Genomic DNA, 284721 nt, shown 5'->3' with positions numbered 1-284721 from the left:
TAAACATAATTACATTCATAGTCATTTTGCGCAATTTCATAGTAATTCCATTAAATTCTCACTTTCCTTTTATGTATTTTAGGAAGTTATGGCTAGGCAGCAGCTATCAGTGGAGGAGCGAAGGAGAAGAAACAGGGAATACCAGAAAAAGCAAAGAGAGAAAATATATAGTGAGCCAGAGTTAAAGGAGGAATGCCTGAGATAGGAAAAGCAAAGATGGAAGACGAGAGTAGAGGATGGGAAGCTAAAAACTATCAGTGATTTGAGGTGTAAGAGAAAGGCGTGGAAATGTAGACAGCAAGAGTCGAGAGCATAAGAGAAAGGACGCCCAGAAACTCCCCCAGATAGTCCATTGGATCAGACTATATAGGAGCCAGCTCGCAGTAGGCAGTTTATAGCAGGGGAAAGGGAAAGAAAGAAAACAAGAGCAAAATACTCGAGAGAGATGAAAGCTTTGAAAAATAAACTTCAAGAGATAATAAAAGATAGGAACAAACGTCACCAAGAATCACCAAGAAAAAAAACAGAGCAGATGCTACAGGGAAGCAAACTAAAAAACCCCTCCATCTTCCACAACTCTCATTCAAGAATTTAATCAAAACAAAAATAATTGACAGTCGCCCTGCAAATCTGCGCAAAAATCAAAGAACTTGACTCTGTCAGGCACGATTCTAAAGAAATATCGCCTAATACACCAGACAGTGTTGCCAATTTAGCAACTTTTTCGCTAAATTTAGCAACGTTTTGGCCATCCCTAGCGACTAAAAATCTTATTTAGCGACTAGCGACAAATTTGGCGACTTCTCGCAACTTTGGCAACCTCCATTCTCGTTGTTGAGCAACAGCAAAAATCACCTTTCACGGATTTGTGAATGACGTCACATCTACTTTTTCTAGTGCTCTAGCGTTGCCCACATTTATAAAAGTAATGACTGACCTATGTAGAATCAGCCACTGTAATTATACGGACGTAGATGTTCTGCAGATCTAACGGATACTACGCAGCTTGGCCAACGTCATTGGAGGGCAGGCAGACACAAAACCTACTCTATGCCTATCGCCATGCGTGGCTTAACATACTTTTTTTCATATGCAAATGATTACGTGGTGACGTCATACATATGCAGATTATAGCGACTTTTAGAGGAGGCCTTAGCTACTTTCCATAGAAAATAGTTGGCAACACTGCAGACAAAGCAGTTCGGGCTGACATACAACACACTGTGAAAGAGAAGGACTACTGACAACACACTGCGAAAGAGAAGGACTACTGACATAAAACCCACTTACATTCAAACAATATCCCAGATGGTTCAGGATTTCTACCATAATGCTACATGAATGACGAGTGACAACAGGACAAATTGTTATTTGTTGTACCAAATAGTTAAATAAAGTTGTTAAGCAAGGAAGCATTGACTTGAGTGGTGAAAAGTTTGGAATTCTTTGTTGTAATTAGGCCACTGCCACCACTGTCAGATCTGTGTCACCACCGTCAGGTCTCAGTCACCACCGTCAGATGGAACTTTCTTTGTTTTAAATTAATATGCTTACAATCTGTTCCTCCAATGCAGTTGATTTATTAAAGTAATTGTCTCTTTAAAATTAAAAATGTGGTTTTATATGTCCAAAATTGTTATTTTGAATGTTTAATGATAAAAGTTGCATGATGTAAGAGTTTTTAAGGAGTACATGTGAAATAGTATAAAAAATGAACAAAAGTGAATATTCAACATTTTACAGCATATATGTAATACATTACATATATGTAATGTAATATATGTGTACCTATGGTGTAGACACAATGATTTAAAAGCTCGAAATCTATATAAGACTAAATAAATAGGAATTATTCGCTTTTTATTGTGTCTGACTGTGTTGACAAAAACTAAGTAATGACAGGAAAAACACATAAATTATGAAAAAATGACAAAATCAGGAGGTTGCACCGAAACATTGCTTGATTGCTGAGACCTTGTTCTATAAACGTGTAAGTTTAGATTTCTTAACATTTAAAATTTTTATTTTCAAAATTAAAACCTGTTTTATCCACATTCTCAAGAATCAGTGATCAGTCATGAGAAGTGTTATAAAGTGCAATTCCCCTTTAATAGTAATAGGTTGCTGCATATGTACTAATCAACACCAGGAGTGATACCATGCTGAAGTCCACAAATGGGTGTGGACAAGTGAGAAATTGGAGATCCACTGACAGAAAAAAGATCTAATTTGGAACTTCTGGGTGGCTCATGACAGTGAATAATGGGGATCATGGGCTGTAGCATTGCCCTGGGAGCAGACCTTGGATAAATATATTTTAAAATATCCTTTGCACAATAAATAGCTATTATTTTATTAGTTAATAGTAGAGCCCGACCGATGCCAGATTTTTGGGTCCGATGCCGATCCCGATTTTGGAGAGTCCTAGCCCACCGATTACCGATGTTTTGACCGATATTTTGTCAAAAAGTGCAACATTTTCAAATCAATTTGAAAAACTTATATTTTATCAAAGTTTCTATATTTGAGAACATTTAACTTATAAGCAAACAAATAAATAAAAATAAACACACAAAGAACTTTTTGATAGATAAAAAATGTAAAAGATGATATTCAATTAAATATATATATTAACACCATCTTCAAGTGGTGTGAATTCAAAATAACTCCACACGTTGCTTTTACTCCTTTCTGTTCCAGCCATCTATAAAAAATTAATTAAAAAAAATCAGTTTTCCAGTTTCAAACATGTATTTTTATGAATATTATTATTATTGTTGTTGTTATTATTAATTTGTTATTATTATTTCTTAGTATCTATTCTCTGTAAATGAATGATATTTTCGTATTTTATTCCTACTACATGATCTCAAAGAGTAAGACTTTATCTAGCAAGCTTCCCTGTCCATAAGAATTCGGTGGTGAAAAAAACTACAATGCGCTCTGACGGGTGACTAGATGACACACACTCACTTGCAATAACGCATTAGCTGTTGACATAGCCTCATTATTTCTTATTATTTATTCTCAGTAAGTTAAATTAATTATAAATTATATTTTCTTATTTTATTCCTACTACATGATCTCAAAGAGTAAGACTTTATCTAGCGGAGCTAATGAGTGAATCAAGCGTAACGTTAGATGAAACTAAATTGACTGGATGAAATACGTAACGTGAGGCTTGTCCATAAGAATTTGGTGGTGAAAAAAACTACAATGCGCTTTTGTGCAGGTTACCCGCGCTAAGTGTTGGTTGATTCACTTCTCCAACAGCAATCCTTCTCTCATGTTATCACGACAAACCTAGATAACATGGCTTAAAATGATCCACGTTAGAAGTGTTTTATCAGTGTTTTTACTGTCTGGTTAGCTTGCTACGATGACGCGTGACTAGATGACACTCTCGCTTGCAATAACCCGTTGGCTATTGACACAGCATCATATAGTAGCTAATATCATTATCTCAGATTAAAAAAAACAAATGCGTTTTGATGACTTTCTGAAATGAGTAGCACCATTCATCAAACATGCAGGAACTCACAGAATTCCCATCTCTACAGAAGAAAGATTGGCGTTGACTCTCCGTACATTAGCATGTGAATTCAGCCCTCTGAACTCTCAACTGTGACGTAACAACTATGTGATATTTGGACCAATAGCTGACAGGGGGAGGTCGGAGAACAAGAGAATTCAGCCCTCTGAACTCTCAACCGTGACGTAACAACTATGTGATATTTGGACCAATAGCTGACAGGGGGAGGTCGGAGAACAAGAAAGAACTTTTCGAGAAGTTCTCCCTGGAGGCCATCGCACACTGCACCGTACGAACACACAACACCACGTCTTTTTGTTCATCAGTTGTTCTGATTGCTTCGTTTTGCTCAAAAAGTTCTACTTCGTACGAAGTATACTGCCTACTTAGAAGGTACCTGGTTTTCAGGTCTGAGAACATTCACTAGCTGAATGACTGAGGTGTGTTTTGGGTTTCTGTTAAGGACTTTTTGTCTGCCATTTTCCTGTGGAGTGTTGTTATTGTCCAATCATCCTTTCATTTGGTTTTGTTTATGTATACACAGAGTATGTGTGTCTATATATATAACCAAAAGTATCTGGACAACCCTTGGTCTAGGGCTGTTTTTCATTATTTGGGCTGGGCCCCTTAGTTCCAGTGAAGACAAGTATTAATGCTACAGCTGACATTCTAGACGATTCTGTGCTTGCCCAACAGTTTGGGGAAGGCCCTTGCCTGTTTCAGCATGACAGTGCCCCATTGGGCATGCAGTGAGGTCCATATAGAAATGGTTTTGTCAAGATCAATGTGGAAGAACTTGACTGGCCTGCCCAGGGCCCTGACCTCAACTCCATGCAACACTTTTTGGATCAATTGGAAAGCCAACTGCAAGCCATGTCTAATCAGTGCCTGCCCTCACTAATGCTCTTCTCGCTAATGGTGTAGCATTCACTCATTAGCCAGTTTTCAACTGGTTCAGTAAGGACCACCATTCTCACCTCTTCCCCTTTAAGAAAGAAACTCCCTGACATCAGCACACAGGAAGAGGAGTTACTTAGGACACCCTCTGGACAGAAACGCTTTCCCCTCCAAAGATGGGAAGGGAACCAGCCCCCTACTTAAGAGATAGAGACTACCTTGTGTGATGGCAGAGCTGACCAACTGCTCTCGTTGTTAGATTGTCTTTGTATTCACATTGAACCAATGAGAACTGATAATAATACAGGCAAATGACTGCTTACTCTGTTGCATATCTCTTTCTGTCTGGTAGGGGATAATGTAGACACCCCCTTAGCACTTCCTGCAGTCCTAGCTTCGGTACTAAAAATTATGTTGTTTTTAATATAGTGGAATTCAGCCAGGAAGTTGCATAAGAGCTTGCTGGCAATCTGAGCAGAGAAGAGAAAGGCTGCGGGAGTATGCACACAGAGACACCAGTACAGATTGGGATCCTGTCCAAATGAACACTTTTTAAAATACAGAGTGAAGTTTTGACAGAGCAAGAGAAAGTGGAGAGAAGAACTAACCAAGTAATTCTAATTAAAAAAAGAACACAACCATTCTGAATAATATTTTCTCTCTTGTTTCTTTTCAGTTTCATCTAGAACAGCAATGGAACCAAATCTGACATACAGCCAGGCTACTGAAAAAGCAAAAAATTCACTCACACGCTTTCCTTTGAAGAATGTGAGAGGAGTCCCGCTGAGGGAGCCCATCGCCCAAAACTTTGAGTCTGTTTGGGCTTTCTGCCCTGACCCTACTGACATCCTCATTGCTACTTATCCAAAAGCAGGTGAGCAACACGATGAGTGCATTGGTGAGCAAAATGAGGGAAAGGTGTGGAACTGTTTCTGACTATTAACACTTTAAATAATTGACTTTAGATTGGAGCAGTAATAATGTGCAGTAATTAATTGTATAGTCTACTATAGAACATTTCTAGAAAACATTCTTATTGTCATTTTCTTCTTATTGACATCAATATCAAAAATTGTGTTTTAGTTCAGTTAAAAACATTAAGGGGCAGTGGCTATGTACCTAGTATAAGTTGTACATTATTATTTAATGCAAGACTTTCCACAATATCCCAGATGCAGAACAGGGATTAAGACCAAGCTTCCGTATTGCTCCCAATTACTGTGTGCTCACCACCTTATTGGTCAGCTTGTTGATTGCCACTGCGGTGGCTTTAAATGCCACTTATGGAATACTAATCCTAAATTGTGCATTACAATGCCTAACACTGCTACTGACCAGGTTATATGTGAGACAAAGCAATGCTCAAAGGAGGAAAGAAATTAAATTCACAACTTTGTACACGTGTTTTACCATGCATCTATGCCAAACCTATGTCTTCCAGAAGCATTCACACTAAAATGTGTTTTGTTTAATTTGGGGGAAAAAAATTGTAGGCTATGACATTTGTCTATGTCTCCAAAATTGTTTTACTAGGTTTTTTTAAAGTTATTAAGAAAACACTATTAAGACAAAATAGTCTATTTTGTTTCATGTTTCGCGGGGGCACTTGCAGTACCACTCAATAGCACATGATAATATTGGGGGGACGATCTGATGTTTTCTCAAAGTTGTAGTGAGGGGGGAGGGTCCGTGTCCCACATCCCCCCAGGATCAACGCCCATGCATGTTTGGATAAATTGAATGCTTCTGCGTCCAATGTACCAGGTGGATGCTGGTGCACTCAGTTGCTCAGACTTTCTGTTTGACATTCCACCCATGCTTACTTTCCCTCTTATCCATGTGCTGGGAAAAAAAATCGTTTTTGAGGGTCACTAAATCACTAATTGTATGATTAGTCAGTTTACTGTGTTCATCCACTGTCTATGGGGACCCCACAAGGATATCAACTGCAAACCACCTTTAAATCCTTGAGGGTCATATGTTTCAGATTGTCCTACCTATGATTCTCAACAACATCCTGATTTTGCATAGGGTTCAAGACAAGTAGTAAGAAAGATGTATGAAAATGAAGGCTTATTAATAACACACTGATAGCTATAATTAAGAGCCAGTTGACCACAAAGTAATTGGGCCTATTCCATAAGCACTCTAGCATTCTTTTTTTTTTTGCCATTTTCTCCCCAATTTAGTCATTATACCAATTCCCCATGTGTATCACAGTCCTGGGCGATGCGCTATCCTCTGTCGGTCTGGGGAGGGTGTAGACTACCACATGCCAGCCTCCTATACATGTCGAGTCACCAGCCGCTCCTTTTCACCTGACGGCGAGGAGTTCCACTGGGAGAGGGTAACGCGTGCGGAGGTTCACGCTATCTTCCCTAGATCCCCTGCTGAACAGGCACCCTGACCAACCAGTAGAAGTCGCTGATGCAAAGCTCAGGACTCATACTGTTTCTGACCATTAACACTTTAAATAACTGACTTTATATAGCCTCCGATACTCACTGGATTCCCACCCTCGGACACTGCCAATTGTGTTCGTAGGAACATCTGACCGAGCCAGAAGTACCGCTGCTGGGGATTGAACCCATGGTCTCTCCGGTGGTAGGCGAGTGCTTATACCTCTACACTACCCAGACGGCCTGCGATCTAGCATTCTGATGTAAATATAGAAGCAATAATGTGTAGGCTTTGTTGTAACTCTTGCATTCTCTGATATTTCCATAATTAAAATAACATAAAATGAGGTTTTCCAATGCTCTGCTGTCACTATGATGTGAAATTTAAATGATAGTGGCAGAGCACTCGCCCAGTGAGGGGTGAAACATAAATGTTTTTCGGAACTAGCTCAAGGTTCTCTGCGAATCAACTGAAAGCAATTGGGATGGCAAGCATGCCATCCCGCCAAGTTACGCCTTGGCGGGGGCATGCCCCATACCTATACAGCACTGAGAGTTTGGCACTTTTCAGGGTTCCCCACAGAAATAACCACAACAGCCACAGACACTCAGCCCTTAAAAACATTAAATTCTGTACATTCTCACCCCATTTCAACAGACAGAATTAATAAACAACTTCACATGTCCACACAATAAAGCCCCAAACTAAGGGGATTTTGCGTTTTCTCCTCCACCTCCTCCTCATTCTTCTTATTTTTCCTGCAGCCTATCCCACTAACAACATGTCTCCCCATTGGACATTTTACCGACACCAGCCAAATCTTCACCTACACGACCCAATCAAAAACTTGCATACACACGCAAAATACCCATACCTTTTTACTCTGGAACATTTCCAGTTTAAACAGCTAGTCTGCCTGTGGCCTAGTGGGCAAGGTTACAGTCTTGGGAACACAGGGTCTTATGTTCAAGCCCAGCTAGGAACATGTTTCTTTAACCTGCTTTTACCCTCACTAATAATTGTCTACTACTTCTCAATTATTGCTTTTGCACCATATCTACCCACCGTTCACCGAATGTATACACTGCATTATGACGTACCGTCTGCACGTTCAGTTATTAACCGGCTATAATATTGAAAAACCATATGGATTGAACGGGAGCTCTTCTGTGCTTACTGGCCTGTGTTCTTCTTTAAAACCACGGACAGGTTTGCTAATGATTTTTCACGCATTGCATAGCTATGTCATGGTGCTGCACTAACAAAGTCACAGACTGGGAAACCAGGATTGAATCCCGCCTCGCCCTCAGGCAGATAATTTCTTCTTTTACACTAACGTTTTCTTACGCTTATATTTGCTTTACCAAAACTCACTCACGGCCACCCATATGCATTTCATGACGGTAAATGTATTCCTTTTATTAAACAGTTACACCAGTTCACCACTGTGCCATTTTTACTAACTATATTTCTTCACTCGGCTACCGTACAAAACCTTCTTATCGGCAAACGACACGTTTCTACATTCATGTTACCTCGCCCTGTTCTCTAATAATAATAATAGATTTATTTTATATAGCGCTTTTCATGAACTCAAAGACGCTTTTCAATAGGTGGTACATACATACATACATATATACATACATAGAAACATACAATTCAGAAGAAGAAAAAAATCTATCTATCTAGCCACATACAAACAATGACTACGTATGTACGATCTGCAACTCACCATGAAAACATTACATTTCAAATCACGACTCACTCATAATTATAACTACTAGTACTGAACATGAGAAAAAGCACATCAGTGCAATAGATTTCACACGTTACTTAACCCTCCACTTAAACGATTACTGAGTGACCAAGTGACTTGAAAGAATTGAGGAAATATTGGATAGCATTGCTTTGGAATACATCTTATTTAATTTCGGTGAGGCAAGATAGCCTATGTTGTTTGTAGTACCGTAACTTGGTGTCATTTTGATATCAATACTTAACGGCAGGCGTGGATTTTGGCAGTCTGAAGGAATGAATTATAGACGGTGTATGCCTTGTATGTGTGAGTAACTTGGCATTTCTGTACGTTGAAAACGTGTTTTTATGAGATCCAGTTGTACACTGCAATGAATTTTCCATAAACTTGTGTTGCAGCTAAATCCCTGTTAGTATGGTACTTTGGAAGACTGTCTTTTAAACATTTGCATTCTAAAAAACAAAGATACACCACAACCCACCCTAATGTCTTCAGAATGCACAATCTATTAATACAATTTAATTATCTTAATTTCTGTTCATAGCAAATGAGCGAACAAATGGCTTTTTAGTTTAAAATCAGAGTTTGTATGAGATTGCTGTCCAAACTCAAAATGGCTGGATTTGTTTCAAGAGCCCGCTCAGCAGCTGGCATTTTTTTTAAACCGTAACTTTAATTCCTAAATGCAGTTGAAATAAGATCTGTTAATTTCTTGTTCAAGTTGGATGAACTGCACTGCCATGTAACTAATGCATTTCAGTTAAGATGCAGCATGGCAGTGATATTATCATTCCTAAAAATATATTTTGTTGGATTGTTTCACTGTGCTGTGCTGTCATGCAGCTAATGCATTTGAGTTAAGATGCAGCATGGCAGTGATATTATCATTCCTAAAAATATATAATATTTTAAAATATATATATATAATAAAAAAAAATATTTTGTTGGATTGTTTCACTGTACTGTGCTGTAACCGACTGTTAAGTGGTTATGAAAATGAACATGGCTTTGTTCATGGATTGTGTTCATTAAACATGCCTGGAATTTGTTAATAGCCTAGATTCCCTTTACACAAATTTGCTCGTTCCCTTAATTTGAAGGCACTTAAGTGCTTCATATGATTTATCACTTGCATGAATTTAATCATCCAGAGTGAATCATCCTTAAAAGAAGGTTGCTGCTATGTGACTATTTTATACTTGTCCTGCATGGTCATTTTGAACTTTACAATGTAGCTAAATGAGTGATCTATGAAAGCTACACTGACCTGGTAATTTTCAATTATGTGGTTTATAGGTCGTTAAAAATGATTTGTTCTTTTCTGTCATTCTGTCCAATTCTATTTCATGTAGGAACTACCTGGACTCAGGAGATAGTAGACCTGTTACTTCACAATGGAGATACAGAGGCATGCAAGAGAGGGCCCATAAATATGAGAAGCCCATTCCTTGAGATATTTTCCCACCCTCCCATCCCTTCTGGTACTTATCTCTTTGTTATACTGTGCGTGCGTGCGTGCATGTGTGTTTGTGTGTGTGTGTGTGTGTGTGCGTGCATGTGTGTTTGTGTGTATAATACAGCCTGCAGTTATACTGTGTTACCATCCTACAGAATCCTGCAACATTTTGTTACACAGTGGGGTGGTCACTGCATCACATGCGAATGTAAAAAAATAACCTGGCTTACAACCTTTTGAATCCCTGAGCTCAACTAAAAGAAAGACTCACAAAATAAGAACATAAACAACAACCAAGATACCACTATCAAACAGTCTAAAAGGTCCAAGCGACAGAGAGCAGGGACAGAGTCCCCCTGCCTTTAAGCCGGGCTGACACTGTAAATGATTCTACTGTTCTGCCAGGTAATAGACACACCTGAGGTGTTGAAATTACAGCACCTGAAACACTGGAGCAGTCTCTGTGCTCCTCTTCCCTCATGATGCCACATTGTCAAAATCCTTCTCTTCAATCTGCCCTCTCTGTCAGGCCTAGATCTCCTTTGCAAAATGAGTCCACCAAGGTTAATCAAGACACACCTGCCAATCCAGCTTGTACCTGAGGGATTCTGGGAAAATAAATGCAAGGTAAGGTAAAGACTGCCTTTACGCATTATGAGGACAGAATAAGTGTACTGTCTTGTGTATGTAATAGTAACTTTAATTGATTTTGCCTGCCCCTGCCCCTCACTCTCACAACTATATTGCCCAGGTGATCTACACGGCCCGCAATGCCAAGGACAACTTGGTAAGCTACTACCACTTTGACAGAATGAGTAAGACCCAGCCTGACCCAGGATCCCTCGATGAATACATCCCCAAGTTCATGAAGGGAGATGGTAAGTGAAATTTTATCTTCCCTTCTTTTTCTGAATGCAGCTGCCAGAACTGGATGATGCTGTTAAGAGTCACAATGAGGTTGATGGGACTGACAAAGCAGAAAGATATCTGTGATGACTTGTAAAATGATGCCAGGTAAATGCAGGTGCCTGGTAAGTAGCTACAGGGTGCTAATCTAGTAGTATGAAGCAAACAGGGTTTTTACGTTATAGCATCATAAATGGTATCACCAGTCTCATTAATTAGAGGAATGGTATTTCATAGATAACTTGCTTGTGGCCCCAATCTATTTACCTTAACATTTTGCAGTCAGCCATTTTGCCAATGCATATTGTATGCAGTTGATATTGTAAAACTATGAAAGCTTTCAAACTTCCTTAAACGCCTGACCGTCCTCCTACTGAAAGACCCTTAAGTGCAGTTGCAATGAATGAGTAGCAGTTACCACAGGTTATCCGGTAAAAACTTGATGCTTGAAAATAATCAACAATAAGTATTTATTGATGTTCACACATTTCCATACCATGCTTTCCACTGTATTGAAGTCCAACCATTGACACTTGTTTGTGTTTGCATGTGTGTGTGGTGGACACTATAATACAGAGAGAAAAAAATAGAAGTAGCATTAATAACTGTGTATGAATTTTAATACCATGATACCAGTACATAAATAAGAAATATAATTATTAATGTAATTATAACAACACTACATTATCAGCAATAGATTTCTACAACCTCAATGAAAAATGTATAATTAAACTATTATCCAATATGTTAAAATTAACTCACTGCAAATATAGTAGCATCAAATGATAGTAACATTAAGAATTTACAAGACACAGTTACCAGCACATTCAAAACCTGACAAAGATAGGAAAATACGTGGCAGGAACACTGGTGCAGAGAGCATTATTCAGCATTTAGCCTGCGTAACCCTAAATTTGTCATTCATGACATAAAATTTTCAAAAAAACAATTTCAGGTTGCTAGTTTGTTCATTTAGGTCCATTATCAAGATGGAATTTCCTGTCATCTGCTCCTTATGCACTAGGCCTACTTGGCAATTGAAAAAATGTAATAACATAGAATGGAGGATCAGAACCAAGCCCTTACAATACCTTGTAAAGGCACCACCCTCCTATGTCCAGTGCAGTAAACTGGCCAATTAACAGTCACTTTCCAAAAAACAAGCAGTGCAGTTATGAAGAAAATACAGCTCTGTCTCTATTAAGTGACAGAGCTGTATTACCATTCAACACATTAAAGGTAATACAGTTTTGTTTAAGAAACAATAAACGAAACTGTCCAGACCCACGTCACACCTGTACAAAGTGTCATCAGTAAAACTTGGCTAACTATATAGCTAGCTAGCTATGGCATGTCCTCACCTCTGTAACGTTATTTGTTGTCCACCGTGTGACAATACATCTGTATCGGTGGTACGCGCTAAGTAGGTTAAGTAAAGTAGGCGAAACGCCCTGACATTCAAAGTGATGATTTTGGGAGATGCATCTGCGCATGCGTCCTACTAAACGAAGCACCACCTGCACGTCCCTCCAAATGTCCCTCTCAGGTTGTCCGTGAGTGAGTGAGTGAGTGACCACAGTTTGCCATGCATAGCCGACGGCGGCAGGTCCTGCGCGCCGTGGGAAAAATGAACAGCTGCCACTCAAGACACCTTCAACTGACACTGTATCTCTAGTACAGAAACACTTTTTATTTGCTCTCTTCTTCCCATTCACAGTGGGATGGGGCTCCTGGTATGACCATGTCAAGGGTTATTGGGAAAACAGAGAGAAAAGGAATATACTCTATTTATTTTATGAAGATATGAAAGAGGTGAGTTTGTCTTGCAGCCACTCCCCATATGTACCCACCAGGAATTAGTGGTTTCAATCCTGTTGTCTGCATCCCCATATCATTCTACCATTCCTCCAGAATCCTCAGCGGGAAGTGGAACGCATCAAGCAGTACCTGGATCTGTCGGTCACTGATGATGTAATAGCGCGCATTGTGGAGCACACGTCTTTCAAGGTCATGAAGGACAACCCCATGACCAACTATACCTTTATCCCCACGTCTATCCTTGACCATTCCATCTCTCCTTTCATGAGAAAAGGTTTGTCTCTTTTTATAATGGTTGACATTTATCAGCTTCTATTTTCAATTATATTATGAGGGGTTTGGCTCCTCAGATTCAAATATAGAAGTTATAAAACTTTTGACTCTTAAGCAGTACACATATGCAATTTTTCCGCATTGCATGACCATGTCTGGATGCATCGGGTGAAATATTAACTATGAGATTAAATCAAGGTGAATTCAGTCCTCTGTAATTCGGGTGGTTTAGGAGCTTTAGGTAATGAGAGGTGATTGCACTCGATAAGAATAAAGGGATGGATCAGAGGTTGGATGCTATGGTTAGTGTTCAGAGTACTATATAAACAAATGTGCTTGTGTGCTAGGATAACCGCATCTCTCTCTTGCAGGGGAGGTTGGTGACTGGGTCAATCATTTCTCTGCCTCTCATTTGAAGATTTTTGATGAAGATTATGAGCGACAAATGAAAATGGCAAACATTCCCTTTAGGACAAACTTGTGAAGAAAGTGCTGAAGTAACCTTTACGATGCAGGACATTCTAGGCACTTTAGCTCATGCAAAAGTATTAACAATGAGGATGAGCAACAGCCAAATTAACCAATGGAAGTGAGGGGAATTTTGTGTGTGCACTACACTATTTGAAAGTTATAATGTTTAATGTTTAAAGTATTGTATTTGATAACAGTATCTGTGATTTAAGTACAAGCAATCTGTTAAATATAATATGTTGATCATAATCATCATAAGATTAGTATTTCCAGGTTATTCAAGAACTACTCTTATGATTTCAAAGTGCTTCATCACAGCCACTTCCAATGTGTAATACCTATCTGGATGAAGCTCAGCAGCCATTTCATACTTGCATGGTGACTACAAATCAGCTGAATTAGAAAGGCAAGGAACCTATCCAAGTACTGCAATAATCCAGTTCAGCCGATGTGACAATGACAGTTAATGGGTGGAATTTTTACTGGCTTGAAGAAAATTTGTGGTAAGATTTTGAGCTGACTGATGCACACAAGTGATCATTGAATGATTAGTTAAATATGGTTTCTATTTCTTACTTTATTTTTCCATTTAAAATGTCCATTTCAGGTATTCCATTTTCCATTTTAGTCTTCGATTTCAGTTTCCATTTTCAAATGGCCAATTAAAGTTTTTTGACATTTCAAGATCAATTTTTTATATTTTCATTTTAACTTTAACATTTGATTGCATTATGGTCATTCCTAGTAGCCTATTAAATAAAAAATAATAAAAAACTTTCTCTGGCTCAAATTTGTACAAGACATCCAGAGGCAAACTGCACTTCCTTGATTTCAAAACAGCGTTTTACAAGCCCATGGAGACAATGCATAATGTGCCACACAATGGCCATGCCATTGGGGGATCTGTTGTTCTTCATGATAAGCAATCGGTGGATTTACAAGATTGTGAAAATGCCTAAAAGTTGTGTGGTGGGTTGTACAAATAACAAGAACCCAGAACCCAGATCTGAAGATTTATGTGCTCTTGTGCAAAAAGAATTAGGCAATGAGGCCTTGGCATAGATTCTCTGGACAAGTCTCTGGAACTCTACTTGAGGGATGGAACACCATTCTTACAAAAGATATTCCCTCATGCGGTGTTTTGATGATAGTGGTGGAGAGCGCTGTCTAACACATTGGTCCTAAGATGTTCAATTGGGTTGTGATCTGGTGACTGCGAAGGCCATAGCATATGATTCACATTATTTTGATACTCATCAAACCATTCAGTGACTCCTCGTGCCCTCTGGATGGGGGCATTGTCATCCTGGAAGAGACCACTCCCATCAGGAAAAAAATGTCTCACTTACTACCTTGTACTTACTAACTTCCAATTCCTTTTACATTAAATGTTTTAAAATTGTAATGTCTAATTTATCACACTTTTGATATTTGTTTTGCTGTTTAATGTCCCTAATTCGACACCATTGTAAATGAGGATTATTCCTCAATGGGTTCTCGAGATGAAATAAAGGTTGATTAATTGATTGATTGATTAACTGATGTGCCGACTCCACATTTTAACTCATTGAGACTGTTAGGGCAAGCATTGATATCAAGAACTACAATATTAGTTAGATCATCATTTCCGCCGTTCATGTGAGGGTATGTACATATCAAAAGTAACATTTTTACAAGAAAGAAATGACTTCATATGAAGAGTCTCAAAATCATGATGTCGCTTAACAAGTTACTGTCTCTTTAAAACTTTCTATTACTGTATGATGTCCTATGATGCTATGTGACAAGGGAAGATCAAGATGGAAACAAGTTAGTCTGTTCTGTGACAAAGATAATTATATTGCTGATGCCCCTGCATGTCACAGTTTTGCCAATGGCTGTGTTCCAAACTGTAGGCCTATACTTGTGTTCTATTTTCTTGCCTCCAGATACACTTACAAGACTACATGTATAGAGTGTAAGAACACTTAAAATCTGTTCAGTTTGAAATTACCTCTAACCTTAGCAAGAAACGCATCAACACTACAAAAATACGAAAATAAAATACACTTAGACTTGTACACAAAATCCTGCCTTCTATTGTCAATTTTCTTGGCTAAGTTAAAAATTTGTATTCACCCTTAAATACAGAGAGAAAATACAATGGCTACTTGGAAAGGAAAGCATGAAAAAATTGTTTGAAAGCTGCAGAACTGTGTAAGAACTATAAAGGAAAAGTGGTTACCTGGTTCTTACACAGTTCATTGTTCAAAGCACACTTTGTTTTTTCTGTACTCCCAAGAACAAAAAAGGAGCCTCCGGTGAGGTGAAATCTTGCATTCTTGCCTTGTTGCATTTTTGACTTTGGAAGGCACTCGTTCTCCACACTTTTGGCTTTCCATCGTTTTGGTAAAGGCTTATTTTTGTCTCATCTGTCCACAAAACTTTGTTCCATAGCATTTTTCCTCTCACAAATTTCAGAATGACTGAGAAACTAAATTTCCCAAAAGTCTGTGTAATGCCGGTTGACACTGGTGACCTTTATTGGTTCACTTTGGACTGGGACAATTCAAATTAACCATCCTGTTGTGACAAAAGTAGTGTAGTATTTAAACCCAAAATTATTTACCTTGAAAGCATAAATACTCAGACGGATCAACAGAAAATCACCCTTGCACGCGGAAAGTTTACGGTTACGTGGCTAGCTTGCTAATAAAGTAGCCTGTTAGCTACTTAACTGGCGCCAATAGTGGTGAGTTTCTGGCTGTAGCTAATGCTGCAATGTTAACAGTAAACGGTGTCAGTTGTCATTCAAATCACTGGATCTTGCCTTAGATTCATCAAGCTCATGAATCCTAACGTTATAGCTAGCTAGTTAAGGTTAGCTAATGTTAAACCGACGGGGTTGAGCTAAAAACACAATTGTATGACTCCGTTTTATGTTATTTACACACATCATATTAACTAATAGGCCATTTTTTATGCTGAGCAGCATAAGGTGATAGTGATAGATGGTCAGAGCATGAAAGTAAGACAAAGTCTGTAATGTTATGGAAAATCTATGTTATGAAGTTCAATCCTGTCATATCCCCAGCTTCACTTTAATATTTACAATTTCAGGGAAAGACAACTCTTCTCCTCCACCCTCATTTCAAACATCTGCAGGACTTCAAATGTCAGGCCAGTGCCTGACCTTAGATTAACAAATAACACCTATTTGTTATGAGTGCTGTATGTTCAGTCGTTTCCAACATTCCTTCCCCCGGATGAATCTCTCTCCCTTACAGGGGTGTTGGAGTACCTCACCACAGAAATCTGCACATCCCGGCAGAAACGGTTCAGTCTGGTGACCTTTGTGGACACACCTGGCCTGGTAGATGGGTACACGAAGTATCCATTTGATGTGGATCAGGCTATTCTGTGGCTGGGTTTGTAAACTCTAAAGCACCGTCATTAACCCTAGAACCGCTAGGATTCGTTGTTGTGGCAAACACGCCTGCCACAGGCCACCAAAGTGGCTTTCCTAGGGGCCCTCCAGCACAGAGACACAGGGCGAAGATGTTCAAATAGTCCACATTTATTCACGAGGGTTTGGCAACTACTTCTCAATTATCGCTTTTGCACCATATCTACCCGTCGTTGACCAAACGTATACACTGCATTATGGCGTACCATCTGCACATTCAGTTATTAACCTACAATATTGCAAAGCCATATGGATTCAACGGGAGCTCTTCTGTGCTTACTGGCCTGTGTTCTTCCTTAAAACCACAGACAGGTTTGCTAATGATTTTTCACGCATTGCATAGCTATGTCATGGTGCTGCACTAACAAAGTCACAGACTGGTAAACCTCCGGTTGAAGAATTGAATCCCGCCTCGCCCTCAACCAGATCACTAACGTTTTCTTACGCTTATATTTTCTTTACCAAAACTCACTCACGGCCACCCATATACATTTCATGACGGCAAATGTATTCCTTTTATTAAAACGTTACACCAGTTCACCACTGTGCCATTTCTACTAACTATATTTCTTCACTTGTCTACCGTACAAAACCTTCTTAACCGCAAACGCCACGTTTCTACATTCATGTTACCTCGCCCTGTTCTCTATCTAGCCACATACAAACAATGACTACGTATGTACGTTCTGCAACTCCCCATTAAAACATTACATTTAAAATCATGACTCACTCATAATTATAACTACTAGTACTGAACATGAGAAAAGCACATCAGTGCAATAGATTTCACACGTTACTTAACCCTCCACTTTACTGACTACTGCTTTATACAGACTGTTATATATACCGTTCCATAAGGAAACTAAGCTCGCTCATGGTCACTTCATTTACTTCGCACTATAGTCTGTGAGCATGTCAACCTTCACCTACATGCCCATTCTGCTAAAAACATATAGTTTCAACTACGCAATTTCTCCTAATTTCTCTCACACTGTTGTTATTTTCTCATATGCAAAGCCTGCTGGGACATATGCGTCTGCTCCTATTCTCCACTATCAAGTTTTCCGGTTCTAGCTTAGCAAAACAGCGAAGAGGATTCCTACCTGCAGATAAGCCTATCAAAATGCCTAATAAACCTTACAAACACTAAAAGTGCATCTCCACGAAATAACAGACAATGGAGCAGGACAGAAGGGTACACAAGTTGCGACCTAGGGAGCTCTAATTCTACGGGCTTGCTGATTCATTTGTTAATCAAGGCTCGTTGGATGGCCTTCAAATCCGTGAGTACATACACTGGCCATATTCTCACAGGGTCACTTTGCATTTTTACATTACAATACATTATAGGCATTTAGCAGACGCTCTTATCCAGAGGGACGTACAACAAGTGCATAGGTTTCATGATGTAGAGGCGCAAAAGAAACACTAGAGTGAAGTAAGGATCGTAGTGCCAGAAGTGACCACATCGATCAGGACTCCAACCCTGTAGAGTAAGCTTGTTCAGCAAGCAAGAATCCTACCAAGTACAAACTAGCACTGGAATCACACCTAATCATACAAAAACAATCCTGCCAGATACACTAACATAATCAAATTATCCTAGCTAGGTACAGTGAGCTGAACTATAGGCTAGGGAGGGGTGGGGAGAGGTGCAGCCTGAAGAGATGAGTCTTCAGTCTGCGTTTGAAAGTGGTGAGATTCTCTGCTGTTCTGACCATCACGGGGAGGTCATTCCACCAGCGGGGGGCTAGGACAGACAGCAGATGGGAGCGGGAAGTGCAGACGCGAAGAGGGGGAGGTGCCAAGCGTCCAGAGGTGGCAGAACGGAGAGGTCTGGCTGGTGTGTAGGGTCTGATGATCCTCTGCATTTCTCACTCTCATAATAAAACGCTTTTCAAAAAGAAATTATATCTCATGAAAAACACGTTTTCAACGTACAAAAAAGCCAAGTTACTCACACATACAGGACATACACCGTCTATAACTCATTCATTCAGACTGCCAAAATCCAGGCCTGCCATTAAAAGTATTGATATCAAAATGACGCCAAGTTACGGTACTACAAACAATATAGGCTATCTTGCCTCACCAAAATTAAATAAGATGTATTCCAAAGCAATGCTACCCAATATTTCCTCAATTCTTTCAAGTCACTTGTGTTTTGTAATCTTACCATTTTTCGATGTCATGCAAACGTTGTGTCAGATCAAAGTGTCAAGTATTTCGAATTGGAACACATTGAAATTCATGTAGAAAACTGCTGGTGAGTAACTACAGGAAGCATATTTCTCCAGAAAACATATGTTTATACTTGCTTCTGAACTGAATTTGAGTACATGTACAAGTGATTGTATATTTTCTACGTACAATAAATACTGCATGTAAAATACATATTGTACATACATACATAGAGAACTTCTTTATCCCCATGGGGACATTTCCCTTGCAGCATGTTACATTCACATTTACGAACAGACATTTATACCAAGAAACATACAATCATTCACAAAACAGAAAGGCTGGGCAGCGAAATACAGACATAGCAATACAAATTGGACATATAGACGCCTATTCAATCAATCTTGACTGTGAGAAAGCCATCCACACATACAGCCCTCTCCAAAAGTATTGGAACAGCAAGGCCAATTCTTTTGTTTTTTCAATACACTGAATACATTTGGGGTTGAGATAAAAAGATGAACATGAGACAAGAGTTCAGAATGTCATCTTTTATTTCCTGGTATTTACACCTAGATGTGTTAAACTACTTAGAGCATAGCACCTTTGGTATCAGACCACCCAATTTTTAGGTGAGCAAAAGTATTGGAACAGAGAGTATTTAAGTAAATGAAAGCAAATAACACTTAATATTTGGTAGCATATCTCTTGCTTGCAATAACTGCATTAAGCCTGCGACCCATTGACATCACCAAACTGTTGCATTCTTCTTTTGTGATGCTTTTCCAGGCTTTTACTGCAGCCTCTTTCAGTTGTTGTTTGTTTCAGGGGGTTTTCCCTTCAATCTCCTCTTCAGGAGGTGAAATGCATGCTCAATTGGGTTATGGTCTGGTGATTGACTTGGCCAGTCTAAAACCTTCCACTTTTTCTCTCTAATGAAATCCTTTGTTGTGTTGGCAGTGTGTTTTGGGTCATTGTCTTGCTGCATGATGAAGTTCCTCCTAATTAGTTTGGACGCATTTCTCCGTAAGTTAGCAGACAGAATGTTTTTGTAGACTTCTGAATTCATCCTGCTGCTACCGTCATGAGTTACATCATCAATAAATATTAGTGAGCCCACTCCAGAAGCAGCCATGCAAGCCCAAGCCATGACACTTCCTCCACCGTGCTTCACAGATGAGCATATATGTTTTGGATCATGAGCAGATCCCTTCTTTCCACACTTTGGTAGCGGTTAATCTTGGTCTCATCAGTCCATAAAACTTTGTTCCAGGACTTTTGTGGCTCATCTCTGTACTTCTTTGCAAATTGTAATATCGTCTTCCGATTCTTACTACTGTCATCAACTGCTGTTGTTTTCCTTGGTCGACCTGTTCGATATCTGTTGCTCAGTACGCCAGCGGTTTCTTTCTTTTTCAGGACATTCCAGGTTGTCGTACAAGCTATCCCCAATGCTTGTGCAATGGCTCAGATTGATTTCCCCTCTTTTCTAAGCTTGCTGTTCTCCCAAAGACAGCTCTCTGGTCTTCATGTTAGTTTATCTTTTATAACACAAATGTAGTTTCACAGGAAAAACCCAAGGCTAAAACCAAGAGTAGACATTCAGAACTATTTATTGTTTAACCAATCAATCTAACAGGACACATCTGGGCAACAAAAAACACCTGTCCAGTCACATGTTCCAATACTTTTGCTCACCTAAAAAGTGGGTTGTCTGAAACAAAAGGTGATATGTTCCAAGCTGTTTAACAAATCTAGATTAAAATACCAGGAAATAAAAGCTGAAATTCAGATCTGTCATCTCATGTACATCTTTTGACCTCAAACTCAATTGTCTTCAGTGTATAGCAAAAACAAAGGAATTGACCTTGCTGTTCCAATACTTTTGGAGGGGACTGTATGCTTGGCCTGTCCATGTACTGCATGCTTATATGCACAGGGCCAAGGGACTTGAAAGAATTGAGGAAATATTGGGTAGCATTGCTTTGGAATACATCTTATTTCATTTCGGTGAGGCAAGATAGGCTATATTGTTTGTAGTACCGTAACTTGGCGTCATTTTGATATCAATACTTTTAATGGCAGGCCTGGATTTTGGCAGTCTGAATGAACGTGTTATAGACGGTGTATGTCTTGTATGTGTGAGTAACTTGGCATTTTTGTACGTTGAAAACGTGTTTTTTATGAGATATATACCACGGTTTGCCATGAGCTATTGCTTAAATATATAGGCTACACAGTGCTTCATAGCCTGTGTAACCTAGCCTGCTTCCTACCCTGTGTAACCCTTGCTGCCGGTCCAGATTTCCCATAGGTGTGGTGCCAGTAACACAGACATCAATGCAATTGAGTTACTGGAATTTACCTTATCGATAACAAGCTACACTGAGAGTGAATGTGCCAAGTTTATGCCTACCTTGCGCAAGTGCTGTACATATGCCCATAGTTAAGTATGTATTGTACATTGTATGAGTATGTAACACAAACCGCGCAAAAATAAATGCTTATGGTTATACGCCGGAAATAAATGCTTTCTATAGTGGGTAAATTTTACCCGCTGGCGCTTTTAGGTATAAATGCCTCAAACTTTTTTCTCTTTTTATCTATAACTTTCTTACATAAGGAGATACTTAATAACTCAATTTTAGAAAAAGTCAAGGACTGGGAGACATGAGTTTTTTTTTACTGAAACAGAGTTACGTACACTTGAAAAACAGAAACGGGTAAATTTTACCCCGTGGCGGTTCTAGTGTTAACTGTAGAACTTGTTTACTCTCACTGCATCAGGCTCCCACTATCCCTTGCAGCCATATTTTGCTCTCTGGACATTGAAAACAGATTCAAAAGCAGGATGTGCAATGCCATATTATGTTAACATAAACATTTATCTATATAAAGACTTCATATCCCTCTCACTTCAACTCTAATTTTTACATAGTCAGTTGGGTTCCTGTACTTTAAGTGGTTGATTTTGGATCTCCCTTCCTATCTGTATTCAGGCAGCGTATGTGACCTGATTTTGGTGTTATTCGACCCAATGGGCCAGGCACTGTGTAAGCGCACGATGAACCTTGTGGAGAAATTGAACAAAAGCCAAGGTGAAAAGCTGCGATTCTACATGAGCAAGGCAGACGAGGCTGGGAGTGACAGACAGGTAATCTAGGGGAGTATTATTTACAGAAGGGACAAATTGAGCAATGTCAACAGTATTGTGCAAGACTTGGAGATACACACAGTTTTGTGTTTGTTAATTGAATTCCATTTTGCTGATTAGAAAGTTTTGATGCAGATAGTTCAGGAGCTGTGCAAGAGACCAGGCCTCAACAAGTGTGGTTTTGACATGCCCACTATTTATATACCCAACCCAAACAAGGTAGGAGAATGATTCTGCTAAGAACCATGACATGCATATCCAGTACAAACACACTAAAAATATCTGTCATTGCATAAACCAGGGACAAAAAACATGCCACGTTTAAATGTTTTAATGTAGTGTAGTCTTTGGCCACCAGAGTTGGTTCTGATTCAGTGTTATACCAGATGAACCACACTGTTGCAAACTACTGCCATGTTTTTAAAAAAACTCAAATATTATGAATACATAATTGTTTTAGGGACATGGGAGATTATATTTCCCTTGGCTTATTGTTGAAGAATAATTCAGTTCTACGCGGAGAGTTCAGTCAAGGTTGAGAAGCTTTTATACATGATATCATGGAGAGAAGAATAGCATCATTAATCCTCTGAACAAATGCAGTTTGCAGTGATTTGACATTTTCTTCTTCGTCATGTAGTGATACACAGTTTCACCCACTCTCAGAGTGCAGCTGATAAAAGTAGCATAGCAAGACATAGCTGCTAAGAACTGTTGTTTAAGAAATTCAGTTACATTTGTTAGTTCTCCCAGAACATTTTTGCAGTAACAGGACTGTCCACCTGATACATGCTATTTTAGAAAAGGAAAATGTTTTTTCCCTCAACACTTATAGTTAAATGTCACCCTCCTTGCCTGTGTCTAAAGAGTGTATTGCATCAAGATATGGTACATAATCAGGATTAAGAATAAATTGATTTTAACCATGAAGGTTTTCCATAAGGATGTTGACCTGGTACACATATCGACATTAAATCACTATGCTTTATTTGTGAATGTGTCATGAGTGTAAGATTATTCCCATATATAACTTTTTTCTTAAAGATTTCTGTTCATTTTCCTACGTACCACATTCATATTTGGGAGAAAATTGTACTCAATTTTTGTTCTTTGCATTCTGTATTTGTAACAATAATTGAACTCTTTTTTTATTTGTCTTCCTTTTAGATTTTTATTTCATTCATATCCTTACATACAATCAGATAAAAGTGTTAACCCCCAAACCTGGCAGCCATTTTGGAACATCTTTAGTCAGACAGATTCTGTTGCATTCATTTTAATACACAAAGACTACCTGAAGGAAGTATGAGGAAAATTGGAAACATTAGCCTGTAAAAATCCTGTTTGAATTTTGATGGAGTTATACAAACGCACTTTGTACAGCAAGTTTCCACCTGGTGCATGAAGACAAAAATAATGTACATTGAATTTCTAATTATTATTATTTTCTTGCTAGCTTCTAGCTTTGTCACATTCGTGCAGCATAGCCCAGGTAGACATTTACGGAATGTACTCGACTGACAAGCCGTCAAACACGTTTGACAGATGGAATATTTGCCGGTTAGGGTTAGCTAGCTAGTCAAATGGCTTGGTAGCCGAAGTTGCGAACTGTTTTAGCATAGGCTACTGGACTACCACATATAGCAAATAAGCGTTAGCTGATTACGCTTTCTGCCAACTAATTATTTGGTTAAGTGGGCTAAAGGAAATAGTAAAAATAACTCAGCTACCGCAAAACTTCAGAGTAGGATTATTTTATGGTCGTCTAGTGCAGCTGTAAATAGCACACGCTATAATGAAACCACTACAAAATGGGATGCCTGCATTTTCTGACTTCGCACAGGTGGATCGTGGTCGGAGCCGCAATGTCAAGGCCAAGAGACGCCACCGCCCACCCCAGTGACCACAGATTGTAGCCCCTACTGTAGCTCAGTCCTCCGCAGTAATCCGGAAGTGACGCAAGCTGTACCTCATTGGTCCAGAACAAATATTGGCACTGCGCCCAAATGACGCAATAAATCATGAAATCGACCCATGGACAGTCATAAGACGAATAAAATACACCTATTATGACTATTTGTTCTTGTGAGAAAAAAATATTGACTTTGTATTTTGATCGCATTTGTACCGTAGACTTACATGGAAACCGGATATGAAAACACCTATACTGAAGCCATCCGTAGTGGCGCTAGTGAGCAACCAGGAACTACAACACCAGGAAATGAGCTTCAAAAACCAAGTCTGGTTTTGGCCGCTTGGCTTTTCCGCACCGGACTGTCAATCACATTGTAAAAATCACAAGACCGCTTAACTCTATGGTTTTGGCTCCAAATCGAGAACATGGCCGCGCCCGCCATTGAGCTTCAAAACGTGTTTTAGAGACCCACGGCGAGTCAATGGGTGACGTCACAGTAGCTTTGTCCCAGAGACTGTAAAAAATAAACACTGTCAGCAGTGATTAACAAATCTACCAAGTATTTTAATAACTGATCTGCAGGCGTGTAAATATGACAACGCACTTTGTACAGCAAGTTTTCCACCTGGTGCATGAAGACAAAAATAATGTAGCCTACGTTGAATTTCTAATTATTATTAGGCTACCATTTTTTTCTTGTAAATCATCAAAACCAATGGAGAAAAGCCAATATACGCAAGGCCCCCAGAACCGATTCTGAGAACCACTGTCTTAAATGCCTAGCTTGTCGGTCTCTTAAATGCCAAAAACGTGTTCCTTTCTAAATGCCAAGATGGTTAATTTTGTTAAATTCTGTGTGTGAGATTTCATCGTGCGTTGTATATTCAGCAAATGAACCTTGAGACTCTTAATTTGCTTCGTGAAACTGAAAAAGTGTTCATCCCAAAATCGGGATTATAGTAGCTTTGTCACATGCGTGAAGCATGGCCCAGGTAGACATTTACGGAATGTACACGACTGACAAGCCGCCAAACACGTCTGACAGATTGAATGTTTGCCGGTTAAGGTTAGCTAGCTAGTCAAATGGCTTGGTAGGCGAAGTTGCGAACTGTTTTAGCATAGGCTACTACTGGACTACCAAATATAGCAAGCTGATTACGCTTTCTGCCAACTAATTATTTGGTTAAGTAGGCTAAAGGAAATAGTAAAAATGAATCGGCTACCGAAAAACCTAAGAGGAGGATTATTTTATGGTCGTCTAGTGCAGCTGTAAACAGCACACGCCATAATTAAATCACTACGAATTGGGATGCCTGCATTTTCTGACTTCGCACCGGTGGACCGTGGTCGGAGCCGCAATGTCAAGGCCAAGAGGCGCCACCTCACACCGCAGTGATCGTAGACTGTAGCCCTTTACTGTAGCTTAGTCTTCTGCAGTAATCAGGAAGTGACGTAAACTGTACCTCATTGGTCCACAGGAAATATTATAACAGTGCCCAAATGACACAATAAATCATGAAATCGACCCATGGACAGTCATAAGACGAATAAAATACACATACTGTAACTATTTGTTCTCATAAGAAAAAATGACTGACTTTGTATTTTGACCACATTTGTACCGTAGACTTACATGGAAGCCGGATATGAAAACACCCATACTGGAGGCAACCGTAGTGGCGCTAGTGAGCAACTAGGAACAACAAGACCAGGAAATGAGCTTCAAAAACGAAGTCTGGTTTTGGCCGCTTGCTCCACATCTGCTAAATGCAACAAGGTCAAACAAGCTCCTGTAAGTTTGCTATTTTTTCAATAATTTTTATATATTTATTGATGTTGCTACTGTCACAACCATGACGTGTCAACACTGTCTCTTTTGTATAGAAATAATTATTTTAAATTATGACATAAATTTATGCATTTTAAGTAGAGGCCAGAGGCACCACCACCGTCAGACATTAACACCGTCAGGTTTTCTGTCTGACGGTGGTGACACAGTTTGACGGTGTTGACAAAAACAAACAAACCATCCTCAATAGAGCTTGTAAGTGTAAACGTCACCAAGCCACTCCCCTCGTTTTCCCGCAAATTTGTCAATGGGAAAATGAATGGGGCAATTTTCAATAAGCGATATTTTTAGTTACAAGTCGGGAACCAGTTAGCTATTGGTATGCGATACTCATGACATATATGACTCATGAAATATAATATCAGCAGCACGATTGACCCATGAGAAGTACAAGGTACAACATTGTGTACGTTTAGTACGCTTAGGAACTACACATACCGGTACTGTGCTCACGACGCACGCTTACATCGTCACGGCTCAGCTGGAACACGCTTGCGCCCTTCTATTTCTAGTGTCACTTCGATATCGTATTTCAATTTAAAATTACTGGAAATAACAGATTTGTTACTATTAAGTTACATTGTTTATTTCACATCATAATTGTACGGTCGTGATGACAACATGATTTCCTTTCAGGGATCTATAAAGTACAACCATAGACCGTATAAAAGAGTACAATTTAACCTAACTAACTTAAGACGTAATTTCAAATGGAATATAACGTCATATATATTTTTATCACAACACAATAACAATATAGCTAGCCAGCATGGTTTTCGATAAATTACCGACAATATATTTACTACTTACTATGTTGTAATAAAACTATTTATTAGAAATCGTCTATCTCATGCCTACTGCACCCGTGTTGTCTAAAGCCGCGTTTCCACCAAAATTACCCGGAACTTTCAGTCCCAGGAACTACTTTACCAGGAACTAAAGTCGCGTTTCCACCGCAGGAACTATACCTCGGAACTAGGAACCTTTTGAGGAACTCAGTGCGTTTCCACCGCAGGAACTAGGGTCTAAATTTAGTTCCGGGGGCTTTGTTTTACCCCCCAAAAGGTTCCTGCTCGGGGGGTAGTACTTTCCGAAAGTACAGGAACCTTTTGGGTGGAGCTTGCAGCGCTGAACATTTCTGATTGGTCGAGTACTCGCAGCATTTTTTTGTGTCTATTGTCAGGCGCCATGTTTGAAAATATGCAGGCGCAAACCAATTTATTTTCATAATAACTTCAAATCAAACTTGAGCCGCGTTTCCACCGCAGGAACTATACCCCGGAACTAGGAACCTTTTGAGGAACTCAGTGCGTTTCCACCGCAGGAACTAGGGTCTAAATTTAGTTCTGGGGGCTTTGTTTTACCCCCCAAAACGTTCCTGCTCGGGGGGTAGTACTTTCCGAAAGTACAGGAACCTTTTGGGTGGAGCTTGCAGCGCTGAACATTTCTGATTGGTCGAGTACTCGTAGCGTTTGTGTTGTATTTATTTTCCGCCATTACCCGCCATGTTTGAAAATATGCAGCGCAAACCAATTTATTTTCATAATAACTTCAAATCAAACTTGTATGTTATGCGGCGCAGTAGCCTACTTTTGGTTATAACCTGTCAACGTCTTGGAATTATAACGTGTGCTCTTCTGTTCTTTTCTTGCTTTAGTATTCGTTTTATAAAATGCTAAGCATTCGTGCTGGGACAGCATATTACGTAGGCTATCAAAACATTCAAACGTATTAATTCGGTTGCTGAATATTTTCTTCCGGATTTTCTTTGTTAGCCCGTTGTAATTGACTCAAAACGTTTGATACAGTTATGTGAGGTATGCGGTAGTTCTGCACGATTAACATTGGTGATACAGTACAAACAAACTGGAAATCACCTTCCGCACTTTTTATCCGGGTAAAATAACAGGTTAATTCTAGTAATCTTCCCTTTAGCTTTTTCAGACTGCCGTAATTTTACTCAATTTTACTGCCATTTTTCAATTCCACGAAAAGACCAGGAAGACTATGGACTCATTTATGGTGCGTGGTTCGCATCTGGAGGGCACACGTCGCTGCTCGGCTAGCAGTAACTTCGAAGGAAAGCAAACGGTGGCTGTACCACTACTAATTTACATTTTCACGCAAGTCCGAGTTTTCGTTCTATTCTTGTCATTTTGCGATTAGCCTATATGGAATTGACGACGAGAAAGTAATAAAACAGCTAATTGTTTACAACGTGTGCATGTTTTCTGCTGTTAATGAATGTGTTTGAGAGGATATATGAAAATCAATAAATACAAAAGTAACCATATATAGTCATTGTTGGTAACCCGTTGTATATAAGTGGAATAAACCCCATCCGGGCTGTCCCGGTTATTAGAAAATAATGTAGGCTACTTCGGTGGTAGTATGGGGTTACAGAAGAACTCATATGACAGATGGACCGACGACAACGTCAGTGGGCTAATTTACCTAATCTTCGCGGTACTTTAGACCCCGGTGGAAACGCAGACAACCATTGGCTGAAGGAACCTTTTAGTTCCTGGTAAAGTAGTTCCTGGGACTGAAAGTTCCGGGTAATTTCGGTGGAAACGCGGCTTTGTATGTTATGCGGCGCAGTAGCCTACTTTTGGTTATAGCCTGCCAACGTCTTGGAATTATAACGTGTGCTCTTCTGTTCTTTTCTTGCTTTAGTATTCATTTTATAAAATGCTAAGCATTCGTGCTGGGATAGCATATTACGTACCAAAACATTCAAACGGATTAATTCGGTTGCTGAATATTTTCTTCCGGATTTTCTTTGTTAGCCCGTTGTAATTGACTCAAAACGTTTGATACAGTTATGTGAGGTATGCGGTGGTTCTGCGTAATTTACATTGGTGATACAGTAAAAGCAAACTGGAAATCACCTTCCGCACTTTTTGTCAGGGTAAAATAACAGGTTAATTCTAGTAATCATACCTTTAGCTTTTTCAGACTGCGGTAATTTTACTCTGCCATTCTTCAATTCCACAAAAAGACCAGGAAGACTATGGACTAATTTATGGTGCATGGTTCGCATCTGGAGGGCACACTTCGCTGCTCGGCTAGCAGTAACTTCGAAGGAAAACAAACGGTGGCTGTAACACTACTAATTAAAATTTTCACGCAAGTCCGAGTTTTCGTTCTATTCTTGTCATTTTGCGATTAGCCTATATAGAATTGACGATGAGAATCGAGAAGTAATCAAACAGCAAATTGTTTACAACGTGTGCATGTTTTCTGCTGTTGTTGCCAGTTATATTAGAAATGTGAATGCATTCTGTCGCTTCGGATGTCAAGACATGAAAGCGAATGTTCGCATAAAAACATAATGAATGTGTTTGAGAGGATATATAAAACAGTTACAATCTGACTATTGGTCTGTTATATCCTATTTGTTGCATAATGGTCCAAGTTCAACTACCAACGACAGTTTTGCTTGACAACGGTAAAATATGCCCAAACGGCTGCAGAAGAATATTTCAATTCCAGGTGATTAAATCGATAAAAATCAATAAATACAAAAGTAACCATATACAGTCAATGTTGGTAGCCCGTGGTATATAAGTGGAATAAACCCCTCCGGACTGTCCCGGTTATTAGAAAATAATGTAGGCTACTTCGGTGGTAGTATGGGGCTACAGAAGAAATCATACGACAGATGGACCGACGATAACGTCGCTTTTTCATACGTCATTGGGCTAATTTGCCTAATCTTCGCGGGACTTTAGACCGCAGTGGAAACGCAGACAACCATGGGCTGAAGGCACATTTTAGTTCCTGGTAAAGTAGTTCCTGTACTTTTTGTGGAAACGCGGCTTAAATCTATCTTATAGCTCTGACAAGCTCTTGATACAAGGAATAACAGTTTGCAAGAGCTAAAAAGTAGTTTTAGTTGTACTTTAAAACCATAAATGGTTTGTTAAGCAAAATAGGCCTGTATTTTGAGTTATGGTGGGGTGAGAACAATTAAAAGAGCACATTGTCCATCTAGACGTTCTATCTTCAAGAATAGAGGACTATATAACCAAGATTGATACTCAAGAAAAGTTACATATTGCACTTTAAAAGGGACACTTCTGCTAAGTTAACTCAATTACCATGACAAAATAGTACTTAGTTAGAATGTTTTATCTTTTTATTTAACAATATAATTTGAGCTGGGTCCACATTCAAAGCCCTCTCTCTCTGTCTTTCTCACACTCAATGACAGAGTTTACATGCATTGTCCATGCAAAAAAAAAAAAGGAAAAAGTGAGAAAAATGGCTTTAAAGATTCTTTTCTGTTACATTCTAATTCTACTGAGAAGCATGATACAAAGAATTTCCTAACTAACTTAGATGCTTGATTAATGTATTTTTTATTAGCTAGTTTTATCTGTATTCATTTCTGGACACAGCCAGTGCTTCAGATGGGCAGGAGCTGTCGGGACTTGTATATGAGTACCGACTCTTCTTTTGATTACTAACATTAATTTATTTTAAACAGTATGTATGAGGAGTAGGTACCGGCACTTATTTTGGTCCAATTAAAACACTGATTAACACTATGGTATTTTTGTAATATTTGAAGCGTCGCTACCTACCTTTTCCTTGTCTTTCGGTGAAAAAGAAAAAAAAGTGACGCTTTGACAGACCGTGCGACATTCGCGGCATAGGCTCTTTTTGAAAATAAATATGTGGACTCGACGGTATGGATTTGAAAGCGCATTTAGGCAGAAATATTTAGAAAGTTTAACATTTTAAATTTATGAATTTAATATATAGACTATATACAGTATATATATATTTTTCATTTACATTTTTTTATTATGGTGTGGCGGCAAGGATTTTGCCGTGGCGCCACGCCACGGCAAAACCTTACCAGCGGAAACGTTGATGTAGACACTCCCTTAGCACTTCCTGCAGTTCTAGGTTCGGTACTAAAGATAATGTTGTTTTTAATATAGAGGAATTCAGACAGGAAGTTGCATAAGAGCTTGCTGGCAATCTGAGCAGAGAAGAGAAAGGCTGCGGGAGTATGCACACAGAGACACCAGTACAGATTGGGATTCTGTCCAAATGAATACTTTTTAAAATACAGACAGAGCAAGAAAAAGTGGAGAGAAGAACTAACCAAGTAATTATAATTAAGAAGAGAACACAACCATTCTGAAGAATATTTTCTCTCTTGTTTCTTTTCAGTTTCATCTAGAACAGCAATGGAACCAAATCTGACATACAGCCAGGCTATTGAAAAAGCAAAGAATTCACTCACACGCTTTCCTTTGAAGAATGTGAGAGGAGTCCCGCTGATGGAGCCCATCGCCAAAAACTTTGAGTCTATTTGGGCTTTCTGCCCTGACCCTACTGACATCCTCATTTCTACTTATCCAAAAGCAGGTGAGCAACACGATGAGTGCATTGGTGAGCAAAATGAGGGAAGGGTGTGGAACTGTTTCTGACTATTAACACTTTAAATAACTGACTTTAGATTGGAGCAGTAATAATGTGCAGTAATTAATGTATAGTCTACTATAGAACATTTGTAGGAAACATTCTTATTGTCATTTTCTTCTTCTTGACATCAATATCAAAAATTGTTTTTTAGTTCAGTTAAAAACATTAAGGGGCAGTGGCTATGTACCTAGTATAAGTTGTACATTATTATTTAATGCGAGACTTTCCACAATATCCCAGATGCAGAACAGGGATTAAGACCAAGCTTCCGTATTGCTCCCAATTACTGTGTGCTCACCACCTTGTTGGTCAGCTTGTTGACTGCAACTGCGGTGGCTTTAAATGCCAATTGTGCATTACAATGCCTAACACTGCTGCTGACCAGGTTATATGTGAGACAAAGCAATGTTCAAAGGAGGAAAGAAATGAAATTCACAACTTTGTACTTTACACATGTTTTACCAAGCATCTATGCCAAACCTATGTCTTCCAGAAGCATTCACACTAAAATGTATTTTGTTTAATTTGGGAGAAAAAAATTGTAGGCTATGACATTTGTCTATGTCTCCAAAATTGTTTTACTAGGTTTTTTTTAATTAAGTTATTTAGAAAATACTATTATTTGCTGCTTGAGTGAAAATAGTCTATTTTGCTTCATGTTTCGCAGGGGCACTTGCAGTACCACTCAATAGCACATGATAACCTCTACACTACCCAGACGGCCCGCGATCTAGCATTCTGATGTAAATATAGAAGCAATAATGTGTAAGCACAAAATTTATGTTTAAGTCAGGCAACATTTTGGAAATAAGACCAGGTCATGTTACCTTGCTGACAGTTATGCAATTTATATATACGTATGAGCATATTTCATAGTTTTAAAGTTGTTTTAAAGACATTGTATGGTTTACATAGGCTTTGTTGTAACTCTTGCATTCTCTGATATTTCCATAATTAAAATAACATAAAATGAGGTTTTCCAATGCTCTGCTGTCACTATGATGTGAAATTTAAATGATCATGGCAGAGCACTCGCCCAGTGAGGGGTGAAACATAAATGTTTTTCGGGACTAGCTGGAGGTTCTCTGCGAATCAACTGAAAGTAATCCAGTTGTACACTGCAATGAATTTTCCATAAACTTGTGTTGCAGCTAAATCCCTGTTAGTATGGTACTTTGGAAGACTGTCTTTTAAAAAATTGCATTCTAAAAAACAAAGATACACCACAACCCACCCTAATGTCTTCAGAATGCACGTTATCTATTAATACCATTTAATTGTCTTAATTTCTATTCATAGCAAATGAGCGAACAAATGGCTTTTTAGTTTAAAATCAGAGTAACTTTTGTGTGAGATTTCTGTCCAAACTCAAAATGGCTGGATTTGTTTCAAAAGCCCGCTCAGCAGCTGGCATTTTTTAAAAACCGTAACATTAATTCCTAAATGCAGTTGAAATAAGATCTGTTAATTTCTTGTTTAAGTTGGATGAACTGCACTGCCATGTAACCAATGCATTTAAGTTAAGATGCAGCATGGCAGTGATATTATCATTCCTAAAAATAAATTTTGTTGGATTGTTTCACTGTACTGTGCTGTAACCGACTGTTAAGTGGTTATGAAAATGAACATGGCTTTGTTCATGGATTATGTTGATTAAACATGCCTGGAATTGGTTAATAGCCTAGATTCTCTTTACACAAATTTGCTCGTTCCCTTCATTTGAAGGCACTTAAGTGCTTCATATGATATATTATTTGCATGAATTTAATCATCCAGAGTGAATCATCCTTAAAAGAGGGTTGCTGCTATGTGACTATTTTATACTTGTCCTGCATGGTTATTTTGAACTTTACAATGTAGCTAAATGAGTGATCTATGAAAGCTACACTGACCTGGTAATTTTCAATTATGTGGTTTATAGGTTGTTAAAAATGATTTGTTCTTTTCTGTCATTCTGTCCAATTCTATTTAATGTAGGAACTACCTGGACTCAGGAGATAGTAGACCTGTTACTTCACAATGGAGATACAGAGGCATGCAAGAGAGGGCCCATAGTTATGAGGAGCCCATTCCTTGAGATATTCTCCCCCCCTCCCATCCCTTCTGGTACTTAACTCTTTGTTATACTGTGCGTGTGTGCGTGCGTGCGTGCATGTGTGTTTGTGTGTGTGTGTGTGCGTGTGTGTGTGTGCGTGCATGTGTGTTTGTGTGTATAATACAGCCTGCAGTTATACTGTGTTACCATCCTACAGAATCCTGCAACATTTTGTTACACAGTGGGGTGGTCACTGCATCATATACAAATGTAAAAAATAACCTGGCTTACAACCTTTTGAATCCCTGAGTGAGAAAGACTCACAAAATAAGAACATAAACAACAACCAAGATGCCACTATCAAACAGTCTAAAAGGTCCAAGCGACAGAGAGCAGGGACAGAGTCCCCCTGCCTTTAAGCCGGGCTGACACTGTAAATGATTCTACTGTTCTGCCAGGTAATAGACACACCTGAGGTGTTGAAATTACAGCACCTGAAATACTGGAGCTGTCTCTGTGCTCCTCTTCCCTCATGATGCCACACTGTCAAAATCATTCCCTTCAATCTGCCCTCTCTGTCAGGCCTAGATCTCCTTTGCAAAATGAGTCCACCAAGGTTAATCAAGACACACCTGCCAATCCAGCTTGTACCTGAGGGATTCTGGGAAAATAAATGCAAGGTAACGTAAAGACTGCCTTTACGCATTATGAGGGCAGAATAAGTGTACTGTCTTGTGTATGTAATAGTAACTTTAATTGACTTTGCCTGCCCCTGCCCCTCACTCCCACATCTACATTGCCCAGGTTATCTATGTGGCCCGCAATGCCAAGGACAACTTGGTAAGCTACTACCACTTTGACAGAATGAATAAGACCCAGCCTGAACCAGGATCCCTCGATGAATACATCTACAAGTTCATGAAGGGAGATGGTAAGTGAAATTTTATCTTCCCTTCTTTTTCTGAATGCAGCTGCCAGAACTGGATGATGCTGTTAAGAGTCACAATGAGGTTGATGGGACTGACAAAGCAGAAAGATATCTGTGATGACTTGTAAAATGATGCCAGGTAGATGCAGGTGCCTGGTAAGTAGCTACAGGATGCTAATGTAGTAGTATGAAGCAAACAGGGTTTTTACGTTATAGCATCATAAATAACCTTCACCAATCTCATTAGTTAGAGGAATCGTATGTCATAGATAACTTGCTTGTGGCCCCAATCTATGTACCTTAACATTTTGCAGTCAGCCATTTTGCCAATACATATTGTATGCAGTTGATATTGTAAAACTATGAAAGATTTTAAACTTCCTTAAACTGACCGTCCTCCTACTGAAAGACCCTTAAGTGCAGTTGCAATGAATGAGTAGCAGTCACCACAGGTTATCCAGTAAAAACTTGATGCTTAAAAATGTTCAACAATAAGTATTTATTGATGTCCACACATATCCATACCACGCTGTCCACTCCATTGAAGTCCAACCATTGACACTTGTTTGTGTTTACATGTGTGTGTGGTGGTCACTATAATATGTAGAGAAAAAAATAGAAGCAGCATTAATAATGGCAACTGTGTGTGAATATAAGTACCACGATAGTACATAAATAAGAAATCTAATTATTAATATAATTATAATAACACTACATTATCAGCAATAGATTTCTACAACCTCAATGAAAAATGTATAATTGAACTATTATCCATTATGTTAAGATTAACTCACTGCAAATATAGCAGCATCAAACGATAGTAACATCAAGAAATTACAAGACACAGTTACCAGCACATTCAAAATCTGATGAAGTTAGGAAAATACGTGGCAGGAACACTGGTGCAGAGAGCATGATTCAGCATTTAGTCTACGTAATCCTAGATTTGTCTTTCATGACATAACAATTTTCAAAAAAACAATTTCAGTTTACTAGTTTGTTCATTTAGGTCCATTATCAAGATGGAATTTCCTGTCATCTGCTCCTTATGCACTAGGCCTACTTGGCAATTGAAAAAATGGAAAAACATAGAACGAAGGATCAGAACCAAGCCTTTACAATACCTTGTTAAGGCACCACCCTCCTATGTCAAGTGCAGTAAACTGGCCAATTAACAGTCACTTTCCAAAAACCAAGCAGTGCAGTCATAAAGAAAATACAGCTCTTGCCTCTATTGAGTGACAGAGCTGTATTACCATTCAACACATTAAAGGTAATACAGTTCTGTTTAAGAAACAATAACAAAACAGTCCAGACCCACGTCACACCTGTAAGTGTCATCAGTAAAACTTGGCTAACTATATAGCTAGCTAGCTATGGCATGTCCTCACCTCTGTAACGTTATTTGTTGTCCTCCATGTGACAATACATTACATCTGTATCGGTGGTACGTGCTAAGTAGGTTAAGTAAAGTAGGCAAAACGCTAACGATAGGGTTAGCTAAAGTAACGTTAGACGATAAAGCTGTGCTTAAAAATGTTGTGCCGTTTGAAGTGGTGATTTTGGGAGATGCACCTGCGCATGCGTCCTTCTAAACGAAGCACCACCTGTGTATGCGTCCCACCAAACGTCCCTCTCAGGTCGTCCGTGAGTGAGTGAGTGAGTGAGTGACCACAATTTGCCATGCATTGCCCACAGCGGCAGTTCCTGCGCGCCGTGGGAAAAATGAACAGCTGCCACTCAAGACACCTTCAACTGACATTGAATCTCTAGTACAGAAACATTTTTTAATTGCTCTCTTCTTCCCATTCACAGTAGGCTGGGGCTCCTGGTATGACCATGTCAAGGGTTATTGGGAAAACAGAGAGAAAAGGAATATACTCTATTTGTTTTATGAAGATATGAAAGAGGTGAGTTTGTATTGCAGCCACTCCCCATATGTACCCACCAGGAATTAGTGGTTTCAATCCTGTTGTCTGCATCCCCATATAATTCTACCATTCCTCCAGAATCCTCAGCGGGCAGTGGAACGCATCAAGCAGTACCTGGATCTGTCGGTCACTGATGATGTAATAGCGCGCATTGTGGAGCACACATCTTTTAAGGTCATGAAGGACAACCCCATGACCAACTATACCTTTATACCCAAGTCTATCCTTGACCATTCCATCTCTCCTTTCATGAGAAAAGGTTTGTCTCTTTTTATAATGGTTGACATTTATCAGCTTCTATTTTCAATTATATTATGAGGGGTTTGGCTCCTCAGATTCAAATATAGAAGTTATAAAACTTTTGACTCTTAAGCAGTACACATGCAAATTTTTCCCATTGCATGACCATGTCTGGATGCATCGGGTGAAATATTAACTATGAGATTAAATCAAGGTGAATTCAGTCCTCTGTAATTCGGGTGTTTTAGGAGCTTTAGGTAATGAGAGGTGATTGCACTCGATGAGGATAAAGGGATGGATCAGAGGTTGGATGCTATGGTTAGTGTTCAGAGTACTATATAAACAAATGTGCTTGTGTGCTAGGATAACCGCATCTCTCTCTTGCAGGGGAGGTTGGTGACTGGGTCAATCATTTCTCTGCCTCTCATTTGAAGATTTTTGATGAAGATTATGAGCGACAAATGAAAATGGCAAACATTCCCTTTAGGACAAACTTGTGAAGAAAGTGCTGCAGTAGCCTTTACGATGCAGGACATTCTAGGCACTTTAGCTCATGCAAAAGTATTAACAATGAGGATGAGCAACAGCCAAATTAACTGATGGAAGTGAGGGGAATTTTGTGTGTGCACTACATTATTTGAAAGTTACTTTACAATGTTTAATGTTTTAAGTATTGTATTTGATAACAGTATCTGTGATTTAAGCACAAGCAATCTATTAAATATAATATATTGATTATAATCATCACAGGACTAGTATTTCCAGGTTATTCAAGATCTGCCTTCAAGATGTTTATTTTTCATGAGAACTACTCTTAGGATTTCAAAGTGCTTCATCACAGCCACTTCCATTGTGTAATACCCATCCGGATGAAGCTCAGCAGCCATTTCATACTTGCAAGGTGACTACAAATCAGCTGAATTAGAAAGGCAAGGAACCTATCCAAGTACTGCAATAATCCAGTTCAGCCGATGTGACAATGACAGTTAATGGGTGGAATTTTTACTGGCTCAAAGAAAATTTGTGCTAAGACTGGAGCTGCCTGATGCACACAAGTGATCATTGAATGATTAGTTAATTATGGTTTCTATTTCTTACTTTATTTTTCCATTTAAAATGTCCATTTCAGCTATTCCATTTTAGCCTTCGATTTCAGTTTCCATTGGCCAATTAAAGTTTTTTTGACATTTCAATATCATTTTTTTATATTTTCATTTCAACTTTAACATTTGATTGCATTATGGTCATTCCTAGTAGCCTATTAAATAAAAAATAATTAAAAATTTTCTCTGGCTCCAATTTGTACAAGACATCGAGAGGCAAACTGCACTTCCCTGATTTCAAAACAGCTTTTTACAGGCCCATAGAGACAGTGCATAATGTGCCACACAATGGCCATGCCCACAATGGGGGATCTGTTGTTCTTCATGATAAGCAGTCGGTCGATTTACAAGATTGTGAATGCCTAAAAGTTGTGTGGTGGATTGTACAAATAACAAGAACCCAGAACCCAGATCTGAAGATTTATGTGCTCCTGTGCAAAAAAAATTAGGTAATGAGGCCTTGGCATAGATTCTACAAGTCTCTGGAACTCTACTGGAGAGATGGAACACCATTGTTGAGATATTCCCTCACATCATCAAAACACCCTCACGTGGTGTTTTGATGATAGTGGTGGTGAGCACTAACACATTGGTCCTAAGATGTTCAATTGGGTTGTGACCTGGTGATGGCGAAGACCATAGCATATGATTCACATCATTTTCATACTCATCAAACCATTCAGTGACTCCTCGTGCCCTCTGGATGGGGGCATTGTCATCCTGGAAGAGACCACTCCCATCAGGAAAAAAATGTCTCACTTACTACCTTGTACTTACTAACTTCCAATTCCTTTTACATTAAATGTTTTAAAATTGTAAAGTCTAATTTATCACACTTGTTTTGCTGTTTAATGTCCCTAACTTGACACCATTGTAAATGAGGATTATTCCTCAATGGGTTCTCGAGATGAAACAAAGGTTGATTGATTGATTGATTAATCGATATGCCGACTCCACATTTTAACTCATTGAGACTGTGTTAGGGCAAGCATTGATATCAAGAACTACAATTTTAGTTAGATTATCATTCCTGCCATATATGTGAGGGTATGTAAATATCAAAAGCAACATTTTTACAAGCAAGAAATGACTTCATATGAAGAGTCTCAAAATCATGATACAGCTTAACAATAATTACATAATTTAGCAGATAATTGCAAGCTCTGCATGAAACTGAAAAGTTTGATTAAAATTAAATTCTATTTATTTTAGGTTTTTGGCTTTTTTTACCCTAAGGTGAAAAGGGTATCCTGATTTCTGTCAAGCTGATATCATAGGGGAAGACAACAAAAAACAAATTCTCCAAATATACCAAAAACACAAATCTTAGATAAAACCTCATATGAAATGCTATTCAAAAATTAATGTCTTCTGTGAATGCACATTGCACGCAAAACCAAGTTGCTCAACAAAAATGTCTCATTACTGCTATAGAATTTACTGTCTCTTTAAAACTTTCTATTACTGTATGATGTCCTATGATGCTATGTGACAAGGGAAGATCAAGATGGAAATAGGTTAGTCTGCTCTGTGACAAAGAAAATTATATTGCTGATGCCCCTGCATGTCACAGTTTTGCCAATGGCTGTGTTCCAAACTGTAGGCCTATACTTGTGTTCTGTTTTCTTGCCTCCAGATATACTTACAAGACTACATGTATAGAGTGTAAGAACACTTAAAATCCATTCAGTTTGAAATTAGCTCTAACCTTAGCAAGAAACACATCAACACTACAAAAATACGAAAATAAAATACACTTAGACTTGTACACAAAATCCTGCCTTCTACTGTCAATTTTCTTGGCTAAGTTAAACATTTGTATTCACCCTTAAATACAGAGGAGAAAACACAATGGCTACTCGGAAAGGAAAGCATGGAAAAGTGTTTTGACGCTGCAGAACTGTATAAGAACTATAAAGGAAAAGTGGTTGCCTGGATCTTACACAGTTCATCGTTCAAAGCACACTGTTTTTTTTTTTTGTACTCCCAAGAACAAAAAAGGAACCTCCGGTGAAGTGAAATCTCGCATTCTTGCCTTGTTGCATGTTTGATTTTGGAAGGCACTCGTTCTCCACACTTTTGGCTTTCCATTGCTTTGATAAAGACTTATTTTTGTTTCACCTGTCCACAAAACTTTGTTCCAGAACTCCTTTGGCTTATTTCTAGTTTTTATTTTATTTATTTTTTTGTAACTTCGAATCTGGCCTTTTGATTCCCACTGCTGAGTGTAGACCATCTGACTCTGGTGATATCACAGGCTCGAGAGACACAAGTGGAGCAGGCACCATAGACCTAATGTCTGTAGATTTCTTTCTGAGAATAGAGCATATTGTATGTTTCACTTTATGTAGCTTTAGCAACTGGCAGTTATGGTATGATCTGTCATAGTCTACAGCATGCAATGTGCTCTGTCTAGCCTAACGATGGGCAATCTGGCTCCTTTCTGGGAGTTGGATCATTTGGCTCAGCTGACCTAAGGAAAACATTTGAGGGGTTTTATGCAACACACTTACAAGATCCCCTTAGGTAAGGGGAAATAATCCCTTAAGTAAAAACTTTAGGTGAAAAACTTAAGGTGTTTAATGCAACCGGCCACAGATATTTTGGCTCTCAAACAGCTCTTTGTTTAGCACTTCTGTTAGTAGCTATGCACACCACAATGGGGGAGCAAAACCTGAGTGGTCTTCAGTTTATTGATGACCGAGTCACACCTAGTCAGGAAGCTGGAATTTGAGGATAGCCTATTATGACCACTTTCGTTTGGTGAAAGTGCCTGAACCACAAGCATAGAAATCTGGGTGGCATGATTATATTGAGAAATAGCATCTTTGGAAAGAAATTACTATATGTTATCACTGCATTTAAGATCAAACCTACCATGCATCAAAAAAAAAAATTTTAAACTCGATAATAACCTGCTCAATCTGTTCTCAATGCCATCATAGCCCATAGCGTTTTTACGCTTACAAATTTCTGAATGACTGAGAAACTACATTTCCCAAAAGTCTCTGTAATGCCGGTTGACACTGGTGACGTTTATTGGTTCACTTTGGACCGGGGAAATTCAAATTAACCATTCTCTTGTGACAAAAGTAGTGTAGTATTTAAACCCAAAATTATTTACTTTGAAAGCATAAATACTCAGACGAATCAACAGAAAATCACTCTTGCGGACGGAAAGTGGATTAACGGTTACGTGGCTAGCTTGCTAATAAAGTAGCCTGCTAGCTACTTAACTGGTTGCCAGCCCACAATATGTCTGGGAGATATAAGCGCCGAAGCCTCGCAAATGCTGCCTCAATGTCGGGAAGTGTGTCCTGCGATGAGCGTATCTTGCGAGACTGCCACCAAATATACAATGACGCCGATAGTGGTGAGTTTCTGGCTGTAGCTAACGCTGCAATGTTAACAGTAAACTTTGACGTCAGTTGTCATTCAAATCACTGGATCTTGCTTTAAATTCATCAAGCTCATGAATCCTAACGTTATAGCTAGCTAGTTAATATTAGCTAATGTTAAAACTCGACGACGGGGTTGAGCTACAAACTTAAAACAATTGTATGACTTCGTTTTATGTTATTTACACACATCATATTAAATAGTAGGCCATTTTTTATGCTGAGTAGTATAAAGTGATAGATAACCTTTTCTTATCAAACGCGTTCGTTCTGTCACTGGCATTCTATTTTGATAACTTGTATCCGTAGCATTACGTATGATGTTTGAAAGAATGACAGCCTTAATATTAGAGTCGCTATACAAAATGTCTTTGTCTCAGGCTTGATCAGCATAGCCCAGTCTGTGGGACTGACTCTTCTACCGCCAAGGAAAAAAATCACCGTCATGCTTATGGGGAATCACTCTGCTGGCAAGAGCTCCTTTATTAATTGGTATTGGCTGAACGTTCGCATCAGTAGTTGGCTATGCACATATCAAACATAGAATCTTCACATACTCTTAGTCCACATTTATGAAGTGTAAGATCAAACTTTTCACACATGTAAATTCCAAAAAATCCTGTGTATAGTTTTGAATACATGCCTATGCTGTGAAGTTTTGTAAGATTTAGTATGTTGCTCTATGCTCAATGTGAAAATATTTAGGAGTGTAGTATTTCTCTGTCAGGTATGTAGATGAGCACATTCAGCGCACAGGAGTGGCCATTGAGACGCAAGGCTTCAGTTTTGTCACCAGTGGACGAAAGAGAGAATCTCTCACGGTGAAAAGAACAACTGTACTATGCTTAGGGTTCTCAGTGTATTTTTCAAATTGGTCAGAGCATGAAAGTAAGACAGTCTGTAATGTTATGGAAAATCTGTGTTATGAAGTTCAATCCTGTCATATCCCCAACTTCACTTTAATATTTACAATTTCAGGGAAAGGCAACGCTTCTCCTCCACCCTCATTTCAAACATCTGCAGGACTTCAAAGGTCAGGCCAGTGTGATTAGATTAACCTTTTTCTACTTATAACACCTATTTGTATGAGTGCTGTATGTCCAGTTGTTTCTGAAATTCCTTCCCCCTGGATGAATCTCTGTCCCTTACAGGGGTGTTGGAGTACCTCACCACAGAAATCTGCACATCCCAGCAGAAACGTTTCAGTCTGGTGACCTTTGTGGACACACCTGGCCTTGTAGATGGGTACATGAAGTATCCATTTGATGTGGATCAGGCTATTCTGTGGCTGGGTTTGTAAACTCTAAAAAGCACTGTCATTAACTGTAGAACTTGTTTACCCTCACTGCGTCAGGCTCCCACTATCCCTTGCAGCCATCTTTTGCTCTCTGGACATTGAAAACAGATTCAAAAGCAGGATGTGCAATGCCATATTATGTTAAGATAAACATCTATCTATATAAAGACTTCATATCCCTCTCGCTTCAACTATCTTTTATATAATCAGTTGGGTTCCTGTATTTTAGGTGGTTGATGTTGGGTCTCCCTTCCTATCTGTATTCAGGCAGCGTATGTGACCTGATTTTGGTGTTATTCGACCCAATGGGCCAGGCACTGTGTAAACGCACGGTGAACCTTGTGGAGAAATTGAACGAAAGCCATGGTGAAAAGCTGCGATTCTACATGAGCAAGGCAGACGAGGCTGGGAGTGACTCAGACAGACAGGTAATCTAGGGGAGTATTATTTACAGAAGGGACAAACTGAGCAATGTCAACAGTATTGTGCAAGACTTGGAGAAACACCAATCTGACATCACTAAAGCACTTTTTGTCATATATTTATTGGGCGGCTCCAATCACTCTGAACTGGCAGCATTTTTGACACCCACTAATACAATTTAATGATAGTTCATAAATGAAATTATTTTTGAAAAGATGTATTTTGTTACCAAGGAATCCTATGGGGCCAGTTATTAATATGTTAATACCCACAGTTTTGTTTGTTAACTGAATTGCATTTTGCTGTTTAGAAAGTTTTGATGCAGATAGTTCAGGAGCTGTGCAAGAGACCCGGCCTCAACAAGTGTGGTTTTGACATGCCCACTATTTACATACCCAACCCAAACAAGGTAGGAGAATGATTCTGCCAAGACATCATCACAACCATGTATACCCTGGAAATGGACCAGGATGTTCCTCTGAATCCCTTCATTTTTAATATACATATCACTTACCTGTCTGTAAAGACTAAAACTGAAGCTAGAGCTTGAGATACCAAAATCAATGATCAATCATCATCCAAAATGACCGCCTTGTACTTTTCACTTGGTGATACATCTTCAACAGATGAAACAGCCTGTGGGCATATTTTCTCAGCCTCTGTCTTTCATCATTTTATGGAAATATGTACCCAGCTAATTTGTGGAAATTACTCCATAATAAAGATTATGATGATGATGAAGCCTATATTGTTTTAATTATGTCAACTTGAATGTAGTGTAGTCTTTTCCATAAGGATGTGGACCTGGTACACATATTGACGTTAAATCACTATGCTTTATTTGTGAATGTGTCATGAGTGTAAGATTATTCCCATATATGACTTTTTATTCTTAAAGATTTTTGTTAATTTTCCTACGTACCGCATTCATATTTGGGACAAAATTATACTCAATTTTTGTTCTTTGCATTCTGTATAGTAACAATAAATGAACTCTTTTTTATTTTTCTTCTTTTTAGATTTTTATTTCATTCATACAGTAAAAGTGTTAACCCCCAAACCTGGCAGCCATTTTGGAACATCTTTAGTCAGACAGATTCTGTTGTATTCAGTTTAATACACAAATACACTACCTGAAGGAAGTATGAGGAAAATTGGAAACATTAGCCTGTAAAAATCCTGTTTGAATTTTGATGGAGGAGACCCTTATGTTAAACTGTTAATCTTAACAAGTTCTTGCATTGAATTGGATCATTTCCTAGATTAGATTTCCTTACTTGAATAAGTTCATAGCTACTATGCCAGATAGGAAATAGCCATTTATTTTCTCCTCTGGAATCCCTGTTTCTTCTGTCCTGCCTCAGCCATGCCGTTCTGTGAATCAGATTGAGGAGGTGTGCAAAACCATAGAGAAGACCATTAACCAGACCGTACAGATCACCCTTAACTCACTGGAAAAGGACTGTGAAGTCATTGCTCAGGCCATTACTGACAAACTCAGCACTGACAGGTACTTAATTCCTAGGACTGATATACTTATATATATTAATAGTAATAGCTTGCTGAGTATGTACTAATCAACACCAGAAGTGATACCATGCTGAAGTCCACAAGTGGATGACAAGTGAGAAATTGGAGATCCGCTGACAGAAAAAGATCTAATTTGGAAATTCTGGGTGGCTCTCATGACAGTGAATGATGGGGATCATGGGCTGTAGCATTGCCCTGGGTGCAGACCTTGGATAAATATAGTTTTAAATATCCTTTGCAAAAGAAGTAGCGATTATATAATAGTGTACATTATATATTATATATTTAATAGTTAATAGTGTGTGTGCGTGCAAGTGCTGTCCACCAGGGGGCGTTGCTGGCCCTACACACAGGTATGACAGCAGCTGTAACTCATTATAATCATTGCAGTTGCTGCCCATTACCTAATCATTGGGCCTTACAAAAGGTGCTGGTTTTCAGGTCTGAGAGCATTGACTAGCTGAAAGACTGAGGTGTGTTTTGGCTTTTGGGTTTCTGTTGAGGACTTTTTGCCTGCTGTTTTCCTGTGTAGTGTTTTCTTGCCCACTTTCAAATTTTTTGGTGTCTTTTTGTTATTGTCCAACCATCCTTTCCTTTTGGTTTTGTTTATGTATTGTAGGATATGTAGTATTGAGATTTTGGCCTTAGAGAGGGAAACAGTGAATAAGAATGTGGCCTAGCCTCCCCATCACAAGCAAATGTGACTGAGGCAATTTTAAATTCCACTGATACCCTAATCTAGGCTGACAATCTATGGGTCTCCTCAGTAGAGACAAACCAGATGACACAGGACACCATATCGGGAGTTGGAGACCCTGCGTGCCTAACATTTCCCATTACCTTTAGTTTGAATGCAATCTTTAGGTAGGCCAGTCCTTGCCATAAATTAGTCTGACCCCCCCTTCCCTTCTCTCCTAAACCTTAACCTGGCATCACCCAATCAGGGCAAACATCCTCAAGCCATGCTGGGTAAGGTATTTAAGATTGCCACAGGAAAAAGTGTTGTGTTGTGTTTTATTTTGGTGGTGGTTCCTTGGTTGTGTGCTTTTAGCTGGTTTCCTTATAGCGCTTATACTGGAAGTGGGTGATACTTTGGCAAAGTCTGGCCGATCCGTTTCTCTCGCTCTATTTTCTGATATTTCTAGATTAGTTGTTTAAGATTTTGCTGTATGTCTTCTGTTGTGTAATTTAGAAGTAGTGTGCCTGCATTCAATAAAGAATGTATGTTCATTAATATGATTGACTGCTTCTTATTGAATTCAATTATTTAATCTGAAAACCTGATATGCAGCTTGTTTTTACTTGTTGATTGATTCCGCCAGTTTTCTGTAGACTGACCTATCAAAGAATTCAGCGATTTAATTGATAATTCTAACTTTAAACATAATTATTAAATTAAATCTAATAAAATGTATTTTACATGTAGGTTAAGTGAGGGGTTCTAGCATGCAATATCACTTGGTTCAGTATTCAGAGTGCTGAACATTTTAACAAGGACATTGACTGTTGGAACTGTTGGATTCAGAAAATTAACAATTTTAATTAATCCTTACTTGTCTGACAGTATACACAGAGTATGTGTGTCTATATATATAACCAAAAGTATCTGGACAACCCTTGGTCTAGGGCTGTTTTTCATTGTTTGGATCAATTGGAAAGCCAACTGCAAGCCACATCTAATCAGTGCCTGACCTCACTAATGCTCTTCTTTCTAAATGGACGCAAATCCCTGCAGTAATGCTCCAACATCTAGTATAAAGCCTTCCCAGAAATGTGGAGGTTGTTACAGCATCAAAGGTTGGACCAAATCCATATTAATGGCCACAATTTTGGATGAGATGTTGGTCAGGTGTCCTAAAACTTTTGGCCATGTGGTTTATGTTTGTGTGTGTGTGTGTGTGTGTGTGTGTGTGTGTGTGTGTATTGATATAAAATGATTGATTGTTCAATACATGTTCCAAGGGTTTCAATAACGGGACACCTTGGCCTTTTAACAGTTCTAAAATCAATCTGATACAAAATCTAACATTCTAAAGCAGGTAAACGGTAGCATTCTTTTGATTTTGAATTAACATTACATTAGTTTACATTACTTGCTAAAAATAGCTGATTGCTCGCTAAAAATGATTGATTCATCAAAAAATCATACAACCTTTTTGGCAAATTGGTCCTTTGCCAAAAAAGGTTGCATAATGGAGATCCTCTCAGTGATGGAGATTTCCCCCCCTTTTTTGGCACCCCCATTTTTGGTTCAAATTTGATGACAGTCCCACCAAAACAGCTTTCTAGGTTTGCAAAAAGGACACTTGGTAACCAAAAATATACAACAAAAATATATTGTATACTATATGCTTGTTAAAGAAGTATGCTTAAAAGTATCTTGCTTTCTCACTGCCTTTTAATTTTGTTCAGTGACAAATAAAAAAGGAACAAATATATAACTAATTGTATCTGCAAGAAAGTTGAGTGACCTACCTGGAAGCACAATAAATTAGATTGTTGCAGCTTCAGCTGCAGTGTTATTTAGACTGTCTTCTGTGTAGTACCGACGCATGGCTTCCCCTTTCCCTTTTCTTTTGCAGGCACCGCGATGCAGATAACTTGCAGTCCCATTGCATAGGCTGCATGCTTTGTCTGCTGGTCTTCTGTCTGCTTTTCTTACTGTTGGCAGTCCTGCTGTTGGGCAGTCTGTCTAACCCAGTCCTTCAGATGATACTGGGGGAGGAGTGCATGGAGGCATTAACACCCTATTTGGTAAGTCAACATGGGACATTGCATTACTTATAATTATCTCTCCTTTGAATGTCAATGCAGTGTGTGTATTGATGGTTCTGTGCAGTCTAGTGTGCATCTGTGGTGTTCTCTGCCTTTTCATAGTGAGTTGTTACTATACCAGACTTTTACCTGCTTATAACAACACAATTATCACAAATCTTACTAAAATTGAAAATAATTCAACCAAAAAGTTTTAGTCATTTAAATTAAAAACCTGACCTCAGTAACAAACAATAAATGAAATATCACATGTGGTCCCGATTTCCTCTTTAATTATGATGTCACATTACTGCTTTCGCTAATACTAAGCGATCTAAATGTATGGTTGCTATGTTAGATGTTTATGGCCTGTGAGTTTTAACATAATATTTATATCATACAAAAACAGACATTTTTTTGTCCAAATGAAGTTTTTAAGATTAATCATAATATTTATATTTACTTGCATAAATAACATTTTCAGTGCCCCATCTAAAGTTCACAAATTATATGTGAATGGCTGTATATTTTTGTACCTGTTTATGCATTTCTATTTATACTAACTATGGATGCAAATTTCATGCAATTCTTTTAACAATGGAGAAACGTTTTTCTAATCTAAAATCGAATCACCAGTGTTAGGTTTTTTATTGAAATGGTGTATTGAAATTTAACTGTTCAAATCAATAAAATTAATCAATCAACATAATACTAACTAATACTAGCTAGTTAGCTAATGATAATGCTAGAATACACAGTGGTCCTCCAAGACCAAGGTTAAAAACCACTGGCTTAAATGAATCGCTATGCATTCCACCTTATGCATACGCAGTACCTAAATTTGCTCTTACTGTTATTTTTGAAGAATTGAGTTGAAAAATATCAGACATTTCAAATATTCACTTCATACTGATTGGCAGCCCACCAAAAAGTGGATTGGTTCTAGCACTAGTGATTGGTTAAAATGTAAATGTAATGTTAATTGTATCCTACATATGGTCTTGAAATGATTGATACCAAGTATTCCCATATTGGGTAGTATAAGAACTGTGTAACTTTTTGGATGAAATGCTAATTCAAAACATAAACTACATAAAATAGGTTTAATATCGTAGTTTATTTCTTGGTTCTTTTTGTGTAACTGTTTAAAAATGCTGATTATGTTTTTAGGACTGAACAGTGTACCAGCCACAAAAGTGTAAGGCCCTCTACCCTGCTGTAACACTGTGGTGCTGCAGTACCATAGTTAACTATAATGCCATAGCTAATAATTAGGTCTTACATGCAAGGGTTACATTGTCCAAAATTATGAGATTATATGCAGTATAGCATTTTGGGATCTTGGTCCACCACAGATGTTGTACAGCCCTAGTGCATGTTGGTATTGGGAAGGTGTGTGTATCTCACATTTTCTGTGTGTTCTGTGTGTGCTGCTTTACATAATGATCAATACACCATCAATGCATAATTCACCATCAGTAGATAATGACCTCTCATATTTTCATCTTTTAGGTTCGTGTAATGAAAGAATTAGACTCTGTGCCTATTCAGGATCAGCTATATTGCTGTGGAGGACTTTTTATGGTCTCTGTCACTCTCCTTCTCCTAGCATATTTGGCCTTCCGGTAAGAAATTTTGTTTAATTTTTTGTTGTTATTGTGTCACAATCTAAGTTGGGCTGCTACTAACAATTTTTTAAACATTTTTTAATTGATTATTTTATTGGTCGTTGGCTAATCTAAACAATATTTCAGCAATAAATGAAATTGGGTATTTTAAAGTTTACTTGTTCTTTTTTTTCCCCTGAAGAGGTTAGGGAGACACAAGTTCGTAATATAGCTGCAAGCAGCGATGTGGGGGGGCCAAGCACCAAGGGTGAACTGCAGAGCATTGAGTGCAGTTTGTATCTTTCTGAAATGTCTGCAAAAATAAACACGGTTTATGCAACAAGTTGCAAGTTTTGCAACTGCACAGTTGCCCCTGTGTCACAGGTGTATACTCGGGGTGCACTGCATGCTGCAATGGGAGAGGAAGACATGCAGGGAATGCAAGGACTAGTTGAGGTCTGATTGTTAAAATGTAAATTTTTAGAAGCAGTTCCAGTTCTGCAGTTCAGGTATTGCTACTGCAGCACATTACAGTAACATAGATTTTGTGTTTGATAAGCCATGGCACAGGGCTTAGGGCTCTGAAACACAGGACTAAGTCATGGCCCATGTCGAATCTGCGCCCATGCCAACTGAGGCAAGATGGTAAAACATTCAGCATTGCCTAGAGATGGAGGGAGGGGTTTAATCAGCAGGAAACCCCAGTAAATCATTATGTATTCATAATCTTAAAGGAGTACCATGGTGATTTTCACACTTTCTCGGTTTTATGTGCTATTTGCACAAGAGGCATTGAAGAAACACAATGAGCAAAGTATTAAATATGTCCGTTCTGTATTTTTGGAGAAATATGCGTTTTAAATTCATCGTCCTATTTTCAACCGGTTGAGAAAGTTGTCATTTTGCTACGTCACGAATACAGTAACCACTCCCATTTCCACGCCCCGTAAAGAAATCTGACAGGACACACCGTCCTGCTGTTCAGACAATGCAAATATTTGACTAACGTTAGGTTCACTTAAATTAGAGTGCCTTTAGATTATTTCTGGTTATATTCATTTAGCTAGCTAGCTAACGTTAGCTAGCTAGGAGGTTTGCTTTCATAAGGCAATGTTATCGATAACGTAAGCTTGCTAGTTTGCTTTTATGAGGACGTTATAGTTGTGCTTTTATCTTAACTTAATTGGATATAAGTCAACGTCCTTACCTTAGATATCTATCGATACTTGATATACTACTAAGCTAGCTAGCTTGTGAAAATTCAGTCTCCCAAAGAGAGGGCGTATCATAGGGGTAGCTATGGTAACGGGGCATGGTCTGTCAATCATAGCTAACTGACAGTTCTCATTACCACGCCCAGACGGTTCGGGTGAATTTTTATAGTGGGAAATTTAGGCTTAGAAAAATATGTTTTAAAGTACATTGAAATGACTGAAGAATAAAAAAATTATGCACATTTGTTTTGTTGTTGCCTGAAGACAACTGGGAAGTGTCACGTTCAACCACCATGGTACTCCTTTAATGTAATCATAAGTCTGAGTCTGTGTGAAAATATTGAAGCATATGGTTTATCAGCCTGTGCTTGTACCGTCTGTTTAACAGCCATTTATTTTATTGTGTTCTTCCAAGCACCCATCCCACCATGTCTGGCTGGCAGAAAAGACAGTTGAAAGATAAACTGGAATACATTGGGAAAGTGATGAAGAAAACGAAGGTAGTGAACAGTTCCTGCTGTTTGTCAATGTGTATAGTATTGGGATGGCAGGTATGACACGTTACGCCTTGGTGGAGTAACATGCTTCATACCTATACAGCACTGAGAGTTTGGCTCTTTTCAGGGTTTCCTACAAAAATAACCACAATGACCATGGAAAGAACACAGGGCCAAGTTACTTTAAATAATTTGGGAAACATTGGGTAGCATTGCTGTGGAATACAGCTTGTTTAGTTTGTGTGAGCTAAGATAGCCAATATTGTTTCTTGTAACGTGGCCTCATTTTGATATCTGTATTTTTAACAGCAGATTTAGCAAGTTTCTGTGTATAAGTCGTAACAGGTCAGTAACTATGCCTCTGCATTCGTGTCCTTCTGTAGAAGAAGCTTTATGAAGACTACCTCCACCAGAGTGTTGGGGAATATGATATGGCCTGAAGGAAAAGCAAGAAATGAGATGATGGCTGATTGTAAAAAAAGAGAAAAAATGTAATGCACTTGCATTCCAGTACTTTAGGATACTAGTTACAGTTTATTCAAAGCTATTGTATTTTGACTAGGCAAACACTCCTGAATGCCTTACGCTCAATCTTATGTATCTAGTGGCAGGAAAACAGAGAGGGAGAAGCTTCGTTTGTGTCTGTTTACTCTCTTTTGATGCAGTGCATTAACACACAAAAAGACCAGTACTGTAAACGTATAACACTAAGGCACTTGTAAAGCTGTAGATTTTGTTGTGATTGTTTCTTTATTTAAAAAAAATTTAACTGAATTGCTTCTGCCTCCACCTTCCTTATTTAACATGGTGCAGTTTAAACACTGACTGTTAACCATTTCTAAATTATAGTATACTGTTCTCTGATGAGTGCAATGTTGCTCAAAGAAATTCAATCCTGCTTTGTGTACTGCTTTCAACTGTAATGCTATTGATTCTTCTAATTTTTAAAAATGGCGCCATTAAATGCACACGTTAAGTAGACTGAAGTGTAGTGTTATAATATGTAAAGAATATTATCAGTTTGATCATATGCTTTTTGCACCAGCTGGGAGTATGCTGCATCTCCAAAACATATCCCATTCAAAATGTATCATCTCTATATATACTACACATTTTAATTATGTACATGCATTCATTATACACACATACTGTATAGTTTTATTGGAAGTTAAATGACAAGAAGTGAGATCAAATATATCAGTATGTATGCACACATGCGTTTCTAGTTTACAGAGATGTTGAGATTGTCTTACAATTTACAATTTTGTATTTAGCAGATGCTCTTCCATGTACATACCATTAGTAAACATTAATGTTGCCCTGAAAGGAGTAGAACCCCGCATGGCATCCTGCTACTGCAGCCCATACGCTTCAAGGTTTGACAGGTTGTGTGTTCAGAGATGCCCTTCTGTACACCACCGTTGTAAACAGCTGTTATTTGAGCATGTTTGGCCTTTCTGTTGGCTTGAACAAGTCTGCCCATTCTCCTCAGACCTCACTCATTAACAAGGTGTTTTTTTGCCACTCTGTTGCTTTTTGTTAATCGCCCTCTGTAAACTATAGAGACTGTAGTGTGAAATCCTAGGAGGGCAGCTGTTTCTGAGATGCAGAAACCACCACATCTGACACCAACAATCATACCAGTCAGTCACTTAGATCACACATCTTGCCCATTCTAAATGTTTGGTTGAACAAAAAACGAAACCTCTTCACCATAGCTGCATGCTTTATATATTGAGATGCAGCCTCCTCATTCGATGTGTGAAGGCGCAGGCGTTAGTGAGCAGGTGTACCTTATAAAGTGGCTGTGAGTGTATATCACTTAATATTTATCATCTTTTAAAATGATAATTATGCAATTGTTTGTCTCATTTTTAGAGTTCTTTTAATGTTAAACGTTAAAGTTAAAATGATAATTAACACTCTTTGAGATGTCCTTCCCCTTCCATTTTCTGTCCATTTTTGTATTCAGTACTTTTGTAAGTAGATTTGTATTTGATTTCTGTTGCAATGCCTCAGTACCCAGTTAAAATATGCTGCCGAATGCTGTAGAAGAAATGGTGTGAGCTCAGAATAACATCACATTGTATTTCAGAATACAGTATTATCACTGGAACAACCAGCTGTACTACAGTGTGTCTTGTGACTCCTGAAAATATTATGGCATGTTACAGCATGTACAGTAATGCAAAAATATTGTAAATTGTGGCACAAATTAACAAGTTGCACACAAACGTCTTTAATCTTTTTATTGGCACAAACTGGCCTCCAGCTACACATTTAGTTCACAAAAGGATTTTCAAGCAGATAACAGTCAAAGCTGTCATATAAATATCAGCATTCAAATAACAATTTCGTTGAACCTGATTAATTGAACTCAATTGGAAAGAAAACCAGCATGTACAGTGTCTCCCCAGGAACATGATTGGGATACACTGAGCACAGGTTAGCCTTTAGGTGTTGAATGCTGTCATGGTAGTGAACTGTCCTATAGGGGATGAAGCAGGTTTGATGCTGGCATCCCAATGAGCAAGTATTTTGGTTTGTGAGCAATTTCAAGACAGGAAGACACATGAAGAGAGACAGGAATACTATAGCAGAGGATGGACATTTTAAGGCTGAAATAAATACATTAAAGAGAGAAAAAGCAGAGAACCAACAGTTCTGCACAGAACAAGATGTACACAAAAAATAAAACAAATGGGCAACAAAAAGACAGTGACAGACAGAATTTGACAAAAAAAATAGTTGAGAAAAGTTTAACAAAAACACAAATTCTCTTTAAATCGCCTTTATTTTTAAGAATAAAATTGACATTGTATCATATTTGTTATTACCTATATATTAACTTTCTCATTTCATATACAGTTTTTTTTTATGGGTTTTTTTTTTTTTTTTTGGTTTTGTGCTTTTTTCTTGATTTTTGTTTTTAATTCCCTCTCTTCCAGTGACTAGCTGGGCTTTTTGCTCTTTGGAGCAGCTCCTATCCTCATTTCGTCTTCCTCTTCTTCCTCCTCTCAATTCCGCTTCTTTGTCGCTAGGATTTTCATGGGCGTACTAGAAAGAGAGGAGACAAGACTAAGACTTAGGACCTGTTTACTACTGTTTGGGATGCTTGTAGTTAAAGTTCTATTTGTAGTTAGGGCCCAGAGAAAATCTTGGGTTGTTATCTTGCATGTATTTCAGTCCTCCACCACCAAGAAGTCAACAGAGCCCCTATTTCAAGCCACACATTTTAAAAAATAATCAATTTTCAGCAATCACCTTAATCATTCAAATACCACATATCCTGATGTGTGAGAAACATACACATTCTACTGAAATTTATGTTGATTTCACATTGTAGTGAGGTTAACGGCTGAAATTCAGGTTGATAGTCCGGATGGTTACATGCTCTAGATTAACTCTGGCCCTAGCTACAGTTAACACCACAACTATAAACTACAACCATATGTCCTGAAAGTAGATTACCATCATGGTTCAATCATATTTCACATGCTATGGTTACAAATATTATTATTGTTAATTATTTTTAAATTATTACATTATTTCTATTACTGTTCATATACTGTATATCAGAGTCCAAGACAAACCAGTAAACTTGAAATATCTCTTTACCCACATCCCCAATCTGCTTCCAACACTATCGCGTGCATTCAACATTTGTTCTTACCTTTTACAAATCAAAGCATTTTAAAAAAACATAAAAACAATCACAACACGGTAAATGTGCATAGAACTGAACTAAAATGATAATGGAATGCAGGGATATGCATGCATTAAACATGGTATTATGCAGAATTAATTCACAAATCATGAAGAATATGATATTGCAACTTTAAGTGGAAGCTGCAAGCAGGACAGCACTCTTGTTGAAACCATTATTTTATCACTGCTGTTATTGCATTATCAAAAAGCAGTGGAGTAAAACATCTGTATGTTATTGTAATCAACCAATTTGTTAGTTATTTACGAAAGAGATAGTGGAGTAATATTATTTTCAGGGATGATGGATGGTCTACTGTAGCTCTGAATTCATGTCAGATGGCTCTCATTGGGCTGACAGTCGCAAGGGTTTATTAGAGAATATTCAGGTTGAAAAAAACAGGAGCTTGGAAATGGGTCGATGTCAGCTACCAAGGAACACATCTAAGATGCGTGTGGTTCCAGTGTCACGCCTTGACAGAGAGGACCGCTCAAGATGATGATGTTAACTGTGTGCAGGTGAGTGAAATTTAGTGTGTGGATAAGTGCACTCTGTTTTAGAGTGAAATCACACTAGAGTTATTGCTCTATGCAATGTTTTTAAGTGTTTGGCGGTGCTCTTGTACCTTCCAGGTAGTTGCGGGCAACAAACTTCAGAACCTCATCAATCAGGATGACTGGGATGGATAGTTTCAACACAACCAACCACTGTTCGACATTCAAGTGAGTCAGCTTGAAGACCATCTGTTGAGAAAATTACAAGAAGAAAAATTAGCACCAGCACTAAAAGACAGTCAATACAAACTATAAATTGCGACAAAATGCAAAGCAACATGTGAAACTTGAACATGTATTAGGCATTTATGACTACTCACAGATTTATTGAACTGCATGAAGTAATACATTCTGATGAAAAGCCATCATGACTCAAAATATGTGTTTGTCTTCATCTGTCTTATTCAGTCTGCTTCTCTAATCAGCACTTGTCTGATATCTTATGTATGTTCTTTGATGAAATGAATGAAAACCTCCTGAGGTTGTATCACATACACTGATAGCATAGCAAATGCTGTATTTTTTTTGTATGTAACAGTATACATTGCTTCAGGGAGTGCTAGTTAGACTACATAAATGTGAGAATGGGAAAAATAGACCTGGGAATGGTTATGGAGGGAGTAAAGGATAGGGAAATAGGACTTAAAAGATGTGGGGAGGGAAAGAGCAGATTAGACAGGTGATGTGGGTGCAGTGTGAACTCACGGGCAGGGGGTCGACGTAGATGATCATGAAGTGGAGGGACATGGAGAGGGTCATGGCTGCTACCAGCCATCCGTTGCTCCAGGGAGGCATACGAACCAGAGACTGGTTCTCAGACAAGCTGACAGAAAAAGGCCAGCGAGAGGGGGAGTTAACATCCACAATGGATGCACTGCAGTGTTAAGACTGTGCAGAGGTAGGGCGGGAGGCAGAGACCCAGCCATGCAGTATGAAGGGAAATGGATAGAGCATTTCTCTGTTCAAAGCATGTATAGGGACATTGAGTGTTGACTAATGCATAAAAAGGGACTGGTCAAAAACTGCAGTCTGACCTGTTGAGGGCGTTGCACATCTCAATGGTGACCAGCACAGACAGGGCCATGGTCATTGGTGGAGCTGCCTCAAAAACCTCACATTCGACGCCAGTGAAGTCTTCATTTTCATCATGGCACTGCATAAAATGAGACTGGGGAGAAACAGAGGTTGTCCTCTCAGCAATCAAACCGCAGAGAGGTTTTCATTGCAATTTTTCATTGATTCATTGCACCACTAAACTACACATACACAGTGAGCACCGTCATTTTTTGGACAAAGCCATATTTTTCTTGATTTGGCTCCATAATTTTAGATTTTTAAGCAAACAATTAATTTGCGGTTAATGTGCAGATTTGCAAGTTGTTATTGAAGGGTTTTTAATACATTTTGGTTTTCGGTGTAATGGCTGGAGTTTGAGACTGCAATAGAGTCTAATGTTAGTGTACAGTAGCTCAGTGTTACAACGTTATTACACATTGAATGATTTTCAAGTTTATCTATATGACGGGAAAGCGTAGTTTATGTTGTTTTCTTTCATTTTGGTAGTGTAGACACTGGTAGTGTAAGGTTACTGCTCCAACTGGCTCTAACATAGCTAGTGGTGAGGAATGTACTTGTCTGCTGAACAGATCACAATAATTTAATTGAGTTTATTACAATGTAATGGTTATAATTGAGTTAAAAACTAAACAAATATTAGGAAGACAATACATTTCGATCACTTCTGGGGAATTTAACCACTATTTGAAAACATAAACTTCCATTGTATTCCACCAGCGTCAGGAACATATCACTTCTGTTGGACTACATTTAACACAGTGCAAAGCTGGTTTGTTCCTTGGCTTGATGGGTAAAAGTGGTACGGAGGACTCACCAGCTGGTGGTATGTCACACCAGGACCTTCATCATCATACATGAACCAATAGGCTGCAGCACCAACAGTAGCAGCACCCACATAGCCTGAGGAAGGTAGAGGGAGAAGTGACTATCAGTGTTTAGCACTCCTTAAGGTAATAAGCACTCATTCAGGTTTTTTTCAGTTCTGAAGGAAATATATACTCCATTATAGTCTCCATTTGATACATCACATTAGTCCTATAGTAAAAATACCAAAATTTAATAAGCCATACTACAGCATTTTGTGCAAGAAAAGAGCTATGCATTGCCACCTAAAAGGAAAAGTTTAAGGTGGGCTACACCTGGAGCTCAGCTCACATTTGTGATGTAAAAGTAGATTAAAAAAACCTGCTTCTACTTAAGCAGCACCCCATCTCCGCCCCTCTTTTTGATTGTTGTGTGAATATTATGCGTACAAACCAGGGGACCTGGGATTGACATTATCCCTGAAGCTCGCAAACTCCAGTCTTCTGTTCCAAATTAAATATTCATCTTGTATCTGTGTTTATAAACTAAATATGGCATCCAGTGGCGGGAGGAGAATAAATGGCTGGCTTTAGTGATGGGGGCACTTGTAGGCATGAGGCAAACCTCTTTTAGCGAGGTTTTTATAGTCAGGACTATATTCCAGTTTGGCAAGGATCATTTAAATACACACAAAGGCTGTCTGCTATATTCATTTCACAAGTCTGATGTGTATGTGGCTAGCCTATGTATTATTTCTGAATGCTGCTGTAGGTTACCTAGCTAGCTAGCTGACTAACTAGTGGAGTGATTTCCACTTTGAAAATCAGATTTAACATGTATGTTATATATTTAGACTATATATATTGAGATTTGTCAATTAAATCTAAAAAAACACTAATGCATTTATTTAGTATGCCTGTTAAAACTAAGAAAATGATTAATGAAATGCAATATTTAGGCTAAGTCTGAGAAAAAATGAACACAAAACGAATGTAATGTGTGTTACTTGACATTTGGCACCAAATACTAAGACATTTAAAACAAGCTCTCTGGATTAGACTGGTCATCTATAAAATATCATGCCACTTATGCTAGTAGGGTCTACCTAAAAAGAATGTCCATATAAAATGCTTAGTACCCTTAAAAGAGATACAGTTCACATGAACCATATTGTAATTGTTCATTATAATCTGGTCGCTCCATTCAAAAACCATTGGTCTCTTAACATGTGTCTCGAAAAACACAATGTTAAATAACTTAACATCATAAACTAACTAAAGTGACAAATCGCCAAGCTGGAAAATCTGTGCTGAAGTCTAACAGGGTGACACATCCATACCTCCAATGGCCATGTATCTGAAGAAGAGCCAGCCAGAGATGAGGGGCTCCTTGGGGGAGCGGGGAGCCTTGCCCATGATGTCAAGGTCAGGGGGGTTGAAACCCAGGGCAGTGGCAGGCAGACCATCTGTGACCAAGTTCACCCACAGCAGCTGCACAGGGATCAGGGCCTCAGGCAGACCCAGGGCAGCGGTCAGGAAGATACTGATAGAAAGGCCAGGGGAATGTCGTTAACGCATTGGACAGATTGATAATACTCTGTTGTACATTCACACATGAACAGGCACTGTAGCGACTGAAAAGCGGCACTAACCATACAACCTCTCCAACATTGGAGGAGATGAGGTAGCGGATGAACTGCTTCATGTTGTTGTAGATGGCTCTGCCCTCCTCTACAGCAGCCACAATGGAAGAAAAGTTGTCATCAGCCAGGACCATCTCAGAGGCAGACTTGGCAACGGCAGTGCCAGAGCCCATAGCAATGCCAATCTCGGCTTTCTTCAGGGCAGGGGCATCATTCACACCATCACCAGTCTGTATGAAGAGATAAAGAGATAAATGAATGGGAGGCACATTAGGAAGGAAAATTAAAGAATGAAATGGTGGAGCCACAGTAGCCCATATTGACTGGATGGTATGGGGCAACATGTAAGAGTGGTGACAAAATATAGCACGATCATCATAATCCATATACATAGCATCTTTGCACAGAATGGTTTTAGGTTTCCCACAGATCTAAAAATGACGGAGGCACAGTGCATTGGGCTGCAGGAGCCTAGAGAGATGTTGTCTGTTTGGGTGTGTAAATAGCTGATATGGCCCTATGACCTCACCATAGCAGTGATCTCATCAAAGCTCTGCAGGTACTCCACGATCTTGCTCTTGTGGGAGGGTTCCACACGAGCGAAGCAAGAAGCATTGCGCACAGCATCTCTCTGCTCATAGGAAGGCAGGTCATCAAATTCACGGCCGGTGTAGGCACGTCCCGTCACGTCCTCGTCCTCTCCGAAGATGCCGATGCGGCGGCAGATGGCCACGGCAGTGCCCTTGTTATCACCTGAAAGGGGGAGAGGGCCTTCAGAGAGAGGGAGACAAAGAGAGCGGACCGCATATAAAGGAGGACTAACGGAGCACACTGACCGGTGATCATGATGACACGGATGCCTGCATCCCTGCAGAGCTGGATGGAGCCAGTGACCTCCTTACGAGGGGGATCCAGCATACCCACACAACCAACAAAGGTCAGGTCAACCTGCAGAGAGACAGCACAGGACACACACATCAGTGGGGCATCACTACAGTCAGATCCTGACTGCAAATGATCTGTGCAAGAAAAATGTACCAAAGGGGATAAAAGAATCTAGTATAACCTCCCTTGCCCTCTATGCTTTTCGCTATTATTGAATGATTGATATAAAACACACTGTTTCCAAAACCATGAATTTTGTTGTATGCACTGCATTTCTATCCCTCCAATCTCTCTGTTAATTCTTCGTGCTCTCTCCCACTTTTCCTTACCTCATAGTTGGCAAACTTAGTAGAATCTTCCAGGTTCATTTCCTCAACCTTTGGAGGGGTGTCACGGGTGGCCAGTGCCAAGCAACGAAGAGTGTCTCTGCCAGTACCCCATTCCTTGATGACAGCCATGATCTTATCCTTGACGATGCTAGTCAGTGGCACACGGGTGGTGCCAACACGAACATAGGCACACCTGTCAATCACACCCTCAGGGGCACCCTGTTGAGATAATGGCAGGAGGTTAGGGATTGACCACAGTGCTGCCAGTTTTACTATAAAACTGTCTATGTGCTTTGGATGATCATTTTCATGGATGCCGTTTTCAATTAAACATTGACAGTTTAATGTATTTCCCCACAATCTGCATTTTTGAAATATTTTATGGATTTAAAATAATATGCACAAGATCATATGGAATCGTCTGCTTTGTTTTTCAAAATTCTAGAATTTTGTCAACGCTGTACAAACATTGGATATATTGAGGCAGGGTATATCAGCAGCAGTAAAATTACAAAATAACAGAAAATCATGGCAAATGTGGCATTCACACTTAATTTTTCCAATTACTTAAATGACCCCTTAATTAGCATTATTAGAAACATAATTGCACACATATATAAATGATGATAAACCCACTGTCTGGTACATATAAGATGCCAATATACCGACCAAGACAGATATGCAGACAGACAAACAAGCGAGAAGACATAAAAGACAGAGTCAGAAATGCAAGTACTCACCTTGACAAACATCTTAGCGCCCACTGCTGCACGGGATTTTGCGGGGGTGCAGTAGACAGACATAGACTTCCTGTCACGAGAGAACTCTAGAGTGAACTCCTTCTTCATCAGCTGCTTGATTACCTGTGAGAGGGCAAGTGAAATTGTGGTTCAACATACACACAGGTATACAGGCAATACGTACGGTGTGACTTGACCACATAAATGTAATATTTTAATGTAATACAATGTAGTGAAAATTTCAGGGGCGCAGTGTTGTAGGGATACTTACAGTGCAGCAAGCATTGGCCCTCTCCACCTTGGACAGGGATTTCACCTCGGTGTTGAACACATTCATCTTCTCCACCAGGCAGCACAGGGCAGTCTCTGTAGCTTCACCAACCTTCTCATAGATGCCCTTCGACTGAGGAGGAGAGGGACCCGAAAAGTGAGACAGTCACCAGGGGAAGTGGGACAAAAAATAGAGAAACATTCAAAAGTTGTAGAGAGAAGAAGAGAATAAGAGATGCAACGATTGAAGAGAATGACAAGAGAGCAGTAGAGGGAGTATACATGGGTAGTGTGCATGGAGAACCGGGAGCTGAACTTACTTCGTTGTAGTCCAGAGAAGAGTCGTTACACAGAGCACAGATGGTCGACAGCTCAACCAGACCATCATACTGACCACATTTCAGATGAGCACCATCTTTGGTCCTAAAAGAGAAAGAGAGAGGAGAGAGAGAGAGGTTAATCACACTATTCCTGCTCACATCAATAGTCATGGAAAACTGGAACATTGTCCTGATTCTTGATTTCCGATGTACCTTTATGCATTAATCGTTTACCTTACAACAAGAGCTTTGTTTTTCAGTCAGTTACCATTTTCACTCAAAACTGCCTGTATTAAAATGAATTGTAGTGGTGTAAATGTAGTAGGTATGTGAATGCATGTAAGGCTTTAACAACTGAGAAGCAAGGTGGTTATAAAAGATTTTACCACCCGAGGGAAGCAGGTTGTAATCTTGAATCAGGCATGAGCGCACTGACATGGCTGCTGTAATATACTAGAAGCTTTAATCATCTACATTACAGACTACAATTTCAAACAGTTTTCTGAACAAGATATCTGTAATGTAAATAAATAAAAACCTATAAGCTTGCAAGTTATGTAATACTAGCAATATTGCATGACATAAACTGACATGGAACTATGCAGTCACATACTTTTCAGCCCTACAGCTTGGAAACACTCCATTCCAGAGTTGAAACCACATAATTCAAATGTGTGTGAGAGTGATCTGTCCCTTGATCTGAAATGAATAGGCCTGCTTGCTACTGTATGTCAGTCAGAAACACACATTAGCAGATATGTACAGAGGCAACCTTTCAATAATGGGCAATGTATAAACGAATAGTTCTATTTACTATTCGGTTTATAGTATTCATTTACTCAACTACACTTCATGTTTACTCTGCCAAATTAACCATTTTTGAAATCACATATCTTCACAAGACTGTCAATGTGTAGTAGTCTCAGTAAATCCTGTCCTTTATTTTAAAACTACCTGGGGACTATTTATACAGCTGCCATGTGGCAGCGAGTGCCTTTTGCTACTGCAGATGGCGATGCTGATTGTTGGCCCATTGCAGATGGGGTGGAGAGGTGCAATGAATGAGTGATGATAAGCATGCACCATGCAGACTGAACTCACACTTCTCCCTCTGGGGTGTACTTGGAGCCAGAGATGTTGAACTCATCCAGGGCGACGTGATCGCCCTCCACTTTCTCAATGACAAACATCTGGAGACGTATAAATTGGTTCAAGCTGATTACCCTCCCACACACAACCAGTGGACACCCATCTGATACAGCAGTGGAAAATAAGCCAGTCTATAGAACAGTTCGGTTAAGACCAAAGAATTTCTATCAACACAGAGGAGCATATCCCTTTCCCACCTTAGTCACACACATCTGGTTGGTGGTGAGGGTGCCTGTCTTGTCTGAGCAGATGACTGAAGTGCAGCCAAGGGTTTCCACAGAGGGCAGACTTCTGACAATGGCGTTCTTTTTGGCCATACGGCGGGTGCCAAGGGCCAGACAAGTGGTGATGACAGCAGGCAGACCTGTGTGACAAGGCAGACAGAGGGGGTCACACGAGCATTGCCCTGAGAGAGACCTGCACGTGTAGCATGAAGCCTTGCTGCTTGTAGACCTGTCACTTCCCCGTGACGAATGAAATGAGCATGGCAGCTGCATTCAGGAACTCTCGACACCTCGGTAGGTGTTTGAAGCCCGCGCCCCCCTCCCCCTGGCAGAGAAGAAGTGCAGCTCAGATCAGAGGCGTACCCTCGGGGATAGCAGCCACGGCCAGGGCCACAGCGATCTTGAAGTAGTACACAGCTCCACGGATCCAGGAGCCTCCATGGACGGGGTCGTTGAAGTGGCCGATGTTGATCATCCACACGGCCACGCAGATGAGGGAGATGACCTTGGACAGCTGCTCGCCAAACTCGTCCAGCTTCTGCTGCAGTGGCGTCTTCTCCTGCTCTGTGGCGGCCATCTGGTCACGAATTTTACCAATCTCAGTTGCGACACCAGTGGCTACGGCTACACCAATGGCCTTGCCTGCAGCGATATTGGTACCCTGATAGGGAGCAGAAAGGAGACAGAGAAAGAGGGTTATTACAATTCATACACACACTGCAGGGCCAAAGCAACTTCCCACTGATACTGCGAACACAAGAACATTACAGCCAAGCAATGGCCAGTGAAAAACAAAAGAGTGTAGTATATTTAAAAAGGGCGGAGGAGCAATGAAGGGGGACACTTACAGAGAAAAGCATGTTCTTCTTGTCCTGGTTGACAGCTCTGGGGTCGGGGACAGCTTCAGTGTGCTTGATCACACTCACGGACTCGCCTGAGAGTGACATAGACAGAGTGGGTAATCGTACTACAAACACGGGGTGAAAACTAAAAGGAAGACAATTTCCTATTTAAACTCTGAGACTCACCAGTAAGGATGGACTGGTCAACACGCAGAGTTGTGGAACGGATAGCCGTGATCCTGATGTCAGCAGGGACCTTGTCACCAACTAAGAGGAAAAATTCATAAGCTGTTAGTATTGACTATACCTCAAACAGGAATTAAACAGGAATTACATTGCACAAATCCAGTCACAACAAGGAAGGGAACCTAAACTGGTTCACTCAGAATTATTTGTTGCCTTTAGTAGATTTTCAGTTAAGGTTGCAGACACCATGTTCCTATGAAACTAGAGTTGTGCAGCACTCTTTTTGACTTTGATTGATACTGTGTATGTCATTATAATTAATCTCATGCATTGTATGTTACTCCGGATAACATCAATCAGCAAAACTAATACTAATAAGAATACAACTACCGCTGTTATTTCTCCTTCTAACATCCCTAACCCTAACCCTAACCCTAACTACTACTACTACTACTACTATAATAATAGTAATAAAAATAATAGTGTTAAATTCATGTCTATGTTTGAGTAAGTGGGGGTTAGTAGTGTATTTATAATTTCTCCCCTGCAGTAAATTAACACTGATATTAAGTTGAGAGAGGCTGAGCTGACACAGTATCCAGTGATGGACTGGAGAGGGAGGGAGACGGGAGTAAATTAATGGATATGGAGAGCAACAGGTGCATACTGATATATGAACGTGAGGGACAGGTGATGGGGTGTATTTATACCCACGCTTTCATTTTCCCTCTCTCAGCATGTTTTCTTCACCATCTCAATGTGCCACTCTAACGTCCTTCCTTCCCCACCTCCGTTGCCTTAGGGTGGATGAAACACCTCCCTGACTCACTCTTTTGATCTCTGTCAAGGACAGTGCCTCTTTACCCACCCCATTTATAATTTTCATACGAACATGGCCCTGACAGCCCTTTTTCTCTTAGTCACCCTTATCCATAACCCTTGCTTCTCACTTGTACTACATGGTTGTACTGTAAACAATCAACAAACAAGATGTGCTTCCTGTGTAAGACCATCTATAAGTCAATCAGCTTTCACACAAATTTTGGGCTTGACTTTATATATGTATAGCAAAAAGCAGCAATAGTTTTTTTTCTTTAGTTGACAGACATTTCTCTAAGGTTGGTTAAGATGATTTGTCGAGAAAAAAAATGAACAGAGATATGAATGGAAAGGAGGGACAGTGATGAGAACAAAAGTCTCACCAGAGACTTCCACAATATCTCCGGGAACGATTTCTCTGGCCTTGATCCTCTGGACGCTCTTCCTGTCGGAACGGTATACCTTGCCCATCTCAGGCTCGTACTCCTTCAGAGCCTCAATGGCGCTCTCTGCATTGCGTTCCTGCAGAATCAGCATATGCACAACTTAAACTGCTGTTCTTCATAATTACTTCTGTCCACCACCTTGCCTATGCATCCATATGTTTAAATTCACAATGACTTTACTGTCATTTTGTAATGGATACCTGATGTAATATGAGCATGTTCCATGCTTACACTTTGCCCCAGTATAGTATAGATGTGCGTGTACTCAAGGTAACATGATCATTTGACTGAGTGTTTTACTATACATTCTCCATGGTCCCTATTTGCCAAGCCACCACCCCCATGTGTAATGATCATCCTATTTTTCCTTTCTGTCATTCCCTCATCTTTCCCTCTGCAGCCTCCATTCCGGGTTTTACTTTTGTGATTGGATGTTTCATATTGAGGGCTGCTCCACCCACCTGCCAGACTCCCACCACGGCATTGGCGATAAGGATAAGGAGGATAACGAAGGGTTCTACAAAGGCAGTGACTGTCTCCTCGCCTTCCTCAAACCAGGCCAGTACCTGAGAGACAAATATGGAGGGAAGCACTTCAGCAAAGTATACACACAATGAATTTACAGGTTCTGACAGCACAAAGTGTATTGTTTAATATAGTGCAATATTCACAATTTATTAGCCAAACCGAGACCAATTTGCATTTTTACATTTCAGGAAACTTGGTTTTGTTCAAATCATTTTATACAATAAAGCCAATATGAATCTGCCTCTGAAAACATAAAAAATCATCAATGAATATAACAAGTTTGATGCCTGGTGATATGACTTTAAGAGGGATATTCTCACAACGGTAATCCTTTGCTAATTTTAAGCCTTGCATACCAATATTTTATGACTTTATATTACACAATAGTATTGCTTAATATTAACCCTATCTGCCATTAGCTCATAGACTCCTCCCCCACCGTCTGTCACCCTCTCCACTTCTCCTGCTGGCAGTCCCCCGTTTCTTCCATCCTGACCTTTCCCGAAGGATACAGTTTCTCTTCCCAGCTTGAGACTTTCTTAAAATAAACCTTTCCCCCTCTTGCTCTGTCTCTGTACCTCTCCTCAATCCACTCCTTCTAAGGCCATAATGACAGCTGTCTTGGCACAGAAAGGAGGGGATAGGAATTAATACCCCACATCCAACCCCCTAGTTCTCTTCCCCAAACAGATTTCAAGATGGGTAGAGATAAAAAGGAAAGAGTGTGAAGACATACCATGACAAGGCCCAACAAAATGCTGACAATCAAAACTGAATTAATGACCAGATGCTTTTTTAAAAAAAAGGGTATTTGTGTAATAGAACAGAGGAAGCGAAACATATGGACTGATATGGACAGAGCGTATACTCAAAACTAGGAAGAAAGCTTAATGATTACTCATACAGTAGCTAACAACAAAAACTAACGCCCTCAAAAAGGGAGCATGCATCTGGCATGTCCCATGGATGAGGTGTCCTCTGAACACTATGCTCAGTAGGAGATGTTCTTATTTCCTGTTTCATATCTCCTGGATGTGGCCACGTCGCCAGCTTTCTGTCAAGCAACCATGGACCAGGCCAGTCATTTACATCCAAAGCATTAAACCTGTGCCCAGGGCTTATGTTCCTCCAACACGATATCTCTGCTGAGTGTCTTGGGCCTTCACTGTGAAAGCCATCAAAACACTTCTGCCTTAGTCATTAGTGTCAGCTTCATACTTCTACAGGTAAAGCTCAGAGTGGGACAGAAATATAGGGCTGAGAGGCGCAGCCATGTAGGTTAGCTGCAAAGATACTCAAAGGCAACCAGAACTCAAGATGGAAGCTCAGTGGATGGGGTCTCTCTTTCTTATTTATGCATGGTTAATGCAGTAGCATTTTATAGCCTGATGCTGCATTCTGCAATATCAATCAAAAATCAGTGCTGAGTAAGAAATCCCTTTATTAGTAAAAATGATCGAATGTCCTCAAAGCCACAGCAGCTTGAAGTTCAAGGACATTTCTCAAGGATGCTCCAGTTATTATGCAAATAAGCAAAGCTTTACTTTTACATTCTAATATAAAACCTCTTGTACAAATCAGACCTAGCCAAAATGGAGTCTTCTTACTCAAACCATGTCTGGCTTGAAGTCTTTTGATTCACTTAGAATCAATGTTTCTCAATTAACATACGAGTGTTGGCGCATCCAAGGCCAAATTCTGCAATTATGCAGGACGTAGCTTAACTGAATGGGGTCTTAACAGTCTTAGGCTGCCTTTCATTTTAACAAACTCCTGAGTTATAATGCAGCATTTTAAGGCATGAAGTAAAAAAAACACACCTTTAAAGCACTGTTCCAAATATTACTCAGTGAGGTGCTTTCATTTGCACATATTTGTGGCAGCATCAGATGTATTCTTTGGCTTGTAGAATATCCCTTTTTTTTCGCAAAGACCTCAAAAATGCTCATTTTCCTTAAAGCAGTGGTGGAATCACAGTTGCCTTGATTAGGCAGGGACACTAGGAGGTGATTTACAATGTAGTAAATCACCACTTGTGGTAAGGCTATGTCTGCAAATAATGTTTTAATTGTAATATACATTTGAGTACTAGGCTGGAGGCTTTGCAACTCACAGAACTTTCCTTAAGCTAGTTTTTGTTAATCACAAAAATTATTGTGGATTTTTATCAAAACAATTGACAAAGACTTCTGTCTCCAAGGGCAGCTGCCTACCTGAGCAAGAAGGCAATAAGCAGCTGTTTTTGAAAAAGCCGCAATTAAACTTTTGGATGGCACATGGAGTGTGTTACATCATCAACACAAGTGAGAACAACAACAGACATAATAATCACAATAATGACACAAATAATCAGAGCAACACTTGAGTTTACTCACAAAGGAGATGCAGGCAGCCAGCAACAGAATTCTGACCAACAGATCTTCAAACTGTTCAATAACCAACTCCCAGATGGACTTTCCTGAGAGCAAGCATGAGAGAAACAAAGGCATGAGTGGGTTTTTACAATGGTAAATATGACAATGTATGTATGACAATACACTGACTACCAGCTAGATAGTCACATGGATGCTGAAACAAGAAGACAGAATGCTTACCCTCCTCAGCGGGGAGCTCTTTTATTATGATGCAAGAGAGAGGGAGAAAAAGATAACAAACAATTAGCACAATTTAATTTTTATATTTATACAATATCTTTCCATTGTTAGCTTCACAATGTATTGATTTAAACAGATGATAGAGTAGTGCGTCTTTTATAATTTCCTTCTTCTGGAATGTAACTACATTTCTGTTTGAGCAGTAAAGTGCAAAGTGGCATTAAATACTTTATATTAGTATGTCTCAGTATTTTTATCTTATACATGTGATTTCAGTCTGTTTTCAGTTTAACAGACACAAACAATACAGTGTACACATGCAAACACATAGACTGTACAGAAACAGTTGCCTGTTTGTTATTATGAATATCATGACCATTATTATAATCTTTATAACTGACTGACACGCAAACACAGATAGATTTTATCAGCCCTGGACATATTTGTATGCTTCATACTTTTTCACAATACTAGTATTCCTTCTCACTTTCTGCAATTTGCAGAATATCAATACTTCAGTTCCATTCTATGCCTCTTCTTTCTGACTAAACTGTGTCTGTCCATTATTTTTCACTGTCATGATGTCCTTGTGTCATTTACTTTCAATTTTGACAATTATTTCATTTTTAATTAATGCAGCAGAACATTAAATCATCATGAAAAATAAAGCAATACCACAAACCTTAGTATACTAGCAAAACCATGGCAACTTGCATCCCAGAAAGCCAACACATTATCATTAGCAGAAGATACATTCATCATCAAAAATATTCCTTCACTCAGTTAAACAAAGGCTGTGTACCCCTTATTGACCATGCAGCTAACTTTATATTAATGTGCATCCACTGCTCTTTCCTGTCCTCATTCCTTTGCTTCTTTAGGCATCCTTTAGGCCTTCTCTTCATTTTAAAATTTTTCTCCCTCTTTTATTCTTCCATTTCTACTTTGCCCACATTCGCCACCATGACATTCTCCCTAACTTAACAGCACTCTCCCTTTCTCCACCCCCCCCCCCCCACACACACACACACACCCACATTTCTCCAAGTGATACCATCTCCAATTGCCTCTTCAGAAATCCAATCATGAAAAGACCTCCCAACATTCTATGATCAAATCTCCTCTCGCGTCTCGCTTTCAGGTTCTCTCTTCCCTGTCACATCAGCACTCTTACCCTCTACCACCACACGTCAGCCCATTACCTCAGAGCCATTCAGTTCCATTTATCTACACCACATTTTCCATCTAACCGCACCTAAGAGTTTTATATCCTCTTTCCCCCTCCTTTGCTCCATTCTCCGTTGTGCTCACCATTGTAGCCAAACTTGGCGAGGTTCTTCTTGAACTGGTCAGGAGTGAGGCCAGTAGTTTCATTCACTCCAAAGTAGGCCAGACATTCTTCTGGAACCTTTATGTGTGCGTTCTCCATCCTTTCGTTTTAAAGGGGAGGACCTTCAAGAAAAAGAAAGGTTTATATACTTCTGTCCGTGCTTAGTTTTGTTGTTTTCAGCGTTTAGTTACCAAACTTCTGCCCACCACCCTTTTAAAGTGTGGGACTGGGACAAAAAAGGCCCCCTCTTTCTTTTTCTCTCTCCCCTCTCACCGGTGTCTCTCCTCCTCCTAACAGGAGCGCTGGACTGACAGAAAGTGCGAACTGACACTTATTTTGTGTGGGTTTTATACAGCCAAAAGATATCCCATTGGTAGAGACACACCCTGGCCACCCTCCCCATTGGCCAGGCAAGTTAGATATGGACCCTGTGGGTGGAGCCAGGATAGATAAATGGGGAGGTGGGTTGCAGGAATTGGGCAACAACTGTAGAGGGGGTTGCATCAAAATGAAAATGAGGTCTGTTTTTGGAACATGCATGGTCAGGAGAATGGGGTAGAAGGGGGAGAGGGGGGAGATGGAATGAGAGATGTGGAGGCATTGAGTGATGGCTCAAGTGTTTCTCTGAGGAAGAAGGGAGCAAAGAAACAGAGGAAGATTATGGCAGAAGAGGGTTAATACGACACATCTTGAATGCCACTAGTCGTTATAACAATAATTCCTGAGGGAGTATGCGCGCACTGGACCTTATAGACTAGGGATACTCAAATCTGGCCCTCAAGGCCAATAGCACTGCTGGCTTTCTTTTATATCTGATAACTAATTGATCAATTAATGCCACTGATTGGCCAAATACTTAATTCACCTGATGTTTCGAGTTTCAATCAGTCCTGATTAGAGGGGAAGAATGAAAATCAGCAGTACCATTGGCCTTGAGGGTCAGCTTTGAATAACCCTGCAATAGACCATAAACTCAGTACAGAGGACAGATTGCACTGAAACTGGATGACAGTGGGTTAATACAATAGCTACTGTACATACTCACTGTAAAGATACTACAGTAAATTCAGTGACACTGAAAGAAATTGCAAATGAATTGCTGCTGTACACATACAGTGATTGACTGCATATTACCATGCATTCACAGTATATAAAGAAACAAAGAGAGAGAGATAACATGCTTAATTGACTTTACACTACTCTGAAAGAGCACTTTAAAAGATGGGTATAACGGCATGAGGGAATGATGGGTGGGGAAGGGAAGTGAGCACATTATTCCTTCACTCAGCAGAAGAGCTGAAGAAAGAAGCAATCCAATGTTGTTTCTTACTTACTAGAGGGGAAGGGATGTGAAGGAGATGTGGAGCAGCTTGGAGATGGTACAATGACACACAATAAGCCTACATAGTTCAGCACCATCACTATCGCTGACACAATGAACAGGGTTCATTGGGAAAATAATTCACTGATAGGACAGCTAAAAAAGAGGGTGAGAATGAATACGTCATTTCCCCCCAGTTATTATTTCAGTGCGTAAAACATGCGTTTGAGGAGACTGAGCAAGAGAGAGTAAGTGAAGGGAGCAAGTGAAGGAGAGAGGAGATTGGCATGTGTAGAGAGATCACTTAAGCCCTCTCTTGGAACTCTGAGTAAAACTTGAGACATGACTGAACAGCAGAGAAGTGCTGAGGCACAATAAGAGAGGGAGGGCTTGTCCAACAAATTGCAGTACACTCTGTTCCTTTGAAATTGGGAGTTTTTGAAGATATGGCTGCCTGCTTTAACAACCTTAATCATTTCATTTCTTTATTTTGGCCGCATTATATGAAGCACTTCCAGCACTGTGCATGTGCAGTGTGTGTGTTTATGCGTATTTGTGTGCATGTGTGTGCGCACGTGGTGGCTGGTGTGCAGGAAACAGAGGAGACCTTCGTTTTTAAAATGATTTTTACTCTCAACCCATTTTTGTTTACTTTCCTTGATTATGAATGAAAATTCATTTTCTCAATAATCAAAACCAATATTTGTCATTATTTCCAATTTTATTTTGTGATAACATCCCTGTTTGTTACATCACAGACTTGTACAGCATTTTCTTATTACTACATTATTATTATTTGATTATTTAAACTGTTGAATAATTGTACAATTTGCTGACCTTTGTTACACATTGCATTCAATGTTGGTGTGACGTTCAATTAATGAAGGGTTTATAGTTAATGAAGGGTTTTTCTGTGTTAAAAGTTTATTCTTTGTAATTATTTAATTATTTTTACTCAATTGAATACCTTCTTAAAATGTAAATTTTTTAACAGGTGTGTAAAGAACATTACAGAGTGTGACACCATTAAGAGAAATATTTGGGATTACTTCCCAATGAATTGTTCAAATAAGTGCCAAAATGAATGGAAACAGGTAGAGAACAATGGTGAGTTTAAAAATAAGATTTTTGACACCTCGATTTCAAGATCACAAGCCACTAATGGTGTGTGTGCATATGCATGTGTGTGTGCCTGTGAGTACACACATCTGCTTGCATAGATGTTGCATTTATGTACATATGCATGTGTAAGAGAGTATGTCTGCATGTCTGAAAGCACATTTATGTGTTCTTGCGTGTGTGCCTGCATGCAACTGTGTGTGTACAGTATGTGTGCATGTATTAGTGCGTGTGAGTGCCACACCCATGCATGTGCACGCACTAGCACATGTGATATGGTAATAGCAGTTGCAGCAGTACCGGCAGTAACACTGTTGTAGCTTACATGTATATTTATAAGTGGAATCAAGTTTGAAAAATGAAACTGGATCATGTTTGGAATGTAATTGGACATTTGAATCGTTTGGACCTCGCTGTGGTAATTCATAGCGAAGAACTAAAACCTGATGGCCTGACTGATATTCCTGATGTGCCAAAGCCAGGCAGCGTGTGTCAGGTTTCCGCAGGGCCAGCTCAGGGCAGCTCTTCAGTTCTGTAGGTGTGAGCTAGCCCACTAAGTCCAGCCTATCTCTTTGAACGCTCCAGCACTCCAAACCACTGAATAAAAGAGAAAAACAGAGGCTGCTATCAGGAGCACATTGTAGGCACAATATTCTTAGCACTATTCATGTAAGTAATCAGCTCCATACTACTAGGAGAATAATTCTTAAGTTTGCCAAACAGATGATAATATTTAATAAGATCACCATGTGGCAATTTTTCACTGAATGATTATGTGAGTCAAATAAGAAATGCAGAACAAAAGAGAAATGAAAGATACAAAAGTCAAAATGACTGTCCTGCGGTCTGAGTCTGATACTAACTACAAGGGGATGTCCTGGTTACAGCAATTAGAATGTGAGAACAACAAAACAGAAGAGTAAAATACAACTAACCAGCAGTGCTTGTAATGTCCACAGCAATCATTAAAATAACATTGGTGGCTAACAAACTAACAAAAGCTATGGTCCTGCCCAAACTCCCATACTAACTGTCAGCAAATAATGTTTGCAGGCAAATCTAACCTCCCTTTGATTTATTGGTTGTTTTAAGAAGAAATGAAAACAGGCACCTCTGACCTCAGGGAGCATACATCCCTGACATGAATGCCTGTTGAGTGATCAGTGGCCAACAGGTGTCACAGACCCGTTCTCGTGTCCATTGACGGGACTCCCCACAGTGGGTTGGGTGTGTTCTTTTCCAGCCGCTTTGTGACTTTAGACTGGTTCACAGCTTACATCCGCTTAAATGTTGTCCAGTGCCAGGCTGTGTGCATGGAGCGGCAGTGTTTTGCTGACTTGACACACTAACCCTGTATTTGTTTTGGTAGTACTGTACTATGCGTACATCTGGTATGAGTACTGTACCAGGTGACAAACATTCCAGTCCAGGGTTCTGTTGTCCAGCAGCTGCTGCCTGTCCCACAGAAGGGAAACAGGTTTGCAAAGACAGTGACAGATCATTGTAGACTAGGCCCTTAGCATCTGTTCAATTGCTTCTTAGCCAGCCTTTACACAACTCCCTTTATTTTTTATGTTATAAAAAACATTTAGAACTCTGCTCCAAAAGTCAGAGTTCATCAAGGGTAGTTAAGCATGTATTTAACAGGGTTTTTGACCTATTGTGCCGTATCTGAACAGAGCTGCAGGTATTTACACCCATTTCGGGTGATCTGTGTAAGAATTACAGCCCTTTTTATAAATAGTCCCCTCATTTTAGAGGAGAAAATGTAATGGGAAGGTTAGCTGCTCAGCTGTTTCTTGGCTAGCTATGTACCTTTGCATCATTAGTTTACGTACAAGAAAGCAGACTGAAAGGTTGAGTTGATTGAGTTGAATTTATTCTTGGTGTGGAATTTGCATTTGGAGTCTGTAGCTGTCATCTTGCAACAAGAGAGCCAAATAATGCAGCTGAAAAATCAGAGACATAGCCAAAACATTGGGTGTGTCAAAATCAACTGTATGATACATTGTTAGAAGGCAAGAATGCACTGGTGAGCTCAGTAATAGCAAATTACCTGATATATCACAGAAGACTGCTGTAGTGGACGACAAAAGAATACTTTAAATTGTGAGAAAAAACCCATTTTCAACCATCAAACAGATCAGGAATATTCATCAGGATGTAGGCATAGATGTGTCAAAGACAACACCAACAGAAACTCAGGGGGTTTACTGCAATACGCAAACCACTCGTAAGCTTCAAGAACAGAAGGGCAAGGTTAGAGTTTGCTAAAAAGTACATTAAAAACTGTGGAGTTCTGTAACAAAGTTTAATGGACCTGTATCAAAGTGATGGAAAGAGGAACATGTGGAGAAAGAAAGGAACTGCTCATGATCCAAAGCACCCCCTTCCTCATCTGTGAAACATGGTGGAGGTAGTGTTATGGCTTGGGCATATATGGCTGCCACTGGAGCTGGCTCACTTGTCTTCATTGATCATGTGACTGCTGACAGCAGCAGCATGATGAATTCTGAAGTGTGGAAACATCCGCTCAGATCCAACCAAATGCCTCAAAACTCATTGGGCCTCATTCATGAAACATGTGTATGATCACATTTGATCGTAAACTGTGTTACAGAACGTTTCCAAAAACATTCCGGCGTTCATCTTTTTTTTCTTATACATATTCGTTCATGGCTGTTTCTTTATGCAAATCACATGAACAGGATTGCACATAAAATTTACAAACACCCAGCATTCATCATCTCAAACACCTGTTATATGCACATAAACAAAGGCTTGCACATGTGTCATGAATCTCATATTGCTTTTTCATAGGAACAAAACAAAAGTAAGAATAATTTAAGAAAAGTTTTGTAAATGAGGCCCATTGAATGGCCCTTCACCTTGCGGCAGGACAATGACCCCGATCATACTGTTTCTATACCAAGGAGTTTTTAACGGCCAAAAGTGAAATGTTCTTGACTGGCTGAGTCAATCACCCATCCACTTGCTGAAGACAAATATGAAGGCAAAATGTCCCAGAAACAAACAGGAACTGAAGATGGCTGCAGTACGGGCCTCACAGAGCATCACCATTCTACAGGAGGTAGGCGTGGAAGTGTCAGTGACTACTGTAGAAGACTTCACAGATAGAACAGAGGCTGTACTGCAAGATGCAGACCACTAGATGCTAAGAAGTATCAAGTTACAGTTTGCTCAGAGACCCTACAGAATTCTGATAAATGCAACAAAGGAGTTTTTCAAAGCTAAAAATGGTAAAATCCTTGACTGGCTTAGTCATTCACTGATCTGAATCTAATTGAATATGCGATTCACATGCTGAAGAGAAAACCTAAGGGAACTACCCCGCAAAACATGCAGAACTTGAAGATGGCTGCAGTACAGGCCTGGCAGAGCATCACCAGAGAAGATACTCATCACCTGGTGATGGCAGCCATCGCATGCAAAGCTATGCAACAAAGTACTAAACATGACCACTTTCATTTACATAATATTCATATGTGCCAAACATGCCCTGAAATGGAAGGCTGTGTATAAAAAGTGCTGTAATTTCTACATGGTGAATCCAAAGTGTGTAAAAATACCGTACAGTTATACATACAGTTAAATACAAAAAAGTATTGTGACAGTGACTTCTGGATATACAGTACTGTGCAAAAGTCTTAGGCACCCTAGATTTTTAAATATAATATATAGTATATATTTGGTCTGAGATGTTTATTTTTTGTTTTCTGCATTAGTGTGTCAGTAGAAAAGAGCAAATTTGAGATTTCCAAACATGAATTTTCCAAAAAATGAAATTTTACAGATACATTTTTGTATTTTGTTAAATAAAGTAATATTTTAAGTAATAGACTACTTTTCAGATAAAAAGGGTCTCTGGGATTACCTGGAGAGCCAGAAGCAAGCAAAACAGCCAAAATCTGCAGAAGAACTGTGGCAAGTTCTCCAAAATGCTTGGAACAACCTACCAGCCGATTTTCTTATAAAACTGTAGGGCAGTGTACCTAAGAGAATTGATGTAGTTTTAAAGGCAAAGGGTGGTCACACCAAACATTGATTTTATTTAGTTTTTAACTATTTACAGCTCTTTATATTATTTTTGATATTTATAACCTTTCATTTCATTATTTTTGAAAGCATCTTAACTGTACAGCATTTTTTTACAGGTGCCTAAGACTTTTGCACAGTATTGTGTATATATATATATATATATATATATATACTGCATATATACATATATACACACACACACACACTGGGCAAAATTATATGGACACCAAAACCACACACCCATATGTGCTTGTTGATCATCTCATTCCAAAACCATGGTCATTAATATGTAGTTGGTCTCCTCTTTACCGCTATAACAGCCTCTACTCCTCTTCCACGATATTCTGGAATATGGCTGCAAGGATTCGCTTCCATTCAGCCACAAGAGCATTAGTACGGTTGGGCACTGATGTTGGGCGATAGGGTCTGGCTCGCAGTCGGCATTCCAATTCATCCCAAAGGTGTTGGAATGGGTTGAGGTCCGGGCTCAGTGCAGTCCAGTCAAGTTCTTCCACATCATTCTAGACAACACCTTTTCTATATAGACTTTGCTGTGCTCAAGGGCATTGTTATGCTGAAACAGGAAACGGCCTTTCCCAAACTGTTGGGAAAGCATCAAGAAAAAAAAAAGATAATCTAGAATGTGAATGAATGCTGTAGCATTAAGATTTGCCTTCACTGGAACTAAGGGGCCTAGCCTACACCATAAAAAACAACCCCAGACAAAGGGATGTCCAGATACTTTTGGTCATGTAGTGTATATCTATTTTCTTCTTTTCTCTATATCCATCTCATGTTCTCTTTCATTTATTTTTCCTTTCCTTCACATTATCACAGTTTTGTGTCAAGCTACCCGGCTGCCTTGTATGTTTCTTGTTCTCTCCTTGCCCTCTCTGTCTCTCTTGGCCTGTACACTGTAACGTCAGTATCTCCTCCTTCTCTCTTAATCTCAGCTGCTGTTGCATATGCTGACCTCTGACCTTTCAGGGTGAGGTAGGGTAAGTCCGTCAGTGTCTCCCTCAGGGCAGCTCACTGACATTTAACTCAATATCCCAGTGGGATAGAGTTTCTCCCTCTCTCTCCCTCTGACCCTCTCTTGGCGCAGTGTTAATATACTGTGCTGTGCAGACTGCTGATATTCTGCCTCTGAGTCTGCAGTAACCCCCCTCCCAGCCCAGTGGTGCTGTTACTGCAGCACGTCATGCAGCTGGGTATTGCCTAAGCACTGTGTTAACCCTCTCTGTCCCTCCCAACGCTTATCTTTTGCCTGTTTTTGGTCCTCTGGTTCTACTTACTAACACTCAACACCCCCAGCCTTGCTGATTGCACACTACAGGCTGAGAGCTATTCTCATTGATTATCACTCTAACACTGACACAGCAACCCCAGCCACTGCAGGCATGGCTGGGCTTGGTTGGGGAGGGGGTGTTGGGGGGTGCTACTATATTGGGGTGAGGTGTCATTTACAACCTTGGTGCACCATGCCTGACTTTACTGCAATGGGCCATGGTGAAACTAATTTGAACACTGCAAGCTGCAGGTGTTAGCTTGAGTGTACCCCTGTGGTGTGGACTCACTCCATAATCTGTATTACACTGGAGGACATCGCATGGCACAGGGCGTTCTTTAAAATACTGTAGACTGGATATAAGCGTATTATTGCAGTATGCAGTTGTATTCTTATATAATTGTTATAAACTGATCAGTGGAGTAAATCTGGTGACTGAGGTCTGCTACACATGTGTCCTTACCTGAACAATGATTAAAGAGGGAATGCTGGAAATCTGTTGCTCAAGTTCTGATACGGAAAGAGATACAGGCTTTTTAATCTTTTGCGGTCCATAGCGAATTTCTGTCTAGTTGAGGCCCATCATTTATCCAATATACTAATACTATTTATTCATAACTAACATCAAAATACAGAGGCAACAAGGACATTTATCTTCAGTTTGTCAATTTTGCATTATTATTTCATTTTTCAAGGAGTGCAGACAGTCTGCCATCCTTATATATTCTTCACTATTATTTGCACAGAATAAAAGCAGAGAGGGCTTCAAACAGATGTGGTCATTGTACATAAAGTGCCATGATGGGGAATCAAACCTTATGGATGGTGCCACATGGTCTCCCTTCTGTTATCATTTTTAATAATTAGGGACACCAGTTTATCTAGAGCAGCTCCCTCACCCATAATTCTGTCATCCCTCAGCTAGACTGTTAGAGCCTCCTTGTCAGTCAATGATCATAATGTCGGCCCCCAGTAATCTACAGAAATTGTCACTTATTAAGCAGATGATGACAGCAATATTCCAATGCTGTGACATGCTGCTTTCAGTGCATACAGCCGCAGTTATATCCCCATTGGCCATTAGCATTTTTTTCTAGGTAATGGGAAGTAGACAGAAAAGTGCAAATATAATACCTCTACAAAAGACAAATGGAGTTGTATTGTTGAAATCAACCTCAAATTTCAATAGGCATTGTTTAGCGCTTTCTGTGACTGAGCTGTGATCTACAGCGCCAAGGTACACACTGTGGGCAAGAATAACTTTTAAATGGGATGTCATTGATTTTCCTTGCAGAACAAATAAAATATGCAAAACATAACTGTCAGCCCCACCATTTCTTACATGTGTATATAAAAAAGCACAAAATTTAGGATTATCAACTTTTTCAAGTGGAAAGTTTGCCCTGAAAATTACACTAATTTCAGATGGTAGCTGTCCATTAGTTAATTCTGTTTTTTTCACTGGCCAATATTGTCTGGAAACAGATAAGTGATAAGTTACCCAGTCGATCCAACTGTAGTCCAGAACTGCCAGCTGGCATAGAATAGGGTATATTAGCCACATTCAGCTCCCAAAGCATAGCAATCTACTGGACAACCGACGGGGACCATCAGGTTACCAACATACACAATATGACCATTGTGGAATTTTTACTATTAACTACTTTTTAACTAGTCTACTGTAGCTACAGTATATGACCAAAAGTATCTGGGCACCCCTTGGTTTGGGGCTGTTTTTCATGGTTTTGGGCTAGTTCCAGGGAAGGCAAGTCATAATGCTACTGCATACAATCACATTCTAGACGATTCTGTGCTTCCCCTGTTTCAACATGACAATGCCCCCAGGCACACAGCAAGCTCCATATAGAAATGGTTTTTTCAAGAATGATGTGGAAGAGCTTGACTGGCCTGTACAGAGCCCTGACCTCAACCACATCCAACACCTTTGGGATCAATTGGAAAGCCAACTGTGAGCCAGGCCTAATCACCCAATCTGTGCCCAACCGCACACATGCTCTTCTGACTGAATGGAAGCAAATCCCTGCAGCAATGTTCCAACATCAGGTATAAAGCCTTCCCAGAAGAGTAGAGGTTCTTCCAGCTGCAAAAGGTTGACCAATTTATATTAATGCTCATAATTTTGGATGAGATATGGGATGTCAGGTGTCCACATACTTTTGGCCATGTAGTGTATATAACTGAGCAAGAGCAAAAGGGACTGTTACAACTGTCACAGTTTTGCACTCATATATATCGAGAGGCTAACCTTTGACCTAGCTCTGTAGCCCCTGTGTTTACACAGTCGGGTGGGGAAACAGGAGATTGGCTTTGGGCTTCAGCCATCCATTCACTGTACTTTACTGTACAGAGTGTGGTGTGCCCTTACGTCGGCTTTACATTTTGTCATAGCCTGCACATGCTGTAGGCATGTGTTGTTCACACCATTCTTTCTTCCCTCCAAATCTATCACTACTCATCCCCTTCTCTGTCTTTTTATCACTCTGGTATGTTGGTGAGTTGCAGTGTAGTTAGCAAGAATTTGCGAAGTGTCGTGGAGAGACATTCAATATTCCTGTTCGGACTTCATTAATAAATATTAGGGTGTTCATAAAGTGAGGTCCACTCAAATCCATATATTGACTTACTTGCAGATGTTCATTCCAGGTAATCCGTAACACGACTTTCTTCATGCCGTGTAAAGCTTCTGTCATTTAAATAAAATCTCAACTTTCTGTAAACGGTCTGCAAAATAACCAAGAAATATTGAATATCTGAAATATTAGGAAACTTGTAGGATACATTTTGTGAACAAAGGGAGGCTCAAAATATTGAATGAAATATTGAATTGCAGTTAAAGCTTCATAGTGATGTGACATTCTTCATCATACTGTACTATCTTGACTCCCTCAATCAGAATGAAAGCATTGAACTTTAATAATCTTTAAGTGCCACTGTTTTTCAACTGAACTGCAGTGAACAAAACTAGTGTCTGCTAAGTGAGTGTGTAATTTATTGACATGCTTGCCATGGTTAATGTTGTGAAATTGTGTCATATGAAGTATATGCATGTTTGACTGACAACATTGCATGAGCCTGTTAAAAAAATGAATGAAAGAATGGACACTTTCAACACAATTCTTCTTTTAATGGATGCCAATGAACAACCAGAATTAATATTTTTAAACATGTTCAATAATTATTCATCCTCACAGTAATTTGATCTTTTAGTTCAATATACAGGACAAAAATATTCAAAAATGAAGAATGTAATTTTTATTGGATGATTAGACGGACACATCAACCTCTGGGATTCATTTAGTGCTTTAGTGTTCAATCTGAAGTGCCCTCGAACATTAACTAAATCAACTCTTTTGGAAATGTATGAAAAAGCATAAATCACCCCCAGCCCACCCCCCCCCCCCCCCCCCCCCCCCCCCGACCCCACCCCCCCCAAAAAAAACTCCTTGGCATCTGGCCTGAAGAACAGCATGTACATCTCCAAACCTAAGGGAGACACAGAAGTACTCATGACACAGACTTGGGCTCTGGGGCAGCAGGCAGGAGGGAGAGAACTTGATCACTGAGGCTGGGACAGAGAATGACACCGGAGGAGATCTGAGCCCCTGTGACCACATGCCTGGGCCTGAAAGAAAGAGGCATCGGGAGAGCCCATTCTGTCCTGATTGTACACCATGCAGCTGACCTTCGAAATGCTTGCCTTGGCATGCATCGGTGGAATACTTATAATGTGTAACTATAGTGATAAAATTGTTTCTGGATCATGCCAATAAAGCATGGGATGAACTGAATAGGAGCAAGATTCCTGGATGATTAGGCAGATATGGAGAGTGCATACCAAACACCAGTGTGAAGCAGGACAGGCTCCATTTTACAAACACATGGGCAGGTTGCATTTTGAAGACAGGCAAATGTTTCAAGATATAAAGAAATCCCATCCCTGGATTTATGAGTATATGTGACCCTCTTTTTCCATCTTTCTCACTTTGGGGCGACATAGCTCAGGAGGTAAGACCGATTGTCTGGCAGTCGGAGGGTTGCCGGTTCAAACCCCACCCTGGGCGTGTCGAAGTGTCCTTGAGCAAGACACCTAACCCCTAACTGCTCTGGCGAATGAGAGGCATCAATTGTAAAGCGCTTTGGATAAAAGCGCTATATAAATGCAGTCCATTTACTTTCTTAGGTATATGGAATTATGGGAAAACCATGGACAAAGTGGTTTAGAGGATGAGTGCTCATGGAAGACAGATGAATGAAGAGAGCTATAGAGAGTGTGTCACCAAGAAGGGGAGATGGAAACTATGTTAAATATAGAGTAAGGAGAGAGATGGGAAGATGGAAAGGGGGGGAGGGAGACAGCATGGGACCAATCGGTCCAAAAAGGAGTGCTGCTTAAAGCCTACTTAAAACAGCTAAAAGGTCCATTCCAATGAGGCAAGCATGGTCTGTGAATACCACTAGGGATGCATATGCATTCTGGCATTACTTAGTTTGAATCAATTGTATATATTTATCAGCCAAGGTTTGTGCCTGAGGGTATGTGCTGGGCAAGAGTAACACAGGTGTTATCCAGGAGTGGTGCTGAGCTCTTGGTATTGTAGCAAATCCACATGACTAAATCAGCACTGTCCCTAAATCCCAAATCTGATAGGGTGAAGAGAGGAATGCACATACTCATATACATGCAGTTTAACTCTATTACATTACTCTATTATTAAGTACAGATAAGAAAAAGATAACAAAGTTTAACAATTGCTATTGGAATGTGACGTAGTGTCAGAGTAGATTACTGTGCACTTTGGACTATATTATAAAGACTATAAATCACTACAGTATCCTTTTACATGTCTGTTACTGGCAAATGCAACTTGAGAAGTAAATCTAGGCATTATGTTACCTAACTGCTTTACTACTCATATATATTTAGCATTGATTTGGACATAAACCTGTTTGCAGCAATCAATTTTATGCAATTAAAGGTTGCCCATTCAGACCAAGACAATGGTAAGACAACAGTAAGAGACAAAGAGGTGGAGAGATTTACTTGACAGCACTGGAAGTATTCACCTGCACATGTAACCATAGCATAAAGACGGAACAGGGTCAACCTTTTACAGACCTTTCACTTAATTTAAATTATTTTTATAAACTATTTAACATTTAACATTAATTTACATGTTCTATTACTATGTGGCATTGCCTACATTATCTGCATTATCACATTCAACAGTGGCACAAAACAGGAATTCTCAACACCAGACTCTTTTTCCAAATTTAAAGTCTCTCTTTTTGTACGCATTACTTTCCTCTCCTCTTCTGCAACCCTTTTTATTTATTTATTAATTAATTCATTCATTCATTTATTTATTCATTTAAACAGTTAATTATTTTATTAATTAATTCATTCATTTATTTATTCATTTAAACAGTTAATTATTTTTCTGCTCTTCCTTTCATCAGCTCTGAGGAATATGTGCCACAGTATAGTACAGCACTGATTCCCGGAACAGGTAAGAGGGGGATCAGAAAACTAATTATCTCTATGCAGATGTTTATGAAAGCAGCGACTTTTCTGATACCAGTTGACAACGCTTTCTATTAATAGCGGGGCTGTCCTTGGGTATTTTGTAAAAGGAGACATGGGCAGATGAGTGAACGGCAGAGAGAAAGCAGGGGGAAAGGATATCCCAGAGATGATAAGGATAAAAGCACATTACTTGGTTCTGTTACCCCCCCCCCCAGTCCTTGCCCGTCTCTCCTACAACCCCTCTCTCGCTGGTTATTTTTATCCTGGGCTTGATGTCACAGCAGCTGACCCCACAAACTGGACAGCCCCAGACCTTACAAGGCCCAGACAGATGACCGTTGCCAAGTGACCACCTGTGTTTTTAACCATACTACGAAGGGCCTTCCTTTACAACACTCACTGCCTTTGTCATCATTCTTACCACTGTTGTATTAACAATGGCAGCTGGTTAAACCATGTTTGAAAATTGTAAATGTGGTCAAATGCCATATAGTCTTACATTCTTTCTTAAATTATAACATTTTATATTTATATTATATTAAATATACCGAGACCCATTCATAATACGTTTAAAATGGGATTCATACTACACAACGCTGTGATCAGGTAATTTAAAATGTACATCCACCATTCACCATAGTACATCTTACAACAACCAATGATGGTTACTGTATAACAGATCTCGAGCCACAATAAAATATGAAGCACTAAACACAAGGTGAGGAAACCTGTAATGTACTGCAACATTGAAACAATGAACAGGGAACAGAGGAAATAAGCCATGGAGAGCCATAGTATGGGTGGAAGAGGGACACAAGGAGAGAGAAGGTCAGAAGCCTGAGTAACAGCTGCATGAGAGAGAGGGAACGAGACAGAGAGAGGGGGGGTTATGAAAGGCTAGAAAAACAGATGCAGAGTGGGAGAAGGAAGTAGGGAAACTATTAGAAAAGAGGTAACTAGAATGTTAAAGTAATGCTGAAAGTCATATGGTTGCACTAACACACTTGAACGACTCCATGCATTGCTGTCCAATACATAATATTGTAGTAGCCACAAAAATAACTGTAAAAGACTGTTAAGAAGATAAAGATAAAAATACATGGGCAGCTGCATTTTCATTCTATTTTTCAAATTAGTCAGTTGCAATGCTGGGTCTCTTAATATAAAGAACATCTATATTTCATAATCCATTTTTCCTTACTATGTAATTTTTTTTTTTTATGAGAGATTGTAGTTCCAATAAGCTGAACAGAGTTTTTTGTCTTTTTATTTGTTTTAGCTTGAATAATTATTTGATAACAATTTACATGAATTCTATCTACGTAAAGAATCCATGAATGGTTTAGAATATGTTTTCCATAATATGTGTTCAATATCATGTCCTAATGCTATTCTTCAATTTATTATTATTTTTTTTTTTTGTAACAATAATTACAGCTCTTTGTAGTCTTCCACAGAATGACTAAAGAGAGAAATAGAAACAGAAGGGAGAAATATCTTGGTGTACATGAGAAAGACAGCCATGGCTATAAAGTGGGTTGAGACTTACTGAGTTGTAGGGAGACGGGTAACTAACTAATCTAACTAATAACGTCAATTATGTGTCTAGTAAACAAATATGTTGTTCGTGTTGAATACACAACAAAGGGTCATTTCATTTTTGTCCATCGTCGGACATTCAACAAATTATATAATTTCTTGTAAATAATGTGCTTTAGTATTAGGAAAAATATTTTATAGCAAATACTGTTAAAAAGAGTACTATGACCCCCCCCCCCCCCCCCCCCCCCCCCCCCCCAGTCACACAGCGAGAGGTCTGGTTAACCAGTTGCCGGAATTCCATTCATTCTCTATGAAGCTGAGCAACGGCCAGCGACCTGAGTAACTGGGCAACTGAGCAACAAAAGTTGCCTGAAAAATGCTGCCCGCGGATTATCTTTTAGCTGGCTTCGCCTGTCCAGTCACCTTTCCACTGAACTGAGTAAGAACTAGAAGGGAATCTGCCTTGTCAAAATGGCGCTTTTCCCATGGCCCATAGTTCTTTCTATGATTGGCCAATGTAGCATGTCAAGTGAATGTGGTCAGCTTGTTTCTTTTGCACAGTGTAATGGCTTCCAATGTAATTTGTAGCTAGCGACAGCTGCTAATTAATAATAAATTAGCTAGCGCAGTTAACTAAATAAAGAGAAATCAGTGGAAATGTCCATGATGAAAAAGAAGCCTATTCTGCAGCCTCAGAATGTCACAGCTTGGCTATACTGACAGAATAAACTATCATCTTGTAGTTTATTGCAGGCGGTATTGATATCCAAGGTTAGCCCAGATGTGAAATCAGTAACCAACCTTAAATGCCATTTTGACTGACATGCACATTCTGCTGGTAGCCTAACCCAGACATTGCAATATTTCTCAGTTGAAATGAACTAAACTTATTTGAAATTAACTAACTTATTTCACAAGGGAAACTTGGTTAAATTGCTATAAGGCTGATTTTAACAGCACAAACCCATTTAGATCATGACAGAAACACAGGCGTCAGATAGCCTGTAGCTGCAGGTAGATGCATCCTGATGAGTAAACCGTCGTTTTCAGCCAAAATGCCATCACGATGCCAAAGAAATGAGCCGCGGGTATGTTAAAATAACTAAACAGCCATTTACTTAACTAGCTAAGTTACTTAGTTAACATTTGGATATGGTCAAAATGTATTCCACATGGTAAACTTGGTTTTGCTTATGTAAATGGACATAAGGCTGATTTTACCGTCGCACACCCGTTTCAATCACGGCAGAGAGACAGGCGACAGATAGCTAGCCAATGACTGCCAGATCCGTCCTGGTGCCGCTGGCTATCTGTGTCAATATACAATCTGACGACAAACATTTGTTTCCAGTGCAGTCTTTATTCCGAAATGCCATCACAATACAGGAGAAATTAGCTGGGAGTAGCAAGTTACTAAAATAATTGTTTAGTTAAACAGCTATTTAGCTTGTAAGTTGGCAGTGCTGTGTGAACAAAAGCGTAACTGATTTACTAGCAAACAAAACTTACTTTAGGATAGGCTACTCCCAAAATTAAATTCTCTAGCTATATCGATAGAATACATTTCGTTGCCATATGCTATAGTCTAACAACACTTAACTTGATATATGAACCCATAATATTATGTACAAGATAACAGAATTTCCTTTATAACCATTAGCTAACATTATATAGCTATAGAGCTAGTTAGACTAGGCTATTTGCAAACTACTGTGTAGCCAACATATTGTAGATGCTGTTCCCCCTTTGAGTAAATACTCAGTTCAAAGCATTTGAACCTTTTATTATTAAACACCAAGGCAGCAGTTGCTAGCTAGGTAAGCTAGCGAAATTCATAAATGTTAGCTAACAAGTAGTTAGTGAGCTGGTATTTAGCTGTACAGTTCTGTAAATCAGGCCTGTGAAGAAAATTAAGCCACTGTGCAGATAGGCCCCGTCACGTGATGAAGCTGTGAAGCTACTACGGTTGTCTCAAAACTCTGTTACAAATCTCTCTGGTTTTGTTCTTAACCAATCAGAAATCAACACAATCGGAGTTGTGATATTTAGTAATATTTTTTTTTCTATTCTATTCAGCCTAAAAATTTGCTTAGAAAATTTTTTGATCCAGGAAAAATGTTAAATGTTATTGCCTGCTTCTATTGATTACCACACTGTGAGCATTTGGCACATAATTCTCGCTGGAGCGAGTTAGATGAATTTCAACAACACGCATAGGAAGTACATGGCAGACTCATCAATAATTCTATTTCCAGGCCGTGGCAGCCATCTTGCAGTGGTGACACATGCAGATAGAACTGAATGGAACCACGTGACCATGTTTCCCTTCTAGTTCTTATACAGTTCATTGCACTGTTCTTATAGAGTTCATTGTCCACAGATAATCAGAGTTTCGGGCTACCTATTTCTCCAACCGATATGAAACCATTTTGTGAATAATAGTTCTGACTGGCTTCTCTCATTGCAATAGAGGAGGCGCTAAAAATATTAAAAGGATAGGCAGCAGACTAGAATGCAAATATGTGGCTTGTTCTACCAAAATCAGTCACATTGACACCCTAACACATTGACACATTTCATTTTATATCCCACTAGGGAGCTGGCTAGCTAGATGATGCTAGCTGATGAGAGAGATGTGTAGATTAGAGATCGCTTGCTTGCTGGCTAGTGTGAGAGATAGCAAGCTAAGGAGATAGCAGTAATAAATAGTTATTATCAGTGTCATGACATAACTAGAAACTAAATGATAGGCAAATATATGTCTTTGACACACTATGTGATGCCATTATTCCTCTTCAAAAATGTGTAGCTATTAGTTGTGTGCAGTTTGTGAATGATTTGGTAAAAACTGAACAACTTTTTTATGCAATGTTGCAGGAAATTATATTGTAAAACTAAAAGTAAACCCATTAGCCCCTGACTGCATAAACTTGTGTTTTATGAGTGAATTAATCGGCATTACCCTAGGCTACTGAACAAAATGAATGATAATCACGTCTCTTTCAGTGCTTGTAATGAGGTACATTACCTAGATGTGTTTACTATCAGAATAATGCATTGCAATGGTTTAGCACTCATGTGCCAAGTTAATCTATCACATCAAAGAATGGCTATCTCCACTCCACTGAATGAACAAGACATGTCCTAATGAATCTTTCACGGACAATAAAGCTGGCTCTGAATGAGAATCACAACATTTTTGTGTCTTTGTTCACCGGTAGTAGGTTCCTATGTGCTCCGGGGAAGTAGGGATTACTGAATCAAGTGAAAGAATCGAAAGATTGAACTTCCCAGCTACACTCTTGGCCCTCCCTTAGCCTAGTACGCTTGAGCGATCCATCAACCGAATTGCTCGCTGTGGGAAAGTGGGGTAAAGGTATACCACAGAGGTGTCTTGTTCAATTCAGGTAAATAAATTTATTTTCTCAAATGGGAAATTTGCTTTGCATGCTGGCTAAAAAATAGAGAATGCTTAAAACAACATCCATTTCCATGTATTCACACACACATAAAAATCAAGTACTCATTGACTGTCATACACAGTGATAAATAGAGACATCCATTAGTTGTGTAGTCAATCATTATAATTATATATACATACAGGTCATCATCATGGTAAAAATAAATAGGGGCAACGGTAAGTTACATCAACAACTGAGCAGATTAATGGTTAAAGTAGAGATGAAGGAGAACTTCATTCACTGACATGTAGGTTTTGGTAACTTGAACCAACACCCTGTTGGAAGAAGTTCAGATTTAGTGTACAAGGGTGTGTTGTGACAATCAAGGATTGCGTTTTATGTTATCTTTTATGTCTCTTTTACAAGGGGGACCTGCAATACTTATGAGTTTTCACTGTCAAACAGACATTAAAAGCGCAGTTTTTTCATAGAAAATATATTCTGTGCATTATTTTTTAATACAAAATCTGCATTTTCCACAAGGGTTAATTGCTGTTCATTGTGATAGTTAATGAGTCATGAAATTAAATCATGTACCTTTCCCCTATCTTCACATTCAGGGTGGCAGTGTAGTTTAATGGTTAGGGAACTGGGCTTGTAGCCCAGAGATTGGGTGTTCTGTTCCTAGCTGGAGCACTAGTGTGTAATCCTTGGACAGGGTACTTAACCTGAATTGCTTCAATAAAACAATTTAGCTGTATAAGGATTGTAAGTAAACTCTGCGCGACAGCATCAGCTAGAATGTATTGTAAGTATATAGGTCCTACTTCCAAACATTTCGAAAACATACCATGTTACTCATAAAAGCATGACTGACAAGAGATGTCAAGATCCTCTACCTTCATTAATTTGATTAAACATCAGTAATTTGTTACAGCTTAACCAAAATCATACAGTACTGTGGCTCAGTAAGCAGCTTTAACCACATACTCATGCTAAATTGTCACATGAGAGTATGAAGAGATACAGCCCAGACAGAATTCACCATCCTGCTGCAGCCAGTATAGCTATGAACCTAAAAAATAGACTGCACATTATAATAAACTCTTTGTTTAGAAATGTATACCTTTCAATAAGTAAAAACGTAATTTAGAATGTTTCTTTTAATGTATGAAGTTTGAAAGGTAGTTTTATCAGTACCACTGGAAATGAGTCACCTTTGTTATTTTGTAAGGTCTCATACCCTGGGGCAAATATAAGAGATTATATTGTAGATATATAGTCTCAGGCCATATTTCGTGCATGCAGTAAAATATTATTCCAAGCTGTAATATCAATATCCAATAACCAAAAAGTTCCTCCCAAGTCATATGATTCCAGATGTTATTGCTTGTGGGCTGATCACCCTAACCAAGTTGTTTATTTACTACTCAAAATCATGTAAGTGGTCTGTGCAGATAACTGACACATCACCAGAGCCCAAAAGGTGCCTGGGAGACACCAGTGGAAGAGCAGGAACAGCACAGATAAATGGGTGTTCACAAATCTGGTCACAGGGAGAAGGTTCCCTCTAGGGGACATGACCCACTTTGTTTTTATTAAGCTACTGCTTAGGGAGTTAAAGCATCAGAGTGTATGTGGCTGCCACATTGCCAAGTTGGACGTATATCCCAGCAGAGTTTGGTCATGTGATTTACCATGACAGGTCTGATGCAGAAGTGATTCACCTGAAATTTTAAAGACTGGAGTCCCGAATAGCACCTGCATTTCTGGGGTGTTTTTAAATCTGACTACATCCTGGAAAGTTCTGTATAAATAAAAATGTATTGTAATGATACATTTGCATGTATGTACACAATATATGATTTGTTTCTTCCCTTTTTGGATGGTTAGATAAATAATAAGTATTACAGTATGCAAAAAGTGAAAATTATAAATGGGCCTTCTGTAAATTCTTTATGATATTGCACTGTATTCCTGAGACTAACGCTGATATTCTTCACTTTAGTAAGTATCTCTGGATATCAGTGTCAGCTAAGTGATTCTACTTTTATGTAAAATAAAAACCTAGGCAATTAGCTATTGTGCCATATTATTTAATTGTAAAAATAATAATAATTCACCTACTGTGGACAGTGAATTCTGAAGTCTAAAATTACACACCTCCATATCAATAGGAAGGATTGCCAGAAAAATGGCTTTAAGAGCACTCAACAGATCTAAGCACCTAGAGTTAGTTAAATGGTATTGGCACATGAATTGGAAGTGGATGCTTTGGTTAGATGAGGCACAAATTTCGTTTTTTGGTCACGCACACCAGTGGAGGGTTTGTCATTGAAGGAAGGATGTGTATGCAGAAAAAACACCTACTGTAAAATAAGGTGCTTTATCTTTGATCCCGTGGAGCTGTTCTTCTTTTGTTGGTCCTTGTTAAAGTCAATGGTAATATAAAACCTTTGGACAAAAATCTGGTTGCCTCTGCCAGGAGGTAGAATTTTTCGAAAGATCTGCAAGACAATAGCCCTAAGCAGGCATTAAAATCAGCAAAGAAAATATAATTGATCACAATCAACATTTTGCGATGGCCATTTCAATCTTCATACTTTAACCATACCGAAAACCTGTAGTTTCAATAGAAGAGAGAAGTGCCAATTTTTGGAAATGAATTCTAAAAAATGTGTAATTTTGGTTGATCCCATTTAAAGTAATAATCTCGAAGATTTTCATTAAAACAAATGTCTGTTAAATCACTATGTATCGCCGAATTAGGTAACACAATGGTGATTGAGCCTATTATTATATTAATTTATATTATTATTATTATTATTATTATTATTAAAATGTATGATTAAAGAACTGGGTGTCTGTGGCGACATTCCCGGGAAAAAATCAGCGGCGCATAGTTAGTGATGCGTTTGCCATCACCCATCAGTGGTTGGTCCGCCTGAGAGGGTAGGCGGAACTAACGCAACAGCCTCGCTCTTCAACTCACTTGTGTGTGAGCGGCGTACTGTTTTTTCCGGTGTCTGCATGCGTTACAATAACAGAGAAAGGGGGGATGGGGGAGTTATGGAACCCTAAAAGGTTTTTGTGTAACATGAGAGATCATATTATTTGTTGATGTTGATTTCGTATTACATTTAATGGCAATGTAACTTTACTAAATTACATAGCTATTTGCACAGCTAACGCTAGCTACCGGACCATGTCAAGAAAGACAACATTAGTTTACGTTGCGCACAGTATCCATCTCTCATATCAGGTAACGTTGCGTTAGCTAGCTAGCTAATGTAATCAACACAATCTAATGTCAGCTAACAATTAGAAAAAACGCTAGCTAACGCTACCGACCGGTACCGACCTCGCAAACCGTCCCTCGAATGCAATGCTACCTTGTTGCTACGTTGCAATGTAGCTAACTAAAGGCCAGTTCAGATCAATAATTCGCAACGAGACTGGATGCAATTTGCAAAATTCCAAGACGTCTGTTAACGTTCTAAAACTGCACTTGGCGATTTGACAAGGTCGGTCTTTTAAAACCTCAGGGCAGGCAACGGCTCTGCTACTAGCCAGTTCACAGGGCTGCAATTTTCTCTGCAACATTTTAAAACCGCTTCGCCTCGTTGCGAATCATTGATCTGAACTGGCATTAACGTTACCGTTATTTACATTGCCATTGAGTTCATCAATATATTATAATGATCGGAATAAAGCCGGGGTATGTGGAGCAGAGTCAGGTCTGATTTCTGAAGACGTCACGCAGGAGAAAACTAAATAAAAGAATAGGGCAGTATGGATTAGCATTGTTATTATTTTATTATGCTTCCTCATATGTTCCTTCAGCCTTGATGCCCTTTTTGATGAAATCTCCTTTGTTTTTGTTTTATTCTTCTTGTTCTGATTGCTAATTTAACACCCGGCTCAGCTTTATTCTCGAACAGTTTAGCTAGCAAAACCAGAAACACCAGGGGTAACATTTTGCAAAGCAGTTGTTTCAAAAATACCACACAACGATCATTCACGAAAAAGACTGCTTATTGTGCACGAGATACATAATTGCACGAGCCACAGCGAATCCTTCTCTGCAGTGTAAAGATGTTCATACCGGGCAAAAGGTGGATAAAGAACGTTTGCAGAAATTGATCATCACTAATTCTACCCCACGTTTGCTACAGCATTTTAACCCGGCTCGGAAGTGTAAAGACATCTTAAGTTAGCCTAATGTTAGACAACGAATGAGTATGTACATAACGTTACTTTTTTAACAACCGTTTTTAATTCAGTAAATAGTAAGTGTTATAGTTGGCGTGCCAACTGACTGACGTCACACAGGCGACACTGGTTGGATCCGGTTGGATCTATGGGAAGTGAGGTCCAAAAACACACCTGCAATTACCGCTTCTCGCCATTGGTACCGCCAAAGAGAACGAAACGGAAATCTTTGAGATTGTAACTTTGATATTTTATGATGTAAAATATATTTCACGTTATAAAATTACAGTGTAGTTCAGTAATGGGGTCATTTTATTTTATGCAGTCTTAGTTGTTCATTTTTATCAAGCATGGCAATAATTGTGGAGATGACTGCACATCTCAACAACTTGCAGTTAGCAAAAACATGAAGCCTCAACAGTGTTCCAAGAGCGAAGGGTTCTGGTATCATTTTACTACAGAGCTGAAGTGTCTTCTACCAGCACGGAGAAGGGCACTATGGGAAGACATTGTAAATAAAGCTGATTCTCTGAGGAAAAGACATTGCTCTGCTGGAGAAACAGGCTCAAGAGGCTTGAGTGCGGGGCTGGTGGAAGGTGTGGTGGGTGGAATTGATACCCTGGAGGACAGCTTTGCAGGTATGTCTGTCTCGGCTGTGTGCATAGGCCCCTGCTACTATTTTAAAGGGCTAAGGACTGAAAGTATGTTTTTGGTGGCAACATTTATTCATTTTACTTTCTAGATGACTGCTCACCAGGATCCCTATCACCGCTAAACCCCTTGCTGAAATGGATAATGCCTTAATTAAGTACAGAGAGAACTGGTGAGACTTGGTTCCACAGGGAACTGTACAGTACAGCATGGTGCAACAAAGGACATTATTGCACAATTAAGGAGTTTCGCCACAACATTCACTCCTAGTGAGACGGGTCCCGATTTACTACAATAAATATGCTGGAGATCAGCTGTGTAGATCTTCTGTAATGTAGGGCCAGAAGGACCCGTCTTTAAAAGCCTCTAAAAGCATCGACTTGCCACTGCTTTTTGCTTTATAACCTTTCGAAGGGCATGGCACTCTCTTCTGGTGTCATCAATCTCTTCAGGCTTTGGCAACTATCAGTCAATATATGGAGGGTTATGAGAAACATACTTACGTCTGGTCAAAAGCACAGTATATTTTCTTGATTTGGCTCTGTACTTCACAGTTTTTGATTTGTAATCAATTCACATGCAGTGCATATTCACATGTATAAGTAAAATAAAAGCCTGTTATGTAGTTACGGGAAGTGCATCTTTAATAAAAGACCCATTATACCTTATACACATAGGAGAAGAACTAGTTCTTCATTAAATTCTTTTTGAAATTCAAACAGGGAGACTTACCAGATGGTAATGCTTTAATTGTAGCTTTAAGCTCATCTTTGGTCAAAGCAGAATCTAGATATCCCTGTTGTCCATCAGTAAGCGATGTAAGTTCAGCTGTACTTGTGATTTATTCCTCATCTGCATACACCTCTGCAAAATACATATTTAAGTTTAAGTTTATTTGACATGGACATCATAATTACATTGGACAAACCAGATGCATTGCTTAAGTGTTTTAGCATACATGCTAATTCTCAACACTTGTCCACAGGAGGCTTTATAGAAAAAGAAAAAAAAACTTAGTCATAGTCATTTTTAAATTCTCTATTTATATGAGTTGATTCACAAGTTAAATCACCTGCATTATTTTGAACTGCTGAGGTAAAACTTGATGCCTCTTTGCTTTATAAGGTTAGCTTCTTCGATGTGATTCTGTTGTGTTCTAAAGGGTAAAAATTGTAATTTTTGACGTTGACTTATATCCAATTATAATTTTTGCTATCTAGCTAGCCAAGTTAAGATAAAAGCACAACTATAACGTCCTCATAAAAGCAAACTACCTAGCTAGCTAACTTTAGCTAGCTAGCTAGCTAAATGAATATAACCAGAAATAATCAAATAGTCCTTAAAAGGCACTCTAATTTAAGTGAACCTAATGTTAGTCAAATATTTGCATTGTCTTGCCCGTAAGCCAGCGGCGCAAACTATGGGTCTCGAGTTATCCATGGGTTTACGGGGCGTGGAAAGGGGAGTGGTTACTGTGTTCGTGACGCATCAAGTTGACAACTTTCTCAACCGGTTGAAAATAGGACGATAAATTTAAAACGCATATTTCTCCAAAAATACAGAACGGACATATTTAATACTTCACTCATTGTGTTTCTTCAATGCCTTTTGTGCAAATAGCACATAAAACCGAGAAAGTGTGAAAATCAGCATGGTACTCCTTTAATATATTATACAAGTCATGCTTCAGCTGAATCGAGACTCATTTTTGACAAAAATGGAAATGCCTGCCTTTTGCCTTTGCACAGCGGCATATACCACTTTCCACGACACAAAAACGGAGTTCAGTCAGATTCTAGCTTTTATTTATGAGGAAATCATCCCATAATTTGAATTTACATCAGCCATTATATTTGTGAACGTTCAACACAAAAGGACTGCTTCGTCTTATTAATCTGTTCTGATCAAAGCGTTTTTAAATGTACTATTTTCAATATACCTATACCAAAGCAAGGAAGGTGAAGTCTAAAGTTTGAGATTTTGAAGTATTCTGTGCACTTTGGACCCAGTCTGTCTTTGTTTTTTTCACTGAACACAAATATTGTTTACCTGTGCCCAATGTGCCCCTTTAACCTGATAAAAAAAGCTTAGTATTTGTATTGTTATTGTTGCTGTAATTTTCTTAAATTTTAGTCAAATATATTCTGTACAATAACTGGGTGTCAAATAAGTTTTTCCTAGGTTGGCGTGCCCTTTTCTTTGAGTACCTGCCTATTAAAAGGTCTCCGAGAACCCTTTGTCATCATGCATTTTCTAAAGACTGCAGGTCAAACCTTGCTTTTGGGAGCTTCTCCATTCACCTGTAACCTTGATGTGAAGGCAAATGAACTCTAGGTTGATAACCTCTTCTCCCATACAGTTGTAGATTGGGTTCTCTGCTTTCCAGTTTTGCTTTGCTGTTTTACGGTTACTAGCTGTAGGTCTGTGCAAGTAGGCAAGCAGGGTGGATTTTCTGTTAAACATTTAATGAAAAATAAATATAACTGACCTGGAAGGCAGTGCTTTGGCTCAACAAGCCACCCAACATGTTCAAGTTTATCATCACCAGCTTAAAGAGCAAGCCTCTCTTCTACAGGCATTGAGTCTTCTATGCAGAAGACGACGGTTAACATTACAGGCCTTAATGCTCAATTCTGATTTTTTGCTCAGTTTTGATCCAATCTTTTTGCTTTGACTGCTCACATTCACGGTTGTAAATGACCGATATCTGAACACATGTCTGCCCTGAAAGAACCCATGAGCACATTAACAAAAAAAAACAAAAACATTTGTGAGGCAGTCCATCGTGGAAATAAACGAAATAGTGGTGCAAGCATTAATCTTTGGCCATGTCCAAAGCCGCTTACTACTGGCCTACTATAGAGTACACAAGTTGCCTACAAATTGTATACAACTTGTATTCCTATTAGTATGCTAGTAAGCTGTTTTGGACGTGGCCGATGATTATTTTCTGTGGAGGTCGGAAGACACTTCATCAGCTGTTGAGGAAGAGGGCGAGAAGGCAGAGGAAGGCCAAAGGAGTGATTACGATAGTGACCTGTACAATGAAGTGTGATGTTCAAAAAACCACATGAATTCCGATCTGACAGTTCTCACAGTGGTTGCATGGCTGCAGATTGGATTTGTACCCGATCTAGGACCACATATGGAAGTGACCAAAATCGGATATGAAAATATCGAGTTTTTGTGTTCATACAGTTCAGAAAAAATTCTGACCGGTCACACGTAGACAAATAAATCACATTAGGGCCACTTTAGCCTGTAATCTAAATGCAGTTTAAAACTAGAAATGCACTCAAATTTTATTTTAGCTTTATGCACTAATCCCCTGTGCATTGGGCTTCATTGTAGAGCAGGCACTGTGTTGACCACGGATACCAGACTATCAAATCATCTGCATTCACAATTATGTTTGCAAACCTATGCGCTCCAACAGCATCTAAAGAAATCATGAGCCATGCCACAACATTGTTAGTAATCAAGATGGGGTAATTATGCGGTTTAGAATGTAACAAATTTGAATTAGTGTTGACAGTTACAAGATATTTCTGGTATTGACATTACAGGGAAAGGGTGCATGGTGGGAAAGGTTAAACCCCCCACTCACAAGTCCTAGTTACTCTGCAGACTTGGTAGCAACTTTGTCACAATAATAAATTAGATTTTGCTACATTAAGTGGACTTATTTTTTTTCTGCAAATTGGCAGGCTCTCTGATGACCTGTACAAAATCACTTGAAATGGACGAATTGCTTAAAATGCTGGAAATGGAATTAGAATGGCATCTATTACATTATTCTTTTCTATTGTGCAACCTGACTTGTGCCCACCGATTTTAAGACAAATAATCACAAATTGTAGACATTTAAGTGTCTTTAAGACTAATTCCATCACTTTCAGAGGGAATAAAGGACAAAAAAAGACATGAAAGCAAACATAGAAAGAAGTCATTTTTATTTTCTTCCTGGTAACAGAAAAGATCTGCGATTGCTTGGAAAGCAGAACATTTTTAAAAATCATTAGAATGTACTTACTGTTGATTTTTTTAAAAATAATTTTTGAATTGATTATTCTACCCAGCAACAGTGCATGGTGGAAATTTTTGAAGACCCCACCCCCTTAAACTCACATTTTCAATTACCCCTTTTCTCCCAGTCCAGTAAAAAAAGATGCTTAAGTCTAATAAAAGTACTAAGTCCATCAAAATGCTAATTGAAACACAAGCCATCATGTAATCTCATTGGATCTTTACATTTGGTTCAGTAATCCAGCAAGAATGAGACACCAAGAGAGGAAAATTTCAGAAGTATACCTGTGAAATAAGATCAGCTAAATAAGATCCCAAAACCTTACGTATTCATAAAACTGCCAAAAGGGTCCCTTAAACCTTTAATTTATAAGACTGGCTTCTAAAATGTACTTGCTTTAAAAACACATTGATTGTCCATGTACAGTACAGCATAACAGTACTATAAAGCACAATAATTTAAAGCCTTCATTTTTCAGAAATCCAGAAAGGGAGGAATTAATGAAAAGGTCCAAACCCCCCCCCCCCCCTCTGATACTATAATGTAGCACCATTGTCTCACGACAACTTGAGCCAGTTTTCCTCAATACATGTCCATGGATAAGTTGTCAAAGACAATTATAATTATGTATGATTACATTATACATAATATATAATTCCCATCTGGGGCTACAAGAGAAATGGTAGCTTCCACTGCATCCAATATGACAGGCTTCAGATCATACGGACTTAATGCTGTCATAGAAGGGGCCCTTGAAAGCATTAAAGCACCACTATATAAAATCCATGTTCTGAATTCACAAGTATGAAGGGTATTTACTCTTGTTTGACTGAAATAGCACAAGTACTTAACAATGGTCCTCATGTTTGCAATTAAGCAGCTGGTAGCATATATTAGACTGGCATGTCACACATAAGCAGTTGTCTCCTGGCACCCTGAGAGATAATGACGTAAAACTCAGGAAATGACAGTCTGGATCAGTGACCATATTATTACGGATCACCAGGGGGAGCCACAAACCCCATTTCAATGATCCAGGAACTGGACACCAGGCCGACATACTCAATATAGAAGCCAATGAACCCGACCTCAAAACTGCACGCATGAATCTACTACTAAACAATTCCATCAGCTGCCTAAAAAGTTTGCTTTTTTTAGCATTCATGCCCCACTCATAAAGGTAACTAATGCTCATGATGCCTGGTCAGGAGGCAAGGAGAATCCATTTCACACGCAAAACAAAGGACTAGATGTCAAACATACCAGTTAAAGGTATGCCTGCCAGCAACCTACTAACAGTTTTATTTGGTGAAAGTCTGAAAGCACAGACAAGGGTGAGAAGGGGTGAAACAAGCAGCCAAAAGGTAACCGCTAAAACAACGGGCTTCGGGGACCAATCAATCAGTGGCCGGATGTCATGGATGTACAAACTTAGTGGAAGCTTTTGAGACAAATTCAGAGGCAGAGATTGAAATGAACGTTGACAGAAACGGAAAACAAAGGTGAAGGAACAAATGAAACGGAGGGAGAGAAAGACAAAAATAAGTTGTGATAAGCTGGTGACAAATGACAGACAGATGCCTGGATTCAATCAATGTTTGTCCTTAATTTTAACAATCAAATAAATGCAAGCACGATTTTAACAGCATATACAGTGATCAATAAAATTGCTTGAAAATTTTGTTTGCATTAAAAAAGGGAAACTTGCACATCTCTAAATTAAGAACAAATATTGATTGTATCCAGACCACAGAAAAAAACTGACCCAGAGAAAAATGGAACAGGAAGTCAACTTTTCCTACTCCTGAAGCCATAATCAGGCCCAAAACTGTCCAATAATCACATGTGTATTTGAATATTTTAAATAAAAGCACAGGAGCAAGACCTGGAACAAAAGCAGAAAGATACAGTATTGTATGTGTTACGGGAAAAATAAACACTAAGCAAGTTAATTTTAATAAATCTTACTCTTTATTGATTTATTTTACTTCTAAAGATTAAAAACATAAAATACCTCAAATAAATCAGACAATTATTTACCACCAAACCTAAACTCGGTTTGTATTTCAATCTCTGACTCTTTGTATGAATTCTATGCACATCTCTGTGCGTCAAACAACCAGTTCAGTACGTCGTCAACTCTTTCAGCAGTTTGTACCAACCCAACCGTTTGGCAATAAAATAGAACAAATGTGTCGGTGTGTGGCTTTTTCCAAACTGTTTGACCCCCTACTCACGCTCTCCTAGCAGATGTTCCAAAGACGCAGACTTCAAATGAACAGTTCAGGATTTTCTATAAACAATAAAAAACCTGCTCCTTCCTGCCCATTCCCTGTCCGTTTAGATTTGCTCAGTACAGTATTCGTCTGCTCAGCACCCACCCTGAAATTGGCGAGAAACCGTGCTACCTCCCCCTTGGAGACTGGGGAGAAGAGATGAGTGAAGGGGGGAAAAGAATGGTACAAACATTTCTCTCTCAGACACTCTTGAACTGTTATACAGTGTAGAGCATCTAGAATTTCTAATGGAAAAAAAGAAGACTAAACCCTGGGCACTGTTTTGATTTGATACTATTAGGAGATAAGAGGAGAGAGGAGGGGGGGAGGTAGAAAATAAAAAAGAAGGTGTGCAGCAGGTGTTATTTCTTTGCTTTTCCACCCTTGGCAGAATTTCGAGGAGGAGTGACTGGACGTCCGGATCCCATGCCCCCTCCTCCCCCATAGGAGTATAGCTTCTTGTCAGCAGGCTTGAGAATCTGTTTGAAAGAGACCATTACAAAGCATTTTTACAGCAAACAAGCCAGCAAATGATGCCATTACCATCTTAGAAACCAAACATCAACTAAACAAGAGCATATGTAGAAACACAAACTGAATTGTTCACCCTTGGAAAATTATTTTGTTGTTTAACCAAATAAAGGATAAAAATGCAAACCAGAACTAAAAATTACAATTTAAAAAAAAAAAAAACCAGTAACACCATGTCTAGCCTCGCGAGCCAGTCTTTTTTCACTTCGTTCAACAGATCCTGGCCGATGCCTTGACGTTCTAGGCATAACCAATCAGAGGGGCGGCGCTCCAAATGTGGTGATGATTTTGGCCCATAGACAGTATGTTTTGGCCAGGCGTGGTCTGAAACGTTCGATAGCTTTGTCGGTTTTGCTGGTGTGTTTCAGTCAGGACTTAGATTGCAGCACACATGGAACAGAGGAAGTGTCGGGGGGGTGGGGGGTGGGGGGGAGAACCGGCACACTGAGACAGACAGTTCGATTAACCAATAGGGAAGCCGCCGCTGGGAGCCAGAGGCTCCTCCCTTTTGCCCCAGAAAGTATGTGCGTTCGTCCAGCCTACACCATGTCTTTAAGAATGCATGTGATGCCCAGAACAAATGTATGTAAAGCAGCAACATGTGCATTACTCAAAATGGGATTTTATGTCTTTACAGAACATCTTACCCAGAAAGAAAGAAAATAAGACTTCATAAGAAAATATGGAAACCAATTAAATGCAAACCATGTAAGGCTGAGCTAGAATTTTCAGACAGCACTTAAGCTATGCTTTCTCACATTAAAAAAATAACCCCACAGGAAACAAGTGAGGGATCCAACATGCTCTCAAATTCATATCACAGTAGCTGATGAAGGTACCTAGCTAAGGAAATGCATTTTCAACAGGTCTGGAAATGCAACACTACAAAATTAAGGAATAAAACTATAATTATTTTACAATGTTTTATAGGACATAGTAAAGCTAGCAGCCCATGAGTTCATATTAGGGTGGACCATTTGTCAGCTGTGACACATCATTACATCATTCAAAATGGCATTCTTTTACTTTGAGCGTGAACCAAATGTAATGATGAAATCAATTTTAATGGAACACCAATTAGCTTCAAAACGGTAAGCCAAAACGAGCCAAAAGCAGCCCCCAGTTGGCATACACACCGGCACTCACCTGGAAGGAGCACATGAGGGTCTCGTCTACACTCATCATGGCGCCAGCATTGTCAAACTCGCCGCAGTAGTTAGGGGCTGAAAACAGGGTTACCAGCTGTCTCTTAGCGAAGAACTCATACCCGTCTTCTACCACCTGGGGGACACAGGGGTGGTTCATGTAATTCTGACACAGATTTCTTGGGATCTAGAGCAAATATCAACTCTAATACACAGGAGCTACGTGCTAAGGTAGATTATAAAATGTTGTATTTAACCAAGACAGCCAAGGTTACTGTGGAAAAAATACCACAGAATCTGTGTTTAAGGACGCCAGAAAACTGGAAATTTCATCTACCCTTGTCCACTCCAAAAGCCCCAGTAGTCTCTAACCTGATGTGCTCTGCAAATGAGGTCCATGTCGTGTTTGTGCAAGAATTTGGCCACCACGTCAGCTCCGAAGGTGAAGGAGACGCCGCGGTCATTCTCGCCCCAGCCCAGCACGTCTTTGTCTGGGTCGGCCCAGAGCAGGTCACACAGCAGGCCCTGGTCCGGCACGTCCGTGGGTCGCATCACCCTGCGGACCTGCTCCATGGACTGCAGGTCTGGGGAGAGGCCTGTGGAAAACACAGTGTGCGTGCTCGTTAACTTCTTACACACACACAAACAAAATAAAAACGGCATTTTTTGGTTCATATACTATGTTCTGGATAAAGTACAATACAGAAAATGTTGTCTGTCAAGTATATTAAATACATTATGCTGGACTGAATACAACTTCAAATTTACAGAATTCCATTAACTGTATCTTGAATTATGTGAGACAAAATTCTACTGCCTAGGTCTCCATAACGCTTCCTGTAATGCCCCATTTGCACGATAGGGCATTACAGGTCTTAATCCCGTGCGAATCTGCCATGTCCGTAATTTGTAAAGTAAAAATTCCACCGCAAATTACCTACCATATTTCGCCAAACACAGAGGTCATGTGATAATATTAGTCCCGTGCGAATCGGCATCTCGGTGATTTGGGGTCGTATTTTACTGTTACGCAGAGCAAAGCCTTGACATTTTCAATCATATCCGGGGGGATAATGTCAGTAAATTCATAGACATATATACATAGACGCCGCATTGGCCTCTGGATCGTACGTCAACGTCGCCGCCATATTGGACCAGGCAAGACTGGCCTGAAAACAAATAGCCTACAAGTAAACAGGGGAGCTGCGGTTTTTCTGGATAAAAAGCACTGTAACATTTACATTTCTCAACCGATTTCAATGAGTCGTTTTTATATTCAAGGGTTTATGATCTACAAAAAAAAAATGTTTTATCTCCAGTACTTATCGATAGTTAGGCTATAATCGCTGCTAGACATTCAAGAAAGGAGTGTGTATCAACGTCAGGTTTACATGAACTGAATTACTTACGTGGTGGAAAATAATTAATTGTCATAAGGAATTGCCAGAGTTAATTTTAATTTTAACCTGGCAAGCTGGCTAGAAAGTAATAAATGCATTGCTAGCTAACTTGAGTAGGATTGTAAGCATCAAATAACCTTGATTGTAAGGCTAGCTTTGCTTGTTACCTACCTACACACTCCTCTCGAGCGTCTAGCAGCGATTATAGCCTATCTATCGAGATTCTAAGTAACTGGAGATAAAACTTTTTTTGTACTCCACGTAGATCATAAACGCTTGAATATAAAAACGACTCATTGAAATCGGTTGAGAAATGTAAACGTTACAGTGCTTTTTATCCAGAAAAACGGCACCTCCCCCGTTTACTTCTATTTGTTTTCAGGCCAGTCTTGCCTGGTCCAATATGACGGCGACGTATCGCAGCAACGGGCCGAAGCAGTCAATGCGGCGTCTATGAGTAAATTCGAGTAAAATACAGACTTCGCTTATCCCACGAATGTGCTGCAAGAAACACAGACGTGGGGGGGTAATTTCAAAATCACACGAGGTCCCCAGGTAATACTAGTCCCGTGCGAATAGGGTTTAAGTCTTAAATTTGACTTAGACACAATTTTTTGTTGCACTGGTATGATGGAGTGCAGCTACCAAAGACCTCCACTTAAGTGCCAGAGGAAAGAGAGCCCAAACTTATTTGTTCTTCATTTGCCTGCTGCTGCCTATTGCTAAAAAGTGTAGATGTACCCAGTTTCAGCTCATTTGTGTATGAATGCATCAAGTCAAACTGTCAAAACACACAAATTGGATATTGTGAACCTATGAAAATGAGTGCAGACAACAGATCAATTCTTCAGTGATTGGGGGAAAAAACTGACTGAATGCAAAAAGACAGATAAAACATACCTCCATGGCAACAGAAGATTTTCTCATCGACAATAGCAGCCACTGGCAAGCAGTTAAAACAGTCTGTGAAGGTCTTCCACAGCTTGATGTTATACCGCCTCTTACCTACAGGCATCAACACAGAGCGGGGGTTTACACAAAGAAACTTTGTCGTCTGTAAAAAATACTCAGAAAAAGTGGATATATTCGGCAATATGGATGAATACAAATGTATGCCCACCGAAGGTAAAGAGTACACAGTATGTCTAGAGAGCACGTTGTATAATACCATGACTCATTCAACGCAGTGCATGCAACACCACCCCACATCCTCTTCACTTACACTCGTCGTAGAAGCCGTAGATGCGGTTGATGGAGGCACACTCGTGGTTGCCCCTGAGGAGGAAGAAGTTCTCTGGGTACTTGACTTTGTAAGCCAGCAGAAGGCATATGGTCTCCAGGGACTGCTTGCCTCTGTCCACGTAGTCCCCGAGGAACAGATAGTTGCTCTCGGGAGGGAAGCCGCCATACTCAAAGAGCCGTAAGAGGTCGTAGTACTGACCATGGACGTCACCTGCGATGGAATCGCAATAGCATTTACACTATGAGTACATGCTGATATTGACACATGCAGCCTAATAACCCAGCTGGCTATGGTTTTATAATAAAACTACCCCATGGACAGTGACCTGCAACCCAATCAATTGGACTTACCGCAGATCTTGAGAGGGGCCTCAAGCTCTAGCAGGATTGGCTGGCTGAGGAATATCTCCCGCGATTTCAAGCAAAGGCCACGGATCTCATTCTCTGCCAGCTGCACGTTCTTGCCTGGCCGGGAACCTTTCACTGGACAGGGATGTATAAAATATTAGTGGGGGGGGGGGGGGTCCAGAAGGTCCTACATACTGTTGTTACGATCTGATGATGTATACAACCAAAGTTAGCTATGCACTTTCTAATACAAATTCACATTTTTAACCTTATGATTAATAGTGGTAATGACACTTTCATAAGAATGAAAAAATTCTTCAAATTTTTTGTAAGATTGTTAAAGTTAATGTGTAGTAGATGCGTGCTAATGTACTAGATACTGTAGCAACTGAAAGATATTTTAGCTTAATTAAACAGCACAATTGTTTTCAGTTGAGCTTAATATAATGGGAGTGTTTTCTCTAGAACCAAATTAGCACATTAGCATGAATACATAAGGATGAGGTAACAGTGTGCAGTCAGTACACTGGAGTAATGAAACCGGGGGTTTGCAATAATATGTAAAGACTAAATTAAAAAGTTATTTTAAACAGTAATAGTAATTTGTAACATTATGAATGTCTTGGCTGTATTATTTTAAAATCAATTTAATGCTAGCTTGGTGAATAAAAATATCAGTTTCTTTCAAAAACATAAAAACTTCAGTTATTCCAAACTTTTGAACAAAAGTGTATACAGCAGTACTTTCTCACAGACAGAACAATACTAGGTAGGACCCTGTGACTTGTCTCAAAGTACTAGTCACACATAATGAAACGGATACAACCCCTTGAAACATCAAGGAGTCCAACACTTGGTGCAAGACTATCATTACATTACATTACAGGCATTTAGCAGACGCTCTTATCTAGAGCGACTTACATAGCATTTTACATTGTATCCATTTATACAGCTGGATATATACTGAAGCAATTTCGGTTAAGTACCTTGCTCAAGGGTACAACGGCAGTGTCCTACCCGGGAATCGAACCTGCGACCTTTCGGTTACAAGCCCAGTTCCTTACCCACTGTGCTACACTTCGTCCTATCGACACCCAGACAGAGCACTTTAACTGTACCACTGGCCTTTGTCTAACATTTCCGCTGGTAAGGTTTTGCTGTGGTGTGGCGCACGCGAAGGTCTCACTGTCTGTCGAAGCGTCACTTTTTGTTCTTCAGCGACCGAAAACAACGAAAAAGTAGGTAGCGACACTTCAAATATTACAAAAATACCATAGTGTTAACCAGTGTTTGAACTGGACCAAAATAAGTGCCGGTACCTACTCCTCAAAATACATACTGTTTAAAATAAATTAATGTTGGTAATCAAAAGAAGAGTTGGTACTCATATACAAGTCCTGACAGCTCCTGCCCATCTCAAGCACTGGCGTTAACTATCATTCGGTGATGACAACTGGCGGACCCTAACTCCGTTCGGGCAAGTGGAATGCCTCATGCAGTTGTCTGATCGGACAAGTAAAAAAATAAATGTGATAAATATGTAACGTTATCTGAAAATAAACAGTGTTTGTTTGAGCCGAAGTGGAGCCTGTTCCAGTTGAGCTACGTACGTGCCTACCCTTTTTTAAATCTAGTGCTGCTGTTATAATGGTACAATACATCTGATTAAAATGGTGACCTGGAGAAACCCGTCGGATGTCGCGGCCGCAAATTGTTGGCAAATCGCCAAAACAGCACAAATTAAATTGCCCTTTTTTAGGGCATTTTAAATGTTTGAGTGATCCAACTACTTCCATTTCCATACTACAACATGGTGATTTTTTTCCATAAAAACGAAAGGGAAAGTGTTTATTTTTAAGGTTTTGTGAATGTAGTGAGCTAGCAAAACTGAGAGTTAGGCTACAGTTGCTACAGCTGACAAAGAAGGCTGCATTCTAATGACGATTATGATTATAACAACAGGAGCAGTCTCACAAGCTGCTGCAGTGTCCAGAAATGAATGCAGATAACACTAGCTAATAAAAAAATACATTAATCAAGCATCTAAGTCAGTTAGGAAATTTTTGTATCATGCTTCTCAGTAGAATTAGAATGTAACAGAACAGAATCTTTAAAGCCATTTTTCTCACTTTTTACTTTTTGTTTTTTGCATGGACAAAGCATGTAAACTCAGACAGAGACAGAGAGAGAGGGCTTTGAATGTGGACCCACCTCAAATTATATTGTTAAATAAAAAGATATTACATTCTATTATACATATTATACATTCTAACTAAGTACTATTTTGTCATGGTAATTAAGTTAATTTAGCAGAAGAATGTAAAGTGCAATATGTAACTTTTCTTGAGTATCAATTTTGGTTATATAGTCCTCTATTCTTGAAGATAGGACAATGTGCTCTTTTAATTGTTCTCACCCCACCATAACTCAAAATACAGGCCTATTTTGCTTCAATATTTACAAACAATACAAGGGTTAACAAACCTTTTATGGTTTTAAAGTACATCTAAAACTACGTTTTTAGGTCTTGCAAACTGCTATTCCTTGTACCAAGAGCTCATCAGAGCTAAAAGATAGATTTAGATATTTTAAAAAAAAACCTTTAAGAAGTCTCAAGAGGTCATGTTTTCAGAGTCTTAAACTTTCGCCTTTGCTACACCCCCCCCCCTCCTTCGGACACCCACCACCACACCAAGAGATCAATTCCACAGGAAACACTGCTTTGTCCCAAAGTAAAAGTGGTTCAAATAGGCTGATTAGGTGGACTTAACTCTAGACAGGACTTATGCTAAAGTTAGCCAGGGAACAAATAAGCTCCATTGAGCTTAAAGGGATAGAAGATAGATAGATAGAAGGCTTTAGGCTCCACCACAGGGGAAGTTGTGGTAAAGAAAGCATCTAAAGCAGTAGGCAATTCGTGCAGAAATGTGCTCATGTGCCTTCAATTAAGCATAGCATACATGACGAACAGAATACAAAATCTGAATATATCTTAAAACATAAAAAACACACGGCTGACATCCCAGTCACAATTCTGGAAAAGCCCTAAATACAGTAAGTGTGTTCACTGGACAACATAAGCAGAGATGCTAAAATACATTAGCCCTAAGCTTCAAGGTACTACTGCAGCCAGTGTTTTACTGAAAATTTGACCCAAATAACAACCACAGAATTCTGTGTGAGCAGTAACCTGGGGAAGGGATTTTGCAGTATTGCATGTATCATTTCCAGTATTATGTCAAAATACTGCTCTTCCTCACCAGTCTTGAGTAAAAATCAGACTAGCTTCTTCAATGTGGTGAGGAGGTAAAAATGGCAGCATAAACTCAATTTACAATGAAACAAGCAAGGTAAATATTGGTAACAAAAAAGAAACAATTTTATACAAGGAAGAAGAGTGAGACAGGTATGAGACTTCAGTCCATCATTGTTCAATATTTACCAAATATTCATGAATTGCCAACAGTGTTGGAACAATCTGCAACCCCTGTTCTCACTTTATTCAATAATGAAGTTAAGTTTCAACTCTATACTGATTACTTGGTTCTTTGGCCTCCCACAGGAACAGGAGAAAGCTGAGCTTGACATTTTAATGGCAGTACTGTCAAAGAGGGGAACTGGAAGTCAGTCTAGACAATACTGCTATTCCAGAAAAGGGAAACAGGTACCATATCAGCTTAGGTGACTGTTAGAACACTGTGCACGATGCACGAAAGCTCTGACGAGTAAACCAGTGCAGCAAGGACCTTCAGCCTGGCAATAAATACACTGAAGAAAAAAGCTAGCTAGCTGTTACCAAAAAATCTTTTCACAGAAAAATGTGAGTAGATTTGGAAAACGACCATGAATTTTGCTAAAAACAAATATAATAGATGTGTCAAGCTCAAGTCCTGGAGGGCTCCAATGTTTGATAGCTTTTGGTAAATGGTAAATGGTAAATGGACTGCATTTATATAGCGCTTTTATCCAAAGCGCTTTACAATTGATGCCTCTCATTCGCCAGAGCAGTTAGAGGTTAGGGGTTAGGTGTCTTGCTCAAGGACACTTCGACATGCCCAGGGCGGGGTTTGAACCGGCAACCCTCCGACTACCAGACAATCGGTCTTACCTCCTGAGCTATATCGCCCCTATATCGCTTTTGTTGGAAACAAAGTGTTTGGACTCTTTGGCCAATCAGTGACTTAAATGAATCATCCAAGTGAAACTCGTAAAAAAAACCAGCAGATACTGGAAGATTGGAGTCTTGACACCCTTGGTGCTAACTATGGCAAAACCTTATTCTCTAGACTCATGGACTCAAAAGCACATTCACATCAAGTCCATGTGGACTTAGGCCTGTCCCACTGTCAAAACAGCATTTTTGCAAGTGCTTGTGCATGGACTTTTTTGCGGCCTCCATCTGCCCTCTTGGTACCTCCACATCACTGCAAAATTAGACTGAGGGAATTACCTAGAATACAGTTCAGCACGTGGATGACTCGCCTCTTCCTCTCATCATTCAAATTTGAGCAAGGTTGCGTTTCCATCTCTCAGCAACGTATCATGTGTTGGGTGATGTCAGAAGTCTTGTCCCATTTCACCCTTTATAAGGACTCACCGTTCTCCGGTAATACAACATCAAAGTTCGAGAGTCCAAAGGACTCTGTTTACGACTGGGCTTATAACTACTATGATATTTAATATTATATGATGAAAGCTAAGTATGAGGACCCTTCTAAGTCATTCCACAGGAAGCAGACCAGGCCTTCAGGCCTGTTCCTCAGAATCCCTTTATTTTTAATATACATATTCCTTGCCTATCTGTAAAGACTAAAACTGAAGCTAGAACTCCAGATACAAAATAGTTATTCAGAAATAAATTATCATTAAAAATAGCTGCCTATTATGGAGGCAACATTTTCAGATGTCTCCATGATCCCCATAATGCTCCTGTCCTTTATTAATCAGTCCTTGATGACTAAGAGATAATTACAGTTATAAAATAAGACTACTTTGGCTGAACAGGCTTACCTGATTTTGACAATGAGGGATCTCTACAGGAGTGTGGTAATAGATGTTTTGGGGTGCTCCTGTGTCAAATCTGCGCCTTGTTGGATTAGGACACGTTGGTCTTGTGTGAAATTATGATTTTTCCCCCACAATTGCTATTTAATTTAAAAAATGTATTATTATCATAAGAAAATTGGCCACAACGCAAAACAGGACGTGAAAGTAGGCATGATGGCAAAAACCACAGACAAGATAAATGTTGAAAATAACCCAAATTTTAAGGAAAACAAAGCATAGCCTTTTGTGGCTGGAAAATAGGCTGTCAAAAAGGCCTATTACAGTAACATCTAGCCTACATCTACAGTAACATCTGCCATAACATTTGACATAAGCTGACATCATCTGTTATGCCATCTTGCGACAGCTATTATGTCATGTTTATGACCGTGTTACTACTGAGTTCATGTATAAAGTGTTACTCCAACTTTTTCAATAAAGCTAGGAAAAATAGTCTTTCAATGTGTCATGGTAATATAATTCCATCAAGCATTTCACCACCATCGTAGATTACCAGGCAAAGACGGCAATGACCTATGGAATGCAGTGGTAAAATTTCTCAACTGAAATTTGAGAATATCCACTCCATCTTGCAAGATCGACATCGACACCCAACACCCCACACACACAGCTACACACGCGCTAATTTAATAAAGCGACTGATGTAAGACGTACGTTATCTAGCCAAACGCAATATTGTGGAACGTTTTTAGAGCAAGGGCCTCGACGCTAATGCGAAATACATGAGCAAGGCGTTATTCGGTGGGTAACGTAACACAAGCAGCCTTTTTTACTCAACGAGTTGCCATAAAACGATTGCTAGCTTGCTAGCAAGGACCTCTTCATCCCCATACTCCCTGAGATGAGCTAGCTAGCGATATCTATATGATACCTAAACCAACAAGTCCCAAGTAATTCATTTCCGTCCCTTTGCCGGCCAGCACCATCAGTAAAGCTACCTTTAGTTCGGCTAACAGGAAGCGTCAAGAACTCAATGTCATTGTCAGCGTGTCCGACCACAGACGTTAACCTGAATCGCGGACAATACTTGGCGCTAGCTCCCTACGGAGTGCTACGTAGGTTATGTGTTGCAGGGCTCCGTTAAGAGTTTAATTGTTTCTTCTGCTTGCGATGAAGGGGACAAGTTAGCTAGCTAGGTATCCAAGTATAACTAGTTTTTCAAAGTTTAAATCACATTAGCGCTATTATCCCTTGTTTCTAACAGCCAGTTAACCAACTTTCTGCATGACCATCGTGTATTCAAGATGACCAACATTAGCTTTTAATTTCTCCTGCAAGTTAGCTAGCTAACAGTCGCTTGTGAAGCCAACTGGTGCCGTAAAACATAAGCTGCTAGCAGCGATTCCTTGCTAGCTAAACAGTATAACAATTCTAAACACTGGTCTGTAGTTAGAATTACTATCATTTAGCTAGCTAGGTAGGTAATGGCTAACTGCTAGTGTGAGGGTTCCGACCATAGACCGTATAAAAGCTTCCGACCCATTCTCTTACCTTCAAGCAGTCGCTGTATTATGGAGTCAATGTTCAATTTGTCTGGCTCCGCCATTTTAGCTAATGCACACCTATGCAGTTAGCTATTTGTGCTGTTTTTTTTTTTACAGTACTGCGCTCGGTAGCTAGCGCTAACCAACTAGTATTGGCTGGTTAGTCTGCCAAACGTCAGCTAGCTGCTCCTTTGTGGTTGAGAAAACACGACCCCCACAGAAAACGTAGCTAGCTAGAGTTAGCTACTGTAGCTTGTGGCATGCTAGGAATCTGCCGTAGCTAATGCTATAGACTAATGAGCTAACCAGCTTGCTTCCTAAAACAAGCGAATCCAGAATTAAAGGGAATGAGTTCACGCGTGGTACTGAATTTCAATGATTCGCCCAACAATTTCTTAAATTACACGAAATTCTTTCGTCCACAAAACTAAGGGCGAACGAAGAGTATAACAGTGTTCCTTGCTCTTTCTCACAACTGATTGGGCTCCTGCTTGCGTTTGAACGCACATTTCGGATTCTCATTGGATAACTTCTCTGTCTGTCTTAAATTAATATTCCCGCCTCCGATTGCAATGATGACATCGACGGAGTCCGAAAAGTAAACGCGATAATACCCCTTTTCGGTGAATTGAAATATCTAAATCAAAGACACAAACAAGAAGAGATAATTGTACCTGCAATAATAATAATAATAATAATAATAATAATAGTCGTCGTTGCTCTTGGTTATTAATGTTTTCATTTTGTTTATTTTTTATTGTATTATTACGTACATGGAAGAGTGTTATTCCAGAAAGAATACATGCTTGTTGTTACATCTTTTAAATCATTTTTACTCTGCAAAGAATGACCATGTCTAATTATGACGCAGTTTTGGTTTAATAAGGACGCAGAGCAAAGTTTACCTTCGGAAGTAGATTGCAATAGCCTTTTAGCACCATTAGGGGTAGCACCGATATCTTCGGAATAACATGTATTGGAAATTCAAATAAAAATCATGAGCCTATCATTATTAAGAAGCTGAGTGACCAATAAAATATAATTATTTTTAAAAAAACTGAATAACAACTTGCTTTCGTATTCCTTATGTTTATTGTTCAATGAAATATCTATGTGGGGGAAATTGTGCTTGTTGGGGGTGTACAACACAAACACCTATTAGGCTAATGTAAATTCGAAAATCTAACTGAAAATCTAGGTGCATAATAATTGGAAAGACATACAATTATTAAACCACCTAAATTCCAATCTAATGTTGGCTTTTACTGTGCTGCTTTATTCGTTTACAGTTAAATGTGTTGTTTCAGGTGGAAAATTTCAAATAACTAAGACCCCCATATTTGAGATCATACCATGATGGAATTTTATAGCCTACTGGGCCTTATTTTATCAACAAACAAAAAAAATGCATTATTACAGAAATTAAGTTTAAATTCTTGTCCCACCAAGTCGAGCAGTTTTATTGGCTGCTTTAACAGTTGTGTAATTAATGTTAAGTGTAGTCATGTAGTTGTTGTCATAGTGATATTTTTCCAAATCGAAAAAAGCTTAAATGATCCAAACACCTTTCTCTGGAATTAATGAAGGCACTTTTTGTACAAACTAACATATAAATCTAAAATACTTCCCTTATGAATAATTTGTTCACTAAATTGCAACCCCTGGCAGAAAGGGTGACCTTTATGCCTCAGACTTTAAGCGTACAGGCAGAACCGAGTTGTGTTGCAGTTAATAATGGAGATTATATCATATTTATTACTTGAATGTGTGTGGTGGAAAAATGTACTTTGTATGTAATGAAGCAGTGTACTCAATGGCCACCAGGTAGTGGGTGTATGTAGGTGTGTAATGCACACTATTATTAGCTCTGTTTCTAATGGTGTGGGGTTGGGGTTTCCTAAAAGAATGGGACTGAAGGAACATTCTCAAGACAGGGGCCATTTTGTAGCAAATGCCAATGTTTATGGACAACATTTTGTTATTTGGCCAGCTAGGGAGTTGTATTCTGTTGAGAAAATTATTTGTGAAGTGGGCATAGTTTCATATTTAGCTTTCTCCATTAGAAGGTCTGCTTCATTTGCATGACTGACGTGCTCATACGTCTTGTCAAGGCCAAATTCTGAGATGGCACTGCAATTCAAACCTGGCCAACAGTGTGTTTCTACTGAGCTCTTTACAGAATATGGAGGTTCAAGTGTGCCCCCCTCACCCATAAACAGTGATTGACCTATGTTCAGAGGTTAATAAAAAAATGTGTGGGCTCATTCAGTAAAATTGTGTGGTAGCTCACTCAGTTCACAGCTCACCCAGCTTGCAGCACAGGAGTGAGCACTACGGCATCCGGCCTGTGCCAGTGCCAACTGTGGCCAGCAGCTCTGCAGAAGCGGCGTACAATTAGCTTTACGTCATCCAAGGGATATATCGGAGGGTTTCAGTTGCCGGAGATAGCAGTGTTCATTGCTCGAGTGACCCCTCTCGGCCATCCTTGCGCCTATAGCTTGCTCTCTTTGCACACATATGATTGAGTCTCCTCCTCTGTTTGTGCACGGCTAGTGGCTGCAGTGTGAAAAGAAGCAGCGGGATGGCACTGTGTGTTTTGAAGGAGGACCACAAGTTGTCTTCACTTTCCCAAGTCGGCAGCGGGAGGTGTAAATGAGCACACTTATACATAATTAATCACAAATTTGACATTCCAAATTCCGGTGGGATTGGAGATGCCAAACTTTATTTAAAAAAAGGAGTTAAATGTCAATTTACGGAGTCAACATATTGCATAAATCTAACCAGTTCTGCTACAGAGATCCCTCAGACCAGAAAGTGGGAAATATACATTATCCAAAATAAATGATCAAAAATGATTTTAAAAAATCACTGGTATACCTTGGCTACAGACCCAAAACGTCCAAGGTTTCTAGGATCCACCATGAGCGCTGTACAAATGGCCACCCATCAAGCTGATAACTGTTAGTTCAGATGTGACCTCATTAGGCCTTAACACTTTTCTGGAAAACCTACTGGATGAAAATTATTGGTGTAGTTGATGCATACCATGTAATTTCACTACCTTATTGATATTAGACACTTTTCTTGTCTTTTTATGTTTGCTTGTGTGCATTGTCTGTCTCATAGTTCCTTTTGTTTTGCTCCTATTTTATCAAGAAAGCCCTTTCAGCATCATGTAAGAAAAGTCTGTTATTATATTATAGCATTTTCAGTACATCCCTGTTCGTATCTATATTTGCAGTGCTAGGTGTGGTTCATTTAAGATTAGCACATTTCTGATGGGTATGAATCATGTGATTATGCATCAGAAGCTTTGGGGTACCCAAAGCTGTAATATTATCCCTTTGGCTCAAGTGAATCCGGCATATATCAGTTTGCTTTGAGTGAGACTTAGTGTTAATGCCGAATCGTCTTTCAGCAGGGACAGACAAGGATTAGGCTCAAAATACATTTCAATAAGCACACTCAGGGATGTGTTCAGATAAGTCCAAAACTTAAAATAATAGGACAGTCCCAAGAACATGACCAATATAACATGTACAAGTGACAAGTTTTGATAAGGCTTATTTGATAATGTTTATATGTTGTAGTATATGCTCCATGCATGGATTAAACACATAATTTGGTTTTCAAGGATTTTGGATGTTTGAGTCAATTTTGAGAATGTTGTATCCCAGTCTGGGTCACTCCCATAAAATGCCAACACTTTCTCTGCTACAATGAGACCAAGAACAGGGCTTTATTGGACATTTAAGTCTATAAGGTTTAACCTAGTAAGTCTATAGTGAATTGGATTTTTGTCAGCATTGATGAAGGCCTTTTGACTGAAACATTTGCAGCCAAAAGTTTTATATATGCATCTTGCCCTTGGGAATTTTTATTTTGCACTATATGCTTGAATAAAATTATTTACTTTTTAACTTATCTTTTTAAACCTTTTTCCTGATTTTCAGTGTGATGCGAATTTCCTATTTGAAGTTGTGATAATTCTCTAGTGCATGTCAAGGGAATGTAGCATCCTGGTCCACCCAAGGTTGTACAATAAATTGTAATGCTGAATCTATTACATATCTAGTACATTTTAATTGTGTTACTTTCTCCGAGTATAGTTTGGTTCACACAGCTTTGGGAATACTACAATAATTGGTGAATGGCCCACAGCCAAGGTGACCATTTTCTGGATACTCAAGTTTAAAAAGTCAAGCTGAACTTGAAAAACTAATTTGACAATAATATTTTAATCTGACAGCACACACAAAAAATGTCTATCTAACATAAGGAATAAGGAATACTAGCTCCTCCTTTCTTATTTATTCCCTATGTGATGTTTTTATGTGTCCTTTTTCTCTGACTTGCATCTGCATGCACATGTTTGCACATTTATATATTTTCTGAACTCTGCTCTTTCTTACTGTCTTTCATCCCCCAGCCCTTGTATCAAGCCTGTACAAGTCAAGGAATGATGTGTTTTTTCTCCCCCCCTTTCTCTCTCTCCCTCTCTCTCCCCCCCCCCCCCCCCTGTAATGTATTTGTTTACAATAAAACCATTTGTATAAAATCTCAGTGTTGTTTACCAATCCCTGCTGTATGTTCCTCTTAATTTCTCAAAAATGTGTGGCTTTCTTGCACTACCAACTCACCCCACCCCCACCCCCCAGGGTGACAAAAGTTAAACCTCTTTAAATCTTTCAATTTATGCTATGCAATTAGTTTAAACTGAAGCAGGCAAATTTTATTTTTTCATGTAGTGAATGCTGTTCTGTTCTTCTGTCATATACCAGGCTTTAGTGAATGCATGTCATTTTTTCTCATTTTTTGCAATATATTTTATAGGTAATTATCCGTGCCGAAGAAGAAAGTATTCCCGCAGTGGTTAACTAAGTCTGGAATCTCACACAGAAACTGGTGCCATGTGATGATTGGTTGGACAGGCACAATAGACAAGTCCAGTCTGGTCCATACGATAACATTTTCTCCTGCTCACCTTCCTTCTCCGTGCCCCACCCTGTACCTCACATTCCACCAACACCCCCCCCCCCCCACCACCACCCCCAACGCACACACAGACTGTAGTCACACACAACAGAGAGTGGCAACAGTCACAAACATATCCCTAAAGGACCATCAAAGTGCGAAAGAACAAGAAAATAAACTAACCTCTTCACAGAAGCCTTTACCTTAGCATCCAGGAGACAATTCTGAAGGTATTTAATTATTTATTTGTCCATCACTATTTCTACTTCTCAACTACCAATTCATTCTTTTTAAACTTTTCAGGTATTTCATCTTTGTTGTGTAATTTTACATGTAGTATATTCTTACTGGCATGTATAATGAAGGTCCCAGAGGTGAGTATACTGAAGAGATGAAATATCTAGTGAAATGCTCTGTTAAATGTGATGGGCTGTATTAATGTATGGTGCACAAGCTTCAACAAGTTTCAACTTTCTACATTTACTCAGTGAATTCTCTTTAATTCACCTGGAATTCTCATGTGGTATTTGAAAGTATAACAATGTTTAGCTTGAACATTCTTATAACATAATGCACTGAAAAAAACAAAAATAAGTAATTCTTAAGTATTTTACTTTTATATTTAGAATTTAATTAATATAATCGTTTTGTTATATAAGGCAAAAACGAACAGGTGAGACAGTTTGACTGATTTCAAGATTTGCCAACAAGGTGCGACAATTTCACTTGACACACAAAAAGTTACTTAAAACAAGCGGATATTTTCTACTTGAGAGAAGAAAAAAAAAAATTGAAATCTCATTACATTTGTTAACACACTTTTTCTGCAGTGTACTATATTACTGACTGGCCATGCTACAATTTCTACCGCTTTTTTGAAAAATTGAAAACGAAAACCATTTTGATTTTCATATCTAAATTAAACAATAAACAAGCTTAGAGTTCTGACCACCAGTGCTGAAAATATTGAGTGGCCCAAAAATGTTGCCTTGGTCAGAGTAATTTACAGATTACTTTCTAAACCTCACCCTTGATTTGGGCTGATTTTACCACATTGTACTCATGGAAAGAACAGGGCAATACTGTTGTTAATGTTTATTCTGAAAGCTGCCATTTGAAACCGAATAAATATGACTTTTTGCATTCATTTATTTACCAATGTATCTGATCTCAAAGCAAACTACAACGACGGGAAATGTGTTATCTGCTGAAATCTGGGACCCATTTTGGTGAAGCTTGGTAGCCATTTTATTGGAACACATATCAATTCATCAGTTCAGCTGAAGAAATGGGACTGAAAAGCAAAATAATGTATTTAGCATGGACGTGGTCATTGATTAGTGCATGAGATTTTACATAAGAATAAGAAGTAGAAATAGAATAATGAAATGAGTTCACTAATATAAATTCCTTTTAATAAAATGTGTTGAGATGCTGCACCAGGCTGTTTGTGTGGGGAGATAGGAGAGGCACGTCAGGACTTGCTTGTGACTTGGGGCAATACTTTTTTCAGGGACATTTTAAATGCAGCTGTGAGCTACAGAATTGTACTGACGTATAAGTTTTCAGTTCACAAACGCAGCCTTACACATAACGTTCACTCTCACACGCAGTTGCAAAACCTCTAGATTTCGCCCTCTTAAATTTGCTTTGTATCTTAGAAATCTGCATTTGCCTTTTTTTAGAATCCATCCTTTGTTTGAGCACTGCCCCTGTGTGTCTGTATCATTGTAAAAATATTAACTGCCTTTCTCAATCACAGTGCCAATGTGAATGTATATATAGTTACAGACACAAGTCTAGTCACCATTATCCCGCTCAGTCTCAAAATGTATTGTTAATAGCTAAATATAGCTAAATGAAAAAAAATCACATTAGGAAATATATAATGAGAACTCATATTTTTATTTCTTTGCTTAAACATGACAACATGAAGTTTTATGCTTGTAAATTCACTGTGCTAGACTCCCATCTCTCTCAGTGTATATGTAAATGTATTGTGTTTTCCAGATACAGGACTGACCTCCATTCCTCCATTCCTCTCTTTCAGAATGGGATCTGCAGGGGTACACATTGTATGCGTTGCCCTTGGTGTGATGGGACTGGTTGCTGCCATAGTGTGCTGTGCTGTTCCAAAGTGGAAAGTGTCATCATTCACGGGACAAAACATTGTCACTGCCCAGGTACTGTGCTGATCTGCCCTGAGAGAATGAACACAAGTCCATTAGGAATGATAAACAAAGACAATCTATTAGCAGTTCCAAGTATGAAATGGGCCAATGGGATCAGCTCTACATGTCATTGGCCAGGTATATCAACAAGGATCATTACATACTTTATGCGTAAAAATACCCTCTGTCCTCAAGTCCATACTACAGCAATGTGCTTTTATCATACAGTAAAATACAATAACTGAACTCTTAACAGAATCTCAGGGATTCCTGTACAACTTTTTATCCTCGGTGGTGCACTGGGACTGAGAGTATTTCATAATAAATCATTAAAACTTATTTAAGGTCCAAGATTAAATTCAACATCTGGTTGTTAAAAACTACATTGCACCTAAGCTTATAGTTCACCTACGAACAGATGTAGAATCAACGTTTTGCTCAACCAGCACTTTAGTAGCATGTGTGTTCCCAATTCCTGGCTAGCTAACTTGTGATCACAGATATGTGTACAGTTTGTCTTTTATAGATGAAGCATCCTCCTCCCAGTTCCCTGGTCAGCACTTACCACCACTATTAGCAATTTTCCCGTGGGAAACCCTGCAACTGATAATACTACTGTTAGTACTACTGCTACAAATAATAATAAAAAACCTCATTACTGTGGTGTCAATGGAGATTTTCTCCTCATCCCTACATTAGCATTACTTCTACATTTCAAAGCATCTTAAATAACTTTCCTCCATTGACTGTGTTTCATTTCTCATTAAAAAGTTTTTTGGCAGCCAGTGCAAAATGTAATATGATGTTTGATGACTCCACTCTGCAGTCAAACCATGACGGGCTGTGGATGGCATGTGTGGTCCAGAGCACAGGCCAGCAGCAGTGCAAGAAATACGAGTCCCTCCTCGAGCTGGCGCCCGACCTCCAGGCGGCACGCGCCATGACCATCATCAGCTGCTTCCTCTGCTCCGTCTCCATCCTCATCCTCTTTGCTGGCTCCGACTTCACCACCTGCGTGGAGAATGAGGATGCCAAGCCCAAGATCACCCTGGTGGCAGGCATCGGGATGATACTGGCCGGCCTTCTGCTCATCATTCCTGTCAGCTGGGCCGCCCACAACGTCATCCGCAACTTCTACGCCATAGGAACCGTCCAGAAGCAGGAGCTGGGTGCCTGCATCTTTGTGGGCTGGGCCGGGGGTGTGCTGATGCTGCTGGGGGGCGGGCTTCTCTGTTGTTTCAGTCGGGTTCAGTCCGGCAGCTCAGGGGGTACCGCAAAGTACTACAGCAACAGTGCCTCAGCTCCCAATTCCAACTATGTTTAGAGGGGCCTGAAGAGAGGGGAGGGGGAATGTAGGAAAGGGGGGATGTAGCAGTTAAATCAAATGGAGATAGAGGGAAAACAAGGTGTATTTGTGAATAGGGGAGGTAGACAAGTGATGGGGGGGGGGGGGGGGGTTGAAACAATGTGGTTGAAGGATATGGAGCTAGATCATGGCCAACAGTTTTGTAAATTCAAAACAAAGAAATGTGAAAGTGGAAATCAATACATTTTTGAGCATTACGTTCAAATTCTACTTTTTCAATTTCAAGGTGTGTTTCAGTTTAAAATGTTTCCATTTCAGTTACGTCTCTGTTTCAGATTTACAAACCTTCTGACCCTGATCTATATCCATAGATCCATAGTTTGCGGAATATTCTCATCATAAAGTTTCATCACTAACAATCTAACTAGAATGTTCTCCAATATTCTTTAAATGCTTGTGTTCGCTGTGATGGGATATGAATGGAAAAGAAAACAATTCACTAGATTATATAGCAGATGAACATTCGTTTGTAAGTAATAATCATTAGCTAAAACAAAAATGATGTAAAATTCTTGTTATTTTTCATTTCTTGGTATGGGGGATATTGTTATTTTAGCATGAGAGTTTTAGTAGATGTGCTAAGCTAGCAATTCATCACAGACATATACACTTATAAATGATGGAAATACTGTATAATCAGTAAATCAATCAATCAATCAATCAATCAAACTTTATTCAGATAGCACATTTCAAACAATCAAATGCAACACAAAGTGCTTCCCATAACAAAACAGTATTCTAAAATGCATTATCTGCAAATGTACGGCATTATAAATTAATTCGGAAATACATTTATAAATTAGTGGAATGCACCAAAGTAATTGAAATTAAATGCATTTTTAAATATTTTGCTTTTCCAAATACAGTATTTAACTGAACGCTGGTGTGAACACACGGATCTTGTGCAAGAATCAAATGACGTTTTATCAAATCAAGTTTTATCAAATGATGGGATTTCTTCACTGCATGTCAAAATCTTTAGCAAGCACAGCTATTTAACCAGCAGCTAAGCAGCTATGATAAGAGTCAACATTAGCCAAAAATATAATTAAAATGTTAATTAAATCAGTTGGGCCGCTGTTGCTTGACATTGCATAATGTCCTTGACAAACGTATCATATACCACTATCTAATCCTCACAGCGGTATATGATGTGATGTGATGACATCTACAAAATTAAAGGTAACAACAGCAGTGTGTATAGGTGAGGCCTTTGCACATCTGATATATACTTTGTGCTTGGTGTGTAAAGGTGGTCATGCAGTGAAATAAAAAAATAAACCCAGACACTGCACTACCTTGCAAAAAGGGTCATTTTTATTAGACATGGCTAAGTAGTCTAGTCTATGTATAATAAATGTAATATGTCACACAAGATAAAGCAGTGTGTGAGTTTTGCTTAATTAGCATAATAAATGCAGAGTGAATAAAAACATGAATCATCTAAAATGCAAAGTACCATTTTGTCTCCTTTTGGTCAACAAGCAATGATGCTTATTGAGTGTGTTAAATATTCAGCTGCTTATTTCAGGTATGAGACTGTATTTCTGATGCATGAAAACATTAATCCCTGGGTAGTGGATGCAAATTTCAATGTGCTTCTTTTTTAAATTGATGTCATTAAAGTGGTAAGTAAAATTAAGTAAATTATTATTAAATAAATTATACATTTACATTATATATGTAATGTATTATAGTGGAGCATGTACAACATAAACGTTTTATTTTTTAGTTTGCATCCAGTAGACTATGGATAAAATAATGTATATATATGATGGTTACTTTTTCAATGATGGCTTTATGTCACTTGTTTCTTTATTCGAGATGACAGAAAATTTACAATAAGGTCTATAAGAAAAGCATTACAAGGTATTTGTCATTGTATTTCTGTCTTGTTCTACTGTCCTCCTGTAGATTAGACACTGATTTTATTCATATATTTGTACTGATTGTGTTATGCAATAAAATAATCATTCTCCCAAAAGGTGGTGTGTTCCTTTGTGTATGTAAATGTATATGAGCATGCCTCTTTATTGCATGTGTGTATTTGTATGGTGTGTATGTGTTTAATGCTATCACACCATGGTGTGTGATCTGACATGTCTAGTCATCAAGACCAAACACTATCAGTGTTGAATCACAAACTCACTTTTGATCAAAAAAACACAAACACCATAGATGTTTGAAATGCGCATTTTATTCGATCATTTCATAAACCAAGAAACACATATTGAAAATTTAATGATTTAATTTCACAGGATGCTTTTTATAACCCCTCAATTCAAGCTCTCAGAATATTTTTTCCATATAAAAATATTATTGGAAGTTTTCTTCCAAAATAGGGCAAAAGCAGTCCTTCCTTACCTGTTTCTTAATTGCAACAAATGTTCATTTACACATCATTCCCTGCCCTTCTCACTCACTCTCTGCTCACAAGCCCCTCTTCGCTGCCCCCCTCCCATTCCATTCATTATTCATCAGTTTTTTGCCTCCAGTGATTCCACTCTTTTAGTCAACTGTTCCACTGCAACCTTTAGCTTCCTCAACTCCTGCTGCAGAGAATTCACTCCCTAAAGACAGAGAGAGAGAGAGAGAGAGAGATGAGTAAAATAGTAGCACAGGTGCCAGCCTGAGAGTAAAGTTTCAAATTTATATAAAATTCGCAACAACCAGTTAACTAAAAAGCTAAGCCCCATTGTTTTTGTAGATAGTTGGCGAGGGCTGAAAAATTGGCACTACAAATATTAACTTTTGGGGTCATTGCAATATTGCAGTGCCCATGGGTCACCAGAAATTAAACCAATTTCTTGTGGGTCTCCTCATTTTTTGGAAAATAAAAAAAGTATATTGGTTTTTCTGCATCCTGAGAAGGTTCAATTCTTAGTCATTTCCAATTTAGCTTGCTCGCAAAAAAGATCATCATTTACATATTAGATATCGGTATATCGACATATCACCAGTCTTAGAGATTTAGTGACATACATTGTACACACTGAAAACCTGCCATTTAGCCAAGGCGGAAAGAAAGCCAATCTCGGCACATATTGTTTTGTTTTTTTGTCAAGAATCATTTAAAAATATTTCTGGGCCATTTGTGAATGTACAAGGTTACAGTTCTCAATTACCATAGTAATTAGGAGTTCCACTGAAGTTAATCCAATAAATGCTTTTTTATGCTTAATAGTTTACAAGGTATAAATAGTATAGCTTATCAAAGTACAGGCCATTCAATAGCAGTTGGGAAGATAAAGCTAGTAAAATTTGGTATGCCAAGCTTTAAAACCGTAGGAGTAACCAATGTGAAATAATTATGATGAGAGAAAGCTAAATAATTAGATTCGGACAGAAAAACCAGAAGCCCATTGAAATAGCCTACACTGATTTATAGTTGCAATTGTCAAGATGCAATGAGCAAAAGTGGGTTGAGCAAATCAAAAGCAATAGACAGCATAAGGGTGAAACAGATATACGTGCTTTATAAAAGTATTCATATACTGACTTGCAGTAGTACTATCAGTAGCACTATCAGTACTACTGTATATTCAGTAGTACTATCCAAACAAAATAAATGACTAATGATTTAGCCTGTTAGGTTTTAAACAGCTTTCAAATTTATTTGGAATGGTCAGCAACTTTTTTTTCAAAAAGTTGCTGTCTAGTCAGTGCACTCCAATACTAAATATCTTTTGTGACCACATTCCCAACCATTCGGTCTTTAAAGCAATATCATGAAAAAAGGAGAAACGTTCACTCACCGTGCTGTCACCTTGTCGATGCACCAAGGCAGCAGTGGTGGTACTCATCACGCTCTTGTGAACTTTGAACTCTTTTGTTTTGGTTGCCACAAATCCATCTTTCAGAGAGATTAGAATTGGCTTGCCTTCTTTACCTGAAAACCAATCAGAGGCCTCCACTGAAGGCTCTGGACCTATTGTGTCAGGATACAGATCCTCTTGAAAGAGATCAGACTGAGGAATATATAAAGAAAAATAAATCAGGTTATTTTGTCTTTATTGAGGCATTGCTAGTGAGCAATGAGAGGGTATAATCTCAGTTTATTAGAACCGTCCTATCCCTGGGTGAGGCTAGAGCCAATTGTGATTTTCCCTGTGGGGCTGTCAGCCAATATCAAAAGCAGACTGTGCGGCCCACCCATGCATTGGATCACTGCCTTAACAGGATGAGCCACACAGCAGCAAATTTTATCTGCGTACATAACTTTACTGACCGCAATGAGGACATATAGACTGTACTCTGTACAAGACAGACTACAAATACAAGTACAATATTTATAGTGTTTTGGTATATTCATATTCCATTTGATAGCGCTAATATTGGGTTTGCCTTTACCTTGCGGGGAACAGTCATTACAATGGGCTCACACTTCCTCTCGTGAAGCTTGTAGAACCTGAAAGGACACGTGACTATTGTTAGACAGATCATTCCTCACGCGCACTCACAAACAGCAGCACGGTGCAGTACTGCTCACTGAGTGAAAGAAAAAGAGGCATCAGGAGTCACCATCATGTTATATACCTGGCAATTTCACACTTGTTGACCTCCAGGCCCCTCTTGGGCATGTAGCCCATGCCCTTCTGGCTCTCTTTGCTGCTGTACATGGAGAGGTAGTGAACATAGGGCGCCTCATCGGTCACCTCAAAATACCGGATACTGCTGTCACCCTGGGACAAAGGAGACGAGGTTCATACACTTCTGTTACAACAGTTCAGGCCCTCTCCATACTTTTTTTGTGTATGTCATATTATACATTGTATCAAATGTAATTTTAAACATTTATTAAGATTATAACATATGTATGATTTCCTATTTACTGATTACAGCACTCTTGATCAGTTACAAACAAATTATCTATATTCATATTTTATTTGATGAATACCCTAATCAAGGGTGTGTATTTGAGGACATACCATAATTGTAGTCCAGCAAGAGCAAATAACCAAGCACAGTACAACAAATTGCATAATTCAACAACTGCATCAGAATACCTAATGGAAAATCAACTCAGAACACTTTTAAATGCAAATCATTAAGTGCAGAACGTCCAAAGAGATACACGTACCGTACATACAATCTAAAACAATTACTGTAACAACACAAATAATCCAATGTAAAGTAAATAGGACATACACTGAGATATTTCAAAAATGGAATCTATCTGTAAAAACATATATACACTAAGGCCCTACCTTGCCACAGAGGTACACAATGCTTGTGTCAGGGTCAAAGAAGGGTAAGATCACTCCACTGCTTGTGTCCAATTCCTGCAGGGTCAGGGGCTCACCAAAGTTCTTCTGTAAAATGCATATTTTTTCACTTAAACTACTGACATGATGCAACAATTATCATGTGCACTTGTGGTTATACGTGCTGTGTGTCTCAGTAATCTCTCATATAGTATATGGCACATGTAATGTTTTCATAGAGAAGGCACAACACTGTATAACGTCCTCATTAGGAAGGCACATGTAATGTTAATACCACTATTTGCGTCGATACCACAATTTAAAATAAAATAAAATATTTGAATGTACACTCACTAGAGAAACTCTGCCGCCAAACAGTCCTTGCTCTCTCATGCATTTTTTTACATCCATTTATACAGAGCTTTTACATTTTTTACATCCATTTATACAGAGCTTTTACATTTTTTACATCCATTTATACAGAGCTTTTACATTTTTTACATCTGTTTATACAGCTGGGTAAATACTGAAGCGATTCAGTTTAAGTACCTTGCTCAAGGGCACAACACCATCGTCCTAGCTGGGAACTGAACCTAGGTATACAAACCCAGTTCATTCACCATCATACAACACTGCTGCCACTATGTCATGTAGGATACAGCATGACACAAAGAATGCACTGACTTCCTGAGGGCTATATTTTAATGTACCACTGAACAGGCCAAAACATCTGAAATACATTTTTAACGTTCCGAAGGCACGCTCAATCGTTGACCTAGCCCTGTCAAACGCACAAATAAAAGAAGCTGTCAGTGTGTTCTGGCTCAATGTATGGAGTAAGCAGCCATGATTCTAGTGGATAGCCAACAAGCAATGTAAATGCGCTGACTATAAATGCACTCCCTGCAGCCCCGCCTCACATGGCATCCCATAATATACTCCATTTGACTGCAGTGACAGTTAGAAATGAACATAACAAGAACCAGTGAACCTACACACATTTAACAAATGCTTATTTTGCACTATTTTACAAGAATAGATCAGATCTCCCATGTTCCTGGAGTCTCACATTAAAGTAGCTTCCATTGATTAACTCCATACTGCAGCTGCAACTGCAGTGCCTGAATAACTAATAACAGAACACAGCTTGCAGATGAAATAGTCAAATAGAAAGAAACAAAACGCGACCACATTATTGATCACCAGACTTGCATAGCGCCCAATGTTTCTATGGACACAGCTTCTATTGTGATGCCAAACCCATTCCAGGGAGCAAAAGCTGGAATTTAGATGTCTAGAGGGATGGAAATCTAGGTTTAGAGACATAAGGTTTTGACATAAATTAAATAGGTTAACCCCAATATTGCTCAGGTTTTACCCGGATGTAGCCTGGCTACATCGTAGCTGGCTAGAAAACCTTCACTTTTCAACCAAAAGTTTAAGCCTGAATGCCTAGATTGCATTTCACTGACTTTTCACCACAAAAATGTTCACTGTAATATTAATGCAAACGGGTTCACAGCAGACCACGAAACTACCAAACCTGCCGCAAGTGACAAATATTCTGTTTACGGGACACAAAGCTAGCTATTCCATCTGCGCTTACATTGTCTTGCAAAAAAGGACCCATGTTTTTGTGGAAGGTGCTGAATCGACTCACCGGGTCCCAAAGTGCCACCTGCCTCTCACTCATACGGCTGAAGCCTGTGGTCAAGATCTTTCCATCAGAAACAAACACTGCCCGGACTGGTCGAGAGCCTTCATGGGGCTTTTCCTTCTCCTGCAAGAGAAAGAGAAAAAAGACCGAGAGAGTGAGAGAGAGCAAGAGATGTCTGTCATTGGGGATTTGCTGGGCGGTTAATCCTCTTCTACAGCATGGATGGGCCCCTCAGCCTGATATGAAATCCAGTCCATGCTAGTGCTGACTGTGGCTGGCACAGGTGGCTCTAGCGTGGCCCAGTGATTGGGAGAGTTTCAGTCAGCTAGTACTACATGACATCATCTCATCATGTACCTGCAACCCCCACTGTTCAGTCAGGCACCCACAAGTTCCTGTTGAGCGGCACATGAAGTGTCTTTCTCTGACTCATGTCTCTGCAAGCCCAACTTGTGAACTGCACTGATAAGAATCAGCAGCTGACATCATGTGCTTTTGAGGAAAGCACATGCTTTTCTTTACTCTTCAAAATCACTAGCCAAGGACGTAATGACTGTTACAGTGTGAGTATGGTCGTGCATTGGGGAAAAGGGGGGAGAAGCATAAACTTCTTCATTGATGGACAGTGTACTGTGTAGAATTCTGAGGACGTAGGCACTGACAGCAATGACAGTGCCCTTGCGAGGGTCCAAGACGCGGAGCATCTTGTCTTTGCAGGAGGTGAGAATCTGGGAGCCATCCTGGTTCCAGCAGGCACTGTAGATGAGGTCGGAGTGTAGGGACTCAATCCGCACCACTGCTTCCCCACATTCCACATTCCACAGGATCACCACATTGTCACAGGCTGAAGGGAGAGAAAGGAGCGGCAGAAAACATACAGGGGAGAGGACAAACCAAAATAAGAGTGACACAGCAAAGGTGAGAGGAGCTGTATTGCTAGAGTATCTCTGCAGTAGTGAAGTACTGACATGTTTATCAATAAGCGTATTAATATTAACAGCAGTACATTATAATAGTAGCAGTACTGCAGTAGTGACACAGCTCAGCTATATGAATGTGGTAGCATTGGCAGTATAAGAGTACCAGTGTAGTCTAGTAGTATTAATAGAGATAATGTAGCAACTTCACTAGTGTTCTTGGAGCCTTGCAATCAGCAGCAGATTATGGGCAGTGGGTCTGTAGTCATATAGCAATAGTAGTATTAGCTACAGTAGTGCACCTGCACTCAGGAGCACATTATGGGCTGTGGGGTGCCAGCTGATGATGCCAACTCTTTTGGAATGTCCCTCTAGCATGACCACTGGCTCGGTCAGGGGTTTTATTAGGCCTCCATCCGGAATTTCCCAAATCTAAAGAAAAGGCAGCGACAGACAGTGATGAGACACTGACGGACAGTACACTACTGATGGAGAGATATACGCTACATATTCACACAAAGCACAGCGACTGCATGCAGCAGCCCAGTGGGCTTTCCTGCCAGTATGTTCAATATATCGACATTCTAGGTAGACCACATGTGACCAGTTCATCAGCACAGTGGGCCATCCATTCAGTACATTCAGTACATCAATACTGTGGGCTATCATCTTAGTATATTCAGTTTATTAGTACCATGGACTATCTACTTAGTATATTCAGTTCATTAATACTGTGGACTACCCCCTAGATACATTCAGAACATCAGTACTGTGGGCTATCCACTTAGTACATTTAGTAAGTCAATACATTGAAATGTCCACTTAGCATATCATAACTGTCCCTTGCACAGTGCTCCAAAACCTTGCACAAGTCACACACATAAGTAACCATCCTACCAGCCCAACCTCCATTCAGTGACTCTCACCATAACACTGCAGTCCTCTGAACCACTGGCGATGATGTTGTCATTGTGGGGACACCACTCAATATCCAGCACCGGGCCAGTGTGTCCACAGACAGTGGGGTAGGACATGTCGATACGCCCCGTCTGAGGGAGAGAGGGGTAAAATTATAAGGACAAGACAAACACACAATCACTGATTACTGGACACTACACTCAAGAATTCCTCAGAATTTATACAAGTAATACAGATTTCACACTATACGGATTTAACATTAAGCAAGAGAGAGTGTGTGGGAAACTTGTACAGTCCGCAAGATACAGCCTGTAGAGGTTGTTCTTCAGGCTGCAACAGAAGATCCTCAAAGACTCATCCTTTCTGACTGCAGTAGGAGGTGTACTGACCACTTATAAGACGAGAGCGGAAAAAGATAACATACACTATTTCAAGACACATTTTGTTTTCACGTGGGAATTGTAGTTCACGTTTCAAAAAGTCAGTGACATGTGAAAATGTGAAGATGCAAATGGCTGAATGTGACCTATTTTCTTTTCACATGTGAAAAAAGGCTAATTTCACATGATTTTTTGTAAGGGATATCTAGCAGCTGAAAGGTCCAGTAGGATTAGAACAAAACAGAGAGAAGATGTTCAAGCTGACTGAAGCTTGACACTGACATAAAATGAAGAAATTCACCAGTACTTACACATTAGCTGACTAGACACAGTATAAACCTAATTGTAAAGACCCTACATGAAAAGAGAAAAACAAAACTGAGTAGGCCTACAGTGTAAATGAGTGAGTAAATTTCGCAGTAAGAAAAAAAGATAGAGAATGAGTGTGAGAGAAAGAATAGATGAGAAAGGCAAGGGAGGACAAGAGGCCCCATCAGCTGATGCCAATTTAATAATTACGCCTCTAAATTTTCGCTAACTTTGTTACAGCCTTTATGAAACTGAGCTCACATTGCCTGCAGATGCTACTTTGTGGCTCTTACCCAGTCCACATTCCATCCAAACCATGTAAATAACAACCTTACATCCCATTCAACAGTACAGTGATTAACACTCAGAAAGAGCTGACTGATTTTCTTGTTTTCTTCCCCTTGCAGTTTAAGCATGTGACTTCCATAAGGAGCTCTACTGACAGATATAGTCTAATTGGGAGCTATTCTATCTTTGTGCATTTTGTCTGTTTCCCTTTTATTTCCAGCAGTATCTGAATATTTTACTAACTTGCACTCGCAGTTCAGCGGTGGGTCTATTTCCATTTCAAAAGTGAGGATTTTATTGGAAAAGCAACATCATATAAGCACAAAGACCAACATGAAATAGGACTCTACAGCAAATAAATCAGCCAGTGAACAAAACACTTGCATTCAAAACATTATATGAAATTCACTCATAAGAGGTATTCATTGGTTAAAATAATTCCAGTTCACAAACCCCTCATTCATCCAAGCTAGTCAGCCCAGAAGATATCCCAGGTCAGTGCAGATTATCTACAGGCATGGAATTCCTATTTCCATTTCTTCGCCAAGAGGCAGCAATGGACTAGAGGACCTACTATTGTTTGTGTTTGATTATTCAGAGTATACCTTGCCACAGCATCAACTAAAATCCTTCCCTCCATAGTAAACACCACTTCACACAATGGCCAATTGTGTATCACCCTGAGGCTGGTCAGGCCACATTTGGCACCGCCAGGGTCAGGATTCAGTTCCGGATTCAGTGCACTGCACAGAGAATCAGTTCTTAGATGGGTACGCCACCTGAGAGCCCCAAGGCACAGGATGTAATACTGATGTTCCTCTAACTCAATGGGACAGTGCGTTGTGAAAACTAGCTATTTGTGTTGCTTCACATCACTATACATAACACCCACTGCCCGATCCGGATGGAGCGCCAATGTGACTTTTTGAAAGCTTGCTTTGCATATTTAACTCGTCAAATGGCCATTCATGCAGTGTATACAAAAAAGTAATATTCAGATTTGATTACAATCTGTGCATGTGCAAATGCATTCACAGCTAGAATCATCACCAGAGGAAATGCATTTATGCACTGATCGCCCATTGCATAGCTTCTGTATATACTGTGAAAATGGATATAGCAGAAACTGTAGTACAACAGAAATCTCTCTAGATTTCTCTCTTTATCTGAGATGCACACCAGTTTCTCTCTCAGTCTGGCTACTCTCCCCACTTCCTGCATCAAAAAAGGGTGACAGTATCGCTCTCCTTATATGGTCAAAAAAACAACATGGAAAATAAGAGTGACAGGCAAAATAAGAAACTCAGACCCACACTTCCTGATTTAGAAAAAATGTTTGTTCTTACATTCTCAAACATTCAAATGTCATGTGCAACCAAGAGGGTTGAATTAACATTACATGCTAATACATTCAGACTAAAATGGTTAATAATGATCTAGCAGATCATGGCCAAACTAAGATGATCAAAGTTACAAATTTAATAAGAGGATTTTGGATTTTGTTGAATTTTATCTTAATTTTGTATCCTTATATTAGAATTAGCACTATTAAATTGTACCATTATCTAGTTTAACTTGAGTTGGGTGTGTAACTAAACTTCATCATGTCAAGTGCATGAACCTGAGGAAAGAGCAGTCCATATGACACAATTGTTCTCCTCTGATGTCCTCAGCTGCAGGCCAGTAACTATAAGCCACACAATACTACAGCAGAATTCCACTGATAGGAGAGGATTACTGCATCACTCACTGAGAACAGCTGGTAGCCCGCGGTCACCTGGTACGTTTGGGCACACTGTGTGGTCTCTCAGTCATAGAGTCTAAAGCAATTATAGGGCCCTGCATAAGATTACTGTATGAGCCACTCAAGAGCCACATGGTGCCTGTTTTCAACAATCAAAAAGATTAGCCCATGCAGCAGTGGACAGTTAGAAATAACATTGCTTTTTTCTGACCACACCAGCACTCTGTTGCATGTTTTGCAAGTTGCCTTGTGGTACAGGAAAGTTACTAAAGCGTAACTGAAATTTTGACGAGTGGAAAAACAGAACTGAAAAGAACACTTCAGTGCTTCAGAGTCTTAGACATAGAAACTGTATCAACATTCTCTTCAGACAGCAAAGGATAGTTCTGACCTTGCAAGAAAGGCATCAACCAACCCTACTGCTAAAAACATAAAACATCTTGTATTTGCCTATTTTTGTGCTGCTCATCATATTTGGCAGATCCTGAGATATTACATTAATTATTCACACTGCTGTCACCTTTCTGCAGGGGACCCTGCATTGATGCTATATCTGAGTCAAATACAAATTACTTGATGTTCTGTGGTAAAGCATCTCACTCAAGATCAAAACGTTCAGGGAAAACACCAACCATTAGGTTTGGTGTTTTCACACCACTCTATGCTGCATACAGTTTGCCTTCACATACATTAAAAATACAGTGTTAATCCTCATGAAAAATCAACACTTTGTTCACACAAACAGAATGACATCATTTCTGTCATTATCATCTTTAACCCTTCTCATAATTTAATCTACAAACACACTCCATCTGTTAATATTTTTTATAATTAATATATACAGTAGATTTTTTTTTGCACCATCCTGGCATGCACATTATATCAGCATTATGTTTTATTTGAAAATTTTAAATATTTTTGCCATAATTTAACTGCTCATTTGTACTGTAATTTATCTTGAACCCACCTTGTTCAAAGGGAGGACCATGAAAGCACCTCCACCACTGGCATCCACGATCATGGCCACAAACTTGGGGTTGACAGAGCAGAAGTTACTGTCCCAGGTCATCTGAGAGATCCTGATGTCATCGTAGCACTGGTCAGCTTTTACAGCTTGGCCAAAGACATGACGGAACTTACTGGCCCTGACAACCTGCCTGGCCATTGTGACCTGCAAGCATAGGAAAAGGATGCAGGAGAGAAAGGACCAATTTACTACATACAGAAACAAATTAAAGTGGCACAATGAACACACAACAGTGCTAATACATAAAGAGATGATACTTCCTTCCACTTGCTGCTCTTCATAGAACACAAACATGTCTAACAGTATTCCACTGCTTCCAAATGAATATCAGCATATATTTTATGTACTGCTATTCTGTATTTCACAATTTTAGTTCCATTTGAACAGGAAATAATTAATCTAAGCTGTAGAGTATTAAGGCAGTAAATATAGCTGGTAATGACCTATATTTATTCTTATCGACTAACTGATACCTGTCATTCAACCCTTAATTTGGCAAAGGAACATGACAGAAGTGGTGGTCAGTATTGCAAAACAGAGAAAGCTCCTACATCAACAGATTGTGTTCTGATACAATATTAATACACAGACAGCAAGTGACAAAATGATGGCACTGTTTAAGACAACATCCTGCCCTCATGTGGAGACAGAGACAGAATTTTTAGATGTTATAGTACAAAAGCTACAATATGAAAGAATGAAAAAATTGTATCGAAATATAATATGGTCAAAAAGGTTATAAATAGTTATAATAAAAAAAGCATTTAATTCAGAGACAATTGTAGCTTCTGTCCAGAAAGGTTCTCTGCAAAAATGCATGCACACGCACACTAGGAAAGAGGAAGGAAAAGACAAAGCTGAGCAACAGAAAAAAGAAATAATGGGATATATTCCAAACCCACTTCCCCTCATATTGTGCATTTTCTCAAACCTTCAACATTAGCACTCACACATACAAAAATATGCATACACATGTACACAAACACACCTGCACACACATGCTCATACACCCATCTCACACACACAATAATGAAACCTGTCCACATTTAACATATGTGACCACTATTTAATCAATCCCATAATTAAGCCCTGGTATTCATGTTTGCAGTGTCTGTTGAAAAAGAGAAGTAGATTGGGTGCGAGAGAGGACGCTACTAAATCCAAACTTAAAAGATTACTATGACAACAAACAAGATTAACTGGTTTGTTGTTATAACAGTATGTCCATCAATTACTACTTTTCTATCTAGATGTTCAATGTCATCATTTATTTCTACTGTAATCTTCTTCTGTAATCCAGAAAAGTGTGAGGGTGTGTGTGTAAGAGAGAGAGAGAGAGAGAGAGAGAGAATCTGTATTCAAAGAGTTGTGAAACCACTCAAAATTATCACTCCTACCCCTTTTTGATTAGACTTATATGGGATATAGGTGATATCAATTACCCCACAAATTTACTTGCTTATAAAATAGATGCCCAATGGTTTTAATAATACTGTAATAGCCAAATTAATATATTACTGCCATGTCAGTGGAAGATTTTGTCTTACACAAACACATCTCAGATTTTAGATAAGTCTGAACCAAATCTGAAACATGTACACTTTTACATCCAGTTCTTGGAAAATAGTAAAATAGGCTTTTCAAAAATGTCAAAAAATGTAAAATAGTCAATATGATAAACAGTGCATACATTGGATTCTGCATGACTCAATGAATGTGCCAAAAAGATTGTTTCTAGGCCGGTTTCTGAGATGCAGGCCCAAACGTAAAACACTTTGTTATAATGCCAATATGTGGTCAATGTGGACAGGTGTTGGTGATTGAGTGCCCCCGGGCCTTATGGTAAGCATGTATACCAAGTTTGTTGGCAAAAGGGGTGCAGATATCTCCACTCTTCCTTTATGGTGCCTTCGCTGCCAATTTGTCAGTACATGGCAGCCATATTGTTCGACTGAGCAACTATCTTTTTACAACTCTTAAAGACAAAGGTCCAAAGAAATAGCACCCAAAATTGCAGCTAGATTGGGTGATTGCTCTTGGAGGAGATGAGTTTTTGACAAATATGTACTTTTGTTGCAGAGTAACTGAAACATAAAAAACATTTCTGATATAGTGGTAAAATTTCATACAACTTGGTGTGTGCTTCTTGAAAATAAGTAATACATAAGAAAGCAAAAGTTGTTTGAAATCAGTAGCCGACATTCAAAGTACCAGGGGAATGTCCAATGGAAACAGACACTGAATTCAGCAGCACACCAGTGCCAGGGTATTTCAAAAATCGTTGTGTTTTATTGCTACACTGCGATCATAAATTCGCCGCTCCCTTGCCCTGGCATTCGGTTAAAAAAAATTTTTTTTGCATTCCCACGACTGAGTTCTGACTAAAGGATGGGCCAATGGGATGAGCACAAAATGTGCGCCCAGTGTTCATGGGAGTTGTAGCATCGTGTAGTGTCAACGCGAATAGAGTTAATTATTCCAGATGCCTTTTGAAAAAGAGAGACGGAGACACCACACTGCACCACTGCCGAATGGCGGGTGTTAATGTCAAGCCCTGCCCATAGCCATGAACATCACGTCCAGTTCATAGAGCAAGGAAAGGCTAGGTCAGAAAGTTATGACAAGTCAAACTAGGCATGACGACAAGATATGGTAGGCTACACTTACAGCATTAAGATAACGATAAGTACAATATAAGTTCTGGATGAAGATACAAGTGCAATATGAAAAGTTATAGAGAATAACGATACAACTGAGATGAGAGGGATCCTAGATTGGACCCTGTTGAGTAGTGATTGGATTAATTCAGGTACACTCTGCGTGTGCAAGAGATGCGTCAGCCAACGGCGAAAAATGGGCAGCGACCGAGTGGTTCGTCGAGGATTTCAAATGTTTTCAAATAGGCTAACATTTATAATGGGCACCGGTGATTAAACGTTCATTAATTCCATAGCGATAAGCCTAATAGTCAAAAACGACATTATTAGGCCCTATATCAGGCATGGAAATTCCAACTTGTCACAGAAATATGTAGCCTGCAGTAAAATGTGCAGTGTTAATTCAACTCTTAACAGATACCATTTGGTCACACATTCCATGTGGCCATTTTACTGTGTAGTCTTGTGCATTTTGAATATATTGTAAATGTAAACAGTCTTCCAATTAATTGTGCATTAACTGCAAGACTTGGCACAATTTTCCGCTACACGGAATTAAACCAGTTACTTGTGACTAATAAACAGCATATTTGTAAACAACTGCTTTATAGTTTGTTTAAATTGACATCTGAGTGTATTAATTCAGCGAACAATATTTACTGAAATTGATGAGGAACATGAATTAATACCTAAATTACCGATAGAGACAACAATTAGCAAATGCTGCGCTCGTCTATATTCATTTAAATAAAGTTTAAAGTTTAAAACTTGTATGTATGATATTTAGAGTGGATAGGCTGTGATAAGGCATTTCACAGTGTCAGGGTAATTTTGAAAAGTGATAAAATGATCCACTACCTGCTAATCGGGTGAACTTCTCCGGATTTAGGTCGACAGAGAACTGTTGAAGACTTCGTCAACGGAGAACGAACCGTTTGAACGCTCCAGAGGAGACTTTACAAGTGATGGAGGAAGTAGAGAAGGGGTGGGAGGTGCCGTTTGTTTTCTGAGATTAAATTACTGAGTTCAGGCACATTTGGAAAAAGAATGATTTTATAACGTATGATTAATATGCAACAATGGAATTATTTAGTCACATCTTAGTCATTCTTGTTAAAGAATATAGAACCAAGCAAAGTAAATAAATGCCAAATAACACAGAAAAACACCAGAATACAGTGAGACGTACTGTTTTTGCAGTGTGAATTAATTGCTGTGCTGTGCAGGCTGAAGTCACAAGTTTTGCAAACGTAGTAAGTAAAGAAATAACATATTTGCTGAAACAAATTTGAAATGGTTTTATTTATTATAATCGAATACATCTCATTTTAACAGTTACAACTGGTTTATTAATTACTGTATTATCTTTTTGGTTATTTATTTATTTTTTATTTTTTATTTTTTAATAATCACACGCACAAGGTGGCGCTGTAGCATATTGAAGTAAACGGAAATGACACAATCTGAAAAGTCTCTACCTCAAGTTCCCCGGTATGTATGGAGCGGAATGACGTGGACTATGGGCGACGGCGACTGCGACTGTGGAGTGATTCATTCCCCAATGAAAGTATGGTTTATTTTAATCGAAGTGAAACAGAAATAAGTGCAGTTTATAAATTAATTAAATAACGCAATTGAAACAAGAAAAGGAAAAAAAACACGCCATTGTAATAACAAGGCTATTTCAACATGAAGTTACTTCATAAAGATATCGAGAAAGATTATGCTGGGTAAGTGGTCGAAACCAAAGGACTAGCCTATTTATCGATAGCTATACGAGTAGCATAAATAACGTTATCGATAGCTTCCTCTAAATTAACGTTAACTGGTGGTGCCGCGCTGACCACAAATAACTATCCGCTGATAGCTTATTAAATGGTAATACAGCAAAGTAACGACAGATAATGTAAATATGCGTACGTGTTGATGTTTAATTGAAAAACGAAGGCTAGTAGCTTGGCAATGAACATTTTGACAGCTTGATATTTGGCTACCGTAGATCCATGGGCAACCATTTAGTTCACGTTAAACGTTTATTGGCCATTTATAGTAGTTGGAATTATTTGCCACGAACTGGATAAAAATAAAATAAAACACAGTATGCATTCATTAGAAGAAGACGAATATGAATACATTAACTAATAAAAAAAAGTATATTACAACGCAGTCGGCGTATCGTTGAGGGAAACTAAGTTTTTTGGCTACGCTATTAGGATAAATCAGCCTTATTTTGCTATATGAAGAGGAAGTTGAAAGTTGTGACGCTGGGGCATTAGCGAAGGCATTTGGAAACATTGAAAATTGATTTGAATTTTTTAATTCCAAAGCAACGATTGATGTATGTCTTTGACAACTTACAAAATTATTGTAATCATATTTTTGATGGCGGCCAAACCATACAGATGTGTATTCCTTTTTTAAAGATTTTGGAAGAAAATCGTCTACAGAAGTAGCAATAGCTTTAGTCCAGTGAACAGAGGTGGAAAATCCAGGTTCAGAAAGTAAAAGTGTTCCCCAATATTTTGTTACAAAAACCTGGATTTGGTCTTTCGCTCAATTCTTCAGCCAGTAGGTAGAACTAATTTGTGAAATCAGAGTTCATAGGTGGAAAAAACACATGGCAGGACTTTTACTTTCTGTCGAATGAATTTTCCCCCTATGCTAATGAGTATCTCAAGGTATCTCAGGACTATCACATTTTGTGGAACTGTAATGTATCTTGTGATGTCTGCATTGTATTTGCCAGTTTTTTTTGTTCAGTTTCAATGGACCCCTGGCTAACCAGTCAGCTCGTTTAGTGTGTCCTGTAATGCTTCTCTCTTAGTCAAGTGACCCTAATGCCGGAGGAGGCCGAGGACATGTGGCACACCTACAACCTCCTGCAGGTGGGAGACAGCCTGAGAGCCTCCACCATAAGGTGAGACTTGCCTTGTTTACCTGTGATACCTGTGTATGTCTGGCAGTTAACATATTGAGTGTACTCTTTTCATTGACATTTCTTTAGTTAGTGCTGTTGATTTATCTCTGTTTCTTTCTGTCTCTCGCTCTTGCCCTGTCTCTCTCTCATTAGCCATTGCTTGTTCTTTTAGTGTGGGGACAGGTCAGTAATTTTGTTGCTTATTTCAGGAAGGTACAGACAGAGTCATCCACAGGCAGTGTTGGCAGCTCCAGGGTTCGCACTACATTGACAGTGTCTGTGGAAGCCATTGACTTTGACTCTCAAGCCTGCCAATTGAGGGTGAAGGGAACCAACATCGAGGAGAACCAGTATGTTAAGGTCAGAATGGGATTGTGTGTGTCCATCCATATACACAGTATCTCAGTTGTAAAAATGGTTACTACATAGTAACCAGAATTTTGTACAGTTTAGATGCTTGATGTGGTGTAGCACACACCACAATGAAGACAATCCTGTGACGTGTTTTCAGATGGGAAATATGACAATATGTTAAGAAGACTTTAACATTTTAGTATTTTAACAAAAACTATCATACTTAAGCAAATGAAGAGAGCTCATACTTGCAACGATGTACTTGCTCAAATGTAGTATCTTTCTTCTAAGCAACAATCTATAAGACATTCTAACACTGCCTTACATGTTAAACTTGTTGCACCATAGGCTTGCCACACAACTGTCTGGCCTACATAAGGCTCCTGTGCTCAACTGAAGAAGGCATACACCTTTGACTGTACATAACACACAAAACAAACAGTGTGGCTAGCTGACGAATCTTCATATTTAGTGCTTTTTTCTGGCTTCACATGTGAAGAAAAGGTCTCACTGTTGCCATATTTTCCTTTTTCCACAGATGGGTGCCTATCACACCATTGAGCTGGAGCTCAACCGGAAATTCACACTTGCCAAGAAAATCTGGGACAGCGTTGTGCTGGACAGGATAGGTAGTTATCTGTCTGTCTGTTTTTGTGTACTGCGTTAGCCTTTGTGTCAAGTGTTTATGCTATGGTCAGATTTGACATTTATTGCTTGGGCATTCTTCTTGACTCTGGCTTTCCAGAGGGAGTGATGTGGGTGCAGTATGTATCATCGGTAAATCAAATTTTATTTATATGAACCATTTTACAAAGGCTATAAAAGGGCAGTGCTGCTGCAAGATGGGTACTTTACAGGTAGTAGATCAGAACTTCTGGCATTCAGTTGTGAAGTAGCTCTGAAGATTAAGACCACTCTCTGTGTATGTGTCCTTCCCTCAGAGCAGGCTTGTGATCCGGCTCAGAAGGCGGACGTGGCAGCTGTGGTGATGCAGGAGGGCCTAGCCAATGTGGTCCTGGTCACCCCTGCCATGACTTTGCTTAGGGCTAAGGTTGAGGTGACCATTCCCCGCAAGAGGAGGGGAAGCTGCACTCAACATGACAAGGTGATTGCAATACCTGATGAGCCATTAGGGTTACGATAGACAAAGCGAAAGGCTGGAATATTTTTCATTAACATATAATACAAAGACGTTAGGAACAGGAGAAATGGATGAGATTTTGGGACTTTGATTCTGTTATTTAAATCATTGTCAGTGTTCTTTTGTAAATTTATGGGGTTTTTTTTTCAGGCTTTAGAGAGGTTCTATGAGGCAGTGATGCAGGCAATTCTCAGACATATCAACTTTGATGGTAAGGAAGACTTACCAACTCTTTACTTTTTCGTGTTCTGTTCCTCTTTTCTGATCTTCCTTTTGTGTGGTTTATGTGGGCTTTAGCTGACGAAAGCAAAGGCATTCTTGGACTTCAGGGTTCAGCTGCTGAGGTGGGAAGCTAGGATGCTAGCGCTAGGAAAAGGGGGCAGTGGGCAGTTGAGAGTTTAAAAGTCACTAGTGAACTAGTGATTTCTTGGACAGAATGTTCCTTTTGTACTTCAGTCATGTGACCATAGAGTTCTCACAGGCAGTTTGTCCTTGCAGTAGTTCTTTTCAGCCATCACCAGCTGATAATGATGACAGAACGAGAAGCCTGGTTAGGATGGTGGGCCCATTTATTAGTGCTTTTCTGCAGGGCCTGGTGATGTCTACTGTAATCATTGATAAGCTGTTGTTTTTTTTTTCTTTTTCCAAATCTCAGTTGTGAAATGTATTCTGGTGGCAAGTCCAGGTTTTGTGAAGGACCAGTTTATCAGTTACTTGTTCCGGGAAGCAGTGCGGCAGGACTCCAAGGTCCTGCTGGAGAACAGGCCCAAGTTCATGCTGGTGCACTCCTCCTCAGGACACAAGTATTCTCTGAAAGGTAAACATGGAAAACAGAAGAGTTTGACGAACAAATGTGCATAATTATATATATGGATATAGGAATGTATGGATATTGAAGAAGAGTAATGTTAACTGACCTCATATGTGTGCCCTCAGAAATTTTGTCTGACCCAGCTGTCACGAGCAGACTGTCCGATACCAAGGTAAGAGTTTGTCTGAGTTTTTGCTACCTTTATTGTGTCTCTTGCTTTCTTACTGTCTTCCTGCAGTGTTACTAAACAATATGGGACAAAGAACTTTGTAGGATATCAAGGGGTCCAAAATCCTATCCTCAACCTCTCTGAAAATGATTAAAATGATTGAAAAAATTAAAATTTGTCCATTTATAAAGCATTTAAATTTGGTAATTTTTCACCAGAGCTCCATTAGAAATGTTAGAATAGGAACAAATGACATAACATAAAAGCATTAAAACACACTTTATTACATTGTGGCTCATAGAAACTTCATATTTGGCATAGTTGTTGTGTATCATGTCCTTGCAACTGAGGGCTTGCGCAAAGGGGTGTAACATTGGCACTCCGAGGAAGGTTGGTTGGCCAGTCAGCATTGAGGACAGGGATTCATTTCATTTTCTGGGTTAAATCTTTGTTTTATAGGCAGCAGGAGAGGTCAAAGCTCTGGAGGATTTCTACAAGATGCTACAACATGAGCCGGACAGAGCTTTTTATGGGTAAGACAGACATGCAGGTTAAATAAAATGCACATTTTGGTAAATGACATCAGTGAGACTATTAATTCCTGTACTTTTTAAACCATTAATGAAATTTTGTGTATTTTACTGCAGACTGGCACATGTGGAGAAGGCTAATGAGGCGATGGCAGTTGACGTCTTATTGATTAGTGATGAGCTTTTCAGGTGAGTACGCTCCTTTGTCCTGGTGTGCAGGTGTGGAAATGTTAAGTTGTTGAGAATGTGCTGCAGCTATTTTATCTTTCTCAGGCACCAGGAAGTAGCAACTCGAAGTCGTTACGTACGGCTGGTTGACAGCGTGAGAGACAATGGGGGGACCGTCAGGTAAATAAAGATTTAGAGGACTAAAGGAGGACTTGGAGCAATGCTTTAAAAAAAACCTAATCATGATCACCGCATGATTAGTGATTATGGTTGCACTCACAGCCCGTTTCTTTTCTTTTTCTTTTCAGAATATTTTCAAGCCTTCATGTATCTGGAGAACGTAAGTTTTCTGTACATAATATTGTGGAGTGCAACAATAACCATACGAGCTCAAATTCAAAATACTGTTTAATTGGCATGACAAAGCCAGAGCATAGAAAGCACATAATACAGAACAATTAAATGTTTGTATACATGAGAATCTATACGTATACACACACCCTGTAAAACCTCAGAGATACGATTGCTTTGGGAAAGGTTATTTGGAGTTTTTAAATGTTTGTAACTTGTATCATTCATTCATAAATGTATACATTGGCTTTCTAAATGTTTTGTCCCCTTTTCAGTGGCCAGACAATCTTTGTCCTAATATAGTAACTTCTGTTTTTTCTCCTTTCTAATTTTGTCTTCTTTATCTGTTGTGCCAAGACGTGCCCCTTTGTCTAATTGTATTTATTTATTTATTTAGAAAGTTCTCTGAGGTTTTCCTTTAAATGTATGTATTGCCAGCCTCTTGCTGCACTGAGTGAGTATGTGTATGTATAATGTCTCTCTCTCTTTCTGTTTCTGTCTGTCAGAGCTGAACCAGCTCAGTGGACTGGCAGCCATTCTTCGCTTCCCCATCCCTGACCTTTCTGAGCCCGAGGAGGACAGCAGCTCCGATGAGGAATAATTGGATCATACACATATCAGACTTATCTGCAGTCCTCACAGAGGACCATAACACACAGGCAGAAAGACGTGTTACTCACTCACCTCATGCTTAAAGGAAGGTACATACTGGTAACAGATAAAGGCGCTGACTGATGATGTATTTGGGAAGATAGCGTATACAAGCCTCACACTAAGATGGATGCAGAATTTGGCAGGGGTGGCATCAGGGCCGTAGCTCACAGCGTGTAGTGTTGGAGTAGGGGGCATGTGAACTGGGTTAGCTGAAGAAGTCCCACTGCACAGCTGGTTTACTTCACTGCTCCTGTGCACCAGTTATTAAAACGGAGTGCCCTCAGTGACTGTTAGTGAGCACAGTGGTTGCGGGGATTTGCTGCACCTCGTCAAAGTCAACACGAATCGATCTGCTTTGCAGTTATGGCTGGCTGGCTTCTGCTTCTTAGTGCCAAGTTTATACCAAACATGCACAAATAATTCATAATGGTTTAATAAGGATAAACGTTGACAAATGAGATATTTAATGAAAATAAATATATTATTATTGCATATCTGCATCTGTAAATCTTTATTTGTCGTTGACGTACCAATTAATCTTTCTGAACCGGCTAATGAACATTACTTTTTGCAGACTGTAAACAGTATAAGGCAGTGCACGCACTCCGCTAAAAACAACAGATCATGTACATTCCTACACAGCTTACAAGCCAGCACACTGCAGCTGTCATGTTTTACAAAATTTGCATTTGTTAGTGTTTATGTCATTAAATCATCAACCGAGCATTCCCCAAAAATATAACCAAATGTTTACCTCAAAATTAGTCAAAAAATTTTTTTTTGCCTACTCAGGTAAATGATGTCATCCCTAGCCTAAACATGGAGGAAAGTAAGAGCTAGTTGAGTCATGTCCAAATAACATGCTTAGTTTCATAGTGGAGAGAAAAAATTGAGGACAAATTTTAATGTTTTTCATTTGCTAATACAATGCAGGGGGCTGTATGTAGGCTGTATATAGGGAAGTGCACTGTCAAGATTTTGTTAATTATGCAAATACAAGATTAAGTATCATGCATTGTACTGGGTGTTAGTGTAAAAACTATACATACACATATACATAATTTCCCCAAAATATTAAAAGACTAACAAAATACCTTGTATAACCTATTATGTTCAAAGATTTAATTGTTAAAATCTGGCAGGCAACCAAAAGTTTAAAGTTAAGTCATGATTTGTAATTAGGGGCCAAGCACCAAAGCTGTGCAGGCCCCTGTTGTAATTGTTTGAATTTTTCACTATTATAGTTTCTGTCATGGGAGTTTATGGCGACCCATTGAACCGCTTGGTGGATTTTTGTGGAATTTGCCACATTGATGAAGGATAGGCCAAGGTATCCAGACACCAAGTTTAGATCCAGCCGAGTTAAATGCACTCACCCATTTCAATTTCCGCCATATTGGAGTTTCTGGTATTTTGAATTGTTTGAAAAACATACTTTTGTTAACTAGTCATAAGCTATTTGACCGATCACCACCAAATTTGGCATGCATCATCTTGAAAGTACTGTGACCAAAAGTTATTAAAAAGATATTTGCTAGGTCAAACAATATGGCTGCTGTAAACAAACAAATTTGAAGGCAAAGGTACCATACAGGAAGTGAGCCATATCGCTGCAACACTTTGTTGTATTAAATTTGTACTGATTGAGTGCTAGTCTGCACCATACAAAAATATCAAGAAGCCAAACTAGAGAATTTTATCCAGTACTATGGTGATTTATTTAGAGTGTTCCTGTTACTTTCATAACCACGCTTTTTTAATCTAAAGCATTTACAATGTGGAGAAAGTGCTTAGCTCCTTTTGATGGATATAGTTGAAATAAACATTTAAACAACATCAAGTTGTTTTTAAAAAGGATTGATTAAACAATGTAATGCCTATTGGTGGAAACTTCCTTTGATTTGGTGCCTTTTCAAGTTCTCCCCTGCCACCTAGTGGTGTAGGATGAACTTCTCAGCTAGATTGTGAACTATTTCTTATCACTATAGGTTGTGAACTATGCACCTAAAATGCCATCACTGTACATATCTTCCGATGTTGTCATTTGCCAAGTGTTTCAGACTGAAAATGCAAGTGTCTGTGTACTGGCCTTCATACTGGATGCTGAATATGAGTTTTCCTTTGGCAAACGTATATAGTCCAATGTGAAAATATTCTACATTTAGTATCATTAAAAAGAAACATATTACAATAGTTTATTTAAAATGTAATTGAATAAGTAATTTTAAGAAAAACTAGCACCTTTACTTACACAGTCCCTGACCTTGACCAAATACTTTTATGTTCTAGTACTAGACAAAATATTACATTTACATAATTTAAAATATATGAAAATATATTAATCTATAGAGTAATTATACTGTTGGAAGAATTTGAATCCCAAGTGGAACACTTCCATTATATGCCTTCACTAGATTCTTATTCTGAATGGCTTCAGGTCACACGTTAACTAAAATACGTAATGTAGTACAATGAAATCTAGTTTTTTCTGGCCAATTCAACTTCACACAAAAGACTCACTCCAACTGTAATCAGTAAAATATATTATATGCATAATCCACATAACTCATTTACATGTAAATGAAAGCATAATTAAAGAATACAATTCAGAATACTAAAGCTGTTGTCATTGTAATTATATAAATTAATACTTGCCAAAAGACCGGCACCTGTGTAATATGTACTCACCGGTCACTTTATTAGGTACACCTTGCTAGTACCGGATTGGACCCCCTTTTGCCTTCAGAACTGCTTTAAGGTTCAACGTGTTGTGTGTTCAGAGATGCTTCTGCATACCTTGGTTGTAACAAGTGGTTATTTGAGTTACTGTTGCCTTTCTATCAGCTCGAACCAGTCTGGCCATTCTCCTCTGGCCTCTGCCATCAACAAGGCATTTTCGCCCAGAGAACTGCCGCTCACTGGATATTTTCTCTTTTTCGGACCATTCTCTGTAAACCCTAGAGATGGTTGTGCGTGAAAATCCCAGTAGATCAGCAGTTTCTGAAATACTCAAACCAGCCCTTCTGACACCAACAACTATGCCACGTTCAAAGTCACTTAAATCACCTTTCCTCCCCATTCTGATGCTTGGTTTGAACTTCAGCAGATCGTCTTGACCATGTCTACATGCCTAAATGCATTGAGTTGCTGCCACGTGATTGGCTGATTAGATATTTGCGTTAACGAGCAGTTGAGCAGGTGTACCTAATAAAGTGGCCGGTGAATGTAGATGCAGAATATAAAGATTCAGCCCCTGCCCATTTGTATGACTGTAAAGTGCATGTATATAGATATGTATGAGTGTGTGTGAGTGTACATATGAAAGTGCTTATGTTATGATGTTATGACCTGAGATTCAGTAATAGCTGTGCACATAAACCACTTCATCTCCTAGTCTTTGCATCTCTTTCTCTATGAGTCTCTCATCCAAATATTCTCAATTTCATGGATTCCATTGTGTCCCAATCCACTTCCTAACCTCTAAATGCACTTATTTCTCAAGGTGTCACTCTGGAAGACATTGGTAGTTGTTGAGCCACAGTAGGTCTTCCACCATGCCCCAATGTAGGAACACAATGGAGACCACCACCAGCACGTGCATTATCTGGTGGCTGTTGCACCAGTAGTCAAAGATCCCCGGGCGGAAGCGCTCGGGGATGCGGCTAATGTTGATGACTCCGCCCAGCATGGCCAGGAAGTCCATGGTGAGGAAGTGGCGCAGCGACGCAGGGCTGCCCGTGCCCACGCCACTCCAGCGCAGCATGAAGAGGAGGAAGCGGAAGAGCGCCTGCCAGGCGAAGGACTGCAGGCGGCGCACGTTGCTCCGGGCGGTAACCGCACAGTAGACCCCGTAGGTGGAGAGCAAGATGTAGGCCAGAAGAGCTGTGTTGCGGATGGAGGGGTAACATAGAAGTGTGATGTATACGATGGGCAGCGCTCCTGTGTGCAGAGAAAGAGTAAGTTATGTGCTGCTCAGGAAAATTCTGGTTTTCTTTTCACAAAGAAAAAGAATATGAGGTATCATAAAAAGAAGAGGGGAAATCATTACACTATGTTTTTCACACTGGACTACACTCTAATCTTTGACAAAGCAAAAAGGTAGCATTTTACACAACAACTGGACACTACAGTTGGTTAAAACGAAGCTGAGGTGAGTCTTACACAGGCTATCTAATTGATTGACAGAAGGGAATAATGACTCAGAGGGGCAGAGTTTATACAGGGTCACAACCCTTGATATGAAGAATTAGTGAAGTCAGGAAACTCAGATCCTCCTGGTCTCCATTTGCGAATCACGCACAAAGCCTTTATTTTAGTCACACAAAGAGTGTGATTAGTGACATCAGTGACATAAGTGCATGGCAACACAATAAAACATTCTCTCAAGTGTCTCTTAAGAATTTTCCTAAAAAATGCGAAATTGCAGAATATAACTGCTGTCGGTTTGAAAATGAATAAGTAATATTATTTTCCAAAAATATTACTCATGCAGAACATCCGAACTTTCTCACATGACTGTGTTCAACAAATCACTTGCTTCACAAAAAATGTACAGAAGCACACTTGCCAAATGTGGACCCATCAGTGGAACCACCCTTTAATGCTGTTCTTTAGCTACCATGCCCTCCCCAACCCTCTTCCTACCCAAGGTGTTGACCATGCAGACGCCAAGCATATCGAGGGACAGCAGAGTACGGTAGACTGGTGCCCCACCCTCGTGGTTCATGAAGAGGTGATACAGCACAGAGCCAACCTCGGGGGACAGGCAGGCGAGGAAGTGGACCACACCCAGCCATGTGACATTGATCTGAGACCAGGGGATACTCAGGGGGAGCAGCACCAGGAAACCGAGCAGGGGAATTCCTGAGGAAGACGGGAGAAAAATATGCTGCTAACTCACAGAAACACTCACATTACAAAGACAACCGCTGACAATTTTTAAAAAGCGCGAATCCGCAATAGCTGCGACCGCACACGCGCATGCATCCATGTGTGCATGCATCCACGCACACACCCTCACACAAACACGTGACCTCTTCTTTGGCTCATGAGCAACCTTCCCACAAAATCTTGTGCACATTGCCATGCCCCCTCATGGTCAATCGCTCTACCTTCGGTCATGACCAACGTCCATACCACATTTCAGCCTCCTGGAGGGAAAACTGTGGCCGCTACGGGGTTGGACACTTTTGTGGACCGACCGACAGGCAGAGCTATAGAGCTGCGGTTCCAGCTAATTATTGCAAATATTAATTCTTAAAATCAGATATCATTTAACATTATAATTAGGACTAAGAAGAGTAAAATCAAAGGACAAAGGATCTGCATGACTGCCTTTGGTTATTCAAGGCCAGTACAGAAATATTAACACACTGACAAACAGTATCATAATCTGAAGCATTAAATCAAACATAAGTGTTAGTGTGGAGTAGGGAGAGTCAGTAACAGTGTGCAGGCAATATTTTACACCAGACAATGACGCAATGTTTACCTTGCTGCACATTTCAAATGGTGGCAAACCTTGTAAAAGGACAATATTATGACAGAATTCTCTAAATATTTACTGATCTTGAATGAAAATGTATGCAAGTCCAATAGTTCTCAGCATAATTATATAGAAAGTGGTGACCTACTGTATAAGCATGATGATTGAGGACTCGGTTTACACTGCAAAGTTCCGTCTAAACTGAGGTTTCACTGACCTAGATTACAGTAATCCCAGCAGTGTAATGCCATTTCTACAGATTACTCCCGTGCTTAATGTGAATGTTACAGTGACACTTGCTACAAATAGTCAATCTGGTAGAATCACATTGTGATAGTTGTCTCCTTTGAGGAGGAAATAATTAACACATTAATAACAGGACAGCATAAATCAGACAAGTTTGAACTAACCTATACATTTACTCAGTAAATTTTCATATCTATATCAGCAGTAGATATCAGCAAGAATTACGACATCATAATATTATTATAGAAACCCTGGAAAGAGCTGTTCACAGCATGTCCCATTAATTGTTTCAGAAAAAAATGTGATATGTCATAATATGGGATATATACACACCAAGACTGTTCACTCCATCAGACTTGCATGTTCTGATAACTGTGGATATGGATATCACAGAGAGTGAGCTGCTGACACTACGAGCATCAATTTAGAAAATGCATAGTTTTATATTCAGACTAGAACAGTTTTCATGACATCATATTTTACTTCATATTTTAAAGCTCTTGTGGAACAGATGAATGAAAAGAAATGTCTGCTTCGTTTGGATGTGATTGATAAAAATGTTTTATGAGTGTTTAGTCCAAAAGCATAGTAATCACGATTTTTTAATAAATGGGTGTGTTTATCAGTGCACCATAATTCATTGGTTGTCACTGAAGTCTACAATGACAACAAGATTCATGACATTACATTGATTATACAGACACTCTTATCCAGAATAAATTATGTATGATAACATAGTGCAGCCATGTAATCAGTTATTAAAGTATGAAATTACAGAAAATCCAGGTCTATCTGAATATATAATGATGCATTTCCTCAATTTAAATTAATGGAATGGGCAGCTCTGATCACTCTGTATGATACCCATGATGCAACTTTCAAGGGTCTGCTCTGCTGGAGGGAACTCTGTTATTCTAATATGTAGTGGCCAAAACAGTGAAAACACCTATATGAAGTCACTTTATAGGGTGTTGGGCCAGCAAGTGTTGCCAGAACTAGTGTTGCTGGTATCTGCCATAACATACTATCTACCAGCATCTGGAATTCTGCAGGAGGGATGTGGCACCATTTTTCTACAAGAAGAATAATGCACTCATGTCTTGATGGAGATGGAAAATGCTTATCAGATTAATGCTAAATTGGGTTCAGATCTGGTGACTGAGAAGGTCTGCCATGGGGATACCATCATTGTTATGCTCAGGGAACCAATGGGTGACCACATGCTCTGTAGATAGGGGGATTTTCATCATAGTCATGGGTTAAAAACAGAAATGAAGGGGTCACTAGTGTGTGTGGTTGGGGGGGGGGGGGGGGTTTGGCTTCTGAAACCCCACAACTCCTGCACTGCAACTGGCTGCTGCAGGAAGGCGATGGAGTGCAATTTTGTGCTGTCTGGCTCAAGTGAACATGAAACTGTAGAAGAATTATTAACAAAACATCACTCGTCATGCAACTGCTTTTAAAGCAATGAAAGTAAAATCATGGACAAGTTTAGAAATGTTCAACTAACAAAATATTCAGCCAGTAGACTGGTGTTGTTTCCTGAACAAACTATATATTTATTCCAACAAAGCTACAGTAACATTAATCAGACTACAGGATCCTGCGTTTTCTGATATTTGTAAGTTATGTACTATTTTCAACACACAGACCAAGCCTACACAATATATGGCCTACCAGATGTATAACGATAAAAAAGTGAGATGGGAAGTTTGGAAAATCAATATAGGGCTACATATAAATTTCTAGCTATGAATGCTTAAGCTTTTTAGCCTGTTAAAATACCCTTATATTTGGTCTTAGCAATCTACCTACATATTATTTATTTTGGCTTACCATGCGTGTAAATATTCCCCAACTCGTTGTGCAGGTAGAATAAGCTTTTGATACAATCCTGAACTGATGATACCGGTCGGTAGCCAGTCAGAACATATTTGTTGAACTGTAGATGCGGAGGTGAATTTGCCCAATCCAAAAGCCTTGGGCCGTTTAGAAATGTCATTTTGGTTCCAGCAAGCAGAAAAACTTCCAAATAAAACCTGAATAAATTAGTAATGTGGTCTACGCCTATTTTTTAAGTTTATCAGTTGAAGCTATCGCATTTAAAAGAGACCTATACTACACTGATATACAGATAGTAGGCTGCCAGTTGAGGATTCCATGTTCTGTAAAATTGCCAAAAGAAAAATCAGCTGTTCCTGCGCATAGACCTCTTCAGAGGGTTTCACCCTGCTGGATACAAAAACCTGTTGCGCTGTCAGCAGCATTCTTATGCCGTGCCCATACGCCAGCGAAGACAGGTTAAATATTCTTAGCCGGTTAAGTAGCTTGCTGTCTCTATAGCGAACCATAGGCTCTCCCGAAGTACTAATAGGTATAGCAGGCAGTTCAGCAAGGTGATTTTTTAATGTTCAAATCATAGTGTTCACTTTTGCCCATCAATAACATTTGCTCATAAGTTTGTTTAGCCTGGTTGTGGGTGCTATTCCGATTAACCAGTGAATCAAACTATTTCAAATTATCTTTCATAAAGAAAATTAAATACTGACAACTAGTTTTCAGTCCATCAATGTTGGCCTATTTACATATTTACACGGATGACTGTTCACACATGACACCTCCTTCCTTCTTAATTTAGGCTCAATTTTAATGACCAATTTAGCTGGTGCACGGCTAAGCACGATTATAATAATAAGCTAATTAAACATATCAGTAACAGTTGCTGGTAAGAAAACGAGTTTCACGGTGCGGTAGCCATTCCGAATGTATGCGCACAGACCAGCGAGCACAAGTGATCTAAATTTTTTAGAAGTTCTAGCTAAAGCAACTTTAACTTTTAAAATGTATTTATTTGTACACATTTCGCCACTACAAATCAAGTGAAATTGGTCTCACCATCACCAACTCATAACATTGTCTAGGATAGGTTATTTGGCGACGGCTGCCACACAATTGGCGGAGGCTGCGCGATAGATTCGGCTGCTCTATCTCTAACGCAGAGTAATGTAAAACAGTGTAAACGTAATCTCAGTGCCTCTATGTACCATGTACCGCCACTGATATTAAATCAAAATAAAATGTTATCCCTCTCCCTTACTGGACTGGACATTTGTCCTTGTCTCAATCTAATTCCCTCTCTTTATCCCCTTAGATGCTTGAGTCCAGCTTTTCACCATTTACCAGCCAGTCAGCGAGCCTTTGACTTGACCACGCCATCAGTAAACCAATTACGTGGAAGGATTAGCTTCACGAGTAGCCTACTGCCCTGAGTAACCCCAGGCAGCATGCTATAGAAGAGGTTTATATGTACAATAAACCAGACGGGGTGCCAGCCCCCATGTGAGCCCCTATATGAATTAGTTATAGGACCATCATTCTTCAGATGTGTCTGGAAATTTTTAATGCGCTTAAATGAGCCATCTTGCTTTTGCACAAACTTTAAGTGACAAAAAAATAGTAGTTTCTGGTAGTGAAGTGAGTGAAGTCTCAGGTGGGTGATTTTTATCCTTGAGATGTGTACTCCCTTATCTCATTCAGTGAATCTCCAGTTGAATAAAGGACAATAGGTTAAAAATGCAAACTCTCTATGTTACCCTGTATGAGGTTGTCAGCTGAGTTTATAAAGAATGAAATTATAACTCCTGCTTTTTTATAGCGATTTCAGTTATATAAATAGTTTTGTATTTGCAGCCAGTCTCCAACAACAACATTAGGGTCAGTCTTGTCCCAACCTCTCTACATGTCAGATATTTTCAGTACTGCTCAGGTCAGTAATATTTCAAAATACAAGTTCATTAATTTATTTTGCTGTATGCAGACATGTAATTAAATTATCAACTTTTTATTATCCATGTACATTATTTGGAGAGAATCAAACTGCTGCTCTCTACTGAGATTTTTTGTTCATCTTTCACCCTATAGTCCCTCCACCCCGGCCCAGTATCTGTCTCTCATCCTTCTTCTGTCCATCCTGCTGTACATCAGCCTTTTCACAGCATTGTATTGTTGACACGGTTGTCATATAAACAATAGGCCTCCAGTTGTTCTGTATCCTCCTGATGTTACGGTCATAGGGACATTTCCTGACCAATGCATCCCTTTTTGATTGGAAAGAGAAGGGAAGATGGGGCAGCACATCATTTGGGAAACCCTTACTGGATTGCCACAAGGATTAAGGTCATTGTACCGTGAAGGTTTGATAAAAATATTCTTCGGGATTTCTGCTTACAAACAGCAATATGTGCACTAACATATTGTTATCCTTTTGTGAATTTTGAATTTTTCTATGTTTACTGGCAAGCTGTTCTTTCTGGGAAGCTTTTAAACCTTGCCTCTCATGAAAAAAAATAAATTTGCACACTGCAACTACTTGTCAAATAAAATTATCATATTTACGTGGAGATGCAGGGATAGCTCACTTTCAGTGGTTGTCCCTATTATTTCAGCTTCTGTGTGTTTTCAGTTGACCCAGACAGTTTTTGCATGAAATTATATACAATGGGCGGTATAAGGAAATTCAGGGGTTTGTTCTCTAAAGCTTCAGGTGATTCAAAACCAGCTTGTATGACAATGTTATGCTTCCAGAGGTAGTACATATGTATATTATCAGATTATTCTTCAAAAAGAGATTCAATATTATTTTAGGGTGGGACTATTTCTTATGCCACATGCGGCCTGAGACCATTGCACTCAACGAAATAGGTAAAGTACCTTTAAATATATGAAGAAAACCCCAAAAAGTGAACTGTCCCTTCAATTCACAGAGGAATATTTATTTTAGGATGGGATGTTGCAATGTCCACAGACATCTGAGTATTGTAATGCAAACTACTTTCGTGTGTACTTGGGGACAAAGACCTGGAAATTTGTCCACTAAAATTGAAATTTAACTATATATGTACTTATCTGCATGACCATCATGAGATTATAGTCGCTTTTCCACTGCATGGTACCGGCTCAACTCGACTCGACTCTACTCGACTTTTTTGGTTTTCTATCGGGCAAAAGTTGTGGATAGTACCTGGTAACTGGTACTTTTTTGGTATCACCTCCGTCGAGATTCCAAGCGAGCTGAGGCGATACCAAAAGGTGACGTGAAAACACTGCAGACCACTGATTGGTCAGAGCAACGCGTTTCATGCGGCGTCACTAATGACGACCAGCTACATTGAAGGGGGTACTATCTGCAGCGGAAAACGAAGTACCTGGCACCAAAAGCGAGTAGAGTCGAGTCGAGTTGAGCCGGTACCATGCGGTGGAAAAGCGGCTTATAACATCCTAATCTTTTAAGACTAGGTGCTACAATAGTCTATATTTATTGTATAATAAATGCTAAATATATGGACACATGGTAAATATGGAAATAAGCGTGATTATAACCTCCAGTGCAAATTTTGTATTTTTTCACTTATTTCTCTAGTGCCATCCATTGCACACCATTACCAGGGAATAGCTGATGACAGCATATGGTCAATCACAGATAAACATTAACTTTATGCACCTCTGTACAATCCCACAGAACACCTGAAGTAAAGAAAGACACCAGTGTCTCAATCAAAAAGAGGGAATTAGGGTTTACTTGTAAATACAATGATAAAATTTTCACTCACAATTTACAGAATCACAATCACAACAATATTCCTGTATTCCTCAACAATATATTGGAGGCTATGGTTTTAAGATAGCAATTTAAATGGTGTGCAGTAGTATGTACAGGTAAATTTGGCATAAAAATTTGCAAACCATTACAAATGCACATACAATATAATATATTTGTACTCATTACTTTCTTTAGCACCACCACCTATTAAATAAAATTGCAGCCTGAAAAAATACCACATTTTATGTCACTCTGGATAGTGAAATAATTATGATTAACAGTTTTTAATTGATTTATGCCTCCTAAATACTACAGTGCTACTAGCGGTACAGTACCAATGGTTATGTACACCTAAACCTTAATTGTGGAGTTAAGGCATTAGTCAACACCTCCAAAGAAAGCGCATATCTACAGAAATACTCTGACATTAAGCCTTGAAGCCAAGAGCTTTAACATTCATACTGACATATTTATAACTGAACCAGTGCAGTGTGTTATTTTGATCACAGATTATGTGTGAGTCAGAAAATTAGCCAAAAAGCTACTTGGTTACAGTACATTAAAAGTAGAAAAAGCATTGCTTGAGTTGTAGCTGCAAAATGACAACAAAGCTCCACTCTTTTAAACAGGTGTTACCAACAGAAAGTTTGTTTTCCTGTGCACAATACCTTCATCTGGTCTGTGATCACAATGTTTAGATACCTTGACAAAGGGCAATGTTAGACTGAGTTAATATGAAATACATGGCATTTACCATTAATGAAACCTGTTACCAAACAATCAATTGAGTTTCTGGGGAAATGCACACAGCATAAGGTTTGCAATAGAACTGAAAGCCTTTAGAGGGGGAAATACAAGTAAAGCCTTCCTTCAGCCCAATTTTCAAAAGTAAGGAACATAACTTCATAGGACAGGACCATAAAGCTGGATAGCATTTAAAGCATTTAATCGGCTGTAATTCTAATTTAAGTCAACATTCCATCATCCCAACATTCCAATTCAGAGTTCAGAATGAAACCGGCCACCGGTTCTAGGTTAACTGAACTATTGTGATTTGGAATAATTCAATGTAATATCATACATCAATTTATGATTTTTCTGTTCTCCTTAACACCTCAGTGACATTGTTTCCACAACGAGGGCAGCAACAGCATTTTCCTGCTGATTTCAGGATAGCATATATAGATATATTGTCCATTTTTATGCACCCACAGTAAAATGTTCAGTGTTAAATCAACTCTTACAGATGAGTTTATACAGTTTATATGAGTCCACTATGGCCAGAGTTCAATTAACACAGGACATTTTACTGTGCAGAAATGCTCCATATTTCATCATGAAATGTCTCCAGTGCACTTATGCTGCCTCAGTCAGCCTTGATGAGGCGGATGTGATTGGATGGACCCTTGATTACTGCAGTGATACACCCAGGGCCACAGCTATGAATGATCAGGCCCAGGACAAAATATATGGGGAGGGCCCCCCACCCAATATATTTAGTAACTGATTAAAAATAGTTACAAATAAAAAATATCCAGGGCCCCCCTTAGTGGGGACAAAGTGTTAAATTAACTCTTACAGAGTTTATACGGGTAGAATACACCATGGGTAGAATACACCCATGGTTATGTATGAGAGACAATCAGTCTGATACAGATAGAAGGATGGAAAGAAGAAGGTATCTGAGCAATGAAAGAAATATGAAGAATGCAAAAAAAATGTTTTGTGTAAAAGAAGTTATATCATTCAATAAATAAAAAAACAGCATAACATTATTCTACAGATGTTTTCTGAGATTCAGTGATTGTCATACAAACGTGGGGATAAAAACCTACAAAACACGGAAGGTTGGAGGGGCTGGACAAGGAGGTACTGATGAAAGCAGTAACACAAACAGGGACAGGGGCATTCAGTGAACAAAAATGAACAAAAACAAACACAAATATACAATAACCAGAGAGACACAAATTAACAAATAAAAAGACTATTATTTGTCCCTGGGGTCAATGGTGCCATGTTCAGCCTGGACAGAGAAAGAAGGGAGTGGTTAATGAAGGTCAGGACAGATTGCACACACAGTCTGGGCTCAACAGCAGTTAAAATACAGACAGAGAGAAAGCTGCAACCAACATGAAATTTTGACATTGACTGGATGAATCTACCTGCTACAGAATGTACAAAATGACCAAATTATTAATACAGCATTTGTGCATTCTCACCTTGGTATCCATTGCCAAAGAATCCATTTAATCCAAATTTGGTGTCTGGCCCAGCTAAACACAGAAACACAGAATCCCGACAATTTTTATTTATTCTACCTTTCTTTTCAAGAGCTTCACAATTCCCTAATTCAAACATTTTGATGCCTGAAATAATTCATACAGATAGGAGTATCTAAATAAGTGGCTGAATAAGCATTCATTTGGTGGGGAAAAAATTAAATAGAGGTGTTGTGAGGGATCATTATCAATGAATGATACCTGAAATAAAACCAGTAATTTGATTGGACATTGAGATCGAATAAGCCAACTAGTGAGCAAATTCAATTCTACAAATGCCCTACCATTTCCATAAGCAAATTTGAGTAAAACATGCTCAAAATAAAGAAAATTATCTGCCAGTGGGCTAAGAAAAAAATTACTTGATAAGATTTTGCAGCAATGTGTTGATCATTACTTTACACAGCTTTATTTTGGATGTCTCGTCTCAGGTGTGCAAACTAAGCGATGTATCTCCATATATATTTGCATTTAATTTAATTTGTTTATATCTTAAACTTTGTGTGTGTCTGTGTGTGTGTGTGTGTGTGTGTGTGTGTATTTTGCTTTTCAAAGCTGTTAATCAGGAGCAGCAAAGCAAAAAAGCCAGCAACTAAGCAAAAGTGCAGATAGCAATCTCTCTTGGTCAATTCCTCTTCATTTTGCACACACTGTACCTCCCACATGCTCTTATGCTGTTCTTTCACATCCAAACCCATTCTCACTGACCATCCATACACTTTCACCTCCAATGCAGGACCCCTAAAACCTTATAGTACTCCCGGCCTTTCTCCAGCTTCTCTCCCAAGCACACACTGCTGAACCCTGCATACTGCTTATTCTACTTGGACAGCGAACTCATTTTGTTGCTTCTGCTCTTCACCCCACTAATTCCCCAGCTCAAGCTTCTCACAGTGCCTCCTTCTCTCATTACCTCTCCATGTTTTACCCTGCGGGTGAAACTGCAGCTTCAGATGTTGCTTAATGTGTATCTGGGGATGAGGCTGAAGGATCAGCTCGAACGCATCAGTCTGTGCAGGCAGCGGAGCTTGTGTTTGGCTGTCTGGCGGTAGGCTGGAAGGGTCAGCTGTGGCAAGGAGCAGCACTGGAGCGGGCAGGTCCACTGAACCTGTCAAGGAGGGGACTAAAGGGACTGAGGAGACTAAGGGGACTACAGGGACTAAGGGGATCTCAGGCAGTACAGAGTCTAATGGGACTTCTGGAGCTTCAGGGGAATCAGGGACTGCCGGGGCTTCATGGTCTAAGGGAACCTCAGAGACTACAAGGACAGGAGGGGATGATGGAATAACAGGCGGGAGTGTGGGAACTACAGGGGGCAGTGAAGGGTCTTCAGTCAAGGATGGAACAGGGGTGACTGAAAGAGAAACTGGAAGTGCAGGGGATGGAGGAAATGAGGGAGTAAGGGACTGTAAAACAACTGTGGGGGAGGGGCAATAACGGTAATGGGGGAGGGGGTTGACATTCAACGTAATTCAAAGATAATGGGGAAGGGAAGAGTGAAACAGGTGAGGGGTGACAAAAAAGGAAGAAACAGAAGTCAGGGGGTGGATAGAAGGGTGTTGAAGAGCAGTGGATGGATTAAAAAGCACACATGTAAGCTTGCAACAAGAAAATGGATAGACAGAGAAAACGAAAGAGGGAGATCTAATAGAGCTAATAGAACTCTGGAAACACAGACAGTGGCCATAAAGGCTTAGGGAGAAAGATGGTGACAAAAAATACACATAAAGAGAAAAGAAATCCAGACATTGCTCAAAGTGGTCACAGTAAAAAATATTGTGTAAGACTGGATGTAACATGGATGCTCACTGTAGTGAGCTCCATGTTAGGCATATGTAGGCCTCATTTCCTTATTCATGTGCAAGAGTCTGTCCATACCAACTCTGTTTACAAACAAAGGGTAAGGCACTGTATGCCTCCATTTCTGAATTTGCAAGGTTTTGCAGTCATTAGAAATGTATGCTTGGCTTAGGCACTGGTGTTTGTTTTGTTTCATCATCTGTTTTCTGTTTGTGCAAAATGTGATTCTTGTTTTACCTTCTGGCTGAACTTCCCCATTCAGATTCCCTCCATTTCCTGAAATAAATGAATACAAATGTCAAACACCCATACACAGAAAATCACTTCTTCATTGAGCCATAGAGCACTGACCTTCAGCCTAACAGCTTGATTGGGCTCTCTAATTAACATCAAACTAATCTGGAGCGGGTGACGTAACTGAGAAGAAGGATCATAGGGAGATGACAAAGGACCATAAAACAACTTTGAGGAGCAGACAGTCAAGAAAGGAGAAAGTATAATGGTTGACATTAGTAAGAAGACTGAGGTCCCTATCATTGAAAACATGGAGAGCACTCAACAGTTTTGTGCCAACAACTCTCATCAACAATACAGCACACCCCTGCAACACACTGCACCTTTAATTTCTAATTGTAATAATAGTATTGCAATTTACGAATCTCAAAATGCAATTTCTGTCATTTCATAATGTAATTTCTGAAAATTGTAAATTTAATTTCTTGTATGTTGCTACATGATGTCCCCCACAGGAAAAATAAAGTTATTTTATTCTATTCAAAATTAAAGCAATGAGAGAAAACCGGCAAAAGCACATTCATACAGAGACAGAGACAGAAAGTATGTACTGCACATGCAGGCACATACCATATTTTCCAGAAGATTTCACATTGCCGTCAAGTACAACAGGCTGAGCTGGTAACCCTCCATTTCCTGCAAGATTTAGGGATCCAAAAGAAGTTTGGTTTAAGAAAATACAAGAGATGTAGTCATGCATTGGTATGATGCAATGTACATTGATAAGCACACATAAAGACATGCATACAGAAACATTAACAGACATTAAATACAGTAAAATCATAAATGAAAGAGAAATAATATACAGGAATAGCCTGCACCTCCATAGCTCACACATGCCATGGGATTTTAGGGATTCTGAGGGGAGCTAGATTCCAAGGGAACAGCATTATGAAAAAACAACGACCAGGGCTTGATATTAACACTCGCCACCCGCCAAATGCAGGTAGAATTCCACAGTGGCGTGTAACTCGTTTACTCTTACTGGCCACTTTGGCGGGTGACCTTTCGGTAGCATGTTCTACAGAAAAAATATTGTAGTTAACAAAAGACAGCTCAAATGGTTAAATCAATTCCTGGTGATACTACAACTCCCATGAGTACTGGATGCACACAGTTTGCTCATCCCATTGACCACAGTAAATTCAAACAGGAAGCTCCACAATTGCCAGCTATTCATTTCTCAGAGTTATTAGGGGGCAAGTGGGGAGGTGTATTTGCCAGCTCATCAGCACCTGGCCATAGTGTTGAGAATCATACATTAACCCACCCATTAACAGATATATAGTGGAAATACAAGATCAAAGTAGAAAGGAAAGTGAAAGAGTTGTGTAGATGACCACACGCTAGCTGGAAAGGACACAAAAATACAGAGGAAGATGTACAGTGTTTACCAGCAGATTTTCCCTCAGTCCCAAGTCCAATTGGCTGTGCACCATATGGCAACCCTACATTTCCTGAGAAACATAGCGAGGGATCAAAGGAAAAAGAATGCAATATAAATGGATGTACAGCCAGTTCAACAGAGGGAAGTCCTAGCAATAGAATATTTCTCACCATATTTTCCCGTAGGTTTCCCGTAACTCCCTCCTCCTGGGGGAGTGAAAGAAAGGAGAGTCATAGGAGAAGAGAGAGAGTCAGTCAGAGAGCCACACAAGGATAACTATTGAAAGACAGATATACGCAAACAGATATCCTCTCACCATATTTTCCAGCAGATTTCCCATCGGGCCCTAATCCAAGCGGCTGGGCACCATATGGTATTCTCCCTATTCCGGATAAGAATAGGGAGATGAACACATCAATACAATGCAAACAATTATATGAGTGGAGCCACAAACCAAAAGACAAATAGGCTCACCAAATTTACTTTGGAATTTCCCATCACTCCCCAATCCGAGGGGCTGGGCACCATATGGCAATCTGCCATGCCCTGTTACAGTGACATATGGAAGGAGCAAAATAATAGAGCAGGACAGTCAAAGACCAATGTACAAACATTCATTAAAGCATAGATGGTCATACTGAGTCACAAGCAGAGACATTCAGTAATAGTCTCACCATATTTGCCAGCAGCTTTCCCATTGGAGCCCAGGCCAAGGGGATGGGTACCGAAGAGTAACCCACCAATTCCTGAGAAAGCCAGGCGAGATAGGAAGGACGCAAGGGAGACAGAGACATAGAGAGTGATTCAGAGACAGACAGATGGACCTACAAGCAAGCAGGCAGGTGCAGAAAAGTAGACAGAGAAACAAACTAACATACCAAATTTGGCAGAAGATTTCCCATTACTCCCCATTCCAAGGGGCTGAGCACCGTATGGCAACCCGCCTGACAGAGTGGTCCATAGACAAAGAGAGCAAGGAAGCAAGAGTGCAAAAGCAAAGACAACAGAGCCTTATAAATATATCATACATTGATACACAGACAGAATAACAATGTGGAGGTGAGACAAAATGAGCTCTCAGTCCAAAGGCAGAATGGCAGAATGCGCACAATATGGAAACCTGTTTCCTTACAGAAAGCAAGGCAGAAAGATGTAAGGCCATATTTACTAAAGTATTGTGAATGCTTTTCAAATCCAAAAGCAGTCGCTGCAAGAATTTACTAAATGGTGAAAATGAGTCAAAATCAATATTAGGATATGATTTTCAGGGTTTACGTCCCCCGGCATTTTCCATTTTGTTGCATATTTAATCTGTTTATGCATATGAATTCCTGGGCTGAAAGTACTACATCAGGTTGGAGATTTTGTAAATTACCATGCACACTCCAGGCCAAAGAAACGGCACTAACCATATTTTCCAGTAGGTTTCCGTTCACCTCCCAGCGCAAGGGGCTGGGCACCATATGGCAAACCCCCCATTCCTGTCAGAGAGAAAGAGAACCATAACATGTACTAAAGTGATTTTTTAAAAACACTGATAAACGAAATTATTTTATTTATAATAAATTATGCATCGACGATAAGGTGCTGTACTTATAAAGTCAAGATATAAAAGGATCTTAACTTGATCTTAAACTTAAGTCTTTAATAAAATATTTTAGTTTCTATATAATAATAAAGTACATACAGTAGGAGAAAAAAAATTCAATGTATTTAAAATGTCCAAACTAACCATCTAACCATTCTTTACAACATAGTGACAGTGTGGCTCAGTATTTCTTATATTGGACATTGGAACTGAAATGTAGCTTTTTTTCCCTGTACGTTTCAGGGACCACTCGAGCGCTGTAACACCTGTGTGACCGTTCGCTCCAAAGAGTTAAAGCAACTAGTGCCCAAAACAAGCAGGAGCTGAAGATGGCTGCATTACAGGCCTGGCAGAGCATCACCAGAAAGGTACTCAGCACCAGGGGATGTCCATGGGTCACAGACTTCAAGCAGTCATTGCATGCAAAGGATATGCAACAGAGTCCTATACATGACTACTTTCATTTACATAACATTAATATGTCTCAAATGTTATGGTGCCCTGAAATAGGGAGGCCACACCATGTCATTTCTACACAGTGAAACCAAAACTGTATACAATACCCTTAAATAAAAGCTGAGGATGTGCACTTTAACCACATGTAAATCGTTACGTTATATTTCTAAAATTGTGGAGTACAGAGTCAAATCAAGAAAAAAAAAAAAGATATGTCTTTGTCCCAAACATTATGGAGCTCACTGTATATGCTACATATGCACATGTATTACAAATTCACATTGCAGTACACATCTTACCGTACAGACCAGCTGACTTTCCATCAGCAACTGCTGGGGGATCAACTGGTATCTGACTAGTTCCTGATATATAGACCAACAACAGACACACACAAACAAAAACTCTGTCATGTTAATTCAGTAAACATAGGCCGTTGGAAACAGAATTAATGTTAACATTTCTCAGAAACTACTAGGAGTTATATGGGTGCCTGCATCTGGATGCATGGGGGAAAGTGCCTTCTTTTAGGACATCGTAGCCCCCAACGGCATATTCACCTACAGTACTACCCATTCCTGCAAACATAATACAAAAATACACCCGCTTGATTATACTGCCATTGTTGTCCTTATGTTAAGTTAAACTATCCTCACTGCTGAGACTTAAACTGTCAGTCAAATGGGGCATGAAACCAAAGGAAGCATACATATGCCGTAAGGACTTGTTAAAAAGGAAAGTATGAAATGAAAGCAAGTCACATTTCCCATTGCTAAAAAACAAAAATGCTACTGTTATTAGGCAATGGGGCATAGCAATGTGATAAAATCAGCAGTGTATGAAAGAAGAGAAAAGACAAAATTTTGAAATTTACAACAAAAAAATCCCAGGATTAGCATGTCACTGAAAAGGAGATGTACAGTTTAGAATACTAATCTAGACTAAAATAAATGGATGCTCTAATGAGCTCTCAATAACCATAGGTATGTTGTTGTTGATTATTAACTTAAACTCGGGACCACAGCCACAAGATGGGGTAGCCTATTTACAAAATGAGGCTGTGTCACTAAACGTATTTCCATGTCACTCTCAAAGTTACACACATTTCAATTCCGAGCGACGTACATTCCCAATGGGATCAGGCCTGTGAGGTTCTGCCGTATTTCCTTCAGCTCTTATTGCATTTCTGTACACACAGACCACGTCCTTTCATCTGCTGACAAAACCGGCCAGAAACACATTCACACAGCACTTGTTCTTCATGTGTGGGCAAACATGTGATTTTCTTACCATCCAGTGCAGCAGGAATTATTGGGGCACCATTGAAAGAATGTTGACCAACACCACCTACAGTAAAAAGACACCGGAGAAAAAAATTAACAGACTTCTACAAATCAGTTAATTGATCACAGTAGTGTATGTCCTTATACTTTCCTACCCATTTATATTTTCAGATCTCATATGTACATTTGAAAAATAAAAGGAAAAGGGCCCAATTCACAAAGGAAGATCTTAACAGTGCTCACCATACTTGCCAGGAACAGATTCCAAACCCAACCCAGCACCCAGTCCACCTGCAAAACGGAGTGCAGGATATATTTTATATATTTTACTATTTATGATGTAAGGGAGTAATATATGTGCAGGCCCTGTATGCATGATATTGTATTATAAAACAAATAGATGCTGATTGGTTAACCAGTCTTCCCAGTAGTGGCCGTATTTGTAATATAGCACTGCTAAATAGAACGTTCATATATCATTGCAGTATCACTATGCCCATTGTACTGGCCTGGCAGAGTATCACCAGAGAAGATACTCAGCACCTGGGGATGTCCATGGGTCACATACTTCAAGCAGTCATTACATGCAAAGGATATGTAACAAAGTACTAAAATGACCACTTTCATTTACATAACATTAACATGACCACAACACTATGGTGCTCTAAAATGGAGGCATTTTTATACCGTATATAAAAATACCCTAAAATAAAAGCAGCGAACCTACACTTTAACCATGTGTGAATTGTTTGATAACAAATCTAAAATTGCGGAGTACAGAGCCAAATCAAGAAAAACTTTGTAATCATCCCAAACATTATGGAGCTTTCTGTATATGCATCCGCATATGTTCTGTTCTGACCCAGCAGACTTTGAAACAATCCCTCTCACCGTATTCACCCAGGCCAGTGTCAGCCCCCAGGCCCGCAGGCTGACTGTGCTTCGGTCCATATGGCAGCTTCCCCATACTGTAACCACCAGACTTGCCATTGACTCCCAACCCAGCCGGAACGACTGGCTGGCCCCCATAGGGCAGCTGAGCAGTACCAGGAGAAGCAGGGCCAGCAGCACCCCCTATGGGATCAGATAGTGTATTGCATACAGGAGGCAGTAAATGGGTGACTTCAGATAACACAACCAAAAGAAAAGGGGACAAAACAGCTGGAAGGCCCAATGGATAACCCTCTGATGAATTAATAATTCAGATAAAGCTCTCAGAGGAACACCCAAGCTGAGTTCAGAGAAGACTAGCAGACCATTTGTGTATCAGGCTGGCAGAACAAGAGGAAGCTGACACATGACACGTAATTGGTGACCTCTAGCAGGCTCCATCACTGAGTTTCAAAGTTGCAGTTACACTTTCTAAACAGGAGAGAAAGGGTCCGATTTGCAAGCTGTGCAGGAGAAAAATTAAATAATAAAATATGTATTATTAAGGCCATTGTGATACATATTACTTGGGGGAATAATAAAGTCAGTAGCAATATTCATAGCTTTTTGTGACATACTCTGTTAAAGTACATTGTTGCCCCCTGATTTTCTCCACCCTCTTCTTTCTCACCATACTTCTCAGATTTTCCATTTCCTCCAGCTCCTCCTGGGCCTACACTCTGTCCACCATAGGGGCTGCCACCAAGACCTGAATCAGGAAGGACACAAATAGTTCAAATTGAATTTTCTCAACTAGGGGTGTAACATTTCATTGGACTATATGGATGCATCCTTTGGAATTATGCTTTTTGACTACATAGATCCTAAATTAGAATTGATATGTATCTTTGATTTTATTTAGTTTGTATGCAGTTTAGACCAAAATATATTTAAGTACTGATAATACAAAATATGATATGGATAAAATAAATACCACCTTACCAGGATGCACACCAGCACCATTACTGTTTCCATAGCCTGGGGAGAAGGAAAGGAGTTGCTTATAATTCCACAATGTAGAAATCACAGGAGAGAATTTCTTGCACCAAATATAGACCACTTACTCTACACTTACACTTTGGCAAAATATATAAGCATTGGGCAAACCACCTTTCCCTAAAATATAGATTCGATTCAAATTCTGTAAATGTACTGCCCCATTGAGTACATCCATCTTTGTTGGGGGTATGCCATTCGGAATCTAGGCCTCAGCCTGCAGATTAAGTGTCCCGAAACTCAGCATTCAAAGCCGCCCCATGCCTGGCAAGCCTTCGAAGACTAGCCTGGGCAGGCAGATAGGGCCCAGAGTTGCTCTTTGATTTGCAGATTTCATTCCCATTACCCATTACCCACTGACTTCCTTTATCCTATTTCCTGCTACGGTCTGACCCTAGACTGGGTGGTATCCCCTCCCTGGTATTTTGTTCCAATCACCTGGAGTTGCTAATTGGCACAATTCTTCAGCAAGAAGGTAGAAATAATTAGTGGAATCAGCTGGCTGAGTACATGGGTGGTAGAAACACATAGCAGGACTGACCCCTGGATTTCCACCTCTGCAATTTTGAGAATAAAAGGACTAGAAATCCCTAAACCCCCATGCTGGATTTATGCAACCCATCACACACACATTTGAACTTCAAGGGAGTAAATGTGTACATCTAAAATGGGTAAAACAATTCAAGGTTAACTGCCATAGGAATTTCCTAACATATGGCTGCTACAAATGTCAATTATCCACCAAATCAATTGATTGTGGGTTTGTGGGAGCACTAATGTTACTGACCGCAACTGTGGAATGTTCACATATGTGCTCCCTCCAACCTACAGTCAATTTTTTAGTCATGTTAATGATGTCAAATATTTTGATTTGATTTCTTTCCATCACTGGGATGGACACAGCACTTGGCACATGCAGCACATCCAGACAGAGTGGTTCAAAGAAACATCCATGGTAGACCTGTAGAGCCTCACCTGGTTTAGCTGCTTTAGCCCCTCCTCCATTGGGATATCCAGTTCCAGCTCCAGCACCATGTCCTGAGAACAATAAGTTTGTTCCTACAATAATTAACTTGCTCAATAGAGCCAATTTCCTTCACAGTGATGAGAGAATGCAGGAGGATAGCCCTGTTTCAAGTAAACAGAGGTAGAAAATCTAGATTCAGATAGTAAAAGTCCACTCCAGTATTTTTTCCAATCACCTAAATTAGCTAATTAGAGCAATAATTCAGCCAGGAGCCAGGATTATTACTAATCAGCTGGCTATGTTCATGGGTGGAAGAACCACATTGCAGGACTTTTACTTTATGACCCCTGGACTTCCCACCTCTGCAGGCAAATTCATTAATTTACATTTGCAGTGAAAAAAGATATTTATTGCAGTAAAATAAAGATATTTATGCAGTTAAAAACCCTTATAACTACAATGACAGTTGGCACACCTTAACGTAGAACCATTCAAACCTGTAGTCTACCACAGAGAACACAGTAACAGCAAAATGTGGTTATGGCATTTTAGAATAAGTAATCAATATTGTGAAGATATGTTTACACAGATAGACATGACTACGGCTAATACCAACAGACTGGAATTAAGAAATTCTAAAAATTATATAGTGACCAATTAAAACAAATGAATAATCACATATAGCTGTTTACTCAAACCATGTGGACTTAAAAACTGATGGAGGCATTGTAACTGAAAAGCTTGACCCACTCTGATTCATAATTGAAAACATTTTAAAAACATTTTTCTATATTTTTTTATTTTTGCTGAAACAGTTGGTTCTGTCAGACTCACACTTTGTTTGCACTAAAGGTAGATTTAAATATTATGAATTGTACACAAACTTGTGTAGTTTGTCCCTGTAATGCCGTAAGAACACATCACAGACGCAAAAAGAACAGTAAGGTTTACCACTTGGCTTAGTTAATTTATAGTTAACTAATTGAGAGTAAATTCTGCAGCATGGAGATTAAAGCTTTTTTAAGAACAATTATATAGATTGCCCTGTGAAATAAAGGCGGTTCAAGGAAGGTATATGTTGGCACACTGGCTCCACCAGATAGAGCCATGGACACTTCCACACCAGGAAGGAAGCTGAAGGAGAGAGTGACAGGCCATGGCTGTGTCCAAAACAGCTTACGTTACTTATTTCTCCTAAGTTGTTGCAATGCAGTATCAAAATGCAGAACACTAGGATGTATAAACTAAAAGGATCAAAAGCTGAATCTGAAGCCCAGACCAGTAGATAAATACACAGAAGGGAAACAAATACTGCAGTTGTGGATTTTACCTGGTTTAGCTGCTTTTGCCCCCAGTCCATTGGGCACACCAGCTCCTGAACCACAACCAGGGAACCACACGGATGTTTAACCAATTTTATATAATATAAGTGCATTTATGTGTAACTATGTTAATTACACATCGCACATCACATCAGGTTAGTTTACTCCCTACTTTTTTCCACAATAAATATTTACTTGTCTCTAACACACTTTAAGACTTCACTCAACACCAACAACAGCAAGCTGATTAAAGACTAATTGAATAAGTGTTAAAGATCACAAGTATAGACAAAAAGAAACATGCAGGACAAATGGGTTGTCACAGCTAGAGAAACACGCACTGAGTGAGAATCGTCATCCATCTACATCAGACACACACAACCAAAATGAAGTGCAGTTATAATACCTGGAAACTACTACAAATAAGAGCCATGCAAAACAGCTTTACAAACACCCACAAACTGGGAAGTACAACGACCACCAAGTGAACAATGACACTTCATGAATTAGTGTAAAAGAAATGAATGCCCCTAATTAAAGCAATACTGAAAAAGTGTCAAAACTGATTACGCATTGTATAACACTGAATGCTGTTTGGATTGGAGGGATTATTTGTGATCATGCAGTAAATTATGTGTATCAAGCTGCTTCCAGGCAATTGTCACCAAAAGTGCCCATTTTGGTAATACTGAACCACAGTCATCCCATCTTTTTGGGTAATCCCCCAAATTTGTGTTATATTAAAGGTAAAACTATATATAATGAATTTGGACATTTTCAGTGGATTATTGCTTTAAGACGCTTGAGGCAAAAACACAATAGTGGAAATTTACCCATATTTGGTACTTTAGCCCACTGTCCATTGAAGAATCCAGCTCGACCACCACAATCTACGAACCACACAGGTGTCACCTAATTGTTAGGTGTAAACATTCTATTGTGATACTAGTTTAAATAGGCTTTGTCAACCTACACAATGTAACATATAAGACTATAAATAGCTTTCACAAATATTATACATTTATGTTAATAATACTTCATATATATTTAATAGAAATATTACACTATATAATTTCTCTAGACTTCTACAGAAAATGAACAAACTAGGTTATTGAAGTTTACCCGGCTTGGTTGTCTTAGCCCCCTGTCCATTAAGATATCCCGCGCCAGCACCATTTCCTGGAGGCCAGAAGTGTATCAGTATATTCTAACCAACAAAATATTGATACCAAAGATATCAGAAATTCTCCCATACTGTTCATGTTCATTACGCACATGTTTAATATAAGAAGCATCCATATATGTAGCATCCATAAACTGGTTTGGACCGCTACGTTTCTCAGTGGAGAATAAATGGAATAGAATCCTGACTTTTCCAGCAGCAAAATGCAATAAGCAGCAGGGCAATGTATTATTAAGCATACTGTAGCTCTGACTGCAAATCAAAACTTGTGGAGCGCAGTGCCAAAAAAAACATTTGCATTTGTCCCAAACATTATGGAGCTCACTGTATATAAAACAATCATAGTTCCATTGGCATCATTACTTACTGTAGATGTTTTGCCTGGCCCACTTTTTTTTGCAAAAAAAAACAAAACAAAACAAACAACAAAAAACAATCAAACAAAAAGAAAGACCAAAAAGACTCAGACACAGAATAAACACTCAATATCAATATCAACTAGTAACTAGTAATACTGGTATATTCAGACAAATGATCAATAAGGGCCATAAAACCACTAAAAGAAAGAAAAGATGTTCCTGCAATATATTGCTATGAGCACTGGGACTTGCAACCACATTTAGAATATTGCGTGGGGTTGTCGCACATCAATAGTTATCCCACAGGGAGAGTTCTAATAAATAAAATTAGATTTTAAACAAACATGGACGGTGTGCCAGCAAGTTATTCTGTTATTCTCCAACAATGTACTGATTAATCCACAGTTTGTCTTCTCTGCTTACTTCTTTTATATACGCTTTCTCGGATGATCATCTGGATGCCATATCTACCAAAAGAAGGCCTAGCTAATTCAAACTATCTACAGCTTACTTGGCCACTGCTCAGCGGGTAGCTAGACAGCTAACACTGCTGTTCATACAACACAGCTCTAGCCGCGTGTGCTAATTTAACTAATTACTAGACTAAACAATCAATTTAGCTTCTACTAACTAGTGCAGTTGTTGGTCTCTACAAGAAGCGTTCTGTGTGACTGTGTCAAGAGGATTCGCAAATCATACTTGGCCGTAAAACTGAGGATGACCTAGATTACTTAACATTATGTACATTGGGCTCCAACAATACCTAAAAAACCAATAAAACCAATCAAATGTCACCAACATTACAAACTTGACTACATTTTAATTAGGCCTACTATTAGGCCAAATTATATATTGAGTCTTACTTTAATTCTAAAACACTAGGGATTGCACAAAACTCAAATCAGCATAATCAGTAATAAATCTATAACTAGAAAGAATGCTCTCAGTAGAGTGCAGACCTCCACCAAGGCACAACAATCTCCCCTCACATGAATATGCACAGCAAATCCAGTCATTGCTTTTTTTCATGGCAATCCAGCCACTACTTTTTGAGATAAATTGATGACAACATGAAAGTTTGGCCTGATGGTGGTGCTACAAGAAAGATCATGGGGTTACTATAAGTTTCCTCCTCTGGGGAGCATGAATGTGCACAGGAAATTTCATGGAAATCTGGCAATTACTTTTTCAGAAATGTCTGTCACAAATGGACAGGCAAACAGAAGGAAGGACAAACATTTCTACTGCTGGGCTAGACCGTGTTGAACCAAGATATGATCAAGCCACAGCCAGTAACTCTATTTCTAAAGCTAAGAAGATCCGGATCCTGCCAAGTTTGCCCTGAGCAATATTCTTAGCCTAGACATAGATAGCAAGCCATCTAAGACTAACTGCCTAACAGACTCAGAAACACATGCAGGGAAACACTGAATGGACAAACAGGTTGAAGCATATCAGTTAGGACAGACACACCGAAAACAATGGATGTTTACCCAGATTTGAGGATTTAGCACCCTGTCCTTCAGACACCACGGCTCCCATGCCTTTAGAGGTCTTTCCTGCAGGAGCCACCGGTCCAGGTGTTGAAGGCACTTCAGGTGCTACCCCTCCATCAGGAACCACAGCTCCACTGAGTTTTGAGGTCTTTTCTGCAGAAATCGCTGGCCCAGGGTTTTTACCACCTTGTGCAACAGGAACCACAGGTCCAGGGATTTTACCACCCTGTGCATCGAGAACCACAGGACCAGGGTTTTTACCACCCTGTGCATCAGGAACCACAGGACCAGGGTTTTTACCACCCTGTGCATCAGGAACCACAGGACCAGGGTTTTTACCACCCTGTGCATCAGGAACCACAGGACCAGGGTTTTTACCACCCTGTGCATCAGGAACCACAGGACCAGGGTTTTTACCACCCTGTGCATCAGGAACCACAGGACCAGGGTTTTTACCACCCTGTGCATCGAGAACCACAGGACCAGGGTTTTTACCACCCTGTGCATCAGGAACCACAGGACCAGGGTTTTCACCACCTTGTGCAACAGGAACCACAGGTCCAGGGATTTTACCACCCTGTGCAACAGGAACCACATCTTTAGTGCGCTGTTCTTGGGGCACCACAGGTATGGCTTTATTGCTCTTTCCAGTAGGCATTCCAGCTCCAAAAACCTTTGTGCCTTGTCCATTAGGCACAAATACTCCCAGTCTATAACCTGAGGACCACAAGATCATCATTGTCTGCTTACTCATAAACTCAAGTTTGTACATTTAATATTCACAAACAAGCTCTAAAAGATGCACAGTATGTCCAGCATTGACAAATAAACTCAAAGTACAGAATACTCAAGACATTTGAACATGGACTAAATAACACAACTGTTAGTAGCTGTTAATGAAGACATACAATTAGCAAGCACTACACTACGTAAAACAGGAGGCATTGAAAGAGACAAAGGGAAACATTGATTGGATCAGATCAAAACATTCTGTGCAGGGCAAGATTTAGGACAGGCATAATGCAAAAACGATACATGCCCAGAGTAAAGATTCAACCATAAGCATAGCTCAAATGGAACCATCAAATGTGGAGATAAACAGCAGCACTAGTGACCTGATTAGGCCATTGAATTTTCCCCATCTAAATGCAGTGTACTTTGTAAATGCCTCACATAAAATAATACACTATTTTAGAAAATAAATAAATATAAAATTTGCATACTATGATGCTAACCATAAAGCAATTAGTTGTGCATCTCCTGTATGCATCCAATAACGGCCACGTGCTGGGACGAAACACTGTGGTAGTGAAAATACAGTACTAACAGTCATAAAACAAATTTAGCACTGGCAGAACACAAACATGTTAACAAATATGATCATATGGCCAAAAGAAAAGATAAGGTTTTTGATCTTCTGTGATGTTCAGATTAGATGAAACTTAATGGATCATTCTGATCTAACATATATAGAATATAAAGAATACAGTGATTTATGTTAATTTTTTACAAGCCATGTGATATTAAAACACTAACTGTACAACACAAAATGACAGACATGTTATGACAAACCAATTAGAAAAGAAATGACTAGTAACACACAACATTTTGCATTTACCCAGATTTGCTACTTTAGCCATATGTCTGTTGGGTACACCATAACCTGCAAACCACAAGAGTATTACCATATTGCTGACTTACATGTTATACCAACTGTATAAGATAACAAACAGTACACATTTCTAATATGTGACAATGGCCTTATGTACATAATTATTCCGACAGTCCTAGCACACCTAAAACAAAATAATGCACTGGAAATTACACATATTGCAATGAATACAGCAAAACAAACAGGTACACCTTGCTTCCCTGTCCTTTCTATGTTTTTAGCATTTCTGTCAGCAGGCAAATGCATTAAATCATTTCTTTTTAACCTGACACCTTATTTTAATATCTAATTTTCATCATTTTGCTCTCCGTGTTTTCTCTTCAAAATATTCTCATGGCATACATGTTGTATCACAATCTGTCATAGTCAGTTACTTAAATTGTATGAGGATGAATGCATGTCTATGTAATTTAAACTAGCTAGTTACAGTTTGTCAGTTTATTTTTATCAAAACCCAATGGGAAATTCTTGTTTCGAGTCCTACATAACATGAAATATATGATTGACACTAACTTGATTACCTGATCAACCTACTCATGATTAACTAGTTTCCAATCACAGTCAAACATATATTTTCACAGAATTCCATATGCAAGTCAGCATAGCAAATAAGCATGTATTAAGACACCATGATAGACACAAGTATTGTGGAGATTTACCTGCAGGTACAGGTTTAGCTCTTCCACCATTGGGAACACCTTCTCCAACCCCTGCTGGCCCCTGGCCATTCGGGACTCCAATTCCATAACCTGTATACCATAGAAGCATTAGCATTTTTGAACCACCCCATACACTTTCAGTTACTATAGCCACAGCTGGATTTTCTGGCCCTTGCTTTCTTGCTGATCTGTCACTTGTTATTGCTGAATTTGAAGAGAGCTACTCCACCCTCTCATACTTATTAGGTAAGAGACCAGCCTTATCTCTTGCCATTTTATCAGAATATGGAAGCTGCACTGTATGTTTAATTTATCTGAAAAAATGTATCTGAAAAAAAATCAATTTGAGTCTGAGGTTATACCATCTCTGCTGAATAGCATGTAAGTGAAAAAAGCATAAACATACACATTGTGGATCTTTACCTGGTTTGGATGCTTTAATTCCTCCCCTGTTGGGGTATCCAGCACCATATCCTAAGAACCACAAGACTGTTATCATACAGTTATTAATATGAACTTCATATCACTCCTGGTTTAATGTTCACTCACAATACCCTGCTATAGTAAATTGAATAATCAGACACATACTTGCTGAGTAAACTCTCAAAAAACTCAAAAAAAGCTAAAAGCTAACATTAAAAGATAATTTGGTTCACTATTCATAAATTTAAATGACGTGAAATACAAGTATTTATTGGAGACCACATTTGCCATTAACAGAAACTGCCTTTTTAAACAAGGGTTAAGTTTTAAAAAATGACATTTTCAGTCAAACTTTTAATGCAATATGACCCTGGAAATGCTAGTTAAAACACAGATCAAAAACAGTAAATGTTTACCATTTGGGATGGCACCCTGTCCATTGGGCACACCACCTCCAGCACCATTACCTGAGGGGTCATAAAGGTATTACCACACACACTCTGTAATAATGTAAAAAAGCACAATTATCCACAAAAAAGGAAAAGATTATGCCTGCATCAAATTGCCTCCTGTCATCAGGTAGTGAAAAACCTACAACTGGCTTGTATCAAATTTATACGTTAGGCTGAGAGTTTGTCATAGAAAATATTGGATGCCGTCACGGAAAATCAAACATTGTTGCAAATCACAGAAAACTGCAAAAGAGCCACAGAAATCAGTGTTAAAAAAAAAAAACATTAATTTATTAAATTAATAGATTTAATGTGCAGCAGTGTGAAATGATTGAAATAACATGCAAACTAAGTTTTTAAAAATTAGCGGGCAACAAGAAACAAATATGACTACAATGCATTGATAGGTTGGTGCATTTTATTATTTTGGTCCATCGCGAAAAGAAAGAGCATGCTTTTTTGTCTTTGACAGAAGATCAGAAACAGAGCATGTTCAAATTGCATCACTAAAATAAAGTGATGTTTGTCTGTTTTTGTTTCCTTAAAGTCTTTTTTTAGTACAACATGTTGTACATTGCGAGGTTTGAGTCTTTTATGTTATGCTTGTTGTCATAGACAACCTTACTGTAACAGGGCAAGGAGCACTTGGTATCAACACTGCTTACAGGGACCATCAAATATCTGATTACAACTACTGACAAGGACAAGTATCTTGATCCCAACGCATTCCAGAATCTGGATACAATTGTCATGCTTTTTTTCCCAGCATTTGGCAATATGGTTAAAATGGCTTAGGCCTACACAAATCATACTGTAGAGTATGTTAAGGCTAATAGTTACCATTCAAAACTGTGAAAAATCAGGGAAGGCACTAAAAACTGGGGAAATCCCAAAAATGGCACAAAAAAAATGGTCACGAAAAGTCACAGAAATTCCAAAAAAATGGCAAGGCAATCCCTGACACCTGCAACTTCCATGGCAAACACACAGCCATAAGCATAACAAAGGTATTGCTCATTTTACCTGAACAAACTAGCCTCAAACAGAGCTCTGATCAAATCTATTCTTTGGCCTAGCATAACTGAAATCATACTATGTTACACAAGCAAGCAAATCTTAGCTTACACGGTTAATAAAGAAAACAGATTAGCAACCAATGCTAACATCCAAAGTCATATGAAGATAACCTACCATCATTTAACAACAGTCCTTTTTTCTTTTTAAGTGCTGATCCATTGAAAAATATTTAACATAGGCTTCCAGCTAAGGTTTGCTTTTTAAGATGTGATGACATACCATACGGCTGTATCAAGGCCCACTTCAAGCGTATATAGAATTCGAGTCAGGACAACTCGTCTATGAAAATATTTACATTAATGTGTAAATACATTTTTTTTTTTTGGTTTGGCGATGAATGGATCTGCTTCAGGTATTAGTGCACACACCAGCACCAGTCGGCTGCAATTTTAAGTTTCCTGACAGAGCTTGCTATGCGTGTTTCGTGCACACCGCTCATTGAGAAAGCAACCAGCCTTGACCTTGGCTTCTAACCAATACAAACCTGAACAGCTTTACCTGGTTTGGTTGCTTTAGCCCCTCCTCCATGGGGATATCCAGTTCCAGCATTATATCCTGAGGAAAATGGCATCTGGGTTAACTAGTTGATCATTGTTTCGAAGTGTTACAAATTGATTCAATTACATTTTTGTTAAAATGAACAACTGACAGACACACAACAGTGGAGGATTTACCATTGGGTTTAGCTCCCTGTCCATTGGGCATACCAGCTCCTGCACCATTACCTAGGAACAAAAATGATCTTATCATACAGAAACAACCAATCCATAAGTGCAAGTACAAAATCCTGTTCAAATTAAAATGAGACACTAAGTGCACAAGACTAAGTGAAGGAAACTAGCTTAATTGAGACTACCACACAGATGAAAGATATTGGATGTGTTCAGTTTTGCATATTTATGTTCTAGTTATAGAGGATAGCAAGTACCGTCGCAATATTGCTTGTGATAAGTGAAAAGCAACCATCGAAACAGCAACCAGCTAACAATAAAAAGTACAGTATCTTCATCTTTCCTGTAAGGTTAGATATTCTGACCCTTGTGGGGACTTAAATAAAGCAGGCTATGTTCCAAACTTAGCGAAAAAATCATTCTGTGTTCTCACATACCATTAAGGATTTAGTAGCTAGTAGGCTATGCTCGATAGGTAGAATGCACTCTTGAGTATGAAAGTACACAAAATGCATATATGCATAGCAGAACACAGTGATTATGTGCAAGCTGGTAGAAACCGGCAAGATATAAGGTACAATCTTTCTACCATAATCTAAAATTTATATTTATATCAATGACAAGTATACTGATTTGAGACAGAGAACACAAACAGAGAAAATAAACATTCATAATATAGAATGTGTACCATTGGGTTTAGCCCCCTGTCCAGTGAACACACCAGCTCCAGCACCATTACCTGGGGGGCACACAAGTGTTGCAAAACACCATAAACAATCAGTTTTACAATATGATTAATTCAGAAATTGGCAACAAGGGCCGTATCTGTTTCTGGTTTTCATGCCAACTTCTGACCTATATTACTTAACGAGCCCTAACATTTATTCCTTATGACATTTTAGCTACATTTCTTGGCAAGCACATGAATGATGACCAAAGACTGTTCTTCTGTGTTACTGTACAAAATACCATAAACAGCTTTACAATATGACCAATCAATTAGCAAAACTTGGCAAATTAACTAACATACAGGTATATTAAGACAAATACAGATTTTTTTTGTAATTGTTTGAATTTTCAGAATGAAGTTGGCAATTTCATTTAAACTACCAACCTCAGCTCTCAAAACCACTATGCTGTAAAGAATCAATCATATCGACAACCTAGTTACACTATTACATATAATTCCAACCTTTTTTTTACAATGTACCTGTAAGGGTTTTTGTGAATAATAACATTTCAGGAATGTTTTTGCAATGTTTCCTCTTACCATCTACAAAGCATGATTTTCCAGATATATTGTAAATAGGTCCAGATTATGCTAGTTATACTTTGTTTTCCACAGAAATGTTGATGTGTTCACAACCCAAAACATCACTAGAAAGTGTGTCCACAGCCCTGTTTTTTGTCTAGTTGGCTAGCAATCTAAGTCGTAAGTGTATTCAACATTACTGAACATGAGGGAGTGACACAGACCCCTTAGCAACACACTAAACTATACAGCCTCACCTGGTTTTGCTGCTTTAGCCCCTCCACCATTAGGGTATCCAATCCCAGCTCCAGCACCATATCCTGGGTATTCCAAGATTATCCAAAAACTGTGAAGTCATGCTGACTTAAACTTAAACTAACACCTGCTTATACCTCCTAAATTAGTATTATTCCATATTTGTTTTTGAAATCGCACAATGATCCATGTACATACAGCATTACAGACACTAATACTGAACAAAAATAAGCATATACGAAGACATGGTAGTAATACATTGGTTAATATGCACTTATTTATTTACCTCAACAGCCATTTGTCTCTTTCTTAATTTGGTCCTACATATACCTGGAGAAAACTGTGCACTTAAATATGTGTGGTCTCCACCTAATGAGGAGAATTGCTTTTTACCTACTTGCTCCTTATTTTCAGAGAAGACTGAGTCCAATTTAAAAGTATTTTTGGTATTCATGAAAGAATGAGGCTGTACACATAAACAAAACACATGTAAACAAAAATGAACTTGACAGAAACTGTTTCTCACTTAAATACATAATCGTTTCAAGGAGTTGTGAAAGAAATGTAGTGAATATTATTATCAGTTAATAACATTAACGATCATTAACAGGAAGGTCGAAGGAAGAACTGATAATAATTCAAATTAATAGAGCTAGATATGGATGTTATCCATTGATCAGTCAAAACACAGGGCCCTAAGAGACAAACAGAACAGGATGAGGTACCTGGCTTGCCTGCCTTAACCCCTCCAACGTTGGGATAGCCAGTTCCAGCACCTGCCAGAGATAAATTAAATTGAATTGGCCACAACAAATATAACTATAGTGTCATGTATTTGCCCCTTCCCAATTTCCTCTACTATTGCATATTTGTCGCACTAAATGGTTTCAGATCTTTAGACAAAATGTAGTAATATTAGACAAAGGGAAACTGAGTAAACACAGAACACATTTTTAAAATTATGATTTAATTTATTAAATGAAAAAGGTTATCAAACACCCATATCACCCATGCGAAAAATTATTTTTGTGCATTTGTATGCTGCACTTGTAGTCCAGCGGAGCTCGTTTTGTTTGCGTCTTGTAGCCTACTTCAGAGCCGCGTTCGTTTTACCTCTGTTCGGGATTTTCACTTCAGAGATGTACGTTTATGTGTTTACTTTTTGTATGTCTGTGTTTTGCACTTCAGGGCATATTTCATGAAGTAGGATTATTGAGTTAGCTGTAACTGCACTGAGGTAAAAGGTAAACACAACTTTTTAGATTTTGCCCTCTAATCCTGCCGTTATTCCTAAGAAATTAAAAGCCCTTGCTGTAATTTACAGTATATTAGATTACTATTGTGATATATGCATAATAGCTTTTTTTCAGTAAGCCTATATAAAAACGTATTTTTGTGAAACCTTCTGAAATAGCTGAGTTCTATCATGAACTTGGAAATGGACAGGGAGAAGAAGTCTCTGAGTTTTGATTGGCTTACCTGCCCCGAATCCAAATCCAGGTCTCAGGTAGGTGCTTGCTCCTGGTCTGTAACCTGGCAACAAGACATGGACTGATGAGCAACCAAATGACCATGCCACATGCTTTAGCTCTAGATTTGGAGTGTCTGCAGATATTAGTAGATATTGGTTTGCTTTTAATGCGCAATACAACATATGATATAACATGATAAAATAATAAAAACATTTTTTAAAATATACTCCGGTTCGTATGTAAACATTAGAAATCTTAAGCTAAATAATTCTGCCATCTTTTATCATGTGTTTATCATTACGTTTTTATGACTTCAGCTGTGGCAGACATTAGACTCAGGCAAGGGCTGGCTATTAAGATTTGAAACTTATGCAATAAGAACCACGGGAGACACACACTTACCTCCGAAAGCCTGTCCTCCATAGCCAAAACCATTGCCCCCATATCCTACAAAACATATTAGAGCATCGTAGCAGTGTTTAGATGCAATACAGTAAATGGTACTTATGAGTAAGACGTGAGTAGTGGTAGAATAAGTAGCCTGTGTGAATATTGGCCACTGCTTTTATTGTGTCCTTTCTCACCTCCTCTGGGTTTTGTTGCTTGAGGGCCCAGCCCCCTGCCAATCCCCATTCCAAGGGCAGCCCCTGAAATAGTTCCGTTGTAATCAGTGGGGCAACATTCAAGGAATTTCTTTAGCATTTCACATCAATATCACTAAGAGTTTAATGCCATATTAATCAGGTCACTTAACTGTGACCTGTTAAAAAGGTCTCCATTATGTATAATTTCAGTCCAACCTTCACCACATTTTTGTACATACAACTTTAAGTGATATTACAGTTACAGACCAAAATGTGATGGTTCACAAGCGGTTGAATCCAGATACCAATTCAAGATACTCCTGTTACAATTTTGGGATGCTCAAGCCTCTCGTACTCAGCCTCCTTCCTTATTGTCTTGTAGTTGTACTTATGCTTAGGTTTCATATCATTTGCAGTAGCGTGTTAATTAGCTAGCTCATGGGTAAGACAGCGGCTAGCAATCCATTATGACAAAAATTGAGACTCTAGTCCATGATTGATTGCTTTGTTTGCCTATGATTCTGCAAGGTGACAAAGGGACAGTGCTTTTATATGATGTCTTAAGCTTGAGTACAGTGTTTGAGTACATTGTTCAATCAATGTAAATATTACACTAGTTACTACAGCAATCAGTCATACTGTACACACTTGTTTGCCTCAGCTAATTGATTTCACAGCAGGTATCAACATGCCACAGGCACTGTGTTGTTGCCGCAGCAAAAGACTGGTTTGCTGTGTTCTTGAACGGACATGGTAGACCAAGCTTTTCTTTGTGCACCCATTTCGAATCACTGATGGGTTCAGTAACACACTTTACACATTCTATGTAGTTACATTATAGAACTGCATATGTTCTAATTCCGACAAATAATAATAGTGTTTGCATATTTCACATTATAATGAAAACAGTAACAAGGAACATATTTGGGTAATTAATACAGTAATTTGAGAGGAAAGGACTGTAGCGGTACCATAGACGGGCCAAGATATATATCCTTGTTTCATATGTTTTCCTCCTGCACCCCCATACCCACCTGTGAAAATTTGAAAAAACAGGATATGTCAGACTTCTTTAGACAAACTAAACATATTGAGATAAACAATTCAGTGCTTCTTTGTGTGATTTTAATTAAGGATATCCTTCTGAGTAACGTGCCCCTGCTAGGCTAAGAACTAGGATAGTGAGCTACAGATTAACTGAAGGATTTGCCTTACTTACAAAGTGAAACAGATTAACCAAATCCCCCACTTTCCCGAAGCCCATCATAACAAAGGCAAAAAGAATGCCGAGATGTGGTTCACAGATGAGCAGCACACTAGAAGAAAGCCGCACAGCTCAGCTCTTGAAAATATGTGTTTATGTTCTGCCATAATTTTTTTCTTAAACCCTTTCCAGCCCAGTGATGCCATGTGTTATTTTTCTAATAGGTATTTTCCACATTTATTAGAAGTCACTTGACGACATTACTATCATTGAAAGACACTGTTGGCTTGAAACTTTTGCCAATGGTTGGGGGGTTTGTTTCAATCTGAGCACATTTCATTAAGTCTCCAAAATATCATATTAAGGGGGCAAGAACTCTGATGTCCATCTTTTTTGTCTCAAAGATGGTAAAGTGTTAAATATGTATAAGTTTGCAACTTTTGGACTTAAATGTATTAAAGGTATCGATTTTAACGTAAAAAACATATTTGTTGAAATTTGACTATATTTTACATGCCTGTAGGGTGCTCAAGTGATACCATACAGCAGCATTCGGGAATAAGAGGCCATATTCCTTCCATATTGTGTCCTATTCCTTACTGCAAAGAATGTTTACGTCAGTGATTTCTTTGAGGAAATGTGTTATTGGTCTTAAATAGATGAAATTCTATTCTTCAAATACTTTAAGCTCGTAATTTCTTGTTACAATGTTTGAATTATTGTTGTTATCACTTTTGAGGCGTCAATTTTTTTCCTCCCAAATAAATAAAATGTGTTGATTTTTTCTTTATGTTTTGTAATCAATTTTAAGCATGCACACCAAAGGAATGATTTTCTGAGGTGCAAAAGGGTTAAATTTGTGCAGGTTTGGTTCATTAGTATTTGCTTTGTATTTGAACAGTTTTCCACAAATGGCATCAGTGAACATATATTCAACATTTAGGACATAACTGATTTCAATTGTAAATCTATGTATCAATTAAAAAGAAAACCTCTTTTTAAATAAATAATTTATATCACAGTACACCCTGCAAAAAATAAATGCATTAGATCTGACTGGTGATTAAGTTCTGGAATGTGAATGTGATAAATTATTTTTATGGCTGCCTTAAAGTGGCTTTAAGGTAAATCCTGCCTCAACAGACATTAAACTAATAATATGTCTAATTAAAAACAAAAGTGAAATAATTTTTACAAACGATACATTTATTAACTACATTTGAAGAGTCCTTTTCCCATTTTTGTAAAAAGTTACATTGACAGATGTAAATGTGTAATGTAAAATTCTGAGTACTGGGTGTGAGTCCTCCATTCCCAGTTCCCATTCTAACTTACCCCCTGTCTTGCTGGGTTTAGCTCCATGCCCATGACCACCCTGCATGCCCAGAGGAACCCCAGCTCCTATAAAATGAAAAAAACATGCAAACATCATTGTTTCATCATGTGTCTAGTCCACTGGCTGATAATCTAAGTATATATCTAAAACCAAACAATGCAAGAGAATATGTCCATGTGCTGTAGCTAGATAGCCAGACAGACATGAGGTAAAATAGCCCAGCTGCCTCACTTGTGGAACTATTTGGACATTTGGCTGTGCACTGTCTTAATAAAAACAGTGTATTCATTATTGTTCACCATTTCGGCTAGCTAATAACAAACCACAGGCTGGCATTATTTGCAACATTGAATTTTCCACAACAATATTAAAGATATAGAATATATATATTTGAGATTTATATATATATATATAATATTTCGTATATATATTAAATTTTGCAGAATGGCACACTGACTGAAAAATGGAAAAACAAGTTATAGTTACCTCTTGATGGCATCAGCATTTTTCCCACTCCCCCACCACCTTGATGTATAGTACCTGCAAAAGGAGAGGGGGGCATCTATTACACATGTATTTTATGCGGAAAAAGCTACATACATTACAGTATAACAGTGCACCAATATTTTTTGTCTTAATTTATGTTTAATCCACGCTGCACAGATCTTCAAAGGATCTGACTGAATGATCCTACTCAGTGAATCCACTATATCATAAGATCCAGGTACTCTAGAAATCAATAAATCTGCACAGTATCCACACAGCCCAGCATCTGACAGTAGCCCAGTCCTATGGCCATGGTCTGATTACATACAAATTGCAGTGCAGACTGACATTCAGAATATGATGTAGCCTACATTCTTGCACACGAGCAAGCATAATTTGAGGGTGATTTCAAAGATACAGTGTAACAAGTACAAATATTTGGATTTTGTTACTGGATTCTGTAACAAATCTCAGCCTGTGCATAAAAAGCATTCCTTGCTTTATTATTTCAAGTATTGCTATTGTTTTTGTTCTTATTTGGCAGTCACAGTGATTCAGAGTAATTTACAGGGCAGTTATGATTGCAGTGAATGGCAGACAGAAAGGCTGCATCTGGTAATATTCCTTTAAAATGCAGCCTATTAAACTTGCTGGTTTAAAAGCTACAGTTACGAATTGTTCAGTCACAAACCAAGCACATTTGGGAGAGATTTGTGGAACTAAAGGGATCCATTGTTTCAGAAAAAATGAAAAATGGACAGACTGTCTACAGGTAGTAAAATCTCTACTCTCGCAGTGGGCTGTCACATTTAGCCCACAGCTGCCACCTATGCTCTACTTCCTTTGATTCAGAAAATGAGACCTGCTTTGAGGGGCACTGGAATATACGGTTGTTTCTTGGAAGAAGTCCAGTATGCAAAGACTCTAACAGACACAGCCACGTTTTTTTTTTCTTGACATGAACATCAGACATTTGACATGCAAACACTAGCATTGCTAAGGAGACACTTTAGTTTTCTTCCTTTCCGATTTCTCCCTATTTCTCTCATTGAGTAAATTCTGCCAGATCTGGCTAATACAATTACATAGTTATCAGCAGCCAGTGACAGGATTTTTATTGAATTTGACACAATGGGACAAAACTGTCAGCCAAAGCAGTACCACAATGCTGTAAAATATGTATTTGCACAGATCATGAATTATATGTATTTTGGCACCCTGTGAATATGTGTCAGCCCAAGAACTGGGCATGCACATATTTGCACACCCCATACTGGGAATCTTAACTTGTCCTGTTAAGCTCTTAAAAAAAGCAATCTGACTACCACAAAACAAGTAACAATGTAAAATGTAAAATTATACAACAATAAAAAACCCATTATAGTTATTTGAAAATATTCAAATGTTAGCAATTCAAACAAACATCTGTCTATGTACACTATAGCATCATTTAATCTGATTTACAGATCACTGTAAAGTTTTCCTATGGAACCACAATATATGAACAGTTTGTATTTACTAACAGGCATAAAGAGAAAAGCAATGCAGTTTCAGTAAAATTGCTGAATACAGAAATCCAGGAGAAAATGAAATCGATTCACCACAATCTGATATCACAATTCAAAGAAAAATTTACAGATACTAGAAACATTTAAATAGTTTAAAAATATATCATATTTGGTATCAACAACCAAACAGATGTTCTTCTTAACTACACAAGCAAGTACGCTCACACCATATCCACTCAAAGCAGTATCAGTTTTTTTTTCTCTGATCCATACTTCAATGTGTGTTTACCACAGCTGCAATGGTTAAACAATTTTCCATCTTACCTCCTTGTAGAGTGTTCTGTGCCAGCCAGAGAACAAGTAAAGTCTGCAGGACCACATGTCCCAGCATTGTGGCCAAAATTTTGGGCATAAAATAAAAAACAAGATCAGCTAGATAGAAACCGCTCAACAAGAAAGTCTTCCTGTCTGACTGTACCTTATATACACTTTTGACTACTCTATCCTCCCCCGACCAGCCTCAAATTGGGCTTCCACACCTTTAACAGACTGCACCCTTCCTAGTAGAATGTGTCTGTCCCATTGGTGTTTAAAGGTCCAGTGAGTTGATGTAGTGTATACGCACTGACTGATTGAATGGACACTTTAAGTGTATTAACACTACACTGAGAGAAGGTTAATACAATAACTTGACATTGCTGGCTGACTGACCCTTCCCACTGTAAATCATCAGTGTACTGAGGTTGACAGCCAGGACAGGATTGTGCTTATAACACTAAATCGAGTGCTACTGTTTATTGATTAATGAGGTTCTATTTTCCTTTTTAATGTAAAAAAGTAATAAATTCAAATCTAACCCTGAAATATAGGAAAATATGGCTCAGCAGAGAGAGGAACCAATATTTGTGAGGTAAGATGATGAAGTTCAGGAAATCAGAAAAGTGGAAATTGGGAATACTGAAACTGAATTTGGAGGAATTAGAAGCAATGACAACAAGTGTTGACCCTCTTGCTAGTCAGCTACAAAACGCACACTCCTGACACCAGTTTGAACTAACTTTGAGCTAATGACCTCTGATTATGTCATATTTATATAATTATATAATTTCCAGACAAACTTATAAATCCAAAACAACGTATGCCATGTTCGAAAATGCATCTACAACATTGGTCTAAATGGGGTTTCAGTGTATTTCAGCTAAATGACATTTGTTTATATTGCCATAAAGGTGTGTAATCATTGGTGTAAGGCATACATACTTCAATGGGGGAATATTTCAGTTATAATATTCTTCGAAAAACAGGACTTGCGTTTAAGAATTGCGTGAATGGTATTGCATAATATCTTACAAATAACTCATCCACAAAAACAGTACCCATTCCATGAAGGATGCACAGCATGGCTTTCATGGAACAGTGCCATTGTGAAGCATAGATAATACATTTTTGCAATGCTGCACCTTCCCTTCCCTGTCTCAATCACCCTCCTTCCTTCCTGTTAGAGTACTATAGAATTTCCATGATCTAAGCTTATATACACTGACACATGGTGAAAGAGACACATAGACAGAGTAACCCTTTGTGTGTTCAGAAAAACGAAAAGAAAAAATGAAAGGTGTCTCACCATCAACTCACATTCCTCACCCTTTACAGAAATACTCATCTTATAGGGTCAAGGGGGGGTTAATGTGTGACCTCTTGACCTCCTGTCCAGTGACCTCTCACACACTTGGCCCACCAGCAAGTCCCATCCTGTTACCCCCCAGTTAGAGGATATCTCAGGCAAACACTCTTGGGTATACTCAGTTACAGGCATTTATTTGTCTGTTTCTCCACAGTCACTTAACCAAATACAAGCAGTGAGAATTAGAGCACACTGAAGAAAAACTCTCACCTCTGGACTGCGGTATTTTAATATGATGTGCAAACATTTACAAGCATTTGAATTAAATAACAGTTATGTTGAAACCATCGAGATATACAAGAACTGGAGACAGCTTCTACTTACCGGTTTCATGGATTCCTATGGGAGCTGCTCAATGGTGCATGAAGCCAATTCATGGAGGCTGCCATGTTTGACTGTGGGGCTTTTGGCACCAGAGCGTGCACACTGGGTACCTAAACCTGAAGGATCATGGTAAACCCGGTAAATACAAAGCAATGACATTAACCCGCGTGGCTGCGCTCCAAAACAGTTTTCAGATGGTCTGACAAACTGACTTTGCTGGCTAGCTACAGGATTTTGTGGAAGAAAACAAGAGACTCATTGTGACCAGGCCATTTCTAATGTGGTTTCTAACATGTCTGCTAGTTGAAGTAATAAATAAGGCAGTCAATGTTTTTACAGAAGAATTCAGTAACACATTAGCTAGCTAGCTATATACATACTTATGTAAGAGCTGCTGGTATGCGAGCAAGCAAGCCTGAAATGCAGTGAGAAGTTGTGGTTAGCTAGCTAACTAAATAACTATTATGTTACACAAGCTAGCTATTGAGCTGACTGACTGACTAGGCCCAGTCTGTTAGCTAAACAGTAGAACAGTTGTACTTGGCTAACAGGACAGGCATAGTAAAGACAAATAATCAGAAAATTCCTTCTTTCTGACTGTTTTTTGTGCCCACTGAGCTCATAGTCACTATTCACATTGACTTTCCAACTTATTGGACTGTTGTGTTACACAATTAAATGGTTATACAGACAAAATGATCCATTGTCCAATTGACAGCATGACTCAGATGTATAGAGATGGACTGTTTAGTCACTGATCTGTAATGTATCTGAAGTGAAGCAACAGAAAGCATTGACGAAAGGGGGTGGGTATTGATACATCACCCTAACGGAAGCATCTGGTTGTAAAAACACGAAGATGTCCTAATTTGACAGACATGCAAAAAATCATTGGCTTGCCTTCATCTCCTTTTGATCGGAGGTCTGTCTTTGCTCAGGTGGGAAGAGGCACTCAGAATATAAGGAACCCTATTCCTGAAGATTTTATATCTTAGTAGGTCTGTGAATCCTGGTTGGAGGGTTTTCATGTGGATAATGAAAAGGCTGTTTCAGTGATTGCTGGCAAAGGTGGAAAGAGAAGCTGCAGACATACTGACCCTCTATGTCCATGGTTTGATGAAATCATTTAGCTAATAAATGACTATCCGAAATTAAAACAGTGGTTTCATAGAAAAACAGAATGACAGCCATCATCATCATTCCCTTAATAAATATTGAAAAGGGAAAAAGTTGAGTTCTACATCACACGAATAGGTCAGACAAAAAGAGGTTAATTTTACTGGATTGTCACCCAGAATATCCTATTCAGGAAGGGGTGGTTTCAGGGCAAAAGGGTGATGTTTAAATATCTCAGGGAAGTCTGACGGCCAGCATGTGCCTAACAACCAAGTTCATGCTGTGAACCGAATGGCAGCTACTCAAACTGGCACTGTTGGATTCAGTCATAACATTCACCATAATCATAACAATGCAGAGAAAAATGACTCATAGAAATTATTCTACCATTACCTCAATTCCCAGTGCAATTTTCAGAATCTAGTACTGACATACATTAGAGCGCTATCCATATGCTCAATGCGAGCCGTGACGTTGGCGGTTCGAATCCAACCGCCGACCTTTGTCGCACGACTCTCCCTCTCTCTCCTCCTAATTCTTCCTGTTTCTCTACACTGTTCTACCAAACAAAGCTGAAAAAAGCCCCCCACCCCCACCCCAAAAAAAAAATCTGATCATGTATGTGTGGAATGCCCCCGCCCCTCTAAAAGTTAATACCTCTTCATTTGGTTGTGCTGTCCATCAACCTTTCCCAAGGAGAGCCAGACAGAGATAACATTGACGGTGGGCTTCTGTGTCACAGATTTGTTCAACTGTCTGCAGCTAGAATCCACACTAAAATAGACGAGCTGCCAGAGACAGTGATTATGTGCACATACACTTACACAGACAACATTCTTTTCCAATTTTTTCAGCATCCTGATATTTCATAACAGCCTGTTTGTTTAAAACTTTTGTGTATTTCATATAATTTCATATTTCTGTTAAATGGATACATTAGCTGATTGGATTGCCTCCAGGGGAAATATTATTATTATTATACACTGATTAGGGAACTCCATAAAATCCACCTTTATGTAAAAAAGTAAGGTTTACTAGTTCATGTGTTGGCAACAGATTAGTCCGCTAGCTAATAAATGTATTAACAGAAATGTTTGGGACATAGAGCTACTGGATTTCAACATAACTATGAGCTGTCCATCAACACTTACAAGATTTCAATAATTATGTTCCATAATATAGGAGTTCAGAATTGTAAAATTATAGGCCTGTCCAATTGCTGTAGCATTCTCTCATTTATTGATCCTTCAGCTGTCCCATTCACTGTTTCTACCCGTCCTCTCTTACAGTACAGTACCTTCCCACATTTCTCAAACACAGAGCACTTATCTAGCCCCACCGTTTCTCCTTCTGTCCCGCATTCCAGCTCACCCTCAGACAATAGGACAATATTGACTCTGTCGGCTCACTTTTGATTTATCAAGCTACGATGTCTGTAAACACAGCAAACACAACCACACATGCTCATAGTCACAGAGAAGGGAAAACATATGGGAACTGGGTGGATATTGATAAATACAATGTTTTCTCTTTTAATATACATCTAATTTCTAACTTTCTGTCCAGTTCTGCTTTTCGCCTTACTCTTTCCCTTACACACTCTCATGTCCTCTCCTCTCTTCACACAGAAATAGTGCCTATTTCTTAGCTCTATCACTTTCTTTTACTCTTACCCACCAACATTAGCAGTTTACTGTCAATGCGGTTCACTCCTGTTAATCAGGAATTTCACATTAGGGTGGTTATCGCTAAGGCAACATTATCTTTGTCCTCTTTCCCACAATAAAGGTTCTCAGAAGATGGGCAGTGGGCATGTATAAAAAGTGCAGTGATTCCTACATGGTAAAACCAGTGTATAAATACTCATTAATAAAATCTGATAATGTGCAGTTTTACATGTGAATTGGTTGATTACAAGACCTCCATAACATCTGGGAAAGATATTTTTTCTTGATTTGGCCATGCAATGAAAATTTCCTCAGCAGCCTTCCCCCCCCCATCTTTCTGCAGTACGCATATAACGTTAAAAGATTTAATTCAATGTTCTACTGGGAGTTCTGCCGTTTATTGAGGGTGTGACCGAAAATATCGGTGGCGCTCACTGACGAAAGTTTTTCACATTTACCGTTCGATTGAGCAAGTACCATGCGCAGTACATTTATGGGTTAGTGCTGTCAGGTTGTACTAGCTACTTTACCTTGTACGGCGAACAGCACAGTTACTGCTTGTCACTTGTACCACCACTGTAATGAACAAAAAAAAAAAAAAAAAAACGACCTTTTCTATGAGAAATGTGTTGTCGAGCTCACGCGCATACGCTACTGGCGACATTGTAAAGCTCCGTTTTGCCCTCCGTACTATATAGGTAGCTAGCTATGGCACGTCGTCACCTCTGTAACGTTGTTTGTTGTCCTCCGTGTGTCCATACATCTGTATCGGTGGTTGTAGCTGTGTGTCCTTAGCTCCTACTGATGCGTGCAGGATAGCATCTGTACGCGCTATTTAGGTTAACTAAAGTAGGCGATCCGTACGCGCTAACTAGGTTAGCTAAAGTAGGCGAAACGCGAAAATGTTAGGGTTAGCTAAAGTAACTTTAGGCGCAGGGCACAACATTTTTTAAGCACAGCTTTTTCGCCGAACGTTACTTTAGTTAACCCTAACATGTTCGCGTTTCGCCTACGCCTAAAGGAAGCACCTCCTGCGCATGCGTCCCGTTTCGCCTACTTCTACTAACGAAGCACCACATGCGCATGCGTACTACTAAACGTCCCTCAGGTCGTCCGTTAGTGCGTGAGAGAGTGATCACAATTTGCCATAGTCCACGGTGCCAGTTACTGCGCGCCCTGGGAAAAACTAAAGTGGTTCCCAAACTCACTCGTGGGGCCCCTTGTGTACACTGGTTTTACGTAACAACCACAATTAAAATCCCAAATAACAAGGCTCCTAATTGGTGTGTGGACACTTGCCCACAACTAACCATCTGTTAGATAGAGAATTCAAAGTCAAAGTAAATGATATGGAGCCAAAGCTAAATTGTGCTTTAGGAAAAATTTAAAAAAAAAAAGAAACCCTTGTTCAACAACCTCAGTAGGTTGAGTGAAGCACGCTGTCCAGAACGTAGGACAGCTACAACTGGAGCTGGCAAATGAAACGTTCCATCAATTGTATTTTTTGCTTTATTATATGGAAGTTGAGGGCTAGGGCCAGCAATGTTCTGAAGCCACCCCTAGCCCTGTTTTCTGCTCTTGTCTTTTGTCATCTCTTTTAATGGGCGATTGTCTGGGGGTGTACACTACCCCAGTGTTTCTTCCAAAGGAAGATGCAGAGGTGGCATGGGTGGTAGATGTCATGTGCTGCTGTAGCTGGCAGGCCAGGGGAGTGATGTGTGCCTGAGTGACAGAAATCTTAAAGGCTTTGGCATATGGAGTGCAGTACAGCCTGGCAGTGGGGAAGCAATGAGTGCTTATATGGCAGGCTGCAGACCAGCAAGCTGCTGTGCGGTGTGACACATGCATCTGTAGTCTGGGGGGGGGGGGGGGGGCAGCTGGGGTGTCCATGTGTGCAAACATGCGCAGCTATCCAAGTCTGCAGTGCAAACAGTAATGCAGTCCGTTCCAAGAGGCCCAGTCTTCTAAGCTGTCTGCCAACTTCACTGACAGCTGGCCCGTACGTTTGTTTACACTGGAGCTTGAAGAAGAGTCAAAGACTGGCACGTAACGAATATGCTGATCAGCCACAACATTAAAACCACCTGCATTTTTCTGCTTTAATATTTTATTTTCTCTGTTTGTAATCAAACAATTCACATGTGGTCAAAGTGCAGACTCAGAGTTTTTATTAAAGGGTATTCTTATAAATTTTGGTTTCACCATGTAGTAATTACAGCACTTTTTGTACGTAATCCCCCATTTCAGTGATTCAACAAATTAACAGTCTGAGTCTGCGCTCTGACCACGTGTGAATTGTTTTATTACAGAGAAAATAAAATGTTAAATCAGAAAAAAGCAGAAAAATGCAGGTGGTTTTAATGTTGTGGCTGATCGGTGTATATTACCACAGTGAAATGCGTACGCGTTAACCCTTCCACCAGGACAGACCTTCGACTAAAAGATGAGAAATGGAAACGTCTGACAAGACATGGGGAGGGAAAGGAAGGGGGGTGGGGGGGGGGGCTGAAATTAATTTGAAACTGCAGAGTGGAAAAAGTAACCCACATATGCTAAAAGGATGTGTACCCACATACTGCCAGAACTCAAAATGGGACAAATGTAACGTATTAGAATATTTGAGAACTCAGATCTAGATTTTATAGAAAAATTGCTGGTTTCCGGAAATTATTTAATGGACTGTCATTGCATGGTAGCATAGGGCATCATAATAAGAGCATAAAGTCACACTTAACATTTTTGAATTTTATTCAATGTTGCAAGTGCTGTACAAGAGTGACACTGTATTTACACTGTGATTTAAACAAAACTCAAAAGAAAATTAAAACTAGTTACAATTTTAAATCAGGACAGAAATGAGAAAATTACAAAACAATTGCAAAATTAGGTTTAACTTTCTTTGGAAATAATCAAAAATAGTAAAGAAATGCAAAAATGAGCATGTTTGTAAATCATTCCTCTTTGGAAAAAGCGTTACAGAAAAGACAGTATCATTCTTAAAAGAATAAACCCCTTTACCTACAAGGTGCAATTGCAAAATATTAAGCATATTCACATTAGTCTGCCATTCAAACCCTATTAGACACTACTCTCCTTAAGTTCCATTTCAGAAGTCTCGGTTCATATACAGAATCTACACTACATCTGTATGTACAGTTGAACAGAACAGGTTTTTCTTTCGGCTTTCTTTTTAACAATTGTTCAAGGTGGAACTGAACTAACTGAACTGCGCAGAAAGCATGGTTTCTGTGTTACTGTAATGGAATACACCGCAATATTACACTGACATTCCCAACCCATTTCTGAAGGACAGAGAACGGTAAAGTAGTACTGTCAAGTGGGACAGGTTGACTAGAGCTACCCGGCTTTTAGCCAGTGGACTAAGAGTCAATGTGCACCATCTATTGACAAACTCTGAGCATTACATGCCACCAGAGAATACTGCTGAAAATATTGTAAAACAGCACAATAATGATGGAAAATGACAACCATATGTTGTGGGAAACTGTATTATGTCATTCTGTAAAGGTTGTGGCTAAAAGGAAAGCAGGGCAACATAGTCAGTTGCACTAGATTTTATGCCCCCCTTTTGCTATATCAGTGAACTGTACTCTGAATTTACACACTACTGAATTTTGAGAATATCAGCAGGTTATAGTATCTGAGGTCTGAAGGAAGAACTAGAAAAGGTGAAGGTGAGGAAAAGTGAAAGAAATAAAGGGGAAAACATTCATAGAAAGGGTGCAAGAGTGAAGACAGGGAAGAGAAGGAAGAACAGGAGCAATTAAGCGACTTCACAGAATTGTGTACAAGGTACCAGGCACGTTGTCACACACTCCACTTTGCTGAATTGATTTCAGAGGTTTAAATCAATATACCTGGATTGATTCTATAACCCCAGAAACATTAGGCATTAGCGAGTAGTCCTTTTTTTCCTGCTCTCGTCTTTTCTCCATTTTATCTCAGCCATTAGGAAGGGACAGCAGGACAACCAGTTGTTGACCTCCTAAAAACAGAAGAAAAACAAAGAGATTAACACAGAAAATACTACACCAGGGGTGCACACAACCAGTAATTCACAGTTAGGCTACAAAAGTCACAATGTCAATTTATAACGATCATCAGGGAAAAATGGGGGGAAAAAAAGCTTTGCTGAACGCATCATAAAAATTACAGCTAGAACTTTTGCACACAACTTCCTTATTATGCTTTTCTTTTTATGAGCTGTAAATCACTGTATGAGAGTGATGTACAAATTAATGCATTCATTTTCTGCCGGATTTCATGGCCAAACAACGCTTACTGTATATCCAACTATTATGACATTAACTGATGTAACAACTATGACTACAGAGGTTCATATCCCCAATATTCACACACCCGTGTTTTACACTTAATTCACTTGATTGGAAAACTGCTATATTGAGCACTAATAAATATAAACAAAAAAAATGTTATTTGGAGTGCAGATTAAAGGCGCCAGGTACACTCCAAACAAAATAAAACTTTTGTTCAAAAAGAGTAGTTTTGAACAAGAAAAACAAAAACAGGTGTTTTCAGTTGAAATGTCAAGGTGTGTGCATGCCCTCAGCGCAAACTGCTCGCAAGCAGTTGACTGGTTGGTGGTTTGTTTCTGAAAAGTTTGCACGTCATTTGGAGAATACTGCCTACTTAGCTGACAACGGTTAGTAAATTTAAATATTTCTCTCAAGCAAAATCCATTTGGAGTTTTCAGAGCTCAAATATAATTCGCAATAATACATGGCATTTTACCTAAATATTTTTACTCCAACTAGACCAATATCTGCCTTTTGTACCTCAATAGACAAAATCACAAAAATTCACCAGTAGATGAAGACCTGTGATTCCAAGGCTGCACTGCAATGAACAAATGCATACATAAATTATACAGCAGTAACTTTGTACTGACTCCATGCTGTTCTCCAGCTGGTGGACGGTACGCTTGTCCAGGTAGCGGCAGAAGAGGGACAGCAGATTCGAGGGTAAGAGCAGGGGCTCCACCAAGGAGCACTGAGAGAGCTGCCGGGCCACCTGGAACACGGTCTCTGTCCTGAAAGTACGAGTAAGACGGAGTTCAGAACATATACAAGACTGCAAACTACAACCTTGGCTATTGTACGTGATACCCAGTGTTTGTCACAAACAGTATCACAGCAGGAAATTTAGTCCTGCAGTGGCAAGAACCGCCTCCAGCCATTTGCTAAGCAATCACCAATCAGTCCAAACATTGTAGGATCCAATTCATGCCTACTCAAAAATGACCAATTATGGGAAATTACATGATCTCCTGGAGTGGTGAGAATAGCTATTGACCAATTCATTTTATTCAGCAGCGTTCATGTGGCAATAACAGTGTAACATTTACCAGTAAGACTGATTGGTCAGCTGGAGAGGTTTGCCATTTTGCATTAGAGCAAAGAAAAACTGAATCAAACTACCAACAAGCAATTTCTCCAGTTATTGAATAACTAGAGGAAATCACCCTCTTATGACCACTGCGGACTGCCTGTTGAGCATCTAGAGGGCGCAATTACTGTGGAAACCAACAGGAACCTACAGGACTCCGGCTGACTTTTAGTCACCCTACCCTGTCAGGTCAAGTCAAATTGTGTCCAGCCATTGCACCCTTCTAAATCAGTTTAATAACTGAGCATTGAAATAGCAATGGCTAGGCTGCTGGGCTCAGTTTTCTCTGAGCTAGATAGACCTCTAAATTCAATGTCCTAAATTCGTAAATTAAAATAAATAAGATTTTGCTCCTTGTTGTAATATTTAGGCTTTGCTATCAGAATCTCACTTCTTAAACCTGTTGCTACAAGACTCCTCTGTAAACAGAAAAATGTAAACAAATGCACAGAAACGGTTATTTACAAGAAGTGTCACTTTGGTTAAGTATTTGGTCATAAATTAATAGATTTTGAAAACTTGTTTGACCAAAAATGTGTGGCTCTTACTGCACGAGGCGTTTAGACATCATTACCTCTTCAAATGTTTCAATTTCCTCATTAAATCCACTCTAAACAATTTGAACTGCACAAAATCCATTGTGATTGGTCTCCGATTAATCACCGCTCAATAATTACCTTGTACGCTCAGAAATAGCTACTAGACAACTGCAGCAGACTACAAAATGCCGGCCTTCAAAACTAACAGTATAAATATTGAGAGCCGTCCACAATGACAGGAAAGTTAAGAAGTGACAGATGTAGGATAGCACACGTTGCTGTTGACAATAAAACGGAAAGCAGAGGTCTCACCAAGTCTCAAAATCTCCAATGCTTGGCTCCATAGGGACTTCAGAGGACAGCAGTCTCTCCCCTTGAGACAGCAGGGCATAAAGCAGGGAGATCCCAAACTGAGAAAGAAAATACAACGTGAACAGTAGCACAAATTGAGTGAATTTCACCAAGCAAATCTTCCTACATTTAACATTGTCTGGTTTTTTTTCTGATGACATTTACATCTATGTGGACTGGTTTCAAACAGCACATACGGGACTATATCGAACTATCATTTTTCTACCATACATCAGGAGATCAGCCGCCTAATCAAGCCAAGATTGTGTACAACAGGAGCTTGGTTTGTGGCAACCGCTAATCTAGCATACCAGCTATGCATCAGGTTGGCATTGTTCAGCTGCCCTAGACAGACACAACTCAAAAGATCAGTGCATTAAAATCAGCCAATGGAAACAAATGAGGCAATGCTGAAGTAGTAAGCGTTTCAAAAGGTGTCCAACCCCCTTGCCTCTTGCGTTGCACAGTCCTGAAGCATTAGCTGCACTCACCGCCCAGACTCATTTACATTTTATAGCTTTTCTCCCCCCAAGGAACGGATTGTGTTCAATCATGCGGTGCGTGAACCTGATCATTTTGAACAGCGATACCAACACTGGCCAGATCCTATGAGAGCCCTGAGCAGAACAGACCTTGTTTTGACAGGCCAGTGAAAGCTGGGACTCTCTGGTTTCAGGTGATGTAGATGTGAAGTCCCGGAGCACCCCAATGAGCTGACTAAAGGACAGCCGTCCAATCACGGTGCAGAGAGATGGGTACAGAACCGGGAGAGCCTGGGGAGGGAATAAAAAACTGGCACATTTTCACTGACATACAGTAGTCCTTTTTAAAAATTGACACTTTAAATATTCAATTAAATGTTTGTGAGCAAATGGATAGGTTGGTAGTAATATTTAAATTTGGTTACATATAGACTGATCTGATATTTATTGGTGCTGTGGCAGTTTAATGGAACTGGTGTGAGAAGTCTCACACACACCCTCACCTTTCCTACTTACAGGTCAGGGGCACTAACCATTTACAATACATGTAAATCTCTGTAGGACAGTATGCAGTTCCAATGAGGTACTGTATCCAACCCTTGTCCGAGGACGCCAATTTCAAAATGACTTTGAACACTTGTGCATGCATGGTACCTGCTGTCCCTTGCTAGTCCAAGTGGGTTTGTTACATTAAATTCATTAGTTTAGGTCAGTGGTTCCCAAACCCGGTTCAGTTTTTTGGTACTCTCAGGAGTGCATTTTGAACAGGACCTGGACAAGCATGACTTGCGAACCGCATTCTAATGAGAAGCAGGGGCAGACATCACATGCTTCTAAGGACAGCACATGCTCTGCACTCTCCTAAATCAGCAAGAGCCTGTGATAAGCATTCCAGCACAAGCATGATAGAGCATTCAAACTTAGGAAGAAAATGGGGGGGGGGGGGGGTATTTAAAAAATTGAAAAAAAACCAAGACACATTCACACTGACCTCGTCCGTGTCTCTGCTCATCAGGACTGATAGGTGTGACGTCACAATGCTCAGAATATGTAACGCAGCGTCGTGAGACAGGAAGGGGAGGAGCCGAGCCAGCAGTCGCTTCCCTTTGGACACCAGGAGACACGGCAAGAATTCCTCTCCTGACTCTCTGAGCAGAAAAGGAAAAGTACACCCAAATAGCCCCACATCTGCAGACTGAGGCAGCAGATGGGTATGAAAAGACTTGGGAGGAGCTCAACTGGCTGTGAATCTACGCTTAATGACAGGAAGCGCCAACTGTTCTTTCCCAATGCTGTTTGTCCAGTCGACCAGAGAACGGATGGACTTACAGAGCAACGGGGTGCTGCAGCTGTCTGTAGATCAGCTCCACTCGTCTCTGCATCTTCTCCCTCAGCCGGCTCCTCTCCCCCTCGCTGAACGCCGAGGCCTTTCTCCTCTCCCCCTCCTCCACTTCCAGCAGGATCATGAACAGCTGAGTGGAGACACATGGCACACGGCACACTCAGAGCCAGAGCAGCACAGTCCAGGGGCAGGAACTCCTGATTAGGAGAGGAAAAAAATACCTTTTCCAAGTTGTGAAGAACTGCTAGCCTCTGTTGTCTGGTGTCTTTTTGTTCCTGTTGAGACATGCACATTCAATGCTGCAACATTAACCTTACAAATTAAATTTATCCTTGGTTGACCCTTTGACTGGCTAGCTGCCCACCAATAAGAGCACTCACATGGATGTAATTTCTTGCTAGCCACAATAGACACATGAATCCATGGAGGGCATTAACTTAGCAAGCATTAAAAATGAGTCCATGCCTGTAGGTAGAATTGTGTGCATGTCTGTATACTGTCTTTTATTCAATTTTCCAAACCACTGGTTAATTTGGAGAAATACAATCTCTGGATTACACTCTGCAGACAACCGCAACACAGACTCAAACTGACCATAAATAAAATACTTGGGATGTCTGCTCAAATGCAAGCCAACACAATCTACTGATGTTAGATTAATATCTAAAATACTAAGTTAGCCAATGGCTTCATTTGCTTGTTAACTTGCAGAACTAGTCTACTCTAGATCACTGATAATGTAGCAGCTGGGCCAAGGGAGTTATCGTTATGAAAGATACAATAAATATTGTGAGTGGTCTTAATGATGAGAAAGGGAATGACATTTAATGGGCTAACTTAACAAGCCAGGTGGAAATGTCACCCATCTTGTTTAATATTATCTTCAATAGCAATTTTGTTTTACAGAAAACAACAATACGAATAATGTAATGTGACCATGACATACCTGATAGTCACCAGATAAACAATGGGTTTCTTTTGCCTAATTCTTATAATATTAAAATAGAGTAGGGCTTGACAAAGGGTCCATTTTCTGTGATTCAATACCAGAGGTATAGTCCCAACCATAACAAATCTTAACAAGCTGGGCCTTTCACCTCTTCTGGACAGTGTGCGTGCACAGCATCGATTGCTCGTCGCGGGGAGAAACAGGTTGACACAGCCACTTGTCCCAAAGAGCCTTCAATGTGTACAACTGAAAAAAAGAACACACGATTACAAAGCCCTCTATTCATTCACACACTTGCACACGTCTCGACACAATTACAAAAACGGACAAGCAGAGCCAGAGGAAGGAAACGGGTATAGGAGAGCTGTGGCAGACCTGGGGTATAGGAGTCGGTCTTGGTGACATATGGGGTGGTGAGTTTGGGCGGTTCCCTCTTTGCCCTGTCTCCCAGCAGTTCTTCTTCGGCCAGCTTGGCTTCCATTCGCTGGTAGTATTCCTGAGGACAATAAGAAAGTGAAGCAGGCCTTAGGCCCATGCGTTTTTAAAATGGTATACTGTACATAATTAAAATGCAACCATGTCACCCCTTTTGGCTCAATGCAGGATACATTTTGACCTCCAGTTGTTCAGATGGTAAAATCTGGCCCCAGTGGCAGCTCAACAGGCACTTGTCAATATTTTTTCATAGTAATACTTAAGCTGTGCTATCTATTTAATTATAGTAGCATTCAAAAGTTATTTTCAAAGGACAACTGTTGCGGGTGTCAGATGTCTCTTCCTGTTAAGAGACTGTTTCAGTGTGTCGACAGGCCCGGCCTGATATTGAATCTGGACCCTGAGTTTGAAAATGAAGTGGTTGGCAGCACTGCAGAGCAGCACAATTACTGTGGAGAGCATGTGCTTGTCTGCATTCTCCTGACTTGACAGTGGAGGTTGCAGCAATGAGCTAGGCTTATGAATGCAACTAGGAATTCCAACTTGGGAGAAAGAAGGAACACATCTAAAGAACAATTATCCAACTTAACCTTGTAGAACTACACAAAGGTAACAGTACCTGGTAGTAATAGTCATCCAAGTGTGGGTTCTCACTCTGAAGCTGAATCATCTGCAGTCTGATAATCCACTCCTTCTCCTTAAAAGACATGAGCTGACCATGAGGGTCCCAGCTCTCTGTCTTTCTGGAGAATGAGACAGGTGGTGGGTATGGACATTAGCTTATGCTCACAGCCAGTCACTAACCAGATAACAATATAACAATAACAGAACATTTTCACCACTCTACACTGCTACCATGTATGTTGGTAGCAGAGTGTGTAAGATCATAGAGCACACACATTTGAACATATCACAGAACATTAATACTGCACTGAACTCAAGGGCTATTTTTACACTGAACAAAATCCAGCTGGACCAAATTCAACCAACACTGCCAATAAACACCAGGAAAGGCCAGCCCTGGGAGAAACAGAAATGGCCGTCAATCACCTGTGAGCTCTCTGTTGACGCTGGCTTAGAAGCCGTCGGTGCTGGGGGTGGAGCTGTGTCACGTGACCTGGGAACCTTAGTGGTGGGAGGGCAAGATAGTTTGCACATTCACAGACCAAAAATACAAACAGAGGAATTAGATTTTTTTTATGACAAGGCAAAATATCAGTTTTCAGGATCAAGTAACTGAAGAGAAACAGTACACTAAAATCAGACATGGGACAATTGTTGAATGTTCACATTTATTGTACTTGAGAAAGAGTGGTATAAACAAATTTGAAGCAAAACACAGATGGAGAAAATGGGGGCTTATCCTGATAGAATATACCTGAATCGCTGCACAGGATTGGCAGAGGGGCTATAGAATGGGGCAGGGGTTGGGGAGTGGGCTCCAAACCTCAGTTGCATCATTTTTGGGGTGAAGGCCTGCGAGACAGGAGGTCGGGGGCACGAGGAGGGAGATCGCAAGCCTCCAGACTGAAAAGCACACAATGCACACTCAGACAAGCACTGTATGAACAAGTATGTTAAACGCATAACCTTCCTATAGGAAGCAATTAGACCGATGCGTAATATAGTATGAATAGGAACATAAAGCTCAGTCCTGAACAGCATAACACTGCAAGCAGCATCAAAGGCAACAACAACAAAATCAAATGAAGCAAATGGAAGAAAAAGAGTAGGGACAAATAATCTCAGCATATAGACCACGAGCAATTCACCTGGCTGTACTGCTGCGGAGGATGGACAGGGGAGCGAGGTATCATGGGATTCATCTGCATCTTGGGAGACAGAAATTTTAAACTGACTGACCAGAACTAACAAAGACAATAGAATATTGGATACAATGGGTTACCAAGGAACCAACACATACTTGAGACAGATATCTTTGTCCAAAAGGCCTCGTTGAGAGTTGCCCTTGTTGGCCTGATCTCTTGCCCGGCCCAGCTCCTCTGAATGCTGGGAAAGGACGTTGAAGAGGTGACAGGAAGTCCAGAGTGGTAGGCAGGATTCTGGCTGGACCCGGTCGATCAATGACACCGACGATAGCCTTGTCCTGGGAACATTAATGCAGCAATTAAACTAGACATGTCCCGTATTAGATTTAGCCAGGAAAATTTGGGAATGTTTGAATGTTGCACGCACGCGCACACGCACGCACACGCACACATGCACACACATTTCACTATGCTGGTACTACAATGCATGCGCAGTACCTGAAGGATGGATCCTGGAATGCATCTCTGAGTGCCATAGGATGACAACACCCACTGCCAGAGAAGGGGAAATTTTAGCAGTTCATAGTACGGTAGGTGATTTAGTGCAATATGAAACAACAACTGCCAAAGCAAAGGACTCATTCCACAATTTCTTCATTAATTTGCCACTCATTAAAAAAAAAAAAGAAATGTTCATTGGCTGTTCATAATCTTTTTAACATTTTTTTGTAAAAACAACCCAATAGCTATCCATCTTTTACGCTTACTGAGAAGGTGTCATTAATAAGATTTTATCTTCTGACAATGTATAATTATAACATGTAACATGCAATTTTTATATGTACAAAAAACACCACAAATGAGCCAATGACCATTACAGATTTTAATAATCCATGAACTTGGGTCTGATAATATGTAGGCTATTAATTGTAGGGAAAAAATTGCAAGCAAGTGACAGCTGACCAATATGATCATAGACAGGGGAGGATTCAAACACTACAACCACTATTCAACTGGAAAGACCGTCTACAAATGAAGTCAATCAAACATGCTCTATGCACTACACTACAGTACTATTTGCTAATGTCAGAGGTCTGATGTAATGCATAGAGCATTTGACATTAGAAGTGAAATCCACTGATTCTGCTGAAGGTGGGACATTGCAGTTGCTCTAAACTAGTTATTCAAATTTAAATCCAGCCCTGAGAAAGGGTAAAACGGGGCAGTGTATTAATGTCTGGTTCAAGGGCTTAGGCCTATATGGAGGTAGTAACTGATCACAAGCTTTTTAAAAAGTAGTAACACAGATTTATATATTTACAATTTGAAAGAGTGATTTGAGGTGGCCTTTCCTGCAGAATGGTAGTTCTAGCAAACTATTTTACCTCTCCCCATATGTATCATCATCTCGATAGGCTGTCACTCATGTTTTTCCATAATCAAATATTATACATGATCAGATTACAAGGTTACAGTTTACCGCAATTGCAAGCCAATGGTCATTTTTGAAATCCACAAAACCATCACTGTCCATTAATGTGCCCCTTTTGACTGCAGGGTATTTGTTTTTTTAGTTGTTTCTTTTTAACAAAAAACATACTATAGCAAAGTTACAAAACCCATATCCTACTAGGTTTTATGTTTCTTCAGTTCTCATATACACTCACCGACCACTTCATTAGGTACACCTGTTCAACTGCAAACTGCAGCCGTTAACGCAAATATCTAATCAGCCAATCACGTGGCAGCAACTCAATGCATTTAGGCATGTAGACATGGTCAAGACGATCTGCTGAAGTTCAAACCAAGCATCAGAATGGGGAAGAAAGGTGATTTAAGTTACTTTGAACATGGCATGGTTGTTGGTGCCAGACGGGCTGGTTTGAGTATTTCAGAAACAGCTGATCTACTGGGATTTTCACGCACAACCATCTCCAGGGTTTACAGAGAATGGTCCGAAAAAGAGAAAATATCCAGTGAGCGGCAGTTCTCTGGGTGAAAATGCCTTGATGGCAGAGGTCAGAGGAGAATGGTCAGACTGGTTCAAGCTGATAGAAAGGCAACAGTAACTCAAATAACCACTCGTTACAACCGAGGTATGCAGAAGAGCACCTCTGAACACACAACACGTCAAACCTTGGGCTACAGCAGCAGAAGACCACACCAGGTGCCACTCCTGTCACCTAATGAAGTGGCCGGTGAGTGTACACCTCAATAGGAAAGGATTTTGATGTAGTCAGAAATTCAGTATGAAAATGAGTGACTCACAGCATCTGAGTCCTTAGCCTGCCAAGAGGAGCTGGTGCCACTGTCCACAATAGCACTGTCCAGACTCTAAGAAATATCACACTGATATAAAACAAAGTCTAAAACAGTTTTTAAGTGCTTTCAATGACCAGAAGCAATTAGTTTGTCGGGTCAGTAATTTTGTTTTGTGGTGGGTCAGGCTTACCTTCAGGCTGGGTCTTCCTTCCACAGTCCTCATTACAGCTGGGTCATCAAACATTTTTCCTCTCCCCCCAAGCCGCTCCTTGTCCCCCCTTTCCCTTGCCTGCATCCCTGACCAGGCCTGTGGCTGAATTCGAGAATCGGGTCCAGGTTTTGGTAGGGAGGGAGAGCTGGGAGCGCAAGGACGTGACTGTGAAGGTGGTGCTGGTGATTTGTCTCCACAAAAGAGTAAGAGGTCAGTTGGATCCCCTTCAGCATCGTCCACACCCATGTCAAGACCTAGATAAAACACATTTTTCTTTAAATAAAAGCTTAAGCTATTCTTTGACCGTTTCGCCCATTCCACTGCAAACAATGGTAAGGAGTAAATAGTTCATTCAGCACTGACAAATTCCACCATTTAGCCTAATTACTCCCCATTAGACCCCTTCCTGGACTTGCATACCCAATCCAAAAGTCTCTTCATTGTACAGATCTATTTCCTCATCTTCTTCAACCATCTCCTGTAGAAGATCACATCCCTCAGCTTCACCTCCATCCTCTTCCTCACTCCATTTGCCCCCATCCTCTGGCCACTGTGAGTGGGAGAGTGGGCATTCCACATCCTAGAAAGAGGACACTAGTTAGCATAAACAAATTAAGACAGGCTATACCAAATTAAGGCAACAAAAAAAGAAAACTCTGTATGGTCATTGGCTGAAGTCGCAAACACTGCATTACTGTATTTCTCATCAACACTGGGAGCTGACATATCGGACGCAAAACCTTACCACTACAGGACGAATTCAAAAACCGGGAAAGGGTTGGAAAGAGACTAACAAAAATTAGCCAACAATTAAGTTTGTACTTTCTGCGAGACACCAGAAATGTAAAAGTACTTTGATTGAGGTGTGTTTGGTGGCTCTGCAAACAGGCAAGACATATTCAAAGTATTTTTCGACTTCTAGATGGTATTACATCGAGCAAATTATCCGTATTGACTGCTTTGTTGTTAGACTTAATTAGAATCAAAACAAAACGGCATCTCAAATTAAAAGTAAGATAGACTTCCTTAAGGTGAAATCATTTTTAAACGAAATGTGAACCTTACAGCTAGGTAACGTTACTGGACTTACGTGGTCTGATTTACTCATTTAATTCCGAAAATATTTTACAGCTCCGTCGTTCGCTATACAGCTGACCTTGGAAACAGGCGCCGCATTCTCAACACCCTTTTTAAATTTACCGCACCTGCGCCACGCGTGAGTACCTAGGAAAAGTGACATGCGCACTGTGCACTTTTCAGCAAAGATCAGTGTGCTGCATTTAACTAATGTGTGAAGTGTTGCCATAATGAATCATAGCACAGACGTAGACTTCGATGTCGATTTTTAAAGAATTTTAAGATTTATACTACTTCTACTTGAATCTGAGTTACTTATTTTTTTATCCATCTGGTAAGCCTGGTCTGTGACATATGTACTTCTACTGAAAATGGCGGGAGAGTAGCAAAACTGGGTGATCTGATTGGTTTGGAACAAGAAACTGCGAATTTTTTGAAAATGGGACGTCAGTTATTGTCACTGGCCATTTCTGCCAGAGGGCCGTACGGCATTCAGGCCTTCAGGAAGGTACACCGCCAGCTGTATGACTCAGTAAACTGGTTTTAAAAATAAAACGAAATGAAAATACGCCATGATGGACCATTTTACACCATGTCTGATAAGTTTACTCAGCGAATCATCTAGCTCTTGCTAGACTAGTTCGCTACGTAAATTTGGCGTCTATCGATAGCTAACGATCGTTAGTCTACGAATGGATCACGTCGAGGCTATATTATTAGCTAGACTAGTTATATGTCAGAATTACCTATTCTTACGTCTTGCCGTTGTGAATGTTGATTTATATAAGTGTAAACTAGACACAGTGGGCCCAACGTTAACTTACAGACGCTTAACTAAATTTCATATCGGTGTGCTGAATAACTATTTTTCTATTTGAAAAACAAATATTCAATTAAATCACAACGCGCAGTGAATTTAAAATAGGCAGCTAGTTATGGGTCAGTCCTCTTTGGTTACTTACCGTTAATATTTGAAATAATTGTTACAATGATGCCCTGAATTTGTTTAAATGCATACATTTTAAAAATAACTAGCTGTACAGCCATTTGCGTCAAGCCTTAAAATATGGTCTACCGTTGTGCCCTCTGGAGGCCTTTTTTTTTTCTTAGGATGAGGAATGGGAGGTTCATGAATAATTGGTTTGCATTTGTTCAAGGATTGGAAAGGGGATTGAGATTTGAATTTTCTCCGATCCTATAGCGATTTCACTTTATAACACTTCTGGCGTCATTTTCACGCTTACCCAGGCTTTTGTGTGTACCCCAGACAGTTTTTAGGTTGCTTGCTTCAATATTTAGATATTTGATACCTGTGTAGTTTGTGGAGTTTGATGTTGAATGGGCTTCTATTGGATGGATGGATGGGGGGGGGGGGGGGGGGGGGTTGCTTACACGGTTATCAAATATCTAAATATTCAAGCAAGCAACCTAAAAACTGTCTGGGGTGCACACAAAAGCCCGGGTAGGTGTGAAAATGACCCCAGAAGTGTTATAAAGTGAAATTCCCCTTTAAACCCAGAAATTGTACTGTCACTTTAATGGTTACACATTTTACTTTCTCCAATATTAATAAAAGAACTGAGAATAATTGTATATACTAGCCTTATATATTAGCCATCTGTGCCTGTTGTAGTCAGACAAATGCACACAAGTAACAGGTTCACTCTCTCCCATCTCTCCCTCTCCCTCTCACTGCCTTTCCCCTCTGTCTCCTTCTCAGTTGTGTTTGACCATGCACTGAAACCAAATATAAACTGCAAGTTTCTTGGCTGACAGACAGATTTTAGTGGGGAGGAGCATTGCCGTTCAGTCCAGAAAGGTTTGAAGGACAAACAGACAGAGGTGAAGAACGAGAGAAAACCTGGAGACATACAGACAAACTTCAAAGAATATACAAAGGCCCAAAAATAAGATTGGATAGAGGTTGGTGTTGACTTGGTTTAAACTGTTAAGTGTTTTAATTTGAAACTTAATTCAGATGGGTAGTGTGTGTGGACAATTATGTTAATTTGTCTTTCGGGCTTGAAACTGTGCTTAGGTTGTCTGTGTTTATCGACAGTTTGAAAGCAATACAGACAAGAAATATTTACCTTTAATTTGTCATTGTTGATTATTGTAGGTCTAGTTTAATAAATTAAATTACTTCATACACTATATTGTTGCAGTAAATTGCAATGGGTAAATTAAAGATGAATAATGTTGGTCTGACTAAAGATAGTGGAGCCAAATACCTTTGCAAGTCAATGCAAGAAAATGTAAAAGGGTGGAAGTATTGTAAGTATTTAAGTGCATTATGATTAGTTTATCAAAATACACACGAGGATGTTCTAATTGAATATAACCACATAAAAATGTTTGGATACAGACACAAATTCACCCATACTGTATAATAAAGTCCATTTTCCTTGGTCTATCCAAATGTTCGTTGACTTTTCTTGAAAACTCCAGGTAATGTTTAGCTGAACATAATGGTTTTCATGATGCATGTTTATGAATTCTGAGTATCTAAATTTTTTATGGGTTTGTGTTCTGTTTTTAAAAAAAGAATTATTTTATGCCTGTGGTCAGATCAACATTATTCATGTAAGTGGCTATGATGCCATGCGATGTGGAGCCACTTCTGTTCCAATTACTATGTATTGTGCTAAGTGACTGTTAACATTGTGATAGCTGATGTATCATGTAAAATGTCTGCTGTATATCACCCAGGTGAGTGCTACACATTGGTCCTGGTGGTTGAGGAGAGTTTCTCACATTCATCAGTGCTTTAAGAGCATGAGATGAAAGGTGCTAGATAAATGCAATTATTCATGTTTTTGTAACATTATATTATAAGCTTATCTTTTTTCTACATTCAAGGAAAATGGCTCTGGTTTCCACAGCAACTTTGGCCCGCCGGGCTTTTGCTTCAGCTGCCGAGGGGGCCCATGCTGGCCATGGGGGTGGAGGTCTGTCTGAGTTTTCATTACAACGTTGTGACCATTTCTGCTGTGGTTTTCTCTTTTTCTTTGCGTCATTTCTGCATACCTCTGTGTTTTGCTTATGAAGCCCGGATTTATCATTGACTGAAGTGTATGAAAGTTGGCATCGTCTCTCGACCTTAGTGGGGTGTTTATGCACTGCTGCACCCTGTGCAACCAGCCAGATTGGTAGAGGATTAACCCTTTCTCTGTCAAGGTCTGCTTTATTTAATGTGCTTTGGTTACACCTACACATAAATGGGCTGTTTTGGGCATTATCTCTCACAACAGCGAAGACCTGGAAGATTCTGTCCTTTGTGGTGGCGCTGCCTGGCGTGGCTGTCTGCATGGTGAACGCCTGGATGAAGATGCAGCACGGCAGTCACGGTTCAGTCCACGAGTTCGTACCCTACCCACACCTCCGCATCCGCACCAAGGTAATCCATGTACAGGATATGAACAGAGTCACGTCAGTATGTTTACACGTGGTTTATTTATCACAATATAGAATTTATATTTTACTTGTGTATTTTTTTGTTTGTTTTTTTTTTTTTGTAAAATGATATGGAACTGGATAGGAGTATCATAGATACTTGTTCTAGAGTTTCTTGTGAGTGCTATTTGTTGGTATTAGCATTCAGCCCCTCTGTGTTTTTATACTGAATGAACCTGTGCCTGCAGATCTGCTACCTACAACACACCTGGAATTGAGAGAGTACATAGTATAGAGCATGAAAGGGCTATATTGCTGCATATTAGTCTTAACTAATAAAACCTTTCTTTTCCTCATTCATACAGCCCTTCCCATGGGGAGATGGCAATCACAGTCTTTTCCACAACCCCCACACCAACGCACTCCCCACTGGCTATGAGAAGTCTCATCACTGAGCTCAGTGTTGCCACTTGTCCGGGTTATCATTCACTCTGTACAGTAGCTACTGCATAGTAGACTGTGAGCTGACTTTACCTACTGACTGCTTAATGTTGGTTTGTAAAATCTGAGAAATAAAGTCATGTTTTTACAGGAATGCCTTATTCTTAGATTTTTTTTGGTACACACTATCCCAGCATTGTATGCCTTGCAATTTCACACTAGTGTTATTCTATCACATTTTGATTGTTTGACCGATTTGTCTTGGGTATTCCCAAACAGTTAATTTATAGAAAAATGAAACCCAGTCTACACAGCAATAAAGTGAAAGGTAACATAGTTTATTCATCTTTGGTCAAAAAGGATAGACAATCACAACCAAAATAATGATAATATTCTTTGATAGGACTGCTGCACAGTGTAAGCGTAAAATAGACTAGATCTTCACTTTAAAATCTTTGGCAGGGTAAAAAAGTACAATATGGCTTTAAATGTGTCTTAAACGTCTTAGCTTTAAGCCGCCTTCTTTCTTTCTTTTTTTTTACCAGCATATGGCTTTTTACATTAGAGCATACAACATATTTCTTAAATAAATCTTAAGTCTCACAGGTCTTATTCTTTCAAAAAAGACACAAACAGGAAAAGTTATTGAAAATGAATGCAGTAATAAGTGACAATAGCTTTAATTGCAAAGCAAAGCATATATATATATATATATGTATGGTTGTGGTACATATACAGACACAAGCACCTAAATCCCCAACAGGAATAGGAAATGGACATAATAAACAAATGGTCATCAAAGCAATCATATTCATACCTACTGACATCAATATAAATATTTTAAATATTGGTTTGAAACACACCATTCATCTTGTTCCTTACATGTTCTGTATAAATCATACATTTGCGAGAAAGAGAAATTAAGGGTATGCTACTCCACAGTGCATTAAAACTCAACAGGACAGAGAATGTGTTTGAGGAGATGAAATGTACAGTTGAAAAGAACTGTCTGTCAGGTAGCACTACTTGCCTTCTTAACTCAACTGTCCAGTCTATGTGTTAACTTCAGATGTACCTGATCTCACTTTTTTGCATTCCCTTTGCAAGTCCCTTTCTTTTGGTATACTTTTTTGGCACTTGTATTTGTAAAAGAATCCATTATACCCTCCGTTCACTGTCATGAATCCTCCCTACTCCACTAGTTCTGCTCCCCTTACATTACTGTCTAAGTCCTTCCATCCATATTGCCCATTTCTCTGTGTGTACCTACACTTGGAATACTTAAGAAGGTATATAGCATACTGTAAGCAGGCTGTCTATGACTCCCTCCTCCATTTTGAAGAACAGTTTGAGGATCTGTCCCTCATTCCTCAGCTCAGTGGTTCCCAAACCTTTTCAGTAAGGCCCCCCTTTGGTAATAGGAAATTTCTTAAAGCCCCCCCCCCTCCCCTCCCCCCACCATGACACAGACCCACAAACATGCCCTGGGCCTTTTTCCTTCAACCCTCACCGGGACCCCTCCACCCCCCTTTGGGAACCACTGTCTTATCCAAAGAGTTTGATGAAGCAGGTGTGACAGTATGGCTTGTTTTCCTGCTCCTTGAAACAGCCTTTGCTGAGGGGCTTCAGGCAAAAGTGGCAGACGAGGTGATGGGGGTGGAACTTGGCGCCCATGGCGGTGACACAGCGGCCTAGGATGGGCTGCTGGCAGGCGTGGCACACGCTGCCCCTGGACTGATGGTAGTGCGCCTCACACAGTGGCTGGCCTTCATGTTCAAAGAAACTGCCATTCACAAAAGGTGTGTAGCACTCCTGCAACAAAAGGGCCGATTAGAAGTGGTTAAGACCAGTAAAAAAGTTCTAGACCTCACACATGAATAACTACATTCCCTGTGCAATTAAGACGAGGGGAATCCAGAGGCAGAGAATGGGAACCACATACTCTGTTATAAACACAGATATGAACCCAATCAATAAATGCATACACGGTCATAGACACTGACTCACTCTGCAGACAAAGCACTGTGGGTGCCAGAGGGAGTTAAGGGCGGAGATGTAGTTCTCCAGGATTGGCTGGGAACACCCTTGGCAGCGGGAGGCAAACAGGGAGAGGAAGCACTGCTGACAGTATTGCTGTCCCTCACGGTCATGGAAGCCTTGGAACAGAAATGCTCATGTGAAAGCTGTGATTAGCTCTACACAATATACAATGTAACAATATATCAGACAATATGTCAATAAGTAATATATAAACCAAATCAGCAGGTATTAAATGCAAGACACACATGCTTCTCCTAGCCACTCTTGCCACTACGCACAGTTAAGTGCTCATCCAGGTTGGCACTGTAACAAAATAATATTCATAGAGATACAGGATCTATCTAAGCACTGGAATATTATACAGCACTATCAATATATGGATGCGAACAGACTGGCTGGTGGATGCTGAACTGTGTGAAACAATGGAGCTTAAGTGTCTGCCAGGCAGTAGTCAGCATTCTATGGCTCAAACAGGAAGTGTTCTCACCTTCCTCTCCAAAGGCCCGCCCACACTTTACACAGGAAAAACACTCTGGGTGCCAATTCTTGTCCAGGGCAGTGACCATTTTCTACAAGGGAAAGAGAGATGGGATCTTAGAACAGCGATACTTAAAACAGTCATACATACTGCAGTGGGCTAACTGACAGGTAGTTGGATACTGTGCATACTTATTGGACTGAGTGAAAGAAGGAAAATTGACAAAAAACGTGTACTATACATTGTTCCACATGCTGCCATACTTACATATGAACATGTTTTAACAGACTCAGGTAAAAACACACAAGTACTGAAGAAGACGCACTGACTCACGTTGAGAATGGGCTTGTTGCATTGGGCACAGTGTGGGGAGTACAGGGAGAAGTAGTCTGACTCGCAGTACGGTCTTCCATCCTTCTCAAAGAAGTTCTGGTTTCCAAGCTCAGCCTCACACTCAGTGCACACAAAGTGCTCTGGGTGCCACACTCGACCCAGAGCAGTGACCACCTAGACATGAGGGGAGGAGAGATTCATTACCTCAACACCAAGTGTTCAGGTACAATGTGAAACCAACATCATTTTTCTTAATTTTCCTATCTATATATAGCTAAGCAAACCAAACAGATTCATTAGGAATTCATTTGTAAAAGCATACAAGTTTAAATATTCCTGGTCTGAAATGAAAGTAATTCATTCACAAAATATAGTTTGACAATGAAAAGAACTATCATTCCTACATGGTGAAAACGAAGTGTATTAAAAATATCATTAAATAAAAGCTGACAATGTGCTACATTAACCACATGTTTGATTGCAAATATAAAATTGTGGAGTACAGAGCCAAATCAAGAAAAAATATATCTTTGTCCCAAACATGATGGCGCTCACTGTATATGTGGCATTCTAATCTGAATTTTATCAGCCTATGATAAGTTCGGCTTCAGGTATGTCCAGTGTATGCATTGTGCATTTATGTAAAGCCAATTATACATAACAGTACTTGCTACGAGGCAGCACCATGCTGCTATGCTGCACCTATACCTTTCCTGTCATCAAAGTTCTGTGTTTTAATAAGCTAACAGTAGGGCCACCTGAGTAGCATAAAGAGTTGAGGCTCTTGAGCATAGCACAGTGATGTGCTACATGATTTGAATCAAATCCAAATTGTGCCAGTGCTGCCGGTGGTTAGTATTTCAATGATGAATAATTGGCCATAATGTTGCCTAAAGTTCTAGTTAGCAGAGTTCTCCCAGCCGAATCAATCAATAGCAACTCCCCTAGGCAATCAAGCATCTACAGTATGCCTGGATTAGACTGTTTCTGTTGGGACAGTCTGCTGGGACACCTGGAGGAGAACACAGCAGCTACTGACAACATGCATTTTAGAAGACACACATGCCGATTTTCACTCTCCCAAACTAATGGAAGCCATTTCTATAACTGGGAACTTAGGGTGAAAATGATATTTTCACACACACAAAAAAATACTAATAAACAGCAGACATCAGAATGGAGTATCACACTAAAAAGACCTGCATGGATTCAGAATGAGGAAAACAAGTTATACTGCTCTCCTGCACCATGTCAGCCAGATGTTGCTCACCTTGTGAAACTGACCCAAGAGTGAAATTCACACTTATACACATTCACTTCACTTCTTCCAATTCATGTTATCAGTGCTGAACACAGTTTATGTGGGCACACTTCAGAGACCAATGCCACATATCATTGGTGTTTACACACAACATAGTTCACTACCTGCCCAACTACTGGTTTCTGACAGGCAGAGCAGTTTCCCTTGGAGGAGGTTGGAACTCCCTGTCTGCTCAGATCAGATTGGAGGAGCCCCAGCATGCTATCCAAGGAGCCACCAGAAGAGGCCTGTGGAGGTGGGGCTTGCTGCCGCGGCGACGTAACCACTGGCTGACTGACAGGAGGAGCCGGCTAGTCAGAGAAGCATAAAACATAAATTGGAGTCAGATTTACGCAAAAGGTGTTTCAATAAATGGAATATGCAATGCACTGTGTTTTTTTAGATTCATGAACAGGCATATATATCAGGTAGACCTATAAACATCAGGATTGCTTCACTCAATGTGACAGAAAAAGTCACAAAAGAATAGAAAATGCAGAGAGATGGACATTTTTGTTGATGTCAATATACTTCTTTACCATTTGTAATATTGCTCTGCCAGTAGTGTTTTGTGTCACCATACTACTAAATTTTACATACAAGAAAGATTTTGCTGAATCCCAAAAATGCGCATACAGTGCAGTCCATAAATATTTGGACAGTGACACTATTTTTGTTGTTTTGCCTCTGTACTCCAGCACATTGGATTTGAAATTAAACAATAAATATGAGGTTAAAGTGCAGACTGTCACCTTTAATTAGAGCATATTTACATCCATTTAGTACTTGGTTGCGAGTACTTTGCATTCGATGACTGCTTGAAGTCTGCAACCCATAGACATCACTAGACACTGGGTACCTTCCCTGGTGATGCTCTGCCAGCCCTGTACAGCATCTATCTCCATTTCTGTGTTTGTTTCAGGGGCCTTTTGTCTTCTGTCTTGTCTTCAGCAAGTGAAATGCATATTTAGTTGGATTCAGATCAGGTCAGGCTTTGCCGGTCAAGATCATTTCACTTTTTAGTCCAGAAAAACTCCTTTAGCAGTTGCTTCAGCAGTATATTTGGGGTCATAGTCCTGCTGCAAGGTGAAGTGCCATCCAATGAGTTTTGAGGCCAAACATACTGCTAAAGCAACCAAGGAGTATATCAAGGGCAAAAAGTGAAAAGTCTTTTTATGACTAAGTCAATTACTTGTCCTGAATTCAAATGAACATGCGTTTTTCTTGCTGAAGAGAAGACAAAGGCAAAATACCCCAGGAGCAAACAGAAATTGAAGATGGCTGCAGTACAGGCCTGCCAGAGCACCACCAGGGGCGATACCCAGCATCTGGTGATGTCTATGAATTGCAGACTTCAGGCAGTCATTGAATTCAAAGGATTTGCAACCAACTACTAAATGCAACAACTTTATTTCAGATTATGTTAATTTGTCCAATTGCTTTTGGCACCCTAAATTGGGGGGATATGCATTAAAAGGGATGTAATTGCTACACAGATCACCAAATATGGGTGTAAATACCCTCACATTAGAGCTGACAGTCTACACCTTGATCTCATTTCAATTCAATTGTGCTGGAATACAATGTCTGGAGCCAAAACAACAAAAATTATGTCCAAATACTTATGGACTGCACTCTAAATGGAAGCATCCGACAGCACTTACTAGAATACCTGAAACAGTCTACTTTTTAAAAAAATTTTCATACTTATTTGTGACCAATGAATGCACAAACATCATGGCAACTGCCTTCATCAGTGTGCTTGACCATGTCAGAGACAATGCGAAAGATCACAACCATTGCAACTCAACAAATTTAGATTTTTGGTTTAAATCTGACCTGGTGGTAGTCTGAAAAAGACAGTACGGCAAGAGATAGTTCTTGCGTGTAGAAAAAGTGATTTAGAAAGGCAGTTAAAATAGAAGGGATAAAAAGACCTATGAAGAGAAAAATACTTCCAGCCAGAGGGAAGGGAACTCACTGAGCTCTGGACTCTGAAGTCTGAGAGGGATGCCATGAGTTTGTCTAACTCCAGAGTAGCTGAGGTGGCTGAAGGCTTCCCTGAGCTAAGAAAGAGAGGTTGCATTAAGCGTACTCACTGGGAGGCCAAGCACTATATATTTATACTCACACTGAGGGATAGGGTTAATACAACGCATATATTTTGACTAAAACAATCGTACTGAATAACACTGGTCGTGGATGTTCAGTTCATACAATTATGCATAGTGCACTCAGACTGCTGTACCCAGAGGTGGTGGAGGGGGATGCTGCCTTGTCTTTGCCGCCTGTCTCCTCGCGACCCCTAGAGCCCTGGAATTCCTTCAGTTTCTCCCCTTCATCGTTTTTACTGGTGGGAAACTGAGCAAGAATCTCATCTGACAGACAGGGATTGAGGAATACATTTGCAAAACTGTGATGGACAGACATCTACTTGCATAAGCAGGTAGTGCACACAGAAAAAATATATATCAATACTCATGGCTATTCATAACACAGAGCACTCAGTACATACATAAAATATACATCTCCAGTAACAGACATGCCACATGCAGTAAAACATAATTGAAACGGAAAGTTAGAATCCAGAGATTTACAGACAGAAGACACACCACGCAACAGTTCAGACCCACACAGTCCAGCCCTAACCTGTGATGTTAAATTGGGTGGCATTGAGCTCTTGCAGTAAGTGGTCCAGCTCACTAAGCCCGCCCCCTAAAACAGAAGAGGAGGAGAAGGCCGGGGGAGGGTCAGGGGAGCGAGGTGAGCGGGGCTTGCACACTGTACTGAGAGAGAGAAAGGGGAAAGAAAGGATGTTACTACTGTATTCCAAACTGAGAAAAAGAGGTTTAATACTGCACTGTGTAAGTTGACAGACAAAACACTGTTGTCAATTCCACTGTACTGAAAGAGGAAGTTAATGCAAGGTACAGAGAGATACACAATCTAACACAGGCACCACCAACATATACAGATGAAGACAAACAGATGAGAGTACTCTGTGATGCAGTGCAGTTACAGCATCAGTGGAGCGTTACATGGAGGCCCATTGGTCTACACACACTTGTTTAGTTTCAGAAATTCCCATAGAATCAACAAGAGCAGAATAATGCCGACAGGTGCTACCTGTACAGTTTGTCAGTGTCGGGGTTCTGGGAGCCATTGGATTTCATTGCAGCAGATACAGTCTAAACAGAGAGAGAAACGGGGCAAATAGGAAGATGGAGAGAGAAGACAGGATAAATGACAAACCAGATCAATCAAATATACAGTGAGCTCCATAATGTTTGGGACAAAGGCATCATTTTTCTTTATTTGGCTCTGTGCTCAACATTTTGAAATGTGTAATCTAACAATTCACATATGGATAAAATGCACATTCTCAGCTTTTTTTAAAGAGTATTTTATACACTTTGGTTTGACCATGCACTTTTTATACATAGCCCCCCATAGCCCCCCCCCCCCCACTTTAGGGCACCATAATGTTTGGGACATACTAACGTTATGAAAATGAAAGTATTCATGTTTAGTACTTTGCCACATATCCTTTGCATCCAATGACTGCTTGAAGTCTGTGACTCGTAGACATCACCAGGTGCTGTGTATCATCTCTGGTGATGCTCTGTCAGGCCTGTACTGCAAGTTTTATCTTCAGCATATGAAACGCATTTTCAAGTGGGTTCAGATCAGGTGAATGACTTGGCCAGGCAAGAATTTTCCAGTTTTTGGCTTTGAAAAACTCCTTTGTTGCTTTAGTATGGTCGTTTTATGATATCTACTCCTATATCCTGAAGAGCGTTCTTAATCTGTTCAACAGCTGAAAAGGGGCTTTTCCTCACAATTAAAAGTATTCTTTGGTCATCCACTACAGTGGTCGTACATGTTCTAGCAGGTTGTTTGATATTGCTGAGCTCATCAATGCGTTCTTGCTTCCTAACAATGTATCAAACAGTTTCTTTTGACACGCCCAATGTTTTGGCTATGTCTCTGATTGATTTATTCAGATTTTTCAAAATTATGATGACCTGCTTTACAAGCATTAACGCTTACTTGGTCCTCATGTTGAAAGACAACAGCAGCAAAGTAAGTTGTAAATTCCAAACCTAGAATCATTCTAGGCCTTTTGATTTCTTTCTAGTGCATGTACTTAATGATTCCAAGACACACAGCTGACCAAGAAACAGCTGAGTAGCCAATTGTCCAATTACTTTTGCTCCCCTAAAACGAGGGGACTACATATGAAAAGGGCTATAATTCCCACATGGATCACTTGATGTGGATGTAAATATCCTCAAAGTACAGCTGACAGTCTGCACTTTAACCTCATATTCATTGTTTTATTTCAAATACAATGCACTGTACAGAGTCAAAACAACAAAAATTGTGTCACTGCTCAAATACTTTTGCATTTAAGTGTATATCTAAAGGGACACTAACTACTTAAAGTGACAATCTCGAAGATTTCAGTTTCGTTCTCTATGGCGGTGCCAATGGCGAGAAGCGGTAATTGCAGGTGTGTTTTTGGACCTCACTTCCCATAGATCCAACCGGGTCCAACCAGTGTCACCTGTGTGACGTCAGTCAGTTGGCACGCCAACTATAACACTTACTATTTACTGAATAAAAAACGGTTGTTATAAAAGTAACGTTATGTACATACTCATTCGTTGCCTAACATTAGGCTAACTCAAGATGTCTTTACACTGCCGAGCCGGGTTAAAATGCCGTAGCAAACCTGGGGTAGAATTAGTGATGATCAATTTCTGCAAACGTTCTTTTTCCACCTTTTGCCTGGTATGAACATCTTTACACTGCAGAGAAGAATATGTGGGATTCGCTGTGGCTCGTGCAATTATGTATCTCGTGCACAATAAGCAGTCTTTTTCGTGAATGATTGTTGTGTGGTATTTTTGAAACAACTGCCTTGCAAAATGTTACCCCTGGTGTTTCTGGTTTTGCTAGCTAAAACTGTTCGAGAATAAAGCTGAGCTGGGTGTTAGATTAGCAATCAGAACAAGAAGAATAAAACAAAAACAAAGGAGATTTCATCAAAAAGGGCATCAAGGCTGAAGGAACATATGAGGAAGCGTAATAAAATAATAATGCTAATCCATACTGCCGTATTCTTTTATTTAGTTTTCTCCTGCATGACGTCTTCAGAAATCAGACCCGGCTCTGCTCCACATACCCCGGCTTTATTCCGATCATTATAATATATTGATGAACTCGATGGCAATGTAAATAACGGTAACGTTAAGGCCAGTTCAATGATCAATGATTTGCAACGAGGCGAAACGGTTTTAGAATGTTGCAGAGAAAATTGCAGCGGTGTGAACTGGCTAGTAGCAGAGTCGTTGCCTGCCCTGAGGTTTTAAAAGACTGTCCTTGTCAAATCGCCAAGTGCAGTTTTAGAACGTTTACAATCAGACGTCTTGGAATTTTGCAAGTTGCACCCAGTCTCGTTGCGAATCATTGATCTGAACTGGCCTTAAGTTAGCTACACTGCAACGTTGCAACAAGGTAGCATTGCATTCGAGAGAAGGTTTGCAAGGTCGGTACCGGTCGGTAGCGTTAGCTAGCGTTTTTTTCTAATTGTTAGCCGACATTAGATTGTGTTAATTAAATTTGCTAGCTAACTAACGCAACGTTGCCTGATATGAGAGATGGATACTGTGCACAACGTTGTCTAAACTAATGTTGTCTTTCTTGACATGGTCCGGTAGCTAGCGTTAGCTGTGAAAATAGCTAGTAATTTAGTAAAGTTACATTGTCATTAAACGTAATACGAAATATACATCAACAAATAATATGATCTCTCATGTTACACAAAAACTTTTTAGGGTTCCATAACTCCCCCAACCCCCCCCTTTCTCTGTTATTGTAACGCATGCAGACACCGGAAAAAACAGTACGCCACTCACACACAAGTGAGTTGAAGAGCGAGCCTGTTGCGTTAGTTCCGCCTACCCTCTCTGGCGGACCAACCACTGATGGGTGATGAAAAACGCGTCACTAACTGTGCGCCGCTTGTGATTTTTTCCTGGGAATGTCGCCACAGACACCAAGTTATTTAATCATGAATTATGATAATAATAATAGTATAAATTAATATAAAAATAGGCTCTATCACCATTGTGTTACCCAATGCAGCGATAGATAGTGACTTAAAAGACATTTATTTTAATGAAAATCTTCGAGATTATTACTTTAACATGAATAGCAGATTTAAATGACTGTTTTAAAATAAACTACAATACTCCACACAACTGAGTCAAACTTAATTAGGAACCTAACATGGATGAAAACCAGTACACAGCAGGTGCCCCAGTCACCAGGCTAGGATAAGAATACAACATCTCTCTCATATCCAATTTTGCACTCACTTGTTGAGGGGTGTAGGCTGGGGGTGGTGGCCGAGTCTGGATAGAGTCCTGGTCGTTGGGGGGCCCAGGATCTGGGGGACTCGCTGATGCAGCAGGGGGGTCAGAAGTGAGGAGGACAGGACGTCTGGCCAGGGGAGAAGTGGAGTTCTCCAAATCAGCTAAGAGAGCATCTGCAGGGAAACAAGTTTGAAGTGTGTAGGAGAGGGGAGGAAGGGAGGAATGAAAAGAGAAATTGAAGTACACTCTCAAGATGCAGAAGAACTTCTGAGATACAATCACATTGGCAATGGAGATCATTCAGAATTCTGAAATGTTTGTAACATCGAAGGTGACATCATAATACACACATTAAAAAAGCAATTTGAAAAAATGTACAAAAATTCTTACTTCCATTACCGTTGTCTTACTTTTAAATTGGTTACTCTCATTTGGAGCTATAAACCTTAGTTTAGATGAATCAATAATTAAAGCAGCAGTAACTGGGATCTCATTTGAATATTGTTTTTCTTGCAATATCAGCTTTCTGAATGACACATCTCCTTTTCCATAACCCTCTTAGTTTGACTTCTTGCAAACTGTTAGATTTTGCTGTGGCGCTTCTTTATATCAGAAATGTTTTAGTTTTCCACATAATATTCTTTAGAAATTATGCTTAGACGTGCCCTTTTGTCTATTTTTGATAACATATTGTGTTTTCACCATTCAAAGGTGAGGCTCCTTATTGTTTAATGTTTGCCTGTTTTGCATCAGTTATGATGAAGTGCTTGATAAGGCACATGCTACATCAGGTTTCATACTGCATAAAAGTGACCAGTCAGTCCATAATTCATGGTTCCAGATTTTGGATATCTCTGAGATTCTCAGCTTTAATTTTCTGTGGTGTTCTGTGACAAATAGTTCTGAAAGCTGTTACATGCTGTATTGGATAAATTATACAACTTATACCTGTGTTTTAATACTTCCATTAATTAAGAGATTGGTTGGTATGAAAGCCAGTATACAAGGGGCTTTCATTGACTATGGTTGAGAATCCCAGTTCAACTGTATTAACATTTAAACTAAATGCAGAGAGGATGGAGGTTTCGTGGGACACTAACATTAATATAGAATTGTAAAGAGGACCATATACAACAGAAACTGAAAATTCAAACAGAAAGACAAATGGACATAAGAAAGCAAAGAAAGGATATGCAGTGATGAATGAAGGAACAAAGATGAAAGGACTGAAAGTCACACTGACAATTACATACCAAACACAACAATACGAGGACTGAGAGGGGAGTAAGGAGGGTCAGGCAATCCTACAAAGAGACAGACAGACTCAGTGACCAATCCCAGGCAAGGCAAGCCACCAGCCAACCAACTGCAGAATAGAAGACACAGTAAAGCCAATTGAATAAAAAAGAATAAGGACTGACTGCAGCTCAAAGGCATGCAGGGGTTCACATTAGGACAGGTCAGTGGGGGATTTTTTGGGACTACAAATCACATTGAAGACAGACGCATATACAAATCTCAAGTTGCGTATAACCAGCTGCAGGGTTCAAGCAAAAGTGACAGACACAAACAAGCAGACAATAAGAAAGGAGCTGAAGCAATCTACTTGTGTGCTTATAGTGTTAATTGAGGGACTGGGATTATACTGGTAGTGAACAGAAAATAGAAACAAAAGAGTTAAGGTTCTGATGGTTCCATAATAATGTGGCCAAATTTAAATGGTACAGGGGGCAGTGTAGTATATTGGTTAGGGAACTGGGCTTGAAACTCAAAGGTTGTGGTTTCATTCCCTGATGGTGTTCTGCTGTTGTGACCTTGAGCAAGGTACTTAACCTGCATACCTTCAATTAAATACCCAGTTGTTTGAACTGAACAAATGTAAAAATATAATCTGGTCAAATTGCTCTGGTTAAGAGTGGCTGCTAAATGTTGTAATGGCTTTCGGGCACTCACACCCTTGGAAGGCAAGGCAATATCAATCATCACTTAACGAGACAGAATGATCATTTTCACTTCATTTTTACTTTCCCATAGAGAGGCGTGTCTCTAAAGATGGCACTGTCCTAATCCACAGAACATATGTAGTCACCCAGTAGTTTGCAGAACATGATATTGCGTAATCCACGTCATGGCCTTCTCAGCCACCAGATCTGAAACCAATCAAGTATTTATAGGATGTTCTGAAACAACCAAGACATCATTTTATAATCAACTAAGTATGAGCTGGCAGAGTTTCTCTTTGTGTTGTATTTTTCCAGGTGATGCTATAGGTGACTCTACACCATGATGCATACAAGCCATACAGGCAGGGAATGATTGCCGGAATCCAAAATAAATTACCTGACATCAGTGTTTCCATTTTTTCATTACCTGTAACATTGTTTATATTACTGTAAAATAAAAACATTGTATCTGTTCAATACAGGAAGTTGTACTGCATAAAGAAGGACAGGAAGGACAGACATTGTGTCTGGCTACTGATAGAGACTTCCTATTCTACACCAAGTGTCATTCACTGTATCTTGATCATGTTAATAACACAGTGTATTTTTCCAGGAAACAAGCATCAATGTCAGACTTAATGCTGTCTACAGCGAGCGTGCGTTTATGTGCATAACTTTTCAACACACGTTTTTTTCTCATTTTAGATACTGGTTGCTTCCTTGTCCATTGTGTGTAGAAATACTCTTTCAGACTTATGTAGAGCTACGATCATTGGACAAGTATTTCTACCCACAATGATTCACATTACCTCAGATGTTAACATTTGCTCCCTTTCACACACACGCACACACACCACACAAAGTGCACTGTTCATATAAGGATGGGAACTTTCTGTCAATGGGAATTATGACCATATTTAGAGGTGTCTGCAACTGTTTAATTTGGCTCCTGGTTCTTTTCGCAATAACTTTCAAACATCCAAACCTTTGCAGGAATACAAACAATTTCACTAAAAAGGCTAAAAAGGACATAAAAACGCACACTCCTGAACCATCAGACATTGACATTTATTCTCATTATTTATAAACTCTGTTAAGCTGCATTCACTAACCCTTAACACATACACCCACACAGACAGAACCTTGGACACTAATGAAAGTCACATTTCCCTGTTCCATGAGTAACCAAACTCTCTCTTTCTCTACAAAACACAGGATCTATGCATCGACACATTCATATTCTGTTGCACTTGAAAGCATTAACATTCTTCAGTTGAAGTTAAACAGCATACGGGAAGTCATTAAATACATGCATCCATAAAACTGTACTTCTGTATATGATGGCAAGAATGAGGTGTGAATTTAGGGGTGAGTTTGTGGAATGAACACAAAATTGTCACTCCATATTTGTCTTTTTGAAATAGAAAACACAATAAAACTGTGCTCTGACTCATCATACTCAACATATGTATATTTAAAAGTATATTGAGGTAGAAAATGATGAAAAATAGTAAGTGCAGTTTTAACATAAGTGCAGAGAATAAATAGGAGCATACAAAAAAGACAGGCTACAAACCAATCTATGCATAAACCTTTCTATACTAACCAAATTCACCTGGTGAGCTATTGGCCTTTCTAATCATTCATTTGTCTATACCCAGTTGGAGAACTTTCAGAATATACGTACGAGTTTATTACATAAGACTGATTACCAATGTCACAGCCAAAACTTTCAAAACCAGGTATAACTACTGAATAAGGTTAGTTGTTTTTTGTGTGCCCATAAAAATGTAGTTTCCCTCAACCCCCATCCCCCAATAAATAATGGGGGGGGGGGGGTTCATCCCCTAGTAGTCCGATTATTACTTCCTATGTATGAATTCCCTCCCTTGAAATCCCTGGTTTTAAAGTTTGAGTTACGTAGGCAAAGTAACATAGTAAATGTATGTATCAAATAACTGAGAACAAAAATGGTTTTCTCATAAATGTAAAAATGTATCTTTTTCCATCGGGTTACTCCACCCCTTCCTCCCTTTCCCTCTCCCAGCCAAAATGGGTCCGTTAACTTGCGAGAGGAGGCATAGTTTCAAACGGTAGTAACATGGAAGAAAATTTATTATACATACCTAAATCGTCCATTGTAATTTTCAAATTACAGTTTATTCGTCTTGATGCGGTAATAGGCGTATAACAACATCAATCCTTATTAGGGTTACAATTGTAAGCCTGATAATTCTCTTTGATACATAGGAAAACGACCGTTGGACAGCGTTTGAAACCAAGGAAGTTTTACATAGCTTGCGCTCTCCGCAAAGTAGGGAAATAAAAAGGGCGTATTCTTTCTTTTTCCTTTACGATTCCCTCTCCCTCCCTGCACAATGTCAATCAGGACCACAGACCGGAGAAGGCGTTGTAGAATTACTGCGGTTACTCCCCCTCCCTCTGTGTCCTTCGCTTCCCAGGCAGATGACGTCACTACCTACATTCCTAGACCATATTTGGGATAGAAAATTGAGGATTTGCGGCGAACTCCTAACTCGGACGTGTAGTCTACAATGAAGCAACAAGGTTGTGCCACAGTTTACAGTAAACCGTTACCGCGTAGCATCCTCAGATAAACATTGCATTGAATCGGCTTATACCACATAATCTTAATTCTGAAACGAAAACAGAATGAATGTTAGGAAGTACACGGTATTGCGCACCATTACGGGAAACATTTAAAGTGCCGCTGCGCAGCTTTTAAATTAACATTCAAACTTGACATCACACAGGTCTTATCTACACTCAAATGAGTCAACCAATAATAACGTTCTCAGACAAATAGTTACGTATGACTTCTCCCCCAAATAAATGGTATGTGTATGGGTCAAATAAATCTCTTAGCTACACTGTGTTCTGAGACTGATCCACTTACCTTTGTCACACTCTGTAAAAGGATTCTTTTAAATAACCTATGGATATATGGAAGGCAACCACACATACATTACCCAGAGATTATTGAGACAGAAGCACCCAAATAAGCAATGTTTATTTGACCTCATAGACCATGAACAGGCCAAAAAGACAATAAACACCAACAGACAGACAAAACAATAATATTATAACACTTCATAATTGATTAAAAGACTGTTTCTACACTTATGCTCTGTCTCTCAATCTACTCTTTTGTATATTAATACAGTTCATTCGGGAATATTTCATACCCCATTGATTATTTCCATTTTTTCGGTATTGCGAAAAGGGAGGGGGGTTAATATTCTTGTTAATGAGAAATGTTGTCCATTTTTTTTAAAAGAATGTAGAGTGATTTATTTATTATTTATTTATTTTGCCTCACAATGTGTTACATGCATTGTGTTGGTGAAGGAGGAAAATATGTTAAAGCACTAAAATTTCAGCGTGTATCAGGACAAAATGTGTCAGGGTTGCCCTACATATCCCCTATCTGGGAATCAAACCTACATCCTCAGAATTAGGCTACATGCCCAGTTCCCAAAACATTATCTGTATAAATGCACCCACTCAAAACTGTCGGAACTGTGCAGACCATTGGAGTAAACTGCAGTCATGTCAACCAGCTTGAGATGATGCATACTTTATGACATGGCATATTATCCTGCTGAAAGTATCCATTTGAAAACAGAGTAGGCTGTGGCTATAAAGGGATGCACATAGTCAGCAACAATGCTGAGGTATGCATTCAAATGATGCTAGGTATTTAGGGGCCTAATGTGGCCAAGAAAACATTTCCCACACCCTTACACCATGATCACCAGCCTGCACCACAGACACAACGTGGGATGGATCCATGGATTCATGCTGCTCATGCCAAATTTTGACCCTACCATCTGCATGTCACAGCAGAAATTGAGATTAGTCAGACCAGGCAATGTCTTTCCAATCTTCAATCTGTAGCTCATCCATTTCAAGGTTCAGCACTTTGTGCTTTCAGAGATGCCCTTCTGTACCCTACTGTTGTAAACACCTGTTATTTGAGCATTTGTGGCCTTTCCGATAGCTTGAATGAATCTGACCATTCTCCTCCGACCTGTCTCATTAACAAGGTTTTTTCACCTAGAGAACTACCATTCACTAGATGTTTATTCTTTATCGCACCATTCTCTGTAAAATCACGAGACTGTAGTGTATGAAAGTTCCAAATGCTAGAACCACCACGTCTGGCACCAACAATCATACTGTGGTCAAAGTCACTTAGATAATGCATCTTGCCCATTCTAATGTTTGTTTGAACAAAAAACTAAACTTCTTCATCATTTCAGCTTGCTTTATACATCAAATTGCAGTCACGTGATTTTCTGTTTGCTGGAGCAGGTTATTTGCATTAACAAGCAGGTGTACCTGATAAAGTGGCCACTGAATGTTAAAAAGCTATAATTGGCAATAAAATAAATATCTCTCTCTTCTTTCCAATTCACTTAGAACAATTGTGTGACAGGAAACCATCTGGGAGGCAGGCCTGTCCAAAGAATACCCCAATAACTCGTTCCTGATTAGTTAACTGTTTATGCAGCTTGTCACTCGCTTCTGATTTTCTGCTCAGAGCAGCAACAATCAGTCAAACTTTGCATTCAGTTACATACATGTCTATAATGTCAGTTGCCTGCAATGCAAGTTAGTCAATATTTTAAAAATCATTGATCATTTTAAATACCTAGCCTACTGTTTCTTATCAGTTTATCCAGCTAGCTGGATATCTATCAGTCCACCTATCGTCTTGCTTGCTACTGTAGATAGCCACTTGCTGCTTGCTAGCTAGCTGTTACTGTCTAGATAGCGAGCTAGCTGCCTAGCTACCTTGCTTGTCAGGGGTGGAGCTAGCCTGTCATAAATGTGGGTGTGAGGAATGATGAGAAATAGAGTGTCATGCTTAGAACAATGCAAAGGAAAAGCGAGTCAATTTAAAGATACAGTTGATTTCAACATCAACGCAGATTGAGAAATATATAATATTTGTCTTTTTTAAACACAAACGATGCACAATGTTCCTTGTCAACATTAATTGTCATGAATTAGGCCTAACTTAGCATCTATGTCTGAGTACTACGGGGGCCCCCATGGCTGAACAAATGGACACACTGCACACAGGACATCCCCACTAATTCCATTTCTGTTGCTAGCACTGCAGGTAGCTAGCATGAAAACAATGTTATTGTTTTTACATTGGTGAGTGTTAGTATGGCTGTATGTATTATTGATTTGTAAATAATGTTTTCCTTTTGAGTGTTTTCTTGTTTTGTAAATTATGTGAAGGTCTATTTTTAAATGTGTTTTATGTTTCCTTTTGATCTTTTAAAAAGGAATGTGTTTTAAATGTAAAATGTAAACAAAAACCATTAAAGATACATTTTACATTGGTCTGACTAGTAGTTAAAATATCAGTACAGTAGCTCTGATGACTGTTTTACATTAGCTAACATGAGTATGACTATAATTTGTTTCAATAACATTTAGCTATGTATGTAATCACAACATTACCTCAGAATCCTCACAGCTGACAGAGTTTGTGGAGTTTGACAAATTGTAGCTGCTTGAGCAGAAAACCTCTGGTTCTCAAGTATAGTCCATCAGTAGTGAATGACTAAGAGCATAAACAGTTAATTAGGGATGAGAAAGTGGTTGTTTTTCTCAAGGCAGGCCTGACCGTATAACAACTTTGGCTTGCCATCGTGTGACTGTACACCCCCTCAACTCAATGCCTAGGTTATGAAAGCCAAGATGTCCTATTTTAGGGCCAAAGTGCATTGTGCCCTCATAGCCAAGTGACACAAGCAATCAGGATTGAATGAGTTGGGTGGACGTACTGCATGTGGTGCACTGGTGTGGTAGTCATTACTGTGGAAAGAACAGGACTGACAGATATGCACATCCTAACTGGGGGTAATTTTTGCTCTGGCAAAGCTATATAGTTGTGGTAGACTGGGATTCTCTTCAATATGAGCCTAATATTGATTCAGGAATATTCTCCACAGCAGATTATAGAAGTGAACCTAAATCAAATTTTTAATGTGAAAATTAGCCATTTAGCAGTAACTATTCATCATTCTCATGTCAGACTTCTGAAGCTAAGCAGGTGTGGGCTTGGTTAGTAACTCTGTAATTGGATGGGAAATCTGGAAAAATGAAGTTGCAGGTGTAAGAGGTGTGCATGGAGCTGTACGATGAACTATTTTCTCTGGGCCAAAATATAAATATGATGTCTCTGCACAGTAATGGGGCACTATGCTGTATAATGTGCTGTCATTCAGTTCTGAGGTGCTCATTAAATATCCCATGACACTTTCTGAAAGCGTTGGGATGTTTTTCTTGTCAAATTCCAAGAAAACTCTACATCTGGTCACCAACACTCATCTCCTACATATGCGCAAGACCTTGAATCCCCAATCCACATTGATACCTCAGTTTGTTAACCTACTTAAAATTTCAATTGAGTCCCTACCGGGTTAGGTAAAGGTTAAAATTACTAGATCCTGCACCTGAACATGGCCTTCTACCAATGAACATGGCTTTTGGGCAGACACACCATTCAATCGCTCAGATTGTGAGCCTTGACAACAGTCTGACATACAACATGATTGGGATTGAGATTGCAGCTGAGTACATATCTTGTTCCTGCATCATGACCTTATGTCTCCAATCGTGTGCCATTTACAGACAGAAAGCCATTGTTTAAAGTCTGTCATAGTTGGCGTAGTCAAGAAAGTGAACCAAATGACATCTGAATTTATGATCAAAATCTATATCTGAGCTTGATGTGGACACTTCCCTGATCGTTGTCTTGCCCAGATTTTAATGCGGTTGGCAGTTCAGCTTTCAGTAATTTTACAATTTAAAAACAGCTGGAACTTTGTATTCCTTGATTCGGGTGTCACTTTTTTCAATACAAAAAGTGCATGTGGTTTTGTTGATCTCCTTTCTAACTCAGGTCGGTTGGCAGACTTGTCATTTTGTCCCCAGGTTTGGGTCTTATGTCCCCTTGCACTCTTTCAAGTTTCCCTTATACAGCGTCATCTTTAGTCAAATACCAATAATTTGTTTCTTTAGCATAATGGTTATGTTGTCTCACTATGTCAAGACAAGAGCTGTCAAATCTGATCTGAATAGGGCTGTGTGGGTATTGACATTTTTCTCATTACCCCTCTTCATATGAGGTAGCTCGTTGACTAAGCATTTCATTTGTTGTTGGTTGTTACTAACTAGCTAGACATTAGACAGCTGACTAACATCTTTCAGACCTAGATTACTGCAAAAATGATTTTTATTCAGAATGGACAGTGAACATGAAATACGACATTAAATCTGGTCAACATTTACAGAACACAACTGTCTGTGAAAAATAGGTGACACGCCCACAAGCGGCCGATTGTGGGACGCAGGAGCGGCGCCGCGTACAGTGTGGCTTCACCGTAAATGCTTCAGTGCTGGGTGTGTCATTACCCACCAACCTGTGTCTGTAGTGTTTTAACTCTGAAAAGGTCCCGTTTTTATACATAGCCAACCAGCGTTACGCTGATGACCAGCGGCGTCAGACGTATCCAGCATTATAGCATCGATCTCTGCACCAGCAGCGACCTAATTTCATAAAGATTATTTCCTAAAGACTACTCCCTTCTCCTGGGAATGTGCTTTCTGTGCACCGTCGCTCTCCTCAATTCCACCGAAGACGCGCAGCTTTGGTGGTTTGTTGGAAACGCACGCACAAAAATCTGTTATATTTCACGCAGTTGTTGTGTAGCTATTCTATTCAGTTTATTTAAAGTCTCAGTTTCAGAGAAAACTCTAAAATATGTCGGTGGCGTTATCTCCGCGGACTTCTAATCCTATCGTTTCTAGAACTACAGCGTCCACAATTATTCATCCATACCCTATCAATTTCATCACAATTGCAGTGAATGAATTTCGTGTGATTGTATGTGCAAAATTAGTTTCGATAGCGCTTTATCGAGTAATTATTTTCAAAGCACCGCGTCATTAAATTCGCACCTGGCTGAAAACACCTGTTGTTTTCTATTGTCTTCCGGGGGGGTTTTGTGACGAAAATATCACAGACTGCCAGTATTTCTTTAGTCAGTGGATTATTTTATTTTATTTAAAAAACGCAGTCATTTAAAGCCTAAATATTTAGGAAAGTCGGAGAAGGAGGAGGATATAGCATTTACGACGTAATTTAATTATAAAGTCACCGAAGCGCGATGCCCTCGCTCTGGCCTATCTATTGTTAAAGGAAACTTTCACTCGCTGTCTCTGCAGGTGTATGTGTGTTATTGAGAAACATGGTGCTGACTTCTGTGCAAATCGCATCAAAGAGATGGGAATCTTTATCTGAATCCCAATAATATTGGTCAAATTCGAGAGGAGAACGCATTATCAGGGAGAAACATTCAGGGAGAACGCATTAGCCAAGCGTTGCCAAATATGGTATTTGTATTTGGCGCCATCCCTAGTACTACTTAGTACGTACTACTTAGCATGTTCTGCATAGCAAGGAACTACCTAGGCTAGCACATACCACATAGAACACACTACTTAGTACATACTGCTCAGTGTATACTACACAGTACATACTACTTAGAACATACCACCTAGTGTATACTACATAGCACATACTACATAGTTCATACTACTTAGTACATATTACATAGTACGTACTGCCTAGTGTATTCTACACAGCATGTACTACTTAATACATTCTACCTAGTACATACTACATAGCACAGATTTAGATGAGCACTGCTGCTTCACATCAAAGATGCACCTAGGCAGTGATAATAAAACAGACTTACACAACGGGTACGTTAACATAAACAAGTAAATTTCAGTTGGGCTTAACACTGCTTTTTTCAAAAACTGTTCAACCTGGAAAGCGGCTGAGGACACTGAGAGAGCAATTACAAATATATTATTTTCTAAAGTATGCATATGTCAGGCTTATATTCTTTAAAATGTGCATCAAGCTACTGCTGACATTATCAACAGATGTGCTGTCTACTACGCCGAATGATTGGCAGAAATTAGTGTAACCACTTTCTCTCTGAGAACCATTAAGGGTCCGGCAGAATGGTGTATATAGTTTACTCTTGAACTTTTTGTCCTCTACTGGATTACAATGTGAGGGTGTAGTTTAGAGTTTATGTTGTTGGCAGGGTGCAAATTTCTGTGTCCTGTAGGTGGCAGTAATACGCTTTGCAGTGTTCGACATTCCATTAGAATCCGCAAAGACTTTCCTTTCTTTTTCTCATCCACTGGACTGTATAAAATTGTTCTCATCACTGAATAGTTCATTGGTTCACAGTGGTTCTCACAGAGCGTACAGAAGAACTGGAGATGGTAGGAGAGGCCAGGTGGCGCAGCCTAGGAAGTAACGGGAAACAGCCTCTACTGCGCATGCTGAGGGCAAAAGAGCTTCAATGTAGAAAACCAAGCTTATTTAACTAGCAAAGAAAACATAATCGGTAATTTTTTTTGTGATTATATATTTCATTATGAGTAGTAGGTTGTGAAATAATAGTTGTTTTGGTCGAAAGGTCTTGGGGAAATATTTATTAAAATGTAGGCTACATATTTTATTACATGTTATTATTATGTGTTTTTCATATGAAACGTAATGATCGTTAATTGAGTTTCAGAATACCATCGGGAAAGCTTTATTTTGCATTCAAACGTCTGATATTCCCCATTAATTTTAAAGGGAGATCTAATGTTTTGCCCTCAGCACAGTTCAGGCTTACTTCCGGTACTTCACAAGCTTAGGTTCGCTAGCAGAAGGCGTGCTCGCCTGTCTTCTGTAGGAGCCGCAGTAGTTTCATACGTCCTGCCACATGCATATCGACTTGAAACACTACATTACCCAGTATCTATGTACTTTATACTCCTTCCGCACAACACCCAGATAGCTCAGCGCAACGAGTTGGTTGTTATAATCATCGTTTTAGTTGATGCAGGAAAAAATTCAACGGTGCACAATATTTTAAATATTTAATTCCTGCGTAAACGGCCAGGGTAGACTTTCGGTGATCTCGAGTGAGTTAACCCTCGAATGATGGCAACGGAAAGTGAAAACGACATTGAGATTCCACCGGCGGGTAGTCAAATTGAGAAGTCGAAAAAAGGTAACGTTATCTAGCTAGCTAGCTCTAGTTGAGTCAGCTGCAGCATGTTTGTTACCTTCTCTGTGCTTACCACAAGAAAGCTACGAGTTGAAACTACAAGTGAATTTGAATATTCCAAATCCGCATCGTCATTTTGTTCCTCTCCACATCTTATTGTAATCCGTGTTTATTTGCGTAAGCGTTATCGATAGTTAAAAAAATGTCTTTCGTTAGCACAAAACAGCTTCCCTCGCTTGCTGCATGATTTAACGTTAGATCAAAACCAGCATATGCTCAAATAATTTGCAACATTGTTAAGAAGGAAGGTTTATGGTCAGAGGTTGTGAAGTACCTTTAAACTTGATCTGAACTCTACATGTGTTCATATTGCTTAACTGGCTACTTGTCTACAGGACGTTTAATTTAATTATGTTCGATTTGCATGCTGCTCGAGTACAAATTCAAGTTTTTTTTTGTTGTTTTTTTTTTTTTTTTTAAACCTGCTCGTTTGTTTTTTCTCACACCCTTTCTTTCCCCCTCCAACATCCTTCAGAATTCGTCTGGACTCAACAGGCAACATGGCTACTGGTCCGCACTCGTTTGTCCATGGACTCCGACTTCAATCGGCCAGTGTGCAAGATGAAGAAACTCTGGGCGAGGGTGGCTGAGAAGGTGACAGCTAAACTGAAGGAATCTGGAGAAGATGTTTCTGTGAGATCCCATGAGTGTGACAGCAAATGGAGGAATATGTTGTCAACCTACAGGAAAAATGCAGAGAAAGCCAAAAGACTTGGTGCTCATATCGTTCATTGGGAGTTTTTTCATGAGATGCACGATGTGCTGGGGAAAAGCAGTGACGAGTTGGATGGACAACGGAAGGATACATTAAATGGGAGTAAATTGGCCACTCTTATAGCGAGTAAAAAGTATACCCCAATCCTTCCTACTCCACCTGTGCCTCCTACCCCCCTCTCCTCTCGCCCTCCCCAAGATGTATTGCAGTTATACTTAGAGCTCCAAGAGAGAAAGATGGACTTGTGGATGCAACAGAAAGCTTTGGAGGAGAGAAAGATAGAAGCTATTAATAACCTGGCCCGAGCAATCTCCAGTTTAGCTGAGGACCGTAACACCCAGTCACCAAACAGTGGGTAGGCTGGCATGCAGGGTGGTGCAGCGTTCCCTGATAAAAACACCAGTAACAGTCCTGTGAACATTCTGGTGTGTTTTACTAACTGACAGATGTACAGTATTAACAACAGATTTAAAGAAACAGATCTGCAGTCCTGAGGTTGTGCAAATGCAAGTGTTGTTTGCGGGCAAAATTACTACAGTCTCATGGAGAAAAAAGAAGAAATGCGACAAAATACAGTTGGTAGTTTCTTGGGTATGCAGAGATTTAAAGTTAACGTTTCCACTAAGACTTTACTTTTTAGAGCAACCATTGCTTTTACATTTATGCTACAAAGCTTGTTTTTATTTTACATAGAATTTTTAGTTGTAATAAGTTTTTTCCACGATTCCAGCTCAATCAATTTTCACAATTCCAGCTCAGTGAGAGGTATTCGAGACATTAACTGATGCCATTGCGATGTGACTGGAGTTGTCTTTATTTTCCAAAATTTGATCGTTGATGCATTTCTCATTTATCAGATCTTGTGCTGAGAAAAAAAATGTTAACCACATTAAAAGCCATCTTACAGAAAAATTTGACTTCAAGGTTCCAAGAAATCTGTGCAGGGTACTTTCAAGAGTGTAATTATTCTGAATACAAAACCAATTTTTAAAGAAATTGTTTATTGAGACTGAGGTATAGAATGTAACCCAAACAAACAGAAACTGTCTTTTGTTTTAAATAAATTACAAAAAGAAAAAGCAGTAGGTTAAACGACCAGCTTATCACAATGGAAAGAATGCTTGAAGTGTCAGTAATTCAGACTAATTCACTTTATTCAAGTAAATCGATTTCTCCATCACTGCAGCCCCTCCAGTAGATGTGCTGAAACTCAGTATCTCACTCCATTCTCTCTGATCCACACGTTATAACTGCTCAGCATATTCACTTTTTTTCATTTGTATATACAGTAAATCTGCAATGGCCTCTCTCTTCCTTACCCCGTCCTCTTCTATTTCTCCCTCTGCCTCTTTTTGCATTTCCCTCTTAGCTTTTGCAGGAAATCGGTCTCCTCCTTCCAAGAACATGTTATGTAGTATACAGGCTGTCAGCACAACAGCCTTTGCCCTATCAAAATTTACCATGTCCAGATACTTTAGCCTTTGGAACCTACTTTTGAGTTCAGCAGTAGCCTGGTCAAACACATCCAAATGAGCTTCTAGGGACTGATTGTAAAATTTTTCCCTTGGGCAACCAGCTGTTGGATATGGTGTCAGTATTTGGCCAGAGAGAGGGTAACCCAGCCTGGCTATTAAGTAAGAATCCCGGGGCAACATTTCAGGTTGCTGTTTGAGTCTCTCCTTCAGGCTGCTGGCTTTGTCACTATCTGAACCCTTGCTGATCCGACAATGCATGAACTTGCCTTGGCTGTCACATACAAGCTCCAGGTTCAGCCAGGAGTCCAGATGGGTTTCTTTTTCCAAAACTCTTTCTTCTTCTCCCTCTATTTCTTGTTTCCCAACGGGGCCCCGGAGAGGTATGCGAGTGCTCCCCAAGATGCCAAAAACCCTGGGGAGATCCTTTTCTCCTAGTAAGCCAGAAAATGGTTGCAGGTTCTGCTCTGCCTCTTGACCTGAAATATAGGAAAAACGGGTAAGAATACGGGGGTATTGTCTCAAAATAAATCCATACAGAGGACTGTACAGGGACTACAGCTAGCAAACAAACTACTTAAAGTAATAATCTCGAAGATTTTCATTTAAATAAATGTCTGTTAAGTCACTATCTATCGCCGAATGAGGTAACACAATGGTGATTGTGCCCTTGCATTTTCAGTATTACCAAGTATTATGAACTGGGTGTCTGTGGGGACATTCCCGGGAATAAATCACGAGCAGCGCAGAGTTAGTCACATGTTTTCCATAACCCATCAGTGGTTGGTCCGCCAGAGAGGGTAGGCGGAGCTAACGCAACAGGCTCACTCTTCAACTCACTTGTGTGTGAACGGCATACTGTTTTTTTTCCGGTGTCAGAGATGTAATGTAGCTACCTAACATTACCATAAACATTGCCATCAAGTTTATCAATATATTACAATGATAGGAATAAGTTAGCCTAATGTTAGACAATGAATGAGTATGTACATAACGTTACTTTTATAACAACCATTTTTTATTCAGTAAATAGTAAGTGTTATAGTTACCGTCTCAGAAGACATCATTCCCTTTTCGCTTTCATGTGTACTGGTGACCTCAAATTGTTATGGAGGCGTGGCCCAGGTGCCAACTGACTGACGTCACACAGACGACACTGTTTGGATCTCTGGGAAGTGAGGTCCAAAAACACACCTGCAATTACCGCTTATCGCCATAGATGCCTCCAATGACAATGAAACGGAGATCTTCGAGATTGTTACTTTAAATAAGAAGTTGTGTTGCAAGTCTTTACGGGCAGCCATGTTGACCATAAGTTACATCTTTTTTCGTCAGCCCCTCTTCAATTCTAATGGGATAGTACAAATAAGATGATATAGTTTCACTTTGGTTCTAGGTTTGAAGGCTTCATTCATTGATCAAAGAGATTGCAGCCATTACAGCAATCTTTACACCCAACAGGCACTACATAACACAATCCTGAAGTGTATACATGCTATGATTGGTTGGAGTAATGTGGGCTTTACCAAGGATGTCTTACAATCTAATTGGCTGGAATTGAGTCAGTGGGAAAAAAAACCTACTTGCGGATTTTTTCCCAAATCGTGCGGGCAAGGATGTCTGAAAAATCCACACATAAATGCAAATAACAAGTGATGCACAAATGTGAGCCAGCTGTATATATTTGTGGATCGGCTACATTTATTTGTGAATCCGCTGCATTTATTTGTGGATCAGCTGCATTTATTTGTGAATTCGCTGCATTATTTGTGAATCAGCTGCATTTATTTGTGGATCAGCTGCATTTCTTCGTGCATTAGCAACATTCATTTATGTATTTATTTTTGAAACAATAATACCCCTATGTGAGAACTATGTATCTGCAAATGGCTACCAGTCTTTTGTTTTTTGTCTGACTTTCTTTTATTACACAAAATGAGAATGTTTATCGATGTACTCTGCATTTACCAGTTAGCCATCTGATGTGTTGGTTTTCCAGTGCGTTCACACGGTCACAAAACGAGAAGAAAATGCGATGAATATTCCCTTTTTCCACACGGAAGCGAGCAGATACCGATCGATAGCTGAGACGACTGGAGAGGAGAGCTAGGGAAAGTAGGACAGTGTGGTTGAGGGAAAGGCGGGGCCGGCCTGGTCGTCGACTTCTATTGTAACCGCAGTCTGAGTTCTGGAGAAGGTCTTTGATGTACTTAAAATAGAGAAGAGGAGTTGGGCTGAAAAACATGCTACAGTGTCATATTGCTTCTAAACAGGCGGCAATCACAGTAAATGCTAAGCAAATTATTAGGAGCCAATAGGACCAACAGGCTGGCATTTGCATTATGCAGAGGGACTCGGAAAATACATTGGGAAAGGTTTTCCCCCCCAACTACACCAACTACAAATAGACAGGAATGATAACATGGTTCCCATAATTGTTGAAAGTCCTGCTATTTGGAAAAAATAATTAATCAAGACATTATTATAGAGATACTTTAAAACATGTTTTAAAAATTTCCCACATAAACTTGACAAGCTTAATGTACATGTTAAATATAAAGTTTGAAGTCACAAGAATCCACATTTCCTCAAAACAATTGGTGTTTTGGTGGGCTGGGTTGATGGCTGATCATGGGACAGAATTCATTTTAAGGAAAATTAATTTATAAAAAAGGCAATTTTTACATATTTCTCATAGACTACAATACTCATGATAAAGCCTACTGTACACACATAAGTCCTTGAATTTGGTATGATTAAATTGGCAATATAGATAAATGTAGGGCCCAAGTTAAGATGACACTCACAGTAACAACCAGTTGTATATACCACTTGGATTGTTTCTGAAATACAGATGTCTTTTTTTTTTACATCTTCCAAAACCCACTGGACTCAAGAACACTAAAAAGCCCATACCTGAATTGAGTCATTCTCATTCACATTGTCAGCTCCCAGCTTTGACTGTTGAGGCATCTCAGAATATTCTGGTGGTGTCGAAACTGGAAGCTGCTGTGGACAAGTTGGCCCAACCAAGGTTCTTGCTTTTTCAATCAGTTCGGTCTCAAGAATGTCCTCCACTGCCTGATCCAGGCGCCACTCAAGCTCCCTATGAGATAGTGGCTCCCAGTCTGACTGTAGGAGCTCGAGCACAGCCCGGCCCGCTGACAGCACACGTGCACTGTTGTACATCCCTAGGAGGCAGAGGAGGACAAGGCAGGTTTAGATTATAACCAGTTGAAATAATTTACCCATTTTTCTTTTCTTTTTTTCCCTGTATGCCTTTGAACCTATGCTCCCGCTATTCGGTTAGCTTATCCATGTTTCTAGTCAGTTTACTCTATAGTTTCCTCAACGTTACGACAATGCTGCTACCCTAGGAGCACTTTCGACAATTCCGTTCCGTTCCGAAGGGCTGTCCTAAAATTTCGTTTTTACCGTGAAGAACCTGACCCGCAAGCGTAGACATGTGTTACCACGGCGGGACAATTGAATTATAACCATTATAACCATGCAACCCCGAACAAAAATACTAATAATAAATAAAATAACTTATGCTACATGCCAAGCTTAGGTAGCTATAGGCCCACTAGTCTGACTCCTGCAACTTTGGGACTAAATTGGCCCACCTTTTAGTTAATAAAACTCAAAAGTAACTTAAACATCCAGTGAACACAGTGATTTACAAGCTATTTTACTATCATGTTCTCTACTTTACTTGATGAACGTTTTTACCAAGTTACTGATACCAGTCATGCAGCAGAGCTTTAAAAAAATATTAACTTGTCATATTCAAGTGTTCTTTATCATACATACTTGCAATCTTAGTTACATCAACCTTGAATTAGATAAGCAGTGTTGTGCATATATGCAATACTAATTCAACTTTACGACTACCCAGGAAGCTAGCTATGATCCCGTCATCTAGACGCATCGGTACTCACCGTGTCCCAGTAAACGTGATATGGAAACACCCCAGTCGGTTATATAGAAAAATATATAACGCAGGGAACTGGAAGATTTTCGTCGGTTGGTAGGGTTTGATAATTTGCCCGGTCTTGGAAGTTTAGCAGCTCCGCACGGTCACTCAGCGTGCTTCCTGTCGCAAAAATGCGCACGCATCTTCCTACGTCATTACTGTTTACAAACTTTGAAGAGGGTGGAAGCACACTTCCGATTTCCGGTTTCTTCTTGAGCTTGGGTGATTCCTAAGTTCTTATACAGTTCAGTGGGTGATCCTACAAACACATTGATGCCTCCTGCTAAATAACGGGTTTCCCAACCCTAGGGCCTGTATCACCAAGCGGATTACTGAGGTAGATGGAACTGTCGAACCATAAGTCAAACCCAGAATCCTCCTAAATCTGGAACATGGACTGAAGCAAAAAGTGATGCCCTGGGTTCTATTCAGTGAAGTTATCCTGCTAACTCGGTAACACTGCTTTGTGATACAGGCTCCTGGTCATGGAGAATGCCTGTTTTCTATACAATCTTAATTGCAATTCCTGAAGTGTAAAGATCACCTATCGCAGAAAAGAAAATGCTTAACAAAAGAACTGTGCCTTGGAAAACAAATTATATTTGTGGACTGAAAAGAGTTTGCAGAAGGGCAGAACACAAATGGATAAAAAGTAATGTAACTATACAGCTGGATATTTTTAGTGAACATCTCACTACGTATAACAGAGCTGTCCACTTGTGAGACAAATGCATTATTCAAAGCTTATCACTGACAATGTGCATAACCCTAGGATGCTGTTTTCAACCATTGATCACCTTCAGGCCAAAGCTTGGGTCCCACCAGCCAGGCCTCAGCCTCAAATGTGATGAATTGCTTCACAATGATCAGGGAAAATCAACTCAGTAAGATTGCTTCACAGCTGAAGCCAACCACTTGTTCTCTTGACCCTATCCCCTCTAGGTTTTACAACTTTGACTGTCCATTGAATATAAATCTGTCCTCAAAATTGGGCTTTTCCCCTAAAGCTTTTAAGACCGCAATTGTAAAGTATTAGAAAAAGTGGTTTTTAAGCAAATTAACAATTACCTTAATGAAAACATCCTAGAAAATTTACAATCAAGTTTTAGAGTGTACCACAGCACAATGACAGCACTGGTTAAGGTTGTCCCTAAATGACCTAAGACTGTATTGATTCTAATAATGTGTTTGTTTTAATTTTTTTAGATCTTAGCGTCGCATTCGACACTATAGAACATGACATTTTAATTGATAGGCTTGAAAATTGGATTGGTTTCTCTAGCAATGTTTTAAACAGGTTTTATACATATATTACTGGTAGAAAGTTCACTGTAAAATTAGATGAGCACTTTTTAGCATGTTAGTATAGACTGTGACATCTCACAAGGTAGCATCTTGGGACCCCTCCTGCTCTCTCTGTACGTGCTGCCTCTCAGAGATATTATTCGCAGGCACTCAGCTTTATTTGTCTGTGAAGCAAAGTGCCATCTCTATTTAAACAAACTGCCTCACTCATAAAAATGATTGGATGAACAGTAATTCAAAAGTAAAAGTTTCTACTTTGCACTTTGTCTTCACAGACAAAACAGAGGAACGGAATCTGGGTGCTATTTTTGACTGATCTAAATTTTTATTTGCATATCAACAAGGTCACAAAGTCTGCCTTCTCCATCTCAGAAATATAGCCAAGGTGAGACCTTTCTTAATGCAGCAAGATGCAGAGAGGCTGGTACATAATTTTATTTTTAGCCAACTAGACTGCTTTAACTGGCTTACCCAAAAAACAAGTTAACTGACTTTGACTGGTACAAAATGCTGCCGCCAGAGTTTTAACCAAATCAAAGAAACAAGATCATATAACCCCTGTACTACAAACCCTGCACTGGCTCCCTGTGTATTTTAGCATAGATTCTAAGATTCTTGGTTTTTAAATCATTTAATAGCAGTGCACCTCTGTATTTAGCAGATATGCTTTTAAGGTATGTGCCCAGCAGATATCACAGGTCCTCCGGTACCAGCCTCCTAACTGTACCAAGGGTTGGGGTTAAGAGAAGTGAAGGGACATTCCATTTCTGCAGCCCTAGCCATTGGAACAAACTGTTGGAGGGTCCACAGGATTCTGCATCTGTGGACATTTTTTAAAAGAATCTTCTTCCCTTTCAGCATTGCTTTTACTTAGTGCATCCGTATACTTTTTTTTTGTTATTTTAATCTTAAATTATTAATTTTTTTAACTGACCTTTATTAATCACAGTTTTTATGCTCCTTCCTTTTTCCTTTCATTGTACTTTTATCTCCTTTTGGAGTGCTTAATAGTTTTAAGTTTGTGTTCAGCATATTGTTGTGCAAATTTGTATGAAATATGCTGCATAAATAAAGCCTGATTTGATTTGATAAAGAGCTGTTTATTGTTTTCGATTCAAATTATAATGTCCAATGAGGGAGGGTTTATGCTCATAATTCCACATTATGTTAGAATTAGATATAGAATTGATATTCCATATTACTTTATGGTCTTAGTCAGATAAGGACCTTTTGAAAGACAGTAAATTTTATATTCCTTAATTGTTGGATGTACAGCTGAAAACCCTAAAAATGTGGAAAACTGGTCAATGTTAACCATTTAGTAACAAGCCAAACTGGTACGGAGTTGAAATCTGTTTCAGCACACATTTATGGAGCTTAATGCTCTCTTTTTTTTAATGTTTAACCTTCATTAATTCAAAGATGCTGGAATGACAATCAGCATACACTTCAGCATACACAGGGGTTGTCCACTCAATTCTAGCCAAGCCACAACAAAACACCCAAAGGGACTGAAAAAGAAAAAGCAGTCTTTATTCAGCTCACAAAGTTACAGATTTTGTTGCGGGACTGTGGTGTCAAACTCAAGTCCTGTCACAAGACACAGAATACATGGGAGAAAAGCAAAAGCAATCTCCAGACTGCCTGTTTGTGCCAGTCAGTGTTAAATGTGATACAAAGAACTGATAATTACCCAATTCGTACTGTATATCATCAGTTCTCCATCTGGACCAGGAGTTCCACCTAGTTTCTAAACATATTTTTTTTAAATGTCACACAAGTTTTACTTGTCTTTGGTTTGAGCACAAAAAAATTCTGAATCAATTTTGAACATGTTTTTAGTTGACAACAATTTAAGGACTAAAACATTTTAAAAGCTTCAGTTACATAAAGACCATGCCAATTCTCTGAATAAGGACAGTGAACTTGGAACAAAATAATACACCCATGGGAACTCCAAAGACCAGGTTGAAGAACTAATGTGTAAGACAATACAAGACAGCAGGAAACCAAACTTTAAGAAAAATCTGTAAAATGTCAGAGCTTTACATTGAAATGGTTATCTTCTTTGAAACGTTTTTTGCAACTGCTTGTGTGTGAAACTGTCCCCGATCCAGTTTTGTGAATATTTCTAAGTTTCATGCACATTTTCTCTAGGTAGGCTAACACACACAACACGCCCCTCCCCCAGTAATTTCTCCCGTAAAATCATTATAATCCTTACTAATAATAAGCATAATCATAATTATTGTAACACAATATAACTGCAATCCTCCCCAAAATACCAAACACACAAAAACACATTACATATTTAGTCACCCTACCCAAAAAACTAGACGTATCAGTTTAAATGTTACTGTAAATTGTTTAACCTATTCCTTGTTTCTCCTGTATAACTGATAGCAGTAGGCCAGTTTTCATGTCAATTTCTGCAAATCTAAACATGCATTTAAATGTGTGCTGAGGTGGACTGGGAAAAGGTATTAATAGAATGCATGTTTGCTTATTATTCTGGGGTAATAAGGGATTGATAGTTTAGCCAAGTGAAAGATACAGCTTATCACTCCCATCTTCCACAATTTTCAATAACCTCTTATAACTTTGCCATGTACATCCCTTCCCATCCTCCTGTTTCTTCATTTTTTTCCTGCAGACTTTGTTCTTCCTCACCCCCATCCGTCTCCCCCACCCCCACCCCCACCCCCACCCCCACCCATGCCTCCTCACTTTTCTTTCCTCACTGGACGGCCTGCTCGTTAGCAGTGCTGCCAGAGTCCTGGGGCTTCATTACATCTGGGAGCTCAGGGGGGCTGGAGAATGGTTCTACCCGCAGTTGCTCAAACACCTCATCTGACAGAGGCAGGGAAAAAGGGAGAAACTCAGAGGGAGAAATCATTTCAATATGACTGATGAACTAACTTCCTCCAATAAACTGGTAAAAGGCACAATAGTTAAAGACATACATGAAGCAGGTCACATGGGAACAGTATGCTCTACTACCATTTTGAGAAACAAGCAGTGAGAAGACACACCGTCTAAATGCTTCATCACAGTGCTGATGCCCAGAGGATGATGTTACATTATTTTTAAAAAAGAAAGAAAAAAAAGAAATTCTACTGCTTCTGGACTGGCAGTCATATCAACCTCTTGTAGAAAGAGCATTATTTTGCATGGCTTATGAAGTGCTGAGGTTCACTACTGCATCCAGTATGATTACAGGAAAAAACATGTAAAGAAAGCATGGTGGCCATGACTGTTATTGCCCTCAAAAAACATTCCATAATTGTTGTTAAGGTTTAATGCCCAGCTCTAGTATCCAGGGGATAATCTGTGCTGGAACAATCCCGAAGAACCCACAGGCATCTTCAGTAAAAAAATTAAAATGTACTTGAATTTGACTGCCAGTGTCACAAATTAAAAATTCAGCCAACTTTTCCTCATGCTCCAGTCTATTTATTTCTCTAACCAATTTAATCACTCAACTAAGCACAAAAAAGAATGAAAAAGAAATAATGTTATTATACGTAATGATCAATGATATATCAGTGTTAAATCAGGTGTTTGATACTTAAAAACAGAACAGCAGCAGTGACATTGTGCATTAGGCTAGAAAAGTGGATTTTCCCATGTTTACAGCCAAGCCCACTTATCATTTTCTAGCTGAATACACAGACATGGATCATTCTAATTGTGTTAATTGAACAGATACAGATAGGGACATTTTTACACATCCCTAATACATACACAAACAATATGAATGAATTGTACATTAAAAGATATTTTCTTTAATAAATAGACTAGGAAAAAAAAAAGAAAACTGATAACAAATAATGACCTCACATTATTTGTTGTTATCAGGAGTATATCAGGGATATATACAAGCAGTATAATAGAAATTACAAGAATGATCCTGTCATACATATCTACTGTCTGCACAAAGATTAAATTTACTAAACAGATAAATAGCTAAACTCACCATTGATGCGAAAAGCTAGGCCAACAGTGGCCGGGGCCTGAGGTCTTGCTGTCTGATTAGTGAACCCACAGTCTCCAAGAGTCTTATTGTCCTCTAACAACTGATCATCCTGAAAATAAGATGTTTAAAGCACATACCAATTAATTAATGACTTCTGTCACAGAGCATTTTATTGGACATATTTCTATCCCCATATTTTTATTTTAGTCCATATTTTTATAGAACCACATATTTTTATGTTTTCCTTTTTGCCCAATATGGAATGCCAAACTACCCAAGTAAGTCACATTACTGCAGCCTCCTTGGCCAGTTTGAGAAGGCACATACTGCATCCTCTAAAATGCATTCCACGAGCCACTGCTTCTTTTCCTTCAGCACCCCACCAGTTTAGAAGTACAGTCAATACAGAACAGGCCTGCGCAACACATTCAGCTGGTACAGGCAGACCACAGTATCAGGTCATGTACAAAGCCAAGTCGCACCCTCTCCTTCCCCTATAGTCTTCACAATATCAGACTGATACCTGCATATACCTTGAAGAGTCTCTGCTCCTCTGGTGCCCTTTTCAGGATCCCTTCCACAATGCGCTTCAGCTCATAAACAGTGGTGGACTCCTTGGCATCAGTGAAGATGGTTGTTTTGTGGCGCCGAATCATGAGAAACACATCCTAAGTGTGAAGAACGCATGTACAGTTAAAGCAATGCAAACTGACCATACAGGGCTGAACTTCAATGGTGGAAGAACAAAGTACCAACATATTATCTCGGTAGCCCCGACACTTTTCTGAAAATGCATTATTTTACTTAAATTAGAATTGTGTCACTTGTCTAATGAATCTTCTGTTGAAATTTGGTTAGGAATGTGAGGCTGTTAGTAGCTAACCAAAAGCCAATGCTGCCAAGATTAAATGTTTTCTTAATGAAAGAATGAATGAATGAAATGAAAACATATATATTTTAAAGGATATATGTAGACGATACATAGGTCTTACCCGAAGATAACTTTAAATTACATTCCACTAGCAATTACATGGACAGCCATTCCACTAACCAGCCAATAATACAGTTTTATTTTATTTTATTATCCTTCATTTAACCAGGAAGGTCCCATTGAGATACAATATCTCTTCTGCCAGGGTCCTGGTCAAGATGGCAGCAGGAAAATAAAAGTTTCATATCAAAAACATACCAAAGAAAATAAAAAAATAAAAAATAAAAATATATAATAATAAAAAAACAGACATACAAGGATCAGGAGCTAAAAGGCACTTGTTGCTAAAAGCAATAACATTGTTCAGTAAAAACAGATTTTATACATATTTTTATACATGTTTATACAGTACCCATAATAACAGAAGGCACAGATATTGCCAGTGAAATAATCCGAAGATGTTTAGCTAACAGTGACTTCCACGCCACATGAAATATGTTGACTGCCGCAAAAACGGCAAAAACTCATAACAGCACTGCGTCTAGAACTGCGGCCTTGGTTATTCAGCTAACGTCACTCAGCTATGCCACTACGTGTTACAGTGATCCATCTGACAACCATGTCGACGACTACACCTTCGTTTCCAGATGCAGTTAAAATTAAATTTATCAATATTTAGTTCACCAGCCAACCATCATGTATCGCGTTATAAATTTACACCTGCAGCCAAAATTGGCTAAATTATCTTGACGGTTCACAACTACCGTTATCTGGCTACAGTAACGTTATTTTCGATTATCGTGTTCCTTTTGCAGTACTTAACGAAACTTTTAGTCTGTCCCCTGCTACCTAGACTAGACTATAACGCGCGACCGAAACACGTTGAGGAACTACAACTTGGTAACACGCTGGATTCGCCAACCTAACGTGGAATCGTAGCTACCTGTCGTAGCTACCTACCTCACCAGCAAGCGAATGCCTAAAAAATAAACAGTAGGTAAATTTAACAGAAAAACCTAGTTACTCGGATGTTTAGCCAGCTGTTAATATCCTCTTCCGTCTCAGTCTTACATTTATCTCTAGCTACTTGCTAGCAAATGTTTTGTGGGTGCTGAAATTACACACCAAGTCTAGTAACAAAATGTAGTCATTTAGCTAATAATATATGGCATCTCTTTTTAATAAAAGTAGCAAGCTCTCTGTATGTCGTGCATCACTAATCAGTCTGCAGCACGGATGCACAATAACGACACACCATAACAAACAGCTTCCTTTGGTTAAGATCCTAAGCAAGCTTGTAGCTAAGAAAACAAAGGGGTCCATTCGAAACGTTCCTTGTCATTACACCCTGTCGATTTGTTAATATATTTTCATATTAAAAACTCTTCCTCTCATATCGAACTGATAACGACATCTGACAAATGAAGTCAAACAAAGAAACACATATTGATCTGGCGTTGCCTGTTTCTGTTCATTACCCACTCACCATTTTCTCGGTCGGTTGCGATAACTCCGCCGCTATCCCACACTACACAGCGATTCTCAAAACAATTCTTTCCCCTCCCCCAACAACCATAGATACAAGTAACTAGATCAAAGTGGTCCTGGCAGCGCAACTACAGGTTATTTTGCCATTTGTGTCCACAGAAATATAACGTTTTTAATATTTCGCAAATACGTAACTTGTAAGGTATTTATGTATAAATATAAATATACAGACTTTTTAGCCTTTAAAGCAATACTATGTGTAACTCGTTCAAATTACAACACAAAATTCTCGTTTAATTGCTCATTTAACCTGTATCATTTTATTGAATAAATCTAATTTCCTGTTAATAGTGCTCAAAATGTGAGGCGGAAACCAAAAAGACCAGGAAGATTAGATCAAATCAGCTGTCGAAAAAAGTGCTGAAATTCTCCTTTAATGTTTCCTTCACCCAGCAGAACCAAAACTTATTTTGCGCTCTTCAGTTGCATACTTTTAAAGTGCCATTTATTGTGAGGGAGAGGTAAGGAAAACATTATAATTATATGGGCGTGGTCTAATGTAATATTCCAAAACAGAGGGTAATGCTTGCGTTGTAACCGGGGAAATGTTCGTTTTTTGGCGCGAGGCTGGAAAGCTTTGAATAAGGTTACTGCAGGAGAGAAGCGCGGGGAAGGTGTGTATGGAAGGAAGGTATATATAATATATCAAGCATGACGTTAACTGGTGCATTTTCGATCGAAATTTGAACGCAGATTCGCGGGAAAGAAATACCTCACCTAAGAAAGTAAGTTTAAAATGTTTAAGTCACTTCTGAACTATTTTTATTGTTTTAAATGCAGTCTATCTAGTAATGTTTACCTACGTGTATCTTTTTTATTCCGAGCCAATTAGCAGTTTTATCTGTATTTTCGTATTATCAAGTGACGTACTTATTTGACTGCCTGCTACATAGCATACGGACATACGATAGCTATAGGCCTATTTCACGTGGCCGCCATTTTGAAATCCAAAGAGAGGCTGTGGTGGGCGTTGCCCCAAGTGAAACATTAAGTGAACGCTGAAACAACAATGGCTTGGACCACGAACCTTGAGCTGCTACGACATTTTACGATGTACGACGTCGAAAAATGGGCTGAGGAGGGATGTCGAGTACCAAGAGCAGTTTTGTTGAAAGGATACAGCAACTGGATTGAGGGATTCATTACTGATATCGAAGGTAAGTTAACGATTTTGCCATCCGTAGTCTGTGCCGGTGTGCTAGCTAATCAGCAAACGGTGTCATTAAATTTTTCCCGACCGTGAAAACTGCCTTGTTTACATTTTGGACATTTGTGGTTAGTGGGTAAATCTATCGCTGTTTTCGTCGCAGCACTGTCAACTAGCCAAATCTGTCCAACAAGTACGGCAGTTTTCACGGTCCGGAATAAATTTCATGACAACGTCAAAATATTGTTAGCAGCTCGATCGGCTAACAATAATATGAGCTTCATTTAATTTTCTAAGTTTGTGGTAAACTATTGAATGCTTGTTAATAAATTAAATGTGCTGTATTTTGTCAAGGTAACGTTACATTTTGTGTTAACCAACATTTGTGTTGGTTAACACAAACGTTGGGTCATCTAGCTTAACATTACAGGCTACAATGATTTTTCAGTCAGGACGAGCGAGGCAGGCTGTGTTGTGAGGGCCAAGTCGTTTCGCTCATTGAGAAAAAATGACACCCCTTACAATATACAGGTATTTGGGTAGTAGACAAATAAGTGTTCATGTTCATGTTCAAGTTTCTTGTTCAATTTGCGCGAATTTGCTTGCAAAACGTTATCACCTTTCCCTGCTGGACAACTTGCACAAGCACTATTATCCTGAGCCAGGTTGAAAGAGCTGGATGCATATTACTAAACGCATATGGTAGATTACACAATGGTCTGCACAATTAATTGATGGGGTATTTGATTTGATTTGATTTGCACTCATCATATAAAAATGACAAAACAGAACAAATACACTTAAAACAATACAAAGAGGACTATTGTAAAAAGCGCGATGTTAAAATGAGTATGAGTAAATTGTTTTTAAGTCCCAGCAGGGTCAGGTACTTCCGCTCAAACGGATCATGGGTTTTCACATAGAAAAATCTTCAGCACCACTGTAAGGAATTATTGCAGGAGGCTGTTTGGTTACATATCCTCACTACTGAAAACCCATGATTCTACAAAAGTGTATATACTAAGTTTGAACTTTATTTTTAAGCTTTTATCAGTTAACAATACATCATGGAAGGAGCTTACACTTGTAGGCTTATTTTACAAGTTTGAAAAAACAAAAAACGAATTGACAGACTCAGCATTAAAGTAACTTCAGCCATTTCCAAAGAGTTTCAAAGGATTACCAGCTTAGTTGGAAAGAACACTTCCACGATGTTGATCTCCATTTAATAAGGAGCATGTATCATATTCTGTTTTGTACTCCCTCAAGGCGCAGTATGTAATGTAGGGAAGGAAAGTTGGACTGTCCCTTCATTTTCTTTCTTGATCCCTTGGTTCTATAAACATCATTCTAAAGCTTAAGGATGTATCTTATTAAAATAAACATTTTATGGTTTGTTTACCTTGTTTCTTTTCTGTCACTGTAGGTGGAGTTTCCATCTGAAGGCCCCTTTATTGGGCAGTCAGAGTGCAACTGCAAAGCTGGCCAGGGTCACTGCAATCATCAAGTTGGACTACTATACACTCTTGCACATTTTCTTAAGCTAGACTGTAAATCTGTCCCTCCTACAGTTAGTAAAACGTCACTGCCACAGACATGGCATGTTCCTCCACGTACATTAGGCCTCACCCCAAAACCTATTAATATAACAAAAGTTTCAAAATTAAAGCCACCCACAGCGAATACACTCCCAAAGAAATATAAAAGATCCTGTGATGGTATCATACCCAACCTCTATTGCCCTGTTCCAGTCCCCCTACCAAGTGATCAGTTTGCTCATGATCTTCAAAAGAACCTAGCTGATATCGGAAGCAACTGTCAAATGTATCACCTACTGCTAGCATCAAACAGACATCCAGTGGACAAGGTTGCAACAGAGTTTGGTGACCTGCCCTGTGGATCAGTGTTGACCTACCAGGCCCTTGCCCTTCCCACCACCACTACCACTGACCATCACCCACCATTTCCTCTGCCACCACAGACATATCATTATGCCACTGCTCTAAATGAAAATGAGAGCAACTACTACTGTGGCATGACTATCACCCTCTCTGATGCAGAGTCATTGGAGATGGAAACAAGGGAACAGAGCACAAACAAGACCTGGCACCGTGTTCGCTCACAGCGTCTGACTTCATCTGTTTTTAAAAGGATCATTTCAAGGATCGCAGACTTCGACAGCTTAGCAGCCAATATGCAGCGACAGAAGAGGGCTGTGCAGACACGGGCAATGAAAAGGGGGCTAGAGATGGAGCCCATTGCAGCGGCACAATATGAACAGGCAACAGGTAATCACACATTGCCTTGTGGCTTCATCATTAATCCTCATGCCCCCCATTTAGGTGCCTCACCTGATCGTAAGGTGGTTGACAGCGCTGGGCTTCTTCAGGGGCTTCTGGAGGTAAAGTGTCCAGATGTGGACAGTTTGGTTGAGTGCTGTTACCTTTCTGCAGGGCCAGATGGTGCTTTTGCCCTTAAACCCAACCATGAATACCATTACCAGGTAATGGGACAGATGGGCATCACAGGGATGATGTGGTGTGATTTTTTTGTCCATTGCACCAACGACTACCACTTGGAGCGGATCCACTTTGATGCCGAGAAATGGGAGTCTATGAAAACTAAGCTGGACATATTCTTCTTTGAGTATTTTTTGCCTGCCCTTTGCAGATGAGGAGACCGTAGATATAAACTCCTCAAAAAAAGTTTGAGTCAGTATTTTTACAAGAATATTTTTTACATTTTATCAAGAATGAATTATGAGAATTCATTAAAAAATGTCAATGCATTGTTTTATTGTTTCAGTATTATCCAGCATACAGGTTGTCTTAAATTCATGTAATTATAAAAACATTTAATCACATTTAATTATCTTCAGTTCAATAAAAGTACATAAGAGCTGAACTGCCAATGTTGTGTTACAATGAGTTTCAATGTTTCTCAAAGGAAGAATGATTATCCAGAACTTACAAAATCCACTTTGATGCATTTTGGGGAGAAAAACAAATCACATTTTGTTATTTTAAATTGGAGAGTTTTTGCATTTAAAAAAAATCATAAAAATAATACTGAAATTCAGAAAAAATTGATATTTTGTGTTTATAATCATTGTAATCATGAACTATGTATATTGTTAGGAAAATGCAGAATTAGTTTTGGATAACCCCCTTCAAATAGGTGTTACCACAGGATTAAAAGAGAGGTCCCTGAAAGTTGGTAAGCAGAGCACAAACAGTCCATAGCTGGTTAACTGAACCACACAGTGAAAGGGGTATGACACTGTCAAATATATGGTATTCTTTGATGCGCCTGATTGCCCTCTCTACGTGGATCCTTAAGCGAGCAATCTCTTGTGTGTGTGTAATTTCTGCTTTACTGAACTGCCCACTTGGCCCCAAGAATGTTGGGATTACAAGTTTGACATTTATGTCAGTGAGGAGGTCTCTGATAAGAAACCCTTTATCTGCAATGACCTCGTCACCTGGTTGCAGGAGGCTCAGAATGCCGGACTCTTTGGTAATTTCCTTATCCGAGATGGAGCCTGTGTACAGGTTGCTGACTAGGCAAATTGACCCAGAAGGAGTAATGCCAATCAGTGACTTTAGCGTTGTGGTACCTTTGTAATGGGAGTATGTGACCGTGTTCAGAACCTTTGAGCTTGCAGTTTGGATGTGGATCTCAGTACAGTCTAGCACCACCCGTGCTTTGGGGAATGTATTTTTAAAGAGTGGTGGCATCAGTTCATCTATAGCCTCTCTACTTGGCCATACTGGTAGTGTGCCAAGCATAAAGAACAGGTAGTTGCCCCATGTTATACAAGTCCTGCTGACTGTGGCTTGTGATACCTTAAACCGCACAGATAAATCCATAGTGAAAAACCCCTGCCGCACACGACAAAGGAACAGGAAGAACTGGTCGAAGAGGCATAGGTGTTGTGCATGGAACCCAGCTTTCACAATGTGTTCTTCTGTGTGATTTAGCCTTTGCATTTGACTCCATCTAACCATAGACTCTGATGTAGGTTTTAGAGCTAGGAAGACTGCTTTGAGGGTGTCATAATCTTTAAATCCTGTGTAAAACATGATCAACTTGGGCTCACATTGGAAGCGTTGGAGATGAAACTGCTCACTTCTCAGGGTTTCATTTTCTTCCTGCAGACGAGCAATCTCCCTCTGTGCTGCATCAAGCTGTTCTTCCACAGACAGGGTCTCCTCCTCATAGTCATGATCGCATAATGCCCCCAAAACCTGCTTAGAACCGTGTGTTAGAGAGGAGAGAAAATAAAATGGGATTACCAAAAAAAAAGTTATTGTAAAAGTAAGACTGGAACCATCCAAATATATTTTATAAACAATAAATAAAAGTAATGCAAAACTTAACACATAATTAAAAAAAAAAACGAAAAAAAGCAAAAGTAAAAATGGTAAAATTTTTATTTTACCAGATTTACTTATTCATGCTTTGTGAGGCAGGGAGCATATGGCAGTAGATAAGCTATTGCCACACTACTCTAAAAAAAAATCCATGTGAAGAAGGAAATCAGAAGACTCGATAAATATCGCAGGAGTATTCTAGATACAAATATGCAGTATACTTTCATCCTATGATTATTATTTTGCACAGCCTGATCTTCCTGTACATAACTGGTAATGACTTTTCTTCCTCATGCAGATTTGAAATGTCCACTTCTTCCTCTTCCTCACCAAAGTCACCAGTCGCACTACAAAATTGGGGACAAATACCAGTGCATTTATTATCTTTTTCATGCTGATACGGAAATGATTTGGCTAATGTCAGATGACAGTTACCTCTGGAAGCGTTGAATTGTCCTTCTGGTCTTGGGCTGACACCATGTAAACAAAGACGGCACACTCCCGTTTTTCAGTTTGTTCAAACCGGTAAGCGATCTTAATATGCAGTCCTTGGGAAAGTGTTTGGAGCACACTTTTGTGTTGTCTGTGATCTGAGATGAGAGATGTGTTAAGGTGAGTGTTGACGTATAAATTAATCTTACGAACTTTTGGAGGTTATTATCAGGGTAAGCTAACGATAAGTTAACCAACTTAGACGCTAGCTTAGCTAGCTCGTTACATTACCTGAAAATAAGGTCCAACATCTCTCCTTATCTTGGCAATCCACTGGCGACGGGTGTCCGGGTTACTCGGAAATCGATGGAAAGACAAGCCTTGATCACATTCTCGCCTTTGATACGACGTACAGCGTGGTACACAACAATATGCCATAGTAGCATCACCGGCTCAAAATCGCTTTTCTGCTTCATGTAAACACCGCTCCTAGAACGCTTCCCACCATAGCCTCGTTTTCGCACAGGAAAGTTTCAAAATGGCGACGGCGTGATATAAGCGAATAACGCTGGTCGAATGCTGCTGCCGGTGCTGTCATTTTCAAACTAGGTCGTTGACAGCTAGCTAAATACCGAACTTGCTAGATTTTCTGCAATATTGTAGGTAATTAATTTGGTTAAATTGAGCTAAACTATGTAGATGGCCAATTTGTCTAAAAAACTGTATAGCAAGCTAGTCCTTGTGTTAACGTTAGTGAGGGGAGTGATTTGTAGCCTAACGTTACTGGTATGAATATTTTCTAGCTACCTTATCCGGCGAAGTAACCTGTTTAGTATTGCTAGTAACTTATAACTATGGATAAACAGTTTTAATATGCAACTGTCGATACATAACATGCATGTCGTTGGAATTCTACTAGTTAACATGAGTCAGAGACCAAGACGGCTAGGACAGTAGATTACTTCTTGGTAGTTAACGTGCTGCGAAGAGGTTTTTATTTTATTGTTTGTATTTTTTGTAACGTAAAGCACTTAATTGGTACTTCGCTGACGACCGTTGCACAATTACCACTGTACCTTAAGCTGTGTGCTGCCGTTTGCCAAAAGGAGAGAAGTTGTAAGAAAACGTAAATTTTATGTATCGGCAGCAAAGTTGATAGGCAGAACGCTAAGTAACCTAACTTAATAGTAGCCTTCCTTCGTTGACAGTATTTAATTAATGTAATGGTTATATAATAAGATTAAACCTGTTGTCATTTAAATTACACAGATTTATAATTTTAGGTTGAATGAGTATATGTTTTCAGTTGTTATACTGTACATCATCCAACTGGTTAATGCGTGCTTCTCTATTTCACAGGCTTTTTCTATGCAACAGCATGTGATTGGGAAAAAAGGTGGACTGGGGTTTCTGTGCCTTCATCTGTTAAATAAGCCCAAACACACCAAGGATTCACATCTACTTTCATCATCTGTCTCCCACTCTTGTCTCCTGTTTTTATTACTATTTTTTCCATGAACTATATATCTCTATTTAATAGTTGTTTTACTGTTCTTCTCTTTCTCCTCTCCCTCACCCATCTCCATTTCCAGCCTGATTATATTTTTTTGTGCTTCATCTACACCACCTTCTGGCTATGTCATTGTCCCAGGATGATAAACATGCCACCACACCTCTTCCTCTTCCTGCACATTTTGCTCAAGCCCAGCAACCTTTCTCCATCAAAAAAAGACGCCTTCCTTTCTCCTCACACTCCACTTCTTCCTCGTCTCTTTCTCCTCCTCCACTGCTCTCACAGTCTCTACCCCCCCGCCCTCCATCTAAGGGCTGCCCCCCTCTCAGTCGAGTCTTTCCCCATCAGTCTCCATCCCCCTGGACACCCCTCTCCTGTTCCTTTACCCAGCCTCCCCCTCCTCCATCACTTTATGATCCTTGCAAATCCCAGTCCTTCTTCAGCCAGTGTTTCATCAACCTTGGCTTGCTGGGGAGGGGCTCCTTCGGTGAAGTGTATAAGGTAAGTAGCATGGCAAATGAACAGGACTGTATTGCTCAGGTGATGTACATTACTCCCTCTGAGGGACAGATGGCACAATAAAATCCCAGAGCTATTTCCTTAGATTTTCCTTGTTAAATTTTTCCTTCATGTATCAGATTTCTCGTCGTTCTTATCATCGTAGGTCCTCAGTCTCCAGGACGGACAGCATTATGCAATCAAGCGCTCAGTCCAGCGTTTCCGAGGTGATAGAGACCGGCAGAGAAGTGTCAGGGAGGCCAGGAACCATGAGCGCTTATGTCCCCATCCTCACATCCTGGGTTTCAAGGCTGCCTGGGAGGAGAGAGGTCATCTTTACATCCAAACGGAGCTATGCTGTACAAGCCTATTGATCCACACTGAAGCCCAGCCACATAACCCAGGCAAGTTACAGATATCTGTAGTGACAAGTTATAATAACAACAATTATAATGATAATATTTGCATGGGCACTAATGAGCTGGGTACCACTGCAATGTTGAAAATGGTGAAAAAATATATGGGCGGACCTTGTTCGTCCTCGTGGAAAATACTTCACTATAATGGTGTTGAAACAATTGACATGTCATTCCACTATCAAACATTGACAGCTGTGATTGTTCAAATATTAGACCATGTTATATGGTAGTGGTTCCCAACCTGGGGCTTGGGAAAACTTTGGAGGGGTTCCTAAGATGTTTTTGGCAAAAATGTGAAGCATGAGATAATCCTATGTACCCATTTTTGTGAAAAATGTAAATGTGGCAGCCACTTTGGCATAACTTTGTGGAGCACTGATTGGTCACGATAAGGATGAATATAATGAATTTCAGACTGGTGTGCCTTTCAAACTTAAATTCACTAACAGTAATTGAAATTTATGGACAAAATTAAAAAAAAAAAATATTAAATAGAATTTTTCCAGCATACTTCCCAAGTTTCCCATCCCATGTCACATACAATGGATAGGGTTGGGGCAAATTTGTTTTCTCCCAAAAAAGTATCTAATAGCTCTATCATTAACCGGTTCAAATCCCATGTGAACTTTATAACCCCAAACTCCTGCAGAATAGTCCAATACTGGGCATACACAGGCTTGATCGAGTTTGGTGTAGAAACCCATAGCTCCTAGAACTTGTTTAGCCTCCCCCTATAAGCCTGCCAGCAGATTCACAGAGCACTATAGTTCCTTTAACAAAGTTTGTGTTAATCTGAAACCAAGATATTTATTATAACTTTTATAGTTCTTATAAGTGTTTAAGAATTTATCCTGAAAACTGAACTGAAACTTGCTTATGGACTGTAATAGAATTCTATAAATCATTATTTTCGATTTCTTATCATTTATAAAGAGTCGCCACTTTTTACACCAGTTACTTACAACAGAAAGCATCTATTGTAGATGTTCTTCAGTCTCTGGCAGTCAAACAATATCGTCCGCATTGCTGTTTGATAGAATTCACAAGGTCATTGTGAACTGCATTGTGAACTGCAAATAGTGTAGGAAGCTGCTTAACCCCCAGTATTGTGGGAAACCAATTGGTAATAAAATGATTTTTCCTAACTTAAGCCTCTGGAGCTCTGTTAAGTGACTGTAGAGCTTGATAAAAAACATGCCATTTACGCCAATTCCAATTAGTTTATGCAACAAAAAAATTGGCTACTCATTGTTAGCTGTCACAGTATAGTTGCAGTGTGTGCACTGTTTAGGAATGGGGTACTTTAGAATTATGGAATTGGAAAATTCTTTGTAATCGTTCATTTATTTTACCCATTTGAGCTAGCTGAAAATACTGTATATACTGTAAAACCAAATTTGTGAGTCTACATTTGTGGTATTTTTTCCACTCTTGCATGGGTGTCCAACTCCAGTCCTGGAGAGCTGCAGTGTTTGTGGGTTTTTGTGCTTTCCTTTCAGTCAGCAGCCAAGAAAGGCCTTGAGAACGCAAGGTGTGGACAGTTTAAAAGATGAAATACAGCAGACACTGTGGCCCTTCAGGGCTGGATTCTGACACCTGTGTGTTAAGGCAAACCAAGCAGTTTTAATGAAACGATCTACCCCCAAACTAAAATAACAAGAATCTAGTTTTGTTTACCCCTCCCATTTAGCTTCATCAGCACTGAACAAACAGCATCCTACCCATGAATTTCTATAGCAGATTTAATAATATGCCTTGCATAAGATTTCTTTCTTTGATATTGACTGTTGACATTTGTTGGGGTTAAATTATTTTTTAAACAATAAAAGCATGAATACATGCCTTAATAGCAATGGTTTTCTCCATGGAACCTTTTTTTTTTTTTTTTTTGAAATGTTTAAACTTTGTTCTGGGAAATATGCACTTGTGTTGCTTCCAGCAATATTGAATAGGGGTCACTAGGTTTGTTAATAGATTATTGATTATTTGCCATTAAGAATTTGATCGATCAAAGTGAATAATTCGGGGTCTCAACGGAATCAATGGCCATTTGCTATTTCCACGATTTTTGTGGTTTTTGGTGCTTTCTGTGATTTTTTCGGTAGTTTTGGATGATGGAATAGCCTTGACGTAACCTATGGCATTATTATAGGTGTTATAACCTTAACATAACCACCATGTTATAGGGGACCTGCAGTGTAAACGTAGCCTTAGACCCGCCATGCCGTGACTGCATCTATCGCATTACTGTCACTGCCTTTCTAACCCACAGCGGAGTCGGTGGCGTGGGCCTACCTGAGCGACCTGCTGTCCGCCTTGCAGCACCTCCACTCCCGGGGCTTTGTCCACCTGGACCTCAAGCCTGCCAACGTCTTCCTGACTCGGTCGGGCCGTCTGAAGCTGGGGGACTTTGGGCTGCTGCTGGAGCTCACGGGGGACAGGAGAGGGCAGCCGGGGGGGAAAGAAAGGGAAGATAGAGAGGAAGGACAGGAAGGAGACCCAAGATATATGGCCCCAGAACTGCTGAGAGGAGAATACACTCCTGCTGCAGATGTTTTCAGGTAAGCAAGGAATCAAGCCAGATGGAAACCAGTGTATTAATTTTACTGTAGGTTAATTGTCAGTGTCTGTGCAACTTGTGTCTGCGTATTGAGTGATAAGGGATTTTCTTAATTTGCATGTAAATGATTTTCTGAAATGATTAAGAAAGTAGTGTTGTTCAGTCAGTGGACGTGCTTATTATGTCTATATGAACTACAGTTGTAACCAGTTGTCTATTGTAAATGTCTTGGTATCTACTTTCTATTTTAGTCTAGGTGTGTCTATTCTGGAGCTGGCCTGTAATATGGAGGTGCCGAAAGGGGGAGATGGTTGGCAGCAGCTCAGACAGGGAAGCCTGCCCTCTGAGTTTGTGAATGGTAATGAGGCTTGTGTGTTTGTGCCCACCTTTTATTTCTCCACACGTTGTTTTATGCATCTGCTCTTTTAGCAGTCATGCAGTCGAAAATGGTCTGATTATATATTGCCCAACACATTTGCGTCTTTGTCCGTGTCAGGTCTGTCCGGTGACCTTCAGTCAGTGTTGAGGATGATGTTGTCTCCTGATCCCTCTAAGAGGGCCACAGTCCCTCAGCTTCTTGCTCTCCCAGTGGTGAGGAGACAGAGGTGGAGACGGCAGGTTTCTCTGCTACTGACCGAGTCCCTGCTATTCCTGTTCTCCCTCTGTCAGGTAAAATCACCCGACCTTTTATTAAATCTTTATGAAATCAGCATCTAATGATGATGTATTGCTGTCCTGGCAACATTGTCGTAGATATTAACTAAGTATTCTCTGCTCAGACGGTGTTGTCAACAGCAAGGGGGCTCCTGGCTTCTGTCCGCCTCCCATTCCTCACTGCCCGGGCACCTTCCGTGCCTTGCACCCCTCCCAGAGATAGCTGGGAAAAAGATGGGGACTGCAGCACCCCTCCTTTTAGCTTCTCATACAATGACACAGAGAGCCTAGTGGAAGATGTGGTGTTTTTTCCAGAAGAAATGGGACCAGATTACTCTCCCACCCTCCCTCATAGGTAAGGCACTGAATGATGGCTTTGTTTCTGTCTTGCTGTGTTTCTCGTGTGTGTTTCTTGCTAAGTGCAGAAGCATCTAGATTATGTATGTACATATATTCTCTAATAGCCCATGTCTCCACAGCATAATATGAATCCACTGTGTTGCAATGTTTTTTTGTGTGTTTTTTTTTTTTTTCAAATGTCTTTTTCTGTGGAATAAAGATTAGTGTTAATAGTATATGTGTATAACTGGTTAGATAGTTGTTTCTTATGAGAGTGTTTGTACAGTAATGGGTTGCATATCCGGTAGGGCTGTTCATGTAAGTTTTTTTTAGAATTGACTACGGTTGTTACAGTACTAAGGGAGAAACCCCCTAACTGATAATTCCTTAGAACTTCAATACTTCCAAAATTCAAATGGATTATGATAACCTAATCCAGTAACAATTTCAGTTTGTCATTTTGTGTATTTATTATTTGCATGTAACAGTAATCTCTACCAACTTTGTCAAGGCATTGAAATGGTGCTTTACTTCCTTTATTAGGTTGTACACATAAATTGAAGCCATCCTTGATAAAACCTCTTCTGTTTAGCCTGACTAATAATATTACTTGTTTTTCTCATTCTCATCAGATCGAAATCTCCGATATTTGTGAGTGGCACTTCCACCCCTCATCCAAAAACTCGTACTGACTCTCACCACAGTCCATGTCCCACTCACACTCCCACACATAGCTACACACATAGCCATAGTCTCACACACACTCCCACTAGCACACACACAAGTAGATTGAAACATGATCAAGTAGCCACTTCTGATCAAAGGCTAGTAGACACAGGAATTAAAGCACACACTTTGACACCCTCTAGTGCACATAATTCTGCCAAAACAGAGAATCAGCAGCCGACAGCCACTCAGACTCATAGTCCGGTCCTAAACTGGATCAGACCCGAGCCTTGCTTGCGACCCACGTTTGAGCCCAAGAACCTCCTCGGCCTGTTTGATGAGACCGCACTGGAAGGACAGTCCTGAGGGCAGGACCATATACACACCGTCCATGCTGGGGAACCACTGCACTTAAAGAATGAGAAGACATTTGGAATGGGATACTATACCTATTGTTTAATGCATTTTTGGTGGTATATTCATTTTGTGTTTCTAACTTAACTTCTTTGAGTAAACTACTGTTTTACTCTGCTTCAGAACACTTTCGGTACAAGGAGAGTATGTGCTTCAAATTGAGCGCTCACATTTGGTCTTAGGCACTTGTCATGTTCTACCATGCTAATGAAGAACAGTGAAAGGGGATGTTCACTGCTGTTGAGAAATTACTGTATTCCATGTGTTGTATTCTATGACTGCCTGTGAAATAAAATGAATCGTTTAAGCATCTGTGCCTCTTATTCTAAAAGCCTTTAAACATTGATATTACGGTTGTCTGCTGTTAACACAAAACTGAAATACAATTTCTGATATTCCAGAAGTACCTTCCAGATTTAATAAATGGGGAATATTATTACTAACATTCATTTTCATGTTTTCATTCATACCACCATAGAAATTTTATTTTGTATTACAAACAAATGAGGAATTCAACTGAAGGAATTGGATTTTAGCTGGAATTAATGCTTAAGGTATTAAACTGAAAGCTCATTTACATCCTCTTTGTGGTCTGAACGCATTGACTTGTCTCCACATCACCTTTATACTAGGAACAAATTAGCGGGTGGTGGGTGGCATTTTTTTATAGCACTAAAATACACGTGGAAATTAGAAACATTTGGTTTACAAAATGTGCGGTATATGCAAATCGGCTATTCACGGATATGTATTTTTACAAATAAATGCACAGTCGTTTTAAAAATAACTATTTACAACACATAAGTTAAGTTGTTTGCAGATAGTGAAACACATTGAGACTTGTCTCTTATTTATGGATCATGATACATTTGTCAATGGATAATGTCTACAATTTTACGACAACGTAGCCTACCGTTCAGACGTGTGCCAGGACTACGGGAAAGGCTAGCACCCCGAGCTTGATCACTCCATTTGACAGCGTAGAATACATTTTCCTCACAGTCTACTGTACCACTGTATCACTTTTACAAATTGTTTGACGCGTCTAGAAACTTTCAATGGGGATGAATTTACGTTTTAAGGCCTCGGGACTAATCGACAGCGAGTTGACAAGTTTTCGTTGGGCCTGCTTTTCTAATGCGAATGCAGAACCGTGAACTATCCAGTAGTGGGCTGCTGTGCAGGCTATTTTGACAGTGAGAATTTTCACTCTACAGTAACTGATGGTTACATAGTAACGCTGGCCTAAAGTGGAATGGCCACGGGTGTACCTGAGGAATCTAGCTGCTGCATACATTTATCGTGTTGGTTGTATTTAACTGGGGACAGTTACTACCGCTAGCAACTGTCCATCTTAAAGACCACTGAAGAGAAGCAAAACTGCAAAACGAGAGGCACGGTACAGCCCAGATTTTTTGTTATTGTCTTGGCTATTGCAATAGTGATGATATTAGTGAGCCGTAGTTACACAATGTTACAATCAAACTAGATTTATCCGTTACAAAATTCGCCGTGGAATTAGCTGTGTGCTACGAGTACGAACACTGTCACAACAATTGCTGGAATCAGATGGATGTTTTCTTTGAGAATCTAGCTTCCTCTTGCTAGACAGAACAAGCTGGCAGAATATTTAACAACGCTAACGTTAGGTAGAATGGTTAGGCTATGCAATATTGTTGTGTGAAAAACATTCGTTGCCAAACGTTAACCTGTAATTAACAGAGGTAGGTCGAAACGTGTAACGAGACTGTAACGCAATGAGATAATTTACACGAACCTTACATTCCACTAATTATGGAATTATAGCTAACTTACAATGATGGATTTGATCTAAACGCGGTCAAAAAGTCACCGTGTATATGTGATTACGTTACCAATAACCAAACACAGCAGGTTACGTTACAACTGTGTAGGGTTAGCTTTTTCAGGCTCTCATCATGGCGCTTGAGAGCTTAAGCATCCTAAATGTAATGCTAATAACATTGCATTATGACATTATTCAAATCACTCGGTGTTACTGTAATGTATAACAATATATTGTGTCAATCTTTTGTGTTTTCAAGGGAGATTGTTTAAAATGTCAAAAATGGAGCGCCTGAATGCCCGTGTCGACAAACTGTTGACGGTGGCTGTACAGGAGATACTGGAGGTAGTGGGCGAAACGGTGTCAGACTACCAACAAGAAACTGCCCTAACAGAGCGGGAGAATGAGAGTATGAGATCGAAGTTGCTGGAGTTAGGGTATGAGGTGAAGACACTGAGCACAGGTTAGTGTTGGAGATCTGGAGTAAGTACATTGGGTTATTGGTAAACCAGAAGTAATACAATCTGTGAAAGAAAAAAATTGCAGGTTAAATTTATTTATTGTTTATTTATTACTGAATTCAAATAGTAAAGCTGGAGAAATAACTTTTTTTTGTCATTTTGAGGTGTAGTTAATTACAGGAGCTGTCAACGACTTTTGGCCCAAAATATTGTTTTCCCAAACCTCTTTGACCAAATACCACCTCCTCTCTCCCTCTTCCTTCTAAGCCTGGTTGGTGCAAAGCACTTTGCTCCAATATAGTTGCCAATGGTCAACTTCCAATTGCCACACATTGCTGGTTTTCCCTGTGTGCAAAAAGAAAGCATTGCTCACACATGCGTCATGTCTGGGGAACATGATAGTCATTTTCTGATATTTTTTTTCAAAGTAGTTTGAACTACATTTTTTGAGTAATTGTAGTTTTTTAATCTACATTTCTCTTTAGGGTAGCTTTGTTATAGTTAAACTACTTTCAGTGTGAATTTATTTGTAGTTTGCATAACTAAGCTTTAAGACTAGTTTCCCCAACACAGTAAAAAATGAGGATTTGAGAAAAAGACCTGCACAAGAGGGTTATCAATATAATGTAATAAATTGAATGTTACTGGAATCTGGGTCTACTGTTGCCACATTATGAAGATTTTATCATTGGCTGTTTTGTTTTGTCATTATATTAGGTGCTGTAGAGTTCACCTTTCTTCCTGATAATGGGGGAAAGTCTCTCAAAGAGCAGCAATGGACCTCCAGATTGAGGCAGGACACAGAGCTCATACCAACTGAGCAGAAACAGGAGTTCATGGAGGACTACAGAAGCAGGCAGAGAGAAGAGGAGGGCAGTGGACTGGAGTCTGTCCATTCCACAGAGAAAATACATTTTACATCAGGTTTTAATACACTCCAGCCTAGATGTGCATCTGGAAATTCTGGTTCAGCCTCACCAAATTTTATGCCTGAATATGTGAAGAGTGACCCTGATGATAAGTCATTTTGCACGGCAGAACTTTTTGAGATGCAGGCTGTTGAACCTACAGAGGTCAGCTCTGTACCCACTATATGGCCTAACCAAATGAAAGCAGAAACTGATGAAGTGCAGCTTACTCCACCAGATCATCAAGATGAAAGTCAGTTAAAAATCTGTACAACAGCTCATTCCAGTTACAAACCTGCTGTAAATTCAGATAAACATAAAGAATACCATTTGAATGAGGAGCAATACATTTGCACTCAGTGTGGTAAAAGTTTTATCGAGGCTGGAGCTTTTAAGAGGCACCAACGTTATCATACTTCTGAGAAATCACACCATTGTCCTGAATGTGGGAAAAGTTTTTATCAAATATGGCAACTAAAACTTCACCAAAGAATTCATACAGGGGAAAAACCATATAATTGCACATTATGTGGGAAGAGCTTCAGTCAGTCAGGACACCTTCAAATACACCAACGGTATCACACAGGAGAGAAACCATATGGATGCACTCAATGTGGAAAGCATTTCTATCAATCAGCACATCTAAAAATTCACGAACAAAATCATACTGGAGAGAAACGTCATCAGTGTACTCTTTGTGGGAAGAGGTACATTCAGTCTTGTCATCTTAAAGCACATCTACGCGTTCATTCTGGAGAAAAGCCTTATGGATGTGCTCATTGTGGGAAGAGATTTGGTGTTCCAGGATCACTGAAGCGACATCAACGATCTCATATGGTAGAAAAACCACACAGTTGTACCCAGTGTGGGAAAAGTTTTAACTTGCCAGAAAATCTCAAAGTGCACCTTAGGTCTCACACAGGTGAACGACCATACTGCTGTTCCATTTGTGGAAAGACTTTCAGTCAGTCAAGATACCTTAAAATACATCAGCGATATCACACAGGGGAGAAGCCATACTGCTGTCATCAGTGTGGTAAAAGCTTCAGTCAGTTGTGTCACCTTAAAAAACATCAGCAAATTCACATTGGTCAAACTCTGTAATTTTATATTCTAGTGTCACGGGCTGTACCTAAAGAAAGTCCCATTAAATCATGTCAAATGACGATGAGTACAGTGCAGCATAAAAATAGGTGGTCATAAAGTTGAATTTCAAACTTCTATAAAGTCCTGTTGTGTTAACTGGATAGTCCAAATTCACTTTTCTGCTGTTTTACCCATAGTTGGGTGATTGATACCAATTTTATCCCAATGCATACAGTACAAAAATTTGAGACAATATCTACAGGCTGCATGTACCTGTGTTACCACTATAAATGGCTGTAGACCGTAGCAATGGTAGCTTTTCTGGCTAGTGACAAATACACCTTCCTGCTTCTCCAAAAGCTGCATCTTCCATATTTATAATGAGTGAAAATAGAAACAAAAATGATATCTTAGTTGTTTTAGAGGAAGTTAAGTTTAGTACTATAATTGACAAATAACCATGTATCCATCCTCTGGGCACTGTGATTAGTAGATGTGCAGTTGCCACTTGAAATATGAGTTTGGGGTTGGCAGTTATGCAGTACTATGCAGTGAGAACGGCAGTGGCAGCCAGCACAAGTTCACAGTCTGTGATGCACATACCTGGCAATGCCTAACTCACGCTTGTATTACCGTTACTTAGCTTAGCACAGCTAACGTTGCTTCCCGTATGCAGCCATTGTGGTAGCACAGTTAGCATGCAGTCCATAGATATTGGTTAATATTTTTGTACTGGACATGCAGGGATGAAATTGGTATCGATCTTAACAATGGGTACGATAACCAAAACCCGAATTTTCTAAAAAGTTTGACTATCCCTTTAAGGATCACTCTCATCAGGTTTTGTTCTGGAAACCAAAAGTATGCTTTATAAAATATTCCAAAGATTGTTTTATTATGCTATGTTTCATTTCTGTTCATTGTAGTCTTTACAAGAGACCTGCATTTACCAGCTTCATTTGACAACATTGGTTTCTAAAGAGCATCCATCCATGCATCCATAACAAATACCAAATTATTTAGCATAAATAAAGGTTCCGAAAACAACTAAAATTTAACTAGGATACCTAAAATAAACTGAAAGGGAATTCTCTGGATCATTTTACCATGAAAACTAATGCAAACTACAAGAACAAAAATGTGTACTTTTTGCCGAACATGTAACTTACATAAACAAGCTGGGCAAGTGGTTTTAACTGCATGCTGTATTTATTTTATAAAATTAAGCCTGTGCATGTAACCTCTGTATACTGTACAATACATGGTGTTTCAGTTTTCTGAGTCATCAGTATTTGGCGCTTATGTTGTTAACCCCTGTACTATTTTTTGTTGGTTGAATTTTGTTGTATTCCATGTGATCAATAATGTGAATAGTAACAAAGAGATTCCTTCTCTGCAAACATATGTTACAGAACTATACTTTAAGATATTTAGTTAAGTTGTATAATTCACTGTACCTTTCTTGTCTATAGAAACTGCATTGCTGTGTAACAGACCTGGGTCAAATGCGTATTTGTTTTAGATTCAAATACATTTCTGTGCTCCATTGATCTTTCCTGATGTAATTGAGCCTGCCAGTCTGACCAGAAGGTGGGGTTTGCACTTTTTGAGAGTATTTAATTGGTTCCAACACACCAGACAAGATCAGTAAAGTGTAGAAATGTATTTGAATCCAAAACAAATATATATTTGACCTAGGTCTGCTATGTAACAGGAAAAAGCCTAATTGTAAAAATAAAAGAACATGTAGTAAACAAAATTGTTGGGCGTTGGGCCACCACTGTTAAACAGTCATCGCTTGCCTTTTTCCCCCTTGCACTTGAATGAATGCATAGACATGATCCTGAAGTATTAGCTTCCATTCACTGCACTTTACTGGCATCTTGTCTTTCCCCTGGTGGTCCATGATGACATGACCGTAGACACGGTTTCTCATGAAATATCATTAATTTGAGTTGTCTTAAGCTGATGAGAGCTCTCCTTTTGCAGCCATGATAGCCATAATTATAAACAAACAGACCTCTCTTGAATTTAATACACAATCTTATGCATGCTGGGATGTTAGTTGCTTCAAAAATCCATGAACCACACCTGTAGCTTGACTTTATTTTAGGGTTAATTATTATTATTTTGAAAAATTAATTAATGTTCTTATCTCATTTATTTGTGTTGTGTGGTGTATGGCTATAATGCAATAAAATAATGAAAATTCCTTACAATATATGAATTTCAAATAACTAATAGGGAGTAGGGCGATCCTTCGCCTTCAGAACAGCTTCAGCCTTTCAATGAATGCTGTCAGACAAGTTTTGAACCATCTGGGATAGTGGGATATTGGACAAAACTCCAAAAAGGAAAGTCTCCAGTTCTTTGAGGGATGAAGGAGGTGGAATTCTACCCATAAAATTCTACCCATGGAATTTTTTCCATAAAAACTGTGTGATTGTGGGGGTTATGGGAGTAGTTTGACTTCATTTCGGTGTTCATGAAGCCACTCTTGAATTTGCTGAGTATGGGTCGCATCTTGAATATGGGCACATCATGAGGGAACAGTGTTTACGTGATAGAATACACCTAGTCTTGTAAAATGGCTTCATATCCCTTGGCTGTTATATGACCATGCAGAGCCATCATTTGCCATATTGACTCTAACGAGATGGTTGCCCATTCAATTAGAGATCCAGTGCCATATTTACCAGTTGGCAACAGACACTGTGGGCTGAAAGCTTCCTTTGGCTTTCTCCAATGTTAACCCATATGGACAGAAAAAGGTAAAAAATGACTCATTAGACTATTACTTCTTTCATTGCTCAGGAGTCCAGGTTTTGAGCTCCTTAGGAGGCTCATTTATGAAATGTTTGTAAGTATAAAAACATATTTGATCTTATATGAAAATTGACACACAAATTAAGATTTACAAAACTTGAAACTGATGTAAAAATGTTCTTATGCTTACACAAACTCAAGACTATGCGTATAAATGTTTCTTGGTGAAGATGCAGCTGTACTGCGGGCTCAACATATTTTATTTCGAGATGTGAGAATATTTTGCCAGTCCCCTTCAAATATGGAGCTGTTATAGGCTATTAGACCATGCATGCTTCAGATTTATTTTTGTGATGAGCACTGTGAGACGCAATGTTATGGTCAGTTAACTGGGTTATTGCAACACATTATCACAAGTATGCAAACCTTTATGAAAAATAACAACCATATAATAATAATAATAATAATAATAATAATAATAATAATAAATAGCTATATGATTTTGAAACTTTAAGTCAATGTGCAATTTATTTATACATCACATCAATGATTGACATGCATAAAAGCTATATAGTTGAGAGCTATACTGAACAAGCAAAAGAAAGCTTGTTCTGAGCAGAAACAGGAGTTCATCTCCTGCAGAATAACCCTTTTAACCCCAACTAATTAGGTTTTAAGTCTGGCTATTCCACTGACACTACTCCCCTCACAGTAAGAGAGGATATTGCATGATATGTTAAGGTTTGTTTGTATTCATCAGCATTCATGATGCCTTCAATCAAAACCAAATCACCAACTCCAGATATTCTTATACACATGAATTGAGTTTTGTAGTTTAATTAAAAAGAGTGTGGAGAAGGAGCTGCAAAAGCAATAGGAAATATAAGAGAGGGAGACACTGTTAGGCTACTCAATACATCTGTAAATTAAGGATCTGTTTATTATGAGAGAGATCGAACTGAATCAGTGAAATTAACTAGATTGAGAATGGGCCATTGTGGGTTGAAAACTATTGGGAAACAACCTGATGGACTATGTAAATGTGGTAGTCTGGAGACAGTAAAGCATGTTTCGTTAGATTGTAATGAGTAAAGGTGAACAGAGAAGGCATATATTTAAAGAGCTCAAAACTAAGCCTGTTTTCATTTTCCGTTAAAACACAGCTCGACTGGGGTGAAAAGAATTGCCAAACAATCCAGAAAGGGATTCTGAAGTTTACGCTGTACGGGGGTGTATCCTATCGGATCTAATGGGATCGTCATTCTGGATCTGAACAGTGGGGGACAGTAATGCACTATCCGGTGCCTATTATAGGCCTACTACAAATATAAATGAAGAAGAAGAATGTCACACTTCCGTAAATACTGCAAGCTGACAAGAACGGTAGCATAACATTCCAACAGCGGAAGAGTGGTGCCGGGGTCTGTTTCTGCGTAAAAGCAATGTGTATTTTGATAAATATGTGTGTATGTCGTTTGCTGAATAGAATTAAATCTAAATGATATATTTGTAGGCCTATCTGCATAGCAAGCATTATATATCTCAAGATTATGCAAGCCTTTGTTTCAATCTATCATTGAAACTCAGAATAGGTTGTACTTGGGCTTGATTGAGCCGTTCACCACAAGCAGAAGATTTTACCGCATCATTCTGGGTCAGTTATGTTTCAGGGAATGCTTGTAAGCAAACATGGCGGACATTTGCTGTTATGGTTTACGAAGTGTGGATGGAGAGCTTAGGTTTTATTACGGAGACAAGCGGGACCACACTGATATAATTGTTCTTAAGTAAGGGGAGGTAAGGCACGCAAGCTCGATGAAGGTTAATTTAGCCACGGACGATTTCCACGATGTTTCCACATTTGTGAGTTGTGTTCAGAATGTTGCTTGCACAATAATGTTACTAAATGGAACGTGGCTGTGATAAGTTAATGCGTTTGCAAACTTGCTATGTTACTAGCTGTACTATTTATATTTGTCATTTATAAACAAAATGAGCTGAGTGCAAGAACAGTAGCAGTTAGTGTGATATAACTATGATCTAATCTTACTCGCATTTGTCCGTCTCGGTTTTTATGGTGTGGGCGATATAACAGTAATAGATTTTATAACCTAGAATATATCCACAGTGTTCTCGTAATATTTGTGTTCTGAGAAATATCGGTAAGCTTGAATTTTAGTATATCAAGTGGAAGTTCTGGTTTTATTGTATAGAAACCGTCACGGTGCCGGTGTAGACTTAAACAGGATGTTAATTTTGATTGTTGAAAAGTTCGATTGGGTGATAGGTAGGCTACCCAGTCTCACTGCATTTGAAACCGGTTTTTTATCTTGTGTTTGTAGAAGCAAGGCTGTCGTAAAATGTCTTCTTACCGTGAAGTATTCCTGACTTGTTTACATTCTGAACAAATGTGACTCCGAAGTAAATCTATTACTGTTTCCGTCGCAGCACTTTCGACACAAGCAATATAAGCGCTGTCATAAAATTTCTTCTTACCGTGGAGAGTGCCTGACCCGCAAGCGTACAAATGCGTACCACGGCGGCACAATTATATCGAGAAATACCTTCTTTGAAAAAATGCAGTATAGTGAAAGTGCATTTTGATAAAACCTACCATGCATAAAACACTTCTGTGATGGGGTGGTGCTAGCATGTCTTTCATGATATCATATGCTAGGTGTACTACTTAAATATACAGTTGAAGGGAACACTGACAAGTTGGAACCTAAAAAAGTTTTATAAGCATACTTAAATTGAGAAAGTGTACTTGGTTCACTTTTGAATTATACACATCAGAAAAATATACTGAGGCTTATGCTTGAACTTCTTTGCAACTTTTAGTAGGCTACATCAAGTAGGTTGCAGAAATGATACTAACATACTCAACTAGTAGTAATCCACCAGTGTCCACTGGGTGTTTAAGTTTCTATTGCGTTTTATGAACTTTAAAGTGAGCCAGTTCAGTCCCAAAGTTGTCGAGGTCAGAGTAGTGGGTCCATATTTAAAGTTCATGTGTAGCCTATGCTTTTTATTTTTTATTTAGGTAATTTTTATTTCATGGTTCTAAACACGCCATGCTATGATGGCATTATAAACTGATTGAGCAGGTGATCATGCATGGTAGGTTTGATCTAAATGCAGATAGAGCATAGCCTTTTTTCCCCAAAGATAGTATTTCTCCATGGTAACACGTTTGTATGCTTGCGGGTAAGGCATTCATCACAGTAAGGAGAAATCTTCACATCCATCCATTATCTATACCCGCTTATCCTGATCAGGGTTGTGGGTCGCGGCATGAGTGAGAGGCAGGAATACACTCTGGCACACACATCATTCACACACTCACACACTCATACTTGTGGGCAATTGCTTGTGTCAAAAGTGCTGAGATGGAAACAGCGGTACATTAGCTTATCAGTCACATTTGTCCAGTGTGTGAACAAGTCAGTTATTTTTTTGATTATGCAGAGAATTGGTAGTAATTAATGGGATTTCACCAACCTTTCACAAGTGGGCTGTGCATAAACTCAACGCCTTTTTATTTAAATAATTGGTTACTAATACCTGGTGAAAATGCAAATGCGAATAGGTACATTTCGTCTCTGATATTTACTTTGCATCCCTACGAATGCAAACACTCTAATAATTCTAAGAACACTGAGAATGTTATCTTCCCTTTCGGTAAAGTTGTTTTCTTGTTGTGCTTGTTCATCTAGTTAACTAGACAACTAGGCTATATGCACTGGTCTGCTGGATATCCCAGTCATCTAACTAGTAAAAACTAACAAATGGGGTAGCCCATTCACCCTGGACTGATCAGTAACACATTTCTTCAGTGTGTTATTTTCCTTGATCTATCTCCTCTCCACTTCAGTGTCTGTGACTTGGTTTGTTGTAACGCCCATTTGCAGAATATACGTTCTTGGTTCCCTGCGCTGTAATCTTTACAGTAACAGGGCCAAAGCTGGTCCAAATCTGAGTCGTTATTGTAATTTAAAATTATTGAGAATTGAAAGAACAATTTTACATCAAAATCACTGACTTGGACAAAATAAATCAGCTAATGTCTACGTAACCAATAGGCTAAATACTTTTACAGAAACTATAGGGAAAGCTGCTTTCATCAGTGCAATAGCTCTTCAGGTTCAGCTAATACAGCAATATCTGAAAGAGTAGGTGTTTTTTTGGGTGATTTGTCATCGAATCACCCAGTGGACCTGATAGTACTTGAATTGTTATATGCGAATAACACCTATGTGCTTATGAACAATATTAGTATTGACATTTAAGAATAGAAGTCATATATGTCAAATATTACTCCGTTTAGTTCCTGTCCAAATCATAATTTTCTCAGATTCTCATAATATTTTTCATGTTTTACAGAAACCTTCACCAGCAATGTCTAAAATAGAGCGTTTAAATGCCCGTGTGGCAAAGCTCTTGACTGTGGCTGTGCATGAGGTATTAGAAGTGGTGAGAGAGACGGTGTCGGAGTACCAGGAGAAAACTGCTCGAACACAAAGAGAGAACGAGAGTCTCAGGCGAAGGCTACAGGAACTGCAAGACAAGGTGAAGAGGGCGAGTACAGGTGAGTCAGAGGCTGTGAAGTGGAATTCTTACATTTACATTGACATTTAGGTTCAGCTTGTGACCAGGGATCACTTGAGATTTCACAACATTGATCTAAGAAGCATGCAAATATGTCCTGCATTTTATTTGAGGCCATGGCTACTTAAAGTGTGCTGATTAATAAGAGCAACTAAGAGTATTGCTTGTCTTGTCTCTCCCTCCAGCAGGTACACAGCTTGCTGCTCTTCCTGTCTCTAGAGGAAAGTCTCACGTAGAGCAGCAGCTCGGTGAACAGGAGTGGAGCTCCAGTCTAAGGCAGGACACAGAGCTCACACTGACTGAAGAGAAACATGAGATCACAGAGGAGCACAGACTCAGACAGAGAGAAGAGGAGGGCAGTGGACTGGAGTCAGATCACATGGGCGAGTCAGAGACTGAGTGTGATGGACTGGAATTTAACACATCAGAATCTGAAGGTATTACTCAAATTCCAGAGACAGTGTCAGCATTTACACTTCAGCATGTTAAATATGACACAGATCTTAACTCGGTGAACATTCCAAAACTGCTGTCTCCAAGCATTTCCAGTCTGAACATTCAACCCTGTTTGGCTTCTGCTGAAATTAAAACTGAGGCTGAATCACAAGAATATGCCACAGCCTGTCAGCACAGTGTACAAAACCCTTTTTATGGTTGTGACTCAAGTTCCGGCACAGCCCAGACTGAACCCACTCCAAGATCTCAAGAAGACGACTCAAGTTCTTATGGACTGGTGTACATTGAGTCAGACATAGCTCCTTTTGAGAAAAATATGAGAGCCGCGTTGGATAGTAAAAAACACAAGCAGCATCACCGGAATGAAGGGCAATACCACTGCATCCTGTGTGGAAAGACATTTGGTCGCATTGGAAATCTTAGGATACATCAGCGATGTCATACAGGTGAAAAACCTTTCTGTTGTATGCAGTGTGGTAGACGGTTCAGTCATGCGGGCGACTTTAAAAAACACAAGAGGGTCCACACAGGGGAGAAACCATACTGTTGTGCTGTATGTGGAAAGGGTTTCAGCCAATCAGGATATCTGAAAATACATCAGCGATACCACACAGGGGAGAGACCATACTGTTGCCATCAGTGTGGAAAAAGCTTCAGTCAATCAAGTCACCTAAAGAAACACCAGAAAATTCACATTGGTCATATACCCTAGTTTTTCACTGTTGGAACAGCCAATGTAAGACTGAAAAGCATGAATGAATTAGTTTGCAGCCCTTTTTCCATAACACTTTTCAACATGCTCAAATTTGTGAACATTAAAAAGGATTGAAAAACATTGATCATATTAATTGGCATAACTGAAAAAGTGATTTTCTAGACAAGCTTTGGGAGTAAATAATGGCAGTGGTATAGCCAGAACTCCAGAAGGAATGACAATAGCGAAAACTGCAAAAATACTATAATAAGAATTAAGAGAATATTCCTATATTCAAGTTACTGAAAATATGCATAGTCAGACTCCCACTTAACTAAAAGCAAGGGGCTGGATGGATGTGATCAGGAAAAACGGCTAGTAACTGTGTTTTAGCATAGGTTTCAAACACTGTCCTGCTTGTACAACTAGAACTGTAAAGACCAGTTTTAACTATAGATATAGATATAACTATAGATATACATCCCCTGCTACCATATCAAGTCAATGACAATTCTTTTTTTTATGAATTTTGTACTAACACTACTTATGCTGAAGGAACTACATTCCCCATGTGCAAACTTTGTTGTCGGTTTTCTGATTTATTATTGTTATTATTATTATTGCTGTATTTATTCTTCCCCTTTGTATTTTTAGCTGGTAACAGGCAAGGTTGCCAAATTTGGTAGACTTGGTTTAATAGTTGAAGCCTGCTCAGTTAAAATATTGGGCAGTTTGGCCACCTGACAAAATTTAGACATTCAGGAACCCTGCACTTGCCCTGCCAATACACCTCATTTGACCAAAAGTTACAAAATATGGTACCCAAAATGAGTCCCTCTCCTCAAATGACAAATTTATCAGTAGGACTGACATTTCAACATTTACAATGTCTTCCTCAGAGTCAAAAACACGTCAGTCCTACCCTCTTCATGTTTTTGCCCAAAGCAAGTGTGCTCCAGTGTTCCTTATTTCGAGCCAGTCCCCGTGAAGTGCCCAAGTCTTTTACTCTAGTTTTACTCTAGTCCTGGCAGTTGTGCACCTATCCAGTCCTCTTTTATTTAGCTGACTTGAAGCACGTTGGGAATCTTCTTTCATATCATATACATGCCTGTGTTACAGAGATAGAACATCCTTTGATATTTTCACCTTTTGACATTTCAGAGAGGTATGATGACATGATTGAGGTTATTCTGCAGGGAATCATAATGTATGTTGGGTCTGGGTTCACATGCTGGGTGAAGTAGAACAAGAGCTGGCCAGTACCAGAATGGTTAAATGTCTAAGCTAACTGACTCCTTTGGGGTGATGCATAATAAATAAAAAAAGATGACCAAGGTTTGTCAGGCGTCTGCAATCTCTCAGTTTTTGAGTGCCATTAACTGGTAAACATTTAGGAAAGCAACTCACTTCTGCCAGTGGTTTTCTTTTGTACTAATTAAAGGATGGTGAAGCAGAAAAACAATGGATGGATTTTGTGAGCTTATTCTTTGTGAATAAACAAACAGCTGTATAACACAAGCAAATTTGGGCATGGTGGCATAGAATATGAAACAGGACAACAAATTCTAGATGTCTACCATAGGTTAAATGCTCTTTTCTCTCTTATGATACTTCAGTTTGTGTATATATATTGTGTATATGTACAGACTTCTCTGCTGTATCTTTTCCACAAACTTCTCAATCTAAAATGGTAGACACTGAAGAAACTGTCAATGCAATGCCTCTTATTTAATTTTATTCTGTTGGTTTGTGGATAGATTATAATATTAATGATTAATATCTGTTGTTTTTATGTTGGAAAGTAGTGTTCTACTGCAAACAACGTATTTTTGTGTTGATCTTTCTCTTTAATCAAGATATTGTCTACTTATTTTATTTTGATTTTTTTTTACAAAATACCAAAAAGCTATACAAAACTTTAATTCATATTCATTCTTGAATGTGTCCCAACAATGTTTCAGTTGTGTATGAAAACATTTGACCTTAAAGTTATAAAGAAATAATAAAAGGTAAAATGAAAAGGCCTCATTCTCATTGTGCATTTTCCTTGTGTTCAACCATTCAATTTTTAAAATTATTTTTTAGGCATTATGTTTTTGGGTTGTTGTGAACGTGATATCTCAGGAATTTGGCAAAAACATCCACTTGGACTCAAGGATGAACCGGTTAGATTTTGGTGGTCAAAAGTCAAAGGTCAAGGTCATTGTGACCTCACAACACGTTTTTTCCTTGAGGGAATAAAGAACACGTTTTTGTCTTGAGGGAATTTCTTCACATTTGGCACACACGTCCAGTTGGACTCAAGGATGAACTGATTAGATTTTGGTGGTCAAAGGTCAAGGTCACTGTGACCTCACAAAACACGTTTTTGCCTTGGTTGGTGGAATCTTACAACCGTGAGGCGGTATGAAAAATCTTTAAAAATACTTTTTATGACAAGCAACTGATTTCACTGGAACAGGCAAATATATGACTAGTCTTACGTTCAAAAATAATTTCTAAATTTGTGCTTATTTCACTTAAATAGATGACAAGTTGTCTTTATTTTACAATCAATGTGAAATAAATAAATGAAAATGTTTCTGGAGACATGACAAAGGAGCCAATTTCATTGGAAAACAGCCAAATATGCTATATATAAGACTATAGTTTTGCATTCAAACAATGGAAAAAATACTAAATCTGCATCTTCCACCAAGGATTATTATTTTCTTCCAAGGGAAAACTTAAAGTACATAAAGGTATAGTCTAATGTCCAAAAAGTGACAATACATCAGAAGCAAAAATCCTAATTCAACAACCTTCATGAAAGTAACTACAAAATGTGTCTAGTCATTCAGGATGAAAAATCAATTACAAGGAAAAGCAGCAAAATACAGATATCTATACTATACGATCTCTATACTGCGGTCAAAATGCGAAAAAGTTCAAAAATCCAAAAAGCTAAATACATTAGAGCAGTGTTACATTGAAAAATAAAAAAAAGACTAATTTCTGCATTTTCCACTTTGGTAGATGATTAATCATTTTTGCTGAAAACCCATGGTGAAATAAAATACATTTTCATTCATTAACATTTATGAGGAAAAATCTATTTCACTGGAAAAACAGCCAAATACAAGAGACTCAAGACTCACATCCAAATTTGAAAAATAACAAAATGCACAAATTACTGCTTTTTACAGTTAAATTATCAAGGTGAAGTCACTTTATCAAATATATTTTAAAACATTATAAAAATAGTTACCTCCAAAAAGTGAAAAAATAAAAATCCTAAACTTCTGCTTTTCCAGTCAGATCGATCAAAAATCATATTTATTCAACAACCATGGAGAAATAACTTAATTAAAATGTGTTTGAAGATATTTATTAATAAAAATGTATTTCACAGGGCAGACAGGAAAATATATAAGAAATATAGGGACTAAGTAATATCCCAAAAGTTTTCTTTTTAAAACATAACAAAAAAACAAAAAAAAACAACAACTGTAAAACCCTACATTTGTGCTCTTTCCATTCAGGGGGACTAGACCTCTTCTTTTTTCAACAACCATGGTGAAATACAAGAATTAACATTTATGATTAATAATCTATTTAACTTAGGAAAAGAAAATACAAAATGCTTTCATATCCAAGAAATGTAAAAAAAAAAAAAATCTAAAATCCTCAGTGTTTTTTCCATTCAGATGTTTTAGAAAATATTTTTCAATGACCATGATGAAAAAATGAATGAAAATGTCTTTGAAGATATTTTTGATGAAACATCTATTTTACTGGAAAGACAACAAAATACATAAGAATAAAGTCAAAAAGTCAAAAAATGTGCAGTCCAGTCATTTAAAAAACCTGCAAATAAACGTTTATATAATAAATGATTCAGGCAGTGTGGCATAGTGATTAAAGAGCAGTCCTTGTAACCCCTAAAGGTTTGTGGATCAATTTCGGGGTACTACATGTGTACCGTTAAATATGCTGATTAATTTAAATTAAAAGGAATGTATCTGATGTGCCTTCAGATGTACATATAGGTAACTTCAAATCAATTAATACAGAATGCAGCATGTGGAAGGAAATTACATGTACCCAAAAATATTTATTTCCTCTGCAGATGCCATTATCCAGAGTGACAAACAAGCATTACATATTCCCCATATTTGTTGAATTAAGCAGTTGGATATTTTACTTCATTACCATGATCAAGATTACAATGACAGTACCCTACTTGCAATTTGAACATGTAACCTCTAAGAAGTCATAGTTCCTAACTGCTACAATACACTTGCAAATATATCAACATGAGGAAAAAAGTTTCTTCTTCTACACAATGTCTGACAAAAATTGAACTATGCCTTCAGAATGCTACATTGAACAGATGTATGAGCTTTTAGTCATATTTTCTGATATAGCTTTTCCACTCAAAATTTTAACTGTGTAATTACCACCATAGAAAAATAATGAATGAATTTGCAGTTTTCTATCTTGATTCTTACTGTATTTAAGTTATTATACAGCTATGTGCAGAAAAAAAAATGATTTAGTATTTCTTACAACTGAAAAAAAACCTTCCTGGTTGAAAGACACTCTTCTCATATTTGCAACTTTTGAAATCACAGCCACACAGTCTTCTTGAATTCCAAAGTTCATGTGTACTCTTCATGCAACACTAAGATGTCTGACGATGTGAATTTTCTGGTGCTTTTTGAGGTGGCTTGACTGACTAAAGGTCTTACCACACTGATGGCAGCAGTAAGGCCGCTCTCCTGTGTGAACTCTCTTGTGCTTTTTCAGATTGCCTGCATGACTGAACCGTCTCCCACATTGCATGCAACAGTAAGGCTTTTCTCCTGTGTGACATCGCTGATGTATACGCAGATTTCCCACCCGACTGAATGTCTTACCGCACAAAACGCAGCGATGTTGTTCCTCCTTCCTGTAATATTGCTTATGTTTTCTATTATCTACCACTGATCTAGTTTTTGCTAAAGCAAATCTATCCACAAACGTGTTATGGTTGGAATGAAAGTACGCAACTCCATAGGAATCTGTATCAACTTGTTCAAGGTCTGGGATGGCGTCAGTTGGTGCCAAGTTACTCCTTGTGTCTGCACATTCATAAAAATGATTTTGAGAAGAGTGCTGAGAAGTAGTGTATTCTAACGAATCCGGCTCTGTTTTTATGTCATCAGAAGTAGGTAAAATGCCAAAGCTGGAAGTGTTTGGAGACAATGAGGCTGAAATACTGACGGCATGAACAGAGTCCAAATCAGTGTTACTTATCACAGGATGAGAGGCGTACCCCGACAGAATGGCATCAGTCTTTGGAGAAACATCCTCAGGTCCCAGTGTACCATGCACTGACACCAGTACATCACAATCAATCTCTGACTCTGCCATGTGATCCGACTCCAGTCCACTTCCCTCCTCTTCTCTCTGTCTGATTCTGTGTTCCTCTGTGATCTCCTGTTTCTTTTCAGTGAGTATGAGCTCATTGTCCTGCCTCAGGTTAGGGTTCCACTCCTGTTCAATCAAAGCTCTTTCTTCAGGGAAAGAGGGGGCAGCAGATTGTTCATTTTCTGTAGATAGGAAAACAAGTAAATACATATTTTTGCAGCCACTCTTAAGAGTGAGCATAGATATTTCCCACATTTAAATGCACAATCATAGAAAAACTATACCAAAACATTTCATATTTTTGTTAATTTAAATGAAATCGCCATTGTACTTATTTCATGTCAGCAACTCAAAATATTGGCAACACTTTTCTGCAAGAAATATATATTTGATACTGTCAAATATATTGTCAAAATTATGGCCGTATATAGAGTAAAACCTTTAATTTTACAAGAGATTTGAAAATGTGTAGTGTAGCAGTTTGGGAACTTTACCAAAAGATAAAGAGTCTGTGTCCATGTGTGGCACAGCTTTTTCACTCTTGGGAAATTGTTTCTGTTGTATAAACTAGCAATAGGCAAATGTAAGCAGCAGAAGTCAACGAAAGAAAGGGTGCCTTCTGGGGGAAAATGAAATTATATAGCACATTTCATGGATCTCAAAGCACTCAATAACAGGAAAACTCGCGTAACCATTGAAAATGTGTAACAATCACTCCCAATATTTGGACTGCAAGAAATTAATTTGCCAAATATCACGGGCGACGATTTGTTGGCCACGGAAACAACTGGAAATAACCCTAATCAGGAAGATCCATGGCCATGACCATTGAACGAAAATGACCATGTCAATGGACAGAAGAAACAAAAAAGAATCTCGAGTCTGTTTTCAACTATCCTTCACTCACCTGTATTCTTTCTTGTCGCCTTGTCTTGCAGTTCCTGTAGCCTCCGCCTGAGACTCTCGTTCTCTCTTTGTGTTCGAGCAGTTTTCTCCTGGTACTCCGATACCGTCTCTCTCACCACTTCCAATACCTCATGTACAGCCACTGTTAAGAGCTTTGCCACTCGGGCATTCAAACGCTCTATTTTAGACATTTTGCTGAATTCCTTTAAGATAACGATCAGATAAAAAAGAACAACGACATATTAGGGATTTAGCTAGTTATGTTTATAGAAAACAAACGAGTTAGTGATTGTCATTCCTTGAAAGCTACCGTTAGGCTTTCTATTTTAACGATTAAAATACTGAGAAATGATTACATTCAAAACAACTAAAGTAGTAACGTTAGTAAAGATTACCTGGCTTTCTTTTTTTTCTTGCTGCAAGTCGGCTGCGATGGTCTAGTTAGACAGCTAGCTGCTATCAGAGCTCATGTATGACCTGGAAAGTCTTAAGTACTAACGTTACCTGTAAGCCAAAGCAACACCTTGGGATTGTTTATTATTCCTCAGTTCTGCAAATATGTAGCTAATAGTTCGAGATATACTATGACAAATAACTAAACGGCTGCACATCTGGTTTTATTTATTTTAGATAACTGACCATCATTACTCAATTCTGTTAGCGTTAGCCAAAAGCTAGCTAACACCGACCTCAGAACACAATCTAGCCGCTTCCTGATTCGTTCGCGTGCCAGTGACGCCAGCTCGCTATGCGCTCCATTTCCCCCCGTTTCAAAGTAAAAGTATTAAGTTTAGACGCTTTTATCAGTAGTTGAAACAGAATAGTTTTCCTGCCAAAAGTCATGTTCTTGTAAAATGTACTATTCTAAATTTCCCGATATCAAGAGTGAGCAAGGAGGTCGTTGATGTAGACACTTAAGTGTGCTGTAGTCTTAAAGGAATTAAAAATGAAAAACTGAAATTTAATGGTGGAAACAGCTGCATGGATATAAACCTTTCTCTGGAGTATAAACCTATTTTCCACTAAGTTCATTATGTGAAACAAACATAAAATACGACCAAACCAAGACTTTATGTTCTGCTTCAGGAAATAAATAATTCACTATAGAAAAATAAAGGCATACAATATCATGAATAAGCGGAGTAGCATAATGCTTAGGGAACTGGGCTTTTTCAGATCCAAGGCTTGTAGACTCAGTTCCTAAGTGAGGCACGGTCATCATACCCCTGACCAAATTACTCAACCAGAATTGCTTTAGTAATTATCCAGCTGTATAAGTGGATACAGGTAGATTTCATTAACAGTAATGAATCATCTATATTACAGTACATCCCCCGATCACTAGAGACACAGGTTATGTGAGCCATCTAATATTACTCAATTTGGAATCCCAGAAGGAATCTCTGCATCATTACAGCGCCACAATAACAAGTAATCAGCAGCATCATAAACTTACTTCTTTATTGTGTGAGGTACAATATTTCCTCAATAATTCTCATTTCTAGATCTGAGTTTGTCATTGCAGCACAAAAGGCTGACTCCAGTAGTAGGAGGTCTTTTCATGTTCTATGGTCTTGTTTTAGGCAAATCTAAACCAACTACAATATGTATTGTGTGGAGAGCACAAAAACAGGGCAATCAACATGAGTAACAGCAGACCTTTTGATTGTCATATTTCTCTGCAGCATGCTGCATTATTGTGTGCTGTCATTGTCCAGAGTCCAACATAATTATTATAGTTTAATGCTGGTTCTGCAGTTTATACAAAATGACTCCTTTTTAACACACCCAAAATCCCCACCTATCACTTATTTTTGAGTAAAACACACAAAAACATTTTATAAGAGTAACCAGACTGGGTATTCCTTTAGGAATGAAGAAATTTAATTAAGTATACATTTTAGCCTACTGTCAAGCCAAACTTTCAAATAATATATCTGGTAAAATATATTTGTGGAGACCATTTATCATAAAAGAAAACTGATAACAGCATTTAAAGTTGTCTTTCCCAACTTTGTTTTTGGAGGCAAAATATATTACTAGTTTTTTCAACAACTGTTTCTAATTAGTTTAGCTTGAGTTGATTGAATACCAATGTAGATTTGACCTCACCTCATAGTTTTTGCTTAAATGTTTGAAGGAATGTATTGTGAAGATGTTCTGAATCCACAGAAAGATACAATTTGTTGCTTATGGATACTTTGTGAACGTCTAGCTATTAAAACTGGGACAGCTGTATCAACCAAGCTCAACTAGGTCATAAACTGTTCAGCACATAAAATCTAAGACAGTAAGACAATCCATCCATCCATTATCTATACCCGCTTATACCTGGTCAGGGTCGCGGGGGGTGCTGAAGCCAATCCCAGTGTGCATTGGGCGAGAGGCAGGAATACACTCTGGACAGGTCGCCAATCAATCGCAGGTACTAGGACACTAATAGACCAACCGCTCAGCACATTTTTATACAAAGGATTAACCATATTATAAGTAATGTGATGTCAACTCTTCAATGGTACTCAATTAGCTGCAGAATACATTTAAGCAAGAGCTTAGCTGAAACTGATACCAGCACACCAAGTATGCCCATTGAACCTGGGTTGGGAAACACCAATTTAGAGTACTTTTCATAGTATTCAGAAACAATTATCAAGTAACCATAGTCAGAATGAACAGGTAATTACAAATTTTGCTGGTTAATAAATAGATAAACACAAACTGAGTAATGAGCACCAAACATTTTTCCACAGTAACACAATTTTAGCATACTCTGATGTTCTCTACAAAATTTACCAGTAAAAATAATTCATAGATCAAACCAGTAGTATGCATGTACCTCTCCAACACCTTGAATTCATAAGTGACTCTCAGTCTGCAGACACTTTCCCCAAGTCTCCAATGTAACACTACTGTGTCTGACCTATGTGAATTTGCTGGTGTTTTTTAAGGTTACTTGAGTGACTGAAACTCTTCCCACATTGACTGCAGGAGTACGGTCTTTCCCCTGTGTGATATCTCTGATGTATTTTCAGATATCCGGACTGACTGAAACCCTTTCCACACACGGTGCAGCGATACGGTTTCTCTCCTGTGTGAACTCTCTTGTGTTTTTTGAAATCACCTGCATGACTGAACCGTCTACCGCACTGCATACAACAGTAAGGTTTTTCACCCGCGTGATGGCGCTGATGTATTCTCAGATTTCCGACTCCAGCGAAGGTCTTTCCACCTAGAATACAGTGGGGTTGTTCCTGACTGCTCTGATATTGTTTGTGTTTTCTACTGTCCAATAGCGATCTAATATTTTTTTCAAATGTAAATCTGTCCTCAAAAGTGCTGTGATCTGAATTAATGTACACAAGTCCATAAGACTCTGTGTTAACTTGATGAAGGTCCTGAGTTGATTCAGTTTGTACTACGTCGGCACTCGATTCTGCACCATCATAAAAATGGATTTGTGCAGAGTGCTGTAGGGATGTTCCATACCCTGGTGGTTCAGGTTCTATTTTAATTTCATCGGCAGACAGAATGGATAGAACCTGGGATTTAGAAGTGTTTGAAGCGTGGGAGTTTGAAGTATTCACAGAATGGATAGAGTCAATATCAGTGTTACTTAACGCAGGGTGAGATATGTAGACTGACAGAGCGGCATCAGTCTTTGGAGAAACGTCTTCAGATCCCAGAGTGCCATGTGCTGATACCAGTATGTCACAGTCAATCTCTGACTCGCCCATGTGATCTGAGTCCAGTCCACTGCCGTCCTCTTCTCTTTGTCTGATTCTGTGCTCCTCTGTGATCTCCTGTTTCTCTTCAGTCAGTGTGAGCTCTATGTCCTGCCTTAGACTGGAGCTCCACTCCTGTTCACCGTACTGCTGTTCTATGAGAGACTTTCCTCTAGAGGCAGGAAGAGCAGCGGGCTGTGCACCTGCTGGAGGGAGTCAGGAATAAGAACAGAATGCAACAGACAAAATAATCTTTTTGAAGTCAATAATGATTTCTCCATTTCAAAACGCACACCATTACAAATTTTCCTTATCCACTGGCCAACCAGTGTGCATTCAGGGCAAGAACAATAAAAGTGTTGTTATCCTGGAAAATAATTGCACATAGAATAATAAAGCAGGTAAGGCAACTGGGAGCTTACTTTTCTTTTGCAGTGATAACTTTGGGAACCAGTGTGGGTCGAGAATTTAAAGGATTGCGTAACAAATTATATTAAGGCAGTATGATTAGGTGGGCAGATGTAGAGGCCGCTGAGGTTAACACTCCTACATTGTCCCAAAGTACTGTGGCATCTTTAATGACCCTGAGTCAGGACCCTGGTTTAACATCTCATCTGAAAGATGGCATCTTCTGCAGCACAATGCTGGGGCACTGGCTTTTTGATTTGGTACAATGGGAACATTGCCCCCTTCTCTCCTACCAACCCCTGTCCTGGCAACAATTTATATCTCCCAAGAGGTCTCCTATCCAAGAACTAACCAAACCTACTTAGCTTCAGCAGTTTGACATGGGAAAAGTACAGGGTGGTGTGGCTGATTAATCAAGCACAGATACATAAAACACTATCCATACATAACTAACATTATGCGCTGTATATTATTCTCCAAAATTTGACTCAAATCCATCCAATTCACCAAAACAGCATGGGGGTAGTCTGAGAAGCAAATACACATAGCTGTATAATTACCATGAAGATGAGTAAAATGTTATGTTTGAAAACAGACATTTTCTTTCTGGCAGTAGAGCCTTCTTAAATACAGTACAACCTTCTTAAGTACTTGCTACGAACACTGTGTCCACCTTTAGTGAGCACAATTTTAACCATTAGGCCTAAATAACATTTTATCATTTCTGAAACAGATAGCTCACAAATAGATTAAGTGGATATATAAGATGATCCAAATATATTTTTATGATTGCTATGAAACTTATATATGCATCAAATTGAAGAGAAAAAAAAACACAACAAATAAAACCAAAAAGGAAATTGTGGTGCTAATTTGCTTTAGAGTGTGCAATGGACCTAATGACAATGCTTGGGGGGTTCTGACCGAAGGAGTTTTCCTTCCAGAAAGCACATCCCTTTGCATGACAATAATTAAATCATTGACTACAAAAAGTAATAGATTACAGAACATTAACAATGTAATGATTCATAAAGTCAAATTGGTCTGACATAAGTTTAATGCAAATGAAGAGGTCTACATATTTCTGTTCACAAGCTGAATCTAAATGCCAATGTAAGACCTAACTTCACAGCCTCAGACTCACCTGTACTCGCCCTCTTCACCTTGTCTTGCAGTTCCTGTAGCCTCCGCCTGAGACTCTCGTTCTCTCTTTGTGTTCGAGCAGTTTTCTCCTGGTACTCCGATACCGTCTCTCTCACCACTTCCAATACCTCATGCACAGCCACAGTCAAGAGCTTTGCCACACGGGCATTCAAACGCTCTATTTTAGACATTGTTGAAGATTTCTGTAAAACATAAAACATATTATGAGAATATGAGAAAATTCATTTACATGCTTCTCCCCCCTCCCCTTTTTTAAATTTATTTTTTATTTATTTAAAAAAATAAAATTTGGCATCCACAATAATTATTGTAGGCCCTACTGTACTTCTGTATGTAACGCAATGTTAACAATGACTGATAAATGACTGAGTATGAAACTGTTTAAACTTGACTGGTTTATCATTGTTGCCAAACCGTTTTTTTCTAATGTAATGTGAAAGACTTTTTACAATGTCCCAGGTTTGCACAAGTAATCCAGTCAGTACACTAGTTTGTAGCTTGTTTATTTTTGCATAAAGTATGACAATTTGCCAAATGCCACCCATATTTTCTAATGAAATAATAAATTACTTTTTATACAGGAAAATTGGCAATACATGCATTCTAGCAGTTGTCCTATAATGGTTTGATTCAAGTTCAACAACGTGTATTATTACTTCATAAATTTACCCGCATTATAAAACTTCTTTAAATCTAAGTGAATGAATGAAACGGAATTTGTTTAAACGTCCTTGTCATTTTACATTACCATGTTGTCAGGATCACGACACTGAATGTTACACACATTCAATTTTAAAGTAATTTGTTCCTCTGTAACTGTCGCAATGTGAGTCTTGGTTCTTTTAATCTATTCACGAATTCCATAACAAAGCAAAAAATACGAAAATCAAGCAGTAGACTTATTTAAATGTCTGAGCCATACATTTTAGACTAAAACATATCAAAGCATTCAATAGTGAGGCAAGTTTTTCTCCCAAATAGAACCAGTCAACAGCGTTAGCTACTGTTGTATGACAAACTGAACCAGCTGACTAATGCGACAGTATGTTCATAAATACAAATACCACACAAATTAAATCTAGCAATTATGAAAAATGGAATGAAGTCACCACAAACTTAAAACACTCAAAACATCTAATAGCTTGTAATAGCGTGTTGTTTTATTCTAGCCATGAGCTACGAACCAAAATAAAGAAGCGACAGATAATTACCACAGTCTTACGTACCGGTTTTTCGTCAATTTGTTTTGATTCTCAACTGCTGATCCGGGATAATCGGGCTATAGTATATTACGATTGCTTCCTATTCTAGACATTCATTTTCACTCGAAATTCACAGAAAGCCTAAGCAGCGCAATGCGCAGTACTCATTTGCCATCCACAATGTCTGGAAATCAGACATCCACATACCGTGATCCCATCGAGAGGTTTCACTGCAATTCAAAATATATTAATGCATATAAAATACACAAGTCTGGTATTCACTATATTCTCTGAAAACTTACCAAAGTATGTTCGTACCTCTCCTCTAACACTCTTTGTTTTGCCAGGCTTTTCCGCATTTCGCAGAGGACGATGGGTAGTGAATAACGTCAGTGAGCGTCGTTACGCTTTAACCAAAGATGGTGGTGAAAATAGTAAGATTCACAAGTGGCTGAATTTTCTGTCTACGCGAACAAAAGAAATATTAATAGATACAAGTACAGTAGTATTTTGATTACAATGGGAATGATTTGGGTTTTTAAAATATAGACTGTTCACAACGGAAGTGAGTTATTTTAATTGTAAACTAACCAAGTATTTTTTTGGAATCACTGAGCAGAACTTTGAAGTGCTCGGCCAACATGGCCTGGAGATAAGACACAGAGAGTGTGTGTGTTTGTGTGCATGTGTGTAGGTGTGTGTGTGTTAATAGCATGGTTAAGAGGGGTGGCCTGGGAAACCCCTCTTAACCATGCTGTTAACACACACACACCTACACACATGCACGCAAACACACACATTCTCTGTGTCTTATCTCCAGGCCATGCTGGCCAAGCAATTAAAAGTTTTCTAGGGCCCAGAATGGCCGAATGGTGAATTAGATGTCACGGCATCAAATCATTGAGTCCAAGAAGCCAGCTAACATAGATCATGAGCTTCTCCCTACCAACACAAGACAGTTATACAATTAGATATGCAGTGTCCGGATGACCCTTTCAAAACTTTCCAAAAACAAAAACAAACTGTGGTAAGTGCGCATTTATACATTGTGCTGTAAAGCTGTGGCAGGGCTTATCTCCAGAAGTACAATTAATCATAGGTATGCAAATTTTAAAAAGACAGGTCAAGATGTAAGTGCATCCAATATTGTTGTCATTCTCTAAACTCAAGTTAAAATACTTTACATCTTACATCTTAAGAAAAAAAAATTCTATTGTACCTTTGTTATTATGTGTTACTTAGATTTGTTTGTATCTGTAGTGTATTGATATATGAATCCAGGAAGAACAGTTCAATGTATCTAATGGGTTTCTAAATAAGTAAATAAATACATAAATAAAGCAGCACCATTCGGATAAGCTTGAATGAGCAGTTTGCAGCATAAATTGTATGGCAGAACAATCTGCAGGAGCTACGTGATGCTCTCGAGTCAGTAGGGACCAAAATTCCTAAGGAATGTTTCCAGCACCCTGTAGGATAAATACATAAATACAGATACAAAAGAGAAATGTTGAGGCCTATTAAATAAATATTGAATCTTACAAACCTATCCACACATATGCCTGCCTCATTCATGTGCTGTCTGCTTGTACACACAGGGCTATGATGATTAGTTATGAAACAGATTACCTGACTTCTACAATGACTGATTTGACATATTTGTAAGCTGCATGTATGTTCATTATAAGCCACACAGTACTACAGGTGAGTGGGAAACTGTAAGCAAGTGAATCAGTGTGCTTCAGCTACAGTGGTGTTCCCACAGAGGTTCAAATGGTGATTTCAAATTTTGGCGAAAAAAGTTGAGAGAAAGTATATATTTGAGTATGTACCATATTCACACGCATCTTTATTTGTGTCCAAACAGCAGTCCTAGCTCCTTCTTGTGTGTGCTTACGCGTTCTGGAAGTGGTAGGCGTGTGCTGTCAGTGGTAAAGAATGCAGACAAACTTCCCCACTTCAGGGTGTGTGCACGTGTGGTTCACCTTGCATGAAGACCCTGGGGAGATCAAGATAAAGAGGGAAAGAAAGGATTCACATTTTTCCCTAATTTCTATTCACACACAATGGAACAGAAAGTAAGGACAGCGAGAGCTGTGAAAAAATTTCAAAGGAAGGTTTCTGGGAAGAGAATTCTCATCTATAGTGTAAGTTGAACACTACAGTATAGTGTGTATGCGTTAAGCTGTATTTATCATACACGGACATGCTAATTACACCACATTCCAAGGCAGACACAGAAGGACTCAGGTATTAGAAAATTCTTCACAGGAAATCAATGGTCCAGTAAGTTTCCACTTTGTGTTGTACAAACGGTTGCAAGTTTGGGGAAGGAGGAAGTCTCGTCACATAGCTTACAGTCAATTACAATTATTACTACTCAACTATTTAAAATATGACTGACTACCCTTATGGATATTATGAGAAAAGAAGGCAGAAAAAGGTTGATCTACAAACAACATTAAAATTTTTCCTTTTGCAAATTATACTCTCCCTGCCTCTTGCACAGAATAGAGTATAGTGAACTTTTGCTATGAGTATCAAGTCACAACAGAAGGGCAGATTACAAATGACAAGAGTGCATCTTCTTGCACCTTTTTTATACACATATATTACAAGGTAATATCAATTGTCTTCATAAGCTGACTTTAAAGTAACTAAAATCTGAATTTGTACCATACAACATTATTGCTGCTACTTAAAATCTTGAAGTATGAAATTTCATCCTAAGCATAACTTTGGTATCTTCAGGGGAAATTCTCCTTAAAGAATTGTTGAGTTTGTAAGTGCGCTGAATGGAAATATGTTTCTCAGAGCTGAACGGATATTGACAGTTCACAATAAAATACAACAATTGTCTCAGTAGGTTTCCCTTCAATTAACATTTCAAGATCATAAATGTGATTAGAATTTCCTTAACTGAACATTCTAATGCAAATAACTACTGGTAGTTGAAAGCAATGGAATCTGAGAGCACTGACTTAAATTTCTTTTTTTTGCAATTAATGTGAAGTGCAATGCCCGGGCCATGACACCCTGGAGATCAGTAATCCTTTGCCAGATTAATATGTGGAAGGAAGGGTACAGAAATGATTTTTTTTTTTTTGGGGGGGGGGGGGGGGGGTAAAAGAATATAGGGTAGATAGGGGAAGATGTGTAAGAGGGGAATGAAATCGGGGGCGGGGGGGGGGGGGGGCAAATAATATTTTAAACATGAGAAAATAAAACATTGGGGGTTGCGGCATTGTTTTGACGGCGCAACCCCCATGATGCTGGAAGAAAGATGCATTTAGCTTGGATAATTTTTTTAAGTGATTTTTATGATGACTGAGCAATTACTTAAGCATTGGGTGGATGCAGCACATTCACACAACCAATAGGTGCCATAGATAACAGCAACACCTGCTCTAATGTTCTATGTAAAACTGATTCAATTTTTATTAAGCATCTGTGACATCAGGTTTTAAATAATATGAAAACTGATCCCAATACACTTTCAAAAGTATGTGGACACCTGACCATCACATCCATGTGTACTTGTTCAATATCTCATTCCAAAACAATGAAATGAGATTCCATTGTGGGAAGGCTTTCCACTAGATTTTGGAGAATGGCTGCAGGGCTTCGCTTCCCTTCAGACACAAGAGCATTACTGAGGTTGGGCACTGATGTTGGGCTCAAGGCCTGGCTCGCTGTCGGCATTCCAATTCATCCCAAAGGTGATTGATTTGGTTGAGGTCAGGGCTCTGTCAGGCCAATCAAGTTCTTCCTCACCAAACTCAGCAAGCCACTTCTTTATGAACCTTGATTAGTGCATGGGGGATTGTCATGATGAAACAGGAAAGGGCCTTCCCCAAAATGTTTCCACAAAGTTGGGAGCGCACAGTTCTATAGAATGTCATTGTATGCTGTAGCATTAAGATTTCCCTGCACTGGAACTAAGGGGCCTAGCCCAAATCATGAAAAACAGCATCAGACCATTATTCCTCTTCCACCAAACATTACAGTTGGCACTATGTATTCTGCTAAACCCAGATTCATCTGTCAGACTGCAAGATAGTGAAGCATGATTCATCACTGCACAGAACGCGTTTCCTCTGCTTTACACCACTCCAGCCAACACTTGGCACTGCGCATGGCAATCTTAGGCTTGCATACAGCTGCTCACCCATGGAAACACATTTCATGATACTCTTTACAAAGTTTTTGTGCTGACGTTGTTCCCTGAGGTAGTTTGGAACACTGTAGTGAGTGTTGCAACTGAGGACGGATGATTTTTATGCGCTACACACTTCAGTTTTCAGCACTTGGTGGTCCTGTTCTGCGAGGTTGTGTGGTCTACCATTTCACGGCTGAGCTGTTCTTGCTCCTATATATTTCCTCTTCTTCACAATAACAATACTTACAGTTGGCTGAGGTAGCTCTAGCAGGGCAGAAATTTTACAAACTGATTTGTTGGAAAGGTGTGATCCTATGACAGTGCCACGTTGAAAGTCACTAAGTTCTTCAGTACAACCCATTCTAATGCCAATGTTTGTCAATGGAGATTACATGGCTGTATGCTTGATTTTATGCACCAGTTAGCAATGGGTGTGGCTGAAACAGCGAAACCACTAATTAGAAGGTGTGTCCACATACTTTTGGAAAGGTAGTGTATTTGACAGTCTTTTGGGCACACAGTTCACACAACCAGAAGAAAATCCCACCCATTTACTCCTCATTATGAATTTTCAGTTCCTGTTGACAAGAGAGGATAGCTGAGCACCGACTAGTAGAAATCCAAGCCTCGTGTAAGTGGAGAAAACAATACAGGTAAGAATTATGGCAATGTTATCATTTTGTCACTTTCCTAGAAAGTAGTCCTGACTGGACAGCCATTTTCTGTAAAACAGCCCATATATTATAAAGTATATTTTGTTTTGTAGTCTCAACCATTATTGTAGACATTGAAATAGTAATATGACTAGGATGATTATGCTGCTGTGAAAAAAGGAGGAAAAATAAAATAACAGGGTGAAGGGTGGACAATATTTGTACAATTTTCCAGTGTAGTAATTGAAACAGACTATATTGTAATTACACCAGTTTGTAATG

At 39.3% G+C, this 284721-nt stretch overlaps 22 protein-coding genes and 2 long non-coding RNA genes across 57 annotated transcripts in view; 11 read left to right on the top strand and 13 right to left on the bottom strand.

Annotated features, from left to right (window-relative positions):
• LOC118220260 (sulfotransferase 1C1-like) overlaps nucleotides 1–15047 on the top strand; it is a 17619-nt gene extending 2572 nt beyond the window's left edge. Inside the window, exons 2-8 of one of the 2 annotated variants that reach the window (XM_035404049.1) lie at nucleotides 5106–5303; nucleotides 9938–10066; nucleotides 10571–10668; nucleotides 10793–10919; nucleotides 12665–12759; nucleotides 12859–13039; nucleotides 13410–15047. In XM_035404049.1, the coding sequence (XP_035259940.1) occupies nucleotides 5106–5303; nucleotides 9938–10066; nucleotides 10571–10668; nucleotides 10793–10919; nucleotides 12665–12759; nucleotides 12859–13039; nucleotides 13410–13522 (941 nt within the window). In that variant the 3' untranslated portion in view covers nucleotides 13523–15047. Of the gene's footprint in view, nucleotides 1–5105; nucleotides 5304–7843; nucleotides 8039–9937; nucleotides 10067–10570; nucleotides 10669–10792; nucleotides 10920–12664; nucleotides 12760–12858; nucleotides 13040–13409 lie in introns of those variants that run through there. The other variant, XM_035404050.1, reaches the window with a different exon arrangement.
• Nucleotides 15048–30998: 15951 nt separating this feature from the next.
• Nucleotides 30999–37915, top strand: LOC118220262 (sulfotransferase 1C1-like). 2 transcript variants are annotated; one of them, XM_035404052.1, is made up of 7 exons: nucleotides 30999–31462; nucleotides 33473–33601; nucleotides 34113–34210; nucleotides 34335–34461; nucleotides 36274–36368; nucleotides 36468–36648; nucleotides 37017–37915. In XM_035404052.1, the coding sequence occupies exons 1-7, from the start codon at nucleotides 31258–31260 to the stop codon at nucleotides 37127–37129; spliced, it is 948 nt and encodes a 315-aa protein (XP_035259943.1). In that variant the 5' UTR covers nucleotides 30999–31257; the 3' UTR covers nucleotides 37130–37915. The 2 variants fall into 2 exon arrangements, with proteins under 2 accessions (XP_035259943.1, XP_035259944.1); XM_035404053.1 differs by having other exon boundaries at nucleotides 31001–31438.
• Nucleotides 37916–40796: 2881 nt separating this feature from the next.
• LOC118220238 (sarcalumenin-like) lies at nucleotides 40797–51411 on the top strand. 2 transcript variants are annotated; one of them, XM_035404003.1, is made up of 12 exons: nucleotides 40797–41105; nucleotides 41511–41622; nucleotides 41858–41951; nucleotides 42109–42163; nucleotides 42282–42422; nucleotides 42695–42855; nucleotides 43161–43259; nucleotides 44215–44360; nucleotides 46963–47134; nucleotides 48647–48759; nucleotides 50371–50455; nucleotides 50836–51411. In XM_035404003.1, the coding sequence occupies exons 1-12, from the start codon at nucleotides 40988–40990 to the stop codon at nucleotides 50890–50892; spliced, it is 1353 nt and encodes a 450-aa protein (XP_035259894.1). In that variant the 5' UTR covers nucleotides 40797–40987; the 3' UTR covers nucleotides 50893–51411. The 2 variants fall into 2 exon arrangements, with proteins under 2 accessions (XP_035259894.1, XP_035259895.1); XM_035404004.1 differs by lacking the exons at nucleotides 48647–48759; nucleotides 50371–50455; nucleotides 50836–51411 and adding an exon at nucleotides 48305–48332.
• Nucleotides 51412–53318: 1907 nt separating this feature from the next.
• Nucleotides 53319–69263, bottom strand: atp2a1l (ATPase sarcoplasmic/endoplasmic reticulum Ca2+ transporting 1, like). The gene is made up of 24 exons (XM_035403958.1): nucleotides 69171–69263; nucleotides 68879–69019; nucleotides 67568–67585; nucleotides 67349–67431; nucleotides 64907–65011; nucleotides 64383–64521; nucleotides 63181–63261; nucleotides 63001–63086; nucleotides 62516–62813; nucleotides 62126–62292; nucleotides 61881–61969; nucleotides 60780–60882; nucleotides 60461–60592; nucleotides 60190–60312; nucleotides 59450–59668; nucleotides 59072–59183; nucleotides 58765–58988; nucleotides 58245–58465; nucleotides 57933–58135; nucleotides 56604–56689; nucleotides 55747–55880; nucleotides 55418–55535; nucleotides 54784–54901; nucleotides 53319–53509 (listed from the first exon to the last, which is right to left on the bottom strand). The coding sequence occupies exons 2-24, from the start codon at nucleotides 68994–68996 to the stop codon at nucleotides 53499–53501; spliced, it is 2988 nt and encodes a 995-aa protein (XP_035259849.1). The 5' UTR covers nucleotides 68997–69019; nucleotides 69171–69263; the 3' UTR covers nucleotides 53319–53498.
• A 20299-nt stretch (nucleotides 69264–89562) lies between these two features.
• On the bottom strand, nucleotides 89563–93184 carry LOC118220290. Its single transcript, XR_004763935.1, has 3 exons — nucleotides 93108–93184; nucleotides 92768–92899; nucleotides 89563–89695 (listed from the first exon to the last, which is right to left on the bottom strand). It is a non-coding gene; the product is annotated as an uncharacterized LOC118220290 (long non-coding RNA).
• A 2787-nt stretch (nucleotides 93185–95971) lies between these two features.
• On the bottom strand, nucleotides 95972–110055 carry ppp1cab (protein phosphatase 1, catalytic subunit, alpha isozyme b). The gene is made up of 7 exons (XM_035404045.1): nucleotides 109563–110055; nucleotides 103008–103139; nucleotides 102637–102867; nucleotides 102315–102419; nucleotides 100387–100610; nucleotides 100016–100150; nucleotides 95972–98817 (listed from the first exon to the last, which is right to left on the bottom strand). Exons 1-7 carry the CDS (start codon nucleotides 109615–109617, stop codon nucleotides 98701–98703), a joined length of 999 nt encoding a protein of 332 aa, XP_035259936.1. The 5' UTR covers nucleotides 109618–110055; the 3' UTR covers nucleotides 95972–98700.
• Nucleotides 110056–114622: 4567 nt separating this feature from the next.
• LOC118220280 (claudin-4-like) lies at nucleotides 114623–118135 on the top strand. The gene is made up of 3 exons (XM_035404080.1): nucleotides 114623–114762; nucleotides 116583–116715; nucleotides 117530–118135. The coding sequence occupies exons 2-3, from the start codon at nucleotides 116584–116586 to the stop codon at nucleotides 118025–118027; spliced, it is 630 nt and encodes a 209-aa protein (XP_035259971.1). The 5' UTR covers nucleotides 114623–114762; nucleotide 116583; the 3' UTR covers nucleotides 118028–118135.
• A 2111-nt stretch (nucleotides 118136–120246) lies between these two features.
• LOC118220236 (coronin-1A-like) lies at nucleotides 120247–134160 on the bottom strand. The gene is made up of 11 exons (XM_035404000.1): nucleotides 134029–134160; nucleotides 130454–130657; nucleotides 126774–126896; nucleotides 126150–126279; nucleotides 125593–125774; nucleotides 124934–125053; nucleotides 123277–123381; nucleotides 122606–122751; nucleotides 122420–122477; nucleotides 121825–122037; nucleotides 120247–120639 (listed from the first exon to the last, which is right to left on the bottom strand). Exons 2-11 carry the CDS (start codon nucleotides 130649–130651, stop codon nucleotides 120547–120549), a joined length of 1368 nt encoding a protein of 455 aa, XP_035259891.1. The 5' UTR covers nucleotides 130652–130657; nucleotides 134029–134160; the 3' UTR covers nucleotides 120247–120546.
• A 432-nt stretch (nucleotides 134161–134592) lies between these two features.
• On the top strand, nucleotides 134593–141351 carry pelo (pelota mRNA surveillance and ribosome rescue factor). The gene is made up of 13 exons (XM_035404033.1): nucleotides 134593–134900; nucleotides 135995–136087; nucleotides 136297–136447; nucleotides 136980–137070; nucleotides 137383–137546; nucleotides 137733–137793; nucleotides 138238–138399; nucleotides 138519–138565; nucleotides 139022–139095; nucleotides 139210–139281; nucleotides 139366–139440; nucleotides 139569–139600; nucleotides 140118–141351. Exons 1-13 carry the CDS (start codon nucleotides 134860–134862, stop codon nucleotides 140210–140212), a joined length of 1158 nt encoding a protein of 385 aa, XP_035259924.1. The 5' UTR covers nucleotides 134593–134859; the 3' UTR covers nucleotides 140213–141351.
• Nucleotides 141352–143770: 2419 nt separating this feature from the next.
• Nucleotides 143771–147998, bottom strand: LOC118220273 (progestin and adipoQ receptor family member 4-like). The gene is made up of 3 exons (XM_035404073.1): nucleotides 147833–147998; nucleotides 144910–145128; nucleotides 143771–144204 (listed from the first exon to the last, which is right to left on the bottom strand). The coding sequence occupies exons 1-3, from the start codon at nucleotides 147996–147998 to the stop codon at nucleotides 143771–143773; spliced, it is 819 nt and encodes a 272-aa protein (XP_035259964.1).
• Nucleotides 147999–151545: 3547 nt separating this feature from the next.
• cmn (calymmin) lies at nucleotides 151546–181650 on the bottom strand. Of its 10 annotated transcripts, XM_035403942.1 has the most exons (39): nucleotides 181308–181650; nucleotides 179476–179529; nucleotides 178989–179054; nucleotides 177421–177483; nucleotides 176450–176512; nucleotides 176268–176312; nucleotides 175873–175926; nucleotides 175119–175169; nucleotides 174396–174458; nucleotides 173575–173625; nucleotides 172890–172940; nucleotides 172714–172770; nucleotides 171103–171153; nucleotides 170687–170737; nucleotides 170264–170353; nucleotides 169551–169595; nucleotides 167930–168649; nucleotides 166017–166073; nucleotides 165728–165784; nucleotides 164903–164947; nucleotides 163581–163643; nucleotides 162552–162587; nucleotides 162241–162318; nucleotides 161571–161753; nucleotides 160923–160970; nucleotides 160687–160743; nucleotides 159699–159761; nucleotides 158765–158836; nucleotides 158234–158299; nucleotides 158030–158101; nucleotides 157830–157901; nucleotides 157672–157737; nucleotides 157526–157561; nucleotides 157363–157425; nucleotides 156539–156604; nucleotides 155912–155950; nucleotides 154788–155291; nucleotides 153815–153868; nucleotides 151546–153618 (listed from the first exon to the last, which is right to left on the bottom strand). In XM_035403942.1, the coding sequence occupies exons 1-39, from the start codon at nucleotides 181393–181395 to the stop codon at nucleotides 153614–153616; spliced, it is 3465 nt and encodes a 1154-aa protein (XP_035259833.1). In that variant the 5' UTR covers nucleotides 181396–181650; the 3' UTR covers nucleotides 151546–153613. The 10 variants fall into 10 exon arrangements, with proteins under 10 accessions (XP_035259833.1, XP_035259838.1, XP_035259837.1 ...); XM_035403947.1 differs by lacking the exon at nucleotides 157363–157425; XM_035403946.1 differs by lacking the exon at nucleotides 163581–163643.
• Nucleotides 181651–188957: 7307 nt separating this feature from the next.
• On the bottom strand, nucleotides 188958–200735 carry patl2 (PAT1 homolog 2). 2 transcript variants are annotated; one of them, XM_035403972.1, is made up of 19 exons: nucleotides 200632–200735; nucleotides 199962–200121; nucleotides 199521–199795; nucleotides 199337–199402; nucleotides 197567–197620; nucleotides 197224–197406; nucleotides 197072–197131; nucleotides 196678–196826; nucleotides 196350–196424; nucleotides 195919–196042; nucleotides 195240–195360; nucleotides 195013–195110; nucleotides 194137–194190; nucleotides 193903–194045; nucleotides 193565–193721; nucleotides 192724–192864; nucleotides 192053–192150; nucleotides 190705–190845; nucleotides 188958–189780 (listed from the first exon to the last, which is right to left on the bottom strand). In XM_035403972.1, the coding sequence occupies exons 1-19, from the start codon at nucleotides 200647–200649 to the stop codon at nucleotides 189744–189746; spliced, it is 2154 nt and encodes a 717-aa protein (XP_035259863.1). In that variant the 5' UTR covers nucleotides 200650–200735; the 3' UTR covers nucleotides 188958–189743. The 2 variants fall into 2 exon arrangements, with proteins under 2 accessions (XP_035259863.1, XP_035259864.1); XM_035403973.1 differs by having other exon boundaries at nucleotides 196747–196826.
• Nucleotides 200736–200840: 105 nt separating this feature from the next.
• On the top strand, nucleotides 200841–204606 carry LOC118220285 (cytochrome c oxidase subunit 6A, mitochondrial-like). 3 transcript variants are annotated; one of them, XM_035404089.1, is made up of 5 exons: nucleotides 200841–200952; nucleotides 202395–202541; nucleotides 203478–203566; nucleotides 203870–204015; nucleotides 204377–204606. In XM_035404089.1, exons 3-5 carry the CDS (start codon nucleotides 203482–203484, stop codon nucleotides 204464–204466), a joined length of 321 nt encoding a protein of 106 aa, XP_035259980.1. In that variant the 5' UTR covers nucleotides 200841–200952; nucleotides 202395–202541; nucleotides 203478–203481; the 3' UTR covers nucleotides 204467–204606. The 3 variants fall into 3 exon arrangements, with proteins under 3 accessions (XP_035259980.1, XP_035259978.1, XP_035259979.1); XM_035404087.1 differs by having other exon boundaries at nucleotides 202339–202541; XM_035404088.1 differs by lacking the exon at nucleotides 200841–200952 and adding an exon at nucleotides 201039–201126 and having other exon boundaries at nucleotides 202339–202541.
• A 163-nt stretch (nucleotides 204607–204769) lies between these two features.
• LOC118220230 (transforming growth factor beta-1-induced transcript 1 protein-like) lies at nucleotides 204770–219332 on the bottom strand. Of its 3 annotated transcripts, none has more exons than XM_035403989.1 (12): nucleotides 219053–219332; nucleotides 216237–216287; nucleotides 214987–215156; nucleotides 211730–211791; nucleotides 211253–211389; nucleotides 210852–210981; nucleotides 210585–210669; nucleotides 208729–208914; nucleotides 207304–207477; nucleotides 206980–207061; nucleotides 206460–206608; nucleotides 204770–206264 (listed from the first exon to the last, which is right to left on the bottom strand). In XM_035403989.1, exons 1-12 carry the CDS (start codon nucleotides 219063–219065, stop codon nucleotides 205998–206000), a joined length of 1506 nt encoding a protein of 501 aa, XP_035259880.1. In that variant the 5' UTR covers nucleotides 219066–219332; the 3' UTR covers nucleotides 204770–205997. The 3 variants fall into 3 exon arrangements, with proteins under 3 accessions (XP_035259880.1, XP_035259879.1, XP_035259881.1); XM_035403988.1 differs by lacking the exon at nucleotides 219053–219332 and adding an exon at nucleotides 217324–217357; XM_035403990.1 differs by lacking the exon at nucleotides 216237–216287 and having other exon boundaries at nucleotides 219053–219331.
• Nucleotides 219333–226453: 7121 nt separating this feature from the next.
• LOC118220274 lies at nucleotides 226454–228745 on the top strand. 2 transcript variants are annotated; one of them, XM_035404075.1, is made up of 2 exons: nucleotides 226454–227056; nucleotides 227589–228745. In XM_035404075.1, exons 1-2 carry the CDS (start codon nucleotides 226984–226986, stop codon nucleotides 228185–228187), a joined length of 672 nt encoding a protein of 223 aa, XP_035259966.1. In that variant the 5' UTR covers nucleotides 226454–226983; the 3' UTR covers nucleotides 228188–228745. The 2 variants fall into 2 exon arrangements, with proteins under 2 accessions (XP_035259966.1, XP_035259965.1); XM_035404074.1 differs by lacking the exon at nucleotides 226454–227056 and adding an exon at nucleotides 227089–227230.
• A 67-nt stretch (nucleotides 228746–228812) lies between these two features.
• LOC118220246 (putative nuclease HARBI1) lies at nucleotides 228813–233614 on the bottom strand. Its single transcript, XM_035404021.1, has 4 exons — nucleotides 233242–233614; nucleotides 232217–232491; nucleotides 231269–231509; nucleotides 228813–229779 (listed from the first exon to the last, which is right to left on the bottom strand). Exons 2-4 carry the CDS (start codon nucleotides 232487–232489, stop codon nucleotides 229073–229075), a joined length of 1221 nt encoding a protein of 406 aa, XP_035259912.1. The 5' UTR covers nucleotides 232490–232491; nucleotides 233242–233614; the 3' UTR covers nucleotides 228813–229072.
• Nucleotides 233615–236093: 2479 nt separating this feature from the next.
• LOC118220283 (elongin-B-like) lies at nucleotides 236094–241117 on the bottom strand. The gene is made up of 4 exons (XM_035404084.1): nucleotides 240975–241117; nucleotides 239091–239225; nucleotides 238558–238666; nucleotides 236094–237431 (listed from the first exon to the last, which is right to left on the bottom strand). Exons 1-4 carry the CDS (start codon nucleotides 240975–240977, stop codon nucleotides 237319–237321), a joined length of 360 nt encoding a protein of 119 aa, XP_035259975.1. The 5' UTR covers nucleotides 240978–241117; the 3' UTR covers nucleotides 236094–237318.
• A 1-nt stretch (nucleotide 241118) lies between these two features.
• On the top strand, nucleotides 241119–254361 carry pkmyt1 (protein kinase, membrane associated tyrosine/threonine 1). 5 transcript variants are annotated; one of them, XM_035403983.1, is made up of 8 exons: nucleotides 241119–241178; nucleotides 248348–249002; nucleotides 249166–249403; nucleotides 251691–251979; nucleotides 252230–252336; nucleotides 252475–252647; nucleotides 252758–252987; nucleotides 253604–254361. In XM_035403983.1, the coding sequence occupies exons 2-8, from the start codon at nucleotides 248625–248627 to the stop codon at nucleotides 254001–254003; spliced, it is 1815 nt and encodes a 604-aa protein (XP_035259874.1). In that variant the 5' UTR covers nucleotides 241119–241178; nucleotides 248348–248624; the 3' UTR covers nucleotides 254004–254361. The 5 variants fall into 5 exon arrangements, with proteins under 5 accessions (XP_035259874.1, XP_035259873.1, XP_035259872.1 ...); XM_035403982.1 differs by lacking the exon at nucleotides 241119–241178 and adding an exon at nucleotides 241201–241497; XM_035403981.1 differs by lacking the exon at nucleotides 241119–241178 and adding an exon at nucleotides 241201–241650.
• LOC118220270 lies at nucleotides 241976–245171 on the top strand. The gene is made up of 2 exons (XM_035404067.1): nucleotides 241976–242193; nucleotides 243610–245171. Exon 2 carries the CDS (start codon nucleotides 244006–244008, stop codon nucleotides 244855–244857), a length of 852 nt encoding a protein of 283 aa, XP_035259958.1. The 5' UTR covers nucleotides 241976–242193; nucleotides 243610–244005; the 3' UTR covers nucleotides 244858–245171.
• Nucleotides 244950–247545, bottom strand: LOC118220233 (THAP domain-containing protein 2-like). Of its 2 annotated transcripts, XM_035403997.1 has the most exons (5): nucleotides 247280–247545; nucleotides 246992–247146; nucleotides 246828–246903; nucleotides 246313–246430; nucleotides 244950–245161 (listed from the first exon to the last, which is right to left on the bottom strand). In XM_035403997.1, exons 1-5 carry the CDS (start codon nucleotides 247424–247426, stop codon nucleotides 245139–245141), a joined length of 519 nt encoding a protein of 172 aa, XP_035259888.1. In that variant the 5' UTR covers nucleotides 247427–247545; the 3' UTR covers nucleotides 244950–245138. The 2 variants fall into 2 exon arrangements, with proteins under 2 accessions (XP_035259888.1, XP_035259887.1); XM_035403996.1 differs by having other exon boundaries at nucleotides 244950–246430; nucleotides 247280–247541.
• LOC118220289 lies at nucleotides 248844–251850 on the bottom strand. The gene is made up of 2 exons (XR_004763934.1): nucleotides 251714–251850; nucleotides 248844–249314 (listed from the first exon to the last, which is right to left on the bottom strand). It is a non-coding gene; the product is annotated as an uncharacterized LOC118220289 (long non-coding RNA).
• Nucleotides 254362–254909: 548 nt separating the features above from the next.
• On the top strand, nucleotides 254910–260098 carry LOC118220232 (zinc finger protein 664-like). 4 transcript variants are annotated; one of them, XM_035403994.1, is made up of 3 exons: nucleotides 254910–255441; nucleotides 256113–256318; nucleotides 257034–260098. In XM_035403994.1, the coding sequence occupies exons 2-3, from the start codon at nucleotides 256129–256131 to the stop codon at nucleotides 258326–258328; spliced, it is 1485 nt and encodes a 494-aa protein (XP_035259885.1). In that variant the 5' UTR covers nucleotides 254910–255441; nucleotides 256113–256128; the 3' UTR covers nucleotides 258329–260098. The 4 variants fall into 4 exon arrangements, with proteins under 4 accessions (XP_035259885.1, XP_035259884.1, XP_035259883.1 ...); XM_035403993.1 differs by having other exon boundaries at nucleotides 254910–255445; nucleotides 256115–256318; XM_035403992.1 differs by having other exon boundaries at nucleotides 254911–255450; nucleotides 256115–256318.
• Nucleotides 260099–262329: 2231 nt separating this feature from the next.
• Nucleotides 262330–268858, top strand: LOC118220244 (zinc finger protein 679-like). Of its 5 annotated transcripts, none has more exons than XM_035404018.1 (3): nucleotides 262330–262497; nucleotides 265460–265664; nucleotides 265870–268858. In XM_035404018.1, the coding sequence occupies exons 2-3, from the start codon at nucleotides 265475–265477 to the stop codon at nucleotides 266850–266852; spliced, it is 1173 nt and encodes a 390-aa protein (XP_035259909.1). In that variant the 5' UTR covers nucleotides 262330–262497; nucleotides 265460–265474; the 3' UTR covers nucleotides 266853–268858. The 5 variants fall into 5 exon arrangements, with proteins under 5 accessions (XP_035259909.1, XP_035259910.1, XP_035259911.1 ...); XM_035404019.1 differs by having other exon boundaries at nucleotides 262330–262730; XM_035404020.1 differs by lacking the exon at nucleotides 262330–262497 and adding an exon at nucleotides 262737–262873.
• Nucleotides 268859–270185: 1327 nt separating this feature from the next.
• On the bottom strand, nucleotides 270186–280020 carry LOC118220243 (zinc finger protein with KRAB and SCAN domains 4-like). Of its 4 annotated transcripts, XM_035404014.1 has the most exons (4): nucleotides 279930–280020; nucleotides 278425–278607; nucleotides 273133–273151; nucleotides 270186–272407 (listed from the first exon to the last, which is right to left on the bottom strand). In XM_035404014.1, exons 1-4 carry the CDS (start codon nucleotides 279984–279986, stop codon nucleotides 271488–271490), a joined length of 1179 nt encoding a protein of 392 aa, XP_035259905.1. In that variant the 5' UTR covers nucleotides 279987–280020; the 3' UTR covers nucleotides 270186–271487. The 4 variants fall into 4 exon arrangements, with proteins under 4 accessions (XP_035259905.1, XP_035259906.1, XP_035259902.1 ...); XM_035404015.1 differs by lacking the exons at nucleotides 278425–278607; nucleotides 279930–280020 and adding an exon at nucleotides 273527–273894 and having other exon boundaries at nucleotides 273133–273334; XM_035404011.1 differs by lacking the exons at nucleotides 270186–272407; nucleotides 273133–273151 and adding an exon at nucleotides 274579–277059 and having other exon boundaries at nucleotides 278406–278607.
• Between the last annotated feature and the right edge of the window lie 4701 nt (nucleotides 280021–284721).

This window comes from Anguilla anguilla, chromosome 2 (assembly GCF_013347855.1).
Source record: "Anguilla anguilla isolate fAngAng1 chromosome 2, fAngAng1.pri, whole genome shotgun sequence".
Taxonomy (NCBI): Eukaryota; Metazoa; Chordata; class Actinopteri; order Anguilliformes; family Anguillidae; genus Anguilla; species Anguilla anguilla.
This window is presented reverse-complemented; position numbering and strand designations above follow the sequence as displayed.

What these genes read in the sequence shown, in the direction of transcription:
- LOC118220262 (XM_035404052.1), top strand. Translation starts at nt 31,258, where the DNA reads ATGGAACCAAATCTGACATACAGCCAGGCTATTGAAAAAGCAAAGAAT. An exon ending in GCAACACGATGAGTGCATTG is followed by an intron (nt 31,463 to 33,472) that starts GTGAGCAAAATG and finishes TATTTAATGTAG; the next exon opens with GAACTACCTGGACTCAGGAG. An exon ending in CCCCCCTCCCATCCCTTCTG is followed by an intron (nt 33,602 to 34,112) that starts GTACTTAACTCT and finishes CCTCTCTGTCAG; the next exon opens with GCCTAGATCTCCTTTGCAAA.
- LOC118220238 (XM_035404003.1), top strand. Translation starts at nt 40,988, where the DNA reads ATGTCTGGGAGATATAAGCGCCGAAGCCTCGCAAATGCTGCCTCAATG. An exon ending in GACAAACTCAGCACTGACAG is followed by an intron (nt 44,361 to 46,962) that starts GTACTTAATTCC and finishes TTTCTTTTGCAG; the next exon opens with GCACCGCGATGCAGATAACT. An exon ending in AAGTGATGAAGAAAACGAAG is followed by an intron (nt 50,456 to 50,835) that starts GTAGTGAACAGT and finishes GTCCTTCTGTAG; the next exon opens with AAGAAGCTTTATGAAGACTA.
- atp2a1l (XM_035403958.1), bottom strand. Translation starts at nt 68,996, where the DNA reads ATGGAGAACGCACACATAAAGGTTCCAGAAGAATGTCTGGCCTACTTT. An exon ending in GGGCCAATGCTTGCTGCACT is followed by an intron (nt 60,313 to 60,460) that starts GTAAGTATCCCT and finishes GCCCTCTCACAG; the next exon opens with GTAATCAAGCAGCTGATGAA. An exon ending in TTGATGAGATCACTGCTATG is followed by an intron (nt 58,466 to 58,764) that starts GTGAGGTCATAG and finishes CTCTTCATACAG; the next exon opens with ACTGGTGATGGTGTGAATGA.
- ppp1cab (XM_035404045.1), bottom strand. Translation starts at nt 109,617, where the DNA reads ATGGCGGAGCCAGACAAATTGAACATTGACTCCATAATACAGCGACTG. An exon ending in CTACGGCTTCTACGACGAGT is followed by an intron (nt 102,420 to 102,636) that starts GTAAGTGAAGAG and finishes TGATGCCTGTAG; the next exon opens with GTAAGAGGCGGTATAACATC. An exon ending in AATCTTCTGTTGCCATGGAG is followed by an intron (nt 100,611 to 102,314) that starts GTATGTTTTATC and finishes TGTTTTCCACAG; the next exon opens with GCCTCTCCCCAGACCTGCAG.
- LOC118220280 (XM_035404080.1), top strand. Translation starts at nt 116,584, where the DNA reads ATGGGATCTGCAGGGGTACACATTGTATGCGTTGCCCTTGGTGTGATG. An exon ending in AAAACATTGTCACTGCCCAG is followed by an intron (nt 116,716 to 117,529) that starts GTACTGTGCTGA and finishes TCCACTCTGCAG; the next exon opens with TCAAACCATGACGGGCTGTG.
- LOC118220236 (XM_035404000.1), bottom strand. Translation starts at nt 130,651, where the DNA reads ATGGCCAGGCAGGTTGTCAGGGCCAGTAAGTTCCGTCATGTCTTTGGC. An exon ending in CAGAGGACTGCAGTGTTATG is followed by an intron (nt 126,280 to 126,773) that starts GTGAGAGTCACT and finishes CCTTTTCTTTAG; the next exon opens with ATTTGGGAAATTCCGGATGG. An exon ending in GCAAGGGCACTGTCATTGCT is followed by an intron (nt 125,054 to 125,592) that starts GTCAGTGCCTAC and finishes TTTCTCTTGCAG; the next exon opens with GAGAAGGAAAAGCCCCATGA.
- pelo (XM_035404033.1), top strand. Translation starts at nt 134,860, where the DNA reads ATGAAGTTACTTCATAAAGATATCGAGAAAGATTATGCTGG. An exon ending in ACACAAGTATTCTCTGAAAG is followed by an intron (nt 138,400 to 138,518) that starts GTAAACATGGAA and finishes GTGTGCCCTCAG; the next exon opens with AAATTTTGTCTGACCCAGCT. An exon ending in CCGGACAGAGCTTTTTATGG is followed by an intron (nt 139,096 to 139,209) that starts GTAAGACAGACA and finishes ATTTTACTGCAG; the next exon opens with ACTGGCACATGTGGAGAAGG.
- LOC118220273 (XM_035404073.1), bottom strand. Translation starts at nt 147,998, where the DNA reads ATGACATTTCTAAACGGCCCAAGGCTTTTGGATTGGGCAAATTCACCT. An exon ending in GGGGAATATTTACACGCATG is followed by an intron (nt 145,129 to 147,832) that starts GTAAGCCAAAAT and finishes CGTCTTCCTCAG; the next exon opens with GAATTCCCCTGCTCGGTTTC. An exon ending in CTGCATGGTCAACACCTTGG is followed by an intron (nt 144,205 to 144,909) that starts GTAGGAAGAGGG and finishes CTCTGCACACAG; the next exon opens with GAGCGCTGCCCATCGTATAC.
- cmn (XM_035403942.1), bottom strand. Translation starts at nt 181,395, where the DNA reads ATGCCCAAAATTTTGGCCACAATGCTGGGACATGTGGTCCTGCAGACT. An exon ending in TGGAGGACAGGCTTTCGGAG is followed by an intron (nt 175,927 to 176,267) that starts GTAAGTGTGTGT and finishes TCTTGTTGCCAG; the next exon opens with GTTACAGACCAGGAGCAAGC. An exon ending in GGCTAAAGCAACCAAACCAG is followed by an intron (nt 171,154 to 172,713) that starts GTAAAGCTGTTC and finishes ATGACCCCTCAG; the next exon opens with GTAATGGTGCTGGAGGTGGT.
- patl2 (XM_035403972.1), bottom strand. An exon ending in AATCCTGTGCAGCGATTCAG is followed by an intron (nt 196,425 to 196,677) that starts GTATATTCTATC and finishes CCCACCACTAAG; the next exon opens with GTTCCCAGGTCACGTGACAC. An exon ending in CACTGGCCTGTCAAAACAAG is followed by an intron (nt 192,151 to 192,723) that starts GTCTGTTCTGCT and finishes TTTCTTTCTCAG; the next exon opens with TTTGGGATCTCCCTGCTTTA.
- LOC118220285 (XM_035404089.1), top strand. Translation starts at nt 203,482, where the DNA reads ATGGCTCTGGTTTCCACAGCAACTTTGGCCCGCCGGGCTTTTGCTTCA. An exon ending in TGCTGGCCATGGGGGTGGAG is followed by an intron (nt 203,567 to 203,869) that starts GTCTGTCTGAGT and finishes CTCTCACAACAG; the next exon opens with CGAAGACCTGGAAGATTCTG. An exon ending in ACCTCCGCATCCGCACCAAG is followed by an intron (nt 204,016 to 204,376) that starts GTAATCCATGTA and finishes TCATTCATACAG; the next exon opens with CCCTTCCCATGGGGAGATGG.
- LOC118220230 (XM_035403988.1), bottom strand. An exon ending in ACTTCAGAGTCCAGAGCTCA is followed by an intron (nt 208,915 to 210,584) that starts GTGAGTTCCCTT and finishes TTCTCTGACTAG; the next exon opens with CCGGCTCCTCCTGTCAGTCA. An exon ending in CACAGTGCTTTGTCTGCAGA is followed by an intron (nt 206,265 to 206,459) that starts GTGAGTCAGTGT and finishes CTTTTGTTGCAG; the next exon opens with GAGTGCTACACACCTTTTGT.
- LOC118220274 (XM_035404074.1), top strand. Translation starts at nt 227,101, where the DNA reads ATGTTTGTTACCTTCTCTGTGCTTACCACAAGAAAGCTACGAGTTGAA. An exon ending in TGTAATCCGTGTTTATTTGC is followed by an intron (nt 227,231 to 227,588) that starts GTAAGCGTTATC and finishes AACATCCTTCAG; the next exon opens with AATTCGTCTGGACTCAACAG.
- LOC118220246 (XM_035404021.1), bottom strand. Translation starts at nt 232,489, where the DNA reads ATGTACAACAGTGCACGTGTGCTGTCAGCGGGCCGGGCTGTGCTCGAG. An exon ending in ATGAGAATGACTCAATTCAG is followed by an intron (nt 231,510 to 232,216) that starts GTATGGGCTTTT and finishes CTCTATTTTAAG; the next exon opens with TACATCAAAGACCTTCTCCA. An exon ending in ACACATCAGATGGCTAACTG is followed by an intron (nt 229,780 to 231,268) that starts GTAAATGCAGAG and finishes CCTATATTTCAG; the next exon opens with GTCAAGAGGCAGAGCAGAAC.
- LOC118220283 (XM_035404084.1), bottom strand. An exon ending in AGGAGCAGAGACTCTTCAAG is followed by an intron (nt 238,667 to 239,090) that starts GTATATGCAGGT and finishes TCTTATTTTCAG; the next exon opens with GATGATCAGTTGTTAGAGGA. An exon ending in CCTAGCTTTTCGCATCAATG is followed by an intron (nt 237,432 to 238,557) that starts GTGAGTTTAGCT and finishes TGCCTCTGTCAG; the next exon opens with ATGAGGTGTTTGAGCAACTG.
- LOC118220270 (XM_035404067.1), top strand. Translation starts at nt 244,006, where the DNA reads ATGTATCACCTACTGCTAGCATCAAACAGACATCCAGTGGACAAGGTT.
- LOC118220233 (XM_035403996.1), bottom strand. Translation starts at nt 247,426, where the DNA reads ATGGCATATTGTTGTGTACCACGCTGTACGTCGTATCAAAGGCGAGAA. An exon ending in ATGTTGGACCTTATTTTCAG is followed by an intron (nt 247,147 to 247,279) that starts GTAATGTAACGA and finishes CTCTCATCTCAG; the next exon opens with ATCACAGACAACACAAAAGT. An exon ending in AGGAAGAAAAGTCATTACCA is followed by an intron (nt 246,431 to 246,827) that starts GTTATGTACAGG and finishes GGTTCTAAGCAG; the next exon opens with GTTTTGGGGGCATTATGCGA.
- pkmyt1 (XM_035403983.1), top strand. Translation starts at nt 248,625, where the DNA reads ATGTCATTGTCCCAGGATGATAAACATGCCACCACACCTCTTCCTCTT. An exon ending in AGCCCAGCCACATAACCCAG is followed by an intron (nt 249,404 to 251,690) that starts GCAAGTTACAGA and finishes TCTAACCCACAG; the next exon opens with CGGAGTCGGTGGCGTGGGCC. An exon ending in TCCTGTTCTCCCTCTGTCAG is followed by an intron (nt 252,648 to 252,757) that starts GTAAAATCACCC and finishes TTCTCTGCTCAG; the next exon opens with ACGGTGTTGTCAACAGCAAG.
- LOC118220232 (XM_035403994.1), top strand. Translation starts at nt 256,129, where the DNA reads ATGTCAAAAATGGAGCGCCTGAATGCCCGTGTCGACAAACTGTTGACG. An exon ending in GGTGAAGACACTGAGCACAG is followed by an intron (nt 256,319 to 257,033) that starts GTTAGTGTTGGA and finishes TCATTATATTAG; the next exon opens with GTGCTGTAGAGTTCACCTTT.
- LOC118220244 (XM_035404016.1), top strand. Translation starts at nt 262,892, where the DNA reads ATGAAGGTTAATTTAGCCACGGACGATTTCCACGATGTTTCCACATTT. An exon ending in TCCACGATGTTTCCACATTT is followed by an intron (nt 262,940 to 265,459) that starts GTGAGTTGTGTT and finishes CATGTTTTACAG; the next exon opens with AAACCTTCACCAGCAATGTC. An exon ending in GGTGAAGAGGGCGAGTACAG is followed by an intron (nt 265,665 to 265,869) that starts GTGAGTCAGAGG and finishes CTCTCCCTCCAG; the next exon opens with CAGGTACACAGCTTGCTGCT.
- LOC118220243 (XM_035404011.1), bottom strand. Translation starts at nt 279,986, where the DNA reads ATGCGGAAAAGCCTGGCAAAACAAAGAGTGTTAGAGGAGAGGTACGAA. An exon ending in AGAGGTACGAACATACTTTG is followed by an intron (nt 278,608 to 279,929) that starts GTAAGTTTTCAG and finishes TATGTTTTACAG; the next exon opens with AAATCTTCAACAATGTCTAA. An exon ending in GGTGAAGAGGGCGAGTACAG is followed by an intron (nt 277,060 to 278,405) that starts GTGAGTCTGAGG and finishes GACTCCCTCCAG; the next exon opens with CAGGTGCACAGCCCGCTGCT.